This window comes from Sceloporus occidentalis, unplaced genomic scaffold (genome assembly GCF_023333645.1).
Source record: "Sceloporus occidentalis isolate IW3139 unplaced genomic scaffold, rSceOcc1.0.p SCAF_47, whole genome shotgun sequence".
Lineage (NCBI taxonomy): Eukaryota > Metazoa > Chordata > Lepidosauria > Squamata > Phrynosomatidae > Sceloporus > Sceloporus occidentalis.
In genome coordinates this window covers 5,475,050-5,749,682 of record NW_028317027.1, presented here as the reverse complement: position 1 = coordinate 5,749,682, position 274,633 = coordinate 5,475,050, and the positions used below count along the sequence as shown (strand labels likewise).

Genomic DNA, 274,633 nt, shown 5'->3' with positions numbered 1-274,633 from the left:
TATGCAATGATGAATCTACAGTAGCCTAGTCTCCCACACATGAAATTGTAAATAATGGTCTCATACAAAAAAGAATGCAAACAATTGTTATTTAATTTGGAAATGGCTTCTGATGATGAGTTACCATTATGTGTCCATGGAAGACATTTTAATTGCAGAAATGAAGACATTTATTAAGTTGATTCTTTTCATTGTTTATCAATGGAAAATGGATTCTTGGAGATCGCAAGATTCTAAATAAATGTATGAATTTCGAGTATTCTCATTTTATAGGATAACAGTTTCTTGAATGGGTTCTGTCCTAGGACTGACCCAGGGCAGTGCACCAGCCACCCTCTACCACTTACCTTGGAGGGCGCCTGCATGCTGAGTGTTGGGATATGATGTCATAGCCTGGCACACTGCATTTTAAAGCCGCACAGTGCAAAGTAAGTTCGCTATGGCATCTGTGTTGGCTAGGCATAATGCTCAATGGTGTATATGATAAGATAATGTGCATGGATTTCAACTCATTTGTTATGCCCATACGTTTAAATTCCAAGACAGAAAACAGTCTGTTTTTTTGATGAGCAATCTCTTTCAAGTACACTTGTGAGTGCAATTAATATTAAAATTTAAATTTTCTGTTAAAATTTATTACACTATATTTGTTTTATTTTTTTCCCACATATCTATGCGCCCCGGTTGTTTGTCTATATACCGTTTCTAATAACACTTGTGAGGAGTGTTAATCTACGGGAGCAGCAAGATCTGTAGGGTATTGTATACTATTTATATATTTTTGAAGATTCACCCATTTGTGGAGGTGTTCCTATTTCGTTCTATATTGTCACTTTATTTCCTCATTTTCACCTTCACAATTCGGGATGGCTTATACCAAAAGCTATTACACTAATATTAGAGACCAAAGGTCTCAAAAAATAAACACTATATTTTCACAAAACACAGAAGAAGATTATATTGCTCCAGATCTGTTTAATAAATTAGAGAAACTTGCGGAAAACTCTAAACTGTAATTCCCTCCCCCCAAACGAACCATTGCAACATAGTTATCAAGAATAAAGATAAAGTCAATTATGTAGTCTCTTGTGAGTGCAATTAATATTAAAATTTTAATTTTCTGTTAAAATTTATTACACTATATTTGTTTTATTTTTTTCCCACATATCTATGCGCCCGGGTTGTTTGTCTATATACAGTGTAGAATACACAAGATGCAGGAAGAACTTTTGCTTTAAAGAATTGTGTGTCAATACTGAATAACATTATTAAACAAGAAGTTTGAAAGCCAATTTAAAAATGGTATTTAGTGTTACGTAAAAACATTTTGATAACTTCCCTTCCTTTTTTAGATTTTAAGAAAAAGTTTGCTTATATTTTGGAACTGAGGATGTGAAACTGAGGATTTTGGCATGTGAAGAAACTCTGGGTTTTCTTTACACTTTCGAAATGTCTTTTTACCAATTAATATATAAATACACAGTAAGGTTGATAAGAATATAATGTTTTGTTCAGTTTCTTCAAATGGGGCCTATAAAAGGACATCAAACTCTGTTCCCTTTGAATTCAATTAAACTAAAGCTCTAAATTAGTTTAAATTTGCATGCAATGAATCAGTTAACTTTGTGTATAATTATCTTACAACAGGAACACAAACATATCAATATGATAGCGGTGTACTGTATGTCACTTTTGGGTGGTAGATAAATGGAGAGGTGTTGGAAGCAAGTACATGAGGAAACGTAAAGCATTTGCACCCCTGAAAAACTGTGCCAAGATGCCCCTTAGGACGTACTGGTAGATCTTGACTTTGTTACAATGGCAGGGAGTGCGTTGTCTTGCTGCTATACAGAAAGATCAGACTATCTTCCTGCTCAGCACAACTGCCGGTACACTGTAGAGATGTCTGATTACACAATGCTGACACCCACTGGAGGACATTAGAGACCCAACAGAATCCCTGCTTGCTGATCACAGTGATTATATAAGACTACTTCCAAACCACTTGAGCCACTAGTATTAATAAATGTATAATATAGGGAAATATGGATGTGACCCTCTTGAACATATACAAAATATGTATGGGGGTTTTACTGTAATCAGGGGATGTTCTCGAAAATAAATTAGGTTCAGCTGTTCACCTGCAGTGTCGAAGAAATTCTAGTCAAAATTGCAAAAAATAAATAAAAAAATCCTATTTTAGTATAGTTTTTCCCCACTAATAATGATTATGTTTTATGTAATTCTATGGTTTTAAAAGAATGCCCTATTTGCCCTAAATGAAATGATGTATAATTTTGTGTGGATTTGGAAAAGGGGAATCATGGTTTAATAATCAATAACATTTTGAGTTTTATGTATGTAGTGTACATGTATTCATTCCGGGGAACTCTTTGAGATTTACCGAGAAGATAATTACCAGGGCTTTGAGTCAGTGTGTCAGGTAGAAAAGTGATGTCATGCCTACTCCCCTCCCATGTTCTCGTCTTGCCCCTAGTTATGGCTAGTCCTGCCCCTATTTATGGCTAGTCTGCCCCTTTGTCTTTGCCACTACCCCTTCCTGCCTCTTATGATTAGGACGAGAGAAAGCACACAAGTTCCCAGGCATGCAAAAATTACATAATTAAAATCAGACTCTGCATTTTGGTTTCCAAGAACAGATAATGTGTTTCATAATTACTGTAATAAACAATATGAGATACCATAATTGAGCAGCTTCTGTCTTCTCATTAATAAATAATACCCAGGAATATTTTAAAGCCTTTATTAGTTCCTGTAACAATTACAAAGGGGTGGATTCAATTATTAAATCTATTACAAGTTATTGAGCAGCAATTATCACACAGCCTGCAATAACAAATAAGCTCCAAAAAACAGATATATGTTTTAACTCATGTCATGTAATGTATGAGCTCCCTCAGCAATACAGAGACCACAAGCATGAAGGAGAAACCAGCACAGCAGGGCTCTCTTTGGTGCACTTGGGCAGAGTGGCCCTACATTAGGGAATGGATAGCAACATTCAGCCTGGTAGAAAGGCCAAGATGCATTTGGAAGACAACAAGTCCAATGTATATTATCCCACCTTACCTCAACTACAGCTTTCCCTCGACCGGTGAGCAGCCTCACGTTTAAACGCACGGTTGCGTAACCTCACGTTACGTGACCCCGATAGAGTCCTGCCTCTACAATTCCCACCCCGCAGTATGTCATTGCTCCTCCCAATGAAATCTACAAATGTGGCGAAGCTTCCGGGCATACCCTCTCCCCCGATTGGAGGAAGTGGAGAGAGGCGGTGCTCGTGGCTCCACCTTTTTTGCAGAAGTACACAAGAGGCCAGGTAGATAGATTCCAGGAGAAAGAGAGGTACAGAAACACTTCTCCTACACAAATCTATCCAGACACAACATGTATTGGGCCACCCTTTTCAAAGTGCTGCTAAGGTCCTTGGATTTGGATGTTAAATTATTAATTATCCTTCTATGAGGAACAGTGTCAAATATCTTAATGCGTAATCAAAAGCAACTCAATTAATTTAGCTTAAAAAATAATTATTAGAATATTCACACAGAAACACGCTGCCAAAGATGTGAAGAAGGTTAGAGGTCGCATAGAGGAACAAAGTTTAAACTAGATATTTCTATAAATGTGATAATTTTGAACATTAAAGATGTTGTTGGTTAATGTTGTAATTAATGTTTGGTAATTTGTCATGCAATTTCACACACCCGTTTCAAAACAAATGGTCCAATAAAGGGAACCCTTTTAATGTTAACTACTGGACATCTCTCTCAACCCACTGGTGTACTTTAACCACTTCCCAGTAGCTCAAGGTTCCCTATACACAGTGACAGGAAGTTCTGTATTATGTACATTTGGAAAGCACTTGTAATGCCATTTTAAAACGAGTTGTGAAATGCTAGCCAAACACAATTCTACCCATTTAACCATTGCCACCATGATAAACCCAATCCAACCAACTATAGGTTCTGAAGTCCTGATATGCTTGGATTAGTTTAATCAGTACTAATTCAGTGTAAAGATAGAAAAGAAGTCTGTATTTGCCTGTTCACTATGAAAATCCTCAGCAATTTTCTGCTAATTCCGACAATATAATGGTTGTTTCTTATTTTTAGGCCAAGGGAGGGAGCCTTTTCTTTTGATATGTCGCATGGTTGTATCAAACACAGTTTACTTTCACAATGTTTTGTCTTTCTCTCGTTGTGTGACTACCTCTACTTGCTCAGTCCTAATTGTTGGAGTTTCTGGATTTTCAAGTTTATCCTGTTCTCCTATTTTGCTTCCTGGTCGTTACATCAAGAAAGAGGAAGTAGGAGGGTCCGTTGAAGGCTTTTATGGACCCTGTTTGTTGTTCTGATTGGGCCTGTACTGTTATTTTGTTAACTGTTGACTTGCTGCTGGAGGCTTCAGTAAAGAAAGTAATACAAATACTCGCCTCCTGTCTTTAATAAAATTTAGCTTACATCTACACCAAGGCAAGAGTAATCCCCAATTATGACACCATGCCAATTGTAGAGGCAGGACTCTATCGGGGTCACGTAACATGAGGTTACGCAACCTTTGCCTAAAAGGTTTTTTTTTGTAGAATAAGAATACATTCTGTTCATGCTCAGACCATTGGTTCCAAACCCAGTCCTCAAGTAAGCAGACCAAAATTTTGTAATTATAAAAGATATATTGAAAAAGACTAGATTGGTAAATTACCAGACTGTTTTGGCATTTTAAAAATTTATGCTGCTATATTTTTAAATATGCCATTTAAAACACCTATTATTTTTATTTAAAATGCTTTATCATTTGTATAATTATTTTTATTTATTAACCAGATTGGATATACAGTATACTCACACAAGGATGGACAGTATATATAAATATTTTAATACTGCAAGTAATTTAACGCCATACTATTTCCTGTTAAATTTTTGCACTGAAGCGTTTCCACAAAACACCTGGCACATCATTACATAGCCTTGCAGTAAAATCCCCCCAGCTGATAATTTGTGGTGGTCAATTTAAACACAACCCTAGCATACGAGTCTACAGGCAGATGCTACCCTTTTAATTATTTACAACCATTTATATGAGTCTTTCATAATGATGGTCAGCTGGTCATATTCCTATTGGAATCTAATTCTTGAGTTAGGTAATTACTTAAGTCATTAGCTTATTATCGTTTCATTTTTATACCAATTTATCCTTAGTCCACAAAAATGTGAAGCCAAATTGGGGTCTAATAATGAATTGTGTTTAAAATGTGTTTGACTACAACTCAATTTGTTACTCAGGTTTAAGAGAAAATGCATGTGAAACAAACTTTATGTTGTTGTGCATACATGATAAATGCTGTTATCACAGGGTAGGCATCATTGTGGCTAAGTGTCGTGGGGATTGTAATCCACAAAACAATATATATATATATTTATTTTTTTTCATTTCGGGGAGTTTGAGGGGAGAGAGCTGCCTGCACTATGCACATATCCCAAAAATATCTCAAAATGTTGGGGTCAGGTATTTATACCCCATATAAGCTGACAATCTGTCACTAGGTACAGAGCAATGAATATTCAGTTTTTGGATAAAAAGTAATCTAAAAATAGACCAAACTAAAAAAGCATCCGTAAGCTACATAAATACAAAATTAGGTATAGATAAGTAACTCGGAAAATGTTAAAATGATTTAAAAATGTGTTATTCTGCCAATATAAACAGTATGTGTACACCAGCACGTGCCTAGCTGTAAACTGTTGTTTTCCTACATGCATTAATGTGTTAAAAAGTCAGTACAATTGGTGCTGAAGTGAGATCTTTCCTCACCTTATTTCTCCATTGTAATTTCTGCTAAACTGCCCTAGATCCATTTGTTGGTGGTGATCTAACTAACCACTTCCCATTTATATGGAACAGATGTTTCTGCTGTGAAATCATATAGTGTTTTATAGGTTAGATTCAGTGTATCTGTTAAAGTGATAAAACCCACGTTTTTGGGTCTCTGTCCCGCCTATCCCTTACTCTGTCCCGCTTTGCAGGGCAGAGGAAGGGTGAGGCGAGATCCATACTCACCTCAGGTGCAGCTACGGGGGGCGCACAGCTGCCCGATCATCAGCTCCAGCCTGCCGACTAGCTGGGAGATCATAATCTCCCTCCAGTCGGCTCAACATTAGGGAGCGCAAGCTTGTGTGTGTGTATGGGCCAGTTTGTGTAAGAGCAGTATAGGTATTTGTTAGCTGGGGTGTAAAGGCAGTGTATGTGTGTATATATATACATATGTGTGTAAGTAAGGGCAGTGTATATGTGTGTGTGTGTGTGTAAGGGCAGTGTACATGTATGTGTGTGTGTATAGGGGCAGTGTACATGTATGTGTGTGTAAGGGCAGTGTACATGTATGTGTGTGTAAGGGTAGTGTACATGTATGTGTGTAAGGGCAGTGTACATGTATATGTGTGTGTGTTAGGCCAGTGTGCATGTATATGCGTGTGTGTAAGGGCAGTGTATGTGTATATATGTGTGTGTGTAAAGTGTACTTGTATCGGTGAGTTCCGCGAGAAGGATCAATAAATATAATCCGTACGGAGACAGTTCAGGATATTGTTATGTTTCCAGTGCTTTCTAAAGCTCTCAGAGTTAGAGGGGGCTAAGACAAGGACCCCTTGCTCACTGTGCCTAGCAGAATGATCACATCAGCTTATCTTTTCCAGAACACATTTCACATGTTGTTCACTGACACACGTGTAGTATGCATGCTACATAACTGAGTAACTGACCCCTTAAGTGAGTTTATACATACCACGTGACTGCACTTTACATGTGCCAATAAGCATGTCTGCCAATTTAAGACTGTCTGGGACAGCCTCATCCCGATTCAGCTGGCCTTACCCCCAGGGCCGGCCGAAGACTTAACGCCGCCTGGGGCGAAGTTTAAAATGCCGCCCCCCGCCGACGCCGGGGGGGGCGGCATTATCTACCCCACCCCCCACCGGTACTTACCCTTAAACAGTCCTGCGGCGAGTCTCCCTGTGCTGCCACGGTGCCGGCTTGTAATGCTGAGCGCCGGAAATTCACGTCACTTCCGGCGCTGTGCATTACAAGCCGGCACCGAGACCGAACAGGTAAACTCGCCGCAGAGGAGAGAGAGAGGGGCGCCGAGCGGGTAAGCGAAAACCACTCGGTGCCCCTCTCTCTCTTCTCCGCTTCAAAAAAACCCAAAAAAAAATGCTTGGGGCGGCAAAGTGCCGCCCCTTCTGAAGTGCCGCCTGGGGCAATTGCCCCAGTCGGCTCCATTGTAGGGCCGGCCCTGCTTACCCCACACGTGGCTAGCCCTGCCTCGACTTAACCTCACCCCCTCATAAACTCCATTCCATGAGAAAAGGGAGAACTACTAGTAACCTTGTCTACTTACAAACAAATAGACTTTTTTCTTTGCAGTGCCACAAACAGGGCCGTCTTTAAAGTTGATTGGACCCTGGGCAACCATTTGCTTGCCTCCCCCACCCTGCACTCCCTAGAAGCCTGGATGGATGGACCAGGCTTGCTTGCTTTCTGGTGGTGGGTGATGGTTTAGCCAAGGGTGTGCCACATGCCTAACCACACTTCTGGAGGCAAGTATTTATTTGTATAATATTTAAAAAATTATGTGGCTTGGGGTACTGTATATGCGGCCAGAGGCACTGAATATGTGGCTAGAGGGTGCTCAATACAGGGGTCACATGTACTTGTCGCACTAACTGCAAGAAGGAGACTGTCAAAGATGGTCCTCCCTCCTTCAGCCATATGTGCAGGGGAGGAGTAGAATACTATGCAAATAGCATAGTAAATTAATGGTATAAGTCCATCAAGTGGCCCCAAATGGATGTGTAAGTGACTATCCTCTCAGGTGTTGTTTCGGGGCTCAAGGGGCAACTGCTTTAGGCCCAGGGCCAGCCCAAGACATTGTGCCGGCTGAGTTCAAAGATGAAGTGCTGCTCCCTCCCCATACATTTTTTCTCGCGCCCCGTTCCCCTTATGTCTTTGTTTTCACAAGGAGATATCTCACTAAAAAGGAAGCAAACAAATGGTGGCACATCATACAGGTGTGTGAATAAAATTAAATGTACTTGTCCATTGTAAAAACAAATTCTAACCAGGTTTACTGTGTACAAATAAAAATTTTCATTTGATCTAAATTTAATTCCTATCTGCCCCTGTATTCGGTTTGCAATTTTAATAATAGAATGAGGATTCAAAGCCAATATATTATGTCCCAAAGTAATATATCAAGTCAACCAGGAAACACAGAACAGATTTTGATTAAATATTCAGCAACGGCCCAGCTGGTTGCAATATTTAAAATAGCTATAATGTTAAAACTTTGAGCCCCAGGGGACCAAGCATCCCATTACTTTAACGAATCAACAAATTGTTTACCTTAAAATAAATATCACTGTCAGGATTTGCAAATAATTATTTTAAGGATACCAAATTATTTTAGAGTAATGCAAGGATGTCAACCCAGTAATTTAAGAAAATAGTGCTATATTTTACAAATCTCTCTGGTGGTGTTCGGAAAAAAAAGTTAAATCAATCTGTCCTGTTTTGCGCTAAATGATGTTAGTTTTTTACATGCTGTCCGGAATGCGTAAACCCTAGACATACAGTTGAGAAATGTACACACAACGCAAGTAGCATACGAAAGAATGAGCTGAAAGTAGTATATATGATACTCCTGCGTGTGTAATCTTATCCGCTCCATACTGTGTCCCTGAAGGGCAGAAATAAAATAATAAAATGTGGTCACCCTATTCCTCACTGGTAGAGGTGTTGCTAGTCTCCCGCAGTATTTCGATGACGTCTTTGTTCCTAAGAGGTGTGTCTGCTCCATCTTTGCATCTCAATGACTTGTATATGCGCTCAAACTGTTTGTCTGCGTCATCTTTGCAAAAAAGGCGCATTTCATATAATTTCATATCATCCACAGACTAGAAGGTCTAACAGGAGGTTTTTAGGGTATGGCTCATCTAGTGAACTCATAGTTCCATAGATTTGCCTCTGGAGGGAGCCATACTGCAATGATAAAACTGAGCAGAACTCAGCTAGAATAAAGCACTTTTTAGCCAGTCAGATGTAGATGTACTGTAGAGGGATAGTTTCTTAAATGTTGGTTACCGCTCGGTTTGTGACCAAGCCCTAAATGTTTACTTTAGGCTGGAAAGGAAAGCTTGCCTAGCAGATGTGCATCACTAGTCCACCAGCAAACCAAAAGAGTCACCAGAGGCTAGAAAACTTAGCTTTGTTGGCCACTGTATCGTGTCTGAAGCATATAGATAATAGCTTCTAGTTAACAGTGCTGTATAACGCTGTTAAATGTACCACCTACTGTACCTTATAAAATGTCATCAGGTGCTGCCACGTAAATATAGGATTCTGTCGCAGTCATAAAATGTAATATCCACACACATCACAAGTATCTTCGGTTGTCTGTTGTGTAGAGAATCAATTATATTGTTTATAAGAATTAGCACATTGTTGTAGTAAAGATAATTTTATGAACTGCAGAAGTAGTGCTGATTTTCACAGGGGTCGTGCCAGGTTGATGACCCTGTTGCATTTTAGGGACAGGTCTGTAAGCCATCACATTTTTTACAATCACTGAGCATTAAGAAATAGAATGAAAATGAGAAATAAAGGCGATCTAAAACATCCTTTGCCTACAAAATCATCAATATGTATGGCTATACGTTGTGAGAAGATTCTAAGTGATAGGACTGCATACACTAAACAGGTAGCTGAATGCACTGCTTTTTATAGCCATATTATGGCTCTATAGAGCTCTTGGTAAATTTCATCCATCCCCCTCATGCGCCGCATGCCATTTATCTCCATCCTTTGTACTTTGCACCACTGTAATAATGCTAGGAGAACCCATTCTGTTGTCCTATTGTTTGAAGGACTAAGCACACGTCCCAGTGGAATACGTCATAAGTATTGTTCTAAACAGTGAATCTGACCACTTTCCTATTAAGAAAGGAACACAGAAAAAAAACAAGAATAAGTTTGTTCTTCTCATGAAGCATAAAATAACTTTGAAGAGTAACATTCCTGTGTTTATTACTGGCTAGAGTCAGGGTTCAGGAATTCAATGCAATAAACAGAATCTTATACAAACATGTTTCGTGCTCCGACCTAAAGCTTGATATTAAATGGAAATGTTAGAAATACATTTTTACCAAGAATGCGGAGATTTCACTTGCTCCTGTTTTCATTAACAAAGCATTGTTTCGCAAAGTATACGAATTTCTATTGTCTTATATGGTTTTGGAAAATAATTTTTTTTATTTGCCTTAATGTGTATCATTTACATTGTGTATAGTTTTTATACTGCACTATATAACAATTAAGGGTTTCAATAACGCTGCTTATTGCAGAGATTATTATCCTACATCAGACATACAGTATCAAATTAGCAGCTTCAATCATATAGTCAGTGTCTGTGTGATGAGATTAATCATTACATTCACATTAATGGTTGCTGGCTGCTCTTATTTCTATGTGTGTTTGGGCTAATTTATTTTTTTAAGTTTCATTTAGTTTAGAATTTTTTATATGGTTGCTGTGTCAGTTAGACTGAATAAGTGGATAATTAAGTTGCATTTCTAGTTAAGATGATTTTACTCTCACATGATGGAAATAAAAAACATAACCGTTTTGTTTGGCATGAAGTGCCATTTATTTTGCCATGCAAAATTTCCATTTGGAGGTTTCATTTGAATAAAAAAAAAAAAAACATTAGTAAATGGACTAGGACTGGGTGTCAAAAGCCGAGCCAGCTAGAGGGTCGGTACCTGTCTAAGATGATACCTATCAACCCACTGCTTATTCTCTAATGTAATGTGAGCATTTTTATTCTGCTATTAATAGAAAACCTAATAAGTACTTGAGCCAAACGGAAACAGTAGGCAATATATTCAACTAGACTTGCGCATTCGTCTTCGGGCGAACATGAAAACGAGCACGAAGAGGCCGTTTTTTTGTTCGTTCCGAAGGAACGTAGAACAGAATACAGTGCCGGCAAACCGTAAGCGAAGACGAAGACTCACAACCACGTTTTTGCCGCGCAGCCGCCAAAATTTCAAACAGGAGTGAGCTGATCCTCGTCTGTCCAATCAGCTCACTCTTGTGACGTCACGCTAAGGGTCTCGTCCAATGCCTGTGCTGCTGTTATTTGAATTCTGAAACCGCCTTTATAAGACCAGAGCTTGCCTGAGTTTTTCATTTTTCGCTGTGACTGCTTTGGCAACACTACTGTGCTGCATCCGAGAGTTACAGAGAGAGATTGTTCTGTTCTGTGTGAGACTGGTAAGCCTCAGCCTGCCATTTCTCACATTGTACTGTGTTCAATTCTACATCTACTGGATTAATAATTTTATTAATGTAATCATTTTTTAATTACATTTTTTTTCAGTGCTTTTGTCTGTCATCAACTGTGTAGTGCACCCAGTGCCTCACTGGCACTGGGGTGCCCTTGCCCTGGTCTGGCACTAGTGCCTACTGCCTGTCCTGAATTTATAGAATTTATAAATAATTTAATAGAATATATTATTAATAATTGAATACATTATAAAATTATATATATATTTGTCAGTTATATATACTATAGTTAGCATAGTAATTTAGTAATAGTATACTAGTGTAGAGTGTACTGTAGACACTCAAGACATCTACTAGTGTCTAATCTAAAATCAGTAATATTAATAATTAATAATTGAATACATTATAAAATTATATATATATAGTTGTCAGTTATATATACTATAGTATATATAACTGACAAATATATATATATATTTGTCAGTTATATATATACTATAGTTAGTATACTAGTGTAGAGTGTACTGTAGACATTCAAGACATCTACTAGTGTCTAATCTAAAATCATTAATATCAATAATTATATAATTCATTTTAGCTAGCTTAATAGTTAATTAGCTATAAATAAAATTAATAATTAATTACTACTAGCTTATAGTTCAGCTAATCTTATTAGTACTGGTGCTGCAGCTCTTTTGTTTGTGCTTTGTTTTAGCAACAGCAAGAGTTAATTAATAATATTTCATTTTATTTCATTTGTTTTGCTCACCTCAGTCCATCAGTGAACTGAACTTGTTGGGATAGTGAGTGCAGCCGCATAAGTGCTGTGTTCTTTTTTGATCAGCAAGCAGTGACGTTAACTGTTTTGCAAAGATTTTCTCATTTATTTTACATTTTATTTTCATTTTATTAAAAGTACCCTTAGTGTTTTGCTCACCTCAGTCCATCAGTGAAGTGAACTTGTTGGGCTAGTGAGTGCAGCCGCATAAGTGCTGTGTGTTTTTGTTCAGCAAGCAGTGAAGCTAACTGTTTTGATGTGACATTTTATTTTATTTCTAATTTCTTTTCAAGAAAGATTGACTGTGTGACGACAACAACTGTACTAAGCAAAGCTTCAAGCTACTAGCTGTAGTACTAAAATAATTCTAATCTTTAATCTTAATCTATAATATGTTATATAACATAATATAATATAAATTCTAATTCATAATCTATAATATAAGTAATTCTAAATTCTAAGTTTTTTTAAACACTACACTACACACACAACACAAAATTTGAAATGGATCCTCCTTTTGGGACTAAGGAGGGACAAGCTCCATCTACCACCACCAGCACCACCACCAGTTGTAAGATGCAGCCTTTGCGTCAGTCTAGTCGGCCAAGTAGGCCAAACTCTCGCTTATCATTTGGGGAAGCATTGCTTGAAGGATCATCAAGTACAGAAAGGCACCAAAAGCAGGCAGTAACGCAGCCGTGGAAAACAGCTGCTTCTGAGCCAATAGCAGCAGCAGCAGCAGCTAGTGATGGCAGCCAGAGACCAAGGCAGGTTGGAGCACTGCATGTCCAGCCCAATCTGGAACAATTTGTGGCATTCCAATCCAAAAGGTCAATGTCCAAACAGTTATTGGTCAGTTCATTGCTGTTGGAGGGGCATCCTTCTCCATGATTGAAGGGGAGCCTTTCAAACAATTGATGGCGGCTGTGGCTCCACAATATACAGTTCCGTCACGTTCCACTTTCAGCAGGAACATTGTGCCCTCATTGTATCGGTCATGTGTTGCAGCAGTGAAAGAGGAGCTTTCCAAGGCTGCTGGTCAGTCTGTTCATTTCACAACAGATTTGTGGAGTGCACCTAGTGGGCAGCATGCCTTTCTTTCTTTGACAGCACACTGGTGGCAGCCCGGTGTGCCCAAGGAAGCTGCTGCAGCAGGCTACTGATCATTCCTTCTCCATGCAGAAGTGATGGATGAAAAGCACACTTCCCAAAATATTCTGCATGCGATGAGGAAAATGTTTAGCTTTTGGGTGGGAGCAGAGGCAGGCACCAATGTTGAAGTTGGTTTTGTGGTAACTGACGGAGGTGCCAATATGGTGAAAGCGCTGTGAGATGGTCATATTGTTGGTGTGCGCTGTGCAGCCCACATCATCCATCTTGTAGTGAAGGCAGCAATGTCAGAAGGAACTAATGTAGCAGCAGTAGTTCTGTCCCACTGCAGAAAGATCGCTGGGCACTTTCACCATAGTGTTAAGGCTAGCCAACTTTTGAGGGAAGAGCAAGAGAGGTCAGGTCTTCCCGTACCTATGTCAGGATCTCAGTACACAGTGGAACTCCACGTTAGACATGCTGGAGAGGATTTTGGCGCAGCAGAGGGCAATCCATAATCTTGCCTCAGAGCATAATATTGGGGTTACATCTCCATTGAATAGGGAGGATTGGACAGTGATCGCCCAGCTAGTGGCAGTCCTTAAACCATTCAGGGATGCCACTGAAAATTTAAGATCAAACACTGCCAGTCTGGCCCAGGTAATCCCAGTGTTCTCCCATCTAGGCAGCAAGATGGATGTGTTCCTTGAAAACCATGAGGCTGTTCAAGGTGGCACTCTACATCCTGATGTAGCAGCCTTAGTCAGGAAGCTGAAGGATCTGCTAAAAGTACACCTTCGCAAACGCATGGAAGAGAGTCCCGAAATGATGCTAGCGTGCCTTTGCGATCCAAGAATTAAGGGAAAGCTAGCGATGCAATTCAATGTTCTCAGTAGCTACCGGGAGCAATTGGTCAACAAGGTGCGTGACTGGCAGCGTAAAATGGGAATGCTGTCCGAGGAGGGAGAGGTGCAGGAGGAGGAAGAGATGATGTGGTCTGCTACTCCTAGCAGCAGCATCAGCAGCAGTGCCACAAGCATCACAACACAGCTGAGTGGAGCAGCTGCGTTTTGGGACGAGGCACTTGGGAGTATAGTTGGACCATCTGACAGAGCTAGCAGCAGAAAGGAGAGAAGTGCTGCTGAAATGGTCAAACTTTACCTCTGTGAAGTTCCTTCTGCACCTAATGTTGATCCTCTTAGCTACTGGGATGAAAAGAAGAGTGTGTGGCCTACACTCTCATGGGTTGCGCAGCAGCTTCTATCATGTCCGCCAACCACTGTTCAAAGTGAGCGCGTGTTTTCTATGACTAGAAACATACTGAGTCCACAGCGCTCACGCATGGCACCTCATCTGATGGAGCAGATTGCCTTTCTTAAAAGTTGGGTTACCCAGCTCTTAGCTTGGAAAGTTAATTTTCTTTTTCTAATGTTCAAGGTAGTTTCTCCCCCTGGTTGCACGTGTTTGTGGTGTGGCAACGTCTGCTACCTCCGCCAGTGTAGCCAATTTACGCTAGGGCCTAGTGTCTGAGTTCTGTAAGTCCGCTCCCAAACGCCTAGGACTGACAGTCTTTGGATGCTTTGCCCTGGGGTGAAACAGGTGAGCGGGTCGCCAATTGCCACTCATTCGCCTTTCCCAATGCTGCTGCTGCTGGTGGTGGTGCCAGCGTCTCTTCTTTGCCAGTTCGTTTCCTGGCTAGTGTCATGCCTCAAATGTCCAAAATGTTCAAGGTAGTTTCTCCCCCTGGTTGCACGTGTTTGCGGTGTGGCAACGTCTGCTACCTCTGCCTGTGTAGCCAATTTACGCTAGGGCCTAGTGTCTGAGTTCTGTAAGTCCGCTCCCAAACGCCAAGGACTGACAGTGTTTGGATGTTTTGCTCTGGGGTGAAACAGGTGAGCGGGTCGCCAATTGCCCACTCATTCGCCTTTCCCAATGCTGCTGCTGCTGCTGGTGGTGCCAGCGTCTCTTCTTTGCCAGTTCGCTTCCTGGCTAGAGTCATGCCCAAAATGTCCCTAATGGTAAGGGTAGTTTCTCCCCCCTGGCTGCGTCTGTTTGCTGTGTGGCAACGCCTGCTACCTCCGCCGGAGTAGCCAGCTTACGCTAGGGCCTTGTGTCTGAGCTCTGGAAGTCCGCTGCCAAACATCTAGGACTGACAGTTTTTTGGATGCTTTGCCCTGGGGTGAAACAGGAGAGTGGGTCGCCAATTGCCCACTCATTCGTATTTTCCATTTCCTTTTCCATTTCCATTTGATTTTTTTCCGTCTGATACACAACCTACCAAACATAACACACACAATAACACATATAACACAGTGACATAACACATAACACACATAACACACACACACAATTCACAAATCACAAGGACCTTTCCTCCTGTTATTTGCCCTGGCCTTCACTTCTACACTCACTAGCATTAACCCTATAACATTTTTCCATCCACATACCTGCCAACAGACTCAACTTTTTCAGGGACAGTCCTGCTTTTTTCCTCTCCCATCAAATTTAGCTAAACTAGGTATGCTAGTGCACATAGGTATAGCTGGGTAGGGTAGCACTACAACATTAAATAAATATAATAAAGTAAATAATAATAAATATAACTTTAAAATAAAATTAAATAAAGCCATTAAAATTAAAATTAAATTATATTTAGACCTAATACATCTTTAACCAAAACAGTGCACTGCTAATAATCTTAAAAATAACATTAACATTAACCCTAAACTATTTTTTAGTTCTTGTCCAACATTTTTCCATTCGCATACCTGCCAACACACCCAACATTTTGGTGGACAGTCCTGCTTTTTTCCAGTCCTGTCCAGTAAAAGTTGGGTTGTTGCAAAGTATGCCATTACAAATAGGTAGCAAATGTTAGGCATGTATTACAAGTGGTCCAAAATCGATTTAAAAATGTAAAATAATCCCTATTCTTTTATTAAACATCTATGGATGTGTGACTGTGTATGATAAAAAGGAGGCCAAGTTCCTTGGAGCATTTGTCTAGGTCTCAGACAAGACAACTGCTTGGAGGAACTTGGCCCTCAGTTTCGGGCAATGTGTATTGTGTTCAGTACACCTCGGTACGTGTGTGCAACTCTTGGTTGTTTCGGCAGGGGGCTCACCTGCCATCAACGAATGAGGTGCATTCTGCAGTTCTGCAATTCATTTGTTGATGCCAGACCAGCCCCCTTCCGGCGACCAACAGAGTCGCACACACGTACCTTGACGGCGCGAAAGCATCTGCTGCTGCTGCTGCTCCAATGTGTTCTTAACCCCGTATTAACCCCTGCTACGCAGCCGGGAGAAAACGATGAAACGAGCACGAAGAATGTTCACGAATATTCGCCCGAAAAGAAGACAGGAACGGGCGAATATTCGCGGAATACAATGGGTTTTTTTCTCCGAAGACGAGTACGAAGACGAACACGAAGAGCCCCTTGGTGCCCAAGTCTATATTCAACACCTACTCATTGAATGCCCAAATCCTGCACAGAATGTCTTTAAAATCAAATTTTGCTGTACTAATAATCCTTGATTTGCAGGTACAGAGTGTTGATAGGTGGAGAGGGTTTGTTGCAATATCATCAATATTTTGCTTTCATGTTTTCAGAACTATTGAGGACATGCCAAACTATGTCAAACAAGTAAGCTTCCTTTCTAATCATTCTGACACCTCATAGAAGCCTGTGGCAGAATCCATAGATAAACATTATGACATTTATGTCATTAAAATCCTACAGACACGCTTCTAAAAAAATACTTTTGTTAGCATGGATCAGACGTTTTTCTAGCATTAATAGATTAGATACCAAAATGCAGGGGGGCTGCAGGCCCTCTGCCATATAATGGGGAGCCTCTGGCCACTACTCAATGGACCAGTTTAAAGGAAGATCAGTGGTCTCCCCAATTAGCCGCTTAACACTATGGAGGGCTTTAAAAGTTAGGCATCCGGGAGAGCAACAATGTTTAGCATCTTATAATGATGGGAAAATACGTTTTTTTTGCTCCATGATGATCTGTAATAATTTTGACTTTCTCCTCATTAGTACTGTTCGAAAGGTCTGGATGTGTACATGTTCTACCTAGGGAACGATGGACCTCAATTAGTATAAAATCTTCTATTTACACAGCATTTTCCTTGTATTGTTACTATGATTAAACAGGATTCAGCTCATTGTATTTATATTGCAGATGTAAAAGTAGAATGTCAGGTCAAACAAACAAGCTTGTGATTCTTGGCTGAGCTAGAATGCATTTTACCAGAAGACGTCTTTGGAGAGTTGCTTTGGTGGCCTCTGACACATGGACGTCTGTATGAATGTTTCTGCCGTGAAAAAATGCTTTGTATAGTAAAATTATTATTTGTTAGGTTACTTAAGGCCTCATCTACAGTTTATTACATCTGCTAATGAGATGTTTGGGTTGGAGGACTATAAGTTATGATATCTGATGCTTGTGACTATTATCACGATTTTGTGTGTATGTATAAATAAAGATTCACAATTGCCCCATTGTATTGCTTCCAAGTCTAGAGTGGCAGGCCAGAGTAGAGGGGCGGGAAGTGGTGGGTCAGAGCAGCAGGGAGCAGGTCAGAGCAGAGGGGGCAAGTTAACAACAAGTAGGAAAGTACGAGTCAGAACAGAGGGAATGGAAAGTACTGAGGCAGAGACGCTGTAAGAAAGTAGGTAAGAGCAAAGATGGCAGGAAGGGGCTGGGGGTATAAGATGGGAGTTGGAGAGGGCAGGTTAGAACAGAAGGGACGGGAAGGGACGATCAAAGCAGATGGGAATGGGAGGTGGCAGTTCAGAGCAGAGGGATGGTGGAGGGGTAGATAGAAGCAGAGAGGGATCGGGAAGATAAAGGGGTGTGCTGCAGGGAGCAGTGGGCAGCAGAGGGACAGCAAGGGCATGAGGGAATTCAAACATTAGACCAATCAGACTGAAGCAAATGTACTCTGATTGGTCCGTACTTTAAGCACCACCCAGCATGACCGATAATTTCTATGGTGACAAGGCTATTGAAGAAACAAGAGAAATTCTTGTTAATTCTCCACTTGTTTACATACAGTCACAAGTTATTCACATTATAAAAAAATTAATAATTTTTTGTTGCGGCTTTGGTTATTTGGTTTTACGCTTTGTGATTTGTAAATTGCTGCTTACCTGCTACACTTATACTACTTATATATATAAACAATGTATGTATTTTTTAAGTCCTAAAGCACCAAACACCCCAACTTTTATTCATTATCATATATTATTATCTCCTCATTAGCCAACCTGAGTGTTGAAGCAGTTAAGTAATACAGTAATTTACGTTAGTCCTCTGGTGATTCTCTCCTCATTAAACTTAAACACTATTGAATACAATTGATAAACAGCGTGAAAATTTAAGCATTATAAATAGGTTTTTCCATCCCAGGAATTTGTTCATTATACTGTACATTTCAAAGTTTTATAATGCTCTAATAAAATATGTATCATGTAAGATTATTATTTGATGCTCTATTGATTTTGTTTATCGAACCTGAGGTACTTAAGACGTAATGCCTAGGTATGTGTACTTTTCAAACTTAATTTCTCCTGAGAACAGGAAACAACACAAGCAGAAGCAGAATTAATACAGCTGCATTATTATAACTATTTAGAACCTTTGTGTTGTTGTTTTTTTAAGAGTTAATGGCGTAAAAAGGAAACTCCCACGATTGTTTATTACTAGCATTAGATTAAAAATAAGGTTTGTTAAGGTTTTAGTAATATGATGTTTTGACAGGAACATTGATGTCACAATTTATTATAATGTAATAAAAGTTGTTTTAAAAAAATAAGGTTTGAAAAATATTGTGCTGCTTTCTTTTTTTTTTTTTTTAACAGTTCTAGTTTTTACGTAATATAACGTTCTCAAGCACCTCCAAATTAGTCATTTTTACGTCTTCTAATTCTTTTATCTTAGCCCGGTCCTCAAGACAAACAACCTGATTCCTACTGTTGGCGCTATATAAATAAAGGATAATAATAATAATAATAATCATACTCCCCATGGTAAATAATGAAGTGACTTATTTTTACCCAACCAGCTGGACACTTTGACTAATACAATTGTTGGGAGGATTGCACATCTTTAGCATTGCCACAAAGAATCAGTACACTGTGGGGTTTAACCAGGGGCGGACTGGGCCGGGGGGCAGGGGGGCAATTGCCCCCCAGGCCGCCCTAAATCCGGGCCGGTGGGCCGTACGGACGAGCATTCAATGCGGCTAAGGCCGCAAAGTTAAAAACTAAGCGGCCGCGAGCAGGATTGAATGCGGCCGTCATGCGTACCTGGCGTGGGGGGGAGGGGGGCGGTCCGCCCCGGCTGCCGCTCATCTGAGGGGTGCCACCATGCCGGCACGCCTTCAGAAACGATGCGCGCGGCACAACATTGAAGCCACGCCCACCGTCTTCCGCGCTCAGTGCACCGGAAGGACAGGAAGAAGAAGAAGAGGAGGAGGAGGAAAAGTGAGAGTGAAAGAAGAAAAGGTAGGAAAGAGTGGATTAGTAAGTGTGTGAGAGTGATGGGTGTTATGCTGAATGTAAGTGTGTGAGAGTGATGGGTGTTATGCTGAATGTAAATGTGTGAGAGTGATGGGTGTTATGCTGAATGTAAGTGTGTGAGAGTTATGGGTGTTATGCTGAATGTAAGTGTGTGAGAGTGATGGGTGTTATGCTGAATGTAAGTGTGTGAGAGTGATGGGTGTTATGCTGAATGTAAGTGTGTGAGAGTGATGGGTGTTATGCTGAATGTTTGTGAATGAGGGTTTCAGATAGCATGGATGTGTAAGTGTTGGGGGATAGCTTGGCATAGGGAGTCCGTAATCACATTCCTTTCATGCCCAGATTCCAGCATGTAGTGGCTGCCTAGGCATGATAGGAGTGTGATTGCTGTTATAAATTATTTTTTGGTCCAACTTCGGTGTGTTAACACTTTTATTGGACAGAATAATTCAATGACAGTATTAATATATATATATATATATATATATATAATTGCAAACAGCAATCACACTCCTATCATGCTAAGTCAGCCAGCACATGCTAGAACCTGGGCATGATAGGATTGTGATTGTTGTTATATATATGTGTGTTTGTGTGTATATATATGTTAATATTGTTGTTGATTTTTTTGTCTAATTTTGGTGTTACTTTTAATAAAGTATTTTAAAGTTTTTTTTTGTTTTTTTTTTCAGTTTTGGCCAAGTGAATGCTGAATTTTTAGTTTCAGTCCAGAATTTTCATTTCGTTGCATCCCTACTATATACTATGCCAGTCACTAAAGTGGTAAGCCTACACCACATCAATGTTTGGCTTAGTATATAGTGATAGGGGTTGTCAGTGTCTGGCTCAATGTATAGGCACACATTGACGGTGGTACCGCATAATCCCTAAGCATATAATGATAACAAATATGCTGTACCCCTGTCAATGTTTGCCTAACCATAGAAACTATGCAGTTTTAAAGTGTGTGTGTGTGGGGGGGGTGCCACATACAGGGTCTGCCACAGGTGCCAAATACTCTAGGTACCCCCCTGCATCATGCGGCTGTCAGACCCAATGGCCATGCCTCAGCTCCTCTTCCCACGTCTTAAAAGTGGTGGGATGAAGAGCTGAGGCATGCGGTGCGTGCACGCCGGCCACTTTAATTTCATTAGGCGCTGGTGGAGTGACTGCCGCACGACGGCCGCTTTCAATGTCGCTCGCAGCCGCTTTGATGGTGCAACGGGCCAGTTGACTAGACTTGCCCCCCAGGCCTTAGGCTGCCAGCCCTCCCCTGGGTTTAACCCCCCCCTAATGACCAGGCTAGTTTTCAAATGTTGTACCCTTCATGGCTATTTTACGAATTCTGTTTGGGTTTAGCTGTCATTTTCTTCTTTCTCATTTACTGAACTCACATAAATTATGTATTTTTTATTTTTTTTTCGGGACAAGAAGGACTTTCTTTACATACCATTATAGTTATATCATATAATGTAATATAAAAAATAACAAATATGGTGAAAAATTATGCACGGATGGTCTTGTAACCTTTTTACTCTCATTGGTTCTAGGGCACTGTTATCTTGGTAAAGGCATCATGACTTCCAATATGGCATTGGCGAGTGATCATCACATTGTGCTCTGTTTTTTTGGTGTTGCTGAATGCCTCAATATAGAGTAATTTTAGCAACACTGGCTGAGCGAAGGAAGCGATCATTGATCACTACTTAAGCTCTTTCCAGCAGCTGTAAGAGATTAGAGCCTGGCACGTCATTGATTTTAAGAGGTTAAACAGAGAAAATCACCCAACTTATGAATGCCAACAATGGCAACACCCAGGTCTCCAGAAATAGGAAGTTTGTGAGGCTAAAATGAGATGAATTCAGGGTTTTGTCAATGCTAAGCTGCAACTTTGTATTCAGCACAAAACAGTTAAATCAAAAAGGTATTAAAAAACAAACAAAATCAAAGCACCTTTAATGGTTAAGTAAGACCTAAAAAATTAGGGACTGGTTAGAGTACTTTAAAAATTGGTGGAGGAGAGGCAGGCACAACAACAAAACACCAGAACAAGAACAAAGTAAACCAACACAGGAAACCAGATCCAAAGCACTGCAGCAGCATACCAAACACAAAGCAAGGGCTCAAGTCCCATTAGCAAATACATATTTTAATATGCATTTAGATAAATACAACAATATAGTTGTATACATTGATATAGTTAAGTATGGAATAAAACTTGTTTTTATTTATTTTTTTCCAATAAACGTTATCTTTAGCGCTATAGATACCTGCCTGAGGGTGCTATTGTAAGCAGTTATTATAGTTTAGGGGACTTTCCTTGCTCAAACACTACACTGAGTTGACTGTTTATGGCAATGCTAATGAACCAGTGCTTATCCAAGAAATGGTTTCCCACCAGAGACTTTCATTTGTCCACATATAAGCCTGTGTGACTAAGACTGAGCTATTCTATCATTTAGCACAAGGTAGTATGATTAGGAGTCAGGGTGAAGATAACAGAGCTAGGAAACAAACCCATGACTGATATGCAGCTGTCAGAAAAAAAAACCTCTGGCATAACATAATCTCAATTCATCATCTCTGTGTCTTGCAGAGACTGCATATAACAGTTTAATGTATGAGCTGTTCCAGTTTCACCTGCATGATATGCCTAAAGAAGAAATCTAGAAAGAAGTCATCTAGAAAGCGTTCAGTCTAAGGTTATTCGGGTGGCCAATAAAAGTATAATACTTACTAGACTTGGACGCAGGTCAACTCTTCCTGTTCGTATTCCACGAATATTCGCCTGTTCCTGTGTTCTGTTCGGGCGAATATTCGTGTATATTCTTCGTGTTCATTTTTTGCTGTTTTTTGTAGAAGGGGTTAATTTGGGGTTAATGCAGTATGCACTACACAGCAGCTTTGGCGCCAGGATTTTAGAGGTCCGTACGAGAAATCTCTATTGGTCAGCGGCAGGGGCCTCCTCTGCCATCAACCAATGAAGTGCACTTGCACTTCATTGGTTGATGACAGACGAGCCCCCTGCTGGTGACCAATAGAGTTGCTCACACAGACGTTTAAAATCCTTTAACTCTTGGAGCAGGGAGACCATCCCAAACCAAGTTCTGCCGTCAGGAGTTAAAGGGCCGTGCGAGTAACTCTATTGGTCCCCTGCAGGGGCCTCCTCTGGCATTAACCAATTGGGTGATGCCAGAGGAGGCCCCTGCAGGCGACCAATAGAGTAAACGATTAGTAAACGAAGACATACAACACGAACACCACCTACCCCGGCTATCTGCCCCTCAAACTGAAGGGCATCACCGGGGCCACCCGATCCGGCCGGTGACGTCTCGCGCAATGACGCGATGACATCACTGCCCAACTTTATTAACAACTGACAATTGTCAGTTAAAGAGGTATGGGGGCATGCTGCTTAGATGCCTGTATCCCAGGCATCTAAGCAGCTACAGACCCCCAACATATACCGTTGGAAAGGTAATTACCTATTCTTGTAAAAGAATAAAAAATACTAAGTTAAAAAAATAAAAATGGAAAAAAAAGTTAAAAAAAATTATTTGGGGGTATCAAATTAAATTATTTAAACATAAAGTAGTTTAACTTTAAAAAAAAAAAAAGTTTAAGTATTCTAGCTAAATGATCACTGTGGTAGCCAATGTTACCACAGTGATCATATAGCTATAAAAAGTCACATTCCCTTTTTAAAAATGGCCGATACTAATTTTTAATCCCACAATCCCTTTGATCATGGGGTTAAAATTAGCCAACGGTTGAGGGAAGCAAATTTTTGAAATCCTGATGAACTGCAAATATTATTAAAATCAGCCATTTAGCCTGTGCGGTACGTGAGTAACCATCTCATCGCTGCAGCGCCTTGCATTTTTACTGCAAGACTTATTTTTGCTGTAAAAGTGATTTTTTTTTCTCCCTTTAGCATAATTTCTTTGGGATTGTAAAGGGAAAGAATGGTGTGTGCTTCTGTGAGTGAATGTATGGAAAGTATGGTGTGTGCTTCTGCGAGTGAATGGAGATATGAAAGGCGTGTGAATGGTCAGTAATTAGGGTTAAAGCCTCGACGTGGCATTACTGCTCACGTAAGAAGTTAAATTGTGGCACAAAAAGTACACATTTGCGAGAACTACACCCCTTGGCGCATCAAATGAGGGGCTGTATGTGTTTCTAGTACAAACCTGGAGTGCGCAAGACACAAATGAACATGTTGCTATGGTTAGAAAAACATATTTTCTAGCCAAAGCGACATATTCCATCATTATTTGTGCACTTTTGTCCTAGAAATACATGTAGCCCCTCATTTGAAGCTCCAAGGGGCGTAGTTTCTTAAAATGGATGAATTGTCCGAATGAGGGAGAGCATGAGTTAATATGTGGATGAGATGTCTGAATGAGGGAGAGCATGAGTTAATATGTGGATGAATTGTCTGAATGAGGGAGAGCATGAGTTAATATGTGGATGAATTGTCTGAATGAGGGAGAGCATGAGTTAATATGTGGATGATTTGTCTGAATGAGGGAGAGCATGAGTTAATGTGTTTGTGTGTATCATAGATGTATAATTGTGGAAGGGCAAAGATGGCACTAGCAGGATGTTTGAGCCTTGGGGACCAAGATGGCACAGGCAGGGTGTATATGGGACAAAGATGGCAAATCGTACGTGTGTTATCTGGGTGCTGGCCAGGTTCTATGTGGGCAGTGTGGACGCCAGGGCTGGCTTTGGGGTTTGCAACCTGTGATCTATGCCTGTAATTTAGGGGGTTTTAAATATACTTTTAATGCTGTGTTTTTATGTGAATTCCAATTGATCTACACCTGCAAAGCTGGGTTTCTGTGTTATTCTGTAGATCCATATCTGCTATGCTATGTTTCCATACATTATTTATGTATACCTGCAAATACAGGGTTTGTATGTCTTGTTCAGTTGATTAATACCTGCTGTTTCCTTGTATTTATTTGATCTATACCTGCAATGCTACGTTTCATATATTATTATTGTATACCTGCAAATACAGGATTTGTATGTCTGATTCTGTTGATTTGATATATACGTTCAGTGCTGAGATCACAAGTGAATTTCAATTGATCTATACATGCAAAGCTGGGTTTGTGTGTTAATGTGTTGATCTATACCTGCTATCGGCAGCAGGGTCTAATATTTATATATAAATTTATATATATATATCGGCAGCAGGGACTAATATTAATATATATATATCTGCAACTGGGGCTAATATTAATATATATGGGCAGCAGGGGCTAATATATATATATACATATCAGCAGCAGGATCTAATATTAGGCCGTACTAAATTGTGGCTTCAGGCTTCCCATGTTGAATGATCAAGTATTGTATTGTCCAATAACAAAAGTATCATTCCATAGCACATTACTTTTGGCAATATATATATATGTTTTTTCAGTGGTATGATTTAATGGTGGAAATTATTAATGCCCCCCCAGTTTGACTGTGGTATCTTGTGTGCCCCCCCTATATATTGTTTCTAGAGTCACCACTGGCAATGGGCAATGATGGCAAAGACAAGCTGTGGGCAAATATGGCACAGATAAGCTGTTTGGGGCACTGATAAGCTTCTTAGGTGCAAAGGTTTCACTCACAAGCTGTTTTGGCAATTTATTCACATAGTCTCTTGTATAGATATATATGAACACACTTTGCAACACAGATGCACAACCCTGAATACATACACACCTACTCTCCAACACACAAACTCTACCTCAAACATACAAACTCCTACAGTTTTTATTATGTAAGCCAAAAACTAGTAGTAGGGCATTCCATCATTCTAAGGTTGTGACTCTTGTGCATACGCACATACTGTTTAACAAGCAATTTTTACATTAGCTACGCATGACTAGACTAGTGGTCTCATCTGAGAAATGGTGGTCTATAATGTTTTGTTTAAAAAGTACAGATGGAATACATTAAAGTAACAAAATGCACACATCTGTAGACAACACTGATCTGTATGTGACAGTCCTTTATCATTTAAAATAATTTTTGATGCAGCCCACACATCTGATTTATAGAAATCTAGGCACATAGATGAAGGGTAAATGGCTTTAATATTTTAAGGAATTACACAAAACAACAAGTTCCGTTTAAATGAAAACAAATGTAAAGCAGATATAAACTCCACTAAGGCTAAATTAAATAAAAAAACACAAATCAATGATATATTTTTTTATTTTGTGTTCAAGTCCTATAACAGCAATAACAGACAGACTGAATTCCCTCACAGCTTTTTTCTCAGTCAGATTCTTTACAGGTCATGATCTTTCTTTTTTCTTGTATAAAAAGTAATTATAAATGTAGAGAGAATTTCCAGGACTGCAGTACGGTTTTCTTTAGACATACAAGATATATTTGATAAGGGAACTTTAAAAAGTAATATTCAAATAGCAGATAAAAACTGAAATATGTGTATCATTATGATTGACATATAAGAAACATGGATTTGAAAAAAAATTATACGGTTTATTTAGGTTTTCTGTGTATGCCACCATTAGATTGTATCGAAAGGACGTATTTAGTTTGAATGTGTGTAAAATAAGCGGAAAAAGCAATAGTCACTAGAGATCACTCAACTTATATATCTTAAAGGAAATATCGTGTGAGAAGTTCCTGAAAGTCTATAACGTTAAAGATATATGAGAAAGTCTGTCTTATGTTAGTATTAACCAGGTGTTTTTATGGATATTTTATTAATTGGTGGGAGTTATTGTGTACCACCATCAGTGTCTGGGTCAGCATAAGTGATGGGAGTTAAGGTGTACAGTGCACCTCAACTCCTATCACTATATACTGACCCAGGCACTGACTGTTTTACTACTGTCAGTATCTGGCAAATTATATAGTGATGTCAGTTTTGCTGTACCACCTTCAATGTCTGGCACAGTCTATAGTGATGGCAGTCATGCTGTACCACCATCAATGTCTGGCACAGTATATAGTGATGGTAGTTATGCTGTACTACTGTCAACATCCGGCTCAGTATAGTGGAGGACCTTAACGTTCAGGACCCAACTGACCTAGGGACATTTTCCTAATTTAAGTCTTTCCTAGGGCCGGTTGGCAAGCCACTTTCTCTCCAGCCACAGAGACCTGGGCTATCACTCCCAAAAATGTTTTTATCCCCAGTCTGCCCCTGCTAAAATGCCCAAAATAAATTGAAACATTGAAATTATTATTAACAATAATAATAGTATAATAGCAGTAATAATAATAATAAGTATAACCAAATGTTTGATGTTTAGAACATCATGTTTTCTCTCTTCATATACATTCCTTTTTCATTTTTAAATTTTTGACTGGACACATCCATTTTACAGTTCATTAGTGATGTCATTTGTACACATGACTTACTTCTTCAAGTGCTATGGAAAGCTAAATTAAAATACCGAGCACAAAACCATGTGGATATTTTAGTCGGAAAGAAATCTTCACTTTTACTGAAGACAGATATTTTCCAGCTGATAAGTTTATTATCCACATACTATTTATTTTAAATATTATTTCTGACCCTCTCCTGCTGTGGCTGAATTAATTTAGGGGAACATTGAGCAATTCCATCCAATGAATATGCAGACTGTTGGTGGTACAGCAAATACATTGTCTTTTATTTTAAATACTTCTGGAAATTAATTTAAAAAAATATTCTGTTGGTACAAATTTTAAACATCTTTGAAACAAGGCAGAACGTGCTCAAAGCAGCCATTAGTACCATGCTGTGCAATTTATGTTAAAATCACATTAACACCATTGAACGTATGAAACCTTTTGAAAACCAAAGCTAAGAATGTTATCATGAAGAAATCTTTTCACTGCATTCTGTAAATTGGGAGCTATAAACACATAACAGCTTAGCTTATCACAAGAGCGGTTTCTGTTTTAAAGTAATAGGCAATCATATAAAATACATTGCCTGCAAATACAGTTCAAGCACAACAAAACATTTAATATGTTTCCTATACTCTGTGTTGTCATTGTGTCCTTCAGTCCTGGCATATAAATGAAATATTAATTTGTACTTTCAATCATAGTTTCCTCCTTCAACTCCAATTAGAAACCCCCCACTTTTTAATTCTTTGGGCCACCGACTTCTGGAGGTGACTTTGGTACAATCTAAATAATTCTTACCTACCTCGTCCCCCCAGCTTCAGGCTTGATCCCCATCAACCTTCTAACAGATACCCTGATAGCTTACAAGAGCAAAGCTCTCTTCTCTTTCTGTACCAGCATGTCTTATGTATATTCATGTTATTGTTAATATTGCATATTGTTAATTTTAATGTTATCGTAAGACATACTTTCTGTCCTGTCAGGCCAGGACCAGACAACTACGTGGATGCAAACTGCAAGAATATAAAACATAATGCTTTTCCAGCTGACGCCACATGTACGTCATTTTCTGTTTTTAACTTGCCAGGGTTGGTTAGTCACTACCAGTCCAGCCTTGCCTTTTACTGTTACAGAATCTGCTGGTACATCATGCATTTTGGTTACATTTCAGGTTTATTCTAATCTGTATATGTTGCTAAAAGGAGAAAGTAAAGTGTTCTTGTTACACCACAGCGAGCAGAAACAGAACCCAGGAACAGAGTTGGCTAAACTACCAGGAGAATGGATTACTCAAGACTCAAGACGCTGGGACACAGCACACCCAGTACAAGCTGTACCAGGATACCAGAAAGTATCATGGTGCAGATAAGCCAGCTTAAACACAGGAACATTTTGCCAAGGGATGATGTCATGTAAGCAATGTACAAAGGCACCACAAGCATGTAATTTGATGCAATTGCAAGTCCACTGTATCACGGCATACTCATTTGCATGACGTTGTGATGGGACACGCTACAGTGGAGGAGATAACCAATAAGTTTCCTCTGGTGAGTAGAAGTGGTGCAGAGGATCATGCACACAGTGGAGTACATCCTTGGAAGTTCAGCATATTTGGAAATCTCAAGTCCATTGCCCTTCAAATAGACCAGGTATTATACAAACCTCAAATTCTGCCCAGGCCAAAGCTACTGTATGTAGGTTAATAAGTAGATGACGTAGCCTACCTTGCCTCAGCCAGATGGAAGTAGATATGTGGTCATCACACAATGTATGGAACATTTGTTCAAGATGGTCAAGCATGCATTTGGATCGTCCCTATAACAAGGCAGCAGACACTGCACAGGTAGTGCTAAAAACAGTTGAACATGCAGGATCGGTGCAGCTGGTATGTATAATTTGATTTATGAAGCACCAGCCAAAGTACATTTTTATTTTGATCAGAACCTCAAAGGTTCATTTTATGGACAATCTGGTGAAAGTTGCAGTTCTGTCTATCACAGAAACCTGGTTAGAGATTTATGTGTGTCCTTCAGCATGCATAACATGTCAGTAGTCATAGGGTAAGCAGGGCCCTAAATCTTGGTACTAGGCCCAGACCTATTAGAAATGCAAAGGTTTCCTTACTCCTTATAGGGTAGGTACAAACTACATAAGATGTTTTGCAATTATTTATGTTTTCAGGTATCAAAATCCCTAAAGGTTGTAGTTTTACACGCCTCTGCAATCCAGGAATCTTGGGTCGTCAATGATTATATGCCATTATTTGGTTGAAATTGACTTTCAAGTAGCTTGCTTATTCAAAAGCATATGTAACATTTTTTGAAAGAAATGTAGAATATGTTTGGCTCAGTGTTTGCAAGGTGTAGAAAATGACTTTAATTGTCCTTTCATTTAATGAAGATGCTAGATCAAGTGTATGCTTTAGAATTCTTTCTTTATTTGGACAACAGGAAACACACTCATTATTTAGTTTCAACCAGACAATGCCGGCAGATCTTAAATTAGATGTTGACATTCATACTTTGTAGAAACATTGTTGAATTTTGTGCAAAGTACAAAGTCATTTCATGTACAGTTTAATTACATCAGTTCCGACTTTTTTACAAAAATGAATCTGCCGGAGGCGTCGTGTGCACCTCTCTGTAGATCCCACAAGTAAATGAAAAGTTACGCAATATTAAATCGTATCTGCCTTTTCTATTGGCACAGACATTTCTTACGTTTGTACTCTTCGGTATATTTCCAATACAGCATTAGAAGCCAAAAGCCTCAGTTCACCAGTCCCGACCTTAATAAACATAACTGTATAATTGTTCATACACAAGAATAAAAAGAAGTTGATGGTACCTATTATGAATACTACACATGTAATTATGGTTTCTTTAATGACCTTGTGCAAATATGTTTGTGCAAACATAGCATACATTTTACATCTGTGCACATTGTATATATGATTAAGCTTATTATATACCTATTCCAAGAATTTCAATGACATCATGACATTTTGTCACCGGATCTAAATGGTGATTTGGGGCTGAATCTACTGTCTGCAAATTTGGAAATAGGACTAGTGACATGAGCAGTACCGTTAGAACCGGGCAGTAAGTTAGAACCAGGCAGTGTTATACTTTGACATAGTTTGTGCTACAGTCATTAACGCTGAGGGACAGGATATATCATCCCCGACACATGGCGCTTGGCAAAATTAAGCTATAGAGGCTGGGCTGACTAGGTTTTGTTCTCCATAGTGTTGGTGATCTCATTTGTAACTGGCCCATGGAGCAACAGCGCTACAGGGAGTGTAATAAGTGAATAAGTGATATAAATCAGAGCCTTAACTGTCGCCCCTTTTTCCTTAGTCCTCCTCCCCCACTTGTCTATAATGCACATTTAAACAGGGAGAAAACCAAAATAAAGTTGCCTTGGTTACTTCACATGGAAAAAAAATTCCTATGAAAAGGGATATATCAAAATACAGACATGTAATGCTATTCCCCTTATGTGGAATGAACATTTCTAAATACAAACCACAGGGTTCAGGTCTAACTCTGTATAGTAGAAATGTTAAAGCCTATTGATATAGCTTTCATATACGCATCCTTGTTGTCTCATTCATTATGGGTCATTTGTTGAACCCAGGGTTATGACATTAACTGAAACATTACAAACACTATTTCATCACTGTATTCTCTATTCTTCAACTCTAATTACAATGCATTGTGTAGGTACCGGATTGAGCCCATGTTGTTCCTATGCAACCATAGAGTGTGGTTTATATGCCAGGTAATTTCCTATATTTTTTAGTCCTGGAGTAGAAATCGTAGAGGATACAGAATAGTTTAAATGAGCCTCTTCTACTGGTGAGGATATATCCACAGGAATTGTCAGCTATGATGTCACAACACAAAAAACATGGGATATTGTAAATCACCCTAGAATTTAATGTTTTGTGTATATTTCTCACACAAATGCATCTCACTTATATAATAGTGCAGCAATGGTACTGAGAATGGCATTGCAAGCACATTTTTAGCCAGGTATGCTTGCTTAATTATATATATATATATATATATATATATATATATATATATATATATATATCACACATACCGGTATATCTGTTGCTGGGAAACTAAAAATCAGGTGTGCTTTTAATTTCGATTTTTATTTCTCAGGCAATTAACACATCAATCTTCCATATTGTTAATAAAAATAACTAAAATAGAAACACAGATTTTTACTTGCTTAAAATATGACTTTACCTCTAGTGAGAATTTTTTGAAAATGGTTAATTTAAAGGAACAATCATGTATTTTTGACTGACTGTGCTGCTTTTTATTCTGTATCATAGGGTTGCAAGCAGAAATCTCTTTCCTATATATGAATTGGAAGTCTTTAGTTGACGTAGATATAATTTATTTGGTCAGAAAAAGATGTAAAGTTACATAACATTTTGGGACCTCACAAGCAATAAGAGACCTCTGAGCTGCTGCAAACTTTATATTTTCTTCTTTGTTGGCCCAGCATAATAATACTTCCCATATATAATATTGAATTCATTATATATATTTATAAATTAAAAATGTTCATAACCCATACTATACAAAGTACCCTATGCAGGTGCTATAGGAATGATAATAACAGTATTAACGGCTCTGTAGGCAACTAAATCCTGTGGCTCTTAGTCATTAACATTAACCTGTCCTCTAGGCTTGTGTGCCAATGATGAGATGCGATGGACTATAAGTGTATTCAATCTAGAATATACACTGAATTTATTGGGAATGTTTGAACACATGCTTTCAATGCCTTTGGACACATTCTCATGTGCATGAGTTTAAGAAAGGCTACTTATATCTCATGGAAACTGAAATGTTACACAAACTCAATTTGTTTTATTGAGCACTGACCAATAAGAACAAATGTGCATATGTTGCATACAATAATGACCATTAATCTTATGTAACGCCGATTGCATATTAAAATAAACAACATATACTGTATGTATTAAAAACTCTGGCCTATTTGTTAAGATGCTGGTTGTTACTGATTGGCTCAGGCAGCCTTCATAAGGGCAGGGAGGTGATGGGAGAGAATTGATCACATAATGCAGGCTATGCCACGGGCTGCTACCAATTTCAACAAAATGTGAGTTTTAAACATAATCTACGTAACAATTACATTGATTGACAGTTAAAAACACCTGGCAATTTGGGGATTAGAATTGTGGGTACCTACCTATGTACTCACCAGAAGGCTCATTTATTTGCCTGCGGTTTTGTACCTGCTGCTGGTGTAGATGGCTCATCTGTTCATAATTATTTAATCTCTGTTGGGATCAGCATCCAGTGCTGAAGCATTGTAACATGCCTTGAGTAACCTGCGTTGAAGAGTCTATAGCTGTATTTGTTGATTGCCTCTCTGACCCAGGCTCTGTTTTTAGTGTACTTGTCTTATCCCTCATTATTTGTGATCGGCTTGAATATTCCCTGTGTAAACTCATCTTGTATTTGTGACTGTGATTTTAATCTACTGCTTGGTACCTCGTTATCTTATTACCTGCCTACTTTTAGAGGTCTCTGCCCATATCCTCCTGCCAAGTGTGTGGCCAATCTTCACTGATGGCTGTGCACATTCACATATTCCCAATGCCTTCACAACAGCTAGACGGGGCTAATATACCAAATAAAATAAAGGGAAGAGATACAGAAATGTTCTGCAGGGACCTTTAAGCTTCATTCCCCTCTTTGCCCCCATAACATCAATGGGCAAAACAACCGGCACATGTCCATTTTAGAACATGTTACAAATCATGAATATGGTGGAGATGAGGTGATTTCAAGTATTTAATATCATTAATTGCTATATATATAAAAACATATATATTTGGAGGGGGTCTTATTTGTAATATAAAGCAAGCTGATTTAGACTGTATCAGGGTTGCCCTTATGAAGGGGTAACGCATGGGTACATGTGGTGCCCGCAATGCTGTAACCTACCACTCTCCCCCTCATGCTCCTGGTCTCCAGGGTTGACTGAAGCAGAGCTCTAAGATATGATTTCATATCACTTTAAAAGAGTAGGAACCATGCTTGCCCCATCAGAAAGACAGAGGGGCCACATAATTTCTCCTTGCCAATGGCCCTGCAAACCCTGAGGGCACATTGCATTATGCACATTCAAACATGTATAATTATGCAGTAGAACCCAGCTGATAATAAACTTCTCACTGGTTTATATGGGCTGATAGTATACTAGATAGGAAGGAATAATAGAATGTGGCCAAATTTCATCACAAGGTTCATTTCCATGTGTTGCTCTCACACAATTGGTAATACTCAGAGTTATTGCACTGGCATGTCCCTAAATGCCTCTACTTCCAGCTGGTCATTTATGTTTTATGGGATCAGTATGCCTGTAAACTTTAATAGCACAAGATTTTATTTTCATAACATTTGGTAACATAAATGATGCACTTTTAGTGCATTATAAGACAAGTAAAATCCAACACAACTTTACAGTCAGCACACACGTCATTTTTAAAAGGAACTTGCAGTGTTCTTTTTAGTAGCATACATGGGATCATTAACACATATAAAAACTGCAATCACTTATGACATCTTTGCATATACTTAACTTCTGTATAAATATTAATCATAAACACGACAATAGCAATGAGCAAACAAAGATGGAAAGCTCTACTGGCCATCTCATCTATCATCGCTTAACAAAGAAAGGGTGGAAATATTCATCATAGGAAAAGTAATGTTTTCTTTTCTGTTTTCTATTTTATGGAGCTCAAAAAAATGAACTGTATGTAATCAACCTGTTAAAACAGATCATATCAAAAGAATCATTGGGGTAACGAAATATACATCTGTAAATAAATGCCAGTTTATTCCTTGCCCACACTTAAACTACTACCAGTAAACTATTTTGGTGCTGGTCACTTCTGGTATAATTTATAGTGACTTCTGGCCAGTCTTTTTCACCCTGTTCTATTCTATCATTTCTTCAGAGGCCAGTAAAAAGAACACTGCAGTTTTTACAAATAATTTAATGTAGAATAAAAGACTCATATATTTGAAGTAAATTAATTATCTGTACACCACAGTTAGCAAACTTTACCCAAATGTGTAGGTTCCCAGTCTTTGATTCCAAGTGGAAGGCACTACTTCAACATAACACTGTACGCCCCTGCCCACGATAACACAGTCCAGCATTCTGGAAGGACATCAAGCTCTTGGGTTGTTTTAGAACTGATTTGTTGAATATCAAAGAGTGTCTTTAAAGGTCAAAATTATTAACAGATAAAATGTTCTGGTGCTTTTCTTTTTTGTGCTTATTCTCTTGCTCTATGGCCATCAAGTGCAACCATTTCTAAAAATATACCAATCAATGTTGAACAATCCTTCATTTTGAAAACAATGCTGTATGATGTCTGTCAGATGCTATGATCAAAAGCTCTCCACAAAACTTCCGGGAAAAAGACCTGTCCTCCCATTTCTCTGCAGTGTACCTTTATACCATCCATCTTCTCGTTTTTTATGAACAAAAACAATATCTCCTTCTTTCAGCTCAATTTCTGCTTCACTCTGTGGTGGGTATGGTACAACAACTCGAAATCTGAGGGAAATAAAATCTGCTTTAGATGGTTGATCTTTAAGCATATTATAAACTTATTCAAATCTCAGGGTGCGACATTAAATTGTTAAAGAAAGATGAAAATGACTTGATGGGCATTAACACTTTTGGCTTCAATTAACTCTTTTATTCAACCTTTAATATGTGAATTCATACTCTACTGACAATTGTGACCACCAGGGCCAGACTAGTCTACCGGGATGAGAAAGGTGTGGAGGTTTGATATAGAAATTTAGTGTTTATACAATAAACAGTGTCTCCGTCTACAACATATTTTAAGTAATGGCGCTCTTAAGCCTTTGAGGGACAGTACCCACAATCCAACCTTAACTTTTAATTTGCAATTCCTTGATCATCAGCTCAAGATGTTTCTACGCTCTTTACAAAAACCGTATACTTTACCATTAAAGCTTCCACCACTGCTCCAAAAATGAACCCCCACTCATGTTATATCTCTAATCTATAAACTAATAATAAAAGATCATATAAATCCAATCCCATACTACATTAGGCTATGGGAAAGGAAGATGGGAATCATATTATCTAATAAGCAGTGGGGCAAAATCCTTATTCTCAATCAGAAATGCTCTAGATTCCCACTGGTATAAATTTCTTGTCCATATCTTAAATCCTGCTAAAGCTACTAGTTTATTGTATGGCTCACTTGGGTTGAATTTATCTCATCTGATTCTTTGAAAGAGATAATCACATAACACACAATCATTACTATATCATTATAATATCAATATAATATTGTATAAAAGTGGTAACAGATTTATCACCTCATACGTTCACTAATTCAGAATTCATAAAATGATATGCAACATGGCTAATCTTGGTTTTACAGCTTGTTTTTTTGGCATGTGTTTGGAATATTCACAAACGTAAGGTTGCCAAAGGAGTTTCCTAAAAAAACAAACCAGAAAACAAGCAAAGAATGGGACATTTTTGTGGCTCCATTAAAACTGTGACTTTAAGTAGCAGTTAATATTTTATAAAGTAGTTTTCAAGAATTTTTATGTATCAGTTTTGCCATGTTTTCCATTAATACTAATGAAACAAAAAAATGGGAAACATATCACTCACAGATGCTACTTATTGTAAAACCTTTATTTTGTGAATATCCCTTTCAGATATGGTAACACTTAAACCGTCATTCACAAGCTCACCAGCACCAAGGACAATGTGAAGAGCTTACTGCTGCCACCACAAAGACTGTAGGGACTAATATGGTATCAAGAAAGCTGACCACCCACAATAATAAATGGATGGGCATTCAGCAAGCCCCCCCTTAAGCACATGTATGCATGCCAGTGGGGTGTGCAGATATAGACACTGCCCACAGTGCCTAGTGGAGGAGATATATATTCACTTGTTCTTGAAGTATCATTTTGATGTCTTGTTTAGAGCCCTGTTACATGAACTCAAGGACTCTATTCAGAGAACGCACCTGTCTTACCACTCTATATTTTATGGTGTCTTTCCCGGAACACGTACAGAGTATGTTACAGAACATTGTTGGCGCCTAATTTGCTGTGTACAGGACACCTGCTGTTGAGGAGAAAGTTTTAGTCCATGACAGCCACAGGATCATCTAAAGCACACATCTCATCATCTAAAGGACTACTCTATTGTGGACAGTCCAGATGAGGAGCACTAGTCCCATTCCACTTCTGGATAACTCTAGCCAATCCCCACATACACGGCACTCCACCTCACCTCAAGCCTCACACCTACCACCACCCCATTTTGCCAGGTGTGTTTTTGATATGTCAAACAATAACCCACTATGCCTGGAAATGTCATTCATTGTAAACCTCCTGTTTCTGTCTATACTGTTATGGTGATATGTATGTTCGCTTCATTGCAGTACTATGCAGTATATAGTGCATCTGATCTTAAGAGCAGTTTCTACTGATGATGATGCTTTTGCTTCTATGCTGCTTTGCAGTACATTCTTTATTTTATTTCATATTGTTATGAAAAAATGCAATACTTAAGCAGCTTCTTTAAAGATCACTATGTAATGGATATGCGTCTGACAGCTGTGTCAGATCATTTCTGAGCAGTGATTTCAGAAGAGTCCAGTCATCTGTGTAAATTGCAGTACAAGGACCCACTGTCCCTGAGGGATTACTGCTAATGATCAGAGCAAGATGTAATAAGATGGTTCTCATTATGTATTACATGACACTCAAATGCTTCATACACACAAATAAGGTGTAACATCCAATTCACTGAATAGAGAACTACCTGCAGGCCCTAAGTTTAGCTTGACACAGGAATAATTGTACTTCTCAATGAATTCACTAAATCAACAATACAAAATCAGAAAGGGAATCTGAAATCATTAATAGGCAAAATTTAGTCTATCCATAATCATGTAATAAAATCTGTTATTGAAACATAATGCAATTTAAAAGCCAGCATCACTTTAATAATTTTAAGAATAAATGAAAAACTTAGAGAAAAGTGCTATGCAATATCATGCTGAAAACATAAAATGCTAACTCAAAATTAGCGGCAAGAAACCTAGTACTTTTTTTTCTGCTATTACATTTTTTGTTATTTTATTTGCCAATTTCTTTTGAAAGCACTAGACTACTGTCTTGTAAAATAAATTGACCATATTATCCACCTATGTATGTATGCTTGAAAGTTTGTAAAATGGCCTATGTGGAACTTTAGATAGTAAAAAAAATAAATATATTGACGACACAACAAGGTCTAATTATTTAATAGAACAGCAAAAAGAGAAACGCATCCTGTTATTTCATCACCTTACTTGTCTCCTCTCAGAACATGAAATTGCTTTTCTAACGTGTGCAAAAGTTGGAAACATTTAACTGTCAGTCACTGAATTACAGAGACTTCAATTCAGTTTTAGCGGATGTGAACTTAAGCAATCTCACTGACAAGGAAGTGTAAATGACAAGTCTGTTTCACTGCTACTCATTCCCACTGCAGCTTGACATCTCAGGCGAATGTTCAATATGTTGGAATTTTCTTCATAAAAATAATAAACATATACAAATCCTGGAATTTTCTTCATAAAAATAATATGTATCAATCCCTCTCCTTGCTAAGGTGTACTTCACATGTTCCAAATGAATACAATTGGAATGCATAAAGAACAATACCACCTATATGTTTAACTTTTTATATGCCTATTTTTAATATATTAAGCAATAGAGCGACTTAATTAACATTCTTGAAGTTGGATTCACTGCAATGTGGAGCTTCTTCATTTTGGGAGAAATTCTAGAAAATGTTTATAGACTTCTACCATTACAACTCATCTAACAAAGCAGAAGAGGAAAACCTGGTACATAGAGTTCTGAATGTATGAAGAAATCAGATCACACCACCCAAGGGTCGCTGTTTAGAAGGGACAGTCTCTTTTAACGACTCAAATCCCTCTGTCCCCAATGTCCTTCTTTTCTAGGAGCTTAAAGTGTTTGCTGGGTATCACAATGTTTAAGAGCCTCAAAAGTCCCAATAATGTGCATATAAAAGTAAGAAGTATGTTTTTAAATTACATGAAATATATTCTTCATCAAAATGTCTCCCTCAGTTTCATAAATGGCTAGCAACAGGTCCAAATATCACATAAAAACTCTCAGGGAACACATGCCTAAACATCCTTTTTTGGCCATTTTAATTTTTATTGACGTTCTACTAAGAATGTGCCATGAGTTCATATCCTGAAATGTATGCCTTTTATTGTCTCTTCTATTTATTTAACATTTAGCCATACATTTGCTTAATAAGGGAAATGTTCATACTGTAAAAATTGCCCAAGTAATAATGAAAATAAAGCATGTATTAAAATGTATGTATTTTTTTGGGAGGGGATAGCTTATCAGTACTTTTCAATGCATGATGATTACCGTAAGCATTCAGAGTTTTGTAGAAACCTACCTCTCCCTGGGGGAAGGTTTAGGTTCTGGCCGGACAGCCAACATCGCACAAGCAGGCTGTCTTACTGGAGAAGAGATTGAAAAATTGAGGTCTAATGAGCCAGTTTTTCTGTGCAGTGGATGCATTCCCATTGCTCCTTGCATTTCACTCTCAATGGGGCATGATCCTGCTCTGCCATGGTTGGTCACAGAGGACAGCTCCAGTCCCACTGCACCTTGGATAACTCCTTCCAGCACAGCTTGGGGGTCATGAGTTGGTGAGATGGATGGAGGAGAACGGGACTTCTTTTTCGCTGAAGCACCAGCTAATAACTTGAGCAGTCCACTCTTCTTCTCTCTCTGAAAACAAAAGTAAGATAATTAGGCCTTAATTCCAAATAGACAGGAGAGCCTTTTGAAACTGTTGTTCACCCAGGGTCAAGCAATTCTGAAGTTTTTAGCTAAACCTGTTGCTTTTGACCCCGGGGTTAGATCCTGTAGATTTAGCAGCTATGACGGCTATGAGTGGGGAGTTCCTCTCACCCCAGGAAGCTTAACATAAAATGAAAGATGCCATTTTAAGACCCTGGTGCACAAATCAGCCAAGGTGTTTTATAAATCAATATGCCACATCACATTCTTGTTTCCAATGACTTTTTACTGTAGTCTCTGCATTACAACTTTTCGCATGCAGACAGACTATAGTATATTTTACTTTTCCATTTATAACATTGTGTACTCAAAATTTCAAACTAAAATAAAGATTATTTTCTTTTTTAAAAAAGGTTATTTTTTTCCCTTAAGCTTTAATCACATAAAACAACTTTATGGGGCATTTTCAGTTTCTAGGACAATTACCTATCAGTGATGCATTTGCATCACATCACAAGGCTATGAGAATATGCTCAAGAGACAAGTTCAGACTAATGCATCTCCTGCAAGTCAAATAGCTGGGGTTATAGGAAGAGAAAAAATGCATAAATGTATTTATGAATCCCTCTAGGTATTTACATGTAAAAATCTTATTTTAACCCCTTAAGGACAATGGGCGGTCCCTAAACCCATTGAAAACAATGCATTTTGAGCCCGTACATGTACAGGCTTTGTCATGTAGGGGTTAAAAGGTGACATATCTTAGCTGGATACCTATGATACCCAGCAATGATACCTATGTATTTTTACTAACCTTTTTCCATTGTTAGTTTGCAAACCCAGTATTTTAGCTTTAAATGTAATAGTACTCTGAGATAGCGGGCTAAACTCAGAGTTTTTGAATAGTCTGTTAGTTTTAAAACGTGATTTACAATAAAGGACTTGCCAACTGCAAAACGTGGGGGGGGGGGACACAGATCATTCTTCATTCATACACTTCCTGACTCCAAAGACAATTGGCATAATACAAATCTCTGCCTTTCCCCCCCAAGCTCTGTTGATGTACGCATAGTCCCTATAGCACAGAATTCCAATGTTAATATATAATGAACCTACATGTAATAGACTACGTTAGGTTATACTGTATACTACCGTATTTGATTATAATACGACCCCCCAAAATCTGAATATTAATTTAGGAAAAAAAGAAAAAGCCTGAATATAAGACGACCCTATAGGAAAAAAGTTTTACCAGTAAATGTTAATTCATGTAAACTATGTGAACAATTTTTTTTAATAAAAGCTATGATTGAGAAAAATATTTTGTTTTTATTTCCTTTTTTTACAACCTGCCCCCCCCCAGTTATGCACATCTGCCCCCAGGCTTGCCACTCTGCCCCAGAAATGCCTTATACCCCCTATATGCCACTATGCCCCATGATATGCTTTTTAACCCTCTAAATGCCACTGTGCCCCATGATACGCCTTTTAAACCTCTATATGCCACTGTGCCCCATGATATGCCTTTTGACCCCATATATGCCACTCTGCCTCCAGAATTGCCTTATACCCCTATATGCCACTCTGGCATTTAGGGGGTTAAAAGGCATATTATGGGGCAGAGTGGCATATAGGGAGGTATAAGGCTGCAGCGGAAGTTGTCTAAGCGAATCGGGTAGAGCTCTACACGCTGCCCAGACTAAGCACCGGGGACTCAGATGCACCGGTAAGTTGGGGGGGCATAACACAGGAGGATCCAGGTCCCCTGCATCGCTGCGGGGGATCTGGATCTTAGTCTCATAGTCAGACCTATTTGACCTTCCACGACCTTCCCCGACTGTCAGAGATCAGAGTTCCCCGCACCGGTGCGGCACCGGCACTGGTGCGGGGAACTCTGATCTCTGACAGCCGGGGAAGGTCTGCGCGATGGACGCAGACAACCCCCGCTGCTAGCCACACCTCCTTCCTGCTGCAGCGGAAGTTGTCTACGCGAATCGCGTAGACATCTACACGCTGCCCCAGCTACACACCGGGGACTCAGAAGTACTGGTAAGTGGGAGACAGGAGGATCCAGGTCCCCTGCAGCTGCGGGGGATCTGGATCTTAGTCGTCTCATAGTCAGACCTATTTGAGGTCTGATTATAAGACGACCCCGATTATAAGACGAGGGGTATTTTTCAGAGCATTTGCTCTGAAAAAAACCTCGTCTTATAATCGAGCAAATACGGTATATGCTGTACCACCGTCAATGTGTGCCTCAGTATATAATGATAACTATTTTTCTGTACCCCTGTCAATGTTTGCCTAACCATAGAAACTATGCAGTTTTAAAGTTTGTGTGTGTGTGGGGGGGGGTGCCACATACAGGATCTGCCACAGGTGCCAAATACTCTAGGTACGCCCTTGCCTCGTGCGGCAGTCAGGCCCAATGGCCATTCCTCAGCTCTTCGTCCCACGTCTTAAAAGGGGTGGGATAAAGAGCTGAGGCACGGCTATTGGGCGGTGCGTGCATGCCGGCCCCTTTAATTTCATTAGGCGCCGGTGGAGTGACTGCCGCACGACGGCCGCTTTCAATGTCGCTCGCAGCCGCTTTGGTGGCGCAGTGGGCCACTTGACTAGACATACCCCCCAGACCTTAGGCTGCCAGCCCTCCCCTGATCTCTATACATTTGGCATGCAGATTTGGCAAAAAGAAGAAACATAATTTATGTTTAAAAATCGAATATAATTAGAGGAAAACGCAATTTATGTACTCAAATTTTATTACCATTCTGTCCCTGAACATCTAAGTACTTAATATTGTCCTCATCATCTCCCTGACATGTTCCTATCTATAAATTCTATGAAACTGTTGAACTCGGGGAACTATTGCCAAAGTAAAAATGATGCAGTATAGTGAAAACTGAAGTATTGTAGCTGAAAATAGAAAGGTAGAGTTATAGGAAAAAATGCCACATCTAAGAATAAAAAAATATTACATTTAACACTGAATTTAATGCAAATTTACCAGAATTTCCCCTAGGCCCTCAGCAAACAATACACTAGAATCCTACTGTCAGCCAAATAGTCTCCTAACACTAGAAATTGTTTACAACTGTGCAGATCTGTGGCTTCTAAGAAAGCTTGTATAGAGCTTCCCAACTTAAGCTTTGTATTATATGTGATCTACTATTCACAATATTTAAGTTATGTTTATGTTATATATTACTGTGATGCTATGTATAGAAAATAATTATATAAATGAGGGAGATGATTTAGAAAACCACTCTTAGACATCGGTTGGGTCAGAGGCAAAAATCCCTAAAAAAACTATTTTTGCTCCCATCTTTTACATTATAATTCAAGGAAGTAGCTTTGACTGAAATACTAAAAAACCTTTTTCGCTAAAAAATCTAACTTTTTTCAAAGATATTTGAAAGTAACATACAGCACAATTACCTATTACAGAATGTTTAGAGGCAGAGCGATTGAAAAACAACTTTCATTATAACCATTATATTATGACACAACCAGAAAGTGGTGTCACCCTTCTGATTATTTCTGGTAAATGTTACTAGACAAATATATTACTGCACTCAAAGCTTGTGTGTTTCAGAAACCAATAATGCGTTGACTATGGCTATGACACATTAACACGAATTCCATTTGTGTTCTTGTAATCATTTTGAATGCAAAACGACCTTGTAAACATATCATAATCCACCGGGATGCTGGCAGTATCTATGACTTTTCTGTTGTGTTTAATTGTGACTCTAATATTAGAAAGTGGTACTGTTAGCAGTTTCAAGAATGAGAGTAAATATAGACAAGGGAAACATTTTATAGGGATATTCTAATGTTCAAAGGATTTAGGAAACAAGAACAACATTAGGATTTCTCTTTTTCATTGAAACTTGTAGTCTCAATGGTGTCCTGAGCTGGTAGTAACACAATCATACAAAGCCTTATTTATCATTATACAACAGGAATGTTCATACTGGGTGACTGGGCTTCCCGTTGTCCCTATCTCAATGGGCAAATTTGTAAATGGCCCATATATGCCGGATAGGTCTGTACAGGCTAATTTCTGTAGCCTGATTCCCTTCTGAAGCAGCACCACGGGATACAGAGACGCATTCCAGATCTATGCACAAAGATGATGTGGAGCATGAGGAAGACGTACTCCCTCAGCAAGGTAGATCTGGAGGCTTAGGCCACCTCTCTCTGTAAGGCATACAAAAACTTCTCAATTTGAAATTATAGAAGGTCATGTCTTTAAGAATATTATAATTCAGGAAATAAGGATTAAGCGTTTTTTATGTAAGGATTTAATTCACTAAAATACTGAATATGTAGTTTATGTCCTCACCTGCTGCGCAAGTTTTATGGGGAAATGTTTGAATAACATTTAAGTGCTGCAGTGAAACACTGTCCAGAGCTATAAACTTTACCTTCTCGTGTACAATTAAGACATGCATCACTGTGCCTAAAGGTAGGTGTTTTCACTCTGCAACTAAAACTCATATGTGTATAAAATCAGCATCAAACACTGTGATCCAGCTGGCTCTGGCTGAAAGTTTTACGAACAGAACACTAGTTGGGCAATAACCGGTTTTATAACCAGTAATGCCTGCCGAAGAGACTGTACATCATACAGTTTGTCTGAAAGACATATCTTATAACCCAAGGGCAGCAATGGGAGAAAGGTATGAATCAGGAATGCAGAAAAATTACATGCAGATGGCTGCCAGGATGCTTAGCGTGGCTCCTTTCCAGCTAATTAGCAAGGGTAATCTGGAATTATCACAGTGTTGTCTAAACTAGGATTTCAAAGCATATCTGTACTATGGTTCTTCTAACATATTTCACTTACAGCATGTTTCCTACAGTTATGCTTGAATTTTATAATATGATATATACATGAAGCAGGAAATAGAAGGTCTGTAGGCTCAGTTTAGTTGGGTCCTAGCACTCTAAATTAAAAAAATGTCACTATATTTAAAATGTCCATATTCCAAGGTTTTAATACATTTAAGAAGGTGGTCAGATTCTTTGACCTACCAACATTCATACATGATGTTAACCAGTGGTTGGACTATGTTTTTCATGATGGTTTGAGGTGGAGCACATTAACATCATGTCCACTATAAAAGGTCTATTAGATATATTTACATGCATATAAAAATGTTGTTTATAGAGGAAATATATAGGGCAACATATGGAGTATGCATGGAAAAAGGATGGTATTTTTTACTTGAAGTAAATAGCTTATAAATGGGTGTCTGATTGACAGTTTTGTATGGATAAAAGGAATTACCGTATCTATAACAAATAAAGAGGGTTAAATAAAACATTAGTAAAAGGGGCTTTCAAATGTCTCTTGTTGCTTTTACAAGGGCTCACCTTTTCCACCTTTCTATCTTCTGCTTTGCTGGCTGTATGTGTGGGGCTAGCAGTCATCAAACTGCTGATGGGTCTATTGGTGGCTTCACCATTTAGGTTTGCTGCAGTTACATTAGGTGGAGTGATGGCTGATGCAGCTGAAGTCAGTGGTATGATTGGCCTTGCACAATGGGTCGGCGTAGAGGTCTGTCCAGCAGGCTGCTGGCTGTGTTGGGGAGATACTGTCGAATGTGACCTATTTAGGTTTGCTGGCAGACGTGACGGAGAACTCTGAGTCCTTAACGGTGAAACAGTTGCTGTTGGACGTTCCTGGGATTGTGCTGAAGAGTGTGCTAAAAGAAATTGATGAGAAATTTAAAAAAAAAACCTTCTTATGTGGAATTCTGAGACTTCTGCAAATATGTTATATGACCATATTAGAGGTGATACAGAGCTATTTTTGTTGCAAACTAGTAAAATATTAAGTATTTCAGGAGACATATTCACCTTTACTATTTTGCATAAATCATGCTCTTCATTCATAACTCCATTCAACAAACAAATACACTCTTCCAAACTCTAGACGGAATACGAGAGAAACCTTTCCAGAGAATGTGACCAAAGCAATAGGATAGTGATAGGCAGGGAAAAAAAGAAAAAGGCAGAATAAAAGAAAAGAGGAATTTATACAGAAAGACAAAGCATGGGAGATACATATACTTAATACTTACAGATATACAGTAAAGACTGTGTAAAACACTTGAGACATGCAGAAAATCATATAGAGACAGCACAAAACGCTGGATTGAAATGTTGTAATTTTTGTGTGATTTTTTTTAACTCTTAGATACTATTATCTGAGAGATTTAGTTCTTGTTTCAGTTGGGCAAAGGGTTTAACTTCATTGTTATAGCATAAATCCTTTATGGTTTTAATCCCTTTTGTTTTCTACTCTCTAATTGACAAATCGTCTATACTTTGTTCTAGTATGTTGGCCTCAGCTGATTCTATTATTCATTTACAGAATGCACTGTGTGGTGCTTGTCATGTATGAGAATGACAAAAATAAAAGGCAACCATACTGCTGAACTTACCCATCTGCATAGCACCACGGGCCTGGTTGACAGCTTGCTGGGAAGAGATCTTTACAGAGCTGGTCTGAGAATTTGTTGGGGATTGGTGTGGATGTATCTGAGGCACAGTGATAGGGAGAGCAGGTCTAACCACATTGGTACAGTTTGTCATTCCCCCTTGGGTTGACCCATGTGTAGCCACTGGAGAACCTCTGACTGTGACTGGGACTCCCATGGCGCAATTCCTAAGCCCAGCAGGCATCCTTCAAGAGAAACACAAGAAAACACAATCATCAAAGAGCGTATCCCATTTCCCCTTCTACAGTTTGCCTAAGAGGGGGAAACCTTAGCAGCCTTATCAGTGCCAAGTTCATTAAGACAACATTGAATAGGGCCAATTCTAACAACCTCCAGAATGTATAGGGTTTGTGAACTCTTATTAAAATTCAAAAAATAATAATTCTTAAAGAAGACAATGCATTTTCATACACAAATGCTGCATTCAGTTAGCATTGTTAAGTGGTTTTTTTTTGCAAAGATATTTTTTACAGGTACTTCTGCATGATGTTGAACATAGCAGATACTTACTCTGATGGATATTGCTGTCAACCTAATGAGTATCAAAGGGACTGAGCGGTAAATGTAAGGTTTATAAAGCTTTATACTGATTGATTGATCTATATATATTTATAAAGTCAAATATCAAATCATTATCACTAATATTTCCTGGATTTGCATTTATCTCAGTTTTAAATGGATAGAAATTATTACCGCATTATCAGTGAGATTGCTCAGTTTTCTAAACACATTGCAATACTAAAATTTGCAATACTTGATTCAATGCATGGTTTTGCTTTAGAGAAGTGTTATTGTTTAGTACGTATGGTAAAACATATAACAAACCAATTACATTTTACAAAGACCAGCAACACACAAACACTGAATCACAAAACCATTCCAGCACTCAAAAGGTTTATTCTACTAGTACTAAAAGCTAAACTCCAATGAGAATGTGTTGCAATGATGGTAAATTTCCTAAGAACATTTTGATTAAACCTGCAAATGTGTTTTCCAGCAGAGAACAGACATTCAAAACATATGAAAACATAAATTGTCTACTACCTCTTCACTCTGTTTTCTTCTACGTTTTTAGGTATTTTATTAAAATGCTTGTTTTAGAATAACAACATACAGTTCGCACTCAGTACCTTGGGCCACATTAAGTCATATAGGATACATTTTGCGTGTTATCAGATTTACTTTACTTTAGAGTGCCTGACGTCTGAAGCTGTTTGTATGTAAATGAAGCGTTGGAGAGCCAACCGCACAGCATGGAATTTTATACTATAATGACCTCATTAAAGCACAACTTGCACGAGCCTGATTTTAAATGGACATTAAAAAAAAACCTGCATGACATCAATGACTATACAAATGTGCATTTCCAGGTATCTTAAAGAAATCACCTTCTTCGAGGTGAGCATCCTTTACTTTATTCTAATAACGCAACTTAAACAACACATCATAAACCTCAACATTTTAAACGACTAAAGAGGGACACTATTATTTAAGGCGTAGATGGAGGCACAGCTGGAGAATAGTGATTATTATGACTTATTGCCCATTATTTATGTGAAAGAGAAAAGTGGCATTCTGAAAGGCATCATGTCCTCCCTGGCTTCTATGCCAAAGATATTGAAGGGTGGCACTCTGTTTTATTATTTATGCAAAAATACCGGCATGACAGACAAGGTGAACAAAGAAAAGAAATACGGAAGTCAAGTAAAACTTAGTTTGGCTCATTGACCCTAGGGAAAACGGATTTCCCATACATTGTTTGTGCATTCAAGTCACTTCTAAATAACACTACAAACATTATACAGTTGTAATGCATCTACCTTGTTGGTCTAATTAGAAAAGAAAACAGTAACAATCATAATTTTTATACTACTTGAGTTAAAACGTTTCTGATTTCTTGTGTTTCTGTAGAAACACATTTCACCACTGTCCAACTCATTTAGAACCAATGGTGTTCAGGCAAAATGAACATTGTAGGAAAAACTGTAGGTCCCAGGTTGGACAGCATGGTGTTAATCTATGCATCGTGGTTTCATCAATTATGGCAAGTCGCCCGGGTCCTAATGCTGCTCCAAACCATCACACTACCACCACCATGTTTGACTGTTGGTATGATGTTCTTATTGTACAATAGTTTGTTAACTTTACGCTAGATGTAACGGGACCCAAAGCTTCCAAAAAGTCCACCCTTTGAATAATTTATCTGCAGAATATTTTCGTAAAAAAAAGGCTTGGGTCATCAAGATGATTTTTTTGGCAAATATGAGACAAGCCTTTGTGGTTTTTGTTTTGCGACTCTCCAATGGAGAGGGGGGAATGATTTTTTTCACATATGGCCATGTAGGATTGGATAGCTTTTTTACCTTCTCTACATTTAAATCATAATTTAAAAACTGCATTTCGTGTTTACCCAGATTACCTTTGTCTAATTTTAAAAGTAGTTTGATGATCTGAAACATTTAAGCGTGACAAATATGCAAAAATAGAAGAAACTGGAAAGGGGGCAAATATTTTTTTACAATGTAGAAAATTTGATTTTGCACAGGTGGGGTGGTCCTATCAGCAAGAAGGTTTCACAGGTTGCTATGGTAACAATACCACTATTTAACTGGTTAGGTTTTATATATAAGCCACACTAGGTTGGTGCTTTTTAGTAGTTCGGTTCCATCTCTTATTAACTTTTGGAAACAATTTTCAACTATTTACTACAGTAAATGAGGTTTTAAACAAGAAAAAAAAAACACAGTAATATTATATAAATGAAGTAATTCATAAAATATTTTAGATAACATATTGTAAGTGCAGACTGGTCCTTTGTAATTCGTTTTGTTTCTCATGTTTTAGCTAGTATCAACTGTGAAAAAATGCATTTAAACTGCCAGGGCAATATGTTGCTATGACAACAGAATGCTATTACAACAAATCTACTGGATACCATGTAACATAAAATAAAATGAGGTAATGCAGTGGTAATTGCAGGTTGACAATAGAAATATGTTCTCTGCTTGTCATTCGGTACACATACATGAAAGGTAGCTCCAGTATTCTGGCCAAGAAAAGAAAATGAATATTTTAGCAATAAAAAAAATCCAAAGTGCTCTAAGAAAACCAAAAAGCACTTGTTTGCAAATAAATCATAAGCTGACAAACAAGTGGACGTCATTCACAAAGTATTAAGCAAGGTCACAATCAGGTGAATCAGTCCCTCACTAATGGATTATATGTGCTAGAAGGAAGTGACAATTTTATTAAGGACACGGAGGCTCCTATTATAATGCATTCTCTTTCTTTATTACTACTCCCTCAGCAGCAAAAAATACAGGAAGTAGGTAACCAAAGAGAAAAAACACATATCAAACATATAACAGGTCAGCCAATCAGCAGTAGATCCAAGTGTATCAAAGGGTGAGACAAGCTGCTGCACTTCCTCTTTTCTTGCTGCTCCCTCAGCGGACAGTTAAGTATTTCTATGCTCTGTATTATTCTATCCGTGATTGGTTTCTGCTTTATTATTTAATTCATTATCCGTTTGATTTCTGCCTTATGATTGCTTCGTTTATTTCTGTCATTGCTATTATTATTCCATTCGTTTCTCATTTGTATTTGTGCCTTGCCGCCGCCCCCCCCCCCCCCTTGCCACCTTTGCTGTTCGTTTATTCTTCGGTTTCGGCCGTTTTACGGATCTCTTACCTTCCTGGTTCCTCCGGTTTTCTTTGCCGGTATTGCGGTGCTCTTCTCGGAGCTTCTGCATCTCTGGCTTCGTTTTTCTGCCGGCGAGTCTTGTGCGCGCATGCGCACTGACTCGTACGGCGGCCATCTTGGTTCGCACACTTCTTTCTGGTTTCCCGCGATTCCAGCTGCGTGCTCTTCGCCGGTAGTCATCCCAGCTCCTTCGTTTTTTCTCCAGGTGTTTCCTCTCGGGTTAATCAACCCTTTGCTTTCATTTATTTGCCGGTATTTGCTGTTTTAGGGTTATGGATCATTTTAGTGATCAGACTGCTCCTACTGGGGCTGCAGGTTCCTCCATTAGTGCCCATGATGATGCTCAGCCTCTGTCATCTGAGGATTTCCAGTCCCTTTTGGATGCTACCATGTCCCACTCCATTTCTAAAGCCCTGTCCTCTGCTATGGGTGCAATGTCTCATTCTATAACCCAATCTATACAACAAGCTTTGGTCCAGGCTCCTGTGACCTCAGCTCCCATTACTGTAGCAGCTCCTGCTGCAGGCAAAAAGGCCTTATTTAAATCTAAACACCTTTCTCCACTCCTGACTGACAGCCATGCTACTGTCGTGATGGGCAAGGTCCCTATTCCTGTCACTGAGAGCGCTGATGCACCGCGCAAAAGAGTCCCTGACCGGACAAAAACGGCCAGACACTGGAAAAGAGCTAAGGCTCAGGTTGATTCATCAGAATCTGATGAGAGTGGTGATGACCTTATTTCATATAAGGATCCCGGTTCTGACATTTCTGATGAGGGCGAATCCCCTGAGTTTGATTTATCCCCCTCTGGGGTTGATACTGTTCCGGTTCTTTACCCATCTGGTGAGACCGATGTTGATGTTAGAGACCCTCAGGGCAATCCCCTATTCGATCCAGATAACTTACGCCACCCGCGTTCTGCCGAATGGGACCCCCCGGCACATATCGCCCAATATCTCGCTCTCCGGGTTCGCAAACCCCTCACTAAGGAGAGTAGACGTAAACTTAGGGCTGAATGCCCCAGACCCATAGTGCCTAATGAGGTCTGTAAGACTCCCGAGGTTGACCCTCAAATTATACAGTTTCTATCTAAGACAGGCTGGAAGCCCAGGAAGGGTTTAGAGTTCTCCCTTCGCCACTGTCAGGATAAACTCCTAGACAGCTTGGGACCCATCACTAAACTGTTTGAATTGCTTGAGGCAGGGAGAGCTTCTCCTGACTCTTTCGATTTTAACGAGGCTCTGGGCTGGCTTCAGCGCTTGGTTTGTCTGACAGGCAACGCTAATGCCGCTCTCTGTGCGGAGAGGCGCAAGTCCATCCTGATCAAGATTGAGCCCAAATTGGTCAATATGGCTACTCAGGAGCCGGGTCCATCGGCCAAAGGCCTGCTATTTGGTGACTCGTTTGTCAAAAATGTTGGCTCTTTTGTGAAGACTTTTACGGCCCTCGATAAGGCTCGGTCTTCTATGAAACGAGTTTTTGCCCCTAGAGTTTTTGCAGGGGCCGGACGAAGCAGGGGCCGTTCGTCTGGCCGGGGTTCCAGATTCCACGGGACCTATAGAGGCTCCTTCTCCCAACGTCCTGCCTTCCCTGACCAGAGGTCGACACCCTTCTTTCCTTCCAGAAGCCGCCCTGGACCCACCAGAGGTACCAGAGGATATTTTGCCTCCAGGCGTCCTTACGGTAAGTCCTTTCACCCTCTTTCCCCCCCCCGCGAAGGTGGGCGGTCGACTAGCGGCTTTTGCCCACGTTTGGGCTTTAATTACCTCAGACGCTTGGGTGTTGCATACGGTCAAGGGTTATCAGTTGGAATTAACCGTTTTTCCTCGACAGGCTCGTCTGCCTCCTTCCCCAAGGTTTCCACTGCTTCAGAGACAACTGATTTCCGACGAGGTAAGGTCACTTTTTCAAAAAGGGGCTATTCTTCCAACCCCCATGCTCGTTCCCGGGTTTGTCAGTTCGCTTTTCCTCGTTCCCAAGAAAGGAGGGGGTTCCCGGCCGGTCATCAACCTTCGACCCCTCAACGCGTTTGTGGTGTATCACCACTTCAAAATGGAAGGGATCCATTGTCTCCGGGACCTTTTGTTACCAGGGGATTGGATGGTGAAATTGGATCTTCAGGACGCATATTTCACGATCCCGATTGCAGACTCTCATCAGGATTTCCTTCAGTTCATTTGGGAAGGCCAGAAGTGGAAGTTTACCTGTCTTCCGTTCGGTCTCTCTTCAGCCCCGTGGTGTTTTACGAAGGTCATGAAACCGGTGGTGGCTTTCCTTCGTTCTCGGGGAGTACGTCTGATAATCTATCTGGACGATATCCTCATTCTGGCTCAGTCCCCGACGCTCCTCCGCTCACATCTCGCTTGGGCTCTTCACCTTCTCCAGTCCCTGGGTTTTCTCATAAATGGCGAAAAATCTTGCTTCGTTCCCTCCCAGACTATGGAATTTCTGGGATTTCGGATAGACTCCGTGCATCAGTCTCTTTTCCTTCCTCACTCCAAGATCGTGGCGATCAAGAAGGAGATCAGGCGCCTGCTGTGTTTAGAGACGGTGACCGTGCGGCAACTGGCGAGGATGATAGGACTATTGTCCTCTTCCATTCAGGCCATTTTCCCGGGTCCTCTTCACTACCGGGCACTGCAAAGGTTACGGACTTCTTCTCTGTCTTCGGTTCCCTCTTACGAAAATTGTATTTCTCTCGATGCCGAATCCAGGGACGAGCTGACGTGGTGGCTGTCCCACATGGAAGCCTGGAATGGCAGAGCCATCTTCGGCACCACTCCAGACGTGGTTATAGAATCGGACGCCAGCTTACATGGTTGGGGAGCGCGCTACGGGACTATATCTACAGGCGGCAGATGGTCCTCAGAAGAGTCCCTGCTCCACATCAATTGCCTGGAGTTGTTAGCCGGCTCGTTTGCCATCCGGAGTCTGGCGCCGTCCGGGGCCGCTTGTTCCATACTTCTCAAGCTGGACAACGTTGCAGCGGTGAGATATATCAACCATCTCGGGGGCACCAAGTCCAAACTGTTGGCATGTCTCGCACGAGATTTCTGGAGGCACTGTCTTCTTCATGGAATCTCCGTGACCGCAGTTCACATTCCCGGTCTTTCCAACACCACGGCGGACTGGAATTCGCGTTTTCTCAGGGATTCCGGAGATTGGCACCTTCATCCTTCTGTCTTTGCCCTCCTTCAACGTCTATGGGGTCCGATGGAGATAGACTTGTTTGCGTCTCGCCTGAATTCCCATCTTCCAAGGTTCTTCAGTTGGAGACCCGATCCAGAGGCGATGGCCACGGACGCATTTCTCCAACAGTGGCCGAAGGTCCTTCTCTACGCGTTCCCACCGTTCAGCATGATTGCGCGGACGATCCTGCATATGATACGGTTCCAGGTATCCCTGGTTCTGATAACTCCGCTGTGGCAGTCTCAGCCCTGGTTCCCCAGGCTGTTGGAGATGTCGACGGATTTTCCCAGACTTATCCCGACCTTCCAGGACCTGCTCCTCGATCCGGACCGTCGTCCGCACGATCTGATACTCCTGAACAAACTCCAGTTGGTGGCCTGGCGTGTTTCCGGGGACCCTGGTCTGTCGAGGGTGTTTCACAACGAACTCTCCTCCTCCTGGCAGATGCGTGGGCTCCAGGCACTAGACGTGCCTATGCTTCGGCGTGGCGATCCTGGTCTGGCTGGTGCCTGGGCAGGTCATTGGATCCCGTTTCGGCCCCTCTGAATGTGGTTCTGTCTTTCCTTACGGAGCTCTTTCATGATAACAAAGCGTACCGTACGGTTAATTTGTACCGCTCGGCCATTTCTGCTGGCCACTCTCCTCTTGATGGGATTCCTATTGGTCGCCATCCTTTGGTATGCAGGTTGCTCAAGGGTATCCGGCTTTCCAGACCCCCTGTGCCCCGTTACTCCTCTACATGGGACGTTAATGTTGTTCTTCGTTTCCTTGAAACTTGGTCTGCTAATCATGAGCTTTCTCTTAAGGAATTGTCGGCCAAGCTTTTGCTTCTTCTTTGTGTGCTCTCTTGCAAGAGGGTTTCTGATGTCAGGGCCTTGGATTTTTCTGCTAAAGTCTATCTTCCCGATGGTGTTTTGTTCGATATTTCTAGGCGGACTAAGACCAATATCTCTTCAGTTTTTTATCCGTCCTTTCCTCTTCGTCCTCTCCTATGTCCGGTTCTTTGCCTTCGGGAGTATGAGAGCCGCACTAGAGATCTTAGGGATCCCTCTTCTCTTCCCTTGTTTATTTCTTTTCGTCGGCCTCATGCTTCTGTTTCTTCTTCCACTCTTTCCAGGTGGTTGAAGTGGATTTTACATCGGGCAGGTGTTGACACTTCTATATTTTCTCCGCACTCTGTTAGGAGTGCTTCGGCATCCAAGGCTGTGGCCTTGGGTTGTCGTATGGAAGATATTTTGAGGGCTGCAGACTGGTCTTCGGACACTACATTTCGGGAGTTCTATCTTCGCCCTATTCGTCATTTTTCTGAACGTTTGGTTGATCAGCTTTGAAATTGCATTATAATAGGAGCCTCCGTGTCCTTAATAAAATTCTAAGATTTTACTAGTCTCATGACGTAAAGTCATGATTTTATTAAGGACACGGAGGCGAGTATTATTCCCCCCCCCTTCTTCTTTCCCTCCCGTCGTTGGCTGGGTGAGTATATTGATTCAGTTTTAGCTTGACGTTTCGTCTCATATCCTTCATTTCTTATGCTGTGTTATCATGCATCGCTGTTGTGTCCTGCCTCTCATTTCAATTGCATTGTCTTACCTCGTTTACTCCTGATATGTGGCATTTTCCACGATTTCTACCGGTGTCCTATTTTCTCTGTTTCAGTTTGATGTCTTCTGGATGCTCCCGGCAAGTTATCGGTTCCTTGAGCTGCCTGTTCCTGTTTACGTTTTATTTGTTCCGGTTTGATTGGTTCCGCAAGAAAAGAGGAAGTGCAGCAGCTTGTCTCACCCTTTGATACACTTGGATCTACTGCTGATTGGCTGACCTGTTATATGTTTGATATGTGTTTTTTCTCTTTGGTTACCTACTTCCTGTATTTTTTGCTGCTGAGGGAGTAGTAATAAAGAAAGAGAATGCATTATAATAGGAGCCTCCGTGTCCTTAATAAAATCATGACTTTACGTCATGAGACTAGTAAAATCTTAGAATTTATATTGTTAGAGAGAAATTCAGAGTATGAGCATCTCATGCCACATTGTAGCATATGGCCTCGAATACTAAGCCAGCAGAAACAACATTGGAAACTACACATGCAACATTAACGATACACTTCAGGAACAGGAACTTTGGCCTCCTAGAGAATGTATTACTTAGGACCTAGACAACATTGTGGAACCAATCGGGATCATAGCCAGATACTATAAGCTAGAGCAGAACTAACCAGAGTCCAAAATCTTATGAGATCTTATAGTTTTTCAGACCAATATAAGTCTGCAGTTCTGCACACGAGGCTGGCAGCTTGGTTTTACACTGTGGGTAATTTGGTAAAGGACCAACACTGTACTTTGATATATGTAAATAGTACTATAAGCCTTGGACATGCTTACGGTCACTGATACTCAGTTGCAAGAGTTTCTAACAGCTGTTTTCAACTTCTGAATACAATTCTTGTGTAACAAAAAACAAAAGTACAACACTATGATATCAGTGACATCTTAATCCACATGTAACATCATAATCTAAAAGTGGCTTATTTAAAATTGGTCTCCTCACCTGGAGACAGGAGTGACATAATTGCCTGGAAAGACTCCTGACAATCCATTCCGGAGTGAAGTACCCTTGAACCATCCATCTTGACATTTTTCAATGACCCTATACATCTCTCCCTTGCGTAGCTCCAGCTCATCGTTCTTCTGTGGTTTGTATGCATAGAGGGCTAAGTATCTGTAAGAATGGGAAAAGCATCGGTTACCCTTTATGATTTCATATTTAATACGTATGATGAACTAATATTGTAAAAAAAATGCATTCGAATATAAGATATTCATTTGAAATCATGACATATGGAAAATCTACATTGTGCCCATTATTGGGATATTCCAGGTTTTATTTATGGAGTTGGTTTTAGTAGTTTTGGGCATATGAATGGAGACTTCAGTATGAACTGAACTAGTCAAAGATATCTGGTTTGTGTAAGGAGTATTTAAATAATACTCCGGAACCATCGGTTGGAGCTTATCTTTCAGTCTAAAAGACTGCCCTGCCGCTATGGACCTTCGTATAACGTTAAAACAATATCTAGCTTTCCTGGGGAACTCTACTGGCTGTGACAGGCTTCTACGATATCTCGCCGTTCTCCATGGTGCCATGACCTGACTTGGAAAGACAAGGCTTGCTGTTACCTATAGCCTGAACTAATTAAAAGCATAAGAAGAAATATATATTTTCAAAAGAGGGTAACGTCTATAATAATTGACATTATGCAAATAAACATACCCCAGGCTGTTTGTAAACTGACTGGCGATTCAGCATGTGGATTAAAACATTTCCTCAAAAAAATGCTTAAGTGATGGGGAACCTTCCATACAGAGGAAACAGTACATATACTTTATTATCTATTTGATTCAAAGCATTTGCAAATGGAACCATTGGCAGACTTTTAGTGATCTAAAAAATACACAGTATGCGTTAAAAACGTTTTCCAATGCATTCTTTACGGAGCCTGGGCAGATAATGGGACAATGACAGATATAAGTGCTATTTGATTACACAAATATGATTATTTTCACTGATGCTACATTTCTTCAAACACAGGTTTTTGGACAATTTGGAAACTATTTTTGTATATACTGAATTTGTACAAAACCTGCGCATTAATAGGATGTAATGCAAACTTTTGGGACATCTTCTTTTGACAAAAGGTGGTATTTTTTTCCAAGAAACATGATAACATATGAGAAAAAAATGGATAAATCAGAATATGACTTTTTATATGATTTCTTTATATTTTTTGTATATTATTATTAATATATAGACACCTCGCTGAATTAAACTAAAAGTATTATAACACAGATTACATGAGCTGTATAAACTAGTATTTGTAACCTCAAGATGATTACTCTTAACAATACAATCGTTAGACCACTGTGACCTGGGATTGTGGGATGGGGACATGTATGTGCAATATAAAATATAAATAAGCCTTTGATGCATAAAACACACTTTGGCTAAAACATTTTTCTATGTTGAAGCTGATGAAATAACACCGTACCATTCCCACATTACATGTAACGTGTTCTCCACATAACAGTGACTGTATAGCCCATCAAAGAGCAACTGGAATTTAGTCCCCAAACCCTTATTGACCAGTGCAGAATATAAAGTACCCACGTTATCACATATTTTAATCATATTCCACATATTTATCATTCACTCATGCACTGCTCATTTTTATCATTATTGCTCACTGGCTGAATGCTCTAACTTTATGTCTATGCCCCTTGTTCTTAAAGCGTGGGGATGCAGTGGCCTTTTTAACTGAGAAGGAGCCACTGAAATGTAAGGACTGCCCTGGCGAATGCATGTTTAAATTGTGGAGACGAAATCAGTATTTAAGGTATAACATTGCTCTGCTGTTTCATTCTTTAAAAATCATTGCCCTCCTTACAGGGGCAAACTGAGCATCCGCATCAGTAATTTTTCTTTTTAGGATCCCTTGCTACTGTGACTCAAAGTTCTACAATTTTTTCCACAAGAGACTCTAAAGCAAATCATATTCATCTGGTGTGCCCTTGTACTCATTGATTTTGTAGTTCTCTCCTAACATTTGTACATTAGCTCACAAAACTTCCAATGTTATTTATAATAAATATAACTTTGTGAAGAACTTGAATAACACTTCCAGTTTTCTTCAAGACATGGAAAGAAGAAGAAAAAAAGGTATGCTAATGCTCAGCACTTATGCTCTTTTCTGCTGCTGCTTATTTAAGTATTCTCGTACTATATGCATTAAATTCTATTCATTTGCACCACATCTTATATAACCATTGTTATTATACGAATGTTATCATTCCACGTTAAGGAGTCAAGAGGCAACACTCAAAGCTGCTGGTTAAAACCCCTAAACTGAATTTGATGAAAGTTGGATTCCACTTTCTGTATCAGCGGAGTATGCCTGTTGGACCCCAAAATTCGACTCATGCAATACTTCAAAGTAATACATATATGAAGATCCTCACAGACGTAACATCCAGTACTTGGTATGATGACATCCGCTGGTTTGGTGAAGGGGACATACCAAGACATTTTGGACAATGCTATGATTGGAACTTTGTGAAAATGCTTTGTGGAAGACCCTTTTCTATTCCAGCATGATTGTGGCCCAGTGCACAAAGGTCCATAAAGACATGTTTGGATGAGTTTGGTGTGGAAGAACTTGATTGGTCACAGAGCCCTAACCTCAACCCCATCGAACACCCTTGGGATGAACTGGAATGAATATTGTGAGAAAGCCTTCCCAGAAGAGTGGAAGCTGTTATAGCTGAAAAGAGTGGACCAACTACATATTAATGTCTATGTATTTAGAATATGATGCTATCAAAGTCCTTGTTGGTGTAATGGTCAGGTGTCCCAATACTTTTGTCCATATAGTGAACATTGTATTTTACAGAAATTATTAGGAAGCCTTGGGATTTCAGATTTAATAATACATTTCAATTATAATATATATATATATATACAAACCAAAGGGAGCGGCTGCACACTCAGAAATATTGTAAATATACACAGGCTTTTATTAGCCCGGGTGCTCCAAAAATAGCCAGATATACGTAACCAAAGAAAAATGGGCACTCACGGGTCTTTGTAGTAAAGTGCATTAAACACTAGTTTATTTCAATCAGCATGGCCAACGTTTCGGTCTTGAAAAAGGATGTGCATGTGTATATATATATATACACATGCATACCGTCACTTACCAGACATGAGCAGTCTAAGACAATTAACCCCCTCTATTACCAGACATGGGCAGTTTCAGACAATTAACTCCCTCCATTACCATACACTACACACAGACAAACACTGTTACATCACACACAGTGGGTTTCTTACCTGGTGTTGGCTGCAGTTTACACTGAGCTCCGTGTGGAGGGACTCAGCCAATCAGGAGTGTTGAGAAGTCTCTCCTGATAGAATGAGACCTCCTTCACCCTCGAATTAGTGGTCCAGTGCAGAGCTTATTTGTTTTTAAACTATGGTAGACTTTATCTCCCCAAGCGCCCCACCCCAGGACCGCCAGGCCCCTTAATCTAATGATTGTACCCCCCTGATGGCGGCTCTGACTACAGGCAGCATTATAGCAGCTAGAACACCTTTACTGTTGGTAGTACTCAGCAGCTGTAACATCTTTAAAGCAGGCAGTACCTAGCAGCTAGGATAACTTTCCCCCACAGGCAGTATTCAGCAGCTAGAACACCTTTAACACAGGCAGTATTCAGCAAAAAATTTAATACTATGGCAACCAAGCCTTTAAATCTTTTAGTGCCCCCTCCTTGTGTCCCATAGCTAGAATTAAGCATTTTCTAAATAAAATAAAATGGTGTAAATATAGAATATAAAAATGTTGAAATCAGATGAATGTGAAACACAAAATCAAAACCGGTATATTACCATTGTTCTGCTCAAGGATAGCATCCTGTTGGCTAACATGTAAGTGATAATTGAATGAAATCCAGAGAAGTAATGGATTATACAATCTGCACTAAGGTCCAACTGGGCTCAAAATAGAAATAGTCTTGAAGTGATTAAAACCCAAGAACTAAGAAAGAACTTTTTTCCCTTTTATGGTAACAAGTCAAAGATTTATCAATGGTTACCAAGGATTAGCAATCACATCTGAGGCTTGGCACTGTTAACTTCACACACACACTTACACACCTACACACGCCATAGAAAAACGAAACTCACAAATCTTGTCATCAGTTATATGAAACCTGGAACATCTTGCCCTGACTTGGCTATAATTTAGGCAAAATATACCTCTTAAGAGCAATTGGGCAAAGAGCTAAATATGTGTTTTAAATCAAAGGCATTCTTTATGAATATGATTAATAACATGAATTAGCTTTTAGAAATGTTAGAAAACCAATGGCGAGGACCACACAGTTGAGTTATATTAATTTTATGTGGACTTGGGTTTTCATCTTATAGTATCAGGAACAATTAGCATTTGTGTCTGTGGAAGTATGTTTGTGTGTATATGGAAGTATGTTAGTGTATGTGTGTGTGGAAGTAGTATGTGTGTAAGCAGTGTGTTTATGGAAGAAGTGTAAGTGTGTAACCAAGGGTTAAGGAAAACAGATTAGAATACAGGGGCTGTGCTGACAATAGAGGGGATGAGGGGAATATGGCCAGGAGCTGGGGGTTATGATGTGGGCCTAAGGGAAAGGCATATGACAGTGGCTGAGGGCTGGCTGAGGATATTACATGTGTGACTGGGTATTTGACAGGGACAAGGAATTTGACAGGGGCTGAGGCAAGGGATTTGATAGGGGCAAGGAATCTGACAGGTGAGAATAAGCACAAGCAAGATGTAATGGTGAGGTTTAAAACAAGGGGGAAATGTAATGGTAAGGTCTAAAACATAAGATGTAATGTTGGGGTTAAAGACAAAAAAAAGGAACGGGTTAATAAAAAGTATACGAGGAGATATAAGGATGAGAATAAAAATGGGATGGGTAAAAAAAGAAATGCAGGAGAAGTAAAGGAGAGGGTTGATAAAAAAGATATGAGAAGACATAAATGAGGGGTTAATAAATAGATAAAGGAAAAGTGTAAAGAATGGGAAATGAATTACAAGAACGTTGCAGGAGAATTTCGAAACTGAGGCCAAAATAGCTAAATTGGGAAAATCTCCAGGGCATCTGTTATTCCAACTTGGCTATTTAGACAGAATTTTGATATTCTCTTGCACGTCCCTTAAAATTCTCACTAACTCTTTGTTTAGTGAATAGACCCTAGAGATTATGACTTAAAAAATGTATTAGTTGTTTAATCTCATTTATTTTTAATTGTGCTTATTTTTTTTTAAAAAACGCGGGTGACTAACAGCTATCTTGCACCACGGTCCCTAGATGCCCCTGCTGTAACAAGGAAAGTTTAAGTGAATTAACGCAGAAACTCAAAATGACCAAAGGGTGCTGTAAGTGTTAGAATATTATAAATGCTGAATGTAGTAAACAATGGTTCCGCCCTTATGCGTTTGTATTGATACATTGTGCAAAGTGGTGTTATTAAGTATGTCAAAGGGTTGTTATGTTGGTTTCTGAAAACATGTCAATATGACCATTCAGGTGGGTCCAGGGACACTTCAATTTCTGTTTTATTTTACAACAGCCAAAATAAGGGACCTGGAGATATTGGAGGAAATCATGTACTAGAGCTACTTATTTGGGAAAGAAATGAGAAGCACTGGTTTTGCAAATGTTTATTCGATGGCTAAACATGACAATCTATTACATTTTTCTTGTTCTCCTTTGTACCACTGCATGTCATGTTTTATGATATATTTCATGAGCACAGAAATACAAAGCCATAAAACAAAATCATTTGTTGGCAACTCACATGTTTAGTGGCAGCTGAACTTTTGGTGATGTCCCTTGTTCTCCAAGCAGTGTGACTGTTTTGGGACCAGTAGCTCCAGCAGCAGGAACAGAGCCTAATGTAGATGAATCCTGAGTGAGGAAAACAAAGACGGTATTAAGTGTAATGGTCAACCCTCTTAGCGTTAACTGTATCCATTTCTTCTGAAGGAACTCCTATACAAAATAGCTATATAGACCTAAAACAGAGGGATTTAAAACTTAATTTAAAAAAAACTCCATTTGGTTGTTGGTAAGGATCCAAAACAGCTCTGGAAAATGTAAAATATGAAATAATATATGAAAACAGTTTCCAAAGTGCACAACGCACATTGATTCTTTTCTATCAGGCAACAAAATAATACATTTACTAAGTATGAGACTATATCACTATTGTAAAAGCTAGTGTTTTGTGATCTACAAGGTTAGACAGATTATTCAAAAAAATTATTATAGACTATTACTGTGTACCAGGAAGCAGTAGCGGGAGCTATAATACGCATTGTGTATTTGAACAAGAAATTCCAGTTATTGTCATGGTAAAAGTTATTTTTGGACCATATAGAACTGAAAGAATTTCAATGATGGATGGGAAGAGGGTGGTTTAGCTAAAAACAGTAAATTTACCAGACTGTTCAGTGTTAGCATTAGTACATTGAGAACTACTTAATAATCACAGAAATTCCTTGCAATAAGATACCGGGGTTTGCTTTTTTCCTTCTGTTTTTGTCACGAAATATTTTTATTGTATTGCAGGAGACATTTAGAAAATTGCATGTTTCTTTTTGTGCAGAAGAGGATGGGGGATGTTCTAGCAATTTGTCATCTTAATGCAAGGCATATCAGCATGATTTGAAGCTCTCTGTGGAACCACCACAAAACCCCCCCTTTGCCACAAGGGACACCAGCTTGTTAACAGCTTCTCTGCAAGCACTGTAAAGCATCTCTGCTGGAACTTAAATGGGAACTAGAAGGCATTCAAACAGCTCATTAGCGTGCTTGCTTCACCTCTCCGAGGCTAGTGGAAACTGTGATGGATTGCAAATCAACCTCTTAGGCTATTCTGCCAGTGAAATGGTTAACATCCCCATTATCATTCTACTTCTACAATGCTCTTGGTTCTGGACATAAAAAGAATAAAATCATTCTTTTGGGTGTCTTTTTACCAATATTATTGATTACCTAGAAATATGTATAATTCCCAGCTGTTGCCTTAAATCTATGTGGTTTTCTTCTTTTTTTTTTGGACCAACAGTAAAATAATACATATATCCAAAGTATATATGAATATATTTGTAATGGATTACCTGTGAATTACAGTATAACTGTATGTGGACCCTGATTATGAAAGGTAAAATACCGTAATTTGGACATATAGCGATTAAGGCTATAACCAAAATGCTATGAATACTATGTTTTGCATTGTATATATGGCAGACCTCAAGTTGGAGGCCACTCCATATTAGTGCAACGAAAAACTCAATTTCCAAACATCTATTCTTAAGGCTTCTTAACACAGTTTTTATTCTTAAATGGGAGATAAAAATAATTACTTACTACCATACATCACACTTAAGTAAATAGGAGATACTCTGACAAATTGAAAGATAATTTCTGCTCATTTGGCTGTTCCGGCTAGTTTTTGCACTCAACTGAGTAGAAACCAACACTACAAAGTACGTTTACTTGGTTACATCCATACTGCTCGTATATTAAGTAAATGGGTGGAATGAACTATGCCATCTGGTCCTGGTTGTGAGAGGGATGACTCAGGCCAGTAGTATGTAAACAATATATTTTATGACAATCTTTGTGAGAATGAATGACACATGAGAGCATTCCAATAACTAACGATAAAGCATCTAGAAAAGGATTATGATAAGCAGTGATTAAAATCAAGTAAACAAGTCTACTACATAGAGAGGAGCGTCTTAGAATAACCCACATTGGGCAGGATTCCACACACTTTAAAATGTATTACTCTATTTTTTATAATAATAATGTAAAGTAAAAGTATGCCTATATGCTCTCCTGACAAAGCAAGCTTTATTTAAAGAAGTGAGTTTATTCCTAGATTGTATGACACTATATGTAAATGTTGGGATGGAGTTCCATACATTTTAAAGATCATCCACTTTCTTTTTACCTCTGACCCTTTCCTGTGTCATGTCCTCCTATGACCATCTATTCAAGAGAAGGTGGACACCAGGAAGACTTTCTACCCTCATATTTTGTTTGGTTTCATGGGTACAATGAAACACAACTCCCAAATTCGATTTTTCATCATTTCAGTGATAGTTGTGGAAGTGAGACACAAACAACATTTTCATCAACACAATAAAAACTAACTGAATCTGCAACGGGCTGAATGCCATTGCCATCAATAAAATCACCAGCCTGAAATTACTATGCTGACTTCAAAGCAAATCTGGAACTGTCTCACTGCAGGCCACAGCTACATTCATTAATTCACTGGGAAATGTGCTGTTTCATCTCATATGCTTACTAACTTCTTATCATTTTCTTAACTTTATATATTAATTTTTTGTTATGTACGTGATCAGACGATGTTAGCTCAAAGCTAAAAAAAATGAGGTTGTTCCCCTTGAAATATATGAGTTGGAAAAATTCTAACGATTTATTAGATTGAGCTACTCAATTCAGTAATCCACACAATCCATAAAACAATGGTGTGGGTAATCAGTTCTTAATGGTCTCTGAATCTGTGCTCGACAAAACTGGGCATGGTAGAACTGTATTATAATGTTTATAGATAGATATGTATTATATTTAAATGATATTTAGATTTAGATGTATTAGATGTAACTGTACTGTAGTGTATTATAGATAGATAAATGGATGGATAGATGGATGGATAGATAGATAGATAGATAGATAGATAGATAGATAGAGATAGCTAGCTAGCTAGCTAGCTAGCTAGCTAGATAGATAGATAGATAGATAGATAGATATAAAGCATTATATTTCAATGATATTTAGATTTAGATGTTACCGTTTGGCCATTGCTTCAAAAATAAATTTCGCAATGAGAAGCATTATATTTCCTACTCAATAAGGTATAATTTTATTTAACCTATATGATATATTGTAAAAACGTAGAATGGTGCTCTGCCAGTGTAGCATGTATAAATCACCATATCATTATTGCTTTATGATACTTTAAAGCTTACATGTTTGAACTGAGAAAAAAAACAGTTTTATATTCTAAGCAACCTTTATTTCAACCTGGGAACTCTTAACTCTTCTTATTTGTTAAAATTGAATATTGGAGACAATATCTATTTCATGAAAAGCAACTGTCTCCATAAGAGCCTTGGTTGACACTGTCAGCGAGTCTCTAAGACTTTTCAACCCAATCACTGACAAGAAAGATGGCCCTCTGAAATCAATTGGAATGCTTTTGGCACTCGTTAGATAACCTGGTATTGCAAAAGCTAGCGGTAGAATGGCAAGCCAAACACATTTCCTACAAACCTAGGAGCTCGGGGGTCAAATGCTTAGACGATATTCTGCTGAATTCCTAAATGTAGTTCTAATTTAAGTTGGCACATAGCTATCATAGTGCATGCGATGGCTCGAGTGTCCTAGGAATATACAGGATATTTGGAGACTTACATATGTGGTTGGGAAAACACAGCCTAAAGCTCTCTTTTGTGTGTTTTCTACCCTGGACAGGATAGAAAATGGAAAAAGGGATATTCACCGCTTAGCCCCTCATCCATTATGAGACTGACTGAGCACACTTTCCCTGACCCTAAATAAACCCATTTATCAAAATCACATAGAACATGCAGTAGATGGCAGCTATCACTAGCTCTCATCTGATTATGGTGGCATAAAGAACCCCCTTTTGATACAAAATTATAAAACAAATGTATATTTAAAATGAATCATATCAATCAGATGTGTCTATTATGCATTACTTGTATGTCAATAAATCTATTTCATTATTTTTCAATGCAGGCTTGTGGGACTACCATGTCAAGCACTGAGTGCATTGATTTTTCTATTTTGTCACTTAAATGGGAATGTCTTACAAAGCTGATTTAAGCAATGTTTCCAGCTGAGATCACCTGCAAGACTTCATTATTTACTCTTCATTGCCTCCACTGTGCAAGTGACAAATTATCTTACACAGCTTGATAACTCTCTCTAAGTATGTTAGCAGTTATGAGAAAAAAGAAATGAAATGTCCAACTTTCTATACTATAAACTTTTGCACAAGCATTTCATACTTTAGCAGTAGTACAGCACAAACTTGGTGTAAAACCTTGTGAGTGGTGCCATAACCACATTGCTTAATACAAATGAACTGGTGAAATCCTGGAACTGACCAAAGCCAAGATCATGTGTCCACTGCAAATTATGTCTTGGAACTATGTTTAAAGTTTACATGTTTATTTATTTGCATACGGCAATCTATTCACTTCCAGGGGCTGTTGCTGAATGATTTCCAGACATGGCAGAGATGAAATCAAAAGTTATAAACCCTAGACTGGATACAAACACTATATGGGCTATATGCAGGGGAGGGCTGGCAGCCTAAGGCCTGGGGGGGGGGCAAGCCATCCATGCCCATCTTTTCCTGATTTTCTAACGCATATTGATGTGATGTGATAGGGAGTAATCAATTCAATACACAAAAAAAGTCATCATACACGGGACGCCTGAAAGCACAATTTAGTGCCACTAATCCTTTTTAATAAAATATGCAGATTGAAATAGAGTAAATAACACAAAACCTTTACTTTTCCTCTCACTGATTTCTGGGCCTAGAAAGTTTTGTCCTCTTATGGCACTACAAATTCAAGAGTGCGTTTTATCTATGGATAATTAAAAATTAAGTAGTTCAATTTATCCCTACAGTAAGTAAAGTGCCAGAAAACAGATGACCAAATACACACCAGTACAGGCTCTGCCACAGCAACACCCAAACACACACACCAGGACAGACTCTGCCACATAAACACCCAAACACACACCTGGACAGACTCTGCCACATAAACACCCAAACACACACTAGGACAGGCTCTTCTCCCACACGGGCACCCAAACACACACACACACCAGGACAGGCTCTGCCACACCGATACCCAAACACAAACACTCTGGGACAGGCTCTGCCACACTGGCACCCAAACACACACACATACCAGGACAGGCTCTGCCACACCGATACCCAAACACACTGGGACAGGCTTTGCCACACCGGCACACCAAACACACACACAGTGCAGGCTCTGCAACACCGACACACCAACCACACACCAGGACAGGCTCTGCCACACCAAATACACACACACCAGTACAGTCCAGCCCGCCCCTGGCCAAATGCACCATGAACCATCAGAGCCAAGACAAAAGGTGATATTAATAAGAACTTGACTGGTCCACACAGAGCCCGGAACTTATGCCCATTCAACACCTTTGGCATGAACTGTAACAGAGATTGCAAGCCAGGCCTTCTCATCCAGCATTAGTGTTTGACCTCACAAATACTGGATGAAAGGATATTCCCAGAGAAACAGTTCAAAATCTTGTGGAAAGCCTTCCCAGAAGAGTGGAAGGTGTTGTAGCTGTAAAGGGGGAACCAACTGCATATTAATGTCTATGTATTTAGAATGCAATGTTATAAATGTCCCTGTTGATGTAATGGTCAGGTGTCCCAATAGTTTTGTGTGTCCCTAGTGTATGTTGCATATGAGTTATTCTTGTATGTAAATTTAAATCGTTATTAATTCTGCAAAGTACCTCCTACACAGTTCTTGTGATTTATTCCACAAGACTAAATGTTATCTTCACAGAGAAATCATGTATAATTAGCAATCTGACACATGACTGCTGAGTGGCACTATGTTCTTGGAAATAGTTTCAAAGACTGTCAATTAATATGTACATGCACTTTAAGGAAAGATGGGCATCTATGTCAAACTGGTGCTTCAGATCCAGATGTAACTATCCACATGTGATACATGAAATAATCACTATTATACCTAGTGATCATCAAGGTTAGTAAGGGGAAAAGTGTCCACTAGTGTGTGGACACTCACTTTTTTACCAAATTGCTACAAAGTAGTTAACATTATATTTAGATTTTAAACACTAAATGCATTTGTGTCTATGTATATTATTATTTTTTATTGTTTTATATAGCACCATCATATTCCACAGCACTGTACTATATAAGCCCTTGTTCTTAATTTATAAATGCTCAAACGTGGATTTTACACATATTTTGAAAACCTTGCATTGTTACCAGTTTTAGTAATCGTGTCTCTGTTTTTTTCATAAAGAAGGTAAAACATTTTTAAAATTAGAATACGATCTGCCTCGATAACAGGAGTTCAACTCACTGATGCTTGTCAATGTCATTATTCCATTAAAATGTAACACAAAGAACCAACGTATTGATGTACTTGCTGATTTAATGTGACTAGGCCTTTGAAAGATCTCCTAACCTTCTGGATTCCTCCCTCAGCTTATTTTCTAGATGTCGCATGCAATTTGCAGTGTTACCTGACTAAATTGCTTTCTACATATTAATGGGGCCTACATGTTTGAATGTAAAACCAGCATATGAATGAATTAACAGCTCTCTGCAGCTTGAGTAAATATCGTTGACTCTAATAACTACTATGCTCTCTGCTCAGCTTGATTAACACATGGATGTATATGTCCATTCATTTTTTTTAACCTATTTTGCATTTTGCTTACTTTTAATGCTTGATAACAGTATATTGTAAGAAAATGTAGCAGATAACAGGGTAAGTATGGCACTATTCCCGTTCTACTTTTTTATTGTTAATTATAAAACGACTTTGCTGGGAGAAATCCATTTCAAGGATGGCTTGGCAAAAGGTATGAATTCCACTAGAGGTCCAATAATATATTGTCCCACAACATCTGGCTTCCAAAGACATGGGCAATAATGCTCAATGTGCACAATCTCTTTAGAACTAATTATATGCCATTTATATATGTGCTTGTTTATGTTGAAGGGTTTTGTGATTCTTTTCTTCCTTGTCTAATATTTACATACAAAAAGCAACTTTGATTCTTTAGCAACATTAAAAAGACATGACATACTGTATAACTCATAAAAGCATGGATGACGTTAGATAATGTTGCCAATAAAGAAATAACAGAGCTGAATTATTCATGACACAAAGTAGTTCCATTAAAACCTTGTTACTTGGGAATAAGATTGACATTTCACCTTTCCAAACATCTGTCAAGAATAAGGCATAAGTAGTGCAACTAAAAGAGAAAAAGAGAATCTGAATCCTGAAATTATTCAAACCATATAGAATGTTGGGTTAACTCTTAATGGCCCCATTCAATCAAATATTGTGTGCAATGATAAAAAAGTGGATCAATTTAGTGGATCCTGAACAAATGCTAGGAAAAAAATAAAGGTTCTCCAATTAAGTGTTTTGATCAGACATACAGCAGAATTAGTTATTCAAATTAGGACAGAAAACATGCAAAAATTTGTTAAACTCTTCCAATCCAGGTAAAAGCTGATTAAAACATATGAATAAGTGAATTAGTTTGAGTTAAATAAAAGATATCCCTGCAAAAAACCCCTACAGAAACAGCACAGGAATCCTTTAATAGTATCACTTTAATAAAATGTTAAACCTATTAAAAAAGTCAGAGGAAATGTAATATTTCTTAACATGTCATGTTAATTTGTAAGATTAGTCGGATTTGGTTTTGATGGTAGATGCTAATTTCAGTCCTGTATTTATACCTTCCGAAAGCCATGAATAACAAGTTAAGTCTACATTTTGTGTGACCCTACTGATGCTGTCAAAATCAGGGCAATGCATAGAAGCTTACAGTTTATAGGCCTTAAAGGGTCAGACGTATCATAAGCAAGGACATCCATGCAAAGGAGATGTTAGAAAAGGCAGAAGTCACAAATTCTGTTTGGATCAATTACATTTGCACTTGATTACGGTGGATCTATTATCAGAAGGAAAAAAAATCACAGTAATCAACATTAATAGGCTCTCCCTATGTTATATTAAAACAATAACTTTGGTCAGAACTTAGGGTGCTGTAAAGACACGTATTGTGTCTCCGATACGTACAACAGCATTTCCCAGAATGTTCGACTGCTTGTTCTGCCCTTTTTAACATTTGTAACAAATGTCACAACTCAAAGGAAGAGGGTAAGGGTTATTTAGTGTGTTCGGTATGTAGGTTAATTAGTAGAAACATTTAAAAGATTTGAAGACATTCAGAATAATGAAAAGTTGTTCTAGGTCACAGGTCCACTTTAATGGCATCATCTTATTTGGCAACCTTGCCAATAAGACGTCCATAGTTTTTTTTTTTCAGGTGCCACCAAAATAGGGTTGTAATTCACCTGTCTACCCTCATCCTGCAGCTCTGTAAAAGATTACCTGAACTGGAGCACTGGATGAAAGTTGAGCCAAGCCTCCGATTCTGGCAGCAGCACGGGGATCACTAGAACTGATCAAAACGGGAGAACTAATTTCCATGGAGTGCCTGTTATTCATGGCATGGGAAGATTTGTGCGTCATACTGAGAGCGGTGAAAGAGTGGCGTTTCTTGGTATTCCTCTTGATGTCGAAATGCCTTTGGTTGGCACTAACAACTCCGGTACTGTTTAAAGTAGGACTCTGGGTCACACTGACTACCAAGCTGGCATCAAATGAGACAGGGACCTCATAGCTTGGTGCTGTAGATAAGCTTGTCTTGTCCTTCTCAATGAGCTGCTTTGCTGCCTCGTTCAGCTGAGTGTCAAAGTGGGAGATTAAAGGGGAAAAAAAAGAGAAAAACGGTTAAATGGTGGTCATTTTGTGTCTTGTATTTTTCCATTTTTGTTCTCAGTGTAACAAATCTAGGTTACAGACTTTCGATCTGACCCAGATGGGCTTCCATAAGAAATATAGTCTTCTTTTCAAAAAGACTGCAAATGTGAAAGCACAGTAAAACATTGTGAAGATGTGAAAACACTGTAAAACATTGGAATGAAGTACACATAAGGTTATATTTATGATGTCCTCTAAAGCAATACTAATCTGTAGCTATCGTACCATTCATACTTAGATGGCATGGACTGAATGCAGTTTATTGTCTTTTCATACACAAACAGATCACATATAGGATAATACCCTACTGTATTAACATACATTAAACTTGTTACCCTATGTTCTAAAACCAAATTAATTTCTGCAAACTGGATTGTTCAGTATTACTAAATCATGAACCAGTGTTTACTAATTAAGTGTCAAAAGTTTAAGGAGTTAATTTAAGATTTAACACTAGTAAACAGAAAACAGGATGTTTACTAGTTACTGAGCCATCCCCACCAAACCCAACATTGGCATAACTCAAAGAATCTGTTCAGGACAATTTTTACCTTTAACATGCAGTCACACTTTGGTGAAGAATCATGATATGCAAAAAAAAATGTAGGGACTATACTATATTGATTAAAAAATGTAAGAGCATTAGACAGAAAGTGCAAATTGTCCTGTTTTCATCACAGACAATAGTTGTCTTTTTTTGTATATCAAATATCATATATTCTATGTTATATAGGGATTTGCGTCTTTCAGAGTAATTAAACATAGTGCGAACTGTGTGGCAAGCCCCAATGATCCGTTCCTAAATTTTACCAAGCCTTGTTTCATCTAGGAAAAAGCCCAGAAGGCTCGCCTATAGGAACTCACGCATTTGAAAGTTCTGCATGTATCGCCTGTGGGCATCTCGTCATCGGCAATGTTTTTACTAGTACGTAACAGATCAACAATCTATCAACTGTGGGAGAGTCGGCATGACTTATTAGTTAATATGTAATAACTACAATTAGCAGCATGTGGGCAAAACATGCAGAATGTTACAGGGGCACTCCAGCCATCACATGCACTTTAATGTAAATGATAGCGGAGAGGTTACTTTAAATGTTAATGCTATCTCCTAAGCATGGGGCTTCTGCTAAATCTGCTGAATCCTGCAGTTTCCCACCAATGTAAATGTACCTTATTTGTAAATTTCCAAGGCAATTAAACTGACAGACAAATGAAAATTACAGACTACAGGAAGTTTTTATAAATTCATTTAGTTACGCTAACAGCTGTGACTGTGGCGACCCTCTTTAGAGTAGCTCAGCTGATAAACCAAGTACCCATTGCATGTCTGCCAAGGGTTCCTTTTTCGAGGGGACAGTCTTTCTTTGGGATCCAAATTCCTGTGCCCCCCTCCAAACTTTTGTAGAAGCTTAGTGTGTTGGGTATGAATGTATCACAGTGTTCTACAGCCCTAAACACCACCATAATGTGTATAGGAACAGCAAAATGGTCTTTTCATACATTGTATGAATTAAATACATTATTCTTGCTATAGATGTTTCTCTCAGATGCATAAATAGGTTGCAAGGTCCCATAAAAACTCTTGGAAAATCCACTGCTTCTAAACGCACACCCTAAAATAAAAATTGCCTTAATGCTGGGACGTATGATAGTAGGATTAGGTATAACAGAAGGTAGGATTAGTGTTTGTATTGGCAAAAACCTCAAATGTACCTGAAGAGGATTTCTGAAAAAACATCATAAATGTATGCATCCTGCAGAAGGGGAATAAACAATATTTAAAAGCAACAGCAATTAATGTAAAACAAGAGTCAGTATGCAGAGGTTTCAGGTGTTAGAGCATATTTCCTAAAGTCCACTGGCCACCTGCACTTAATTCTAAGATTTTACTAGTCTCATGACGCAAAGTCATGATTTTATTAAGGACACGGAGGCGAATATTATAGTGCATTCTCTTTCTTTATTACTACTCCAGGAAGTAGTTAACTGAAGAGAAAAAACATATATAAAGAGATATAAACAGGTCAGCCAATCAGCAATAGATCCAGATACATCAAAGGGCGTGATATACTGCTGCACTTCCTCTTTTCTTGCTGCTCCCTCAGCGGACAGTTGAGTATTCCTTTGCTCTAACATTTTTCTCAGTTTAATTATATGCGTAATTTTCTGTCATTATATCGCATTATATTTACTGTCGTTATTATTGTCCCCTTCCGTTTTGATGTATGTATATTTTGTGCCTTCCCACCGTATACCCCGACCTTCCCATCTTATTTGCGTGTTTTGCTCGTGACGGTTTCTGCCGTTTTCGGTTCCTTCACTGCCTCTTACCTTCCTGGTTCCTCCGTTTTCTTCGCCCGCGTCGCGGTGCTCTTCTCTGAGCTTCTGCGTCACCGGCTTCCTTCTCAGCCGGCGAGCCTGACTCATGCGGCGGCCATCTTTGTTGGCGCGCTTCTTACAGGATCTGATGAGAGTGGTGATGACCTTAACTCCTATAAGGATCCTTGTTCTGATATTTCAGATGAGGACGATTCCCCTGAATCTTATAAAATTATATAATATATATATATATTATAAAATCCTATAATTTTGAGTATGCACAGTAATTCCCAACAACTGAACAGGTTTAAAATATCTTTGTAATAGAACACAATCATTATACTGTTTTTCCTTGAGTGTAGGACATGCCCCCCCCCCCCCCCCAAAGTCTTAAAGTCCAAAGTAAGGATTGTTTTATAATCTGGGTAGTCTTATAATCAACCACATGGTGGTATATGGTATGAACAGTATAAAAGTGGCATAAAAATTCTGTCAAATTGTGAAAAAAAGTAATGAGCAACATTAAACCACATTATTCATGTATCTATTTAGTAATAGGAATTTAATGAGTATACTTTGTCGTGGGTAGAATTATGTATAATTACAAAGTAATTTTCCATGAATTAAATAAATTACTTTGCTGTATCGATAGGATGCATGCTTTATTATAGCACTATTTAAACCATAATAGTGATCGCTGCAGTGGCTTTCATATTTCATTATATGGTATCCCAAGTAGAAGGAAACTCACTAAAGCATTATTTCCCCATTTGCCAGTAATAATAGAGAAAGAAAGAAAGAAAGAAAGAAAAAGAGAAAGAAAGAAAGAAAGAAAGAAAGAAAAACTAAGGTTTCTTATGAGACGCTATTACAATATACAAAACTGACAATAACACTAATTAAGACATACTACTACAGAAAGAGAAGAGACCCCTGCTCTCATGCTCTTACACTCTATTAGGACTTAAGAAGGGAAGAGTCTACTTGGCTGATAATGATTTCATTGTAGATAAGATCATGTACAGAAGTCTGTGGGGACAAGATCTCAAAGCTTTTCTGGACAGGCGAAGTTTTAGCATGCAGGTAAAGTTAAAATAAGTAAGAGGAACGAGATAGGAAATCCCAAAGACTAGGTACAACATGTCTAAAATCCTGGATAGCTGAAAAGGAAGGAGTGATACCTGCTGAACAGTCACAAATCATGGGCAGAGGGCAGTTAGAAGAGTATTTGGAGATAAGAACAGATCGGACTTCAATGAGCATTAAAACAATCTAACGGCTGGAGGGTCTCAGCAACTGTACAGGAGTTTAACTTTACAGCAACATTTTTTTTGTATCCAAAGATAATGTAATACAGCACAGCCCAAGATTATTTTAATTCAGCAATGAAGAGTTAGGTAGTGGGCAAGACATCTGCAATTCTGCCCACCAGTTCTAATTAGTCATTTTCCAAGTCGTGTTGGAATAAACAGCAGTGAGTAAGTGTTAGCATACTAATAAAATGCCATGTCACCAGCTCTACCCCAATACCAGACCTTTATCAGCCAGCACCACACAACCCACACGTCTGCCACACGTCTGCCAGATATACCTTCAACAGTTGATCTCATTTCTAAAATCCTACCATGTTCATAATTTCCCATTTAATCAATTTCCAGACTAATGCTTCTTGTTATCTGCCAGCAGACTGCCATTTTCGGAGGAACCAGATGGTTCCGTCTAATTCAAGTAGATACTTAATTTCAATGTAGCTATTGCGAACTGACATCTCCGAAGAAACCAGACTCAAGAAATAGAGCTACCACACTCAACTGCAGTATTATAATCACACAGCAATCGCTGGAAGACAGACAACTCTTCAGGTTTCGCCAATACTAAAATGTAATCAGTGACTATAATGAGATGCTTGAATACAGCCTGTTCCTTGCACTTGTTACGTTGTCACTTGTTGGTGGAATTAATATCCCAGGTGCCATAGTCTTTAGCAATGTAGTTTTATTTTACAGAGGAAGGGTTATACATATTGGCCCTTTAAATATGAGGAGATACATAAGAACCTTTGCTTGGGGATACAAAAACCAGTGTAACAAAAACAGTTAACGATTGAAGAGCCTGACTACACCTCATAGAACAATCATATGATCAATGGTATGAATGCTCAGAAAATTCTACAAATACTAGATTGTAAGCTCACAAGACCAGGGCCCTCTTCTCCTTTTGTAATAGTTTATTATTGTGTGTGATTTTAAATTATTTACGAAGTCTGTTCAGCGCTACAGAATTGGCAGGCGCTATATAAATAAATGTACATTGAAATCAGAAAATCCTTCCCTTAAAATGATTCAATGAGGTGCACAGCATGCCTTCATTGCCAAATGTGTTTGATGGTGAAAAGTGGTTCATTTTGTAGTGGATTTAGTATTTTTATAGAAAAACGAAAAAAGATTGATCACATCTTGCCGTTTCCATGGCGTTTAGAGAAACAAAAGTTTCTATTTGCAAACCAAACATTAGAATCATACATATTTAGTTTCAAAGTGACTTAAAGGTCCAGTCAAACTTAAAATGTAAAACACTAATCTTGGTTTTGCTTTATGATGCAAAAATTATGATTTGCTTCATGTTTGTATATCCACTTGGGTATCAGGGTTGAGCCAGGCATGTTAGCTGCCTGGGTCCACTAAACTGAATAAAGTTTATTCACTTTCATCCACACCCATTGCAGGTGTATAAAATAAAGCACATAGGCATGCCATCTTCATGGACAAGCATTATCAGTAGGATGGGTCACACTGAAGAGCTCAGTGATTTCAAAATTAAAACGAGACTGCACACAATAACAGAGCAGGGCCACTGGGTGCTGAATTGCTTAGCGTGTAAAAACTGCTTGTTCTCTGAAGCATCACTCACTACATAGTTCCAAACTGCCTCTACAACCAACATCAGCACAAGCAATGTACGTCAGGAGCTTCATGGAATGGGCTCACTTGGCTGTGCTGCTGAAAAGCACACTGACACTGGACTCAGGAGCAGTGGAAACGTGGTCCAGTGCACAAAGCAAGGTCCATAAAGACATGGTTTTATGTGTGTGGGGAACCTGCACAGAACCCTGACCATAACCCCATTGAACAGCTTTGGGATGAATTGAAATGCTGATTGCGAACCAGGCATTCTTGTCCAACATCAGTGCCTAACTTTACAAACCTCCCAGAAAAGTGGAGGGTGTTAGAGCCACAAGGGGTGTGGGGCAACTTCATATTGATGTCCATGGTTTTAGAATGTGATGCCTAACATACTTCTGGTCATATAGTGTATTACCATACAATACATACAATATGCCACAAAATCACATAAAAATTTCATTAAGGCCCCCCCTTTGCCCATCTTGTGGCACTTCTGTGAATTATTTTGCTTATACTTTAGCCCATTCAACCAATCCCAAAGAAAGGCGATATTGCACCATTATCTGATGAATTTGTGCTCCTAGAGTTCAGAGTTGTTAAGTATATTTCCCAGTCTAAAGAACTCCCTACAGTGCAGACGTTCAATAAACATTTACAGCACTGAAGGAATATGTTCCAAAAGACACTGGCCTAAGAAAAAAAAAGAAAAGGTAATGTTTAATATCCTGGTTGGCTTGTTATAGAATACACTGATAGACAAACCACTACATGTAAGTCTAATACTAAGACTTGCTATGCAACCAATAAACAGAACACATAATAGAGTGAGATCACATTTGGCTTTGCTAAAATGTAGCAAAACCAGGTGGTTTGATCTAAATAAAGCTTCCTGGACCTGCAAAGTTTGATTAATATGTTTTATTTACACATTTTAATGTATAAACAGATTTTCTGCTGGTTCTATATACATTATCGTAACTTTTAGGGCTGTAGAACTTTTGTATACCCCTAAACCCACCACATTCTGAAGGACATTGGTGAAAGAAAGAAGGATGGGGAGATTTGAGGCAAAAAAGAGTAGCTGTCAATCCTAAACAGAGACACCTAGGCGGTGTGCTGTATGAAGCATGGCATGCATGGATTTAGGACTGTGTCATGACTGAGTCACTTACCTCCTTCATTATTGTTAAACATAATTGAGTTATGCAATCAGTTGAGCTCAGAGAATTCTTTTCAAGGCCTGTCATTAAAACTGCCCATGGTTCTCCCTCCAGACCAAGGCAGGATCAGAAATTTCTTACAGTTACCTGTAAAGTTCTTACAGGTGCCCTTGTCCACAAGCAAAACTTTGAAAAAGCTTGTCTCTTAAGACATACTTCTAGGTTTTGAGACAAATTATGTTTTGGCTCATTATTGTTGGGCTTCACGCATTCCTCCAAAACTGTTGAACACAGATCCCATAAGGGATAAGTAAAAACTCATATCTTTGTTACAGAACGCTTTATTTGAGATAAATATTTTACTGCGACACAATCAGAAAGGTCGACAGAAAAGCAAACAGAACATATGTAGGAAAACTGTTGTTGAACACTTGACCTTTTATTTGGTTGGAAATGTAAAGTGTTATGACACGTTATATCACAAAGAATAATATTTATGCAGAGAAATGAGAAGCAGTAATTCACAAAACAGTGACCTATTGCAGCAGCTATTCCAATCATTGCCAGAATTCTGCCTGCAAGATGGAAGTCTGCAGAGAACATTATTCCTTCCAAGGTTTCATTACTTCTCTCCCGGTTATTTTTGCAAACATCCAGCTTAAAGGGACAGTAAAGGGACTCACAACTATAAATGCATGAGGGGAAATTGAAGTAAAAAAACGGCTTATGACATTTTAATTTAAGAAATAACAGAATATTCCAAGATCTCTGACTGAAGGCTAAGAGGAAAGCATGTGTATAATATGTGTTGACTTTGCAGTATATACCAGTACTGATCACAGGTGCTATAGGTCAATTATGTGAGTGTTTCCAACTACATCTAGATCTTATACCTTTCCATGGCAGGAATAAATCATACTTAAGTTAGAAAATAATGTGCAAAGAATGTTTTAATACACCGCAGGGTCCCGTATCCAGAGATAAAAACTTTAGCAGTAACAATCCTTTTTTTTTTTTTTTTTATGAATAACCAACTATAAATTCTACTTAAAATTACAGTCTCAAAAACAATCACATTATACTTGTGATGTTTTACCCAAAATAAACAAGGACTACTTTATTTAAATCTGGGTGTTTTTATCATTAACTTGCCTGCAGTTCTTGTGCTTGGCTCACTGTAATCCTTTTCTTTCCACTTGATAGAAAAACATTTTAAGGCGTCTTTTATTTGAAGTTATTTTTCTGTTGAACAAATTCCTCCGTATTTTAAAGCTGGGTATGATTTCATCTGTACTGTGGGATTGAAGGAATGTTTTATACTAGAACAGCATGTGCTGGGAGCCATGCACATCATTCACAAACTAAATCACATAAATGAAATAACACACAAATTCCAAAGGAGCAATCTAGGAACTTGCTTATATATTTCTTATACTTTCCATTCATCACACACAATACTTGGCATGCTGCTCAAAGCTATGAGCAGCACATAGATAACTTTATTGTCGGAAAGGAATGTTTGCCTTATAATTATGTTAAATATACTTAAAATATTAATCTTTAAGGAAACATTTTAGCAGAAGGGGTATTGGACACCTGTAGTCTAGAAAGCTTGGGATGTGCAAAACGCTACCTTTACAAATCAATATATCGTATTTGCTCGATTATAAGACGAGGTCGTCTTCTAATCAGACCTCCGCTTGGGCCAGGCTGCTTACCGGTGCTTTGGTCGCGAGCAGCTTCTCTTCTACTAGCAGCAGGAGAACAGGAAGCTAGCACAGTCTTCACATAACTCTACCTCCCCCCTCCTTCCTCTGGGGGCGGGGCCAGAGAAGTTGCTCGCACAGCCGGGCCCCTGCAGAGGTCTTAGAGTGAGAGATCTGCAGTTCAGGTAAGGGGGTGGGGGGGTGGGGGGTTTGAGCAAGTATGTGTGATTAATGGAATGAATGAGTATTTAAATGTTTGTGAATGAGTGTGTGATAGCATGGATGTGTAAGGGGGGTGGTGGTGATAGCATGGCATAGGGAGGCTGTACTCACACTCCTATCATCCCCAGGTTCCAGCATGTACTGGCTGCCTTGGCTTGATAGGAGTGTGATTGCTGTTAGCAGTTATATATATATATATACCTCCAGAAATGCCTTTTAACCCCTATTTGCCACTTTGCCCCATGATATGCCTTTTAACCCCCTATATGCCTCTCTGGCATATAGGGGGTTAAAAGGCATATCATGGGGCAGAGTGGCATATAGGAAGGTATAAGACATTTCTGCAGGCAGAGTGGCATATAGAGGGTTAAAAGGCACATCATGGGGCAGACTGGCAAATAGGGGGTATAAGGCATTTCTGGGGGCAGAGTGGCAACCCTGGGGGCAGATGTGCATAACTCGGGGGGCAGGTTGGCAAATAAAAGGAAATAAAAAAAACATATTTTTCTCAATCATAGCTTTTATTAAATATGAAAAAATTGTTTACATGAATTAATATTTACTAGTAAAACTTTTTTTCCTATAGGGTAGTCTTATATTCAGGCTTTTTGTTTTTTTCTTAATTAATATTTAGATTTTGGGGGGTCGTCTTATAATCAGGGTCGTCTTATAATCGAGCAAATACGGTATAAAAAGTGATCGAAAAAATGAAGGTCCTAAAAGCCAGAGGGGTAGGAGCATCCCACTATCCACCCTATACTACCAAACCAAAGGAGCTTCCAAATGTACAAAGGAAAGAGTGCTAAGGATAGGAAGCTTATTTATTGGTAGTGGCTTAGGGCAACGGTGTCTGCCCTTGGCCAAATCTAGCCATACCCCAACTAGATACCTCAATGGCCAAGAAGGTCTTGTAAAACTAAATCTGTTATGATGGTCAACCCACATCAAACCAAGTAGAACAACAATGGAAGTGCAGCATAAAAGGATAGTAATCAATTTGGGGTTATGAGCCAAATGAGTCATATCTTGTCTTTCTTTCGATAAACCTGATCCAAGCCTGATTGTAAGGCCATTTTATGTAGCCGGCTAATCTCTAAAATTCAATACAAACCAAAAAGCACCTCGCCTTTTCTTCAAATACTTTCTGTCATATTAATCAGTGTTATACATTATGTGTTGGTATGCCACATCAATTTTAGTAATTAATCAATTCTGAAATCATAAAAATGAATATGATATTAACAATAATTTTATACTACCCCTTCCCCAAAAAATGTTAAAATAAACGTACAAATACCATAGAGCACTTCACTGATTTGTAAAGCAAATTTTGAAGATTGGAGTCATTCCATTTTATAAACAAGCATTCCAAAAACATAAATTGAGTAGCGACAAAAGAGTTATGTACGTCGAGGGACTTTAATGAAACAGCTGGACAATATTTAGTTTGTGCGAGAGATAACCATCCACAACTGTGAAATAAGTCATCCAAAAGGGGGCTTTACATTTAAAGATGGGTGACCTTTGTAAATTGAGATGCGTAAACACTTTTTGATAATTTGTACAAAATTCTCAATTTCCTAAAAGTTAAAACTGTTCCGGGCTATAAAATAACAGCATGGAGAGAAGACATTTGCCAAAATGAAATGGGCTTTCAGCCGTGTGAAAACATTACTGCCTGCCAGGAAAGAGAGGCTGTTAATTTATGTTATTATAATATTACAAATGTAGTTCTTTATATGCAAAGCTGCAAGATTATATTGCTGTGTGGCAGTGAACAATTCATACAGTATGACAATGGAGTAAAAATTCAGATATGCATCTGGTTCTGAGAGTTTATTTTTACTTTAAGATATAAAGAAAAAACTAATGAAATATTTTTTATAGAATATTCAAATGAATCATCTGAGCTAATCCTTTAGATTGCGAGTTTGTGAGTAGAGCCCTCTTTACCTAATGTATCAATTATGTGCCTAATCTGTCAGTTCTAGTATTGTCACACCCTTTGAATATATTGTGACAAATTCCTGTAGCTGAGGGCCATAAACAGCACTTCCAAGGATCATAAGCTTGGCCTTCTAGGGTAATACGGCTCAGGAACTTCGAACAAACTCAGAGTTGTATTTACAAGTGCACAAAAACACCTTGAAAACAAAATCATAAAATAAATACCTAGCTCCCTATTGGAGCCCTATCTGGCTTATGTTTGCACAGGCCCAGGCAGATAATTTTTTTTTTTTTTTTTTGGAAGCCCGAGGTGCGTGCTCCTTTGGGTGCCGCATTCTGTGCACAAGGCAGCAGAAGCCAGACTACGAATTCCGAGTTCCCTCACGGAGAACTCGGACTGATTCCAACCCCCCCCCATGGGAGGGTCAGATTTGAGTCTCACTCCGAAGAGTGAGACTCCTTGCTGGATTTGTAGAGAGAGGAAGGGGCCAGAAGGCTCCCAATCCTCCTCCAGCAAAGTCCAGGCTTCACTGCCTCTTAAAAGAAAACAGTGTCCAAAAACGTGGGGTCAAAGTCATGTGCCAAAGAATAGTGGGGGCCAAGCCGTGAAGTTTGGTAGCCGTGAATTCAAAAATTGGGGCAAATTAATAGGCACTCGTGATCAAGTGAATTAAATAAATTAAGGAAAAATAATTTAGGGGCAGACCATTTCTGGCCTGCCAGATTCAAAAATATCACTTAACCCCAGGACCAGAAGGTACCTGGGGAAAAGGTAGTGCTGACGGGCCGCCAGTGGAACGTGCGCTCACCGTGTGCAGTGGCGTGCAATACCACACACGGTGACTCCAGCATTTCTGCTAGGGCAATTTCACCTCGGGCTCCATTAGCTATCCCGAACCCTAAGGCCAGAGGATTAGCATAGTCCCCCCTTCCCCAAAGAGGAACTACACTTGATCTTAGCCAAAAGGCCGAGAAGCAGATAATGCCACACTTGACTCAGGGATAGTCTTCAGTGCCTCCTTTTCCCTGGGAGCACTGCTGAACTTCCTCTCTGGTGGATGTGTATGTGTAAGTGTGTGTGAGCATAGGTGTGTATGCGTAAGTGTGTGTGAGCATGATCTGCATGTGTGAGAGAGGGAGTATGTGCTAACATGAGTTTGTAGGGTGTAAGTGTGTGTTAGTGAGTATGTGTGTGTGTGTGTGTGTGTGTGTGATGGGGTAAATTTGTGCAAATGTGAGTGTGTGTGTAAAAATGTGTGTATGTGAGTTCATTACATGTATTTACTTCTGCTGTTGGATGGCAATTACACTTATCTACCACGCTAAGCCTCTGACTCTGTTTAGGCTATGACCTATTGTCTTCACTTCTCTTGTTAACTATTCTTCTTTCTCATCTGGCCTTTTTCAGGAATTATAGGACACTAAAGATGATGATGACAACATTATATATTTTAGTTTTTATATAATGTGTCCTCTCTATGACAGAAACATTTATATACATAAGTGGGCTAAACATTTAATGAGGAAAGAAGGAAAGTAAAATACTTTACATATTAGACGATTTGTCCAAATTGGTGAAGTAAAAATATTACTAGTTAAAAGCAGACTAATTTTAAATTATACATTTCAAATGTTTTCACAGGTTATGTAATCAAAATGAATAATAGGTGTAATGTTGGCCTGAAGCATGCTGTCTTTTATAATAAAAATTGCTTGCTTATATTCTGTAGATAAACTCACCATCAGACAGGAGGGAGACTTAAATATGCATGTTCTATTCCATGATCTTGCTAATACTAAGTATAGCGTGTGAACATTGTGGATGACATGTCACCCGCACACAAAATAGGATTGTGAATACCGCCTCCTGCGTGGTAGATCTAACGAGAAAAACTGTTGATCTAACCTGATCTAACGAATATCTACCAAGATCCATAAAAAAAAATCCAAATTTCAGTTGAGGGGGGCCAGACCCTATGTGTACCCATCCCCCGCACACAAAATAGGATTGTGAATACCGCCTCCTGCGTGGTAGATCTAACGAAAAAAACAGTTGATCTAACCTGATCTAACAAATATCTACCAAGATCCATTAAAAAAAATCCAAATTTCAGTTGAGGGGGGGCCAGCCCCTATGTATACCCATTACCCGCACACAAAATAGGATTGTGAATACCGCCTCCTGCGTGGTAGATCTAATGAGAAAAACTGTTGATCTAACCTGATCTAACGAATATCTACCAAGATCCATTAAAAAAACTCCAAATTTCAGTTGAGGGGGGCCAGACCCTATGTGTACCCATCCCCCGCACACAAAATAGGATTGTGAATACCGCCTGCTGCGTGGCAGATCTAACGAAAAAAACAGTTGATCTAACCTGATCTAACGAATATCTACCAAGATCCATTAAAAAAAATCCAAATTTCAGTTGAGGGGGGGCCAGCCCCTATGTATACCCATTACCCGCACACAAAATAGGATTGTGAATACCGCCTCCTGCGTGGTAGATCTAATGAGAAAAACTGTTGATCTAACCTGATCTAACGAATATCTACCAAGATCCATTAAAAAAACTCCAAATTTCAGTTGAGGGGGGCCAGACCCTATGTGTACCCATCCCCCGCACACAAAATAGGATTGTGAATACCGCCTCCTGCGTGGTAGATCTAACGAAAAAAACAGTTGATCTAACCTGATCTAACAAATATCTACCAAGATCCATTAAAAAAAATCCAAATTTCAGTTGAGGGGGGGCCAGCCCCTATGTATACCCATTACCCGCACACAAAATAGGATTGTGAATACCGCCTCCTGCGTGGTAGATCTAACGAGAAAAACTGTTGATCTAACCTGATCTAACGAATATCTACCAAGATCCATTAAAAAAACTCCAAATTTCAGTTGAGGGGGGCCAGACCCTATGTGTACCCATCCCCCGCACACAAAATAGGATTGTGAATACCGCCTGCTGCGTGGTAGATCTAACGAAAAAAACAGTTGATCTAACCTGATCTAACGAATATCTACCAAGATCCATTAAAAAAAATCCAAATTTCAGTTGAGGGGGGGCCAGCCCCTATGTATACCCATTACCCGCACACAAAATAGGATTGTGAATACCGCCTCCTGCGTGGTAGATCTAATGAGAAAAACTGTTGATCTAACCTGATCTAACGAATCTCTACCAAGATCCATAAAAAAAAATCCAAATTTCAGTTGAGCGGGGGCCAGACCCTATGTGTACCCATCCCCCGCACACAAAATAGGATTGTGAATACCGCCTCCTGCGTGGTAGATCTAAAGAAAAAAACAGTTGATCTAACCTGATCTAACGAATATCTACCAAGATCCATAAAAAAAAATCCAAATTTCAGTTGAGGGGGGACCAGACCCTATGTGTACCCATCCCCCGCACACAAAATAGGATTGTGTATACCGCCTCCTGCGTGGTAGATCTAACGAAAAAAAACAGTTGATCTAACCTGATCTAACGAATATCTACCAAGATCCATTAAAAAAAATCCAAATTTCAGTTGAGGGGGGGCCAGCCCCCCCTCATTAAATATGCAATATCTCAGTAATTAGACTAGATCTAACAAAAATTTTGTCTAATCAAACCTGATCTAACGTAGAGCTATCATAATCAGTAACATTTTGTTGAAATTTTTGTTGAAAAAGATTGTTAATATTGCCTATTTTAGAGTAGATCTAACGAAAAAAACAGTTGATCAAACCTGATCTAACAAAGATCTAACAAATGCCATGATCTTTTGTAAAAAAATTTAATATGGGGGGGCTAACCCGGGGGAGGTAAGTGACAGACTAAGAAAAACCCATAAATTAGACAGACGGGCCAGCTCACCAGGTTACACTCTAGAGGGTTATATGTGAAACATATTAAAAAGGGAGCAGTGAAATAAAAGGGTTTTTATGCTAGAGTATGTTGCCTCAGTTGTTGTTAAGATTAGTTGTTAGCGTCTGGTTAATCATATGGTTTAGGCATCCACGAGACAAGTGAAAAAGTGAATTTACTAAAATTGTGAAAATATGTGAATTGTATTGTATTTTTCGTATAATAATTGCCTAATGTCTGCATCGAAAATGCTCATTTGGGTGGCCTTCTCCAACATTTTTTTCTTTTCTGTTCTTAAAAAAAGTTTAGTAAATTTTGATCATATGGCAGCTCTTTTGGCTGAAAGCAATAACCTGGTAATTCATAACATGGAAAAATGTTTACTAACCAGTCAAAAAAGGTATCCGGAAAGCATTGTTCAATTAAGCAAGTATGTATCAGCAATAATTTCTACAGTACCCTAAAAGTATGTCTTTTGCATACTTACTCTTCTTAATAGTTAGACCATACTAATGCCGAGCTTCCGTTGGTGTGCCATACAAGTGCTGTACACACATCAAGAATCACGAATCCCTGATGCATTGGATGGGTTAATGCAGATTTATCACTACCTAACAGATTTTTAATTAGACTCCTTCAGCATAAATGATGCAATCCAAAGTTATACAATTAACGTGTTGCCTGCAAACGCCTGCTATGTGTAATAACAAAAAGACAGACAGCGTAGGGAGACCCTGGGGTGATAAAGAGACGCTACATCAGTCAATAAGCATCTTTTCCTATACATAAATGGCTTTCATACTGTCTGCAGATAATGAGGTAATGAGTGACACAGTAAATCTAAAACTGTGAAAGATTAGCTATGTCAATTATTTGTGAATAGTTCATGTGGAACACAGTGAAATTCAACGAATGTCAAAAAGATTGTATCATTCGAAAACTATACAGACGGAAAGGCAGTGTTTATCACTCACACTAAATGAAAGAAATGCATGCTTATTTCTTATTAAACCAATTTATTGGTTAGTAGTGATACAAGACTGAAATTGGATTTTCAGTCGACTCCATTATTGCACTACATGGTTAACTTTTTATGTATATATAGTATGGCCTTTAAAGCCTTGTTAGATTATGAGTTACATACATTTTGATGGTGCATACTAACAATAAAACACTTGCTTGAGATCATCCACTGCCTTCAACACAGTATCACTAAAAGCCTACTGAGCAAGTGTTTTCAGTGTTTTCTTAGCAAGACAGGACCTGAAAGTTACATTTGTGAATTATCATGCACTTATGCCTTTCCCAGATAGTCCATATTCTTCTTACATCTGTTTTTATACTTAGATCTCTCAATTTGGGTAAAAATGCTGACCGTAGTTATGGCTATGCAAGAAGCCTCCCTATTGATATCATGTTCAAGCACTGCCAAGATTTTTTTCGTCACAAAGTATAATTGTCCATTTAGCAAAACATTTATTCGCAGCAATTTGTCTGAAATGCCATGCATTTCGTCTAGGTATATATATATATATATATATATATATATATATATATATATATATACACACACAAAAAGTAAAGGAAAAGAGCACAACTAGGATTTCTTCTAAAGAAAGAAAATCTATTTTATGTTAACTTAATGGTGTGTGTGCAGGGTTACTCTGAGCTATCTGCTTTTGTTGTGACAGAATGTTACTCTGACTGTGTATTATTAGTTATAGGCTGTCACAATTGAGAAAGGAACTTATTCTGCTAGTAGCATTTCATAATTTGGAATATATAAATGTCCTGACTATACAAAGTGATATTTTAAACCAATAGTGATCTTTTGACTTTACTAAGAAGTTGGAACAGCTTCCTTAAACGGTGTCGAAAATGTAACATTGATGGGACAGACATATGGCTATCATAAATCTAAGATGAGACCAAGAGTTGATTAAAATGGGCAGACTAGATGGGCCGAGAGGTTCTTACCCGTCATCAAATTGAATGTTTCTATTATTTAATTCCACCCGATATGGAGCCATATGCCAACTGTAGGATGTATGAAAGATTGGGACTCACCAAACCCGTTTATGTTTCATGCTAAAGGCAATGATGACTGCATGGAATTCATGCCGTTACATTTAAGTATCAAAAAAATTACTTATATATTTCAGATTCAACAAACCATTAACACTGATGTAACCTTTTAACCATTTCACAAAGCATAATGTGACTTTATGCTCACTGGATGAAATCACATAATGTACTCGTAGGTTTGCTCTTGTCAGTAATGTTTCCGATTATATTTATTTGTGAACCTCAGTCACTGCTTGTAATATCTGGTTTATTCTTCATTTGTGTTTTTCTTGTGTGGCAGGATCTGGACATGTGAAAACATTCAATGCATCTATTAATGTAAGGCACGTACCGCCCGGCGTACGGTACGTGCCATTCAAGGTCCGGGACTTACCTCCCGTGGCAGACCGCGTCTGCTCGTGACAGGCTCCCGGTCCCTGTCGCCGGCTCGGGCAATCTGTTCTTCACTCCCCGCGTCCACGCGGGGAGCTGGGGGACACGCCGGCGACGCGGCACTGGTCCCCACGGAGGGGGCGGCGCTCCAGCACGCCGCCCTAAGTTCCTCTCCTCCTGCTCACAGTATGCAGGGGGGAGGGGGAGGAGTGGGGAGAGAGGCTTCCCCTGGAGGGGCGGCACCTCTGGTGCCGTCTCACAGGAGAGAGATGGTTGGGGGCGGAACCGAGGGCGGAGATCCAGGCGTGACGTCAGACGCCACGTCTGGGATCTCAATAAAACCCTCAAGCTCCCTTATGTCGGCGCTCAGATATTCTGAGACGCTCTGTGCCCTACACAGCGTCTCCTGTACTGTGCTCCTTCACCTATTTGTTTCCTGATTTGATCTGTTACCTGACCCTTGCCTGTGACCTGTTTATGCTACCCTGCCGCCTGGACCTGACCCTTGCCTGTGACCTGTTTACGCTACTTCGCCGCCTGGACCTGACCCTTGCCTGTGACCTGTTTTCGCTACTTTGCTGCCTGGACCTGACCCTGGCCTGTTACCTGTTTATGCTATTTTGAGTACTGCCTCTACCTGAGTTTTCTACTGTGTCCTCTGGACTATTCTGGTTACCTCCAGTAGTCCTGCATTCTGGGCTCCTTCTACCCTGCTAAAACAGACACTTGCTGGTGTCTGATATAATATCTGAGCCATACATGGAGTCCGCGGGGCTAGCTGAGGCCATGACGTCTATGTCTCACCAGATAACCTCCCTTAACCGCACTGTGGGGGAACTTCAAGCAGAAGTAGCTGATCTCCGGTATCAACTACAGGAACTTCGATCCGGACGCCTAGCTCCTGGAGGGGTTTTGGACCCGGAACCTCAGATAGCTATGCCTGATAAATTTTCCGGAGAGAGGCCCCACTTCCGGACTTTTCTTTCAGCTTGCCAGGTGATGTTTACACTGAAACCCCGCACCTTTGCCTCAGACCGTGCAAGGGTACACACAGTAATTTCATTACTAGCAGGCGAACCACAGCAGTGGGCCCATCACCTTCTCCGCACTAATGACTCGGTCATTGACTCCTGGTCCACATTTCAGTCAGCTTTAATCAAGGTCTATGATGATCCTCTAAGTGCAGCTACTGCCCAGAAAACATTGCGCCACCTCAGGCAAGGTAGGCGACCAGTGGAAGAGTATGTTACAGACTTCCGTCAAGCTGCGGTTGAATCTATGTGGAATGAGGCAGCCCTCCTAGATCAATTCCGTTTAGGTCTTTCGGACCCTTTGAAAGATGAACTGGCACGCGTTGGGATACCTACCTCCCTGGAAGTACTTATAGACTTGGTGATTCAGATTGATCGCCGTTTACGTGAACGTAGACAGGAGCGTACCTTGGAATCCAGCCCTCCGAGGCGTCGGCTCTATCAGGCCCCTGCTCCAGCTCCAGCCCCTACTCCTGCGGTTGTCCGATCTCCTCAGATTTCTTCTCCCTCCATGGAGGAACCAATGCAGATAGGCCTCTTTCGGGGACCACTTTCAGCCGTGGAGCATTCCAGAAGAAGGACATTGAATCTCTGCCTTTACTGTGGCAAGGCTGGCCATATGCTCCGCGAGTGCCCTGTAAGACCCTCTAAGTTGGGAGGTAAGCTGTTTACGATGCATTCCACAGAGAGACCCACTGTGTTTCGTTCTGCTCCTCACTTATCCGTCTCTCTCATTCTACAGTGGACTGAGGGTTCCGTCACCACGTCGGCCATGGTGGACTCCAGTGCCAGCGGGAACTTCATGGATTCAGCGTTTGCTTCCGTGCATCGTATACCTCGTCTCACCAAGTCCAAAGCTCTGCATATTCACCTGGTCGATGGTAATCCTCTAGCCTCTGGTCCTGTTACTCAAGAGACCACTCACCTTACTCTTTGCCTGGGAACCCGTCATCATGAACTTCTTCAATTTGATTTAGTCCAGTCCCCCTTGTTTCCTGTTATCCTCGGTTTACCTTGGTTAAGACGGCATAACCCCTGTATAAATTGGGAGAAGGGAACACTCTCCTTCTCCTCCATCCATTGCAGAACTACTTGTTTATGTCAACGCACTCCTCCACATGGACAGTTGCTTTCTCTGGAGTCACAACCTGTCAACAAGATAACGCCGGGTATCCCTTCCGACTACTATACCTTTGCCGATGTTTTTGAAAAGAAGGGTGCAGACAAACTCCCGCCTCATCGCAGTTATGACTGTCCTATTGACTTGCTTCCTGGTGCTCCCATTCCGTACGGACGTATTTATCCTCTCTCGGGTCCTGAACTCAAGATTTTAAAAGACTATATTGATGATGCTCTTAAGACTTGTCAGTAATGTTTCCGATTATATTTATTTGTGAACCTCAGTCACTGCTTGTAATATCTGGTTTATTCTTCATTTGTGTTTTTCTTGTGTGGCAGGATCTGGACATGTGAAAACATTCAATGCATCTATTAATGTAAGGCACGTACCGCCCGGCGTACGGTACGTGCCATTCAAGGTCCGGGACTTACCTCCCGTGGCAGACCGCGTCTGCTCGTGACAGGCTCCCGGTCCCTGTCGCCGGCTCGGGCAATCTGTTCTTCACTCCCCGCGTCCACGCGGGGAGCTGGGGGACACGCCGGCGACGCGGCTCTGGTCCCCACGGAGGGGGCGGCGCTCCAGCACGCCGCCCTAAGTTCCTCTCCTCCTGCTCACAGTATGCAGGGGGAGGAGTGGGGAGAGAGGCTTCCCCTGGAGGGGCGGCACCTCTGGTGCCGTCTCACAGGAGAGAGATGGTTGGGGGCGGAACCGAGGGCGGAGATCCAGGCGTGACGTCAGACGCCACGTCTGGGATCTCAATAAAACCCTCAAGCTCCCTTATGTCGGCGCTCAGATATTCTGAGACGCTCTGTGCCCTACACAGCGTCTCCTGTACTGTGCTCCTTCACCTATTTGTTTCCTGATTTGATCTGTTACCTGACCCTTGCCTGTGACCTGTTTATGCTACCCTGCCGCCTGGACCTGACCCTTGCCTGTGACCTGTTTACGCTACTTCGCCGCCTGGACCTGACCCTTGCCTGTGACCTGTTTTCGCTACTTTGCTGCCTGGACCTGACCCTGGCCTGTTACCTGTTTATGCTATTTTGAGTACTGCCTCTACCTGAGTTTTCTACTGTGTCCTCTGGACTATTCTGGTTACCTCCAGTAGTCCTGCATTCTGGGCTCCTTCTACCCTGCTAAAACAGACACTTGCTGGTGTCTGATATAATATCTGAGCCATACATGGAGTCCGCGGGGCTAGCTGAGGCCATGACGTCTATGTCTCACCAGATAACCTCCCTTAACCGCACTGTGGGGGAACTTCAAGCAGAAGTAGCTGATCTCCGGTATCAACTACAGGAACTTCGATCCGGACGCCTAGCTCCTGGAGGGGTTTTGGACCCGGAACCTCAGATAGCTATGCCTGATACATTTTCCGGAGAGAGGCCCCACTTCCGGACTTTTCTTTCAGCTTGCCAGGTGATGTTTACACTGAAACCCCGCACCTTTGCCTCAGACCGTGCAAGGGTACACACAGTAATTTCATTACTAGCAGGCGAACCACAGCAGTGGGCCCATCACCTTCTCCGCACTAATGACTCGGTCATTGACTCCTGGTCCACATTTCAGTCAGCTTTAATCAAGGTCTATGATGATCCTCTAAGTGCAGCTACTGCCCAGAAAACATTGCGCCACCTCAGGCAAGGTAGGCGACCAGTGGAAGAGTATGTTACAGACTTCCGTCAAGCTGCGGTTGAATCTATGTGGAATGAGGCAGCCCTCCTAGATCAATTCCGTTTAGGTCTTTCGGACCCTTTGAAAGATGAACTGGCACGCGTTGGGATACCTACCTCCCTGGAAGTACTTATAGACTTGGTGATTCAGATTGATCGCCGTTTACGTGAACGTAGACAGGAGCGTACCTTGGAATCCAGCCCTCCGAGGCGTCGGCTCTATCAGGCCCCTGCTCCAGCTCCAGCCCCTACTCCTGCGGTTGTCCGATCTCCTCAGATTTCTTCTCCCTCCATGGAGGAACCAATGCAGATAGGCCTCTTTCGGGGACCACTTTCAGCCGTGGAGCATTCCAGAAGAAGGACATTGAATCTCTGCCTTTACTGCGGCAAGGCTGGCCATATGCTCCGCGAGTGCCCTGTAAGACCCTCTAAGTTGGGAGGTAAGCTGTTTACGATGCATTCCACAGAGAGACCCACTGTGTTTCGTTCTGCTCCTCACTTATCCGTCTCTCTCATTCTACAGTGGACTGAGGGTTCCGTCACCACGTCGGCCATGGTGGACTCCGGTGCCAGCGGGAACTTCATGGATTCAGCGTTTGCTTCCATGCATCGTATACCTCGTCTCACCAAGTCCAAAGCTCTGCATATTCACCTGGTCGATGGTAATCCTCTAGCCTCTGGTCCTGTTACTCAAGAGACCACTCACCTTACTCTTTGCCTGGGAACCCGTCATCATGAACTTCTTCAATTTGATTTAGTCCAGTCCCCCTTGTTTCCTGTTATCCTCGGTTTACCTTGGTTAAGACGGCATAACCCATGTATAAATTGGGAGAAGGGAACACTCTCCTTCTCCTCCATCCATTGCAGAACTACTTGTTTATGTCAACGCACTCCTCCACATGGACAGTTGCTTTCTCTGGAGTCACAACCTGTCAACAAGATAACGCCGGGTATCCCTTCCGACTACTATACCTTTGCCGATGTTTTTGAAAAGAAGGGTGCAGACAAACTCCCGCCTCATCGCAGTTATGACTGTCCTATTGACTTGCTTCCTGGTGCTCCCATTCCGTACGGACGTATTTATCCTCTCTCGGGTCCTGAACTCAAGATTTTAAAAGACTATATTGATGATGCTCTTAAGAAAGGGTTTATAAGACCTTCTACTTCTCCGGCCGGTGCAGGCATGTTCTTCGTGGGAAAGAAAGATGGGGGACTGCGTCCTTGTATAGACTATCGTGCTCTTAATGACATTACAATTAAAAACCGTTATCCGTTGCCCTTGATACCTGAACTATTAGATCGTCTTAGCTCGGCCCATATTTATACCAAGCTTGATCTACATGGGGCATACAATTTGGTACGAATAAGAAAAGGAGACGAGTGGAAGACGGCCTTTCGGACACGGTACGGACATTTTGAGTACACCGTGATGCCGTTTGGTTTATGCAACGCCCCAGCAACCTTTCAACATTTCTTGAATAATGTATTCCGGGACTATTTGGATGTCTTCGTTGTAATTTATTTGGATGACATATTGATATATTCAGTAACCCTGAAAGAGCATCGAGAACATGTACGCAAGGTTCTCGTCCGTTTACGTGAAAATAATCTTTACGCTAAATTGGAGAAATGTGCATTTGAGACTGACACAGTGGAGTTCCTCGGGTACCTTGTAACCCCCCAAGGGATTCAGATGGATAACAAGAAAGTTCAAGCCATCACCTCCTGGTCTTGCCCTACCAATAAAAGAGAGGTCCAACGTTTTATAGGCTTCGCTAATTTCTATCGAAGATTCATTTGTGATTTCTCTAAAGTAATACAGCCTCTTACACTTTTGACCAAGAAGGAGGGTAGGTTCGCCTGGACTCCTCCCGCTCAAGTGGCCTTTGATCGTCTCAAGTGTCTCTTTACCTCAGCCCCTATCCTTGCTTTCCCTGATCCCTCCAAACCTTATATTTTGGAAGTAGACGCTTCTGACTCTGCGATAGGGGCTATACTGTCTCAAAGAGATGGCCCTCAGAACATGGTACACCCAGTTGCTTTTTTCTCCAAGAGACTGACTCCTCCCGAGAGGAATTATGATGTCGGTGACCGCGAATTACTCGCCCTAAAATCTGCCCTTGACGAATGGAGACATCATTTAGAAGGTGCTACTCATCCTGTACTGGTGTACACTGACCATCGTAACCTGGAGTATCTCCGCACAGCTAAAAGGCTAAAACCTCGCCAGGCTCGTTGGGCCTTGTTTTTTAGTCGATTTCATCTTAACATTACATACCGTCCGGGATCCAAGAATGGCAAAGCGGATGCCCTGTCACGTATGACTGAAAGATTTGAGAGTACACCAGACATTGATGAGACCATCTTACACAAGGGTCATTTCCTAGCATCCTTCCCGTCTATGTGGGATAGACTTCGTTACCATAGCACCTCTAAGAGATTTACTGCCCCTCGTTTCTGTACTCGTAAGGAGGGGTTGCTGTACTTCCGCGACAAGATTTTCGTTCCACCTCCTGTACGACAGGAGGTAATCCGTCTTCACCACTCTACATTGGCTGCAGGACACGGAGGTTCACGTAAAACTATGGAGTTAATCCAACGTCTCTTTTGGTGGCCGGCTATGCGCAAAGAGATCCTCGCCTACGTTTCAGCTTGCCAAGTGTGTGCTACTTCTAAGACCTCACGCCAACGACCTGCCGGATTTCTTCAACCACTACCAGTACCTGAACAACCATGGACTGATATTTCAATGGATTTTATTGTAGATTTACCTAATTCACATGGTTACACAACTATCTTGGTAGTGGTGGATCGGTTCACCAAGATGGCCCACTTCCTACCAGCCAAAGGTCTACCCAATTCCTCTGAAACAGCCACTTTATTCCTCAAAGAGATCTTCCGTCTTCATGGCTTACCCCGCTCAATCACCACTGACCGTGGAACACAGTTCACCTCTCGTTTCTGGCGTGCCTTCTGCAGGGGACTACAGATACAGCCCAACTATTCCTCCTCTTTTCATCCTCAGAGCAACGGGCAGACTGAACGAGTTAATCAGATACTCGAACAATACCTACGTTGCTACATAACTTACCTTCAAGATGACTGGATCCAATTATTGCCAACAGCCGAATATGCCTATAATAACCAAACACAAAGAACTATTGGCTGTTCCCCTTTTTTCGCCAACTTTGGGTATCACCCTGCTTCCCTGCCAGCTGTGCCTATATCCGATTCGGTGCCTGAAGCTGCAACGAGACTTCAGCATCTCATCCAGTCCTTTAATACCATACGAACCAACATCCTTAAAGCCCAAGAGTCCTACAAGAACTATGCTGATCGCCTTCGTTCTCCAACCCCGTGTTACCAAAAAGGAGACAAAGTATGGCTCTCCACTACACATCTCCGCCTATCCTGTCCCTCGAAGAAACTTGGTCCTCGCTTTATTGGTCCGTTTTCCGTCATTGAGATGGTTGGTGTCGCTGCAGTCCGTCTCCAGTTACCCAACAAATATCGTATCCACCCTGTTTTTCACATTTCCCTTGTGAAACCCTGGAGACCCTCGTCAGATCCTCCTCCTCCACCTCCTGTGCAGATTGCAGGAGAGAATGAATACGAGGCTCAGCACATTCTTGATTCCCGCATAAAGAACGGCCGGTTAGAATATTTCATACATTGGAAGGGTTATGGGGTGACGGATCGTTCCTGGGAACCCATTAGTAATATTCATGCGCCTGTTAAACTCCGTGCATTTCACCGTAACCACCCTGATCGCCCCAACCTTGAACGCCCCCGGAGGGGTCGTCTAGGGGGGGGGTTCTGTAAGGCACGTACCGCCCGGCGTACGGTACGTGCCATTCAAGGTCCGGGACTTACCTCCCGTGGCAGACCGCGTCTGCTCGTGACAGGCTCCCGGTCCCTGTCGCCGGCTCGGGCAATCTGTTCTTCACTCCCCGCGTCCACGCGGGGAGCTGGGGGACACGCCGGCGACGCGGCACTGGTCCCCACGGAGGGGGCGGCGCTCCAGCACGCCGCCCTAAGTTCCTCTTCTCCTGCTCACAGTATGCAGGGGGGAGGGGGAGGAGTGGGGAGAGAGGCTTCCCCTGGAGGGGCGGCACCTCTGGTGCCGTCTCACAGGAGAGAGATGGTTGGGGGCGGAACCGAGGGCGGAGATCCAGGCGTGACGTCAGACGCCACGTCTGGGATCTCAATAAAACCCTCAAGCTCCCTTATGTCGGCGCTCAGATATTCTGAGACGCTCTGTGCCCTACACAGCGTCTCCTGTACTGTGCTCCTTCACCTATTTGTTTCCTGATTTGATCTGTTACCTGACCCTTGCCTGTGACCTGTTTATGCTACCCTGCCGCCTGGACCTGACCCTTGCCTGTGACCTGTTTACGCTACTTCGCCGCCTGGACCTGACCCTTGCCTGTGACCTGTTTTCGCTACTTTGCTGCCTGGACCTGACCCTGGCCTGTTACCTGTTTATGCTATTTTGAGTACTGCCTCTACCTGAGTTTTCTACTGTGTCCTCTGGACTATTCTGGTTACCTCCAGTAGTCCTGCATTCTGGGCTCCTTCTACCCTGCTAAAACAGACACTTGCTGGTGTCTGATAATTAAGTATCTCATACCTAAAGTAATGAAGTGAGTCAAATGATTTCAAAATGGCACCTTTCCAGTAATGTGGAATATCTAAGTCATAATAGACGTACTTACACAGTGTCAGGACCCAAGCCAGCAGGTTCGTGTTGGAGCCCAGTTGCAGGGGATACTAGGGGCTCATGTATCATGATGGTAGGTACAGACAGGCACACAACAGACAGAAAAGCAGGAATGGAATCAAAGAATAAAGGGAAACTGTTGCAAGGACAGGGGAACTGTAGCAAGGACAGGGAAAACCCGAGTGGCAGGGCACACGGCTTTGAAGCCCTCAGGCAGGGCACACGGCTTTGAAGCCCTCAGGCAGGGCACACAGCTTTGAAGCCCTCAGGCAGGGCACACGGCTTTGAAGCCCTCAGGCAGGGCACACGGCTTGGAAGCCCTCAGGCTGGGAAAATGGTTTTGAAGCCCTCAGGCAGGGCAAATGGCTTGGAAGCCCTCAGGCAGGGCACACGGCTTGGAAACGGCTGGACAGGTAGATAAGCCTGGGACACGCCGGGGTCTGGTACACAAATCTGCATCATAAATGTAGCCAAGGTCATACACAGGAGATAAGAACAAAGTACAAGGAGCTATAGCTGCAAGCAGACTAACAGGGACCCAAGCGAAACAATGCAAAGGCCCAGACTTTAGGGCAGAGCAGGTATATAAGGGCAGGGCTAAACTCCGGTAAAGTGGCTCAGCTGTCCCAAGTAATTAGAAAGGGGGTGCTGCTGAGAGGAAAGGGAGGCCACACTGTTTAGATGAACAGTCTAAATATAGGCTTTTCTGTCACAAAATCCATTGGAATTTCTTGAACTTACTGTGTACTCTGTATAAAAGTACAGTTCACTGAAAATGATTTTCAAGCCCTGCTGAAAAATATGTGCCTCATTATACAGTAAATGAATAGATAAGTTCTTCAGCATTGAGAGAGAAAGACACAATGATGATTTGTAAGTATGTCTTCAAGTTGACTAATCTTTTAAACTCTGAATAAACATGTCTAGACAGTATGAGGGAAAGAAGACCCTTTTGAGATCATATATTTAACCTCACCCTAGACTTATTAAATAATATATTTTAAATTGCTTTACATTATGATAGAAAGCAAATGCACAATAGGTGTTTCATATTTTGGTTTCAACTGATATTTTGATTAAATGAGCTAGAATGACTTAATGTAAAGAATCATTAAAACCTAGCCCCTTTTTCCAAATCCTCTGTTTTACAGATCAATGGACTAAGTCTGTAAAACTCTGCTTTTGTAACAATAGGTATGATCTAAACTTCCTGTTCTCTGGATTTGTACTATAATACTCTCTGTTAAGCTGTTTCTATCATTTGGTGGAAGTTCATTTTTTCTGGTAGCACTTAAAAGGGTAGGGTGAGGAGGAAGGAGAAAAGGGTAGGGCAGGGCAGAAGAAGTAATTCATTATGTAAATTACTTAGCGGGTTAAAATAGTACAGAAGGTTTAAGCTAGATACCTAGAAAACATTTATACTTTTTTTAATAAAAAAAAAGTCAAAACAATTATGGAGAGTACTTATTTTTAATAACCTCTATAGATTACATTGTGATTTCCTTCACTCACCCAATCCTTTTCTAATGTGAACAAAATACCTCTGAGGTCCTGAAAACATATAACTCTACATGTTTTTTCCATGCTGGCCCAATAAAAAATATCAGCTTCGGGGAAGAAACTCCATTCTCTCTTGTGGTAATACAGCAAGATCTATCATCTCCAATCATAGCAGTAAACATTTAAGCCTCTAGTGTCACTTTAAGGACAGAAAATGAATATCAAAAAGTAGTAGGTTTTGTTACGCTAATTGCTTCTCATTTGCTTGAAGCAATTAGCTATGAAATCCCCCATTAACAGAAACTTGCTTCTAAAAAGGTATTGTTTGGAATATTCTAAAAACCAAAGCCCTGAAGTAATTATATAGTAACACAGCGTACTAACTGCTCCACTGAATAGGATATTGTGAAGTAGAGTTAGTATCCTCAACATTCACGCAGTGCTAAAATAACAACGTGGGATTGGTCATCTTAACCCGTTTTATTTCAAATACAAATGGTTATTGTGAAACAGTGTAAAATATAGCAGTTTTCCTACTCCCATTTGCTGAAACACACTAAGCAGGGTTAATAATAAATACAATTTAACATTTTTATTTCAGGCTTTAGGTTTGTACAAGTAGGTTTTTTTTTGACAAGTCAGAACTCCTTTGTGCTACGACTCCTTTGCTATAGCAGTAAAAACAAGTTCTTAGCAGACCTTTTCTTAAAAGGTCCCATAGTAAATTAAGTGCTACATTAAAAACAGTTGCTGAACTCAAACAAGGCGACACATCCTAATTAGCAGCATAAAGAGATATAATAATGAATTGATGATGAAAATTTACCATAAACATAATCAGGGCTGCCTTTAATATTGATTGGGCAAGCATTTGCTCCCCGCCCCCTCCTCTCCCTGGCATACAATCTATGTATCTACAGATTAGGAGGAGACTGCCAGAGTCAGTGCGGTCTTCCCTCCATCAACTGAATATAATATATATAGAATTGTGAAGTATTCCTCCTACAGTGTAATACAAAGGCAGCTTCTTCAACAGTATTCCAGCACAAATTTGTGACAGCACCAAAATAAAGTCCAACAGAGTTGAAAGAATGTTAACAGCTCATGCCCAGCGCATTTCATCCCAAAATAGGCTTCCACCACCAAAGGGGTTAATTCCCTAAAGGGAGAGTTGTAATTAGAGTTGCGTTTCAGCTCCTTGACCTTATTATACATTATGAATAGCCAACCCCAGTGAGCTTCAGTTTTAGGAAGATCTTGGCTGGCCATGTATAATGTATAGCTAGATCAGTTCTGGAAAGTCACGTTGAATTATGCATTCTGCAGGGCCAGCTCTGACCTTCTTGCAGGACAAACTTGCTAGTGATAATAGTAAATGGCAAATAGTAAAATAATGAAAAGGAAAACCACTATCCTGCAAACTCTCCTGGCAATTCTCTCTATAGTGAACAAACTAAAGCGCCATCAATCTAAAAGTGGCAGAACTGAGCAGCTGTGCAGAGTGTTTCATATAGATGTATGGGGAGATAGAGGGTGGTTAGATGAAATACACCGCAATACTGTGAAATACCTTGTGAAAAAAAGGCTACTACATAGATCTTTTTCTGTACATAACTAGCACAAGAAGGTCTATTTGCTAAAATGCACGCGTAAAGTGCAAACTAATGATTAAAAAAATCTTGCAACTCATCCAAATCACTTCGCCAACCCACATAAAAAAATCACCCCCAGCTCACATACCAGCAACTGCAGGAGGATAAAGAAGATGGGGCTTGAAAAAAGAAAGCAACTTGCAAATTAATGACTCACTAGTTACTTGACATGTGCATATTTCCACCTTTCCCCCCCAAGTGGAATTTAAGGTGACATCTGTGTCCGCTCATATCATGCCCTCACCTGAAACTCAAAAACATTAAACTTTCTTGCATTTGCAAACAATTTCTACATTAGTATATATACAAATTGTTTTGTGAGTTTTAGCATGTGTGAGAATACAGCAGAGTCCCATCAGTCAAGTTAACCCTTAGCCTAACTGGGCACTTATGTCTAAGCAAACAGACCAAATAGTACTATCCGTCTTGCACTGTGACAATGCCATGTGCTGAATATGCAAAAACCTTTCCCCAATACATGGAACACTCCATACTTGTGAAACCCCTGTAAAAAAATTGTCTGGTATTCTGAATTTTAAAGCAACATTTGAATTTTCATGAGAATCTACTTCACATATAGTATATGTAATTGTATTAATAATTGTGTTGTAGCAAACCGATGAATCCATATACATATACATATGAACCTTCTACTACAAGTAATATTTGAAAATTAATTCAGAATCCAACGGACATTATCTGTGGACTTCTGTAAAAGGTAGAAAATCAGCCACTTCACTTAAATGCAACCTGTGTTGCTTGAACAGGTCAGACAGTTTTGGTGGACCATAACCATATCATTTTTGCATAGTTGGTTTACCATTGAGCTGCATTTAGGGTTTCCAAAGGGGCAGTTTTTGACCAGCGTTATCATATTTTAGAGGTCTAGCCAGTTGCAGGTTGGATACCCAGACCAGCTCTACAGGGGACTGTGTAGGGAGAAAGCTGTGATCTAAAATTGATTGTCTCCACTGACAATAGGACCTGGCATTGATTGCTCCCCAATGACTGATACAATGTAACAGAGCTTGCAAGAAGCACTGATACTTTTAAAGAGAATGGAAGGAGCAGACAACCTCCCCTCTGTCAGCAGATAGATGCACAGTTACTAACCCATGCAGCACATTAATCAAAGTAACCTGTGCCTTTTCACTCTGTTGCTACGTGTGTGTTTTTGGGGTTCCCTGACCCTACTAATATGCTCTATTTAGTCAAGTATTTTTGGTTTCAATTTGGAAAACCAGGTTTACAGTACATCAGAATGTGTTTCACCATGAAGAACGGCAAAAAATCTTAATGTTATTCATAGGGCTGATTTGAATTAAATTATTCTACTGAGAGTTGCTGTCAGATGGCAACGGAGCCTTTGTTCAAATTTAAAAATTTATTTTCTCTTACCTCTACATAGAGAATCGGAAAAATTCCAATCTTGTCTCCCAACATTCCTTCTGCCCAGTTATCATCGACACGTCTGATCACAGTCAGAATTTCATCCTGCAAAAAAAATATTGTTTTATGTCACGGCATTTCTTAAACAAATAAAGTAGATAAAGAGGAAAATATGAAACACACTTCACCAGCATCAGATATGGATGAACGGAGACCAAACTGAATGAAAGGTGCATATAACAATTACCCAGAATGAATATGTGGTTACAGTACTTTTATATATATATATGTTTTTTATAGTGATACATTTGTGGTGTGTAGGAAAAATGTACAAATATTATATTTGCAGCAGCTTAAGTGTAAGCAGTTTTTGTCATATTTCCAATGTTTATTTCTTCTAACACTAGTGTGATTCTGCGTAAAATGCCCTCAAGCTACACATGCAGGGCAGGAGCACAATACTATTCAATCACATAGCAAATAAAAGGTGCGGGTCCGGCAAGTGACCCAAAATGAAAACCCTTCTCTTTTACTGCACAAGGGAAGCAGGAATGTAGCAGGGTAACATAACATGACCACACTGCTTTCCTGCTTGCCCAGGTTGGTACAAGAGAGGTTGCTGGCACAGTGTGCAAGTGCCACCGTAATTTCTGCAGGTGAGCTAACGGCATCCGGGGGGGGGGAGTGTGCGAGATGTATTTAGTTAATACATATAATCACAGACTATATGTTGAGGTTATCACAAAACTATGACCCGTTTCATCCCAAATTTCCTCTGGGCTGACTTTGCTAAGATGGACTACAGACTTCTGACTTCAAATGTACTAAAAGAGAAGGATTGCTTGCAGATTGCAAAACAAAAAGGTTGTAACACTTTCCAAAGATGTAAACATCTCTCCCGGGGCAGATAAAACTTAGTAGAGCCAGCATGAGGTTTACAGCTATCTTCATCAGTGAGCTTGGCGGAAATGGTACTCAGTGGGTCTGATCCATGAACTTTCAGGTCTTCTTATCCCAGCCTATTGTAGGGGAGTGTGAATGATGGTGCAAGTTCCATATTAACCCACATTATTTGTAGTGGAAGAGAATACATTTAGCAGACTCCCTGTGCTCTGTAATAAAAGGCGGTGATCCTGGCAGACTCCAGACCAGCAGATATTATACAGTGTTTCACTGGAGTGCCTCAAGACTTTTTCACTCCTCCAGTTTTCTTTGTATCATCCTCCTCAGTGGGATTTTTTTACTCCTAGCAAGTGACCTATTTTGAACGCAATAAACTCCTCTTCATATATTTTTTATTTTTTTTACAAATGATAATATATCTTTTCAGTACTACAAAAAATGACAGTACTTAGAAAATGCTACAGCTGCTGGCCAGAGAGTAAAAATAAGCTAACAGGAATTCAGAAATGTACAACATATGACTTAAATGAAGACAATCATGAACGTTAACACAAAATGATCATGAACTCTATCATACATGCCATAAAATGATATTCTTATCCCATAGATGTTTCTGGTTCCTTGTTAAGACTGCGTATCAATAGTGAATAACCTGCATAGATTCAACTTGATTTAGCAATTTGACCGATACGGGTGATGAGCATGGATGTTGCTCCTTATATACCCATCTATAACTGGAATCTCTCCAGGTTCAGACCCCTGTGCGCATGTGTGGAAAATGAGAGGCATTTGATTGAGTCATTGATTGACTGCTTTAATCAGTGGCAAGAAATGTCAGACCACAATGGAGGAGAGCAGTTGCTACAGCAGAACTACAACTTATAGGACAGGTAAGTGCTTTATTTTCCTTCTGTTTTCGAAAAATGCATATTAAAAGTACTCTTATATGCATATGTAGTGGGGGAGTCCCTTTAGGCATGCAGAGTATTTTCTCATGTTTCTCCAACCACTTACACCACAATCACTCAACTCCCCGGTTAGCGCCCTATTTAGATTATCTAAAAAGCGGCTTAAGGCAGCTGCTGCTACATGCTTCAGAAAAGTCAGTGTAGGGATGTACACCGGAGGCTGATTTTATGCTTCTCATGAGACAAAAATGTATCCACTGTCTAAACTCTGTCCGTACTTAGGTAATTAGGTAATGAACTGCTTTCTTGTAACTGTGCATCACCTATTACGGAGCAAACTCCTCCCAATTCTATGCCCTATCAGTATAGATTTTATCTTTTGATCACTGGGACCAACAATAGTCTTTGCATAATTTTAAATGAGACCTGCCTCCAACAACATAATGCAGGGTATAACATCAATATATATTTTCAGTTAAATGTACCCTAAATATTCTTGTAGCAGAAAACCTTATTTTAAAGTCTCGTCTCATGACTGCAGAATGGGAACATTATTATAAAGTAACTCGACATAAACTTGCGCTCAGAGTATTGCTTACAATGTTCCTTTCAGGTGTTTTCTATGTACCATCTTCCAATAAGTGTGTCTTATACACAAATCAATTATGCACATTGAATGTGTTGCCAGCCAAATAGGACTGCTTGGATTGCCCTGCCCTCTGGGATGAATGTACCAGCCATGTATTTCGGTTTATTTCTTTCGGTTAACGGTTTAGTTATAAATGTTTAGAATGTTTAAAATATTTTGCATAATATATTTTTTGTTTAGATGGCATTTCAAAAATGTTGTTGTTAACCTTTATTTAATTATAGCAGATAACGCAATATACAATATTCCTTTAGAATTTGAAATAGACATTATCACTAGATTCAATGATTGGATACATTGTCAGGTTCTTGCTAATAGATATCCAGTCTGATAATAGAATTTTCTGATGGTCCTCTTATAGAATCAAATAAAATTAGGGAAAGAAAATGAGGAAAAGTCCCTTTTTAGATTCCAAGAGAAAGCAAAAAGCAAACCAATCTTTTTCCACTGGAGGAAAAAATATTTTTTAATATCATGTCTTCTAACCTCTCCTGGCTTTCTGAAGGTATTCAATACCTTTCAATGCTCAGTTATATTCTGTATGATCCATTTCATTAGATGTAATGCTCCTGCAAACATTCTCCAATCATGCTTGTGCCCTGCTTACTGTACTGTAAATGACCTTACTCGGCAAGCAATTTTGCTAAACCACATTCCATTTGTCTTCTGCAAATAAATGTTCTGGTTTAAGGACTAATGATATCCATCTAATATTATTGAATTGTTTTCATTTGTTTGGTAATACAGACAAATCATAATTGTGACTGTTTTGTTATCAATCTGAATAATGCTACCTTTTGCATGTGAATTTCAAAGCATTCACTTATGTTGCAATCATTATGATTAAAGATATTCTATCGCCACTTGATCCAAAGTGTCGATAAAGTAAGAGGTGCATATACAAGGCTGGGTATCAAGAGTTATACGTAAAACGTATTAAAAATGATAAAATGTATATACAACGTCAATAGAAAGTGTTAGAAACAGTCAATAGCATATACAGATATGCAGATTATTCTCTAGGAGGAAACAAGCGTTTGCAGGAGAGTTGTGGTTTCAACTCCTTGACTGCTCTATACACTATAAAAACCCATCCCAATTCCTTCTGCTGGAAGAACTTGACTGCCCCTTTATAATGCTTTAATGCGCTAAATCAACAGATCTCTTCAATGCGGGGACAGCTCAGTCTTTCTTTCTGAAGAAACTTGCCAGTTTGGCCAATCAGCAAGAATAATGAAGTAAGAGAGAGTTGAAACCACAACACCCATTCAAACTCTGAATCCTTCCAATATAGGATCAAGACCCAAATCTTGTAGAACCCCTTTATATACATTGTTGTGGCTTTTAGGGCTGTATAACACTGGGACACACTCATATCCAGCAAGCATTGAGAGTTTCTTGAGAGTATGGAATTCTTCCCTTGTCCTGGGGTATTTCTACATTTTATTATACATACATCCACTTCTTACCAAACAGCTTCTTAAATTACAAAAAAGTATTCAACCTCCTCTTGTGCCAGCCTCTAAACATGTTTAATTGTAGAAAAGCATATTTTAAGAAAGCCTTTACTTACCATCCCTATGATCTCCCATTTTTAAAAAGAAAAAACCTTACCCTCCCCATGTGCTCCTATACTTAGTAAAAAGAACAGGTCTTCCATTACACCCGTTTTATTAAGCTGCAAGTGCTCATGCTAATACGGTATATTAAAAAGCCTGCTTGTGGTGCTCAAAACCTTCAGTTTAACACCCCAGACCTAAACAGCATTTAACAATTTTCATTGAGAGCACAAAAAAGGTATATGTTGCAGTAGTTAAATTGTAAGCAAATGTTTACTCTAAAGAAGAGCTCTCAGGTCCGAAAGCGTATGTAACTTTACACCTTTTTCTATGTTGTCCCTATAAATGGTATCAACCTCGACTAACGTCTGTGATAAAAATGTGCAAGTAGAACGTTCATGATGATGGATCTCATAAGAATTCTATTAGCACCTACGTTTAGTATACCCTGCTTTTAAGTTTAATAGCTGTGCCTGTCTACCCACAATTGATTAATCCTCTCCTTGGATTTAGTTTACTGTCATGTAAGTCCTGTTTCTTGCTGCCAGATCTAAAGTGCTGGTACCTCAGTTGAAAATAAAAATCCGAACTTGATGGGCCAGAGCACTTGCCAAAGTAACGATGCTCCCCTCTAACATAAGATACCATAACTAATGTTGCCATTAGGGTTTTTAATGGTTTCTTTAGCACATTGTCTGCATGAGCTAAGCACTTGCTTTCCATTCCACATGCCACATACCTCCCAACCATCCTGTTATGGCAGAGCAATACCAGTTTTTGGTAATCTCCTTTACTTAGTAAATAGAAATATTTATATGTTATAATAACACCAAAATCCACCTCAATGTAAAGTGTGCAGTATAAGTTAAATCTATCTCCACGAACTGTACCTTTTTATAATTTTACCTTGGTAAATGATAAGCAGTCCTTGTCTTGATCTTTGTCCTTTATTTCAAAGTCATAAAGTGCTTTTCCCTGTGGTTGGGGTTGAGTAAGAGGTTTTATGCACTGGATATAACTAGCTGGAAAGAAGCCGCGGTTTCCATTCAATTCTCCATGATACCAGTTTTCATCAACCTTCCGTCGCAGAATAATGATGTCACCCTTGTTAAATTTAAGATCCCCAGGTTCTTTGCCTTCGTAGGTGTAGAGAGCTCTTCCACAGGGCAGCTGTGAGATATTCTAGAAGAGAAAATTTAAAGAATATCAGAATATTGAGGAGTCATGAATTAACAGGAACAAAAAATTAAAATTATTATAGTAATATATATATATTATATTGTACAGTTATATAGTTTCACAGATTTGAAGTGCAACTTATCAAGCAGCTAAAGGAATACATTTTTGAGAAAATAGAAAATAATAATTACATTTCCTTTACATAAGTCAGGGGTTGACTGTCTTTATTTGTATAAAATATGTTTTACATATAAAAAGACAAATCTCTCCACTTGCACCGCACTTAGCATTTAATTAAAGAGAATATTAGCTGAGGTTGTTGGGCCCTGTATAATTCCAACTAGGAACTGTTCTGTTCCACTATGACAAAACATCAATTGCACTTTGCAATATAACATGCAAATTAAATTTACAGATCTAACATTTAATTATTTCCTTTGAGGGTTTAATCGCACAAAACAACATAGAAACTTATCAACCTACTAGAGTGTGAGAATTAAGGGTACCCAGCAATAATTATGAGACAACAGGTGTAGGAAGGATGTTTCTAATGCTGCATATGCTGAAATATCACCTTTACGTCTCATCCACTCAATCGTGTATTGCTTTGAGGTACTGTACAACTTTTAAATAACCATTTTAAATAATAATAATAATAAGTAGGTATTAAATTTGTGTTTTCATTGTAATTACATTATGACAACAGATTACTCTACAGGCCGCAGAGACAGAGTATGTGTTTAATATTTATTTCAAAGACTATAGAAATAGCCCAAATAAGTACTACAAAAAAAAAAACATACAAATGCTGAAAACAAATTGTTAAAAATATGTATTATTATTATTGAGCACCCTTGAGTTACAGGGGCAGAATAGCCGGAAACGCAGAATTCCATTTTGTTCGATTTCGCATTTAACACATTTTCAAACTTGGCCAAAGGCTTCATTTAGATCACAGCCATGGCTGCTGCTAAGAGATATCGAAGTGATTCATTTGTGTAAGTGGTTAATTCAAAGTACTCCTCTCTACTTTTGTCAACACAAATCAACATACAGGCAAATATCCTCATGGCAACATGATGAATTTCTAAGGTAAAAAGGCAAGTATCTATCACCACGTTCCTTTACCACGCGAGCCATATTGTTACTGCTCAACAACAAAACAGAAGGAGATAAGAGTTCTTTTTTTCTTTCTTTCCCCAAAGGGTCTTTTAAGTGCACAGCAAGTGTTTCTAAAGCCCTCCAATTCAGCCATAAAAATAGATAACTCCCTTAATGCTCACACGGGGCCTAATTCAGTTCCCAGTACAGATTAAATAAAAAAAAAATCTAAAGCATGTTAATCCTAGCTTGATTTTGATAAAGGATACAGCCTTTTCTCTATCTGTTCAAGTCCAAGCAGCATAGTTAAATCCCTATACTTATCCACAAAATAATCTCATTGTTCTGAAGCATAGATTTACAATACCGCAGTTCTCCCAAGTACATGGTTCTTAGTAATTGAGTGCATTGATTTTCACTCATGTCTTTCGGGTTCAGGTCCATTCCGCCCCAGGTTCATGTCTGAATATGCTTCATATATACTGGTATTTAACAAAATCTTATTTGAATCAAGGTTAAAAATATGTATATACAATTTGAAGAATGGTATTTTAAACATGGTTTTCGGAACAGGCAGTAATCATTGCACGTTTGAGACGCATAAAACTAAAATGGAATAGAAATCAAAAGCACTTGATTGAATTCAATGCATCAATAGCTGTGTTTCCACCAGGACACAAATGACCACAGTACTCAGAACTGCTAGAAAATCACAATCTATAAAAATATAAGGAATGCCTGAATTACAGCAAATGCTGTAACAAGGACTGAGTAATACCTGCCTTCTAACACGTTATTGTTGTTCCGAGAAAAAACACAACTGGACAGCTGTTGCTAACCGTGTTTTGCCACGAATGGCCCAACATGTTATTCGCTTTAGCGGACATAGCCAGACACACAAGTCAACTCATCTTGATAACACAATTTCAAAGCCAGAGTAATTAATGTTAATTAATATTAATTGAATGATAATGTTTCATCAGGAAAGACCACATAGGCTTAAACTGAGTTGTACAGAAAGTTTTAGATATAGCAAGAGTCAAAGAATTCTTGGGAGAAGAGGTGGAAGTATTGTACAAGGTTTTATTACACCCCTCTGAGAATCAGAGGTTGAAACATGATATGGGAATAGACACTATAGATCAGTCCATTTCTTATTTCTTGAAATAAAATGATCACAATTGTTGCTTTAACTAAAAAAAAAGCATAAAGAGATATTTTGTAAAAGACATTTAACGATACTGTAGGAAAACAAAATGACAATCTTTATCACATTTTTTAAACAATAATCCAGAAATTGCTGATAGGGCAAGCAAGCGTAATTTCACAGTTCATATAATCCGTCCTAGTATTCATCTTTTCTGTCTCCTTTATTTTACAGAGCCGCACTTGTGAATGGGGAGAGCCCTTCACCTCGCAGTAATGACCTGTAAATTGAATGTGCTTCGGCGCTTACTGAGACTGATGAGTGCCATAGATTATATCTTAGCCTTTTAAATCTTTATAAATTCATTTTTAGTTCCTTCCTAAGAGACCATGTGCAGCCACCACAAGCATGGTCTTATCTTCATAACCACCTTCAGTTGGTTTTACATGTGAACTAAAATAGCGACAGATAAGGAATATGTTTTCATTAATTACGTTACATATATATATATGTCCTGATGAAAGTCTAATAAACAGACTGAAACGTTGATTAGGAAACTGCAGTTTCTGGAGTGATTATTTAAAGAAGTCCCTGGAGTGCCGGTAACTATTTTTGGATGTTATATATATATATATATATATATATATATATATATATATATATATTAAAATATTGAAAAAAATCAGTTTTGAATCATTAGCACAATCGGTCATCATTACATATAATACACAAAATGTTATAGCAAGCATTAGTTAACACATGTCTAGGGGACGCATGTTCTGTTCTCTCATTTTTTAATAACTCACATACAATCACTGTTTAGTGAATAGACCTCAGTCACTATGACCTCACCCAAAATCATCCTACCTACACCAAGCTTCCTTAGATCATCTGATATCAGCCACCTGACCTCAAGCTCATGGTATAGCCCAACTGTACTTGAATATTATTCTTATTAATTGTTTTATATGGAGCTATCATATTCCGTAGCGCTGTACAATGGGTAGACATGACATAACATGGGCCCTGCTCAAAACGAGCTTACCATAACCACCATTTTAATCTTTAATATGTTTGAGACATACAAGTATTAAATCACATTGATACAACACAATAATTGTGTCTTAATACAACAAATTGTGCAAGGGCTGCAAGTTTAGCTATGTAAATGCATATTGTGGGTTTAAAGTGTTATATATAATATTTGTGTTTTGGCTATTTAGATACTAAACATATAAGCATTTCTAAAGTGGAGAACTTTTAATGCTGTATCTCTACAGCCCCCCACTGAGCCTTGTAAAGTGCACAAACTAATAAAAAACATATATCAACAATAATGTGCCTCTCCAGATCACGAGTAAAGTTGCTGTGTGGAAATAAAATTGCATAAAGGCAAAAATGTTTTTGTGCATTGAAAAGTAGGAGTATAAAACTACTACAAAAATGCACAGTAATACATGTGCTTTCACCTTTAACCATTGCTTAAACAATGAAACTAGTCAAGTAGTGAAGAAAAATTATTTTGCCATTCATGTTTAATTGCATGTTACATGTTTTTCATCCTTTAAAGTGTACAGAGGTGATGGGGAGTTCAGATCTTGTGTGATGCAACAGTACTTTGCTTAGAGATGTACCGTGAGGTTTCATTCATCACTCTGTTCTATGCCCTTGCAATGGGATAAAGGTATACTGATGTTCATTTTATTCTTGTTCAAGTTATAAAATGCAGTTTCAGCACCATGGATAGCTACTCATATCACACAAGAGGAATGATGAGACAAGATTGTTGGGTAGTGAAATGATTGATAAAACCAATCTGGGAAGTGAGTGAGAGAGAGGGCACTTGATCCACAAATATTACAAAAATATGGAATTTGGAACTGGCCTATAGTATGCTTTGGTCCATTACAATCTGTTTCACAACCCTGTAGAATTTCATAAGGGATTTTATTAGATACAGGTTCCTTACACTCTGCAGTGATTAATAACCATCTTAGTATCTGCAGACAGAGCATACAAGCTTCACTTCCTGACCACCATTGGTTATCATTGGTTTTGGAATTTCTACCAAGTAACTGTTTGATGTGTAAGCATGAGTATTTGTTTCTTATGGTAACCGGGTGTATTGTGTATATCAACTAATAAGCACAATGTGTACAATACTCAATTAATCTGGTGCTGTAACAAAATAGGATGGACAAAGGCTGTTTTCGGTCTGCAGAGATAAAGACAGAGTATACAAACACAGACAGCCTGAGAGAACAGGCATTTAATCTGCCTATAATTCTATTTCATATAACAAAAACAGCTATGATCTTATTGAGAAGTATTGTCCCCCCATATAATACACTCTGTAACCCAAGCCAACCTTTGTGAAATGGGATTTCATATTGCCGCTACCTGGTAATCTATGTGTTGTCTTTACTCTCACAGTTATCCCCATTTAATGACTAGGTTTTAACATGTTATATCATTTCAGCTACAACAACAAAGCTGTCTTAGGCTAGGTTTCCACATGGGTATTTTTTTCAAAAACGCCCATAATAACGCCAATTCAGCCACATGGCGTTTTTTTTGTGAAAAAACGCAGCAGCCAGATGTTAGCTGTTCTTCAATAGGAAATCGCAGAATGCCATATCCACTTGGCGTTTTTCTGTTTGGCGTTTTTTCAGTCCTCTTTGGGGTTTTACTGCTTTTTTGGGCTCTGTGGCAGTTTTTCAAAATCGCAGCATGTTGACACTCTGGCGTTTTTTGCAAGGAAATCTTGGCGTTTTTCTCCAATAGAAGTCTATGGGAGAGAAAAATGCCATGAAAACGCCATGTGGGTTTTGCCTTGGCGTTTTGTATGGCGTTTTTTTCCACAGTTACAAAAAAGGGGCAGGACCCAGGAAGAGCTGCCATTTTCCCAGTACTGTGGTAAAACTTTTATCTGCTTGTACACTGTGTGCTGTCTCTGTGTAATTTATAAGCAGCATGGCACCCAGAATTGTCTTTGATGTGTCCAAGCTTATTCAACTAGTGAGTGTCCTTTGCAATTTGCACCATCATTTGGGGCCAATCTTCCTAGAGGACCACAAAACCACAGAAAAGAGACAAAAGGGTCCGCCGGGGTGTGTTTAAGTAGAACTCTACCAAGGAAATGACATCAGGAAGGGACAGATACTTGCCATTTATCCTAATCCCTTTTAGCTGGGTGAAAATTCTAACGTGTAAAGGCTGTAAAAACTGCCTTAGGTCAAAAAAAGCAATATCCACAGAAAGGCAACAACGCTGGAAAAAACGCCAGAAAAAACGTCAAAACGCAGGAAAATGCAGTGGCAGTTTTTCTGGCGGTTTTCCTGGCGTTTTTCATCAAGAAAATAACCCAGGGAAAAAAAACAGGTGGAAACCTAGCCTTAGAGCTAATCTTGCTCCTTTAGCCAATTTGATTCGTAGCTCATGCCACATACTGTCAATACTTGTCTGGTGTGCCACATAATTTCTTTCTATTTAGACACAAATGAGATTAAGAAAAGGCATGATAAAATACACAACTGCACAGAAACAAACAAAAAATCACATTTCAACATATGCTGGGAATATACAGCACTGTGCAAAAAGTTTTAGGCAGTTATGAACGTTTAGGTAAGTAAGAATGAAGTTAATAGTTTAGTTTTATCATTTAACAAAATGCAAAGTGAGTGAAAAATCCAACTCAATATCTGGTGTAACAACACAATCAGGGCCGGCCCGACAATGGAGCCGAGTGGGGCAACCGCTCCAGGCGGCACTTTTGAAGGGGCGGCACTTTGCCGCCCCAAGCCCTTTTTTTTTAATTTTTAAAAGCGAAAGAGAGAGAAAGGGGCGCGAGTGGTTTTCGCTTACCAAGCTGTCAGTACCCGCTCGGCGCCCCTCTCTCTCTGCTCTGCGGCGAGTCTCCCTGTTCGGTCTCGGTGCTCAGCATTACAAGGCGGCACCGAGACCGAACAGGGAAACTCGCCGCAGGACTTCTGAGAGGTAAGTACAAGGGGGGGGGGGGTGGCAGGGACGGAGGGAGAGGAAGGGTAGATAATGGGGGGGGGGGGGGGCGGCATTTTTAATTCGCCCTAGGCGGCATTTTGCCTTGGGCCGGCCCTGAACACAATCATTAACCAAAACAGAAACAGCTGTGTAAGAGGAATAAAACTGGGTGAGAAGCAGCCAAAGTCACTAACAAGGCTAGGTTGCTGAACAAAGTTTAATGTTAAAAGACTGAGCAAAGCAACAAGACACAAGGTAGTTATACTGCATCAACAAGGTCTCTCAGAGGCAGAAATTTAAAGGCAGACAGGGGTGTGAAGAACCACAACAAAACAGGCCATGTTGAGGGCCATAGGATCAGTGGTCAGCAAAGGAAACTTAGTGCAGCAGATGAGACACATCATGCTTACTTCCCTTCCCAATCAGAAGATGTCCAGAAGTGTCATAATCTCCGCATTGGCAGAAAACAGTGGGACCTTTGTACACCCATCTACTGTCTGGAGAAGTATGGTCAGAAGTGGCCTTCATGGAAGACTTGTGGCCAAAATTTCATGCCAAGCGAGTCAATTATTCATGAAAACACAGGAAGGGGGCTGCTGAAAAATAGAAGCAGGTGCTTTGGACCGAAATATTTGCCTATAGCAGAAGGCAGTTTGTTTACCGAAGGGCTGGAGAGTAGCACAAAATGGTGTTTTCAGGCAACAGTGAAGCATGTTATATGTTTGGAGATGCAAATTGAGTTGGAGGTTTGGTCAGAATTGTTTCCTCAATGCTGAGAAGTACAGGCAGATATATATCCATCATGCAATATAATCAGGAAGGGGCATCTGAGTGGCCGTAAATTTATTCTGCAGCATTACAATGACCCAAAACATACAGCCAAAATCATTAAGAACTAGACTTGTGCATTCGTCTTCGGGCGAACATGAAAACGAGCACGAAGAGGCCGTTTTTTTTGTTCGTTCCGAAGGAACGTAGAACAGAATACAGTGCCGGCAAACCGTAGGCGAAGACGAAGACTCACAATCACGAAGAATCGAAGATTCTTCGTGATCGTCTTCGTTTTTGCCGCGTAACCGCCAAAATTTCAAACAGGAGTGAGCTGATCCTCGTCTGTCCAATCAGCTCACTCTTGTGACGTAACGCTAAGGGTCTCGTCCAATGCCTGTGCTGCTGTTTTTTGAATTCTGAAGGCACCTTTATAAGACCAGAGCTTGCCTGAGAGATCCATTCATTTTTCGCTGTGACTGCTTTGGCAACACTGCTGTGCTGCATCCGAGCGTTACAGAGAGAGATTGTTCTGTTCTGTGTGAGACTGGTAAGCCTTAGCCTGCCATTTCTCACTGTGTACTTCATCCTCACTTCAGTGCTACTTAATTAATATATTTAATAATAATAATTTGATTAATTTAATTTTTTTAAAATTAATTTGTCATCAACTTTAGTGTAAGTGCTGTTGAGTTGACAGTGCACCCAGTGCCTCAGTGGCACTGGGGTGCCCTTGCCCTGGGCTGGCACTAGTGCCTATTGCCTGTCCTGCTTAAATAAATTAAATAGAATTTATAAATTACAATTTAATAGAATCTATAATTTAATAGTTCATTATAATATTATATATATATATATATATTTGTCAGTCATATATATATATATACTATAGTATACTAGTGTAGAGTGTACTGTAGACATTCATCTACTAGTGTCTAATTTAAAATCAGTAATATTAATTAATATAATTAATAATTGAATTCATTATAAAATTATATATATATTTGTCAGTTATAGTTAGTAATAGTATACTAGTGTAGAGTGTACTGTAGACATTCAGAACATCTACTAGTGTCTAATCTAAAATCAGTAATATCAATAATTCTCTAATTCTTTCTTATCTTAATAGTTAATTAAATTAGCTATAAATAAAAGTAATAATATTAATTAATTACTACTAGCGTATAGTTCAGCTAATCTTATTAGTACTGGTGCTGCAGCTCTATAGTTTGTGCTTTGTTTTAGCAACAGTAAGAGACCAAGTCAATTTTTCTTAATTAATCTTTCATTTTATTTCATTTGTTTTGCTCACCTCAGTCCATCAGTGAAGTGAACTTGTTGGGCTAGTGAGTGCAGCCGCATAAGTGCTGTGTTTTTTTTTGATCAGCAAGCAGTGACGTTAACTGTTTTGCAAAGATTTTCTCATTTATTTTACATTTTATTTCAATTTTATTAAAAGTACCCTTAGTGTTTTGCTCACCTCAGTCCATCAGTGAAGTGAACTTGTTGGGCTAGTGAGTGCAGCAAGCAGTGAAGATAACTGTTTTGCTGTGACATTTTATTTTATTTCTAATTCTTTTCAAGAAAAATTGACTGTGACGAGCTGTACTAAGCAAAGCTTCAAGCTACTAGCTGTAGTACTAAAATAATTCTAATCTTCTTTAATCTTAATCTATAATATATTATAAATAATAATATTCTAATTCATAATCTATAATATAAGTAATTCTAATTCTAAATTCTAATTCATAATCTATATTCTTCTATCTATAATACATAATATATAAGTAAATTAGTTCTAATCTATTAATATTATATAACTTAATATTAATTAATAAATCATATACTGAATCTGATTTAACCTCACTTTAGCTTAGTGGGTTTGAGAGCGTCTGCCTAGAGGTAGACTTATAGTAAGGAAATATAGCTTTAGGCTAGCATAGTGGTAGGCTAAGCTCTTAGGCCCGTGTAAATTCAAATTAAAAATAAAATACTGCTAGTTATTAAATAGTTAATCTTGAGTTAATAATTTCAATAACTTTAGGATTTTGGCAGATTGCACACAGCACAGTGCAGTAGTGCATAGTTTTACTTTTTAAGCAGTAGCACTGAAGAGAACTTCCTCTAATTTTTTTGTCTTTAATTCGTTTTTCCTTTTTTTTATTTTTATTTTTTTATTTTATTTTTTATAGTTTTTTAAACACTACACTACACTACACTACACTACACTACACACACAACACAAAATTTGAAATGGATCCTCCTTTTGGGACTAAGGAGGGACAAGCTCCATCTACCACCACCACCACCACCACCAGCACCACCACCAGCTCTAAGATGCAGCCTTTGCGTCAGTCTAGTCGGCCAAGTAGGCCAAGCTCTCGCTTATCATTTGGGGAAGCATTGCTTGAAGGATCATCAAGTAAAGGAAAGGCACCAAAAGCAGGCAGTAGTAGTGCGGCTAGGCCCACAAGCTCTATGGTTTTTTACGGAAAGCCTAAAGCACCAGAAGCACGTTCAAAGTTAAAGGGTAGCACAAGTAGTACCAGCCCAGTGACTAAAAAGAAGTGCCTTTTGCCCCAAGCAGCATCTTCCCCATCCACCAGCAGCATGCAAGGTACCAAGCAGAGCCAAATTAGCAGCAAGACTCAGAGGGGTCCCAAACCAAAGCGATCTCATTCCTTTGTAGGGAAAACCACCACCACCACCACCCCCGCCTCTACCACCACTAGTGCTGCGCCTACTGTTCCCACTGGTACCGCCACGCCATGTCCTCCTAGTACCTCTAGCAAGCCACCAAGTCCTTACAAAATTTTTGTAAAGACAGTTAGAGAGAGGGCTACACATAGTGGAACTCCACCTAGCGAGGTAGCAGAGGAGCCTGAGACTGAGAGGCCAAGTGCAGAGTCTATTCTTCCTGCTCGCACTACTACTAGTCACGAGTCTCACGACGATATCAGTCTTAGCTCCAGCCTAGCAGGAATTCCATTCGATCTGGCTAATGAAGAGCTAGACTATGAGCCAGAGGAAGTAGAGGAGATGAGTGGTCAGGAATCAGATTCCTCAGGGAGCAGTGTCCAAATGACTAGTGCACAATTTTCCCCTGAGCCTCCACCTTCTCCGCTACGATCATCACCATCACCACCACCAGCAGCAGCAGCAAAACCTAGCAAATCTAAAGCAATTAGCAGTCCCACTATGGCCAGTACTGTTACCACCAGTCCCACCACCACTAGTTCTGCCTCTGTTCATCCACCCCGAGCAGTAAGAGCAGCACCCAAGGCACACTCCAAGGCTATGCGCGCCCCAATTTGGGAGCACTTTGAAAATTTTGAAGAAGGGCGCTATGGAAAGTGCAAACATTGTGGGAAGCTAATAAGCAGAGGGAAAGTGTCTGGCCATTTTACCAGTGCTAGCATGAAGCATCACCTCAGCACTCAACACAACGCTGTGCTATTGGGGAAAGATGCAGAGGTAAAACTTAGTGCAGGCAGCATAGCTGGTGGCCGTGGAAAAACCCCAACAGCTTCTTCTTCTGAGCCAATAGCAGCAGCAGCAGCAGCAGCAACTAGTGCTGGCAGCCAGAGACCAAGGCAGGTTGGAGCACTGCATGCCCAGCCCACCCTGGAAGAATTTGGGGCATTCCACTCCAAGAGAACGATGCCCAAACAGCAGGCCAATAAAGTAACGCGACTTATTGGTCAGTTCATTGCTGTTGGAGGGGCATCCTTCTCCATGATTGAAGGGGAGCCTTTCAAACAATTGATGGCGGCTGTGGCTCCACAATACACAGTTCCGTCACGTTCCACTTTCAGCAGGAACATTGTCCCCTCGCTGTATCGGTCCTGTGTTGCAGCAGTGAAAGAGGAGCTTTCCAAGGCTGCTGGTCAGTGTGTTCATTTCACTACAGATTTGTGGAGTGCACCTAGCGCCCAGCATGCCTTTCTTTCTTTGACAGCACACTGGTGGCAGCCCGGTGTGTCTAAGGAAGTTGCTGCAGCAGGCTACCGATCATTCCTTCTCCATGCAGAAGTGATGGATGAAAAGCACACTTCCCAAAATATTCTGCATGCGATTAGGAAAATGTTTAGCCTTTGGGTGGGAGCAGAGGCCGGCACCAATGTTGAAGTTGGTTTTGTGGTAACTGACGGAGGTGCCAATATGGTGAAAGCGCTGCGAGATGGTCATATTGTTGGTGTGCGCTGTGCAGCCCACATCATCCATCTTGTAGTGAAGGCAGCAATGTCAGAAGGAACTAATGTGGCAGCAGTAGTTCTGTCCCGCTGCAGAAAGATCGCTGGGCACTTTCACCATAGTGTTAAGGCTAGCCAACTTTTGAGGGAAGAGCAAGAGAGGTCAGGTCTTCCCGTACACTGCCTACGTCAGGATGTCAGTACACGGTGGAACTCCACGTTAGACATGCTAGAGAGGATTTTGGAGCAGCAGAGGGCAATCCATAATCTTGCCTCAGAGCACAATATTGGGATTACCTCTCCATTGAATAGGGAGGATTGGACAGTGATCGCCCAGCTAGTGGCAGTCCTTAAACCATTCAGGGATGCCACAGAAAATTTAAGCTCAAACACTGCCAGTCTGGCCCAGGTAATCCCAGTGTTCTCCCATCTAGGCAGCAAGATGGATGTGTTCCTTGGAAACCGTGAGGCTGTTCAAGGTGGCACTCTACATCCTGACGTAGCAGCCATAGTCAGGAAGCTGAAGGATCTGCTAAAAGTACACCTTCGCAAGCGAATGGAAGAGAGTCCCGAAATGATGCTAGCGTGCCTTTGTGATCCAAGAATTAAGGGAAAGCTAGCTTTGAAATTCAATGTTCTCAGTAGCTACCGGGAGCAATTGGTCAACAAGGTGCGTGACTGGCAGCGTAAAATGGGAATGCTGTCCGAGGAGGGTGAGGTGCAGGAGGAGGAAGAGATGATGTGGTCTGCTACCCCTAGCAGCAGCATCAGCAGCAGTGCCACAAGCAGCACAACACAGCTGAGTGGAGCAGCTGCGTTTTGGGAAGAGGCACTTGGCAGTATAGTTGGACCATCTGACAGAGCTAGCAGCAGAAAGGAGAGTAGTGCTGCTGAAATGGTCAAACTTTACCTCTGTGAAGTTCCTTCTGCTCCTAATGTTGATCCTCTTAGCTACTGGGATGAAAAGAAGAGTGTGTGGCCTGCACTCTCATGGGTTGCGCAGCAGCTTCTATCATGTCCGCCAACCACTGTCCAAAGTGAGCGCGTGTTTTCTATGACTGGAAACATACTGAGTCCACAGCGCTCACGCATGGCACCTCATCTGATGGAGCAGATTGCCTTTCTTAAATTCAATCTGCCCAAATTGGGTTACCCAGCTCTTAGCTTGGAAAGTTAAATTTTTTCTCTCTAATGTTTAAGGTAGTTTCTCCCCCTGGTTGCACTTGCTGCGGTGTGGCAATGCCTGCTACCTCCGCTGGTGTAGCCAATTTACGCTAGGGCCTAGTGTCTGAGCTCTGTAAGTCCGCTCCCAAACGCCTAGGACTGACAGTCTTTGGATGCTTTGCCCTGGGGTGAAACAGGTGAGTGGGTCGTCAATTGCCCACTCATTCACCTTTTTCCATTTCCAACGCTGCTGCTGGTGGTGGTGCCAGTATCTTTTGCCAGTTCGCTTCCTGGCTGAAATCATGCCTCAGATGTCCCTAATGGAAAGGGTAGTTTCTCCCCCCTGGTTGCACTTGCTGCGGTGTGGCAACGCCTGCTACCTCCGCCGGTGTAGCTAGCTTATGCTAGGGCCTTGTGTCTGAGTTCTGTAGGTCTGCTCCCAAACGCCAAGGACTGACAGTGCTTGGATGCTTTGCCCTGGGGTGAAACAGGTGAGCGGGTCGTCAATTGCCCACTCATTCGCCTTTCCCAATTCTGCTGCTGCTGGTGGTGGTGCCAGTGTCTCTCTTCAATGCCAGTTCGCTTCCTGGCTAGTGTCATGCCTCGAATGTCCCTGATGGTAAGGGTAGTTTCTCCCCCCTGGTTGCACTTGCTGCGGTGTGGCAACGCCTGCTACCTCCGCCGGTGTAGCCAGCTTACGCTAGGGCCTTGTGTCTGAGTTCTGTAGGTCTGCTCCCAAACGCCAAGGACTGACAGTGCTTGGATGCTTTGCCCTGGGGTGAAACAGGTGAGCGGGTCGTCAATTGCCCACTCATTCGCCTTTCCCAATTCTGCTGCTGCTGGTGGTGGTGCCAGTGTCTCTCTTCAATGCCAGTTCGCTTCCTGGCTAGTGTCATGCCTCGAATGTCCCTGATGGTAAGGGTAGTTTCTCCCCCCTGGTTGCACTTGTTGCGGTGTGGCAACGCCTGCTACCTCCGCCGGTGTAGCCAGCTTACGCTAGGGCCTTGTGTCTGAGTTCTGGAAGTCCGCTCCCAAACGCCAAGGACTGACAGTTTTTGGATGCTTTGCCCTGGGGTGAAACAGGTGAGCGGGTCGTCAATTGCCCACTCATTCGCCTTTTCCAATGCTGCTGCTGCTGCTGCTGGTGGTGGTGCCAGTGTCTCTTCTCTGCCAGTTCGCTTCCTGGCTAGTGTCATGCCTCAAATGTCCCTTATGGTAAGGGCAGTTTCTCCCCCCTGGTTGCACTTGCTGCGGTGTGGCAACGCCTGCTACCTCCGCCAATGTAGCCAGCTTACGCTAGGGCCTTGTGTCTGAGCTCTGGAAGTCCGCTCCCAAACGCCAAGGACTGACAGTGTTTGGATGCTTTGCTCTGGGGTGAAACAGGTGAGTGGGTCGCCAATTGCCCACTCATTCGCCTTTCCCAATTCTGCTGCTGCTGCTGCTGGTGGTGGTGCCAGTGTCTCTTCGATGCCAGTTCGCTTCCTGGCTAGTGTCATGAATCAAATGTCCCTAATGGTAAGGGCAGTTTCTCCCCCCTGGCTGCCTCTGTTTGCGGTGTGGCAACGCCTGCTACCTCCGCCGGAGTGGCCAGCTTACGCTAGGGCCTTGTGTCTGAGCTCTGGAAGTCTGCTGCCAAACGTCTAAGACTGACAGTGTTTGGGTGCTTTGCCCTGGGGTGAAACAGGTGAGCGGGTCGCCAATTGCCCACTCATTTGCCTTTCCCATTTCCTTTTCCATTTCATTATTTTCCTTCTGATACACAACCAACCAAACATAACACACACAATAACACATATAACACATATAACACACAGTGACATCACACATAACACACATACACACACACTTACAATGCACAAAACACAAGGACCTTTTCCTTGTTATTTGCCCTGGCCTTCACTCACTAATAGCATTACATTAACACTATAACTCACACTTCACCCTATAACATTTTTCCATCCACATACCTGCCAACAGACCCAACTTTTTCAGGGACAGTCCTGCTTTTTTCCAGTCCTGTCCCATCTAATTTAGCTAAACTAGGTATGCAAAATGCAAATACACATAGGTAGTTATAGCTCGGTAGGTAACGCTACTATAAACATTTAATAAATATAATCAAGTACTAAATAATAAATCTAACTTTAAAATACATTTAAATAAACCCCTATTTTTTTTAAAAAAAAAACATTAAAATTAAATTATTATTATTTAGACATAATCCATCTTTAACCAAACCAGTGCACTGCTACTAATCTTAAACATAACCGTACATTAACCCTAAGCTATTTTTTAGTTCTTGTCCAACATTTTTCCATCAGCATACCTGCCAACACACCCAAGATTTTGGTGGACAGTCCTGCTATTTTCCAGTCCTGTCCAATAAGTAAGTTGGGTTGTTGCAAAGTATGCCATTGTAAATAGGTAGCAAATGTTAGGCATGTAAAGTGGTCCAAAATCAATTTAAAAATGTAAAATATTCCCTATTCTTTTATTAAACATCTATGGACAGTACACCTCGGTATGTGTGTGCAACTCTATTGGTCGTTTCGGCAGGGGGCTCGCCTGCCATCAACGAATGAAGTGCATTCTGCAGTTCTGCAATTCACTCGTTGATGCCAGACCAGCCCCCTGCCGAAACGACCAATAGAGCTGCACACACGTACCTTCACGGCAGCTGCTGCTGCTGTGATGTGTTATTAACCCCGTATTAACCCCTGCTAGGCAACCAGGAGGAAAACGAAGATTAAACGAGCACGAAGAATGTCCGCGAATATTCGCCCGAAGAGAAGACAGGAACGGGCGAATATTCGCGGAATACGAAGATTTTTTTTTCCCCGAAGACGAGCACGAAGACGAACACGAAGAGCCCCCTGGTGCCCAAGTCTATTAAGAACCATGCTCAGCATAAAGAAGACCAAGGAGTCCTTTAAGTGATGCTATGGCCCCACAGAGCCCTGATCTTGTCATTATCAAGTCCATCTGGGATTACATGAAGAGAGATAAGCAATTGAGGCTGCCTCAATCCACAGAATAACTGTGGTTAGTTCTCTAAGATGATTTTGGAACAACCTACCCACTAAGTTCCTTAAAAAATTGTGTGGAAGTGTACCCAGAAGAATTGATGCTGTGATCCATGTTTTCCATGGACGGGATGCAATCAGATAAGGTGTCTAAACCTGGACATCTCAGAGATGACAACTATAGCCACATGCCACCAGTGGATTAACATAGATTAAAATGGCAAAACGGAGATGATATACTTGTTATTTACATAAGTAGCAGTACATCAGATAAGAGAAAAAATTAAATACTGCTCAATATGAATCAAAACAGGGCCATACTACACTACATCACTGTCAACAATTCAAGCAACACCATGAGCCTTAGGTATGCCAATGTATGAGAACAGAGTTTATACTAGTCGGGAAAATGGTACTCAGCATGGTACTACAACTCGGCTTGGCTTCTAGAGCTGGATGCATCTTTGTTATAAATTCAATTGACTCACACAAACCAGAGACCTCTTATTCTGGACACTCATCTGCCTATCAAGAGTTACTGATTAAACTGTACAGGACCGGTTTCCCAAATAAAGTGTTCTTCCTAATCCACAGCACTGTGAACCTCCTTTTGCAGTAACTCTTGTGAACAGTTTGTCAAAAGCGGAATGATGATTTATTGAGAGAAGATTTGGCAAGGTTCACCTCAAAATCACATGGAAAATATTTGCAGATGCACCAAATATATGGCTGCACTATATGTGACAATGAAAAATGCCTTACTTACTTACTTACACACATATATATACACCACTAGCCATAACATTATGACCACCAAAACAGCCATGTCCCGTCGAGGCATGGACTTCACTAAACCTCTGAAGGTGTGCTGTAGTATCTGGCACCAAGACATTAGCAGCAGGTCTTTTAAGTTGCAAGGTGGGGCCTGCACGGATGGATCCTGGTGCCATGTGTTCTCCAGGACACGTACACCTTTTACATATTGATGACCGGCACAGGTAAAGTGCTGCCCTCCAGTATGTATAGACTCATAGAAGGGAACCAAATGGTCAGTTATACATCCTCCATACTGCAGGGCAGCACTTTACCTGGGCTAGTCAGCAATATATACAAATTATATGTGTTCTGATAAACATGGTGAATGTGATCACCCTAACCCGGCCGTCCACGCGATGTAAAACAAATTGTGATTTATTAGATCAGGTCAACTTCTTGCATTACTCCGTGGTCCAGTTCTTATGCTCATGTGCCAATGTTGGCAGTGGGCAGGGGTCAGCATGGGTACCCTGACTGTTCTGTGGCTACACAGCCCCATACACAACAAGCTGTAATGCACTGTGTGTGCTGACACCTTTCTATCAAAACCAACATTCACCTTTTCAGCAATTTGAGCTACGTTAGTTTTTTCTGTTGGATTTGACCACACGGGCCATGACCATGTCACCGGGTTACCACTTTTCTTTCCTTGAACCACTTTTGCTAGGTATGGACCACTGCATACTGGGAATACCTCACAAGGGCTGCAGTGTTGGAGATGCTCTGACCCAGTCGTCTAGCCATCACAATTTGGTCCTTGTCAGAGTCGCTCAGATCCTTACGCTTGCTAATTTTTCTGCTTCTAACACATCAACTTGAGGACAAAATGTTGACTTGCTGCCTAATATATCCCACCCTCTGACAGGTGCCATAATAACAATATTATCAGTGTTATTCACTTCACCTGTCAGTGGTCATGTTATGGCTGATTGGTGTATATATATATATATTTGGCCATAGTACTGCATGCGTACATGTAAATGTTTAGTAAAATAAAGGGGGAAGGGTCAACAAGTTCCTATGTAAATCTGACTTCAAGATTTGGGATGTACTGCTGACACTTTTTTTTTTTTTTAAATCACCTAAAAAAAAAAAGAATCATCTGTCAGCTCAGTTTCACTAACTATAACGTCTGTTCATACTTTCCCTTAACAATTCGTTTTTTATGTTGATTTTGGATTAAGATGTTAAAGAAAAACAGCCTTCCTGTTCTTCTCAGCAGACTTCTGGAAGTGTTACTTCAAGAAAGAATAATCCAACAAATTCTTCTGCTCCATGTTATATGTTAATTTTCCACCAGCGTTGCATTTTTTTTTGTTTCTGATTTAAATGGAAGAATGCTGTTGCCACAATTTACAAAAGTCATGTGCATCAAATCCCGTCTAATACTTCAGTTACATTTACAGATGTGAAAAACAGAGCTGGGGTGTGCATGTGTGTTGTATAACCATCTATTAAAAAAAAGAATTGGTCTGAAGGATTTGTATTTCGTTTTTGTACTTTAGAGGGACTATGACACTGTAGGGTCCTAGAGGATCACAGTGAGTGAGTTTCCCTTCCTATGTATTAAAAGGACCTTAAGGAAGAATGCATGCTAAAGTATGTTGTAAGTAATACATATAAGGGTCACAGTATGCCTTCAATGAATATTGCATTACACAATATAGTAAATAACCAATTTAGCTACCTGTAATCCACCTTATGCACCACACAGTGTGTAAACATTGCCTGTTCACTACTACTTTTTAAAAAAATTATGCACTTTATATATTCATTGCTTGTTTTCCTTGCTGAGAAGAATCCATTCTGTGACGCTGATAAATCCAAATAAGATGTTCAACCTTTTTAGCCTTGAAGATAAATTTACAATGTCGGACACACTCTAGTGTCTCTGGGGTGTGATCTTCTTCATAAACATTTATGTATTCCCAATTGTATTGGGAATGCATCATCTCCAGAAATCTGTAATTTGCAATTATGGATGTTTTTTGGATGGCAAAAAAATAACAAAAATACAATTGTCAATATACTTGTGATATGTTGTAGAGGTAACAACCCCTATTGTATTCAAAGGAACAGTTTCCATCAGCAAATGGATATGGATCAACCGGAGGAAAACCGAGGCCTATGCAATCCTAAATGATGGCCAAGAATCTGGTGACCTGGTACCCTTTGTTAACAACTCAGTCAAGCATTATGTCACAATAACTTCACATAGCCTTAACTACTCAATCTTCAGGGTTTGTGTGTTTTATTACCTCACAACTCACTAAAATATAGGGTTTTTTTATTAACAGAAAGTTTTTTGTGGGTGCAACTCTTTTCACCATAGCACCCACTGGATTGGCTCTTTCCATTGGTTGCTATAGTGATATGATCACTTTTCATACAGTAAAACAAAATCTACCTAACCCTCACTAAAAAAAGCATTTCTTCATGATAGGTATACTTTAAATGTTAATGTTATGGGTGTTCTTTAAGAGAATGTGAACAAGGAAATCTGCACTAAGTTGAGACTTCAGAGAGGTTCCTCCTGCCCTAAGGACAACATGTTCTACTCTCACATATAAAAACAAGGCTTTGACTTGATTCATTGAACTTTTAGCTCTGATATAAATACAGTCTGAATAAAGTGATGGCCTATAAGCATCATTCTGCCCTTTGCTGTCAGAGGGAGGTTGAGTTATACATGACATATAACTTGATGATGAAAGAACCTTGCAGGGTAAATTAGCTGCTGGGTTAGGTTAGAGCCTGTGAGTCCACTGATTATTTCCTCCTATTCTCCATCTTCCAATACAGTGAGATGCTATCAAAGAAATGCAGCCTGTCATATTAACACAAGAAACCTATTACTGAGTATTGATTTGTGTAGTGTGATGATAAGTATGCCATGATGCCCTTTGCTATACTACTGTACCTTTACATGTTCTGCATTAGATTGTAGTAGGTTAAATGGCATTAACAGTGTATTTTGTCTCCTGGATGTTAAACGGCTAATCTACACTGAGCTGAGATAATTACAAGCAATCAGAAGACACAATAAAGGTTATGTATAAACGGCAATATTGGTGCCAAGTGGGAAAGTGGTGCAGCTACTAGCAGAAATATCCCACTGGTTTCTATATTTAATAACCTCAATAAACTTATTTAGAGCATTACTGATTGATAGAGCACCAAATTCTGTAGCCCTGACATAACGTGTCCTGGTCCTAGGGGCCTCAAGACAAAATATTTTGGGAGGGCATCTAAATAAAAAATAATGAAAATGGACAATTGCACATAAACAATAAAATGACCACAGCTTTGCTAATGATAATAGTTGTTTAAATTGAGGGACCCCCTAGACCAATGGGGGCCATAACCAGATGCTTAATGTGCTTATATAGTGGCACATCTACCTTAAGCAAGGAAACCCAATCCATAATACAAAATACAATTTGATAAGCATTTAGACCCCTTTGTCTATAAAGTGTTTCCATTAGATACTGACTATACAACTGCCTTGGTATCAATGACATAAATGCAATCAATTTAATAACATGATTTTTTTTATTTTAAATAAGAATAAAAAAGTATTAAATAAAAAAATAAATTACTTTTACTTTATATCCTCCAGGGAAAATTCAAAATGTATCTCATGAAAAGTGACCTAAATCTTTAACTGGCTTATACATATTTATAAATGTATTTTGTCTTTAATATTTCTTCATATCACAAAGTCTAACGCTACTCTTTAAAACAATGCGATGGATACTCTCTTGCATCAAGGGCATGAAAAAGGAAGATTGTGTCTTTTTTACATAAGTTAACTCAAGTTGCCCAGAGAAAGCTACCACATTCCAATATTAACATTCCAAATGCGTTACACAACTTCAAGAGAGAAAGTAGATACTTCAAGAGAGAAAGTAGATGCACAGAACAATGTTAGACTGTGTGTGACCTTCACCAGTAGCTACTTTACCCAGCTACTTATTTTTTGCGCAATATTGCAGTGTAGTTATTAACTATTCACCTGTCAGGCAACACTGGGCATTGAACCTAACCACTAGGCCTGCAGGTAGCTTTAGGGTTGCTCATCTCTACCTCCCTTGTGACATTGGCTTCATGCTTGCATATTCTACACCTGTGGCTCATTGACTTCAGGCCTGCCTATGCCACACATGTGGCTCTACCTCACCTGAGGCTTGCTAGGTGAGCATGGCCTTATCTCTCCAGGGCATGCACCCAGCTCCTTGCTAGTGCATTTTTTTCTGTCCCTCCTTGTATCCAGAGGCTTTTAATATTTCTGCTCTTTATTTTGGATTTGGCAGTGGAGTGAACTATGACTCTGAACTAGCTTTGCACCTTTGCACTGCGTTTGAGTTTGATCACCTGGATTTTGACCTATTTGGCAAGGACTTTGACTCCCCTTCTGGACCATCCCCTTGTACCATGCAACAAACCCCCTCTGCAGTCTGCACTCACTACAGACCCCCTCTGCAGTCTGCAGAACTCTTGATGCCCCTAGAGATGGTGCCAAAGAGAAAGGCTAAGGCAGACAATCACGGCAAAGCCCGTCTATCTTGAGCACAGTCCCAAGGCCTATCCTTCCCCTGCACATGGACTCCCACCTGACCCGGCACACGGATCCCACCATCAATAATGAAAATAATTTATTATAATATTATAAACGTCCTATTACTTTTAACAAAGACTGCGCCAGACTATTGGACCTCATGGAAGATTTTGTGCCATACAATGTCCCATATATATTTTTTTATACATTGCCCTGTTTGAATGTGAATGTGCTACAAGCATGGTTCCTTCAAGGTAAGACTATCTCTTTATAGGTATTTCAGTTAATCAGATTTTGGGCTGAAGAAGTCTTCCAGAACAATGAACATCGTCACTCTGTATTCTAAGAAAGCAGAATTTACTTTGCATGCAGTTCTGTTTGACATTGCACCTAGAGGCAAATCACTAACAAATCCAACCGTGACTACAGCCAGCATTGATTCTAACTTGATTGAAAGGGAAGGATCACACATAAAATTGCAAAGCTCTAAGCACATATAAAATACAGTAAATACATTACTGTTTTTCAAGATGGTTGAAAAACTACACTTCTGTCTTACGATCATGGCTGTAATGGCAAAAGGCTGCATAAATTCTTAGTTACTTTTTTGAAACAGCAATTCAAATTTGTTAGTGAAGCATAGTTAAGAAGACAAATTGTCAATAGAATGTCTACATGAAACGCCTCCAGGGGGAACCGAAGGTTTATAGGTGTAACATTTATTTGTATAAGAGCAATGTACTCAAATAGTATAATAAAGTGTATAAATTGAATATTGTTCAACATCAGCAAACAGAACACCAAGCAAATGTTCCATGTGTCACTTTTATAATCTTTACATTAATTTGATGTTGTCCAAAAAAAAGCCAGATGAATGAAATTAGAAGTTCACATTAATGCAATCAGAGATCTTTAAGATTTACACATTAAAATGTAGTAATAGCATAGACTTTTTGTGTAATGAATTCCTTTTCGGTATTTCACCAAGTCCCCAATGTGACCTTTATGATCTGTAATGCACTGGAAACGCGCAGTCGGCAATAATGTTATACACTACATTAGCAAATAGCACACTGCTGTACTAGACTGTAGCTTGGCTTTTCTCAAGCCAACGCATCCAGAAAATACTCCCAAATGTTCCAGCTTCACAGCCTGAGTGAGCTTTTGCATCCAAATACTGACTTTTCATCAACCCACACACTAAAAAAAACGTCCACAAAAGTTAGTGATATGTTTTGCCGCACTTACTGTCTATGTAGCAAAGAAGAGAATGCAAATATTATTAATCATGCCACTGATTTTGAGTAAATTTCATAAGATACAAGTACTTGTTTCAAGACCCCTACTACAAAATGCATATTAAAGTGCTGTGTAAGTAATTTAATATGGATTCTTCAAAAACGAGAAAATAAAATACACTGAAGTTATAGTCATGCAGCAAATTCTTTCTCCATGATCCAAGATTTTGTGCCACTTATTGGGTGCTTAAGCTGTCAATCAGAGGCAGTAAGTCCTTCCAATTAAATTAATAGGGGTATATCCTGTCACTGATTGACAGCTTAAGCAGCCAATGGGTGTCAGGAAAGGGTTCCTATTAAAATCAATGGGAAAACTTTACACATGTGCACCCCTGCATGCAGTGCTCAGCACAGGCAGAGATGGAACTCACTAGAGGTGAGTACATCACATGCAGGGAGATCCACTTGGCAGAATGCATCTCTAGCTGAGGAAAGAGGCAGATGTATTTGGGTGGATTCTGCAAATTCCCCTAATGCATTTAAAAATGATCACACAAACATAAAGGTGCCGCACAGCTATCATATGCATCAAAGTCACTGGTAACACGGCCATTCCCCCGCCTTGCTAAAGAGGTAAAGTCCCGATATCCAGTGGTATATTTAGGTTTTGTGCTGCCCTAGGCCTGACTAAACTCATGCGCTCCCTGATCTTCCACTCATCCTCTTTAGGAACCAATTTTTCACCTTTGAGCGCCACCTATTTCTCTCTGTATATTAAGCATGAGTACCGAGTGTCACGAACGCATCCTACTCCAAGCGTGCGCGTAACTTGGTTCTGGTGGTAAAAGGGTTAAAATTCACTATCTGTCTGCCCTAGACCGGAAATAGTGATAAAAATATCCACCCTTAATACCCCCCACAATTAACTATAATGATATAACTAATTTCATAAAGCTGCCACCACCAAGACAATTTATAAATGGGGTGCATTGGTCCCCCAAGTGAATTAGACTAAGAACCCACACAATATATTTTAACACAATAATTATGTGATTCGCATTTACCAATAAATTTTTCTAATCAGGTAACGTGAGTCTTTACCAGACAAAGGCAGCACTGTTTGGTATGTTAATGTGAGTTTCCAGGTATGTTATTGTGTGTGTGTATGTGGTCATTTTAGTTTGTGAACATTTGTCTTTGTCTAGGTATGTTAGCATGTGTGTGTGTATGTTTGTAAATGTGTGTGGGGGTAGTTTGGTGTGTGAATATATGTATTTGACTGTTAGTATGTGTGTGTGTATGTCTGGGTAAGTTAGTTGAACATTTGTCTTTGTTTAGGTATTTTAGTGTGTGCATCTTGTTGTGTTAGAGGAGTATCTGGGTATGTTTGTGTGAGTGTTAGTGTGTGTGTGCAGGTGTGTTAGTGCTGAGTGTCTAGTTGTGTTAGGGTGAGTGTCTAAATGTGTGTGTGTTAGTGCTGACTGTCTAGATTTGTGTGTTAATGCAAATATCTGGATGTGTGTAAGTGTGAGTGCCCCTCCCGAGGTCAGGCTCTGGTTCCACTCCTGATTTATGTGAATATGATGGCTGGAGTGTCTCTTTAATAGGACAGTTGCCACTAGGGCTATGTCAGCATCATGCATCAAATTGGCAGAAGTAAATATATATGCAGGTCTGCTGGCTGGAAGAGCAGTCACACCTTGACCAAGCACTACTGACTGGATCTCTACTGGGAATACACCATTTGGTCGTAGAGTCCCTCACACATTTGTCTAGTTACCTCTATGTTCTTTGTGACATCTCTCCTTGTGCAAAAAAAAACATTTTCCTTGTCTATTTCACGGCAGCACTTTTTGTTCTCCAGCCCGATACATTTTATATTTTGCATTTACTGTGTAGTTTTTTTAATATGCAGTTTTTAGGATACTGGGGAACATAGATAGATTCCTAGGTTTCATAATAATTCCTGCCCTTCAACGGGTTTATCTTGGTTGGGCAACTTTGGTTTTCTCTGTGCCAAAGTACAGATAAAAGTTTAATCATTGGTTGTAATGAATATTACAAAAATACATCATTGAAATAAATGTAGGTGTGAGAATACAAATCTTTTGTTTATTTGTTCCTAGGAAAAACAGGCTTTTTGTGGTACTCATGCCAGTTGCTCTTAGCAACCAACTGCGTGCACAGAAAATTAGACTACAGGTTGCTTTTCACAACACAAACCTTGAGCATAAATTTCAGAAACCAAATTATTCCTAATTTTCTTTCTCTTTAAAAAAAACATGCAGCTTGTGTAAAAATACGAGACATGGTACCCAGTTATGCAAGAGAGAGGCCCAGGTCTAGACGAGAATGCGCCACTGTTCAGTTTACTTCATAGTAATTATGGTAATTACAGGCAAATAAATATACACAAATGAATCTACATATCTGCTAGCTACTCATGGGGAGCATGCAGGCCCTGGTATAACACAAGCCAAGCTGGAGCTGAGCCAGAGCCATGGCTTGACGCATCAAGCTTTGCACAAACCAAGGTGGAAACGTCAAGAATAAAGATGTCCTAATACCAAAACGATAAAAGGCAGAATAGTGTAATCAAACTGGTTTGAACCTCTGCCCTTTTGATGAGCCTGGCTTGAGGAATTGGCTTGCCATACTATAAAATGTAATTAGAATGTATTTAATCTTTATTTAGAGTCTCTTTTTAATGCAACTCAGTCCCTCAAAGTATCCATAAGTGGTCATCTTAAAAGTGAGGACTATTCAGGCTATATAGGCCAGTCATATCTGATATTCTCAGCTCTTGCTATATACAAAGCAGCAAAAAGAGCAGACACCCTTCAGGTATTTACTGTCTGTCCCGAAGGGTACTTGAACACTGTCTACTGCCAAGGGATCACTAAAGGCATTAACCGTACTGTAGTCTGCTGATAAGCATAGCTGGATAAGAACAATACACTAGGTCAAAGCTAAATCTACGTGTGTAACAGTTTCACACCATCAGTAATAATTAAACCAGAATAATTACTTGGTGGTGTGACACTGGTTAATATAATGCCATTCTTGTGTACAGTAATTCAAGAAAAAACAATGTTTGAACTGTTAATGCAATATTGATTTGAAGGTTTACAATTTAAAATTTAATATGGAAACGTACAAGGTCCTATATCACTGTCCAATGTCCTTGTCTTTCCTTTTTAACCTTATATTGCTAGTTTGTTCAGTCTGCACTGGCACCAAAGCCAGTTGGTACTAATTTTATTGTAGTAAATGTTGTATGTTTGTTGGTGCTGCATCTGCAGCTTAACATAAGAGGCCCAGATTTTAGAATTAGAATAGAATTAATTCCCATCTTTCATGTTTTGCCACACATTGGTCTCTTGTGATCCCGAAAAAATAAGAAGAATATTAAATTGTATGAGTGCCAGTTAAAATATGGGTATTCATTGGAATACAAATTATACTTATTAATTTTTTGTGGCATTATTTCAAACTTGTTCCAACCCCCCAGGGAATGTAATTTTTCTGTATAATTGAAATTCTATCTTTAGTGGAAAAAACATGGGAGATGCTTCTTTTCTAACATTTTAATCTTTACAACAAAATGAGTGAATAATAGTTTGCGGTACCATAGGTTTGAAGAAAGTAAAAAATCCATGAATTGCAATACATTTATGACCTTAAAATTATTTTATTTTAAACCCTGCGCTAAGTGAAGTGAGAAAATAGTCTGAATTTAGAACTCCCCACCTCAGACATCTGAATGAGTTTTTTTTAACAGCAAAAATCCAATTTAAAACAGAATGAGGACTTATTACTGGAAATCACTAAATTAAGATAAATACTTTGTAGAATGAAATAATTATATGTCATAAAGCTTTTTTAAATTAAGTCTCTTTTGAAAATTCTAAATAGGCTTCACACACACACACACCCTACAACCCATTATGACCAAAGATTCTATTCATCAGAGGTCTAGTTAAGCAATTAAAGCAGTGTTTGGCATTGGGCCAGGATATAGATTGTAGAGTTGTTAAATTCTCCACTACCCCTGATGAAGGATCTTGCCGTCCAACCATTTGAGTGTCGGGGGTAGGGTGACCACAAATCCCGGATTGCCCGTGACTTTAAGTCCCAGGCAGCCTCAATGAACCGGGACAATGCATGAACGAATGGAATGAGAATTCTGAGTGAAGGAAGTCTCAGCTCAGAGTATAGAAGCCTCTCCTTATAGGCTGAGTCCCTCCTTCACATTGGCTCTGTGTAAGCTGCAGCCAGCACTATGTGTGTGTGACTGTGTTTGTTTCTATGACTGTATGTGTATGTGTTTTTCTGATGTGTGATCGTGTGTGGCTGCTCGTGCAACTGCGTGTGTAATTCTGGTGTGTGTGTAATTCTGAATATGCTCATGTCTGGTAATAGAGGGGTTAATTCTCTGAATCTGCTCTGGTAATAGAGGGGTTAATTCTCTGAGACTGTTCATGTCTGCAATGATTGTATGTATACAGAGGCGTATCTAGGGTATGGCACCTATGGCTCCTGCCATAGGCGTCATTTTAAAGGGGCGCCAGTGAGCGGCTTTCAAACGCCGTCTTTTTTTTTTTGATGCGGAGGAGAGAGAGGGGCGCCAAGCAACCGCTCGGCGCCCCTCATTCTCCTCCACGAGGCCTCTGCCTCCGTCCCGGTGCCGGCACCAGCGAGCGGCTTTTAAATGCTGTCTTTTTTTTTTTTTTGATGCGGAGGAGAGAGAGGGGCGCCAAAATATGACGTCATATTAAGGCGCTCAGCAGTGAAGCAGCGGGCACCTCAGCAGTGCAAGAAGGCAGAAGCCCCGTGCTCCCGTCGCTGGACCTCAAGGTGAGAACTAGAAAGGGGGAGAGGGGTTAGGGAGTGATAAGGGAGGGAGAGGGGTTAGGGAGTGATAAGGGAGGGAGAGGGGTTAGGGAGTGATAAGGGAGGGAGAGGGGTTAGGGAGTGATAAGGGAGGGAGAGGGGTAAGGAAGGGAGAGGGGTTAGGGAGTGATAAGGGAAGGAGAGGGGTTAGAGAGTGATAAGGCAAGGAGAGGGGTTAGAGAGTGATAAGGGAGGGAGAGTGGTTAGAGAGTGATAAGGGAGGGAGAGGGGTTAGAGAGTGATAAGGGAGGGAGAGGGGTTAGAAAGTGATAAGGGAGTGATAAGGGAGGGAGAGGGGTTAGAAAGTGATATAAGTAAAGAGTGGATTAATGTGTGCATGCATTGAGTGAATGAGGGAGAGCATGAGTTAATGTGTGGATAAATTGTCTGAATGAGGGAGAGCATGAGTTAATGTGTGGATGAATTGTCTGAATGAGGGAGAGCATTAGTTAATGTGTGGATGAATTGTCTGAATGAGGGAGAGCATTTGTTAATGTGTGGATGAATTGTCTGAATGAGGGAGAGCATGAGTTAATGTGTGGATGAGTTGTCTGAATGAAAGTGTGAATTAGTGAGTGACTGTAAAAGTGTTTGTGTGTATCATAGATGCATAATTGTGGAAAGGGAAAGATGGCACTAGCAGGAGGTTTGAGCCTTGGGGACCAAGATGGCACAGGCAGGGTGTATATGGGACAAAGATGGCACAAGCCGGACTGTTTGGGGACAAAATTGACTCGTGCTGGGCTATTTGGGGACAAAGATGGCAAATCTTATGTGTGTGTAATCTGGGTGCTGGTCAGGTTCTATGTGGGCAGTGTGGACGCCAGGGCTGGCTTTGGGGTGATCTATGTCTGTAATTTAGGGGGTTTTAAATATACCTTTTAATGCCGTGTTTTTATGTGAATTCCAATTGATCTATACCTGCAAAGCTGGGTTTTTGTGTTATTCTGTAGATCCATATCTGCTATGCTGTTTCCATACATTATTTATGTATACCTGCAAATACAGGGTTAATATGTCCTATTCAGTTGATTAATACCTGCAATGCTGTTTCCATGTATTTATTTGATCTATACCTGCGATGCTACGTTTCATATATTATTATTGTATACCTGCAAATATAGGATTTGTATGGCTGATTCTGTTTATTTGATATATACCTTCAGTGCTGAGATCGGCAGCAGGGACTAATATTTATATATATATGGGCAGCAGGGGCTAATAAATGGGTTTTAGATATTTGGACAGGGGCGCAATTTCAGTGCTTGCCATAGGCGCTATTTTCGGTAGATACGCCTCTGTATGTATATTATAAATATATCATTAAATCTAAAATCAGCATGGTTCCCAAGTCTTCCTAATAATTAATATAAAATAACATAACATGCATTTTATGTGTATTTGACGGTGTGTGCATATGTGAATCAGTTATGTGTATGTGATATATAATATATATATATATATATATATATATATATATATATATATATATATAATATACTGCACGCCTGTGTGTGTGATCTCATCCCCTGAATGGCAGAAATAAAATGTGGTCACCCTGGGGGGGAGGAGCAAAGTAGATTATGCCCACTGTTGTAAAAGACCCAAATAAATTATTTGTCTGTCACAGGCAGCTATTAAGACACAACAGTTGATGTCTTTCACTTCAAAAGAATTAGCAGCTTGCATGTTTTGTAAAGATGTCTGCTTGAGTTATAAACTAACATATGGGCTCAGGATACACTACAAAACACGTTTCCCACTTTCTCCCTTGAATACTTAACATACCTAATTTGCATGCAGCTAGAACTATGTTATGCCATTCAACCCGCTTTCCTACAAAATGAAAATGTTTCCTGTCAGTTAGTTGAGTTCTAAGAAGAGTGCCTTCATACAACAGTAAGAGTTAATGATTTCTCAACTGGTCATGGTGCCAAGGAGAAGAATGGAAAATACCATGTAAGAAACCCATGCCACTGACTTCTGCATCACCCTTACTACCATGAATCGCCCTCATCAAAAGCAGTCCCTCTCAGTCTGCCTCATTGCTGTTCAACCTAAAAGACTAGGGGTCGACAAATTTGGTTTGAATCTAGGAGCCAGCCAAACAATTTAGGAGGCATTTTTTCCCCAAAAACATGTTTTTTCTTCCATGTATTTTATATCATAAAGCTCAACTCAAGTTTGTATGTTTAACCATTGGTCTTACACTTATAACCTCAACACCATACAATAACAGACACTGGATAACATCTTTTGCTCACAAACAGTAACATCTTATAGTAACACACACACTAACATTTTACTTTCATGAACACACATGCCAACATCAAACACTAATAGACACACTATATGCTGAGTTACACACTCATGCTAATGCCACATTCTTATTCACACTATCCAACAACATGCACTGGCTAACACTATACATATAAATACATATATAAAAATATACACTATAACACTCTCAACACATCCCTGCTTATTTTCTGCCATCATGAATCCGGCACCTTACCCTTTCTTGCACATAACATGCATTCCGTGACCCTGGTTAGCGGCACACAGCAGGAAAGCATGGGGTGGCAGATTCACAATGGCAGCCCTGGCCAGTTTCTACCCCCTTATCTCGCCAAACCCAGATGCTGGGGTAAGCCAATCCGTATAATAGACTAAACTTGGAGGAGTGATATCACTGTCAAATAGTATGTTGCCAATGTTATTGGTAACTTTAGCTGTCTTCTTATGGTAATAGCACTAGGGAATCTTCTGGCGCTCTACAAATAAATATAATCTATTACAGTGTAAAAAGGCCAAGTGAGGTACATCACGATTAACTTTACAAAAGACAACATGCTGTTCATTTAACAATGCAGAAATAGAATAATAAATAAATATGTAAAATATGGAGCACTGTGCATTACATTCCAAAGTGTAGGTTCAATATATGGCTTTTAAATGGCTATACAAGAATTGTAATTTGTTTCTTTTCAAATTATATATTTTCATCACTTGTGACAGCACGGAAAACCACACTAAACACTTTCAAATGCCTGCTGTTGCAATATAATCTAACTCCAATGCATAGAACAGCCCGCAGCCTAAGTCAAGCTCCCAACGAATGCCATTAAAGTTTGCCGGCCAGTTTTGATAAGCCTACAATATATTTGTCAATTTATTCATAGGTATGAGGCTTGGAGACAAATTATAATCTCCCACACTTTACAGTCATTGCTTCTGCCTTCCTTGCATTTGGATTCGAAAAATAAATATATTTCAAGAATGTCACCCCTTTCTTGCAGTTCTCCAGCCTGCTTAACCCTTGAGCAAAATATCTGCTTTCAAGGACATAGATATAAAAAGACACCCACCTTTTCGCTGTGAAGATTACAACCAATGTTGTATAATATCAATTTATCTTCTTTCTAGTTCATACAATGACTACACTCTTGTGAATGTAATTAAATTGCTTTAGCGAAAGGAGCAGATTCACACCTGATGCTTCTTTCTCTGAGACTAGTGGTCAGAGAATGAGAATTGTTTCCAGTAATTGCATTTGAATACGCTTTTGTTGGACTTTTTTTTTCTTTAATTTTCTTGGGTAAATGCATACACCTAACAAGGTTCGTTCAAGTACCTTGACAAAATTAGCTTTTCATTTACATATATAAAAGTCTGGCCACGAGTCAAACATGTTGAGATATTATCTTTATCATCTTTCCTCAGTTGAATGACTGTACTGTGAACCTGCAAGGACATATGGGTTTTGTTGCTAAATAAAACCAAACTGTTGGGCATTAAAGGATGAGATTTCTCATAGGTTTTTTTGCCATTGTCACAAACCAGCCAAAAACAGGTCACTGTCAGATGACATTTATTTAGATATTCATTGACACCAGTAACTAAATAGTACATAAAGGATTATTTGTATGTATGCCATTTTTTTTTATTTCTGCTAAGCTGAAATTTTGTGGAGGAATTCAATGTTTCAATGTTTTTAACTATGCCTTATGTAGGGCCAACCCGAGTTTGGCTCTCCTGCAAGTAGAGCAGGGTATTGTGACATACCTTGAATGTCTTCTCCATAATCAAATCAGTCCTTCACTTGTGTAGAAGCTCATTTCAGTTTGTCTCTTTATAATGAATAGTTAAGTCAATGAATTGAAATGCTGAGCTCTCCAGCTAACTCCTACTAAAGGAAAACAATCATCTATTTTGATACGCTTAAATGATTTTACCATAAGATAAATCAGGGAACCTCACTATTCATTTCAATGCCACCTACATCAATTGAAGCAGACTTCCAATAACAGACATGGTTTTTGTTTATTGATATGAACATTGGTTATGTTTTCATAAATCCTCAGAGATTGATAAATCTCATTTAAAAGCCTTCTTTACTAAATTTGCCCTAGAACTTCAGTCTCATTATCCCCACCTTAACCTAGCCCTGATTAAAAAGCATAAAACTTGGTGATCATTGAATTGCATGGTGTAGAGGCAAAATAAATATTACAGCACAGGCATAAGGTGTAACTACGTATCATGTTAAACATTTCTATGTTAACATGTTAACATAGAAATGTTAACATAGCACATTAAGATTATATCTATTAGCCAATCTCTATTAAACACGAATTTGGTCTTTCTACTCCTCTTTTGCATTTTTGTAACATTGGTTTATCTATTAATGTATTTAATATTAGAAAAAATATGTTAATAATATTAAGCCTAAAATGGATTTCTGCGTAGTTTAAAAAAAAAATACATGAAATGTGTAGTAGCAGAGCATTTAGTAAGAAAGACAACAATTCATAGTGATGGGCAAGGAAAGCAGTAAAATAATATAATCCATTCACACTCAAGCCAGCGTTGGCCACACAAGGACACATATATGGAAAAGGATGTAAACGTTTTAGCCAACTCTGCCTGCATTCCCACACTTTTAACAAGTCAGGTGTGCGCTGTAATAGTACAGACAATAGTGATAATCTGCTTGATTATCAGATACTATGTTGGTTCTGTGATGAAATTGTGATTTGCATCAGCCCTGTTGCATTGAAACCATATAATTTAAGAAATGACAGAAAACTAATTAGACACTGTATAGATTTATAGAGGTTTATAGATTTTGGCGCACTTGTGCAATGAGCAGAGACAGAGGACTACACCATAATGTCATTAATTCTGCATGGCTGGCAGAACAAAATTCAACACATAAGTCAAAACCAAAGCAATTCTTCAGAAAGTATAGCATATGGAGCATCCAGCATAAACATATTATTGGTACCTTTCATGAGTGGTTCCACATGACCTGATCTCTGTCCATGGTACTGAAACAGGTTGGTGCACAATAAAATCTCCAGTGTTACTTTGCATAAGCACTGACATACAATTTGACAATATGCTTTTATCTACAGTGGCATCTTTAAAGTATAGAAATCATATTTGTAGTGGTCCACTTATTATACGTTCCTTTTCACATGATTACGGCTCATTCCATGTGAGGCATCAGGAAATTCTCCAGCAAACAACTTAATCTAGTTGAGACAACACACATAATTCTGTTTCTATTGCCATATAGTTTGTAAGGTTGAAATACCCAAATAAGACTGTATTTGTATTGATCCAAGTCAATGTAAAAACACTTTAAGCACATGGCAAAATTGTTCAGAAGAAAAACAACATTCACGACTTCTTACAAACAATAAACCCTGATCAACTACTTTAAACTTACTATATGAAGGTATGAAAACTGTTTCTTGCCAAAAAAGCAATCCAATTATTCCCTAGAGTACATTGTTCACCACTTCCACTGTTCAAGTGCATTCTAGAACTTTACAACACATATTGTGAGGAATATCCTTCTCTGTAGTTGACATTTCCCTCGCAAGGGACTTATGTGGACCAAGAATGGACAAAGAATGTATTGTTCTGTTAACAAGGAAAATAATTTTTACAATTCTAAGAGCTGAACGTTCATACTAGAATACAAAAACATGTGCATTATTGGCATATGCCCTGTCTCACAGTGATAGACTTTTGTGTGTTGTATCACAGACACAATGTTCACTATAATGTTCTATATTTTGATCATCCAGGCATTGTGTAGCATCACTACAACGTACAATTACTACACTAAAATGATGGGCAAACAAATATCTAGATCTGTGTAAATGTGATGGAATCAGCAATGCTAGCAACATCATTTATGTACCAACTTGATTTGAGTGTAGAATTTAGAAAAAACAACATTTCTTTTAATGTTAAACACTTTGTATTCCTGAAAGTTAAGAAACTATCTTACCAAAGGAAAATGTGAACACTGAAATGTGGAACTGAAGTGTTTTTTTCTACACTGATGGATGAATTGAATTTGCTTTTGTGCTTTTCAGTGTTTTCAAAGGTAGATCACCTAGGGAGCAGTACATTTTATGAAATACTCACATTCAGAGACCAATTAGATCAAGATAAATCACATTTCTAATACATCTCACAACACAGAGTGAGTTGTGATCATAGAATACCCACAGTTTGATTTATCCCCTGCTTCCGTCTGAAAACAACATATACGGCCCTGTTATTCTATCTAATGATCTATTTTGCTAGAACAGAGAAAGTGTACTGTCTGAACAGCAAACCAGAGAAAGCTCCTCTTGTAAATGATTCCTCATGAGGTCAATGCACGTGAAATACTAATTAGTATTAATTGGTTCAAAACTGCTCTAAAAAGAGGCTATAGAGAAAATGTTTAAGCAGTGACAAGTTTTATATTAAATACCGCCGACAATTTACTAACACACAGTTGTCAATACTGTACAGGCAAAATAATAAAAATACAGCAGATCTATGCAAATAAAACCGTTGTTAGAATTTTTGCTAGAAATGGTGTCATCCCTAAATATAATTAATACTTATAGTAGTGTGGGGCTAATGAGTGCTATTTTGAGAATACATTGAGGATATAAATCAATTAGGATAGTCACATAAACTACAGGATGGATTTTGGGCATCCTGCCCCATCATTATATCCACTATATGACCAAAAGTATGTGGACACCCATCCAAATTAATTACCGTATTTGCTCGATTATAAGACAAGTTTTTTTCAGAGCAAATGCTCTGAAAAATACCCCTCGTCTTATAATCGGGGTCGTCTTATAATCAGACCTCAAATAGGTCTGACTATGAGACAACTAAGATCCAGATACCCCGCAGCTGCAGGGGACCCGGATCCACCTGTCTCCAGCCCCCCCCCGCCCCACTTACCGGTACTTCTGAGTCCTTGGTGTGTAGCTGGGGCAGCGTGTAGATGTCTACGCGATTCGCGTAGACAACTTCCGCTGCAGCAGGAAGGAGGTGTGGCTAGCAGCGGGGGTTGTCTGCGTCCATCGCGCAGACCTTCCCCGGCTGTCAGAGATCAGAGTTCCCCGCACCGGTGCCGGTGCCGCACCGGTGCGGGAAACTCTGATCTCTGACAGTCGGGGAAGGTCTGCGCGATGGACGTAGACAACCCCTGCTGCTAGCCACGCCTCCTTCCGGCTGCAGCGTAAGTGCGTGGGATCTACACGCAGCCCCGGCTACATGACAGGGAAGTCAGAAGCACCGGTAAGTTTGGGGGGGGCGGGGGAGTGTTAAATGGGGGGCATAAGGCATTTCTGGAGGCAGAGTGCTCTGTGAAATGCCTTTTAACCCCCTTAATGCCACTCTGCCTCCAGAAGTGCCTTTTTAACCCTCTATACGCCACTCTGCCTCCTGAATGCCTTAAACCTCCCTATATGCCACTCTTCCCCATAATATGCCTTTTAACCCTCTAAATGCCAGAGTGGCATATAGGGGTATAAGGCATTTCTGGAGGCAGAGTGGCACATAGGGGGTCAAAAGGCATATCATGGGGAACAGTGACATATAGGGTTAAAAGGCATATCATGGGGAACAGTGGCATTTAGAGGGTTAAAAGGCATATCATGGGGCACAGTGGCATATAGGGGGTAAAAGGCATTTCTGGGGCAGATGTGCATAACTGGGGGGAAGGTTGGAAAATAGAAGAAAATAAAACCAAAATATTTTTCTCAATCATAGCTTTTATTTAAAAAAATAGTTTAGATGAATCAACATTTACTGGTAAAACTTTTTTTCCTATAGGGTCGTCTTATATTCAGGCTTTTTCTTTTTTTCCTAAATTAATATTCAGATTTGGGGGGTCGTCTTATAATCAGGGTCGTCTTATAATACGGTAGTTTAGGTGTTGCAGCCATACCCATTGCTAACAGGTGTAGAAAATCAAGTAAAGTTTCCTGGAGGAGGGATAATGAACTGGGGCTGTTTTTCAGGGTTTGGGCCGCTTAGTTCCAATGAAGGGCAATCTTAATGTTAATGTCAATCTTAAGACATTTCAGGCATTCATATGCTTCCAACTTTGTGGCACCAGTTTGAGGAAGGCCCTTTCCTGTTCCAGCATGACTGTGACCCAGTGCACAAAGCAAGGTCCATAGAGACATGGTTGGATGAGTCTGGTGTGGAGGAACTTACTGTAAGTGACCAGCGCAGAGTCCTGACCTTAATCTCAACTTTAGAATGAATTGGAATGGTGATTGCGAGCCATGTGTTTTTATCCAACATCAGTGAATGCCCTTACAAACTCTCTTTTGGCTGAATGGGCCTAAATTCCCTAAAACATAATCCAAAATCTTGTGGAAAGCCTTACCAGAAACGTGGAAGCTGTTACAGCTGCAAAGGGGAAGGGGGCAACTCCATATTAATTTCTATGGGATATCCAACAAGCTCATATATAGTGGTGTGAAAAAGAAAGTACATACAGTGGTGTCCCCAGCTTTCATATTTAGGGGGGCATGGACCAAAATAGAGGGGCATTGTTGTGGAGTAATTGTGGCACACACTGCCATTATGTGGGAGAAGCTCTTTGAGATTACAATCTCTGAGACGATCATTAGGAAAGCCATATTAATGATCACATAATCCAATGTCTAGTGGAGTTTTACAAATTGGAAAATAAGACAGATTATTATTAGATCATTTATACAAAACTAGTATATCCTGGAGCCATATATTACAGAATTGCTCTAGTCTTCTGCTGCCAGAAATTTAAACCATGTTCTGAACTCAGCTGGCATCAGCGTAAAGTAGACATTAATGCAACACAAGTCTACAGTATGCATTAGGCAAAATGCCAGTGGTTTGTAGGTGTCATTGAAGATTTATGACAAAGTGTGGTACAAAATATGTCTCAATCCACTGTAGAAGTCACATACTCTGGATTACTAATACCACTTTATTTCCAAAAACAGCCCATGCATGTATTAGGACATATAAAAAAAAAAAAAAACTATAAAATTCCTTGAGCTGGGTTGGGAAGGTGGGGCTAAATGTAAGCGGGGCAGAAACAGGCACCAACTGTGAGGGAGTGCAGTGTACGTTTAGCCAGTACAAGGAGTTGGTAGCGTCAAAGATAGACCTACTGATCAAAGATAAACCCAGAACCCTGGTACTTTGCTGTGATACCCAGAGCCATAGGGAGTGCCATGTATACCTAAATGGAAAATAATTTCAACCATATCTGACATGTTAGGTGTAGATCAAGGCAAACAAACCCTAATTGTAGTTAGGCAGGATTCAGCAGGTATAAATTAACACTGTCAGAAAAGCCTTCGTTGTAATATGGGTCCTAGGGTTTACAAGTGAGCTTGATAGGAACCGGGAGGCAAAATCTTAACAAATTATGCTGTCCTTGCCAGATCACAAGAAAATTACCAATGAATTCTAAGAAACTTGATTGCCTAGTCACCCCAGGGACAACTAAACTCCCCAGACATTTTTTTTCTTCTCTTTCTATTTAAGGCCATTAACACACTTCTTATTTGTGACAAATTGTTTAAGGCATTTCCAAGGCAATGTTATGGCCCTTGCCTGCCAAAAAAGTGGGCAGAGACAGGTTTCCCGTGTCATTCAGGCAGATTGCAACTGTTTTATTGTAAAGGTTTTTTTTAATGTGAAACATGGGGGCATTTTTAAAGGGATACTTCTGTCATCATATGAACTTTAATTCACATGATAGCTGCATGGATTTTTGGTGTTGGTTCCTTGCAAACGCAGAATCCCACATATGCATTTACCCCCCCAGCTTTTTCTCATGCAGAAGTTTCAATGTTGTATTAATGCATTATTTACCACTAAAAAACCCTACTGAATGTGGCATCATGCCAAATAACCAATTGTTAATATTTGCTAATAATTGCACAGTATGTGGTCAGCTGTAATTTAACTGAGCTACATTTATTTTGTGTTGACAAATTGCTTTGGTATCATTGTTTCTTCTTACCTATAATGATATATATATGAAAAGCTTCATTTGTGCTGTATTTTGTTGCAATCTGCAAGCTACAGATACATCCCAAATTGCTTTAAAAAGCTTAATTACTGTCATTATACTAAACAACACAAAAAAACAATATGTAAATATAGCTAATTGCATGGATTTCCATGATACATTCCACTCAAGATGCCAACTTCCCATAAAGTACATTAATCAATTCCTCTAGACCAATGAGAGGTATTTTTAAATGAGCATAACACTATTAAACTCCACTTTTAATTGAATGACAAACATAGACTTTTTATCTGATTTGCTTTGAAAATACCATTAAATGGTGTAACAATTCTTAAATATTGCACTCTTGCACGGTTCCTATGAACCATATGGTTTTAATTTGAGGAAAAGCAGACACGATTCAGCTGGCTGCAAATATATCAAAGTATTCAAAAAAAGTCCACTTAGTGTAAAAAATCTAATTGAAAAATGCATTAATCAAACATAAATAAATGAAAAGAACAGCTGGTAATCCAGAATAAGACCAAAACGATGGTTATTATTATTAATTATTATTATATATGCTTTCCAGAAACACCTTTTTCTTTATTTATTTTTTTTACTTGATTATGTCTTGCTCAAGAAACCACCTAGACATCTCTACACCTGAACTGGTTTAGTGAATATTCTACTATACCGTTTTTAGGATTTTACAAATAAACACATCTGCTTTCAAGGTTAGATATCACTCAACCATTAATTTAGTTGGCACAACATATAATCCTAACAGAGTGTTAAAATGTTATATTTATCTTACATCAGGAATAATGATTAGGTTATGCAGAGTATTGCATCCAAGTACAGACAACAGCTTTCCATCGAACAGAAAAAACAAATTTCTGGCAAATGGTTCCATTTTACCAAATTGGGTTTCAGAAAATGTAATCCAAAGGCTGCTTTTATAATTCTTAGACAATCAGAAGAAATCAATCTTGGCTAAAGTGTCCTTTTCATTTTCTTTTCTAACTTCTAATAGCTTAAATGACCTTCAAAACTCTCTGTGAAGTTTAATTAATGACTGATCTATAAGAAGGAAAAACAGTTATGGTTGACTGGGTACATTAGTCACTCAGCTACTCATTTTGAGTCCATACAACCCTAATTCAAATAATACAATAATATTCCAATTTATAATTTAAAAGCCAAACAAAAAAGACTTTCTAGAATAAAAACAATTTATGCAGGATTTTTTAAAAAAAAAACCTCTATAAGGTTTAAAAGGTGTACTGTTAACTAGATTAACGGTTTTTACATAGATACAGGTATAATGCATAGTTAAATCAGTGGCCATATAGTACTTTATCTTTCACACTTAAAAAAAACAATTAACACGATTTCTTGTTTCTATGTTTTATGTAAATGTTTACTTCTAAATTAACCATGAAACCTGGAGATTTTATGGTATTGAGGAGGGTTGCATTTTTATCTTACCAGCTACATAGCCCATTATGTAGTGTAATCACTGGCAAGTTTCATCTTCAAAAAAGCTGAGCTGGCCCTGTATCCTGCATGGTCCAATCACTGAGTGAGTGATATAACTATGAATTATTCAGGGCTACCCAAGTTTTGCTTGAAGGAGAAACTCACTGGATGTGACCATTCATAATGCATAGTGATGTCAGTTGAAACTGCATGTCTACATTATTTCAAAATCTATTCCCTAGGACGTCTACCCATGTTGCAGATATGATCAAATAATACTGATGCTGACAACCAGAACAGCACCTGTTTTTTGGGGTTTTTTTTTTTAGATAATTGAAAAAAAGTATATTTTTCAGGAGGGCTAGCCAGCAAAATGTATCAAGCTCTTAAGAAGAACAGCTTGGGACATGTAAACTCCTGCCTCTGCTGTTAAAGAATTAAAACAGTAGTAAATGAAATGAATAGCCTTCAGTGAACAAATTCTAAAAGGTGATTTTATTTCCATGCCTTCAAGCCACCATTCTAGTCTACTTTAATCTTGCAAAGACTCCGCAAGGTATTGTTATTTTAAACGCAAAGAGGCACGTAACATCATAGCAGCTTCAGGCAACAAAAAGGCAAAGAAAAGTGTGATTTCTGATCAGTAAAAGCGTATAGTAGTATAATAGCAAGGAAATGTGTTGGAAAATAACAATTATTAGTCCTTTATTTTCTGTAATTTTTCTAAAATCTTTTGTAAAAAAAAAGACTTGTGAAATGGAAATTCACAGCCGCATTGAGGCTCACGAATTATGTTATATCTAACACTTGTGGATGATCTTATTTGCACTAGGTCACTAGCAATATCTGGAATATCTCTATGGGACCATGTTAAAGAACATACATTATAAATATTGTTTCTCTTCTTCAGAGCAAAATAACACACTAAATGTGAAAGTTGATAAATGTAAGCCAAAGGTTAATGTAACTTTTCTGACTGATAATTAAAGCAGAAATCTAGTGGCTATTTTTCAAGTTATATTGTATCGAGATTATGTATTACTAGTTTATCATAATGGGATGATGGGGGTCTTAGAAAAACTTTGGTATTTCTACTATAATTTGTTAACCAGGGCCCTTACAAAGGCAGCCCTCCCTTTTCTATCAAATACACTAGGTAACAAAAATGTAATATTAAAGCCATAGTGGGGGAGAGGCTAAGACAAGTCCCTGACGCCAATGATGCCACTGAGGTCCAAAAGTACAAAAGCCTGTAGTAAATGTGCTACACAGGTTGATAGTTCTGCTAATTATATAATTCTTAAAGGAGTACACTAACATAACCGAAACTTTACCCTGAGAGTTATAATCCTGTCAAGAAAAACACAGCTCAGCTTTACCTTGGCAAGATTGGCTTCTTCTTTGCCTAATCTCTATGCCCATATGAACAAAGGGATCTGCCCCTAGCACAAATATTATAGATGTTCACACTTAAGTACAAATGGCATTGGTATGATTTAGGTGGAGTGTGGGAAAACTAATATTTAGTTTTGGGAAGAACCAATACATATTTCCTGACCTGGATGGGACATTTGTTTAACTATTTGTCAACTACCTGTCTTTTTAATGCTCCATCTGGGAGAAAAATCCTTCCATATACTTGAATGATTAATGGACAGTTTGTAATTTTTCAGGCTAGAGAACAATGGAAGGAGAAAACACACTAAGGCAAAACAATGGAAAAAATATCACCTGAACTGGCACAGGGAAGGGAGTAGTGACAATATGTGCATTACTTTATTGGTTCAGAATCGGATTATAAGATGCCAAGGGTAGTGTCTCTGTGTAAATGTTTGCCCTGCGTAATATGTTCATTCATTAATCGTCAGCAGGACTCTCTAGGTTGAAACACTCAAAATATTTTTTTAAGTTACTGTGTACAATTTCAATTAGAAAATCTGAAAATACAGAATATGAGTCCTTTATACGTATGTGCAGAGCAATTCTATGCTCCTAACTAAAAAATACTGAGCAATGTCAACCAAAATGAACGTACAGCGCTAAAGACATATCAGTTAACCACACCAAAATGTGCGACAACAGCCAAACCACTCAACCAGTAATTAGACCAAAGAAAAAACAAAAGACTACCCACACTTTCTAATTTGAGTTGGCGGAGATCCCAGAATACTATTAAACAAAATACTGTTCTGGGATCTCAGCCAACTAAATAATTGGACTCCCTTCAGTATTCTGGCATCTTGGCCAACTCAAATTAGTAACATGTGTCAATTAATGTTGAATGAAGTTTTCTACTCGCAGAACTTGCACTGAGAGGGTTAGGCATCCTTGCTAAGGTTTGTTTTTGCTTGACTGCGCGTAACACAGTGTGTACTTCTTATTTGTTGTCTAGATTTAGCATCGTCAGGTCTTGTGGAGGTTAGATGAAAGATTTGATGGTCTGAAATGCACAGGCAAAAATACATCGATTTTAGCTGCTCTTAAAAACTGCATACCTCGATGTTTAGAATGTAGCTTTTTCTGTAGAATGTACTATCATTCTATGACGTAAAGGCCATTGAATTGCTTACTGTGGGTTGTTTTGCACTGTTGATGCCAATTAAGATTTAGTCAGGTCATTGAATTAGGCAAGATACTAATTATATAATCACTGTTCTTTCAGATAACAGCTTTACTAGGACTGCTGGTCATGATTGAAGACAAGCTGCAGACTGGTCCTCTGTACAAAGCCCTGGACCTTGCTGATGAATAGGGATGCAACTAACTATTATTTTCATAATTGATTAGTTGGCTGATTATTTTTTCAATTAATCGATCAAAAAAAATAAATGTAAATTTTTCATTTATTTAAAACAATTTAATAAACAAACACGATGTTAAAAACAAACAGCAGAATAAAAAAGATTTGATAAAAATGCATTTCTTGTTTTTATTTCCCAACCTGCCCCCCCATTATGCACATTTGAGCCCAGGCTTGCCACACTGCCTCCCAGATATGCCACATACCCCCAGATATGCCACTTGGCCCTCCCCACATAGACCTTACATCCCCTATATGCCTTATACCCCCTGATATGCCACTGTGGCCCTTGATATGCCTTAAAGCCCAGTATGCCTTATACCCCTAGAGATGCCACTCTGTCCTCCCCACATATGCCTTATATACCCTATATGCCTTATACCCCCTGATATGCCACTGTGCCCCCTGATATGCCATAGTGCCCTCATAGATTCACAGACTCGTTCACAGCACACTGACAATACTTTTATAAATAAATACAGGATTAATCTTCACTGCCCCCAGGATTTAGATTCCCATTCGTTTGCCCCCCTTTACCTCTAACTGCACCTTAAGTTAACCTTAGATTAGATTAACTCTGTCCTCAGCATTAAATTAACCCTAAAGACCCCAATAACCATAACTGCCCCTAAATTTACCCTAAATACCCCATCAACCATTACTGCCCCTAAATTAACCCTAAAGACCCCATGAACCATAACTGCCCCCAAATTAACCCTAAAGACCCCATGAACCATAACTGCCCCTAAATTAACCCTAAAGACCCCATGAACCATAACTGCCCCTAGGATAACCCTAAACTCCCCATTAACCATAACTGCCCCTAAATTAAACCTAAACACCCCATTAGCCATAACTGTCCCTAAATTAACCCTAAACACCCCATTAACCATAACTGCCCCTAAATTAACCCCCACCTCCCCTACTAATGTTATACTTACTGTTAGATGAGTTGCTGAGCCAACTGTCAGTGTGACTGCAGGGAGGGACTGGAAAGCAGAAAGGGGGGGGCAATTGTCAGAGTGACTGTAGGGAGGTAGTAACTGCTGTAAGTGACATTGAATGAACCGGATTATAAAACGAGGGGTATTTTTCAGAGCATTCATTCAACTAATCGATAATAAAATTTGTTGGCAACGATTTTCATTATCAATTATTATCGATTAGTTGTTGCAGCCATACTGCTGAGTTTACTGGTCACAAATGCTACAATGTTCTTCTAGTCTGGCAGGGACTTTATGACTTCTGCCAATCCTCTCAGGGGTTGTTTTCTATGTTTTTAGCAAACTGAGTGTGTAGAGTCTGTACCCCAGATGAGGTAGTTCAGTAATCATAAAAATATTATTAGAATGGTAGCTTTTTACAAAAGTCTAAGATCTATGTTAAGCTGGTACTTTGTAATTAATTCCGCTGCCTCTCCTTAGTTATAACAGACAAGAACAACTTGGCAAGAAATTAACATAGTGCAGTATTCAATGATAGATGTCTGACCATGTGTGAACATGTGTTTTCAAAATATATTTTTTTTTTCAAACTAAAAGGTATAGTGGTAGATTCTGTGTACAAATATATGTTCTGATAATATCTAAACATCAACAACTTGTTTTCTATGACTGCTGTACAAGAGATATGATGTTTTCAAATTAACAGACATCCCAATTATTTATGAAGTCATCAAGACACTTTCTAAGAACAGAACAACATGCAATATACTTACAAGATTAACTGTCATGTAATAAAAGTATCTTGGCTCTTTTCCCTGGGAATCTAGTTTAAGAGACGCATAAATATTTGGTCCAAGTGTTCCAATCAATGAGTTATTTCATGTGACTTGTCTCCTGAAACCTGATCACTACCAGCTTTTTAGCTTCTAATGAACAGCTTCGAACTATCAAAAGTGTGAAGTGTAGCTTTAGGAAACTAAAATACATTATATGTGTGGTAATGCCCATTATAATGAAACATGGTTATTTTCACACAGATGTGTAAATTAACTCTGATTTATATTTTGCATGCTCCCTCACCCACGGTGCTTCCATTTAATCTCCTGCAAAGCATTATTTAAAATGGTCATCCAGTTACTATATAACTGCCGAGAGGTAAAAAACCGGACAGTTTCTGATCTCTGATATCTCAGAAACCAAATGGCTCAAAAAGACCCTGAATATTGGGTTTATGCCATCTGTTGATTAAATGTGTGCATAGTTCTTGTCTAATGAGAGATGAAAAAGGACGCAGAAGAATTCTCAACATGCATGCAACTAATTTGTTTTTCTTGTGAGTTGACATGACTCATATTTTAAATTCAGACATTCCACTTGGGTTAGTTCATGGCATGGCTGTGCCAGTTACATGACTGTATAAAGGAACTTCCCTAGGGGTATAACAACCAGTGGCGACTCTAGAAACAATATATAGGGGGGCACACAAGATACCACAGTCAAACTGGGGGGGCATTCATAATTTCCAAAAGTAATGTGCTATGGAATTATACTTTTGTTATTGGGCTAAAATAATACTTGATCATTCAACATGGGAAGCCTGAAGCCACAATTGAGTGCGACTAATCTTTGAAATAAATATAACACACTAAATTTCCACTAAATGATTTCAGGGCCTTGAACGTTTTGTCCCCTGAAGTCACTACAACTGGGCATTTTATCTCTGGATAAATATAAATTAAATAATTCCTACTGTAAGTTAAGTGCCAGTAAACAGATGACCAAACACACACACCAACACAGGCTCTGTCACACCAACACCCAGACACACACACCATGACAGGCTCTGCCACACCGACAACCAAACACACACACACACACACACACCAGGACAGGCTCTGCCACACAGACACCCACACACATGAGGACAGGCTCTGCCACACCCACATCCAAACACACACACACACCAGGACAGGCTCTGACACACTGACACCCAACCACACACCCTAGGACAGGCTCTGCCACACTGACAACTGAACACACACACTAGGACAGGCTCTGCCACACCAACACCTATACACACACACCCGAGCACAGGCTCTGCTACACTGATAACCAAAAACACACAAACAGCAGGACACAATCTACGTCACAGACGTCTACATCAGGATGGATTTTTCACACTGCATTGTCATTTATAACCCCCTTAGTGTTTTTGCCCCTTGTGTATTGATGCCCCTGCTGCCCATATATATTAATATTAGCCCCAGTTGCCGATAGCAGGTATAGATCAACACATTAACACACAAACCAAGCTTTGCATGTATAGATCAAATGAAATTCACTTGTGATCTCAGCACTGAAGGTATATATCAAATAAACAGAATCAGACATACAAATCCTGTATTTGCAGGTATACAATAGTATATGAAACGTGCCATCCCCTTGCCCCCCTGTAGCGACGTCACTGATAACAACCAATGTACCAAATCAAAGAAATGATTGCATCACACTGAACATATATAGCATGTTGAAAAACACAAAAAATTCATGCTTTCATATATTTAAAAAAACATGAAAGCACAGAACAGGTGATGAATTACTTTATCGTGCCTAGGCAGCTGATGTTATCATATTTCATATTCACTTGCAATATTAACATGTTGAAACAACAGAAATGTTTCATTAAAAGCCTAAGTACACAGTCATAAGGCACTGTAATACATTGAGAATGATAAATCCCTACAAAATTGAATAATAATGAATGCAAGGTGAAATGAACCATTATGCAGGTTATGTTGCACACCACAGAAAAATTCCAACTTAATGGCTTTTTGTTGTCCCTTGGGGAAGTAATATTTATTAACTGCTTCTATGACATACACAAAAACATATATTGTTACAATTGTTATATTAATCCAATCAAAATCTCCTAACAATAATGCTTATGTCATAAATTCTGACAGAAGTCAATCTAGAGCATGTAATTGTTTAGGCTTTTGTTAAGCACAAAGATAGTTATTGCCAGAAAATGGAACCAGTCAACACCCCCAGCCTTAATGAAGTATTGGATATTTGTGACATATTATCGTAATACTTGATGGTAACACTAATAATGGTGTTAATTTGTGACCAGAGATATGTTGCATTACATGTTCTTTTACTGTTTCCCTTTCATCAAGAAGTGTTAAAACAATAAAAAAAAATAAAATGAATGAAAAAAGGAAACTGCTACAAAGGTATTACATCAGTTATGGAACTCCCTATGCCAATGTCTCACATTCTATTTACAGCACAAATCTACATCCACATTACAACGTACGGTACTGGTGTTTTTTTTACACACAAAAATAATCAAATGAATGTCAATTAATTATTCAAGAGAAAATGTACCCATTGGCCCTCTTGACATATTGGTGGAACAATTCTTTGTTGAGGGCCTCAGGTATGATATAATAATCCTCATCAACCACAATCACTACAAGATTTACGTAACTACCAAACTTGTCTTCTTGAAGGGCTCAGAAATTGTTTGAACAAGAAGTGCAGACCCTTAAGGGCACAGGTACATTTAAATAACAATTGAACTATAGAGTACAAAAGTATTTATATGGTCTTATTCACAATTAATAAAAATTATCCTAATGATGATATGGACTTGTTGGATATGCTTTCAGAACATATATATATATGTATATTTCTGTCCTCATCTTGTTGTACAATGTTTAACGTATACAATATTTAACATACTGCTTTTTGGGTACAGCATACCTCATTTAATATGTTAGGTTTGTAGGTGTTACATTTCTAAAATAAAAACAAAATATAATATGTAACAAAGTCAAGATCCTAACGTATTTTACATTTTAATCTGCAGAACTGTGTGGGAGCCAACTGTAAACTGAGTACAGATTTACCCACACAAATATGTTCAAGAGAGTTTCATAAATTTCAAAAAAAAGATGTTTTATGTAAGAAAACCTTACAATCTGCCAGTAACAGATATCTTTAAAGAAAGCATACTTTGGAAGAATTTCTTCAAATTTATTAGGAGATCATGCATTGCATCTTTTCATTCTTTTGATACAGTGTAGTAACCATTCATTTATAGATGTATATACAGTAGAGTTATAATCAGTTCTAGACAAGTATAAGTGATCAGGAGTGGTCCTGTATTTTCCTTCATTTCCAAACAAGAACAGTTGTATGCCAGTCTGTGGCACACAATAATGTTGGGGTTAATGATGTGTACTAATACCATGGCTTTCATCAGGTACTAAATATATATAGACAAAAGTATTGGCCTGACCATTACACCACCGGGGACCTTTATGACATTGCATTCTAAATACATAGACATTAATATGAAGTTGGCCCCTCCTTTGCAGCTATAGCAGCTTCTACTCTTCTGGAAAGGCGTCCCACAAGGTTTTGGAATGTTTCTGTGGGAATTTTTGCCCCTTCATCCACTAAAGCATTCGTAAGGTCAGGCACTGATGTTGGACGAGAAGGCCTGGCTCACAATCTCCGTTCCAGTTCATCCCAAAGGTGTTTGATGGGGTTGAGGTCAGGGCTCTGTGTGGGCCAGTCAAGTTCTTCCACACAAAACGTATAGCATTGCATTGTCCAAAAATGTCTTGATATGCTTCAGGGGACATACCAAGGCATTTTGGACAATGCTATGCTTCCAACTTTGTGGGGACAGTTCAAGAAAAGCCCCTTTCTATTTTAGCAAAATTTTGTGGAAAGTCTTCCAAGAAGAGTAGAAGCTGTTATAGCTTCAAAGGTGGGACCAACTACATATTAATATAAATGTATTAAGAATACGATGTCATGTTGGTGCCTGTTGGTGTAATGATCAGTATATGCATGGGCCAAAGATACACACTAGCAATGCACCAGACTGTTCAGGTTTACCTAATTCCTCATTTTAATTTATGGTTCCGTATTTTCACAACCTTTTCATAGACACAGTATGTTCTATAAAATAGTTATATTGTGCAAGGCAAAGCAGTTAGCCCTGGTATTGGTTGATAATTAGTAAATAAAATAAAAGAAATTAGTATGATTTTAGTACCTTGTTATTTTGCGTGTACACAACTTGATTAAAAGAAGCTGAACAGAAAATGTGTTTCTACATCACTGTAATATCAGTGTATGAATTACTATGAGCTAAGACATTAATAAACAAGTATAGCACCTACTCTCCAAATCTGCAGTATAGACAGTGGAATACACATTCCAGCCACTAGACCATGCTGCAGCTCGCATTAAGATGCAGTTCACTAGTTTCTCTAGTGTTTGTACGTATTAATCCAGTTTAATTATTCTTTAGTAATGAACCACAGATGGTTCATGAGTGTGTACTTTGCATGGTCTACACAACAGCATACCACACGTATGATCTCAATACATAATGGACTATAATGTCTGGAACAGTTCTGCTATCCATACAGCATATGTATGTCTGTTCTGTAGTTAATAGATGACTTTATTATATTAATACATTTTGTCTTTGCTGCATGCATTTCCTCATTTAGCAAAATGATGGCACTACTAAGGTGAAGATTGAGCCATTGCTTTCTTTGCTCCTCTTCGGTATGTTTCCATTCAGCTTCACCTTGGTCACAATGTTTGCGTTGCTATACAGTGTTCAGGTCAAGTGAAATTAGTTGTAGAAGAATGGGGTTGACATGTTATGTTCAAGGTGACAGGAACTCCTCATAGCGAGGAAATGCATGATTGGAGAAGTAATGTCTGCATGGTACAGTGCATTGGATCACAACTGTGATTGACAGATTTCTACGTTTTATCAGGGGCTTCTCATGTATTTATACATTTCCAGATCTGTTCCATTCTATCTATAAGTCCCACATAGTGTCTTAAAAAAAGAGACATATCACAGGTTTCCATTATAGTCCTTGATTTTTAATCTTTAATATATATTTATATACAGTATATATATCATACCCCTAAATACCCACCTGTGCAATCTATGCCCCCCCAAAAGCCTGCCTGTGCCAATTGTGCCTCAAACAGGTTGCCTGTGCCATATTTGCCGCCAAACATCTTGCCTGTGCCGTCTTGTTTTCACCAAACAGCTTGCATGTGCCATCTTTGTCCCCAAACAGTTTGCCTGTGCCATCTTTGTCCCCAAGCAGCTTCTTAGTGCCCCAAACAGTCCACCTTTGCCATCTTTACCCCCAAAGAGCCTTTGCCAAAAAAGATGAGCAGAAGAGGAAATCTTGGTGGTGTGCTTGTGTAGAATCATCCATGTGAATATAACACATGTATGCGTAAATGTTTTTGGCTAACACGCATCTCTAGCAAATCAAGGGGATACAACTTTAAAAGGGAACACTCTACTATGATATGCATATGATTGCTGGAGTCTCTCTTTAACTGAGTAAACATACTAGGATCGCCTCTTGTTCCGTAGCCTGCACTATATTTACAACATACAGTTGCAAGTTCTGTTTTTTCATCTTTTGTTGCCCTTTCCTTGTAAACTATGATTGTAAAATTCTTGCAAGGCAAAAGAAATTCTGTTTAAAAATAAATGCTGAAAAAGTTGTATTGTCTACATGTCATTTTTACAACTCTTGTTTTCAATGTGCCAGTCTATAATTATCTCACTCTAAGAAACACAGATGAAAAACATTATACTTTTGCTTTGTAAAGCACAGCCTTCATAATCTACAGGAGGTATGTATGCATTATTCACAGCCAAACACCACAGCACACATTTAGGGAACAAAAGAATGTATATATTCCATGTGGTGTACATCTAGGCTTCTTTAAAAAAGAAAAGTTTAGGCGTATTGTTGAAAATTATGGAACTGTGTTATTTAAAAGAAGATTGAAATGTTTTATTTTAACATTATAATTTCACACATTCATTAAAAAAACACATCAAAGTTGTGAAAAGGTGTAATTTTGTTTGGAAAAAAAGGGACAATTAGCATAGCAACCAATGAAATGCTCTAGCTGATTGGTATAATTTACCACTTGCACCAGTATGTATGCATGAGTGTGTAAATGTGTTAGATAGTGTCAGGGCTGGCCTTAGGGGCGCCATGGCAACAGAGGCGCCATGGCAACAGAGGCGCCTGCCCGGGACTTAAATTAAAGCATCATTTTTTTGTTTTGTGTTTTTTTTAACTTTATTTAACATCCTCCATATTAAATAAAGTTGTTTTAACTTTATTTAACATGGACGATGTTAAATAAAGTTAAAACAAACACAAAAAACGATGTTTCAATTTAAGTCCTGGGCAGGGGCGCCGAGCGGTCGCTCGTGAAGTTTTCAGCGACCGCTCGGCACCCCTCTCTCTCCATGACTCCGTCGCGGTGCCGGCGTTTCATGCTGTGAAGCGCGCACCGCAGCAGGTCGGGAAGACAGACACCTCCCGCTCCCACCGCAGGACTTCGGCAACAAGGTAAGTAAGGATAGGGAGAAGGGGCAGTGAGGAGGGGCAGGGGGGGAGGCAGTGAGAAGGGGATGGAGGGGGGCGCCAGAGGAGTAGTCCGGACAGGGCGCCAGAACACTTAAGGCCGGCTCTGGATAGTGTATTATGTCATATCCCAGTGTTTGCAGTGAGGACAACAGTTGTGAAAGGGAAGGCTTGGGGTGCTGCCCACCGTAGGGCAGCCAGGCCTAGGGCAGCGCCCAAGGTAAACACACATCACCAAAAGTACCCCTACGGCCAACTCTAAATTCTCAGGAGGATTTAGTACCTTTTCCTATTTGTTATGACATTTGCCATCACTACTACCCGTCAGCAAAGTTTTGGAGACAGATCTAGAAAGTTATAACAGCTATGGTCATATTGGTTATCCTGCTTTGGGGCATATATCATAAATAGCACCCATTTCAGTGCTAGAATAAGTAGGTGTACATACAAATACATTCATTGTCCATTCATTGTGCACAAGTGGTTAAGTGGATTGTGCCATCACTTTAATCTTTCTCTTTATTTATACATTATTTATACATTTGCACGCAATTCTGGTGACATACGTTTTTTTGTCTTATGTATTCATTGTTACATGATAGGGTTTATTCAGTTTACAGGTTATCTGCAGTTTCAGCTCAGCAACTCCACTTTGTATTGGCAAGTTTCTTCTGGAGGGAGGTATGAACTGACCCTACATAATGTATTGTTCTTGTGGTGAAGAGACTTTCCAGAAATCATACTAAATTAACTGTACGTTATAAAGGACTAACCAGGCAGATTAGCTTGTGAGCAGGGCCCTCTTTACATAATATATCAGTTCATGGAGTTTTGTCATACCCTTTGAATGAATGTACTGTAAGGAGCACTGCGTAAATTGTTGGCACTATAAAAATAAAGCATTGGAAGGTTTGAATCTCATAATGTACAATAAAGTTGTTTACTTGGACCTTTAGCTATCTTTCGTACTTACCTACAAATTCCTGTTTTATCGAATAAATAAAAACATTATGCGCCTGTAAGGTATGTTTAGCTCACAGCTCACAGCACCTTCAGATTCATATTTTGTCTCTCCGGTCACATAGATCTCCAGTTACAAACAATGTTACAAACATTGTATATGTTCATGTGTTTCCATCATACTGCAAAGGTATTTGTGAGACTCTAAGAAGTCATAAAAAGAGCTAAGTATAGCCGAAGCAGCTGCTGCAATGAAACAATAACTTATGGGCACTACACAGCTTTAAAGAGGCTTCAATAAGCTATGTTTTCATTGAAACATTTCTGTATAGTTGGTTCTTGAGATGACCACGTCTTGCGGTACGCAAAGGCTTCTTTGCCAGGCTCTTGACCACTACTACACAAAAAAGGTGGACTTAGAGCAAGTCTCCAAGATTCAGTCAATCAGATGACTAGGTAGTTATCAAAGCCTGGCTCCTGTATGTCAATCCGTAAGGGGGGGGACACGAGTGTCCAGCAAGGTGGCGCTTCTCCGACGTCGGCCTTTAGTCACCACCTCCGCCATCTAATTCTTTGCTTTCCCAACCTCACGGGAGGGCAGAGTTTCCAAAGAGGAGGAGGCAGGCTTACCCCCCTTTGACAGCAGTATCCTGCAGGAAGTTCAAAGGGATGGGGTCTGAAGCCTCATATGTGAGGTCACTCCCAGCAGCACTACACACTACAGCCTCCAAGTTCCCTGAATGCCCACAGTGTGCTACATTGTATCACAGGTCTGTGTTCCTGTTTCCTATGCTCCGGGACCTTGGATTGCCTTTGAATTAACCATTTGCCTGCTGCCTGCCATTCTGACCCTGCACTGTTTATTTGGATTAACCCTTGGCCTGCTGCCTGTCTTATTGACCCTGGTTTGTTTATCAGATAAACCCTTTAGCTTCTGCCTTCCATTCTGAGTAATTTCCAGACTGAGTTATATGCGATAAGAATCAATTGATAAAAATAAGTATCTTCTTAAATAAAAGAATGAAATCAGCGGGTGCAATTTATCCTCTCCACACCAATACATTTGTCCTTTTTTTAAGGTTCTTTTGAGACTGCTGTACAAGACATTACATCCAAAACATGTATTAAAGAAATGAAATATTTATGTTAATATATATGCTGTGAGCCTATCGCTAACTCATACTGAGGGAAGATGAAAACACTACAAAAGGAAGAGTGCCAGCACAAGCATGTGCTTATTTCTTCCTACTTTTTCATCAGTGGTTTCAAAGTATGTGCACATCAAACAACGGAGCCTTGTGATCTGCACAGGTTTCCCCTGGAAATAAGCTCCTGTTTTTGATTTACTGCTGCACTAGACTGGGAACAGATTGAACCCTCCCTGTGGGCTGCAGTCATTGTGGTGTACAGAAGTACTATGAATAGAGATAGCTTCTCTTACCCAGAAGGCAGAATGACTGCTATAACTTTTCTGCGTTTTTTCAACAATAGCTGCCCTTTTCTTGCATGAAACTTGAACTTTATAAATTGGCAAAAAAGGGGGAGTTAGTTATGATCTGCTATTATAGACTGTAGTAATTTGTTGCCCTGTCTTTCTTCATTGAGCTCAACTAGTCCAGAAATATGCAATTTTAGTAACCTGTTGTGTACACTGAGCAGATTTTGAATCTGCGTGTGTTTACATTATGGCCCTTATATTATATATTTGTGTTTTTTTCCCTTTCTTGCACTTATTCTACAGTTTTTGATAAGATCACTAGCACAGCAATCGGAAATGTCACTTTGTAGGCTTACTAGCATGTTTGTGGAATAAATCTCTTTTTTGTATAATACTAAGTAATATTTAATTAGGTGAGTTTTTTATTGAATTTACATACATTAAACTGTTTACTGCTTGTATCCCAATAAGGAAAGGCGTTTTGTTTATCCAGGTCATCTAACACCCTACTTCTTTAGAACACATATTTTTAAGTATAAACTGTACAGAACTAAATGCTTGCAAATAATATGCCAACATCCAACAATATTCATGTGCATATTAATGCTGTGCTTAAAACAGATGTACAATTTGAACCAATCATTTAACCTTATAAGTTAACGGCATAGGTTAATAAATGACACCTAAAAATTGATATATCCAAATTTGCATGGTATATCTAATTGTATGTGTCTGTGTCAATTCTCAGTCATTGTTTTCTTTTTTTATTCAGCAACGCATAGTAAGCATGGACCCATATTGTTATACCTACCTGTCCGGCCGGGGTCCCACGGCGTTCCTCGCGCACGTCCTCCTCGTGTACTGACGTGCGCTCGGCACGCACACGAGGGGGCGTGCGCATCGAGCAGGCACGCCTCCCAGCCAATGACAGCATTGATCGGGCTGCTGCAGCATATCAGCGGCGATTTGATCGCCGCTGCATGTCCACGGTGGCTGTTACTTTACCTCTCCTGCCTGTGTGGCGCTTCCGCGTCATTCGCGGAGGTAACACAGGCAGGAGGTTTTGTTGTTTGGTTGCCATCGCGACCGGCGTAATAATGACGTCATCTTACCTGCTCTCCCGCCATTGGCTCTATTTAAACTTCCTGGTCCTGTGTTTCCGTGCCCGTTCAACGAGTCCATATATTTGTTCTCAGGGTGTTTGTTTCTCTTGTGCCTTCTGATTGATTTTCACGTGTACCAGACCTTGGCTTTCGTTCTTCTGACCTTGATCCTGTGCTGCCTGCCCCGATCCTGGCTTGTTTATCGGATATGGGTGGTGCCTGATCCGACGTAACACATATATTCTAATTCGTTCTCCAAGATACATCTAGGGAACATCTTGTTCATGGTCCCATTCATCTGGTGTACATCATTACCACTGTGCTAGAGGAGTGTTATCACAGTAATATTGTCATGGGAATGTGTATGGCATTCATTAATAAACTTCTGATGAACTTTTTTCATTTACATCTTGGCACTAGCTTCATTCTGCTGACCATCTGAACAAACGTATGGCTTGTAAAAATTTACATTCATAGAGATAAATGTCGTTACCTGATTCTAATAACCATAGATGCAAACATCAGCGGGAAAAATGTGTGTAAGACAGAAACATTTCCCAGCGTAGATGAATCATGTCCCACTGCTGTTTGAATTAAACACGTAAATATTAGTGGAACGTTGCAAAACATCTCTGCGTGTTATGTAGAATGAAAGGACTACACCTCACGCAAAATGTCACAACCCTTAATTAGTATCAAACTAATTGTAACAGGTTTCTCCACACAAGTACCCTATATACCATTCATGCATGTCCCATACTAATATTATAGCCTAGGAGGAAAAAAGGACCAGGAGACAAGAGGAGAGGGGGAGGGGATCCTGCTACCTACCCCTATATAAACCCTACAGACACCTCACACAGGGCTTACTAGTTGAGCTGTGCACCTGTTTGTTACCTATTCCTTCTACAAACCTTAAAGTCTTCCAGGTTTTGACCCTTGGCTTGTGACCCGTTATTGAGTTTTGCTGCCTGCCTTGACCCTGGATTGTGCCCCCGATACCGAAAGTCTGTCGTATGCCTCAACCCCTGAACCGTGGACCCTGATACCAATAATTTGCCGCCTGCCTTGACCCCTGGACCGTGCCTCCGACTTCTCTTGTGGATTTGCCCTCTGGATTAGGTGTTCTGGACTTTGCTATATTTTACATCCGGCCTGACACACACAGAGACTGTTACTCCAAAAGAAAGAACCTTGAGAGGCATTCATTTATTTATCTCCTCATAGATCACAGGGTGAGGAAATCTGGCAGAAATTGTTAAATTGTTTGATTGGTACAGAACAATTATTAGAAGGTCTTTGTTCCCCCAAGGTCTGAATTATTTTTACGTTAACATTGATTTCTAGCAAGTATAATGTGTAATAAATACCACACTATGGCATAGTTGGCAGCAGTTATGCACTTTTTGTCAGAACTGCAATACTGAATTAGAAATATCAGCTAGATTTAGGAAGTGGAGCTTCCTCTATAATAAATATGGCTCTTAAGATCTGATACTATCTACAACATATCACATTATCAACATTAGCATTCCGACTGTAAAGACAGAGCTGAAATTTGCAGATTATATATGAGATCCATCGTTCCACTCATATTATGTAGGTGACACTGTGCTGTCACTATATGATCCTCCTGTGAAGGGCTCCCCACAAGATTCTCTTTGCTTCGAGAAGTGGATGTGACACCAGCACTGGGCACAACCTCTGATCTTGCCCAGACACTAACATCTATGGTTGTGAATACTGGCTGAGATTGCCAGCAGATGGGACCGAAGTCTATTCAGAACTATCTAGGCCAACGTAGGACTTCTGGCAACAATGTATTATTTGAAATGATTGTGGAACCTCTGCTGTGACTGTGAAACCTTAGGAGCTGACATTCAGCTGTCTACTATGTCATGGGCAGGAATCATTTAGGCAGGTTGACCTCATAAGCTAAAACAGCATTATAGCACCAAAATCCCATAATGATCAGTTCTGCATTGAAATAAACAGGTCCATTCCACTGGCCATTGTAATGACGGATTCACTTTGCACTAGAATTGCTTTTTATACCATACAAGACACCTTTCTTTTATACCAGGGGCGTCCAACATGCGGCCCGCGGGCCAAATGCGGCCCGCGTAACCTCGAGGTGCGGCCGGTGTGAGATCGGCAGCCAGGCTCATAAGAGCCCTGCTGCTTACTTGTGGGAGGGTCTATTGTCTGCTCCAGTCCTGCCTCCTCTGTGGGGAGAACGAGGGAGGCCGCGCCCCCTGCTGAAGTCTGTGAGCGGCATTGAGAGCTGTAGTGCAGGTAAGGGGATGGGGTAGGTTGTGTGAATGAGTATGCCTGATTGAGGGAATGATTCTGTGATGAATGAATTTGTGTGTGTGATAGCATGGATGTGTAAGTGCTGGAACCTAGGCATGATGGGACTATGATTGCTGTTAGCAATCACACTCCTATCATGCCAAGTCAGCCAGTACATGCTGAAACCTGGCTAGCTGCCCCCCCTTGTGTATTGAGGCTGCCAGCAGTATGGGGTCTGCACTCACAGCTGTTAGCAATCACACTCCTATCATGCCAAGTCATATTGTTGATTTTTTTTGTCCAATTGTGGTGTGTTACTTTTAATAAAAGTGTGGTTACACACTAAAATTGGACAAAAAATACAATGCCCAGCCAACCAGTACATGCTGGAATCTGGGTATGCCTGAGATTGCTGTTAACAATCATAATATATAATTATTTTGTACAATTTTGGTGTGTAACTTACTTTTATTAAAAGTGTGTGTGGGGGTCATTTTCAGTTTCGGCTAAGTGAACCCTGAATTTTTGGTTTTGGTCCAGAATTTTCATTTTAGTGCATTCCTAAAATAAATAGAACTATTTTATTTTTATTTATCCAGAATCCTGAATTTGTAGGCCCAGAAATCCCAGAAATCAGTGAGAGAAAAGTAAAGGTTTTGTGTCATTTACTTTATTTTAATCTGCATATTTTATTAAAGGCCATATTTTCTCTCGGTGAAAAATGAGTGCGGCCCTCGCACGTATACAATTCTGATGAAGTGGCCCACTGCAGAAAAAACTTGGACACCCCTGTTTTATACTGTAATATTTAAAAGAAACTTGGGCTGCCTCTTTAAACTTAGCGTTCACTAGTTCACAAACTCTTCATGTGGCAATAATATAATTTTGGAAAGTTGTATTTAGTGGTATGTAATAGACTTTGGAAGCATTGTGAGACCTTTCCTACTCTCACCCCCTTTTATTGTAATTGTGGTATGAGATACAGGCAACCTCTTTTCAGCCAGTAGCTAGGAATGAAGAATTCCCTTTGGTGCTCTGAAGGCATGCTACTATACATCATCAATGCTAATTACCAATGTTTTTGCAAGTTGTTTGTTCAAATGTCTGAGGTTTTCCCGCAAGACAGAGGTTTCAGTGACTAAGCTGCTATTTATTTCTGCTCGCATGATCCTCTCCTTTTTAGTGTATGTTCACAAAGAATTATTGTAATTACGAAATGTTTTTTGTAAAAAACAGTATGCCACGAAGAAATGAACAAATATACTATTTCACTGTATACACACACTATTCAGTATGTGCTCATTTGAATTAGAAACATCATTCATCATCAATATACCAAAAAGTGCAATTAATGTTTTGCCTAAGTGGAACTGTTGTTTTCATGTGAAGAAGAGACCTCCAAGGTTTTGAAATCATATGTAACATTGCATATTTTTCTGTGTTGGCCCACTAAATGGTATCAGCTTTGCTAAACTGTTAATGCCCTCTCAAGTGTGTTGACTCTCTTTATTTGAAATTGATTTAAATCTAAAAAGCAATTTTTAAACGTTTCTAAGAAACTGTCTAAAGAGAGAGAAGAAAGACGCGAAAGCTAAAGAAAGAAAATATTTTGAAAAAAGGTAGCAAAAGGTTTACAAAAACCAATGGTGCTGGGATCATGAACGTTCCAACGTTCACCAGTGCTCATTTCTGCCAGGATTTTTAAGAGGGGGATATTACAATTTCTACAACACCAGAGTCATGATCACTCTTGGGTATTATGCAGATGCTGTAACCTCTGCTTTCACTTGGCTATCCCATTTCATAAAGCCAAAATGGTGCACCCCCAGGGAGAAGCATTTGGGATGACATTCTAAGTCCCTACAAGAAAACAAACTGACTTTTCTGTTTTTCAGTCTCCTTTGTCTGGGACCCTAACTTCAGTCCAAGCTTGATGATACATGGGTGTTCATGTTTGGGTTCCCCTACACACCTGCATCCTATCTTTTACTGGTGTTCGCACTGTTTGGAAAAGTAATAAAACAATTTGATGTATATAAAATATTAGTCCAACTTATACTAAAAAAAACAAAAAACATTAAGCAGGGATGGAACAGTTTTGTGAATGCATTATGCTTGGAGTCAAACCATACATAAGCATGCAAAGATCAGAATAAGTTTTGGTGATTAAGAATGTTTACAGTGGATCAGCTATCTTAACTTTGAATGGTCTATAACAAGTATCCACTTATGTTCTTATTAATAAAAATTATACCAAAAAACAGCTTTAATAATACTCAATTTTCTCTTGGGCCAATATATCAATTTATTTTTTCTTATTAGGTCTTTACAGTGGGACTATCATTTTACCATATATGGCAAAACATGCATTCCAAGGACTATGACAAAAAAAACAACAACTTGTTTTTTTAATTAAACAATACCACTACATATGCAATTATGCATATTGTTTCTTAGATGGTGGGATTTAATCCGGAGTGAGTAGAGATAGCTATGTCGTAGTTTCTGTGGTGTGACCACTCTGGTAAGCCAGTACAAAAAATGACTATGTGAACAATACTTTTTAAACCCGCTGAGATCCTGTTTTCAACCATTTACTGAAATATCTAAAATTAAGTTTTTTACCCCCCACTGAGTTGAATTGCTGCCATATTAACAGAAATACTTTTTCTTAAACCTAAAACACCTTAAATATCAAACATGTCAATGCTCTGCTGGTTTCTTTGACACTTAAAAATAAATGCCCAGAATGCATTGAATAAGAGTGCTGCTTATAAAATGTCTTCATCTTCACAGAGCAGGCGCACATCTTCATTGGAACTCCCAAAGGCCATTAACGCAGAATGAAGAGAACAGAATAACAATCAAAGTTGTATCATCACACCTATACAACAAAATCACTTAGTAGGTAACCCCATACAACCCATTGTTCATGGTTCACATTACTTATCAAATGTACTTTTCTTTACCGCAAAGCACTTTACCTGCGTGACATACATTTTCACTGGTTTGCCTCAGCATAATGACATTATTCAAATCCACTTTTCTAAAAGTATATGTTTAATGATAAAATATTAGAATATTAAATATTACTAATAGCTAAAATTACATCACTTAAATTATTAAAGACGTACCACAGAACAGTATCAGTCCCCTCCGAGTCATTGAGCTATGTTACTGTTTATAACTATGAGTCCAAGGAAGATGTGTTTGTCGTCTGCAACATGATGTTCCCAAATGGATTCCAGAGGCACACATCCAAGTATTTATGTCGGACATGGAAGGTGTCTTGAGGCTTTCTCCCTAAATCTCAGGGTCACTGAATATACTGTTAATGTATGTGCTGCCCCTACTGTTGTGGTATACATTTCTGAGAATCAGCTGCTCAGTCAAGTATATCGCTTTCAAGACACCAACCCTTTTTTAATTTTTAAATGTTGACAAATCTATGACCAGTGAAATCTCTTCTAGCCTTCAACGGTTTACATAAATGGTAGTACTCTGACTCTGCTCCTTTTTTGATCGACATCACTGTTAACAACCCAGGTCCCATGCAATACCAATGCAGTGTGCAGACTCACACGCTCATGAATATAGGTCTATGTACCAAATTTCAGATTGGCCCAAGTATTCAAAGCATAACAATCATTTACTATGACGTGGGTGATAAATTAACCGCAACTTTAATGTTCAGACCTAGATTACACATAGCTTGTCAATCACTAAGAATAAACGACCTGTGAAAACAGGTTAATACATACTTAAATATTTAGAAAAGGCAGCACGCCACAAAAAGGTTTACTTTGCTTAATCTCGATAATTCTTCCTGGAGTGAAGTATACTGCACCGTTAAAATTCTCACTGAAAGACATCTTTAGAGAGAATCAACCTTTCAACAGCTACTATAAACCAGTAGTTACATTCACAATTCAAAGAGCTCTAAATCACTTCTATTGAACTTTGCTCGTTTCAAACAATAAAGGTTCTATTATTTGCTTCTGCGATATGCTGCATAAAAACTAGCTTTTACATAAAATTATAATTAGGATTATGATGCGCTTTAAGGTATAGCAACATTTATTCATTCAACATTCTTTCATTTTATGCAGCATTCAACTGCTCTTTAGGGACACAACCGCATGTCTTGATGACACATTGTCAATATTTCTGTCTCTAAGGTACTAGCATACCTGGGAATGCTCTGCTTCACCGGTTCAGATTCTTCTTCTCCCAGCAGGAGAGCGGTTTATGACCACGTCTACTTCCTGCCTGTTTTTGGACCCTGCTCGCATGCCCTCACATTAAAAGCACTTTGGGCCTAGCCCCGCTCAAAGCCACTCCTCTGTAGCGGGAGAGCTTCCGGTAGCCTGCCCTGGTAAGTTCTCAGGTTTCCTAAGTAATTTAGTAAAAGCCAAGACTTTTTTATGTGCACAAGTTAAATTATAAACACCTTTACATTAGGTTGAAGCTTTGACACACTATGATAAAGTTACACACACCATAAAAGTAGAGTTCCTAAAAAAAAAAAAATTTTAACCCTCTCCGAAATCTATGTCTGTGTTTTTTTTTCTCACTAAAAATCGATGTGGAGCATACTGTATTTTCAAAAATTGGAAAAAAAAATATAATTTATTATCCCATTAACGAAATCAATTACTGAAAAAAGGCTAGTACAATGAGGGAATTTAAACATGCATGGAATCAAAATATAGCTATCCATAATGTGATGAGACCAAGGACTTTTGAGACATCAGAAAAAAAACAGGCAGACCAGATGGGCCTAATGGTTATCTGCCATAAAATTAGGTTTCTATGTTTAAACGTCCTCAATAAAAATATTAAAGGGATCCACGCCAGCATTGTTGCCGCGATCATTTCAATGCCACCAATTCCAAACCGTGCAGACAGCGTGTACGTTGTATTCCCGTCTGATATGACACTGTTATTTGGCTCTTTCTTCCCACTGCACTTGGAGCTGTTCATTATATGGCTGTTAATATGTGGAAACCACTGTGTCAAAGGCAATTACACGATACGTTTATAGCAAAGCTAGAATTTGTTCTTTTGTAAGCTGCCTGTTTGATACAGTTTTAATTACTAAATGTAAAACATCTAATCTAATTCTGGAATCTATAATTAAATTGTTTGAAAGACTGGAAGGTAAACTGATTCATTATTTATCAAAGCTCTTTTTGCCCATATCAATGTTGTGCTCTGATACAAAGCTCCCTTACAATCTGATTCCTTAATTTAACATGGCAGCGGCTACGCTAGGATTAAAATGCCTGGCATGTTGTGGTAATGCTGGTCCTTAAGTTCAAACCAGCATCTCTCTGGTGTCACTGAACTTAATTTCCAATGACCATTTGCAACAAATAACTTAAAGAAACCAGTCCAGTCCAGTTTTGTGTGCATAATCAGGCAGAGGTTTAATGTAAGATATGCCTTATTTCCCTAGTGCTGGGAGAACATTAATTACTAAAGTCAATGTGAAAGGTGCAAACCCACAATCATCTTTCTAATTGTCACTAATCAGCTATAATAATCATTTTATGACGCTCCCTGCTGTGAAGCTCCCTCAAAGGCATATGTCATTTGATTCCCATATGGTTTCTGCTATAATGCCCTCTGCACCAAAGCAGTAGGAAACACAGTCAATAGAAACATGATAAATAACTGTCAAGAGGTAATATATTCCCTGACTTAACTACACTTGCATGGTAGCTTAGAGATGAAGACTTATCTGTGACCATAACTGGATGGATTTTCTGCTAATAATCAATTTCTCAGTATTTATATGTGATGCACATGCTTTTTATGAACATATGGTTGTCCTGAGGTTGTTAATGGACTCCGTTTTGCATAAGCCCCAATGCATTTTACTGCATGTAAATTGAAGCATGAACTATATTGCTTTTGGAGATTGGAAATGATACTTCTATCTCACTTAATTCCTTTCTTTGCTCCATCTACTGAAACCATGAAGCACAAGTGTACACATTTCTTGCATGCCACATTTACACTTACTCTGCACTCACTGAAACAGCATCCAAACACATGCATGTAAGCAAAACAGCATGCAATTTGCTGCCACTACACTGAATGTGCATGGGGCTATACAACACTTTTAGGTGTATCACTAGCAGAAAACAATGTCCTGTTGCAGTAGTACTTAAACTGTCATCTACAAATCACTTGTGGTCCCCAGACAGGGGCATAACTAGAAGCCACAGGGCCCTGATTTGAACAATTGCCTCTGACGTCATCCAGCAGCATGTCCCACAGTGCCATCTTTCCCCCAAAGAAGCTTGTGAGTGCTTTGTCCCCAGACAACTTGTCTGTGTTATTTTTGCCACCAAACAGCTTGTTAGTGCCCTAAACAGCTTATCTATGTCATCTTTGCCACTAAACAGCCTGTCAGTGCCCCCAAACTTCCTGCTAGTGTCATCTTTGCCTCCAGACTGCCTGTGCCATTTTTGCCACTAAACAGTTTTTCAGTGCCCCCAAACAGCTTGTCTGTGCCTTCTTTGTCCTCAAATAGCTTGTCAGTGCCCTCAAACAGCTTGGATGTGCCATCTTTGCCACAAAAGAGCTTTTCAATCCCCCCAAACAGCCTACCTGTTCCATATTTGCCCAGAACATCATGCCTGTGCCCCTGTCCACACCGCTTACCTTCTGGAGTCTTGTGTAACTGTATGCTGTAAGTGGATGTGATGTCACTTTCTGCGCGTTCTATCAGTCACACACAGCGTGCAGAGAGAGTATGAGAGATCATCTGATGAGCCGATGATCTCTGCACACTCAGTGACAATAGCTGCAGGTATTATCTGCACCTAATGACTTTAAAGGAATGGACAAGTGGTCTCAGTTGCAACCCATACGACATGTTTGTTAGGCCGCTGTCCCCAGGACAGTTCCATGTGGTCCTCAGGATAAGAAAAGCAGTATATAAGACAGGACATGCTTGTTTTTTTAAACACTCTGTGCATGTAAGAGCAGGAAGGAATGGTTCCTAAGCATTCAAGCAGGGTCAAGGGTTTTGTGTAAAATGCAATGTAAATTGGTATTAAACTGGTCCTAAGTGTCCACAGCCCTAATCCAGCCTTCACCTAGAATTAGATTATAAGACCCTTATGAAAAAATTACTGCAGTTTTTCTGAAGTAATACTGCAGTTTTTTGGACATGAAAAAACTGCAATACTGCACTTTTACTGCAGTATTACTGCACATTTACTGCAGTTTTACTGCATTTGTACTTCACTGTAGCTACAGTACATTGAAGTACAACTGCAGGTTTGCAATATAAAAAAAAAGTGCGGTAAATGTGCAGTAATACTGCAGTACAGTGAAGTACAATTGCAGTAAAACTGCAGTAAATGTGCAGTAAAAGTGCAGTATTGCCGTTTTTTCATGTCCAAGAAACTGCAGTATTACTTCAGAAAAACTGCAGTAATTTTTCGTAAGGGGAATCATCATTATCAAGCCAACGCTTAGCAGGGAAGAGTGCTCTGTCCTTCAGCCTTCACATGAAAAGTGCATACAAGTAATGAATTAATGTTTATCTATACCAGGGGCGTCCAACATGCGGCCCGCGGGACCTCGAGGTGCGGCCCGCGTGAGATCGGCAGCCAGGATCACAAGAACCCTGCTGCTTACTTGTGGGAGGGTCTATTGTCCTGTACAGAGGAAGCGGGAGGCCACGCCCCCTGCTGAAGTCTGTGAGCGGCATCGAGAGCTGTAGTGCAGGTAAGGGGGTGGGGGAGTGTGTTTGAATGAGTATGCGTGATTGAGGGAATGAATCTGTAAATGAATGAATTTGTGTGTGTGATAGCATGGATGTGTAAGTGCTGGAACCTAGGCATGATGGGACTGTGATTGCTGTTAGCAATCACACTCCTATCATGCCAAGTCAGCCCGTACATGCTGAAACCTGGCTAGCTGCCCCCTTGTGTATTGATGCTGCCAGCAGTATGGGGTCTGCACTTACAGCCACCCTGTACCAGCATGTACTGGCTGATTTGGGATGATAGGAGTGTGATTGCTAACAGCAATCTGCTAACAGCAATCACAGTCCCATCATGCCTAGGTTCCAGCATTTACTGGTTGTCTGGGTATAAAAAGAGTGTGATTGCTATCATGCCAAGTCATATTGTTGATTTTTTTTTTGTCCAATTGTGGTGTGTTAACGCACTAAAATTGGACAAAAAATACAATAACTATTAATTTATATATGATTGTTGACAGCACTCCTATCATGCCCAGCCAACCAGTACATGCTGGAATCTGGGTATTGCTGTTAACAATCATAATATATAATTTTTTTGTACAATTTTGGTGTGTAACTTACTTTTATTAAAAGTGTGGGATTTTTTTTAATATTTTTAAAGGTGAGGGGGGGGGTCATTTTCGTTTAAGTGAACCCTGAATTTTCAGTTTTGGTCCAGAATTTTCATTTTAGTGCATCCCTAAAATAAATAGAACTATTTCATTTTTATTTATCCAGAATCCTGAATTTGTAGTCACAAAACTTTGTAGGCCCAGAAATCAGTGAGAGGAAAAGTGAGTGCGGCCCTCGCACGTATACAATTCTGATTAAGTGGCCCACTGCAGAAAAAACTTGGACACCCCTGATCTATACCAATGGTTGTGCAAAGCCAAGGCCTGAAAAAACTGATTTTCTGGAGGATAAGAACTAGACAAGAAGAGAACCTTCATCAACCAATACAGTTGATGTAGCCAATCTACCAATGTCTAAGTATATATATAATCTACCAATCTGAGTGTTTTTTCTTACTTCAAATAGAGTTTTTTCCCATTTACATTTAAAAAAACAAACATTTTATATAGGATACGTACATATTTTTATATAAAGATACTGAGAGGGTGGTAGATGAATGTAACAGCTTCCCAGATAAAGTGGTAGGGGTGTATAAAATATGGGGTTTAAAACATGTATGAGATAAGCATATAGCTATCTTGAATCTAAGATGAGACCAGGGGCTGTTGAGTGGATCTTACCTGCCTACAAATTGTATGTTTCTAGGTTTCTGTATGTTCAAGAGCACTAGAAAAAGCGTATTTTGAAATAATCCAAAATTATGATAATTAATTGGCTACTAACCTCACCCTCAAGGGTTATACTGGAGCAAAAAATGGAAGTTAGATGTATTTGGATGTGTCCAAAATGGTAAACAAAAGTATTTGCTGTTTATAAAAGGAAAGCAGAAAACAAATCATGCACATCATTCTCTGTGGTATGTCTTCTGCTTGCACGTGGTGTGCTATTATAGAAAATCACAGCCTCCTTCAGAAACGGGAGAGGAGAGACAACAGTGAGACATTTTTTTTTTACAACGCTCTATCCCAGAAGTATTTATCTTCACATCATCAGAAAAAGTGAACATGTTTCTTCGTTTGCATATACTTAAATAAAAGAGACAGAAAGGCGTCCATTAACATTCTTACTTAGGGTTCCTAAGGGCATAGGGTGACCCTAAAATGTTACTGAAGAATTGCCTGCGGTAACATGTAAGCTGGTGGCTTTAACGCCTGGTATCGTGTAAACCTATGGGCATCTGATGCTATGTGTTTGCTCAGGGCCGGCCGAAGACTTAACGCCGCCTGGGGCGAAGTTTAAAATGCCGCCCCCCGCCGACGCCGGGGGGGGCGGCATTATCTACCCCCCCCCCGGTACTTACCCTTAAACAGTCCTGCGGCGAGTCTCCCTGTGCTGCCACGGTGCCGGCTTGTAATGCTGAGCGCCGGAAATTCGCGTCACTTCCGGCGCTCTGCATTACAAGCCGGCACCGAGACCGAACAGGTAAACTCGCCGCAGAGGAGAGAGAGAGGGGCGCCGAGCGGGTAAGCGAAAATCACTCGGTGCCCCTCTCTCTCTCCTCCGCTTCAAAAAAAAAAAAAAAAAAACGCTTGGGGCGGCAAAGTGCCGCCCCTTCTGAAGTGCCGCCTGGGGCAATTGCCCCAGTGGGCCCCATTGTAGGGCCGGCCCTGTGTTTGCTATACATTTAGTTAAACAGTGAATTTATTTTTGGGGATGGTCAGTGCATAGAATCAAAGCTTATTTTAACCCGGAAAATGAAGAGGAGAATACTTGCAAGCACAGACAACAACCAATACAACCACACTTCACTTGTCCATTCCAGTCTGTCAGTGAGCAAAACACTTGTGATGCATCAGTAACCCCTTCACAGCTGCCCCAATTAAGCCACGTCTGGAAAAGCTGTGAAGCGCTGCTGCTACCAGTCCAGCCTGCAGACATGTTCCTTCCATATCTCTTCACACAGACAGCAATCAGAGTACCTCTTGACAGGGCATCGCAGTCCATGAAGCATCTGCTTGCTTACAGAAGACAGGTCTGATTACTTTCAAGAGAGTCTTCAGTTCAAGACAAAGAGATCCATGTTATCAACTGAGACATAATCCGCCACCTTCTTTCACCTTAACTACTGTGTGTCCAGTGGGACTGTTAAAAATATTTTCACATATCTCTCAGAAACATCTCTTTGTGAGAGGGTTGCGCAATGCATTTGGTTTTGAGAATTCAAGACATTACGTCAATCAGAAGCCAATTATGCTTAATTATAAAGTTGTTGACAACAGCGTAGCAATGCAAAACACAGTTCTGATTTTTTTAAGTGCCAAGAACACTTTTTGTCACGTTATAAAAGGCATTTTTAAAATGCATGTATCTTTTTATGATATTTAAACAATTTCTACTTACATTAACCAGTTCCCCAGCAGAGGGCACCATTTTTTTATTTAGATTTAATTCTGACATTTCCAGGACATTTCATAATAATATTTATTATATTTCACTATAAGATTTTTAGGTGATGATGGCATTACATTTTGGAAGGGATATTAATCAAGGCATCTTTAAAAAGAACAAAAAAAAGAGGTTACAATAACAACTTATTTTTGTATTGGTTACAATGCACCATGCTGTTTATACCATATGTATTAATGCATTATTCTTAACCAAGTATGACACTTTCACATTATTCCAATAGAAAACAATGCTATACAAGAGCACATTGGGAAAGCTTCAAAAATGTTTGTGTGCGTGCTCCCAGAACTAATTATTTGGCATCACAATAAAATCCAGACTGTTAGCTAATGCGATTAGTGGTTTTACCTTTTGGGTGAGAACTGCACTTTACATTAATGCACTTGTCAAATTGTCAAATTATGAGTTTATATAACCTACATTCGTTCTTTAGCAGTGATTTACCAGGATAGAAGCGCATAGAGGTATGTAAAATCTAGTCTACAAGTGTCTGAATGAAGACATCACACCAAAGTTTGGTGCTTGTTTGTTATGTTTGATATTTAATCAAATCTTCAGATGTGATGATATTGCCTTTGACTAGTAAATCAACCCAATGAAAAGGGTAGTATAAATATGGTTGGATATTTGAATACTTTGGAAGATATTCAGACCTGATTTGGACCAAAGCTACCAATTCTAAAGCTGACTAATTGTGGCCCTTGCCATCAGACTGAAGTTCCTAGCACACAAGGTCAAACTGCCACATCATGCGCCATTCAAAGGACATTCCTGAATACCTCCAGAAGACATATGTTTAGATTTCGGTTTCGACAGGGTAACACAGCAATTTCTTCTATGCCAGAACCAGTGTCAGAGCCATATTGACTAGACACAGAAGGTTTTGAACAACAATGAATAATAAAGAAAAATGTATAAAATCATCTAGGAAGTCACAATGGACTCCAGTGCAACAAATGAGCAAAATTAAGTTTATGACTTTGCCTTATTTACTTTTGTTTTGGATTTAAGAGTATAATGACATTTTATTGGCCAACTACTCTTCAGCATCAATAGTATATTTTTTTTAATATTTACTACCTGGGGTAATTTTTAGGATGGCAAAGAAGAAATTATGTCCAAGGTGCGGTAGAGGTTTTTTTTTATATTGCTACGCAAAAGGCAACTACATGGTTTGGAGAAATGTGTCTAGGTAAAGAGACCCACAATGGCAGTCATATATTGTCCTCTGAGTATCAGGAAACTAAAACAAACTGATTCAAGTTATCTTATGGACACTCTTAATGGTCAAACAACAAAATAATTCCATATATTATACACAAGTTGATATAAAATGTACTCATTGGTATAATATTGTCATGAAACATGCTACAAAGAGAAGACATTACAAAAGATCCCACATACACAGAAATAAGTTGCAAAGTGAACAAAATGATGGAGGTAAGTAGACAATGAATCATCTGAACTAAAATATTCCAATTGTGACAGCAGCCATTGCAGTCCTAAGCTGTATAAAGTCTGCCTGGTAATGCCTGCACAACATTAAAACATTCTATAGTTTAAACGCAAGTTTATGAAACATCTGTGCATAGTCCCATTGTGTAACCCACTCAAAATTATCAACATGTCTATTACATATCAGAAACTATAAACATTTCTATGGACATTATACATTATGTTAAATTCATTGCAGCTACAGTGAGGACAGCATTAAGCACTCATTGGACTAGAGTTGGTGAAATGCAACCTAAATAACCCCATGTACCACCCCCACATCTTGACAGAGTATTCAATGACAGCATATAGAGGTAGGGAGCCAGGCCAGATTATGTGTGTGAGTCACAGCCACCATATACTAGAAGGGTTTTACATATAGACATGCAAAAGGACCAGATGGGAAGGAGTGACTTAATCTCTTGACTTGAGCTGCCACTCATCCATTTTTTAACAGACTGTGGTCTTATCCAGGTCTGGCAGTTAAAATGAGGATCCTCGTGATGATTACATTGTACTTATACAAACTGAAAAATCTCTCCTTTCTGTTTGACCTGCAATTCCCAAATTTGAACCTCCCCCAAGCAAACAGTTAAGGTTTTCCATATCTCCTTACAACAGAACAGGCAGTTCTATCAATCACTCAAGCCTTTCTGAAAGATCAACAGGGGCATTTGTGAAAATATCCTAGAAGCCTGAACATGGCAACTAGAGTCTGGGCTGCTACCTTTGAGGGGCCAACACTTAGCTAAAACCACATAGTTAAAATGCCCTGGCTAAATAGTCAAAATATACCTCTAAGTAGTAATCAGCATTAGTAATTTGAACATTTCATAATATCAATCCAGCAGATATTATTTTCCAGCAATACCGACTAATGCAAATCAACATTCCTTAATTGTTTTTACAAGACCAATGCTAAATTAACAGCTAGAGAAAACACATTTAACAGAAGTGTTAATCTTATAGTGGTTGGCGATGTCAAGAGTCTACTTACAATAGGCCCCAGGCATGTGAAATATTGCTTTCCTGTAGGAACTAGACCCATTTATTTTTGCTAGACAGGCATTTTAGATTGACGATTACTTTAAAGTATGAAAATGTTTTATCTGAGAACAACGTGGACAATTCATTTCCACATTTTGAAGTTGGTATTATAGAACACATTAGTTTCCAGTGACACCATTAAGAGATGTTGTAAACATTTTATTCACTGTTCAACCCTTTCCATTAGTAATCGCGTGTTCCTATAACTATGAATGTGTTCTAGAAAACGTGGGAGGAACAGAAGCTCAATTAGGTTACAGGCAGCAGTGAGAAATACTAATTACTTTTCATAGCCTACCTGTGATATGGTATTGCCTCCCTGAACTGACATTCAGGAACCTTGAGGATTAATTACTAGTAATGAAGCTGAGTTCTGCAATGCACGGTTAAACCTAACTCCAGTTTGCAAAAATGAGTTTGACCTTTTCTGCACAGCAGGTTATGGAATTTCTTTTCCAAGGTTATTGGCAAAGCTGCCCTGTTTCCTACTCCCGCTGAAACAATCCTAAACACTCAGCAATGTTACCACATGGATGTGTACTTTACATGTGGCTCTGTAATGCATGCATACATATGTGTGTGTATGCACATAAAATATACATAACATGCTGGGCCGGCCCAAGACTTAATGCTGCCTGGGGCGAATTTTAAAATGCCGCCCCCCCAGCCGACGCGGGGGGGGGGGGCAGCATTTTAAACTTCGCCGACGCCGTTATCTACCCTCCCCCTTTGTACGTACCGTTAAACAGTCCAGAGGCGAGTCTCCCTGCTCTGCCACGGTGCTGGCTTGTAATGCTGAGCACCGGAAATTTACGTCACTTCTGGAGCTCAGCATTACAAGCACCGAGACCGAGCTAGAGGGCTCACAGAGGAGAGAGAGGGGCGCCGAGCGGGGTAAGCGAAAACCACTCAACGCCCCTCTCTCTCCTCCGCTTCAAAAAAAAAACGCGCGGGGCGGCAAAGTGCCGCCCCTTCAAAAGTGCCACCTGGGGCAATTGTCCCACTCGGCTCCATTGTAGGGCTGGCCCTGATAACATGTGCCTTCAAAAAAATAACTACACACGATGCACAAGTATATTGTGAGTGTATACATTTTATATAACGTGAACACACCCACAGTAACACACTACTTAGTAAGTAACACATACTTACACACAATTACGGTACATACTTTATACTAACATACACACATATATAGACAGACATTTGGGACTACTAACATTCATATGCAAAATATGTGTTCTTAAAGGAGCATTGTCTGATTGCATGTAATGATGTCTTTTAAGAAAACGTATGGCTTTTCCAGGTTGAATGGTCTCAAACCATAACCACTGAAGGTCTTACCTGACCTATAGAGAGCCAGTCGGTCAAAAAATACCGCTATAAAAGTAAAAGACAATTATATAGAACAAAATAACATATACTATGTTCACCTGTTTCTTTTTTTATTGGTGAACAGCCACTAAAGTACAGTGACCAGATTGGTCCTGAAACCAGAGATTCCTATATTGCAGGTTAAAATCAGATCTACCATCTGAGCCAGCTGGAAATCATGCCCTACAGTCTCATTATATAATTACTATGAACTTGCTGGCAATGACTATGGATGATTAGGTAAGGTATACATTCAGGGCGGCCATCAGAAATCTTGGGGCCCAGTACATGCTTAACACCTGGGCCCCCATGCCACTTCCACTATCCCACCCATTGCTCCCTCCATCACTATGCATTAAGCACACCTTATGAGAATAAGACTAGGGTTAATGGGGTCTGGATGCAATATTTCTTTAACAACTCCCTATAATCATACCTGGGAACTTCTTGCGTGACGCGGCCAGGACTGCACACCGACGTCAGTGGTCCCGGTGATGTCGGTGGACAGTCCCACTGACGTTAATGGGAGTATAAAGGAAAAATGGGCGGGGAGCAGGGCGTGTCAAGGCCCCGCTCCCGCGACCCGGAGGATTGGGGTCTTGACCTGGAGAACCGGAGGAGCAGCGCTCACCCAGCTCCGGGTCAAACCCGGAGAGTTCCCAGGTATGCCTATAATTAACATGCATACATACTAACAGGCAATCTCGCATTGCACACAGGCACACATTCTTTCTCTTGCTCCTCCTCTCAGGTGAGAAAGCAGGACGGCTAGGCCCTGAACACTAGTACCAGTCATACCCCCTGATGGCACCCTGTATACAGTGCTGGTATACTTATCAATAACAAACACGATTATGAGCTACACACAAACACATGCTCACTCAAAATGCATAGTGTTACGGACATTTTTCACCCGGAATAAAAGAAATAGCTAGATATATTTCAATACGACTAGCAGAACATTTAGGTTAAATACCTCCCTCTATAGAGTGTAGCCTTGTCAATTTATGGACTTACTATAGCCCTGGCTGTTAGTAAAGTGGACTTCTAGAAAGCTCCTGACTTTTTTCACTAATAGTGAAAGAGAGCACCACAGAATAAACGGTGACTTTTAAACAATATAATCGCATATAGGTTATTCTACACATTTGCAATCAAACAGCGAAATCCAAAATTGAAATTGTCAGAATGTTCTGTAAAAAATCCTTGGCAGCCTATCATGTGAATTTAGCATCTGCAATGAGAGCTTGTTCATGAACAAGCAGAAACTCCTATTTTCAAGTTCAAGCTACTGAAGGGTATTTGCACAGGAGACCATCATAAGAGAATATTATTATTATTGATTGTTTTATATAGCGCCATCACATTCGGTAGTGTTGGACAATGGGAAGACAGGACATAACATGTAGTATATAACATACCAATAAAATTATCTTTACATGCTAGTTGACCAGAAAATCCTATGTGTAACCAAAGAAAGCTGGCATGGATTATAATGATATCATGTCACAAGAATTTTGATAGGAGAAATTTTTTCCCCCAATACCGTACATGAAGAAACCTAAAAAGTAGATCATTGTGTTTTTAATATACCAGGTAAGCTGTTTCACGAAACCATTAACCATTTCAACTGTAAAAGACTACGGCACATAAATGCCAAATCTGCCTGGAATTAAATGGTGCCTTGTTAATTAACTGAAGTTGTCTTCCCTGTTTCACTAGAATAACATCCACTAACACCAGTTTTTTTTACTGTATTTACTTGACATGATTCTGCATATATTAATATGGAAAGCAAGTCCATTTCTTTCTATTTACGAGCAAATAAGATTCTGTTTGGGACAGAAAATTGTTCCCTTGAAATGGTTCGTCGGGTAATATTTTTCTGGCAAAACACTAAATTTTATCCTCATACGTGATGCCTATGCATTTTTTTTTTAAATAAAAGTGTATTGTTCGTCCTTCCTCTGCATGTACTTTCAAACCTAATGCAAGCCTTGAAAAAGCACTCATTGGAATTGAATTTTTAACGACAAAAGCATGCTGAGTAAAAATAGTCCTATTCACCTTTGCCTTTGTGGTATAAAATGACTTGGAGTTGTGAGATGTGACGGCAGCAAGATGTGTGTCTAACAGAGGAATGAATATAAAATCCTTGTTCCTACTGTTCCCATGGTAACTGGCTACTCATCTTCAGGTGAGATTCACAGAACACACACAAGAGGCAATGTAAATCAGTTGTGTGTGTTTTAGTAATCAGAAATCACAAAACCATACCAACTTAAGATACTTCCCTGATATCCAATATATAACGGCATAGCAGATGTTGAGAGAAACTAGAATTTAGATATTGTTTGCTTTTCCATGCTTTGGCTTTTTTATATGGTAAAGCACTTCCGAGCTAACCCTTAAGAACAAAAAAATCAACAGCATTCATCTGATGTGCTTTGGGGATTTCTTTTATTTAAAAATCATACCGTATGATAGAGTCTTCTGTGCATCACAGACTTGTCTTAAAAGAGCAGATGGGATTCAAGTCTGACTGAGGTGCTGTTAACATATTAATCACAGAAATTACTCTATTAAACAACAGGTGCAAACAAATGATAAACAGATACTCAGACACAAACAAAATAAGATCAAAGACAGTCGAGCTTTTCCCGACTAAGCAGAAATTACAAAGTCTATGTAGACACCATCTCATTAAAGAGAGCCCATCACCACAACACATTAATCAGTACAGTTCAAACAACTGTCTATATGTTGTGGTAGAAATCTATTTTATCACATTTGTTTAATATACTCCAAACTTACGCAGTTATAAATATATAAGAAAGTTTCAAAAGCACAGGTACACAACCAATGAGGAAAAAGCCTTAGTGAAGGCTAGAAAATGTGTTCTAAACATAGGGAAAGATAAGCTAAGTACAAATTGCTACTAAACATATCTTCTAAAACTAATCTAAAACTATTGAACTGTGTGAAAAAAACAAAAATGTGTCTGCTCCCGGTAGCGCTTCATATTATTGTTATTATTTATTGATTTATATAGTGCCATCATATTCTGAAGCACTGTACAATGGCTAAACAGTACATAACAATTTGGATTTAAAAAACCAAAAAGTTAGGAGGGCCCTGCTAAAACAATTTTATAATCTAAAAATATACACATATAGTACATATAGCGCCTGACAAAAATAAATACATTCTACTGACCATTTAAATCAAACGGTGAGTATTCCCTTACCTTGTTAATCTTTCATGTAAATTCTCAATTAGAAACAGAATTGGACAGTAGATAAGAACCATTCGGCCCATCCAGTCTGCCCATTTTTCCTGATGTAAGACTCAGCCCTTGATCTTGTCTTAGATTCAGGATAACATTTCTCCTCCTTTGAAAGAAACTTCCCTCCTGTAGTTTGTTACAATAGAATTCTCCTTACAAAACATTTGCATTATTTTAGTACAAAGATATCACTTCTTCCCAATCTGTGCACACAACCAATAAAATGATACAAAGTTAACAAACATTTCAAACTTTGTTCTAATACAAGACATACATAATAAAAACCATGACAGGTAGTAAAATAGGATAAATATACCTAAAATCTAAGATTAAGCTATGCAATCACTGATGGAGGATAGCATGTGTTACATTAAAACAGAAATCGATAGAATGTCACCATATCAACAGATCAATATGTAGATCAAACCAAAGACTAAAGAAGCCAGCTGGCTACATATATTAAATCTAGGAGTTCCTCAGGTTTTCTCTGAAACAGATTGGTTCTTCTCCCTCAGAATGTGTGGCTTTTGTGAGAATGACACTAATGCTAAATGGGAGAGAAGCCGGTGTGTTGACATGTGCAACGATCCATGGAGTCTTCTTCTCCTTGCACACCTGGCTAACTAGGATGTCTCTCTGCAGCCCTTAACTATCTACTCTACAAAGAGCTTTGCCTAGACACACAAATGCACAAAGTAAACATAAGCAACCAGCAAATGTGACTTTGGCCAATGGCCTCTGATTTCATTTTTATTCTAGATTAAGGGTAAACGTGGACAGTCAAATGCAGAATGGGTGCATTAAATAATTATATATATTATTGTGTAGAATGTTTAAAACAGAACTTGCTCTACATCATATAAACAGCTTTATGATATTTTAACAGATGCTTTATGTATACTAATCTGAGATGGCCAACAAAAGTGCTGGTTCAGGAAGTTTAATCAATACATCGAAAAAACTCTATGCTCTCACTACAGAACAGTAAACTGCTACTTAATGTTTTATTTTTTTTTGCAGGGGGCACATATGTGAAGAGTGGTGTATGTCCTCAAATAGGAGTTAATGGGAAACAAAACATTTGCAGAGTGCTTACAATGATAAACGAGCTATTAAGACCTGCTATTTCCAGGTACGACTATTCCCTGGGTAGCAAGCCACAATCATACAAGTCTCAGCCACATCCAGCCGAGTGTGCTGTACTTACTAACCACAGGTTTTATGAGGATCTAAGACTCATCATGTTCAATCATTTTGTGACCTCACTGTCCCTCTGCATACAGCCCTGTGAGGGTTAATTTTCAAAATCATCAGGAAGCATTTAATTACATGGATTAAAAAAAATAAAAATTAAGATACTGTTAGTATTCAGAAGCTATACTTGAAAACCTTATCTACAACCAAAATTTAATTCTAGGGCAAGACAAGCTGGCATGGTTTTAAGCTGAGCATGAGCCCAATACATGGCTCATCCTGACTCATCAAGAGTGGAGGAATGACACCAAGATTGGGCCTTGGTAGAAGCCAAATGGATAGATACTAAGACTTTCCTTATGGTATGGACAAGTCCAGCTCAAGGATCTTATCAATGAGTTTACACAGTCTATGTTCAGTGACTATGTTGTTCTAAAAATCCACTTCTGACAATGTAGCGACGTGACTGCCTGATTCACAAATGTACAACGACATGGTACAGTTTGAATGTGTGTGTCAGATATCTTGTCCACCTTATCAGCAAGTCACGCCCAAGCCTTTTGTGTTATGCCATGGTCTGGATTTAGCCTTTTGTTAGGGAGGAATTAAGTCATTACTTTGAAGCACTCATACCGAGTAGTACCATGCAAAAAAAAAAAGAACAAAAGTATTCAAATTATGCATTGAAAATCTTTGCCTTTCTTCCCAAAGCTCTGCAGGTACAGAATTTGACACATTATAAATCAATTTATATGCAGAACAATTTATTGAATTTCCTTAGCAACTTATCTCATCTTATCTAAGAAATGCAGTTAAAACTCCATCAATGTACATTAAACTTGGAACATTGGATGTCAGCCTGCACGGTGTTAATATACACATAGACCGCTAATCTATTCACATTAACTGTGAAGACTGCTTTCACTGCTGACAAAACCCTTTCATGCTACGGGAGAAAAGTGGACGTATTAAGACTGTACAAATAGCATGATGTTAATTAATCAGTTGGATCTCACAATGTGAAAAGGCATGGGCTTCTTGTTTTAATGCACATTTACAAATTATTCCTGAAGCCTTTTTCCCCATTAGCTATAGTAATTTTCATTTTACCTCTAGAAGATGAACAGTAAAACAGTAATCTCCCAATTATCAAAGACCAAGTTATTACTTAATCCTACTCATCTCATTATATGGTGTACTGCTTCAATACCAGTGTGGATATTGCCTTGCTCCGGCATGCTCTAGCAATAATACAGAAAGAAAAATGTTTCAAGAATAATACTAGTAATTAGTTAATTATTTATCATAAGAGATCACATTAATTCTAGGTTTTAAGGAGTACAAATGGGGTACAAATGTCTACGGTCTCTTCTGGAAGACATTGCCTTGTACTGTTATAGCTAAAGGAAAAAGGTTCTTTGTATAGACAAAGAATTGATTTTTTTTGGAAATAATGGAGACATTAATAGATGGGGCAAGAAACTCCCCAATGTATACTGGTTAGGGATACAATTAACGGAAAGTTACATCAACAGCTCTCTGAAGCCCAAGGCTTTGCTCAGAGCTGTGTAGCCCGTGTGGGTTAATAAGACATTAGATGCTGTAACAGTTGCAGAGGCAGGAATGATTCTTTTCCATAAGGTCACAAAGTGTCAGCTGAGAACAGTAGGTCAGGCAGGTCCACCTGCTGGGAACAGCAGGCAGCTCATTTACATGCCTGAAATGTGTACTAAATCCTCCCCTCTTCCCATGTGACCTATGTTGGCAACCAAGCCAAAAACCCTTCATTACTTCTCTACTCACGGTATTAACATTCAAGATGTCAACCCTCCAGAGAAAGGAAAGTGGTAACCGTTTTCAAGCTGTGTATGAGTTAGAAAGCACATCCCATCGTTCATTCCCAATGTCATGAGAACTTAACCCATCACCAAAATTATATGAAATCCCAAAAAGCATAAAATGGTTTCTACTACATGTATAAGGTGTGACAAATAATCACATTCTAATATAGGTTCTGCCACTTTAATACACTAAAACAAGAGGGTTTAAGCTGCAAGTGGCCATGTAACTGACATTTATGAATTTATGATGTTCTATTGATTATCTATCTAGTATGTATGTTCCAGTATTTTAATAGCAACAGTACTTGGACTTCTAAATAAATAGTAATAACATGTTTATTGTGAATGAACTGTAGTAGATGGGCCTAGGTAATACTAGAACTGCAGCTTTTCATCTGTGGTTTCTGTAGAAAATACAATTATCCACGTAAATGACACAGCTAAGACAAAACAGAACATGCACATGGTCATAACATGATATATGAGAACAGAATATGAACCAGACACAACTGAATGTGGCCGAGCTAGAAGAAGGCACAGCTCTCGGACAGAATAGGCAAAATATAAACATTTTGTGCAGGGGTATCATGGTTTACTTTGGGAGACTAAAAAAATTATAAGTTTGTCTTCCTAGAAACCTGGCAATTGCCAGGCAAAGTAGTAAAGTTCATGTTATTAATACCATTAACATAACAGTCAAACCAGGCAGAATTGGCTTATGCCAAAAATATGTATTGCCTCTTTTAAATAACACTACCCAAATATATTTGTGTCATATTCTTCTATTATATTGGGTGTCTTATTGGTTTTGTACAGTTCACCATATCTCAAAAACCCAGCCTCTCTTCATTCACTGATATTTCTGTACCTTAGTTACAAAGTTACTCTCACTCCTGGAAAATAGTGTCCACTGACCACGAGACCCAAGGATCTCACTGAACAGAAAATCCAATAGACTTCAGTCAATTCACACAATTTATACCATCAGTCCTGCTGTTTACATACAGTGCTTCAGTATGTAACTGTTAATGGAAAGCAAAACACACATTGGTGCCACATGGGGCATATGGGGCAGCAGTTATGAGCCACTGTGTGGGCCTTGCACAGCTACTCCTCTTGCTATGTAACAAATGGAACTGGTAAAGAACAGTAATCACCAGGACTTTCTATTCTTTGGCGTGGGATAATAATAGTCTTATGGAGATGGCCCCACCTATTGATGTAAACTTATGAATGTGACATCATTTAGAGATAGAGACGATAGTATGCCTCAATGTCAAAATCTGTATATGTATGTGTGCTAGAAAGTGCAGTCTGCAGAACTACAGGTTGATAAGCCAAAATGACCCATCTTACTCTGATATAACTGGGCAAGCTAGCATGAAACTGGATGCGCCAGTGTGGAGCTGTGCAAGATGGATCCAAGCCGCCTCAAACTCGTTCTCCTGGATATGCATGAAGATATTGAGTTCATGTTCGATAAGCTTCATCAATCTAGCTTGACTTCTGAGAGGTACTGTCTGCCTCATCCACCTTTGGCATTTGACATTTAATACATGTCTAAATGTCATAATATCATACCACAATACCTACTTTACATTTGCATGTGCATACCTCTAAATGCAATGCACAAACATGTTTTGCAAATGCTCATTACGAAATGAGGACGGTAGCCACTGAAGCAAATATCCAAACCCATTACAAATCACATTTTCACAGTCATATACCGTATTTGCTCGATTATAAGACGACCCCGATTATAAGACGACCCCTCAAATTTTGGATCTTATTGGGGAAAAAAAGAAAAGGCCTGAATATAAGACGACCCTAATGGGAAAAAAATCAAAACCACTGTTTTTGTGTTTTTTTCTTTTTTCTTTTTCACCTGTCAGTGGGAATAGCAGATCTATATGTCCCATCAACATGTCCCATCAACTTGTCCCATCAACATGTCCCATCAACATGTCCCATGCTCCTCAGTCACGCTTAAAGGGGTCTGGGAATCATGGGAAATGTAGTTCACTAGGTTGTGCCCCTAATTGAACCAGCTATGCAAATCATTCCTACCTGACAGTCTATGCTCCTCTTCACAAATTGTGAACAGGAGCACAGACTGTCAGGTAGGACTGATTTGCATAGAATCATAGGCACAAAACGTAAAAAACGAAGCTGGGTCAGGTGAGAACAGCGCGACCCACGTGACCCGCGCATCTGTTATGGTCACAGCTTCCGATTCGGCCGCATCGGAGGATGCTGAAGCCGCGGATTACGGAGGCGGCGGCTGCTGCCGCGGATTACGGAGGCGGAGGCGGCGGCTGCCGCGGATACGGAGTCGGCGGCTCCCGCGAATACAGAAACGGCGACGGCTGCCGCGAATACAGAAGCGGCGGCGGCTGCCGTGAATACAGAAGCGGCGGCGGCGGCGGCAGCTGCCGCGAATACAGAAGCGGCGGCGGTGGCTGCAGCTGATACGGCGGCGGCGGCTGCCGATGGAATTGTGAGGTATCGTGGGGGATGATCCGAGGCCTGATTACAAGACGACCTCGATTATAAGACGAGGTCGGTTTTTCAGAAGTTTTTTTCTGGAAAAAACCTCGTCTTATAATCGAGCAAATACGGTAATTTGCTTATATATATTGCTTATCTATATATATATATATATATATATATACCGTACTTGCTCGATTATAAGACGACCCTGATTATAAGACGACCCCCCAAAATCTGAATATTAACTTAGGAAAAAAAGAAAAAGCCTGAATATAAGACGACCCTAAAGGAAAAAAGTTTTACCAGTAAATGTTAATTCATGTAAACTATTTTTTTTAATAAAAGCTATGATTGAGAAAAATATTTTTTTTGTTTTTATTTCTTGTATTTTCCAACCTGTCCCCCAGTTACGCACATCTGCCCCCAGGCTTGCCACTCCAATATGGCACTGTGGCCCATGATATGCCTTTTAACCCTCTATATGCCACTGTGCCCCATGGTATGCCTTTTGACCCCCTATGTGCCACTCTGCCTCCAGAAATGCCTTATACCCCTATATGCCACTCTGCCTCCAGAAATGCCTTATACCCCTATATCCCATTCTGGCATTTAGGGGGTTAAAATGCATATTATGGGGCAGAGTGGCATATAGGGAGGTATAAGGCATTTCAGGAGGCAGAGTGGCATTAAGGGAGTTAAAAGGCATTGTATAGAGCACTCTGCCTCCAGAAATGCCTTATACCCCTATATGCCACTCTGGCATTTAGGGGGTTAAAATGCATATTATGGGGCAGAGTGGCATATAGGTGTATAAGGCATTTCAGGAGGCAGAGTGCTCTATTAAATGCCCCCTTAACGCCACTCCAGAAATGCCCTATGCCCCCATTTAACACACACACACACACACACACACACACACCCTATACCCCCATTTAACTAACACACACACACACACACACACTCTCCCCTCCCCTCTCAGCCCTCTCTTACCGGTGCTTCCAGCCGGGGCAGCGGGTTGACGTCGCCTTCTGCTGCAGCCGGAAGGAGGTGGAGTTGGCAGCGGGGGTTTGTCTGCGTCCGTCGCGTATACTTTCCCCGGCTGTCAGAGATCAGAGTTCCCCGCACCGGTGCGGGGAACTCTGATCTCTGACAGTCGGGGAAGGTTTGCGCGACGGACGCAGACAACCCCCGCTGCTAGCCACACCTCCTTCCGGCTGCAGCGGACGTTGTCTACGCGGATCGCGTAGACGTCAACCCGCTGCCCCGGCAATACAGCAGGAAGCACCGGTAAGTGTGTGTATGATGGGGGGGGGGGTGAGACAGGAGGATCCAGGTCCCCTGCAGCGGTGCGGGGGATCTGGATCTTAGTCTCCTAATCAGACTCTATTTGAGGTCTGATTAGAAGACGACCCCGATTAGAAGACGAGGGGTATTTTTCAGAGCATTTGCTCTGAAAAAAACCTCGTCTTATAATCGAGCAAATACGGTATATATATAAGGTTCTTTTTTTCAAATCAGTTACACTTATTCATCCAAGTCATCTAAAGTCCCACAAGAGGATCTTTGAGATAAAACGCATAATGCATCAAGTGCTACTCAGGGATGAAGCAAGCTACAAGATGATTTAGTGGCACACTGCCTGGCTGAGGTCATTCTCCACTTTTTCTTACAGCAAGCTCATTTTTTATTGTACTTTCTTTCCTTGCCAAAGAAATGTACATTTTTGCAATACAGACAGACATCACATGCCTCAATTGGTATAGACCAGGAATGCCAGGTTGATAATTACCATACTAATTCTGTCTTTTAAGTGTATGGACAAATGTATTGATTTTAGGAAAGGAACCAACATATTGAAGCAACACCAACAGTACAACAATGTTTGCAATAATATCCTCCTTACATTACAGTTGTGCTTTCGTCTATACTTTATGGTTCTAAAAGAAGATAAATATTACCGTATTTGCTCGATTATAAGACGAGGTTTTTTTCAGAGCAAATGCTCTGAAAAATACCCCTCGTCTTCTAATCGGGGTCGTCTTCTAATCAGACCTCAAATAGAGTCTGATTAGGAGACTAAGATCCAGATCCCCCGCACCGCTGCAGGGGACCTGGATCCTCCTGTCTCACCCCCCCCCCCCCCATCATACACACACTTACCGGTGCTTCCTGCTGTATTGCCGGGGCAGCGGGTTGACGTCTACGCGATCCGCGTAGACAACGTCCGCTGCAGCCGGAAGGAGGTGTGGCTAGCAGCGGGGGTTGTCTGCGTCCGTCGCGCAAACCTTCCCCGACTGTCAGAGATCAGAGTTCCCCGCACCGGTGCGGGGAACTCTGATCTCTGACAGCCGGGGAAAGTATACGCGACGGACGGATACAAACCCCCGCTGCCAACTCCACCTCCTTCCGGCTGCAGCAGAAGGCGACGTCAACCCGCTGCCCCGGCTGGAAGCACCGGTAAGAGAGGGCTGAGAGGGGAGGGGAGGGGAGAGTGTGTGTGTGTGTGTGTGTTAGTTAAATGGGGGTATAGGGTGTGTGTGTGTGTGTGTGTGTGTGTTAAATGGGGGCATAGGGCATTTCTGGAGTGGCGTTAAGGGGGCATTTAATAGAGCACTCTGCCTCCTGAAATGCCTTATACACCTATATGCCACTCTGCCCCATAATATGCATTTTAACCCCCTAAATGCCAGAGTGGCATATAGGGGTATAAGGCATTTCTGGAGGCAGAGTGCTCTATACAATGCCTTTTAACTCCCTTAATGCCACTCTGCCTCCTGAAATGCCTTATACCTCCCTATATGCCACTCTGCCCCATAATATGCATTTTAACCCCCTAAATGCCAGAATGGGATATAGGGGTATAAGGCATTTCTGGAGGCAGAGTGGCATATAGGGGTATAAGGCATTTCTGGAGGCAGAGTGGCACATAGGGGGTCAAAAGGCATACCATGGGGCACAGTGGCATATAGAGGGTTAAAAGGCATATCATGGGCCACAGTGCCATATTGGAGTGGCAAGCCTGGGGGCAGATGTGCGTAACTGGGGGACAGGTTGGAAAATACAAGAAATAAAAACAAAAAAAAATATTTTTCTCAATCATAGCTTTTATTAAAAAAAATAGTTTACATGAATTAACATTTACTGGTAAAACTTTTTTCCTTTAGGGTCGTCTTATATTCAGGCTTTTTCTTTTTTTCCTAAGTTAATATTCAGATTTTGGGGGGTCGTCTTATAATCAGGGTCGTCTTATAATCGAGCAAATACGGTACTATGTCAGATCTCATAATTATGACACTTACACCCCTGAAGTTACCTAAAGCTGAGTGCGTGTTTAGGCTTAGCTTTCTAACTGAAGGGTTAATGCTTTGAGAGCCATGTGAGTATGGTATGCTTTGACCCTCTTATGGCAGCATAGTGGGGGTGTGGGGGAGGGAGTCATTAGCAGTGTTTATTAATTCAAGAAAGGCATGGAAACTCTTGAATTATTACCATGAACATCAATAATGCCCTAAATACTGTATTTGCTTGATTATAAAACAATCCGGATTATAAGACCCCCCAAATGTCAATATTCATTTATGAAAAAAGAAAAAGCCTGAATATAAGACTACCCTATAGGAAAAAAGTTTTATTAGTAAATATTAATTAATGTAAACTATTTTTTCATATTTAACAAAAACTATGATTGAGAAAAAGGATTTTTTTGTTTTTATTTCCTTTAATTTGCCAACCTGCCCCCCAGTTATGCACATCTGCCCCCAGGCTTGTCACTCTGCCCCCCCCCAGATATGCCTTATACCCCCTATATGCCACTCTGCCTCACTGATATGCCACTCTGCCCCCATACATGCCTTATAACCCCCTATATGCCACTCTGCCTCCGATATGCCTTATACCCCCTATATGCCACTCTCCCCCAAGAAATGCCATATCCCCCTATATGCCACTCTGCCCCAGATATGCCTTATACCCCCCTATATGCCACTCTGTCCCCAGATATGCCTTTTAACCCCTATATGCCACTCTGCCCCCAGATATGCCTTTTAACCCCCTATATGACACTCTGCCCCAGATATGCCTTTTAACCCCCTATACACAGGCAGCTGGTGGACGTCTGTGCGATACACATAGACAACCTCTGCAGCCCATTAGTCCCGGCTTTTATGACTAAGCACCGGAAGGTTACATCACGCCGGTGCTCTGCCACTGAAGACCTGGTGGAAGTGCCGGCAGCAACGGAGGGTGTCAGAGAGGAGTATCCAGGTCCAGTGCAGCGCTGTGGGGTATCTGGATCTTAGTCTTGTAGTCAGACTTCTATTTGAGGTCTGATTATAAGACGACCTCGAACATAAGACGAGGGGTATTTTTTTAGAGCATTTGCTTTGAAAAAACCTTGCCTTATAATTCAGCAAATACGGTAAAAATAATCTGAGATTTAGAAAATCTTTCAAAAATTCTCTGGAGAATTTAAACATTGTATTTAGAACACCAGTTGGTTTAGTGGTGTTAAGGATTAAAATACCAAGGAATATTTTGCAACCTTAGTACATCATGAGGCCATGACAATGGGGCAAATAACAAACACTTTCAATAATACTAAGGCAATTCAGTCATTCCAGCAGGGCAGTATGAAAGAGAGGATAATAAGTACAGACATGCATGATTACATGTTGGTAGGCTACAGAACAGGGACAGCAGTAAGTAAAAATCAAGATATACTCGATATCAATAATTTGTAATAATTCATTAATAACATACTTTATTTAGTATTTTTATATAAAGAAAAAAATGTAATGCCAAGCATCCCAACCTGAAAACATTTATTTCAGGGAACAAACACGTATTATGGTCCTCCGGCCCCCGGTACCTACGCCCTGATCAACCTCTGTGTTTTTTAAGCCCGCCTACCAAGAAACATGATAGGCTAGTTCGCACAAAGAGTGACCAATCAGGACGCGCCACAGAGGAGGACCAGAGCATAGGCACACCTAAGCACAGATTCTTTTTTTTCAGAGGTCATAATGAACTCTCTCTCGCGCTCTCGCTCTATTATGTCTGTTGCAGTTTGTGGGCGTCAGGGAGCCTCTATTAAAATGAGGGAGACTCCTGGAACTTCTGGGAGAGTTGGGATGTCTGTGATGCTGATGGCACTAAGCTTCTTCTTGACCCTGTTTACATTGCAGCACCTTCTTTAGAAGGATTCTAATATACTGTTACACTCCTGTTGGTAAAGCACACAGCATGCATTTAATTCTTCTAAATGATTACTTCTGCACAATGGAATAATCTTCTAGCTCTCTGGCTGGATGAGTAGAAAGACAGCTGGAGTGTTGGAGCCTGGGAAGCACTCACATAAAGGCATAACTGTGCTTATTGTGCACTAGTGACTATGCCACACACACAAGTCAAATGATTAAAGCGTCTTTTAAACAGTGTGCTCAATTCCCTAAAATATCAGCATCCAGGCATTAAATCCAAGGATTAAGTGAAGAATGTGGATGAATATTTGTTATAAAAACTAGTGAAATCAGCCATTCATGTGTCACAGAGCTGCCTCACAGATATGTTTCTTTTGGGCAAAAATTGTAGGAAAACAACAACTACTGGCATGCAATATGGGTTGAATGTGAGATCTGGGCTTGAACTGCACTGAGATGCAATGCCCCGATTTGTAATTTGGCAAGCAGCCACTACAATCTGTAACCGAAATAGTATACAGAATGTGTGAATAAAACTAACTAACTTCCATTGATTCTCATTTTCCCCTGCAATCATAAAAACGTTTTAATACACATAGGGAACTTCCCAGTTATGTACGTTATGACACCAAAACATTCACAGTCGCTTCCACAGGGATTGCTTCTTGCCGAATCACATATTTTCAGTTTCACTCTGACATAGAACTGTAGTTGCTATATTTTTAACCATATCCTCGATACATATTAGCTGCAAAAGCAAAACAAAATTATTAATTTAACATAGGGGTAAAAACATTAGAGGAAATAGAAAACACAAGTACTTATACTACTGGCTGTAGCGCATTGGTGTGGCCCCGTGAAGGCATGGACATTCAAGTCTCCTTCTAGACCACCAGTAATAAAGCACTCAATCTACAGCTTCCAGGACCCCGGGATTCAGGGCCTTTTACAGATGCAACCACTCTCTGGACCTCGGTCTACACAAGGCAAGTAGGATCCATGACCTAACACTGGCATGTAACTCGGCTAAATCTCCAGACCACCCATGTCTATATGGCCAAATATGCGAATACAAAGTTTCAGCTCACTTTCCATCTATAAGCAATATACCGGTATATCATATAGCTCAAGGCATCCTGCTGACACTAGCATCGTAACAAAAACAAATCTTATTTTTTCAACTGAGAAACACAACACAACAAAACCTGTTCAATTGAAATAACCTGCAAGATCTGCATGGAAGATCACGTAAATTATTCATTTATATAGTGAGAGTTAATAACTTTTATGCAAGTACAAAACACATTCTTACAGCAAGGGAATAGATAACAAATGTGTGTTTCTTTCAGACGAACTAATTTGGTTCACAGGCAAACTTGCTGTTGCTGCATTTTAGTCAGCTGGCTATATGACTCTCAAGATAGGAGCAGCAGGGTACTTAAGTTTAAGGCCCACACAGCAAAAAAAACCACAACAAAACAGCTGTTATGCGTCTATAAGGTATATCCCAGAGCCATGATGTGGCTATCCTCCTGCACACACACAAAGGAGCATTAATTATGGCTAATCTAAGGGTTAGAGAAACCGTATCCATTTCCTGATGCCGTTGACCTAATTTACAAGAATACTAGGAACTAATGTTCATATTTGTTATATGTTATATTCTATGGTATTGTCTTTGCCAAGTCGACTCTGTTGGCTTGCATTAACATCATCAAACTCATTGTACAGTGCTATGGAATTTATTATAAAACAATAAATAATAATAATAATAATGAAAAAATAATAATAATTTAAAAAGTGTCTTGTAAGGATAACAACTGCTTTATTATACTTTCTTTTTTATCTGATGAATTAATTCTCTCTTTCTTGCTTGTCCTTCTCCTTTACCTTACACATTGTCTAAATGAACATACGTCCCTAGTAACTCTTTTTTGTCACACCATCATTTCCCTTCGTACGCCCCTATCATTTTAACTACACCAATAAAATACATTTACATAGTTTATAGAACTTTTTCTATACTGTATATACACTACCCCCTTTAGGACGGGCATTTACTACTTGCAGAGCTTTATTTACCATTAATACTTTCAGTTTTATATGCCACACTAAAAGACAGGATCTCTTGAACAAGCCACTAAATTGTTTGGGAGACTTCATAAGACACTTGCCCACCAGGAATGTTCCCCGGGTCACCCAATGGCCAGTCTGGGCCAGGTTACATGAACACAATACACAGGGATGAAACAGACCAACAAACACCTAGCATGTGTCACAATAAAAGTACTTAGTAATTGGGAACATTAGAAAAGTTGTAGTATATCTCCAGTGTCTCCACCTAGCAACAGAGAAAATATTTTGCAATGCAAATTGATTCCGATAGCTGTTATTTATTCTCTGATTCATTCAATTCATACCGACAGTGGGGTCCTTGCATTGGAAAAATGAAAACATCCTCAGGCTCGTTTGCTCTGTCCTTTCAGTGTACTACATCTCCCACATTCAGTTATACATACTTTACACTGTAGCAACACTACCAAAGCCCATTATAGTCTGATGAAAAGGCAAAAACTGCTTGGGCAAATAACTAGGAGTATTCTCTATATTTTTCCACACTTTTAAAAGCAAAAGAAGCATAGGGAAATATGTTAAGTATCTGAAACTATGAAATAGCAAAAACTGCTCATTATGCTACATATGGCATAGTCCAGTGATGGCGAACGCGTGGCACGCGTGCCGCTGTTGGCACGCCGAGCCGTCTCTGTGGGCACGCCGTGACTACAGTCATACACTGTAGTCACGGCGTCGGCTCCCGCGGACTACATCTCCCACAGTTCTCTGGGGAGAACCCTCCCCAGAGAACACTGAAGCCACGCCCCCCGCTCTCAAACATCTGACGCACCTACGTGGGATATCACCTGACACACGGACATCACAGGAGCGACTGGGGACTGACCCCACACCGATTCCAGCAAATCAAGTAAGTTTTATAACCAATTGCCGACTGGGCCATAGCCAAAAGATGGCTACAGCACGGTCGGCTTATTCTGGGAGGACGTGTACAGTTGTTTGTTTTTTTTTGTTTTTTTTCAATAAAAAAAATGTTTAATGGAAAGCTCTGTTATTGTGTTTTTCTTTTTAAACAAAAGCTGTTAATTAGTTTGAAAAACTGTACGAATTGTTTTTTCTAAACTAAAACCTCGTTATTCAGGTTTAATTGCAGTGTTGGCACTTTGAAAAAAATAAGTCGTTTTGGTTTGCAGTTTGGGCACTTGGGCTCAAAAAGGTTTGCCATTACTGGCATAGTCCAAGGGGCTTCAATATGATTACGCTCATAGCAGCTTTATCATGTTTACTGTGACTTTAATATAAGACATTGCATTTGTGTTATATAGGGATGGTCTGTACATGCCTACAGTATTTCACTTTACAGTCCCTTTTGCGGGCAGTGGGGGTTTGTAGGCTGGTTGGGGAGATCACTCAGGAAGCTGCAACATAAATGGGGTCTCTGCTGCTCCTCCATAAAGCCCCGTTATGATGTTCTCCAGCTTCATGTTGGGTGGTTCCAACCCTTGCCTCTGGTATCCAGCCACACCCCCAACAAAAATGTCCCAATTTGGACTGAAATATTGTGAGCGGTGTGGTGTGTGGATGCATCTTTTTGTGTTTTGATATTTATTGGTTTTTAAATATAGTACAGAGATGCACTCTAAGAAAGGGACATACATGGTCCGCCCAGCTTTAGAGGACCCTTACCCTCACAAGCTCACCCAATAAAAACTAAACCCAATTAGTCATTTTTTTATTCAATGGATCTTTGCTCTTAGCAGTACAAATCAGAATTGGTAATGTTGCTTTGCGCATGGTTTCTCCACTTTATAAGAGTGAATGTGAGAACAATAATCATTACTTTTATCTTAAAATGGTCAATATAAAGTCATATAGTAAGATAGGAAACAGGGAGTTGACCAAGGAGTGACCATTATAACAGTCACACAATGCACTTCATGCACACTGAAAGGGTTAAGTATTTCATCTCTTAAATGGCAATGAATTCCAGCCAAGAAAAGTCAAGAAAACCAGGAACATAAACACAGCTGCGAACAGTTATGGGTCTTATGATGCCAGTGATCTACAATTCTATATTCCAAAAACTCTTGAAAGAATCTGAACTTATACAATGGAGGGACTGCTAGCAAGACTCACATAGTGCCGTCTGATTACTAATACAGCTTAGAAGGGCAACACAAAACAGTTTCCAGACTAAGAGGTTTCCAGTGCTGAAATAGATGGCACTTACTGCCTATACACTTCCCAGCTGGAGACCTGCGTGCTCATCTCTTGGCAGTAAATATGTGTCATCTGCACTTAGACTTACACTCCATCAGTAACATTTACATGAAGAGATTATACAATATATCATATCTCCATGAAATCTTATAGCCCTAAAGAATTTACAGAAACATAATAATACAATATAAAGGGGAAGGTTCCTACAGCTCTCCAGCTGTTACAAATGGCAGCTTCCAGGCTTAGACTTTTATAATCTCTCTATGCCTTGAAATATATATATGTACAATGATTGGATGCGGGCCTGATTGGGATGGGTCACCCTTCCCATTACAATGATTACATGTGGCAAGCAGCAGATTTTGCAGAGACCCCTTTCTGATTGGGATAAGGAAATCTTGTTGTTCACTTTTTTATAAGAAGCCATTTACTAAAAAACATATGCATGTAAATAAACTATAACATAACCTTTGTTTTTAGACTCTTTGAATGCCAACCTTGCATGGGATACATAGTTGAGAAAGTGGATCTTGTGTGCTTAAATGTAAATTCAAGAACTCTGTAGACAGAAACATTGAGTTTACAGTGAAGTGTGGAGGTTTAGTCTAAGGAAGGGACAAGACTGACCAATAGGAAGCTTCTCTGAAGATTCATATAAAAAATATACAAAAACGGACAGGTGGCTGCTTAGTATTGAAGGCAGCATCCCCAGCAGACCTCAAGGACCTACCGACACAGCCACACACCAGGGAAATTGGCTGTCCAGTAAGATGACGCACCCTAATTTGTTGCAGAGGCACTGACAGCCACTTGACCTGTATACGCTGCTCGTACTAACCAGCCCTGATTTAGGACTTTTTCAGACGTCAATACTGGCTCCTATTAAGCTGTATGTATTAAGAACCAAACCATGACCTTGAATGTAACATCAGACATTGCAATCATATCCAGTGGACTTCATTTCTAGAATCCACAGAAAATGTAGAACAAGAGCCCTGGAAACTGGTAACTCTTAGAGATAAGCAAAAATAATATGAAGCTCAAAGCATTAAACGTATTTATCTTCATTCAAACCTTAACTGAGTGGTAATCAGGAGCTCATTTGAGATCTCTATAAACTGTGATCAGCAGCGCGTGCTTACAGAGGTAAAAATAAAAACTTTATGTTGAATGGCTTGTTACTCTAAATTTGCATGATTTGCATTCTGCCATTTTTAGATATGGTACAAAAAAACTTACAAATATAGGAGAAGAGGATTTTTTTTCTGTTCCTTTTTTTAAAATTTCAATTTTTGATTCCTATTTCAATCAACGTTAAATGCAGTTATCACAGAAATGTGAAGCGCTAATCAACGCACTTCAAGTATAAATCGTGTAGCTGAGATAAACTTTATCACCCCTTCCTTGTGTGTAAGTGTGATGTGCTTTATTGACAAATGAGTTTAAAAAATCCAAATGCGAGCTATAACTTCATCACAACTGTTTTTTTTTTTCTAGTATCAAATATTTCTTATACGATAAAGGAAATCATATTAATTGAAACAATATTGCCTAATATAAAACAACACAGAAAATAATATTTCCTTGCAATCAGCAGTCTGGGATTTAAGGTTATTTGTACTTAAATCTGAAGTGTGATCTTAAAACGTATATGTATTTTATGTATATAATGTGATGACACAGTGACTAGCAACTACCCAGAAATATATATATATATATATATATTTATTTATTTTTTGCTGCAAGGCCTGCGTTGGACATATTTGAAGTTTTTATATGCATATCAAAGCCATAAAAATATCTTCTAGACAAAACTTTTCACATAAACATGTCATTTTTTTTATGTCAGATGTATTTTAAACAATGGGATTTCAGTTAATAGCTCAGCCATTTGGACTGTGTCTCTTGTGCTTTAGCAGAGTCATCCCCGCGGGCCAAATGTAGCTCACCGTACATCGATGTGCAACCCATCTGAAGACCATGCAGAAGTATATATATATATATATATATATATATATATATATATACGTCCTGTGTTAAAATGTAGTGGGCGTTCCTGAGCGCTACTTGCTGGGGCTCAGTGGCAGAGACCGCGGACAAGCCGGCCCTCCCTTCGGCCCTCCACAGGAAATATGAACAAAAATCCCCAAACATTTTGGTTTTTAATACATATTGCAACCTGATCAATTATTACTGAAATTATAAGTCTCGCCTGATACTTACAAGACACCTTTTTTATTATTATGTTTTAATTTTACAATGTTACACTTTGCATATTAATAATACAGTATTTTGTTGTGAAATTTGGGCAGGTTGGGTGAAGTAGTGTATGGCTACGCCCACTCCCTACCCAAATTCCTAAAAAGCTAAAAAATTACATGCAAAATCACAACAACTCTAAGTTTAGTACATAGTTTTCTTCATCTCTGTGCTGTTGTTATATGTAACATTGTGTTATTATACATTATATTTTTGCCAGTTGTTCTTGTAAGAAGGAGTTAAGTCCCACTTGCTCCACTTTTCATGCTTTAAACCACACAGGCTCTCTGCATACAGTTGCTATCCGTGCCTCATTGTCTAAGTAATGTTGATTTTGAGTGATATCTGATGATAACTTGGGATTTTTAAGCGTAATTGTCAGTGAATGCAAAATATTTATTAAGGAGCGAAGCACAAGTCTCCTTAAGGATGCCAACTGGTTAACAGCTTGCTAGTTAATGCTGCCTTCAAAAGTAATTTTTCCGACATTCACAGGACATTTGTTTTATTGAACACAGACTGAAGCCGAAAATCCTGCCGCATCTACTGTAGGCACACCTGACGTGGCTGTTCATGGACAGTCCAGTAATCTATTGCAGATGTATAATTTAAAAGCTCCTCTCAAATGGCTCTGTGGGCCATATTTACTCTTGCTGCTTGTGGAAGTAAAGTAACTATAAACTCTCTTGGAACTATTAAAAGATGTAACTGTTTTAAAATAAAATCATTTTATTGTACACTCTCTAAGGTTGGATGATGTTGACTTGGATGATCAAAACAGAATGGTTAGGACAGCGTGTACCATTACCTCAGTCATTGTTCTACTTTGTCTAGATATGTCAAGTAGACCCAAAGGGCTGATGTGATCAATGTTTAAGAAATGTGCATCCTATTACTATAGAATTATTATTTTAGTGCTTTATATTGTGCCCTACCGTTGCACAGCACTATATTAGCAAACAGGACAGAAGTAATAATGCTTCACATAACACTTTTGGACTTAAAGGAAAGAAAGATGGGAAGGAGACTGCTAAAGGTAATTAATGTAAAAGGGCTACCTAAAAGATGCAGAGGCTTCATCTCTTAATGGGTTAACGAGCAGTGAAGTCAGTGAAATCAGTATCCAATCATGGCTGAAAACAAACTGTAACAAAAACGCAGAATCCATATTTCATAAGCAGTGACGTTGTTTAACCCCTTCGAGACAAAGGCTGATTTTACTTTTTGTACCCTTTGTGACAATGGCCTTTTTAACATTTCTGCGCTGCTTGTGTTTAGCTGTAATTTTCTTCTTTCCCGTTTACTGAACCCACACACATTAGATATTGTTTTTTTCAGGACAAGAAGGGCTTTCTTTAGATGACATTGTTTTGATTGTATCATATTATTTACTATTAAAAAAATTATAAAATATGGTGAAAAATTTAGAAAAAAATGACTGTTTCTAACTTTTAGTTGAAAAATCTTTTACTCATCTATAAAAGGTAATGAAAAAACCTGCTAAATAGATTCTACTATTTGTCCTGAGTTTAGAAATACCCAATGTTTTTATGTTTTTTTGCTTTTTTCTACCCATTATGGGGCAATAAGTACAGGTAGCGTTTTGCTATTTCAAAGCCATTTTTTCCAAATCTGGTAATTCTTCCCCCCATGTGCCATTTCGGGTATCTTTGAACCCGGCCAATGCAATTTACCCCATCAAGTCATATATTTTTGAAAACTAGACAGCCCAGGGTATTCCAAATGCTAGTATTTTTAACTCTTTCCATGCACCATATCTACCACCAGTCTTTGTCAAACTTTATGGTAGTCATTTTTTTGCATTTGTTTTGTCATACACATTTTACTTCAGGTATGAATTAAAATGTTCTAGTTTATGTCACTATCACAAAACACCCCAATATGTGTTCAGCAACATCTCCTGAGCGCAGCGATACCCCACATGAATGATTTTGCCTGGCTGTTTGGGGGCAAAAGGGCCACATTTGGGGCATGCGCATTTTTCAATGTTGAACTTTGGCATTTGGGGATCCACTGCCCATGCCCTATTTGGTACATCTTTGAGCCGAGCCATTTCAGTGTGCCCAATAAACCCATATATTTTTGAAAACTAGACACCCCAGGGTATTTCAAATGCTAGTATTTTAACTCTTTCCATGCACCATATCTACCACCAGTCTTTGTCAAACTTTGTGGTAGTCATTGTTTTGCATTTGGTTTTCCACACACATTTTAATTCAGGTATGAATTAAAATGTTCTCGTATATGTCACTATCACAAAACACCCCAATATGTGTTCAGCAACATCTCCTGAGTACAGCGATACCTCACATGAATGATTTTGCCTGGCTGTTTTGGGGCAAAAGGGCCACATTTGGGGCATGCGCTTTTTTCAATGTTGAACTTTGGCATTTGGGATCCACTGCCCATGCCCTATTTGGTACATCTTTGAGCCAGGCCATTTCAGTGTGCCCAACAAAACCATATATTTTTCAAAACTAGACACCACAGGGTATTTTAAATGCTGGTATTTTAACTCTTTGCATGCACATATTTTACCACCAGCATTTTTTCAAAGTTTGCAGTAATATTTTTGTGTGTGTATTTTTCCCACACACACCTACTTTATGTATGAATTTACAGCTCCTGGTATATGCCGCTGTCACACGACACCCCATAATGTGTTCAGCAACATCTCCTGAGTGCAGTGATACCCCACATGCATGGGTGTGTCATTTTTTGGGGGAACTAAAAGGCCACATTTGGTACGTGTGCATTTTTCTAATTGGAAATTAGATGTGTGGCCATCCTTCCCCCCGTGTTAATTGGGACGTTGTTGAACCTGGCCCATTCAATTTACCCCATCAAATCATACATTTTTTAAAAGTAGACACCCCACGGGCATTTAATATGCCAGTATTTTAACTCTTTCCATGCGAGAATTGTTTTAAGCTAATATGCTAATTTTAGGACTTGCTCACAAAAATATATTTTTTATATATATATATATATATTTTTTATTATTTTTTTTAAAAAAAAATGTAACATTTTTTTTCAACTTGGAGGTTCCCCTGATAGTGACATCAGTGGGAAATGATTTTTACATTTTACTGTTTTTTACTATTTTTTTCTAATTATTATTAATTTTATTTTATTTTTTAATTTATTTTTACTAATCACACTGTGATTAGAAAGCTGGGCTCCATTGACTTGCATGGTGAATGCAGTACCTGTATTCAACCTGCAAGTGGAGCCAAAGTTCTCTAGATGGTCTGGACCATCTAGCGAACTTTTAAAATTTGTGGTTCCTGTTACAGGACGGCGGCCATCTTCCTTGATGGCGAAGATTGCCGGCAGCTGCGGCTGTGACCGCTCTCCGGAGCGGTCACAGCCCATCAAAAGGTTAGTGTTTGGTGTCGCTGGATGCCTCCTGATCGAGGCATTCCAGCGACACCATTTAAGTTTAGGAGGCGATCGTCGATCGCCTCCTAAACGCTTTTAAAACGGGCGTCCGCCGCCATACAAAGTATGGCGGATGTTGACGCCCCGTGGAGGGGCCAGAGATGGCCCCTTCGTGCCGATCGCGGCGTTGCTGAATGCCTCGAGGTCGAGGCATTCAGCAACGCTTTTTGGGTGCAGAAAGCGATAGTAGATCGCTTTCTGCACCCGTTTAAAGACGTGCCGGTCCTGGCACGTCAATTGTCGTAAAGCACATGCTTTTCCGTGCCGTGCCAGGACCGGCAATTGTCATTAAGGGGTTAAAATTTCTTAACATGAGCGCTAGCTAGAGTGTAAACATTGAGACAATCTATTTATGTAACACGCTATTAAAATCACAAGCAAATGGATACACTTTTGCGTTGAAAAAATGCGTGGACGAGATTCATTTGAAATTTCCTCACTACCATGATGGATCACTTTCGGTGCCCGAGTGAGAAGATTTCTAAACAAAATTGTCACGTCACTTGGGTTCAGGCAGTAAACTTCAAAATTGCAAACAAATGAGTGTGATCATTAAATATTGCATTATTCATGTCATTCAGGCAATTAGTAGCAATGTCTTATCTTAACTGAATTCAAACATTATTCTCAAGAGCCTTCCTTAGGATGGATACAATCAGTGGATCTCAACGCCATTCCTTAGATATAATTAATTATGTCAAGTTTCAAAACCCAAGACCCTTCTTCAAACAGGATGCATATTGTAATTCCCAAAGCCCTCTATGATGAAGAATATTAGATCATAAAACAATGTTTTGATATACTGATGATTAAGCTACTTGACCTGTCTTCACCGTGTATATATATATACACCAATCAGCCATAACATTATAACCACTGACAGGTGAAATGAATAACACTGATAATCTTGTAATCATGGCACCTGTCAGAGGGTCGGATATATTGGGCAGCCAGTGAACATTTTGTTGTCAAAGTCGATGTGTTAGAAGCAGGGAAAATGGGCAAGCGTAAGCATCAGAGTGACTTTGACAAGGGCAAAATTGTGATGGCTAGACAACTGGGTCAGAGCATCTCCAAAACGGCAGCTCTTGTGGGGTATTCCCGGTCTGCAGTGGTCAGTACCTACAAAAATGGTCCAAGGAAGGAAAAGCAGTGAACCGGCAACAGGGTCATGGGCGGCCAAGGCTCATTGATGTGCATGGGGGACGAAGGCTGGCCCGTGTGGTCAAATCCAACAGATGAGCTGCTGTAGCTCAAATTACTTAAAAAGTTAATGCTGGTTGTGATAGAAAGGTGTCAGAACACACAGTGTATCATAATTTGTTGCATATGGGGCATCGTAGCCGCAGACCCGTCAGGGAGCCCATGCTGACCCCTGTCCACTGCCAAAATGGGCAGGTGAGCATAAAAACGGAACCACAGATCAATGAAAGAAGGTGACCAGGTCTGATGAATCCCGTTTTCTTTTACATCACGTGAATGGCCGGGTGCATGTGTCATTTCAGTAACACATTCGGTAAGTCACTACATCTAAACTATACGAATGGGCTATTAAAGGGTTAATATTTAAAGAGTCTCAGAGTCAGCTGATATAGAAAGTTCCCAGGTATGACTATAATCCTTCTGCACTACTAAATACTGATATAAACACTTTTTGTTGCGTATGTGTTTTCCTAAGAAATAATTCTTCACCCAAAGCTTGAAACATCAGTTCCCTCTCTTTATCCTGATTCATTTGTTATTTGGAAGAAAGGCTTATGTAACAGTAAAAGTGAAAATGAATGTGTTGGGAGTCGGAGAACCAGACAGAGAATTGCTGTAATATAATGAAGGGAAAGTGGTTTGGGAATCTGAATCAGTACAAAAAATATCTAGTGAAACAGATGGGGTTCATCTAAAGGGCCGAGAGATGAAAACTCAAAATTGCTGGCTAAATGTATAGTTCAAATTAGAGCATGTCATTTACATTTTAGTGAGTATTTATTACTTTTTAAACATGAAGCAAATGCCATAGTTGTTATATGAACCTTTTCCTGTTAATGAGTACTGCCTGTTAGTCTGTTATGTAATCTGATCAGTAATTCTCATGCTGGAATGGGTGGCCAGACTGGTAATGAAGAATTAATCTGCCCTATATCCAGCAGATTTGTACACGGAAATCCATATTCTGTCTAAGGTTTATTCTGGGTGATGTCATTATCATGATTTGCAGTTTGGACCTTTTTCTCAGCTGTTAATTATTGATCGCTTATTCAGTTGTGCACCTTTGCAGTCCCAAAAAAACAGACATTTTCAGATACGGAAAGGCTTATTTGGTAATAAAACACTTAGTTTGTGTATTCACAAAGTGTATGTGTAGAGGATGAGAGCTCATTAAATTCATTGTTTTTAAAATATAGTTTGGTTTGAGATTCAATTAGACCAATGAAAACATGTAACAGACCAATGTTTTTGCCAATTACCATGGTTAAAAATTATTCACTGGCTTGGACAATCACAGTAACTTTTCTGTTTTAATTGTTTCACTGATGCTCACCATCCCATGTAAGCAATGTTGTTGTATTTGTTTGTAGAAGGCATTTTTGCCATTGGACTTCCAATGCATTGTCCCCTACAGGAAGCTTTTAAAACCATGCCACTAGCTCTCTGTTCCACTGAATCCCAGTGGAATAGACAGCTAACGACAGGGTTCTCATGTCCCACCATCCAGGTTTTTTGCCCATGGAAACTAACCAGAACTATCCTTGAGCCTTTTCATTAGGCTGCAATTCTCAGGCACGTGGGCCATGAGTTACAAACAGTAGGAATCTATGCCAATATTTTAATGTACGTACATCACAAGAAATGTTAGTATTCAGTACATTTTCATGAAATTGGTTGTGCATTGCAGCCTACACATCTCTGGCCATGCATTTTCAGGCGTATAACTTTGTATATCCATGGTAGAAAAACAGAAAAACTGTGGTATCGTTGAGTAACTTCTGTGATTCCCAGACATCCTGTCCTATAGAATTTGCCTCCATAATCAATGTAGGATAATATTAATCTTTCACAAGTCTAACGTCATGGTGGTTACCTAAATGCTGGCTGGGAGGTAGGAGAGTCAGTTTCATCATATACATTTCTGTCTAGTGGGACTCTATAGCCACAAATTATTTTCTGGCAACTCATCAGAGAAGCATTTGGGATGTAAAACTAATTACGAGATTTTTTCAATCCAACAGAGTGTCAATAAAAACGTATATCTTTTTCTTGGTAGCTTAGACACAATTCTCTCTTTTGTCCTTCTTTCTCCCTGTGGCAGTCAGTAGATATGAAGGACAACTGTGGGTCTCAATGGATGTTTAGTCCCGCGGTGCTTGTCCCTGTTTGCCCTGTGGTAAAAACCCTGTGATTGCAGCTGGGGAGTGACAGGTTGCTCGTCTATAGGATACATTCATGCTGCTGAAACTGTCTCTTGTCAAATTTTCCCAACACGTCACTGAATGCAACCAGTAAAGATTACGCTAATTGTTAAAAAGTATGCATGCCAACTCCATTCTATGGGTTATCTGCAGCTGTTTAAGTCATTCTATAAAGTGGGCTGTAACATATCCAATATGCACATTCAGCCAATCAAGAAAAAAACATCTTGGCACATTGAGACATACACCTGTTAGCTGTTAACACATGAAATGAATTGTGTAATAGTTTCTGCTAAGGAGCAAGCCAAACAATGTCACACAGATCCTGCTTTTATGTAATGAACTCTACAGCCTTATTAAAGTTAACCAGATTCAATGTGGCTACAACATCTATGAATACAACTCCGATGGCTCTATGCACCCACAGCACTGACACTATTTATATCAGAAGGCATGTAATCACATTAATGAAACAGTCACAGAGGTCCTCAATCAGACCTAAGTTAAAATATTTGGAAGCAGATGCTCGTACTCTAGCTAAGCTTTGTGTCCAGACATTCCACTGTGCTGAGCTCACAATCAAAATGAATGTTCCACTAAACCATACTTGCAATGCAGACGTTCTAGTGAACAGAAGTAAGAGTGCAGATGTTTCCAGATTGAAAAGTGAGTGTCCTGTTACAGGTTGTGCCGTGCAGCCTGTGCTAGATTTCAGCGTAGCCACTAGACTGATACCTCAGGAGAGACCTCTTCTGAGATTCCCTACCAGCTACCAATAAGCCTAGTATCTATGTAAAGGAACAGTGTAAGATTGTGTGTATAAATGTATGCCAGTGAGGGATATGAATTAACATGTATGTGTGAGGGAATGTATGTGCTTATACATGTAGTGACCACAAGACCAAGGCTGAAGCTACATTGGAGGCACAGAAAAAATATATTTTTAGCACCACCATTCCTGTGAACAAAACTTGTTGAACTGACGTTGTAGCTAACAGAATGTTGAAGAAGCCATGGAGGAGGATTGTAACATTCTCCCCTCCTAAATCCTTTCTCATCGTGGGTGATCTGTTCTAAGATTTCACTTATGTTTTCCAGATTTGCAGAAAACATTAATTTTGCCACATTTGCACATTTCCAATTTCCTGAAACTTGGTTTCAACACACTATACTATACACTTAACCATGCTTTCCCTTAGCCAGTACAGACTGTAAATATAGAAAGGGGTATGCACAACTAACCTGGAATACACACTTAAAACAAGAACAAAATTACAGTATAACTCCAATCAGGGCCAGACTGGCCTACCGGGATACTGGGAGAGTTCCCAGTAGGCCACATCCCCTAGGGCCAATTTTTACACCAGGCTCCTATTCCAGTTACTATCTGCACCCTTGTGTTAAATTTCATGAATTAATGAAAAGTTTTGTTGAATATAGTATGAATATGAAATGGGCATGCTAGGGGAAATGTATTAATATTATGGGGAAATAAGGGATGGGTATAGAGATAAGTAATGTTAGGCAGCATGGAGATTGAGGGGGATGGTTGTAGTGGGTTGATAATGATAGGGGATGGTAATGATGGTGGGGAGGAATATGATGATGGATGTGTATACATATGGTGTTTGGGGATAATGATTGTGGTAGGGTATTGAAATAAATAAGGATATTGGGGCTATGATGATGGTGTGGGGAAGCTCTACACTAACATACATACATACAGCCACATAATACCATAAACATACATACATATACACATACCCACTAACACTTTACACATACATGAATATACACACATACACACAGCCCCTGCAACACCATGCACTTATACATACACATAGCTACTCTAACACAATGCACTTATACAAATAAGCATACATGAATACACACACTATAGCATCATACACTTACATAAACAATTATACCTTGCACACAAGCCCAAACCATAACTTAAGCCTCAACTATAGTGCTCGTAGACGTACATCCACATAAGAACACAACACACAAAACTAAGATTTTCATGGAACAAGCAGCAGAGCAGTTCTTCACTAAGCATGAACAACTGAACGCGCATACTTGAGTGAGGCTCCCTTTTCCCCACAGCAGTGTTCCAGCATGCTTTTTTCTTCTTTCTGTTACTTGCACAAGTTACATTATCCTGTAGGGGCCACCTGCCATGGGGGACACTACGGGGGCTTCTGAGGCAACAGTTAACTCTTTACTGCACTGTAATCAACATTAATAAGTAACCCTCAAACTTTAGTAGTCTCCTTTCGCCCTGGGTAAAGAGTAACGCTTATTTGTAAAAATGCTGCATCATCCCTTACATACTTCAGATCTCGTAAGTTCAACTCTAAAGGAATGGAGCCAAGTTAAAGGGACTGAAGATGCTAACATTGCTATTTTAGGCTGTGTATGACTTTGATTGAATAAGAACTGATGGAATTAATGTGTGAGCCACGAACCAAGACGATATCTTTGCGTTTGCAGCTTTTGACAGTTTAATCCTGCTGTTCACACTAGCTCTTCCTTGAAAAACTGAATCACTTGTTTAGCTAGAAAGTATGTTTCTTATTCTGCTGGCTCAATATCAGTTGACTAGACTTAGATTTACCTCCTTAGGTCTATACCCCTGAAAGGTATCAGTGTCAAGTGTGTCGTCCAAAAATTTATGTGCATCGTTGTTTATTTTTTAAATCATTTTGCATACAGCTACAACAAGGGACAAGCTATACAAACCATGGTTAACTTAAAACATTTTCAAAGCTCAGATGCACCCCTTGGGAGAGTAATATACACTATAAAAAAGAGTAACCATTAAAGAAACAATCAACCCAAAGGGGGAGGTAAATTAAAACAATTTAAACATAATCGAAAATGAAGCCAATTCTGCTTTGTGATTTCTGTGGAAAAATGTTTTAATTGCAATAAAATCCTAAAACTAATTAAATACTAGATAGAAGAAAAATACTTGCAATCCGCCATTGAATGTGATCAATATAAAGCCTGCAAAATCCATATCAGTCAAGTCATTCTTTGTGCATTACTCTATCCTAAAACAACTCTTGGGTATATAATCGTGACTAAAAGCGGTCACTTCTGTTTACAAAGTAACAGATTAATTATGAATGTATAGTGGTGGGGATTAGCAGGCCCAGTGAAGTCAGATAACTGAATATTTAATGAATTGGTTCTGTCTACAACATTTGCTCTATTTCAGAACACTTAAACATATTCAGTCTACAATGCAAATACGTATATTGCTTAAATCCCATTTTGCCCTGATGTCTTATATTTTACTCCTTTTGCTACAGGAGATTTAGTTGATACAGGCATACTTTAATTAAATGTATAGACCAAGAATAAATGTATTGAACAAGAAATAGGAAGTGTCCATTGGTTGCTTCCATTGCAGATTGTACTGCAAAATATATTCATATATGGTGCCAGATGGTATTCTATGAAAGATTGAGGAATCAAAGATTCTCAAATTCCTATTGTTTTGATCTATAGATTTGATTGTAGTTCTCCTAGCAAAGGGGTGTCAAATTCCAGGCCTCAAGGGATGCAACCCATGCCAGCATTTTAGGATATCTCAGCTTGAACCCTGGTGGCTTTTTCAAAAAAGTCCAAACGTATTAAATCATTTGTGTTTGAAACGAGGAATTAACTGGAAAACAAAATCTTGAGGCCTGAAGTTTGACACTCCTGGCCTAGCACAAAAGTACCTTCAGAAACTAGCTGGTCTTCTATAGCTTTCATTGAGAGATACTTGGTTTAGTACCACAACAATATGCAACATTTAAACTATTGGGGGTAAAGCCAAAATACAAGTGTCCTTTATTACTCCGGCAGAAGTCATCTACTAGCCTGATTTAATTCTTAACAAGAAATAGTCAAACCGGGTGAGAAACCTGCTTTCAATAAAAAGAGAGTTAAGCTCAATGAAAGCATGGAGATAAGCTGTGAGCGTAAAGAAAGCATTATGTATGTTTCTGGTACCTCTATATGGTATGGCCTCTAGAGACAGCCATGTCTGCTGTAACCTATGTTGCAGAAAGCAGCAACACAGAAAAAGTTTTATGTGCTAAGCTGGAGCAGCAAGAACATTCGGAGAAAGTATGTGCGTAAGAAATAATATTGTCACTTAAGGAGAAGTATATGCCCCTGTATTGTTGCATGTGCCATAATAATGGTATGGGAATATGCCAACGTGACTCTTCTGTTTCCTGTATGTATCACTTCCAGTCATATAATTTACACCCCAATGTATTTAGGTAAACCATATAACATGTATTCTAAGCTCTGTGCAGCCATTTTTGTGCTGGTACAACAAAAGAACAGTGTGCAAGATCCTTTCTTTGTTATATTTCAGAATAATTCTAAAATAGAATAGCTAAACAAGCCATTTCCAATTGTTAGCACATCCCCATGGAATATTTTTTTATGCTTTGCCAAACGTAACTTCCAGACATATTAAAAATATCATAGGACAATATAACTTGGGAGTATTTGAATAAAGTAACACCCCATTAATCATGATGACTGAGAACACATTTCAAAGGCAACCTCTCCAAAACGTGCACATTTCTTAAATCCACTCCTTTTTCTTTGGTTATTATTCAATTAACGCTGAGACTACTCATGTGTGAGCACTGCCTGTTATAGCAGGTGCAATTTGATTTGTAATTATATATTATTCATTATCCTTGTTAATATTGAAGCAATTGACTATATAGTAGCATAGTATTCCATAGGCTCCCATGCTCGACAATGCAGCTGCAATGCCATATAGGGTTCTAGCTTTTAAGATATTTAAAAAAAAAAATGGCTATTTTATTATTAAAACATCTCCTGTGCTAAGAAGTTACTATTTGCCAACATAACTCTTACCTGCTTTTCTGCTAAGATGTTCATTTAACACCCTTTCAGAACTGAACAAGTATGTACGGTATTTATTGTTTTAAATGGCAATGCCAATCATTTTGTAATTACTTACATAATATTAAATGAGGTCTCAAAATAGTGTACTGTTTTCTTTTCTAAAATAAAGTTCTTGTTTGTACAGATTATAACATTTTGAGAAAAACACCCCATTTCCTTATCACACTGCCTGTGCTAAACAATAGAATGGCTCAATAACCACCCTGCCAGAGGCTATGAGTAATGAAAGTCTATGGAGGTAACAATCAGCATAAAGAATCAGTTTAGTATGATGATTGGGGGGGTGGTATCCAACATATGACAGCCTACAGGTTTGCAGATCAAGGAAGGTTACTGGAGCAAAGTTAAATAACATTTTCATGATAATTTGCATTATCGTATTTAGCAATGCATTTTATTCTCAACTATTAATTTTTCCATGGAACTTCCCTTGGGTCAACTGATCCAACTGATCTATATACCATACTATATACTATAATGGGGGAGGGCATGGAATAGAAGTGCATTTCAGCCCCAACAAGGGAAAGCTGTGAGTTTAAGAATGGGCATAGATGAACCATAGTCCTCCATTCATTTTCGTTGTATTGTTTAGGGGTTAGTTTAATGTATGATGCCCATGAATGCGAACTGATGTATTACGAAGCTTAGATTATAAGGCGAGTAGCAATCACAGAATGCGTGCATAACATGGTTTTGGTTAATAAATTTGGCACACTTTGCAATTAAATTGCGACCTTACTGGAAATGTAAAAATCCACAGCCTTACTAAATAATAACCATCGCTCTACTTGCAACTGATTAGTAGGCTTTGTGACATAATTGCCAAGATAAAATCTAAATAAATCCAGATGATTCACATTAACTCTTTACTGTAATAAATGCCTGCAGCGTTCAGAAGTTATCCTTTTGATGATTAAGGACTTCAACTTGACCTAGATCTTTAAATACATTTTCCAAAGGGGATTTTCAATTCAGACTCAATTTCCTCTTCAGGGAATATTGAGCCAGTCAACAGCATTTTGCCTGGAGAGTTTATATCGCTTGGTATCAAAGAGACAAATATGAAATTCACAGTGACCTCTTCACAGTAACGGGAGTGTTTTCATAGATTTATGTGACCTTTTCAAAATGCATGTTCTAACTTGTGCAGCTGTGGATTTTGTCCAGAAAATCTCCTTTTCAAAACTAAAAGATTTGGAAGCTAAACAATTCATTACGACAGGACAATCAGCATATAATAAGCCCGCTACAAATAGGTGACAGAACACTGAAATCTTGATTAACAGCACGGTGTGCACAAATCTTTGCGTTAGAGACAGCAGCTATTAGAAGATGGGAAAAATATGAACTGCTGAAACTGGTGGTAATTCACAAGAGTAGTATAATTTGAAAATATAGCTACAAAGTGGATTTTTATCTATGTCTATGGATTCTTATCATCGTACATTACAGAAAGATCACACTAATTTCAGACTTTAAATGCCAATAATCTTTACATAGAAAGGTTGTTTTTTAAGTATTTAAAAAAAAAAAGCTTACTAACTATGCCATTAATATTTCTTATTCTGCAGAACTAGACTTAATGTTTCCTCACTTCCAGGACATTGAGTTGTCTCCTCCACTCGACCTCCGCCTCAATGTATTGCTTCTGTTACAGTTTACATACATATTTCCATATATTTGTGCTTTATAAATGAAATCTAATAATTTATAAGAGAGCGGCTACTTACGTAAGATGTTGCTTTCTTCCCCAACCACCATGTATGCTCAAAGCACATGTCTTCAAACAGACTCTCTTATGTTTATTGGGGGCATTGTTAACATATGACTTTCCTATTTTCCTGATGTGCCTCTCTCCCCTTTGGGAATCCATTGCAATTTAGGAGTCACTGGAGCCAATTATGCTCTATCGCCCTCATAGTGAAAAAAAATGTTTTATTGAAATAAAGCATGCTAAGCAGAGTATTGACTGTCCTGGTAATAATTGTCACCCTGTTGACTGTTTATGTGTCATAAATGAGCGTATTGTATATTGTATATCCTTTCAGTTTTAATTTCTTAACTGAAAACGGTAACTTTGTCTCTTGTTTAAAGCAGACTCGTTCATATAGACAACATGCTAACAAAGCATTAAAAAATGTCCTCTAGGATTTGTTAACATTTTAACACACTATACTGCAGAATCACTAAATATTAGGATCATTTGTATGAAAATCTTCAGTATCAGCTCACTTGTTGCAAAGATATTTTCCTGCACCAATTTAAAAAAAATACAAAGGATTTAAATGTTTTTAAATGAGAAGCTAGTCCGAAAGGAGGAGATGCGTGTGCTCCAATGGTGTCAAGTTTTCTTAGGTGTCCACTCTTTCATTCTTATGTTGGACTGTACTGACAATCATTGCATCCATGATGTTGCCTATAATCATATATGCGTGGGACGTGTAAATAAACTAACACATCACTGTTACTATCTAAGGCAGTGGTTCTCAACCTGTGGGTCGCGACCCCTTTCACAGGGGTCGCCTAAGACCATTGGAAAACACATATGTCACAATATATAATTACATCATTTTATGGTTGGGGGTCACCACAACATGAGGAACTGTATTAAAGGGTCGCAGCATTAGGAAGGTTGAGAACCACTGATCTAAGGGATCATTCTTCCTAGTGCTGGGGAAAAAAGGAAAAAAAACGATAACATTTTGCTGCTGGCTATATTCTTAATGAAAATGTAAAAAATTAATGGGCTCTAAATTTATGTGCATTCCAATTTTAATCGAATATTGAATAACTAGAGGGCAAATGCACTGATTAACACGTGCAGCAATCCCATGTTGATTGTATGTGCAGTAATGATATCCTTAAAAGAAAATAAAGAATAAACCTGCATTAAATAAAACAATCTCTGTATAGTGAGATCTATTTATTTACAATAAAAAACAGCACTTTTATATATTTGTATTATATTATGGCACTATATTAAGTCAATTAATAATAATAATAATAATAACTCCTATAACTGTTATATTATGTTAGCAACACAAAATACACACTTTGGGGTTTTACCCTTACCCCAGTCTCCCATAAAGAAAATAAGCACTTTCCTAACCATTGCTGGAAGCAAACAGATGCCACCCATTTTTTGGTTTTGAGACAACAATGTCCTGGTTATTGAAATACAATATTGTAATCAGCTAATCATCCAATTCGGTCTTTAAAAGGTAAAACATTGGGATTCAGAAACATTCAATAAAAGGATTTAGGGCTGAAACAACTAATCGATAAAATCGATAATAATCGATAATGAAAATCATTGTCAACGACGCACAGACAGCCTCCGTTACTCACCTTCACTTACGCTGAGGCTTCTATGAAGCTGCAGTGAAAGTTCCTGTCAGTAACGGAGCCGGGTAGAGAGGCAGAGCGGTGTATGGGAGGGGGGAGGAGTCAGAGGGGTGTATGGGAGCCACCCTCCCATACACCACTCTGGCTCCTCCCCCTCCCATACGGCACTCTGCCTCTCTACCCGGTTCCCTGGTGTCTTGTGAACCTCCGTGGCTGACAGGAGGCAGAGTGGGGTATGGGAGGGGGTAGGAGGCAGAGTGGAGTATGGGAGGGGGTAGGAGGCAGAGTGGAGTATGGGGGGGGAGGAGGCAAAGTGATGTATGGGAGGGGGGAGGAGCCAAAGTGATGTATGGGAGGGGGCAAAGTGGTATATGGGAGGGGGAGGAGGCAAAGTGATGTATGGGAGGGGGAGGAGGCAGAGTGGAGTATGGGAGGGGGAGGGGCCAAAGTGATGTATGGGAGGGGGAGGAGGCAGAGTGGTGTATGGGAGGGGGGAGGAGCCAGAGCGGTATATGGGAGGGGGAGGAGTCAGAGGGGTGTATGGGAGCCACCCTCCCATACACCACTCTGGCTCCTCCCCCTCCCATACGGCACTCTGCCTCTCTACCCGGCTCCCTGGTGTCTTGTGAACCTCCGTGGCTGACAGGAGGCAGAGTGGAGTATGGGAGGGGGTAGGAGGCAGAGTGGAGTATGGGAGGGGGTAGGAGGCAGAGTGGAGTATGGGAGGGGGAGGAGCCAAAGTGATGTATGGGAGGGGGAGGAGCCAGAGTGGTGTATGGGAGGGGGAGGAGCCAGAGTGGTGTATGGGAGGGGGAGGAGCCAGAGTGGTGTATGGGGGTATTATGAATTTCAGGGCATATAGGGGGTATAAGGCATATCGATATTAGGCATATCAGGGGGGCATAAAACATCTGGGGGTAAAAGGTATATCAGGGGGCTCAGTGGCATGTAGGGGGTATAAGGCATATCGATATTAGGCATATCAGGGGGGCATAAAACATATCTGGGGGTAAAAGGTATATCAGGGGGCTCAGTTGCATATCACTGGCATATAAGAGGTATAAGGGATATATGGGGGCAGAGTGGCAAGCTGGGGGTCAGATGTGCATAACCGGGGGCAGTTTGGTAAATAAAAATTTTTTAAACAAGGCTTTTTTCTCATAGTTTTTATTAAATAGGAAAAATAGTTAACATATGAATTAATATTTACTAATAACTTTGTATTAAAACCTAGTTTGAGAAACACTGTGTTTGGGTTCTTGTAGCTTTTATTATTATGTCAGTAAAATAAGAAGGTGAATAGAGAGGCCATTGTGATAAAGAGATGAAAGTGTAAATTGTACGTTTTTTATTACATTATTTTAAATTGAAAAAAATTAATTTTTTTTATCCGATTAATCGAAAAAATAATCAGCCAACTAATCGATTATTAAAATAATCGTTAGTTGCAGCCCCAAAAGGATTAACGGCTTGTGAATCAGTCTACTACCCTGGATTTCTTGCAATGCACAGGCCCAGCCATGGCCTACAATCTATGAATTAAGTGTAAAGGCGCAAGAATGGGGAGTTTAAATTGGTACCTTGCTTAGTATGCTAAGGCTAAGTCAGATTCTGCACATGCAGTACAAAATGAATGTGATTCGACATGGTTATCAGTGACCTACAAGCTTTCCTTTCCTGCTCCATGTGTTTCAGTGTTCATCTGTGGCCAGAGATCAAGCCATTGTTTTAACGCACCTAGGACAGCATTTTACTAATGTCTGATGATGGTCCTAGATATCTGTAGAAGCCCTTAATGGCTACTTGTAACATATGGTGCTACCACCTATGCTTGTCTCTACCATCTCTACTTAGAACTGTGTCATCTACTTAATCCTGCCACTTATCTTGCATTCCTTCCTGGTCTCTGTTCATTTCCCTATAATTTACTATGCATTCCATTTGTAAAATAAACGATTCAGTGCTATATATTGTAAGAACTGTTGCTCTTATCAAGATCATAATGGTTTTGTTAGAAAAATTGAATGATCATTTTCAGTTCATAATTGTTATAATTAATATGAAAAGCTAAGAAGGGTTATTTATGGGTGTGAAGTCAATTTTGCATAATGTATAAATTCACATATTTTATGGTTGCTTTGAACATTTCCTACATTTTCATTGGCATATAATGAAAATTATGTAAATTGTCCCTAAGACAGCAGCTCACTTACACTGAACAAAATGTGTATCATATTTATTTAAATATTGCATCAAACACACCACTTTTAAGACATTAATTAGTTTTTTCTTTTTATGTTCATAGATGCCTCATTTGTTTTCTACGGTTTATTAATGTCACAAGTAATAGTTTCCAATAAATATTTGTTTGTAGGTTTTGATAAAATATAATTAGTACACATAAAATCAAGTGTTGGGAGTATGAGTGTGGTTTTAAGTTAGATTTACTTGATGTATTCCCTTTAGTTTTCTCCTCTTGTCCAAAACATTCTACAGATCCAAAATACTGTTTGGAGCAATAAAATAGAGAGTCTAGTCTATTATGCCTCTCCCATAGCAGATTCCATGTAATTTAAAGTACATCAGTATCTCCACACATGTGGCCTTTATAAAAATTCATAATTCAGGTCCATTTTTCCAGTATTGTCAGACCAGTCCAAATAGCAAAACTAAGCTGTCTTTAGTACATATAGGGGTTCTAATCGGTGTGAGTGCAGGACTAATAGCACATTTTAAGATTAATGGATTAGCTGTATCAGAATATCCAATTTAATTTAAAAAGCCTCAAAAAATGATGGAGGCATGCAAATTACCCAGTTTTTCCAATCAGGAATGATGGCTGAAATGATCAACATTAAAGTCAATGAGGTTCTTTAGAAAGGACATGGCATTTACAATGGCAGAAATACAAATTTCTATGGGCACAAATCTAAAGGCAACTACTTGTGTTTAAAACGATAACATTTCTGTGAATATCTATTCCTCTGTTTCTAATAAGCCTTAGGTTCATATGATTGTACAGAAAACTTGACATGTTTCAACATTGTCACATCTGCCACAGTTTATGCCCCGCAGAATATGCTCCCGGGCCTTATAGGAAGCAAGGCACTGGAACTTGTGCAGAGTCTTTCATGGAAAAGAAACAGCTGACACTGCGAAACAGAGTGAATATCTCCCCATGGGAACTCTCTCAGAGCTAAAGTATATGTCAGCACCGTCCCCCTCCCCGTTTGTTAGAGAACACCTGTCAGAAATCGGAAAGTTTCAAATCTCAAGTGTTACTGACCAACACAATACAAGTGTTATTGTATGTAGATGTAAGTAATATGATATATGGATTTATATATATATATATATATATATATATATAGATAGATAGATAGATAGATAGATAGATAGATAGATAGATAGATATAGTATGCATGTATATGCATGTACACAATATTACGGGTATATCAACAAGACAGAATGTTGACTGTTCCTCAGAAACAACATCAAAGTGACTGTACATGCTCTTTCCATCTAATTATATATGTATCTATGAATCTACATATATATTTATACACATTTAGGGAAACACTTCAATTCTAGAAAATATTACATTTCTATCATTTACTTGTTTAATTCTTAAAAAAGATACCCAATGCTGGAAACAAAAAACTATTAACCCAATGCAAATGCAGGACTGTTGTCAGCTATGCTAGCATTCATTCTTAACTAACCTTATATAAGGTTAAAGAACAGCATCGCGTAACATAGCACTAACCAGCATATACAGCTAAATCACTGCTAACCTTAGGGCATCACTTGAAACAATTACGGTAAAACCTAAGGACAAAGAAAGAAACAAATTCAAAAAGAGTTTGTTTCTGTAGACTGGTACTAGTGTGCGTGTATATGACATTAGTTAAACATTTTTTTTACAGAAAAGCCTCTTTAGGCTACCTGCTGTGTCGCCCTCCGTGAAAGCAAGGTTGACACCTCTCTGTGGAACTTACCTTTGGGGAATTCATACAAATCATGATATTACTTTTAATATGACATTTTAAATCTCCTAGGAAGAGTGCATTAAGAATGTGAATACCAAATCACATGGAATTGGGCCACATGAAGTCCTCACGTTGTTCTTGGATATCTGAGGATCTTGAGATTTGTAACTCAACAAGCTGAAAGGCCAAAGGTTGCACAGACCAACTGCACTTTAAATAACCCCCTGACAATCTGTGTTTGTACAACCAAATCCCGTTAACATCAATATTTAGTCATCACTTACACAGACAGATTCATGAAGCATTATATACATGGATGTAGAGGAAATTCCTCACAGCTATATTTAAAAGGTACTGAAGTACACCCAGACTGCATCGTATCTTACTCTGACTCAGGAAACCCAATGACAGAAACCAAATAATGTATTTATTAAAAGGTAAACTAATTGAGGAATAAAAACAGGATGTTATAATCTGGATCTTCATGGCAAAATTAATCCATATCCATGTATAGAATAGTATATTTTAAAATTGCAAGACTATAATCCCTATTGTCCTTTTGTACCAGTATATTTTATGTTTCTGTTATTGATAAGTCTAAGGCTATTGTATTCTCCGTTATTATAATAATGGAATCTGCTGAATAAATAATGTATTCATTAAAACAATGCAATGTAATAATAATAATAAACAGCAATTATAATGACGTAAACAAGAATTATTCTCCAAACTGGATATTACTTCTAAAACAAAATCCCATAGTAATCTGCCCCAAACAACAGAGAAATTATTTTAAAACAAAATGGCATCCCCTCATTTGGTTCATAGTGGGATTACAAACTAGTCAGTGATATCCCCAGAGCGATTAGTGTTTACAATATCATTAAAAATGCAAGCAGAGACTGAGTTTGTAGAATAAAGGCAAACACGATTCATTTTACTACGGGCAACAGCTCTGATGAGTCAAGGAGACAAAAACGTAACCATCGAGACCACACCAAGTACTGTAATGGAGAAATAGAGAGTATGCTCCCTTGGGCATGGGTCAATAGGAAACTCTTCCTGAATTATTATTTTAAAAAGGTGTTTGACAGAAATAATTTAAGTTCAGTTAAACTAATGGACAGCACATGAATTCAATTGATCTATCATGCATTTATATAAGGGGTTCCAAAAATCTTATTGCAACATTTACAAAAAAAGACATTTAAAAGAAAAATATTCTCCAAACAATATTACCATATACAGTGGCCTAACATGCTTTGTATTGTATCAAAGCACAATGTAATACATAATGACATCCCCAAATGAGCCAGCAATGGACAACTGAAGGATCTCTATGGAAACCCATACAACACTTACTGTATCTCTATATTACACAACATACCCCAAAACACATATATCAATTTATTCTTATTCAAGCAAAACAAACATACACATGCAGCACTTTAAATCAGGCTTGGAAAAGGTACAACTTTTTTTAATAGTAATGCCCTCCATATGTCATTGTCCTTGCTTAGACAAGGTAGACCATTCTAAAACTGGTCAAAGGATGTTGGAAACTGTAGATCAATAACCAGACCTCTGCTACTTTCCCAAACCTTAACTCAAATATACAGTCATTTCAATAAATCCTCTTCAGTTATGGCGCATTGTATGCTTAACTATAACATGTATGTTCTCTACTTTCCATGTAGCACCATACATCTCATTAGACTCAGCCGGTGGGGAGCATATGTAGGAATCATATGTAGAATCTATTTTTTCTAAATATGGATTGTATGACTTTATACTTTAAAAGCCTATCTGACAGTGAAACAGTTAAAGTTTTTCATCTGAACAGCAATAGTTCCCATTGCACAGACTCTATGGTGCTTCAAAGCTAAAAATAAGACCAGTTGTTACTATAGTGCTAGGCTAGTGTAGGGAAATTAAGTGCTAGACAAAACTTGTCATCACCTTAATACAAAAAATGCTGGAAACAAAACTGATTTAAACATTTAAAGGGTTGGAGAAGTGTTTTGATTGGACAAACCAATAACATTTAAATGTCCTGCTATCATTATTTGGAACAGTTATTAACCTGCATACAGGAAATGGTTAACACAAGATATTTAATCCATTGATATGGAAGAAGGTCCTATTTTGGCTGGGCTCAAAGTCACTCATAATAAGCAAAAGGTATACACTACAAAAGGGGAAATACAAACAAACAACTATATATCGATACAATGAACCTGCAGGAGGTAGTCTAGATAGGTTCTTTCATTTTCATCCAAAATGTATCTTTTTAAAAATGCATTAAGTGAACAATGCAAAAGCCATGAAGATACCAACGGTGGGTGTCGGTTGCTATGAATTTAACACTTTGAGCAAGAACTGCACTTCAGCTTTGCCCTGGGGAATATATTAATTATATGACCCCAGGTTGTGTAGAAAAGATCCTCCTTCTTCAGTCAGAGTGGGTCATCTAAAAGGTTTTAAACCATAAAAGAGCTCTAATTGAGGCACAAATCATGTTCTACAAATCAACTACTCAAAGTCATCTATTGAGCTGACCTTGCCTTCCACCTCACTTGTTAGGTACTGGGCTTCAGGGTTAAGACAGGAATGTGTCCCTTTTTCATACTTACTGCCCATGTTCAGTAATGCATGGGAGGTCTCTCAGAATGTGAACGGAACCTGCACCAGAGGGATCACACATTTAACAAAGCAAAACCAGGTTAAAAATCAAGATAGTGGAGCCCACAGCAGTGGCATTCCTACTAAAGGCAGGTGTCGTGATATACTGTGTATCCAGACAGGGTAACAAAAGGTGTTCCTCCCACTCACGTGCATTCCACTAGTGGTGACAGACACTCTAGATCTATGTACCTGGACAGCCGTGGAACATGTGCAAATGCATCCCTGATTGAAAGTGTCACACCGTAACCCCAACGCACAGCTGTGCGGACTTTGCCTACCTTTGCCACTAGACCATTCTGGCTGGCAGCGGCCAGGTCCCTCAGACTGGAGGCGCAGGAAGCATTGGCCGGGGTCGCAGAACCCCCAGAGGCTGAGCATCCCGGGCTAGCACAATTACTGCTATGGTTGTTGCTGTTATTACTACTGCTGCTGTGGTGGCCACTGGCTGTGGGGCTCCCTGTAGGGCTACCCCTGGGTCTCTGCCTGATGCCATCCAGTAATCTGACTAGCAGGATGTTAGCGGGCAAGTCATCCACCCCGCACTCCACCAGGATGCGGCACTCCGGGCAGCGCAGCTCGTTCCTGGAGCTCACGATGCTCTGCAGACATCTCCGGCAGAAGGTGTGCTGACACGGGAGCACCCGGGCAGTGGTATCCAACCTTTCCAGGCACACAGAGCACTCCAGCAAATCCAGCAAGGACGATTCGTCCATCTCTCCTTCACCACCTCCACCACCGCTTCCCCCTTCCCTCCTTCCTCTTCTATCCCTTCGGCTCTCCTCCTCCTCCCCCTTGGATGGTTTCTGTGGTCCTTTGGAAGTGCACAGCCAGGATGCCCCGAGGAGCATCTAGGACTACCGGCTGGGTAAGACACCCAAACAGGGTATCTACAATGGGCCGTGGAAGAGGGGGCAACCCATCCGAAATCTAATGCAAGTAGGTCCGCTGTTGTAGTGCCAGCTTTAGTGCTTCACATGGACAAGCGAAGTTCCCTTTCCATTTGAACCAGACAAAACAATGTTCCCTTCTAGTATCTTATGGCCAGCGTGCGTCCTCCTCCTCCTCTCTTGGAGCAAATAGGCTAAAACACCGTGCAAGACAAATGCCACATTGCAGTGTCTGCCCCGTCCCTTAACGACTTATTAACAAGGGAGCCGTCAAAACGTTGTCCAGAAACCCTGCATGGGAATGCAACCTCCTACAGGAGATCAGAGAATAACGTGGTCTGCCCCAGATCCTTAAAGAAATGATAGATTCCAAGGAGTTACCCGTGGGTGCCGATCGCTTCTTGTGACCTGTCCCTCACCCCCTCCGCTGCTGTAGCAGTGTGCAGCTTGCTTGGCTGCTCCATAGCGAGCACTGTAACCCGATCAGCCTCTGAGGCTTGCGGAGGGAGGAGCTGCCCGTCTCTCCTCTCTGTCTCGGTGTGCGCGTGTGTGTGTGTGTGTGTGTGTGTGTGTGTATGTATGTGCGTGTATGTGTGTGGATGTGTGTGCCCAGCGCAAATGGCAGGCTGCGGGAACAAGCTGCTCAGAACTGGGCAAGAGCTATTGCGAAATACTAATCCAGACTGCCAGATGTTCCTTCTCGAGACCCTGGGGAGAATTAGTTTATGCGTTCAATAGGAAGAGGGATGTGAGCTAAGAGATTTATAGTGGGAGACATTAACACCATACATTCTCCTTTTCATATAGATTGCAGAAGAGGTTCGAAGGGTGTAAACTGTTGTAAACACAACAGACTTATCTGTTTCTTATGACTAATGCTTCTTTTCTCATTTTTCCCTAAACTTATGGTTAGCATGATATTCTGGGGGTGGGGGCTGTTATTTATTTCCCATGCTTCAACATAGAATGCTCTGTGAGCAAATTTGGTCTAAACATTGCTAAACTTTTGGTTAATCTATTTTTATTTATTTTTTTACAGAGATCTTGTTGTTGGCGCTGGCCCGTACATACATGCACCAAATTGTATGTATGTTAGCCTATTTTATTTCTAAAATAATTATCTTATTTTAAGATGGTTTGCTCAGGGCCTTCTGTAAGCCTAAGTTGTTATATAATGCACTACTTGTTATGCAGAGCACTATGGAATCTGTTGGCTCTATATAAATACAGGCAAATGATGTATATCAATAAATACTATGTCGCTACACCTACAATACTCACACACACATCATTATATACATGCCTAGGTACTGCAAATGTTCCCACAGAAACAAGAGGTGCTGTATAATATTTAAATTCCCCTTGTCAATGGTTTGCATCTATGTTGTTGTATATTGTTGTGGCTCACTTAATGAGAATGAAAAAAGTAATCCTTCCCAGTGGCTTCCCAAACACAGCTGTCACTGTATGCTCTTATTTGGTTTCTGTTGTGTCTGTATCACATATAACTGTTGGTATTAGTCTTTCATCCTTCTCATATTTCATCCCTTTTCTAGTTCTTTTAGCACAGGTCATGGTTCAGAGCACAGATATATCCTAGTAGCTAGACAGAGATCTGCAGAAGTTCACGGAACTTTCTCTATGTACATGTCCGCTGTACTTTGATGCCCCCTAGAGGTGGAAAAATAGTCTGCAATCCTTCACATACAGTATAACAACATAGAAAGCAGGCTTTATCCTATTTTGATATATTTCGCTAGAAAAAAGTCAGGCTCGGACAAAATTCAGATGTCAGGGATGCTAAATGTGTCAAAATTTCTGCCATATTTTTTAAGTACCGGTATTTTATGTACAGATTCACTTTTTCTTCTGACTCCTAAGCAAATCAGGTAAGCTGCATTGTTTGTTTAGCTCCTTTATGCTACAAAAAATGTGTTTACTGTAAATGGGACATAATATCCAGATTTATTTAGTTTTCCAATTATCAGATTTTCTTTAAGAAACATGGCTTATTAACCATACAAGCAATGTAGTGGCGACTCTAGGAACAATATATAAGAGGGGCTCATAAGATACCACAGTTATAACTGGTGGGGGGCACTAATAAGTCCCACCACTAAATCATGCCACTGAAAAGTCTAAATAAATATATATAAATAAGATGCCAAAAATACCAGATTATTCCAGTATCCAATGATACCTTTTTTTGGATTAACATAATATTTAAAAGACAAGATTTCCAAATTGTACTCTCTTCCTGAGGTATTGCTTCAGACCTGAGAAAGAGAGGAAAACTATTGAAAGCTTTTCTTTATAGTTTACAAATACCGTATTTGCTCGATTATAAGACGACCCCCCCAAAATCTGAATATTAATTTAGGAAAAAAGAAAAAGCCTGAATATAAGACGACCCGATAGGAAAAAAGTTTTACCAGTAAATGTTAATTCATGTAAACTATGTGAACAATTGTTTGTTAATAAAAGCTATGATTGAGAAAAATATTTTGTTTGTATTTCCCTTTTTTACAACTTGCCCCCCCAGTTATGCACATCTGCCCCCAGGCTTGCCACTCTGCTCCAGAAATGCCTTATACCCCCTATATGCCACTGTGCCCCATGATATGCCTTTTTTAACCCTCTAAATGCCACTGTGCCCCATGATACGCCTTTTAACCCTCTATATGCCACTGTGCCCCATGATATGCCTTTTGACCCCATATGTGCCACTTTGCCTCCAGAATTGCCTTAGTCCCCTATATGCCACTCATTTAGGGCATTTAGAGGGTTAAAAGTCATATAGGGAGGTAAAAGGCATTTCTGGAGGCTGAGTGGCATTAAGGGGGTTAAAAGGCATTTCACAGAGCACTCTGCCTCCCCCTTCCTCCTCCAAACTTACCGCGCTGCCCGGACTAAGCACCGGGGACTCAGATGCAGGGGACCTGGATCCTTCCCCCCAACTTACCGGAAGTAACTGCAGCGGAAGTTATCTATGCGAATCGGGTAGAGCTCTACACGCTGCCCAGACTAAGCACCGGGGACTCAGATGCACCGGTAAGTTGGGGGGGGGGGCAAAACACAGGAGGATCCAGGTCCCCTGCATCGCTGCGGGGGATCTGGATCTTAGTGTCATAGTCAGACCTATTTGAGGTATGATTATAAGACGACCCTGATTATAAGACGAGGGATATTTTTCAGAGCATTTGTTCTGGAAAAGACCTCGTCTTAGAATCGAGCAAATACGGTAAATGCAGAGACAGAGCAGCAGGCTAATTGTTGTGAGCAGAGCCATAGCTAGCCCCCTTTTACAGAGGATATTTTATTGATATACACATACACTGCACTTACACATGACTGCCCATATACGCTGCCTTTAGACATACCTACCCTTTAACACGCATATACACATACACTGCCCCTACATGCTGCCTTTACATATACCTTCCCATAAACACACATATACACATACACTGCCCTTACTCACACCTGCCCATAAACACATATACAAATACATTGCCCTTACACACAACTGCCTTTACAAACACGTGCCCATAATACACTGCCCTTACACATACCTGCCCACACATACTGCCCTGACACACACCTGCCCATAAACACACATATACACATACACTGCCCTTATACAAGCCTGTCCACACACACACACACATTTATACACATACACTGCCCTCATAAACCCCTGCCTTTACACACACACCAGCTTGGCAACACAAATATCTACACCGCTGCCGGTGAACGTCTGGGAAGTGCTGGCAGGGGAGGCTGTCTGAGCGTATCAGAGAGTAGGATACGGGTCCCCTGTACCGCTGCGGGGGATCTGTATCCTAACCCTGCTGCCTGCCCGGCGCCCGGAACTGCATGTCCCTGGCGTCGGGCGCTAGACCCCGAATATAGGCCGCACCCCCACTTTAAAGACTTAAAGTGGGGGAAAAAAGTGCGGCCTATATTCGAGCCAATACGGTATATATGTATATGTATTCTCGTGAGATTTGATATAACATACAACCTAATTGTTCCACAAAAATAAGCTGACATATGATCCTAGTAACAATAATAAGCAAAAAGTGCATTCTTAAAAGCTTTATACTATCTCAGTACGTTTTCTTTATTCAGTCGATTAAATGCAAACCATGCATCACATAACATAAAACCAAATAGTTTTTTTTATTGCTCCCAAATTATAAACCTAATAGTAAATGTAACTAAAAATAAATGCGTTCTCTTAAAAAAAAACATGCAGTTGTACATACATGAAGAATGTGCTCAAAGCCCATGTAGGTCACAATACACAGCATACTGCAGCACAGGCTCACATAAGAAGAGAGTAAGTTCCATAATAATGCTCAAGAAACAAACTAGGTAGGAAATATATGGCACCCTTTTCATACTTCTGGTGCACCTGCTTTTTAGGTCTACAATTCCCATTATTCTCCCTCTCCGGCTGCTCACGCCGGCTCGCCGGGCGCCGGCAAACCCACCTCCGTCCCACACGCGAGTTGCCGACGGGTAACGTGCGCCGCTGCGGCTCTTAACTCGGCCGCTCACGCTGGGTCCCCTGACGTGGGCGCCTCCACCTCCAGTTCTGCCGCGGTCACTCGGGAGGCTTGCGGTCCTGCTTCTTCGGGCGCGCGCACCCGCTCACGCTCACGCTCCAGACGCGTCGCGGCGCGCACACGCCGGGAACATGGCGGAAGTGCGCCATCTAGTGGTGGTACCAGCCAACGCACCTGAAATCAATTTAGGGCGCGACACGCTATACGGCGCGGCTGATGACGTGAGTGTTTCCTGTTCTATTTAAACCTCATTTGTTTGCCTTGTCTTTGCCCGTTCTAAGCGTTAGGTGTGCTATTTTCGCGGTCTACTTGATCTCTGCCTTGTGTACCGACCTCTTGCCTGTTTATACGACCAAGATTCTTCTCTGCCTGCCTACGAACCCGGACCTGTTTACCGTTTTTGCACCTGATCTACCTGCCCTGACCTCGGATTTTTATGACCTTGCTGCCTGCTGTTGCCCTCGACCTCGGACTGTGTTCTGGACTTTCTTTAGCTGTGCTTACCTGCATTGTTGGATCCCTCGTCTACCTGACCGTAACAGTAGAACGGGCCATACATGGATCCCGCGGATATGGCACGGCTGCAAGCCCAGCAGGACCTCCAGGACCAGCGTCTTGCCGCACAGGCTACACAGCTCCAAACGCTGGAACAAAGGGTCGACGCTGTGACGGATCTTCTGCGTTCTCTGACCGCCCTCCCGTCGGTGGGTCCATCGCTTCATAGGGAGGTCGCCCACGAGGGCATGGGGGCTGTTGCTAGGTTCCCGCTACCCGAGAAGTATTCCGGGGACCCGAAGGAATGTCGTGGTTTCCTCAACCAGTGCATGCTCCACTTCCGAAACCATCCCCAGGCGTTCCAAACATCATCCAAGAGGGTATCATTTATCATATCCCTACTTAAGGGTGATCCATTGCTGTGGGCCTCGCCTCTGGTGGAGCAAGAATCCTATCTTCTTGAGGACTGTCCCGCTTTTATGGAATCCATACGAACCGTCTTTGATGCTCCTGGTCGTAAGGAGACCGCCGAGTCCTCCCTGCTTGAACTCCAGCAAGGCCGGAAAACCTTGGTCCAATACACCGTGGAGTTTCGCACCCTAGCCCATGAGACCAACTGGGAAGAAGGCGCCCTCAAGGCCGCCTACAGAAAAGGACTCAACGAAAAAATCAAAGACACCCTCGTGTACCACGACACACCTACGGATCTCGAAGAGTACATCGCCCTCTGTCTCAGGGTGGACAAACGGATCCAGGAAAGGACATCAGAACACAACAGAGGAAAAAGACCTGGGTCCTACACTCCAGGACCCACAAGACCTTCTTCGTCTTCTACTCCGTCCGCCTCTGCTTCAGAGGAGCCCATGGAAATAGGGACCGTCCGCAAACTCTCCGAGGCTGAGAAAAGATACAGAAAAACACAAGGACTCTGTCTCTATTGTGGTCAAGCCGATCACCTGTTGCCTGCCTGTCCCATCAGGCCGGTAAAAGAGAACGCTTAGGGACCACAGGAGGAAGCTCCCTAAGCACATGCCGTTTCCCTATTCCTCCCAATACACGCATGACAGTACCCATAACACTCCGTTGGGAGAACCACTCGGTGGCCACTCGGGCCTTCCTCGATTCCGGAGTGACTGGCGTTTTTATGGACCAACAATGGGCACTGGCACATCGCATACCACTCCGTACCAAGGAATCACCCTCTCTGGTGGCTTCTGTCGACGGCTCTCTTTTGGGAACAGGGATCGTCACCCAAGAGACCTAACCATTGACCATACTAGTAGGGGTCACTCACCAGGAACGGCTCACATTTGAATTAATCAAATCACCTCATGCCTCTCTTATCCTGGGATATCCGTGGTTCCGTCACCACAACCCGATCATAGAATGGCAAAGAGGCGAGATCCTATCATGGAGCCACCAGTGTCACAAGCACTGCATCGTACCCTGTCGATGCCTCAACCTCATACTCGAGATCACTCCTACTGACCCCAGGTCTCTCGTCCCAAGACACTACTGGGACTATTTGGATGTGTTCTCCAAAAAAGACGCGGAGAGGCTACCTCCACATCGGGCCTACGATTGCGCCATAAACCTGTTGCCAGGCTCTGATCCACCACGGGGCCGCACCTATCCGCTGTCTGAACCTGAGAACAAGGCTTTGGAACAGTACATCAAAGAAAGCCTGGAAAAAGGCTTCATTCGTCCGTCCTCATCCCCTGCTGGTGCCGTTTTTTTCTTCATGGCCAAAAAGGAAGGCTCATTGCGGCCATGCATCGACTACAAGGGATTGAATCGCATCACCATAAAGAATCGCTACCCTCTTCCCCTCATCACGGAGATCTACGACCTCCTGAAAGGAGCGAAGGTTTTTACCAAGTTGGATCTCAGGGGTGCGTACAATTTAATCCGTGTCAAGTCCGGGGACGAATGGAAGACGGCGTTCAACACCAGATTTGGGCATTACGAGTACACCGTTATGCCCTTCGGGTTATGTAACGCCCCTGCAATATTTCAGGCCTTCGTCAATGATGTTTTCAGGGATATGCTCCTGTCCCACGTCATCGTGTACTTGGATGACATCCTCGTGTATTCTCCTACGCTTGAATCCCATCACCATCATCTGAGGGCCGTGTTACAGAGACTACGAGAGAACGGTCTGTACGCCAAGGCCGAGAAATGCGTCTTCGAGAAAACCAGTCTGCCCTTCCTTGGATATATTGTCTCTTCCGACGGTCTCCATATGGATCCGGCTAAACTCGAGGCCATAACAGCATGGCCTCTCCCTCGAACACTCAAAGCCATCCAACGGTTCCTTGGCTTTGCCAATTATTACCGGCGCTTCATCCGGAACTACTCCGCTATAGCGGCTCCCATCACCGCTATGACAAAAAAGGGGGTTGATCCTACCCTATGGACCCAAGAAGCCAGAAAGGCGTTTGACAGCCTGAAACAAGCCTTCGTCTCGGCTCCCGTCCTTCTACGTCCGGATCCTACAAAACAATATCTCCTGGAGGTAGATGCCTCTGAAACCGGTGCCGGCACTGTATTGTCACAACGCAAAGAACAAACCACGAAATACCATCCCTGTGCCTTCTTCTCCAAGCGCTTTTCCGCAGCCGAACAGAACTATGACGTCGGCAACCGTGAGCTCCTGGCCATCAAAATGGCATTTGAGGAGTGGCGTCACCTACTGGAAGGCACCGAACAACCCGTGGTCGTTGTGACAGACCACAAGAACCTTGCGTACATCGAAGGTGCTAAACGGTTATGTCCTCGCCAAGCACGGTGGTCGCTCTTTTTTACACGCTTTAACTACTACATCACCTACAGGCCAGGAACCAAGAACATCAAGGCTGACACTCTATCCCGTCAATTCGATTACCAACACGATCGGCGCTGCGATGACCCCATCATACCCTCAACACGGCTCATCGCCAGCTTGTCTACCCACACGATGAGCCGAATCCGTATGTCCCAAAGGACCATCCCGTCCAACGAACGTCCTCCCCCAGGTCGTCTCCATGTGCCTCCCAAGTATCGCACGGACGTCCTTCGCTGGGGTCACGATTCCCTGCTGGCGGGTCACTCTGGCTTCCGGAAAACGATGTTCCTCATCCGTCGTTCCTTCTGGTGGCCGTCCCTGGCCAGGGATATCCTGTCCTATCTCGCTGCCTCTCATACATGTGCACGACAGAAGTCCCCTCGGACGCGTCCACAAGGTCTCCTGCATCCACTTCCCGTTCCTACGGCTCCCTGGACACACGTCTCTCTAGACTTTGTCGTGGATCTACCTAGGTCCCAAGGAAACACCACCATCCTGGTGGTTGTTGATCGCTTCTCCAAGCAGGCCCACTTTATCCCTTTGCCACGCCTGCCTTCCTCTATGCAACTGGCCGACATCTTCATCAAAGACATCGTCCGCATACAGGGCCTTCCTCTACACATGGTGTCCGACCGAGGCACGCAGTTCGTATCCAGCTTTTGGAAACACCTTTGCCATAAGCTCGGCATACAACTCCACTTGTCTGCCTACCACCCCCAGACCAATGGGCAAACGGAAAGAACGAACCAAACCCTCAAGCAATACCTGAGGATGTACAGAAATGTACGTCACGACAACTGGGCATCTCTCCTCCCGCTCGCTGAGATGACGTACAACGGGTCCCTGCACGAATCCATCGGCAGTACCCCGTTCTTTGCTGCGTTGGGTTACCACCCGGTGATCCTGCCTCCTCCGTCTTCTCGTTCCTCCTCTGCTGTGCTTTACTCTCTGCCGTCTTTTTACTTCCTGTCTCCACCCCCATGTCTCCACACATCTATGTATACATGCAACATATAGAGTCTACACTGCAATGGTCTGTTCACAGAGAATTTGCTCAGAGCCTCAGCGTTCAAGTGGAAATGAATGGCTTCCATCTTTAACAAGTTAAGCTATTCATAGATGCCTAGTCTGACGCAAACCGTGCATCTAAACATATGATCTAGATGTGAACATGATGGTAGAAAACATTAAAAGCAGGCCCAGACTGGCCATCTGGCACATTGGGCCACTCATCAGGTTAAGTTGTATTAGTTCCTACGTGGAACAACCCTAATTGGAAGTCCAAATTTTTAAGTTGATTCATTTAAAAGTAATTTTTTAATTCACATACTAATTACTACTACTTTTTATACTTTTGAAAGTCCAAAAAGTAAATATTTATAATATTTTAGACTTAAATTTTTTTTGCAGTTTTTTATTGAGAGAGAGGGATTTTGATAACACGGATCAGGCTGGTTAATCAGCATGCAGACCTGCTGATCTAACAATAGATTAGTTGGCAGCATGTTGGCACTTTATTTCCACAGCCTGGAGTTTCCAGCCATATTAGGTGATCAAAATGTAATTTTACTTTTTTTATATAAACTCTCCTCCTTACATTTGGGAGGAAACGCATGGCTTTACTCTCTAACAATGACAGTACATGTGAGACTTCTACTAAATGCATGTCTTTCAGCATAAAAGCAGATCGGCAGTCTCTAGTTCAATACAGAAATGGTTTCCTACTTTGGTGACTCCTAAAGTTTAATTTGCCAACTGCATATCCCATGTGTGGATATATATTCTCACTGGAACACTCTAAACTTGTGCTGACGGGCAGTCCCACTAAACTACTTAGTCCAGGGAGAAGAAAATATACTGCATAGGAGATAAATAGTTGGCTTCCTGTGCCTTTTTGCCTGCGTCATGTATTAAGTATTGCCATATGTTATATAGTAGGTAAGCAGTGGTGGGATTCCATTTTTTTAGTAACCACTTCCGAGATGTTGTACTAAAAAATAAAAACCTCACACACACTCAGGCAGTCTCTCTCTCACACACACACTCAGGCAGTCTCTCTCACACACACTCAGACTCAGACAGTCTCTCTCACACACATAGACTCAGGCAGTCTCTCTCACACACACACACACACACACACACAGACTCAGGAAGTCTCACACAGTCTCTCGGACACACACACACAGACTATGGCGGTCACACACACAGAGACTCAGGAAGTCTCACGCACACAGAGACTCAGGCAGTCTCACGCACACAGAGACTCAGGTAGTCTCCCACACACACAGAGACTCAGTCTCTCTCACACACACAGAGACACTGGCAGTCTCTAGTACACTCACACAGGCAGTCTCTCTCACACAGACTCAGGAAGTCACACACAGAGACTCAGGCAGTCTCACACACACAGAGACTCAGACAGTCTCTCTCACACACACAGAGACACAGGCAGTCTCTCGTACACTCACACAGGCAGTCTCTCTCACACACACACAGACTCAGGCAGTCTCACACATACACAGTCTCTCTCTCTCACACACACACGCACACACAGACTCAGGCAGTCTCTCTCGCACAGAGAGACTCAGGCAGTCTCTCTCACACAGAGACTCAGGCAGTCTCTCTCTCACACAGAGAGACTCAGGCAGTCTCTTTCGCACACAGAGAGACTCAGGCAGTCTCTCTCGCACACAGAGACTCAAGCAGTCTCTCTCGCACACAGAGACTCAGGCAGTCTCTCTCCCACACAGAGACTCAGGCAGTCTCTCTCACACACAGAGACTCAGGCAGTCTCTCTCATACAAAGAGACTGAGGCGGTCTCTCTCACACACAGAGACTCAGGCAGTCTGTCTCACACACACACACACACACACAGACTCAGGAAGTCTCACACAGTCTCTCGGACACACACACACAGACTATGGTGGTCACACACACAGAGACTCAGGAAGTCTCACGCACACAGAGACTCAGGCAGTCTCACGCACACAGAGACTCAGGTAGTCTCCCACACACACAGAGACTCAGTATCTCTCACACACACAGAGACACTGGCAGTCTCTAGTACACTCACACAGGCAGTCTCTCTCACACAGACTCAGGAAGTCACACACAGAGACTCAGGCAGTCTCACACACACACAGAGACTCAGACAGTCTCTCTCACACACACAGAGACACAGGCAGTCTCTCGTACACTCACACAGGCAGTCTCTCTCACACACACACAGACTCAGGCAGTCTCACACATACACAGACTCTCTCTCTCACACACACACGCACACACAGACTCAGGCAGTCTCTCTCGCACAGAGAGACTCAGGCAGTCTCTCTCACACAGAGACTCAGGCAGTCTCTCTCTCACACAGAGAGACTCAGGCAGTCTCTTTCGCACACAGAGAGACTCAGGCAGTCTCTCTCGCACACAGAGACTCAAGCAGTCTCTCTCGCACACAGAGACTCAGGCAGTCTCTCTCCCACACAGAGACTCAGGCAGTCTCTCTCACACACAGAGACTCAGGCAGTCTCTCTCATACAAAGAGACTGAGGCGGTCTCTCTCACACACAGAGACTCAGACAGTCACACATAAATAAGTAAATTCTACTGTAAAAATGCACTTTGAACAATTTCAAGCAGTTTAGCAAATATATATATATTATATATATATATATATATATATATATATATATGAAAATCACTTAATCAAAGTGTTCAATAGAAGTCTGGAAAAGGTATGCACTGTTTCTAGATAATTGATTGTGAATTGTTTATGTGACAAATGCTATTAATAAAACAAAGAGCCACTACACTACATTTTTGTAAATCTACTTCTTGAAAACAAGGTGAAAACTGCAAGAAACTATTTGACTCAAATTGGTATATGCCGTTTTCACCTTTTTTTCAAAAAAGTATTTTATTTTTACAAATCTATGATGCCTCCTTGGATGTTTTATCAATTGCATTTGTCACATTAAAAAAATCTCAAGCAATCATCTAAAAAGCACCAGTGCATACTTTTCATTACCATTAATAAATTACATTAATTAACTCTGTCCCCAGTTTCCCATAGACATCTTTGTCACTAAATAGCTTCCCATAGTCCCATGTTTAGTGACAAAGATGCCTATGGGAAACTGTGGACAGAATTTGCCTTTCCCCCCAGTTTCCCATAGGCATCTTTGTCACTAAACATGGGACTATGGGAAGCTATGTAGTGACAAAGATGCCTATAGGAATAGCCATCTTTGTCCCATCCTCCCACTGCCAAGCATGCCCCCAGTTACTTCAACTTACCTGACTGTAGACCCCGATGTGCACTCTGTTGGATTCTCCCTGCCAAACATCTGTGCGATCCAGACAACCCTGCTGCTGCTTCTGGCGGCTCCACCCACCCTCCTCACTGAATGGGCTGGCACCGCCCACAAAGGTGATTGAGCAGCACCGGCAGCAGTGGGGTTGTCTGTATCGCACAGACGTCCGCTGCTGCCGGAAAGGAGGATCCAAGTCCCCTGCAGCGCCGCGGGGGATCTGGATCCTAAACCCAATTATAGGCTGCACAACCACTTTAAGTGGGGGGAAAGTGCGGCCTATAATAGGGTAATTAAGAAACGGTTCGCGCGAACCCCACCACTATAGGTAAGGTTGTAAAAAAGTGCAACTTTAACTAGGTACTGAATATTATATATATTGTTATTGTTCAACATATGTGACAATGCATATACATACAAACATACCTGAAAAATGTTTACATTTGGAAGGGAAATCTACCACATTTGAGTTGTTCGTTTGTGTACTTTGCCTTAACTCTCCACTAATTAATGTTTTTATTTTATTTATTTTTTACTACTTTAGTTAGACTACTTTAAACACTGTCTCTGTGTGGACTGTGTGGATGTCTGCAGATGTATGAAAATGTTTTAGCATTGAAAGTGTTAGACCTTGATTAATAAACGTTAACCGTTCTTTGCTCTGTCATTGTAAAGAATTTAATTTATCTTGTTTAACAGCCCCATAGGTAAACAAAGATTATACTGTGTCTGCTTTTTGTTAATGGCAGAAGTTACTTTCAATTATATTCTTTCTTACTGCTATTGATTAAATCTCAGCATAAGTGAAAAGCCTGGAAATGTGTGTTCTTTAGGCTTATTTGTGATTGTAAACATTGCAAAACGAGTATGAAGGTGGTTGTGGTTGGGGGTTTGTATACAGGAGGTGATTACTTAACCCAACAGTAGGGTTGGATGTTTAACCCCTTAATGACAAAGCCTGTACATGTATGGGCTCAAAATGCATTGTTTTCAATGGGTTTAGGCACTGCCCATTGTCCTTAAGGGGTTGTTGTAAAGTTGCCAACTGGTCCCCAATTGGGATGTGTGCAAGGACCAAACTACTAAAGTGGAAGTTCAGTAATCTTGGCTTAACCCATACAGAGTCTTCCAGCTAAACAGACAACAGGTGTCTGTTAAGACTGTTACAGGAGCCACTATAGTTCTTTTTGCATTTGCATGGACTCCAGAGTATTTTACTGCATCCAACTAGGTGCAGGCATCCCCTAGTTTACGGAGTTAGAAAATTAAACGTGTCTCATTTAACTTCTCCCACAGCTGAACCTACTGAAAATAGGGAGGATCTGTCATTACACATTGTGCAAGGAAGAGGTAACTCTCATTCTAATCAATTAATAGCTCAAATGGCAGCCAATCAAGTGTATGCTATTTGAACACTCATGTTTTTCTAGCATGCATGTAATTGGCTGTTGCTGCTACTTCTGATCTCAGTGGTAGCTCAGCTCCCATTAACTTCAGTGGGAGTACCAAGCATGCATAAGCACTTTGCATATGCATCCTGTTTTGATGGAGCATTAGACTTACCATTCTGTCATTCTTTTTATTTTAAATCACAATCCAATAATTTTACAATGATGTTATTCTTGTTATGGTCTGGCTTGGATCACAATTTGGCTTTCTTTGATTAGTTATTACAATAAAGGTGTTTTGCGTCCATCTGGTTCCTGGTGCCTAACAATAGTGTTGGCTGTGAATTGTCACAAGCCCCTAGGTTTGTCAAATCATCTATGCGATTGCTTGGACAGGCCTAGAAATTGCAGCTCCCTTTGTGGGCATTCCAGACCTATCCTAGAACACCCCTAACCCGATTTGCATCAGATTTGGGGATGTGATTGACAGGCCAGCATTGCCACCAATTGTGGTGAAAACTATGCAATTAGTCTGCTGTGCGGGGGTGCCGTGGATCTGAGGTCTAAACAAAACCCGGTTTTATAATCAAGCATATACGGCATAACCAGATTCTGAGATTAATATTGTCTAGATGTTTTACCAACAGATATAAATGAGTGAAAGGTTTATATTTCTCATTTCACGTGTCCTACTACTCATTCTTTATGATGTCTTTGTCTCTGAAGGATCCATGAAAAATAAATGGAGATTTATGATGCATATAGCTGCCTGCTTTAATGGATCATTTTCTTGAACTGCAGTTTGAGTGAGAATGCTTTCTCGAACTCTGATTCATGTGAATCATTCAGGCATTCTCCTAGTTATATTTTACTCCTGTACATGACCCTATAATAAGCAAATGCAATGTGCACTCATTAAGTGTAAGTTTTTTTTTTGCTTTTCCAGGACAAGAAGGGCTTTCTTTAGATAACATTATTTTGATCATACCATCTGATTTACTATAAAAAAATATATGGTGAAAAATTGAAAAAAGGTTTTCTGACTTTTATTTGAAAACTATTTTACTTATCTACAAAAGCTAATGAAAAAAAAACTGGTAAATAGATTATATTATTTGTCCAGAGCTTAAAAATACCCTGTTTTTACCAGTAGTGTTTTGCTATTTCAAAGCCATTTTTTTCAAACTGTGTTATCCAGCCCCCATGTCCTTTTAGAATCCAACTAATTCAATTTACCCCATCAAACCATATATTTTTGAAATCTAGACACCCCACGGTATTTTATTTTTTATTTTTAATAGTGACATGATAATTCTGCACCCAGGTCCTATTCCTAAATTCATTTAATGCCATTATATAAGGCTGATTGCAAGCAGCAGGGAACAAGGCAAACATAAGCTGTGATGCTGTAACATTGTGGAACTGTGCATGGTAAAACCCTCATTCAGAGCTTTGTGGTACTATTTTGCATGAAAAACAGGCTAGTTGTTTTCTAATTGAAACATGCCCTATTCATATGGATGCCACGGTATGGTTATTACAAAGCCGATACTTTTATTGAGCAATAAGTTTTCTTATAGTTCAGTATTGTATACTGCATTTAATCATTCTATTTGGATTTTGAATACTTTTATACATATAATTTTTACCATAGGCTTATTGGTTTTATGCCTACCAAAGTCTGAAACTCTGAAAAGGTTATTTCACAGAATTTGATAATTACCTTAATGGCTATATTGTCAAAAATATAAAAATATCCAGGATGCTTAAAACAGGATAACAAGTAGAAAACATGTTCTATTCATCTGTTAAATTGTTTTCCCTTAAAAATCCATGGGTTAGAAGGTAAAGCCATCATTCACGGTTGCCAGTACGTATCTGACATGATGAGAACTTGACTGAAAACAAAAAAATGATCTCTGCTTGGTACAAGCCTTTCCACAGTTTTAACTTATTGGGACAGCAGAATAACTAATTAACTGGATTATATAATTGCATATAATACTTCAGATCCATAGTGCGTGAAGTTATTCTGTTTCATTTAATTAGTCTTTTTCAGTAGTTTCAACTGATTAGTTTTAAATCTAGACAATCATTCATACCTACAACACAACCAAAGCCCAGACATTAGCTATGCTACGGTGATGATCTGAGTCAGTGCATGGAAACCTCTATGAACCCTTATCTACTAAACTGTATGTTGCTGAACAGGTTAAGGCTGCAGTAAAGTCTCATTTTATTCTTGTGCCACTTCATATAAATGTTTCTTCTTATAAACGTTGCTCAAATTATGGTCTAAAGGCAATATATCCCAAAAGTAGACAATATCCTCCACAGATCTCTGGCGTCATTCAGCTTCATTTCTGCAGGAATCTAGCACGCTGGACTCTTTGGTCATAAACACTTTTGAGCTACAACCTCACCTAACACAGCAAATGCTGTATTCCAGCTCTGCAGTCCTCAAGATACTACACAAAACTGCAACTAAATTATATTAGGTAGGTAGGGTTCAGATAGATACTGGGAAAGAGAGGGATACCTGCTGTAAAGATGGCTCCTCTCTGCTAAGAGTCTCTCACATTAATCCAGAGCTCACAGGCAGCACAGGTTATGACAGCAATGGCGCAGCCCTGGCTACTACAAATCCAGTAAGTCTACTACAGGATAGGACAAGGGGCCCTATACCACTCTGGGGCCCTACAGTAATTGCTCCATGTGCTCCTTGGTTAATTTACTCGTGAACATTAAAGACTAATTGGTCTGGTCATGATTTTATATTGACATGGCATTATAAACACACACCTTAGTTGTTTGTCTTATACATTAAGGAAACTTATTAGTAGAACTTACAGATATAAGGACACACCAGTGCCACGGTTACAAATAATGAAAGTGACTTTAAACAGAATCAGAGATCTATTGGAAATAGTGCTGAAGATGAGCACTGACATATTCTAAAAGTGATCTTGGGACCACAAAATCTTATTCATCGTGACTGAGTTAAAGCAAGCACCAGCGGTTCTGCAACAGTATCTGCGTTTTAATGTCTGTTATCACAGGTAGCACATGTTGCAGCTGCTATACCAATATTTAAAGAGATTCATTCACAGTTATTACCAGACTTCGGCGCTGGACAACTCTTCGTGTTCATTTTTGTGGGGGGAAAATATTCGGGCGAATATTCGTGTACATTCTTCGTGTAATTTTTTTTTCTTCATTTGTTGATGGCAGACGAGCCCCCTGCCGGCGACCAATAGAGTCGCTCGTACAGACTTTTAAAATCATAGTGCCGAAACTCGGCCTGGAGAGACCACTGGTCTCCCCGCTCCAGGAGGTAAAGGTCTGTATGAGCAACCAATAGAGTCGCTCGTACGGACCTTTAACTCCTGACAGCGAAACTCCGCCTGGGGAGACCAATTGGTTGATGCCAGAGGAGGCCCTTGCAGGCGACCAATACAGTGCTCGCACAGACTACTCGCGCAAACCTATGGATTTCCACTCCTGTTAACCCCTGCAATGCTGCGTAGATAAGGTAGGCTAGATGGGGAAGGGGCCAGGGAGATTAGTAGATTAACAAAGACGAACGCGAAGATTCTTCGTGTTGTGTGTCTTCGTCTTTGTATAGACGAAGGGGTGTAACTTGTGTCTCCACAGTCCTGTTGTGTTGCATAATTTAAGGTTTTTTGAAGCACATCTCCTGCAAGCTGGAGTAACTGGGTGTGAATAAAGAAGCAAATACAAGGAAGACGGAACAAAGATGTAAAGTAAATACGATTTTATGTTAACCACTTGATGCCCCTGTAGAAGTACAGGTGTGTCCACCAAATGAGTGACAACTACAAGAAGCCCCTTAGGACATACCAGTACATCCTAATATTTTTGCAGAGGCAAGGACATCTCCTTGTCGCTGCAGAGGAGATCAGATTGAGAGCTTGGACTCTCCCTTGACAGCAGAATCCAACATCTCTGGTTTCCTGCCAACCAATTGCGTGTAACGGCGCAAGCACCAGTAAACCATTACAATGCTCCCACCGGAAGGTCACTGGAGGACAGGAGATACCCAACATGGTATTACTGGTGGGTGGAGAAATTTGGACCCTCAGTTTGTTTGTTTCTTTTACTTTGTTTGGACTTGGATACGTCCATAGAGAGCATGCTATATAATGTTTGGTTCATCTCATTTTATTGTTCTGTGTCCACAGAATTGACCAGAGGGTGCTATTAAGTTGTGAGTGTGGCAGATGTGATATTTAAGCAGTGCCAGCTCTCTGAGCTGTGAACTTGTCTCTGCACAATTTATTTTAACAAACTTGCAGCTGAATGACAGGTGATTCTGGCTTTACACCTTTCTTGACCTTTAATAGCAGTTCAAAATAGATTATATTATATGCACCTGAAATGAAAAGGAAGCTGGAGTAAAAGGCATTTATAAAATTTCATTTTTATATAGATATATACAGTATATAGATATATATAGTATTTTTTTTCAAAGCAATCAAGGGGTTCTGCCCACAGCAGATGCATCCTCTATACAGCACATACCTGGGTACTTCTTCGATCCGGCTACCCGGAGCCTTCCCTTGCAGGACGCAGCCAGGACTGGCCACTGATGCCAGTGTCGTATCAAGACCCCCTCCCGCGATCCGGAGGATTCGGGTGTTGTTTTTTCTAGCCCTGTGAGAACTATACAGCTCTACCACTGGGGCTGCGGCATACCTGCATCATGCAATCAATCCATGCAATGATGCCACCGGCAGGAAATGCCTGAATTTTCATTTTGGGTATTTAAACCCACATTGAATATAACAGTGCAGAGTTTTGTTCAGAGAGGAGGCATGGATGTCATTTGACACAAAAAACCTTGGTTCTCAAGGGCTACTTTTTCTGAGGCATCCCCTACAGTGAAGGGGTTTCTCTGGGACTAGCTCTTCCTACTGCACAGCTAGCCTTACCACCATGCACACCTAGCCCCACCTCTTGTGAAGTGACTTCTGCAAAAGAGCAGGAGATCTGGGCAGCCTTATATGCTGAAAAGTAAGGGTTGTCATAGAGCTTGTGGAATTTATACTTGGATCCTGCATATTTGGGAAATTTAAGTAGGTCAATTGCTTTCAGTTTCTATATATTGTAAGTAGGGCTGCCATTAACGATTATTTTCATAATCGATTAGTTGGCCAATGATTTTTTTGGTTAATCGATCGGATAAAAAAAACAGTATGCTAATTTTTCATTTATTTAAAATAATGTAATGAACAAACAGAATAAAAAAATTTAAAATTTACTTTAACATGTCATTAACCCTTTTATCTCTATCACAGTGACATTTCCCTAATTGCCTTCTTATTTTATAAGACATAATATTAAATGCTACATTTTAAAGGTACAAGAAATGCGTTCTTGTTTTTATTTCCTTTTATTTGCCACTCTGCCCCCCAGATATGCCTTATACCTCCTATATGCCACTCTGCAAACGGGGGGTATTTTCAGAGCATTTTCTCTGAAAAACCCTCATCTTATCGATTTTATCAATTCGTGGTTTCAGCTTTAATTGTAAGCTAGGAAGCAGGGCCCTCTTTATCTGATTTATTGGTTTGTCTTTGTCTATCAATTCTAGTTTAGTCATAACTATTAAATATATGTACTGTATACATATGTACATACATTGTCAGCACTTTATAAAAAAAAAATAATAATACTACTACTACAAACTTAAAACAAAAAACAAAAGACAGTATATTATCCCCTTTCTTGTCCTTTGTATTTTTGTCTCTGTATGGTGCTTCCTACTTACTTATTCTTATGTTTTCTGTTAGCATAAACGTGTGATCATATTTACAATGGCTCATGGAAATATAAAATAAGCCTTGACATGCAGTGGTTCATAATCTATGAAGAATTACAGAAAATAAACTTGGCACTTTCTAAGCATTTGATCACATAGGTTTAACATGCCAAACCTCACTATAATGGATTCTTCTATTTATTAGAGTTGTGCATTCAGGTTTGTACGAATTTTTATTTTTAACAAAATCTGCCAGTTTAGTTAATTCGTACTAATGTGCGAAAACGAGGAGGGACCCTAATGTCTCTCTACTTTCTCCGCCGACCGCTTCCGTCTCCCTCTCACAGGAATCCATCTAACAGGATCTCTAACAGGATCTCCCCAAACCTTTCTCCTCTTGCTTTCTCATATTCAGGATTATGTATAAATAGCTATCTTGTTGTAAAATGGGACTTAAGATATTTGTGACTGTATCACTTTCATCACTTTGCACCAGAACTACCCTTTATACAGAACCCTCATGGTGTCTATGTACCCACTGCACTTACTGTATCTGTAATATTTGTCATCTGTGCTGAGTAGATCTTTTGGAGGTGTATAGATAAATCATACACACACTTCCAATAATATGTATTTAAGAAGGTTATGTTTGTATACTATACTAAATTTGTCCCCTAGGTGGCAGTCCAAGACACGTGTAATGTCTGCTAGAGGAAGCTTGCACTGCTGCTGAGGGCAGAGATTTACAACCAGGGCCAACTTGGCACAATTACTGAGCGTTAACTAATTAAATTTACGAAAGGTGTGTCAGAGCCTAAAGGCTATACGCCATTTCAATATATATATATATATATATAGAAGATTTGTACCAGTGGTAATCTACTTGCACATCCTGTTCATCGTGTAACTTTGTAAGTGGCATCCGCTCCAACAGGCAACTACTGTCTTAGAGGTTTCATATATTGCATTATTTATTAGCCTCTTCATAAAAAAGTATATTCTAAGCCATTCTTAAAGCAGATCTGCTTTCCTAGTAATTATATTAAATTTTCTACATCAGTACACTGTATATTTCCATGCAGTAATGTACCAAAGTAAAACAACGAACAATATATATGTATTAGAAACCCATTTTATGTGTATGCCATCTTCCATCTTAAGCTCTGTTAGTAATTGATTGACATAGTGCCATAATATTTGACTGTGCGGTACAAAGGGGTAAACATGACCCAAAAGGTTGAGCATCACAAAACTTTATGGAATTAATATTCCTCCCCACCATGTGCTCCTCTTATTTTCATGGGTTTTTTCTTAGTTTTTTTTTCTTTGTTCTGTGATGTGCCAGTGGATGCCCCCCTTTTTTATATTTATAGGTTTGCTGGTTATATGTCATTGTAACCTACCCCCCCAGCTAGATTTTTGTTCTTCTAATTTGTTGAATACACTTAACAAGGAACCAGGGGATTCCATGAGTTAAGTGTCCTAACTAGTTATCAGAGCATTCTGTGCTGCTGACTTGATCACCGAATCCGGCAGGCAAATGTCTTCATGTGAAAGAGACTAACTGGCCCTAAAAAGATACTCAAAATCACACATTTCCTGTTATTATTTTTGTTATTACTATTACTTATTTATAACGCACCATCATATTCTGCAGCACTGTTAGGTTACCTGATAACCCATATCCCATTCTGTCTTGGACCGGTCTTGGGCTTTGAATCCTATGGCTGACTTAAGGCACTATAACCTACCGACATATTGTACAGTCACATGGGTTTTTAAGGATTGAAAAACACATCTGGTTCTCCAGAAAAAAAGTATTTTGTGCACTGAGACAGACCTTCCATTAGACTTGTGCAAATGGACCAAAATGATCCTCCAGTTGGGGGAAAGGGTGTGCCAGGAAGCTCTGCCATTTCGTGGAAGCTTATCAGCAGGCCTGAATATTTAGGACAGATTCTCTGAGAAATAGAAGAGTTTCTCCACTTCTCTCCGCAAATCTGTGTTATTCTGGCCCCTCTATGCACTTTCGCAAAAGTACGAATCCATGGGGACAGCCTCTCCCTTGTTCCATCAATCAGAGGAGAAGGTTGCCTTTAGGCAGTGTCAACAGAGAAGAGGACAAGGAAAGGTGACACAAGAAGCAGCGGACGAAGAAAGAAGAACAAGCCAGGGCAAGAGAAGAAGCGGAGCTGCACGGAGACAGAGACACGGAAGCAGTTGGTGGAGAATGTAGGGAGGCATTCAGAGAGCATGAGACAGAATGAAGGAGAGAATGTGAGGAATTGGGTGAGAGCAGGCCCGGACTGGCCATCGGGCACACCAGGGCCGGATTGACGTAGGGGCTGATGGAGCTGCAGCTCCAGGCCCCTACCTTAAAATAGGCTCAGTCAGGACCAGACTGACTGGGCCTATGCGGCCGCATTAACGCAGGGCATAAGGGGCACCTGCCCCTTAAGCCTGCAGCAACTGCGACCGGGTCCGCCACTCTAGGGGGCCGGGCAGCCCCACCCAGGGCCGGCCTTAGGGGTGTGCAACCGCACGGGGCTTAAATTAAAACATCGGGGGGGTTTTTGTTTACTTTATTTAACATCCTTCATGTTAAATAAAGTTTGTTTAACTTTATTTAACATGGAGGATGTTAAATAAAGTTAAAAAAACAACAAAAAAACCCAGATGTTTTAATTTAAGCCCCGTGCGGCCGCGCACCCCTAAGGCCGGCCCTGGTGGAGGCTGCCCGGCCCCCTAGAGTGGCGGACCCGGTCACAGTTGCTGCTTACTCCGCCAACAAGGTAAGTAGGGTAAGGGAGGGGGGTTAGATAGAAAGGGGTAGAGGGGATAGATAGTGAGAGGCAGTGGCGGAACTACCGGGTTCGCGACTGCGACCGGGCCCTGGAGTTCTGCCAGTCAGGGGGGCCCAAGGGGTGCCGAGCGGTTGCTGAAAACGACTGCTCGGCAACTCTTGGGCCCCCCTGACTGACAGAAATCCAGGATGCCTCTGCTCCCTGCCGCCGTCGCCGCCCCCGACTGCCTCAGCGCTGCCCAGAGTGCAGTGTTGGGAGCGTGAGGCGTTTGTCTCCGGTGCCGGCGCTCAGCGTGAAGCGCCGGCACCGGAGACAAACGCCTCACGCTCCCAACATGTAACAATCCGACAAGGGACGGGTCCCGTATGCAGAGTGGTGAGCTATCCGGACAAGTAGTTGTAGGAGGAATAGTGGGACAGCAGCGGAACAGTACAAATAGCAAAAACAGGTCACAGTCCAAGGTCAAGGCAGGCAGCAAACAGGCAAAGTTCAAAAAGCAATCCGAAGTCAATCCAGGCGGCGATCAAAGAGTAGTCAGGAACAAAGCAGGAGTCAGAAAACCAGAATATCAGATATATAGCACACTGAGACAGTGATAACGAATGTACCACACAAGGGCTCAGATTAGAGTGAGCAGTGGGCTTAAATTTGGTGCCAAACAGCTGCAGGCAATAATCAGCCAATCAGATAAAAAGCGGGAGGACCCGCCCCGTAGCGTGACGTACGCAGTTGCTGGGTAAGGATTCCTGGCCGCCATGACAGCGTGCACGTGTGTGCACTTCCATAGCACCGAGGACGGCAGCAGAGGAGCTCCCTGGACAGACCCGCCGGCGAAAGGTAACACAACACAGGAGTTGACGGTAAGTGACCTACAAGGGGGGGGTAGGGAGGGAGTGGGTAGATCGTGAAAAAGGGGGGGTAGGGAGGGAGTGGGTAGATTGTGAGAAGGGGGTAGGGAGGGAGAGGGTAGATCGTGAGAAGGGGGGTTAGGGAGGGAGAGGGGAGATTGTGAGAAGGGAGGGAGGGAGAGGGGAGATTGTGAGAAGGGGGTAGGGAGGGAGAGGGTAGATCGTGAGAAGGGGGTTAGGGAGGGAGAGGGGAGATTGTGAGAAGGTAGGGAGGGAGAGGGGAGATTGTGAGAAGGGGGAGGGAGGGAGAGGGGAGATTGTGAGAAGGGGGGGAGAGGGGAGATCATGAGAAGGGGGTAGGGAGGGAGAGGGGAGATCGTGAGAAGGGGGGTAGGGAGGGAGAGGGGAGATCGTGGGGGTTGGGAGGGTGGGGACAAGCATAATGGGGCATTTTTGGTTATGTCCTCTGCTATAAGTATCAGACCTTCCATTTATAGTCCATTGGAACACAGCTGAAACTTGGAGATATAGAAAGTAACATGACGATTTGGCTTGAGGCTATGCTCTTCGCGGAGATCACTGAGCTTTAGTCAAGGTCATTTCGTGTGTCTTCAAGAATACTGCAAATGTGCTTTCAAGAATTCTGTATCATAAATTACAACTTTGTGATAGAGATCTCTCCTATTTATTTTGCAGCAACTCCTCACATTTAGTGAGAGTTTTATTACAACATATAACTTATCAAGCTACATATCAGTGGATTCATGACAGTGCTTTAATGAAGTTATAAATTCAGCCCTTCAATATCAACCTAAAGCTAATAATCTGGAATAAAGTATAACAACAATGGCACAAAGCAACGCATAATTTGCTAGATTTTATTGCAATGTAGAACAACACATTACTTACCTTTTTAATTTAAACCTGTGTATTTTTGTACTCTGATAGAAAACATAAATCATGTACTGCAAGGAAAATGGGTCAATTGTCACTATATAAACTATTTTTGTAAGAATTCAAACTACCAAACAATCCCATTAGATGCCTGAGCCTCTGCATAAATGTTGAAATGGGTCAATTGTCACTATATGAACTATTTTTGTAAGAATTCAAACTACCAAACAACAATCCCATTAGATGCTTGAGCCTCTGCATAAATGTTGTATAAGTAATACTTCCTCTTCTACTTCCAGACCTTTAAAGGTCATCTGGGGCTAGTGTCGCCCTGTAAGTAGCTATCACCATCCCACTGTGGGTAGCACTGCCTCCATGCACTGATAGTCCCACCCACTCATGATTGCCTCCCTAGGAAAGTTCCCTATGGAAGTACCATCTATTTAATAGTTGCCGGTATCACGCAGACCTTCCCTGGCTGTCAGAGAGAATTCCCCGGTGAGGGGAACGCTGATCTCTGACAGCCGGGGAAGGTCTGCGCGATGGACACAGACAACCCCCGCTGCTAACCGCACCTCCTTCCGGCTACACACCGGGGACTCAGAAGCACCGGTAAGTTGGGGGTGGGGGGGTTTGTTGAGGGGAGACAGGAGGATCCAGGTCCCCTGCAGCGTTGCGGGGGATCTGGATCTTAGTCTCATAGTCAGACCTATTTGAGGTGTGATTATAAGATGACCCCGATTATAAGACAAGGGGTATTTTTCAGAGCATTTGCTCTGAAAAAAACCTAGTCTTATAATCGAGCAAATACGGTATATATATATATATATATATATATATATACAGTAGTGTGAAAAAAGAAAGTGCACCCTCTTTGAATTCTATGGTTTTACATATGAGGACATAACAATTTATATGCTCCTTATTTAGGCTTATACAACCTCACATAAACAAGAACACATGACATATTACACCATGTCATGATTTATAAAAAAAAAGCCAAACTGGAGAAGCGATGAGGATAGGTGCTGCTAATCAAATACCCTTGATTGATTATCAGCAGTAAGATTAATTTGATGTGTAAAAGCCAAAGTTTTAGCAGTTTGCGGTTGTGAAGCATTCAGGTGTATGCCAAGGAGGAAAGACATCAGCAATGATCTTAAGAAGCAATTGTTGCTGCCCATTAATCTGAGAAAGGTTAAAAGGTCATTTCCAAACTAAAATAATCATTCTACAGTGAGGAAGATTATTGAAAAGTGAAAAGAACTACACAGGCATATACAGGCCTCAGTTAGCATGTTAAGGCTCAGGACAGTACAATTAGAAAAAGACTGAACAAGTATGGTATGTTTGGAAGGGTTGCCAGGAGAAAGCCTCTTCTCTCATGGTGGCACGGCTTAGGTTTGCAAAGTTGCATCTAAACGAACAATAAGACTTATGGAACAATGTGCTTTGGAGAGATGAGACCAAAGTGGAGATGTTTGGCCATAATGCACAACACCACGTTTGGCGAAAACCAAACACAGCATATTAACACAAACACCTCATACCAATTGTCAAGCACTGTTTTGGAGAGGTGATGATTTGGGCTTGTTTTGAGCCACAGGACCTGGGAGGCGTGCAGTCCTTGAGTTGACCTTGAACTCTTTTGTATACCAAAGTATTCTAGAGTCAAATAGGAGGCCATCTGTCCTACAGCTAAAGCTTGGCCGAAATTGGGTCATGCAACATTACAATGATCAACAGTATGGCTGAAAAAGAAAAGAATCAATTGTTGTAGTGGCCCAGTCAAAGTCCAGACCTCAACCTGTAGCAGGACCTTAAAAGAGCTATACACAAACAAATGCCCGCAAACCTCAATAAACCGAAGCAACATTGTAAAGAACAGTGGGCCAAAATTCCTCCATAACAATGTGAGAGACTGATAAAGTCATATAGAAAATTAATACTTCAAGTTATTTCTGGTAAAGGTGGTTCTACAAGCTTTTGAATCATAATGTGTACTTAGTTTTTCCACACATGGCTTCTTCATTTTCACTTTATTTTGTTGAATAAATCATGACACAGTGTAATATGTCATGTGTTTGTGTTGTTCATCTGAGGTTGTATTAGACCTGTAAATTACAGGTGATTGTTATTATGTCAACATATGTAAAACCATAGAATTCAAAGAGGATGTACTTTTTTTCACACAACTGATATATAAATATATCACATTATATAAGGGGGTAGTAGAATTTTATTACATTATTAAACACTCATCTACAGACACCAGACAAGCCAGAAGGCTTGTTTTTCCCTCAGAAATCTCATGGTGCTGCCACAACCACAAGGAGTGTTTAATGATGCTTTTACTACCCCCTTAATTATGAATGGAAGGGTTTTCCATCACCTTTACCCACCATAACTTATGTAATGGTAACATTATATATACATACACGCACCTTTTTTCTCAACATAACTGTAATCTCATTATGCATGCTTGGAAATAATATCCATTCGGTGGTAAAACTATCTTGCAAACAAAAATATTATTTTTGAGATTAAGATTGGTGTAACGTTTTCACCCTTCGCTGGCTGGGCTTGTTCATACTTTGCGTTGCTCATTCCCGTTTCCAACCTCTAGTGGCCACCCTTGTCACTCTGAACCACTCTGAAGTGATTATCAGGTCCAGCTGCTTCATATCACCTGATCAAGCCAGGCTTTATAAACCTGCCCAGCCCTTCAGTCTGGGCCTTGACATTAATGTTTTAGGACTACCTGTTTGGTTCCTGATCTGCTCCTGTTTGGTTCCTGATCTGCTCCTGTTTGGTTCCTGACCTGCTCCTGTTTTGGTTCCTGTATTGTTCCTGAGTTACGGCCAGCGCCCCACTAGGGGACTCCCAAGTAGAGTGCCCTGCATACGGGCTCCCTGGTTGAGTGCCCTGCAAGTGGGCAACCTGCCTTGTGCCCTGCAAGTGGGCAACCTGCCGTGTGCCCTGCAAGTGGGCTTCCAGTCGTGTGTGCCCCGTCCAGAGGGCTTCCAGCCGTGTGTGCCCCGTCCAGAGGGCTTCCAGCCGTGTGTGCCCCGTCCAGAGGGCTTCCAGCCGTGTGTGCCCCGTCCAGAGGGCTTCCAGCCGTGTGTGCCCCGTCCAGAGGGCTTCCAGCCGTGTGTGCCCCGTCCAGAGGGCTTCCTGCCGTGTGTGCCCCATCCAGAGGGCTTCCAGCCAAGAGATTTTCCTTGTTTGTATGTTGTTGTACCATCATCTGCAATACAACTCTTAATCCGCATCTTCTGTCTGTGGCTTATTTCCTGCGCCTGTCTGTAACAACCCCAGGCCATCATGCATCGTGGGGTACAGGCAGAGCCCCTCGTATTCCCTGCACCTGGGCTCCTATCAGACCTGCTCACCTGGTCCGTGACAATTGGAATGAACTATTTTCTGTCATGGTTTTTGTCTTGTATATTGATTTTCATTGAGGCATCCATTTTATGTTAACATTATGCAAATAGAAAATGTTAAGGCATATGAAGAATCCATATAATATTAACTGTTTAAGCCTTGTTATTAGGATTGAGTCTAAACACCTGCCAATTGTATTTCTACAATAAGAATACAGAATTCTTTGAATTATTGAACTGACTTTTTAAAATTCTTAATTGTTAAGTCCGGAAAGAACAGCAAACAATACAGGAACTCAGAGTGAATACACCAAGCAAGGCACTGAAGGGAAATCTAGCTTTTAAACGTTCCCGGGCACAGTGACGTCATTGGGAGCATGCACTTCTTACGGGGTGCTGACAATTAAAGACTTTGGACTCATTCAAAGGGACACTCCTTACTTCAAAATGTATTAATTAAGAACAAAGCCTTTCTTTTCAGTAGAAACTGCAGCTCAGAGACATGCTCACTGCCTCCTCCATAGTCTGATGGTTTGCATTACTGATTGGCTGCTTAAAGCAGCCAATCAGTGGCAGAAAATGGCTCCCACTAAAATCAATGGTTTTGCTTACCGTGCTTGAGCAGAAGGGCCTCATTAGGGACAAGTACATATGAGGGATTATGCATTAAGGTGCCAATTTATGGAATCCACCACCTCCAGTGATAAACCTAGCAACCCCTTTTATCTGCCACCAGCTCAGCCATTATCTGATTTATCAATATATACAATATACACACACTGGTTAATATAGTGAAGTAATTTAAATATCAATGGGGCAGACATAAGGGTATCTTGAATATAATATAAGATGATGGAACTGAATGTGAATTGAGGTTTTTATAGCAGAAAAAGGGCAGCCTAGATTATTATTATTTATTGTTTTATATAGTGACATCAAATTCCTTAGTGCTGTACAATGGGATGAGCCAAATGGTTCTTATCTGCTGTCCAATTCAATCTTTTTATATATGCTCTACTAATAATATTTAAGCACATCTATATAACATTTCTAACTGTTTTACTTCTTAGTATTTTCACACTTTTATAAGTAGATGTTTGCAGTCAGTTAATTATTTTTTCTTTGACTTTGACTTTTTTTTTTACAAGATATTAGCTCTGCAAACATTTCTTTACACTAACATGTTTGCTTTGAGGCGAATGTTGATTTTGCCTGTTGAGAAATAACTATACTGGCCAAATGATTTGTTAGCATGTGTCACAAAGTAAGACTAATTACAAATCAAATGACTATTCTGTGCTTATTGTGTTTCCTGCTGATATTACAATTCAAACATAATAATATAGATAAAATAAAAAAGACACAAGTACATCATGTTGAACCCTGCTGTTGATCAAGAATGCAAAACCCCCACACTGAAGAGATTTTCAATGGTGCCTCAAAAAAAAGACTTCTTCTTGAATCCGAAATGGCTTGATGGCTTCTCACTAGACCATCAAGCTAATCCTATCCTGATAACCCATTACACCCCTGTATATTGTTTATTATAAAAAAAAATCATGTAATCTATATTTAAAGGCATTTGTCAGTGGATTCTACATCTTTATTGTTCTTACTGTAAAGAACCCTTTTCATTTATTTAAGTGAAAATTACTGGTTATAAGTGTCAGACATAAGGTATAAGACGGGTCCAGTTAATTCTGTGTAGTTTTTAAAGGAGTTGAGCGGTTAAAGTATTATGTTAATTACAGATTCGAAGGTTTCCCTCTGGTCTTTGGTGCAGGTTTTAAACTGACATTTTAGAGGTCCATTACCAACATGCTTTCGTCATAAGGTTGAAGTCCTGCATGCACAAGGTCTTTGCTCAATACTTGGCTTTTAATAGCATTAGGTAAACACTTTTGGTAAACTTGTCACAAAAGGGATAAAAACACGTATGGAGATTGGGCAACAATGTACTATAATCCTAAAAGTATGCTGACTGAAGTCATAGAGAAGGACACTTAAGTGACACTAACATCTGTATCTTTGGCACAAGTCACATTGATGTAATTGTGTCTATAGTGGAGAGGAACTTAATAGTATTAACCCCTTAATGACAAAGTCCGTACATGTACGGGCTCAAAATGCATTGTTTTCAATGGGTTTTGGGACCGCCCATTGTCCTTACGGGGTTAAGTGAAGTCAGTGAGATGAAACTGTAACTTTCCTGCATACCACTTATTTAGTGAATAAAATGACTGTTCTTGGACTCAATGGCAATGTTAAGAGAAGGACAACATTGGAATAACATTTTTTGATCAGATCACACTGATAAAAATGAGTTTCTATTGTGTGGGTCACTACTCGCAGTGTGCTTATGCATTACATTCAACAAGGCACAATGAGCTCCATGGTGGTTCTAGTGTAACTGTATTTATTGAACTAATACTCCTGCACCATTATCCATTGCATCCTAGATATAGATTTATAATTCTATATTGGTCATATATGTACTCAGTGCAGCTTTAAAAGATGTTAATCATTGTAAAACTGTAATACATCAGATGGGACAACGTCAAGGTTAAAGTACCCTTTATTCTAACAACGTTTATTAGTGAATGTCTATGTTTGATACCCTGCATAAGGCTCAATGGAATTGTATCCGGGTCTTTGTTTATTTGTTTCTGATCAAGTTCTACATTTTTATACTATTTTTTGAAATTATTGTAAATTGAGTTTACCAATCAGATTAGGAAATACATTACTGTATGTCATTCATCCTGGGTCCTGTAATATTAAATAGGTTTCTAACTAAACTGGAATTTAACATCTTCGTTAAACTGCTGGTTTTGATCAGGACCAAGGATTACCAAAAATATATAGTTTTGCACACCCCAGAGTAAAAGCACACCTCCAGTCCATCCACACACCATTCATTACTCTTTTCATAGTTCACAGAAAAGACTTATAAACCCTTAAGGTGCTCTTTCTCATGTGTTAATGAGTGCAAAGACTTGGTACACTTAAAAGGCACGCCGCATGATAGTTTAGGCTGAGAATTTGGTGGAAACCCCCTTTTTAATGTGCCAAATCTTTCTAAATCTCCAGGCTACAATTAGACAGCTATATTTATGATATAGTACATCCCTTCAAGCAAACCGGTTTTTCCTTTTTTTTTGTCTTCCTAAAAGGATTTGTGATGAACAGTCCATATCAAGTTGACCTCTAGGTGGTGTCAGTGAGTTAATATACATATACACTTAAAAAGAAAAAAAAACTTACTCTAAACATTCTATACTTGCTGTACATTTTGAATAGCATGTGCTGCAGCGAAAGAGCAGCCCACAGTAAGTTGCTGACTGAGTACCTGGATAAGACAAGGGGGGCTTACAGGACTTTCCTACCTATCACTGGCTCACAGATGTCAAGGACCCCTCTTAGCCTTGTGTTGAGCCAGGCTACTGGCAGTACACAACACCTATGAGAACTCTGCCTACTAACTGGAGTTGGATATTTCTGGACTGACTTACAGAACTGAACTGCAGAGCACATTTTTCAAGACAAGGTATGTTTGTGCTTACTGTTTCTTCTAAAGCTTCGTGGCAAAGTATCCAAGTTAACAGTCCACTTCTGTCCTATCATACCTTTTATAGAGGGAAAATATACCTAAATACAATGGCTTGTGTCCAGTGTTGTAGGGTCACTCTATTTTCAACTGGATTTTTTTTATTTCTTTTTTTGTGATCTTTATGTAGTTAAGTTATTTAGTTACTTTATCCGAAGTAGTGAAACATGCATTGGTGATTTTATTTTTACTAAAATCCACATCTATTTATTAAGCGACACTTTGTGGGCAAGGGGGTTTTCTGCAGCAGTTTGGCTGAGGTTGAATGAAAGCGAGGAATTATAACCTGCAAATACAAGCCCTTGAGCTGTTGTATCTAATGATCTACTGTGTATACAGACAGCTAATGTATATTCTGCACAGAAAGATAAAATCCTTGTTTAATCCTCTTTTACATACAAATACGTCTTAAGTAAACAGATAGCACACGTGTGATCTTATTGCATATATGTGACTTATCAAGCTAAGGAAAGTGTAACTTTTATTTTTAATGTGGACGTAAATATGTATATAAACTTCCAACATAAAAATGTCAGGATATTGAAACCCTTTGGAATATAAATTGCCTGTGTTCACACAAATAGTACAGGTTTGTTTTTATTTACACAAACGTCTAGTATAGAAAAATGTTGTGTTCCTTGCTCGATTGTAAGCTAGGAAGAGATGGGCCCACATCGCCTCCTGTACCAAGGAGTCCTGTATAAAGTGTCAATCTTATTGTATATATCATCAATTTTAATGTTATTGTTCATTTTCATTGTCCCTATGCTAGTGGCATGGATTCTGCTGGTGCTAGGACACCAAGAGTGGAATATTAAAATACAATGTTTCATAAGTTTATACAACACACATACAAATATCCGGATGTATACAATTTAAGAATCTTTTTCCAAATGTAAGGTACTGGAACACACAGAGAAAACCTGATGCGTTTTACCTTACAGCTTTCTCAGAGTTATGGACTGAGCAAGCTGGAGTCCAATAGAGAAATGACAGTAAAGGATAAGAAAAAGTAGTCCATGGTTTAGATGATGGCCTTGGGTGCATTTTCTAATCTTGCAAATATTTTAATGGGATATTCTTAAGGTGATTGAATAAAGCAGGGTTGCCATTTTTCATAGAAACAGTTTGAAAATGTCACACATTTGTATTAGAAAATAATTAAGTTACAGATATATAATACAGTTTGTGACTGGTTTTCATGAGTTAAATATAATCTATATAAACACACAAACAATAAAGAGCATAATATTTTAAATATATATATAGATATATATATATAGGAAAAACAAATGTTAGGTGAAACATATACTTGATGAAAATAAACAAGGCTACTTTGTATAAGCAATTTGCAGATAAATAAAAACATTCTGACTGGTATATTGCTACATACCATTCAAGTGGATAAATAGATACAAGTATCTTGAAGGTGAAACGCATCAGGTTTTCTGTATATTGTCCAGTACCGCAGATTGTGAATACGCTTCTATATATCTGGACAGTTGATCATTTTATTTGTATGTGCATTGTTATTTAGTAAAAAAAAATTTTTTATGTTGTTTCTAAACCTTTGCATTTTCTATTTGGGCATAGGGGACTGCTTCTTTGGGTGTTGATGGCAGCTTGATTCTCCAGTTTCCTATTTCCCCCCCTCTATATATATATATATATATATATATATATATATATATATATATATATATATAAATAAAAAAATAATTCCATTTGAGCCATGGCTGGATAATGTTTCTCTGTCAGATACAGTTGCTTTTGTCTGCATGTTTCTTTTATGCTTGCTTAGTTGTATATTTGTCTTTTTATTCACTTTGTTCCCAGAGTAGTGTAGTATCCCATGGTAGCAGAGGACTGCAACATGTGAATGATTCACAGAGGACGAAAACAGTTTCTTATCAGAATAAGCAGAGCACAGTGTTAGAAGAAAGATAAATGATGAAACAGCAGGGTAGAAAGTCCATAATGACATCATCAGTAGATGGGGTGTTTTTTTTGCTACATTGCATAAGATGATGTTTGCATCTCACTTTCCAGCTGCTTACAGAGTGAGAAGTCCTTCTGTTGTTATTAAATTTTGTACACATTATAGGCTAAGATGATTTTTCCAATCTTTCAGCTGTCCCTCTTCTTTAGAGAATACCACAACTGGAGAAGGTCATTGTTGCTTGGGTAGAAGTATTTTAAAGCTATTATACCTTAGTACATCTCACATGCCCTGTGGATTACAAATTCGCTAAATTTGTTTAACATTGTGTTCTAAATTGGGTTTTGTGTAAATAATGTAGCTATGTAGCCAACTAAATGAGCATGTACTATTTGGAGCCATAGTATAATAGGTAGTTTAAGAGGAGGTTAGATTGCATTATGCTTTTCATGTGTCCTAATGGTAAGTTGCACTTAACGTTTTCTCAGTGGTCTCCAAACAATTAGGGTCCTGACATTTACCAAGTAGTGACAAGTTAAGACAGATTGCACTTCAATTATATCATCTACACAGGAGGTAGCCAACAGGGAACACTAAAACCCCATATGATACCTCAGGGCATCTGTAGTTCCACAACACCTGAAGGAATGATCTTGATCTATGTTATTCTATGGACCCTCATTTTCCAGGAGATATATCTTATAGAATCAGCTGTAATTCTGTTCTAAAACTATTGTGCAACAGATATTTAGGAGCAACCACACAACCATAGTCCTGGTTCATACCCGTACGCTTTCATGACAACCTAGATTCTCCTAGAAAATGGTGTTAATTATTTAAGCCAGAATGGCCATTGGGCAAATAGGCCATGGCGGCACTCATGTACCTTTGTTGACACTTGTGGAAAAGAAATCATCCATTAGTGTGTGGGTGCTGGCTTTGACACACACACCAGTGACCATATGTACAATATGTACAATATTTATTGGCTCCTAGCCTTAAAATGCCCCATCATAATTTGCCTGTGTGCTCCAGACCAATTCCAGATGTGTGAAGCCAATCAGTAGCTCAACCTATGGGTTTCTGGGATCCTAGAAACTATAATAACAGATATAATAACCCATGATTTGCATACTAACAGCCACTATTTAAAGCTGAAGCTACAAGCCATTAAAATTGCTCTGGTACCCAAAGTTTACATAAATTGTGTAATTTCTGGAGAGACCACTGTACAAATCTAGTGACAATTCATTCCACACAACAAGAGAGGGCCTTTTAGGAGATGAGAAATTTATCAGAATAGAAAATGTTGAAATATAAAAACTGAACAAAGACATTTCTGGATATTGGAAAAACAACAGATGACTGTGACTGATATAGAAGAAGAAACATAATTTAAATGAAGCACTGACAGCTGGTGCAAGGAAATGTTATTTAACAGCGAGAGCGGAAAATGTTGAAAAACAGTTTAAAAATGACACATTTCTGGAACATAAGGAATCAATACATTTGTTAACAGAAGTGCACAGTTGCAATAATAAAACAACATTTTGAAATAAAGGGACTCTTAAAACTCATGGAAATATATAGCAGTTTGCAAAAGGGTTCTCTCATGATCAAGTAGCCTTTAAACTTGAATTAGCCATGGAACACAGGAGTGATGGTTGCCTCTCTAGACCTATGAACATATTCCAATAAAAATCAGAAGTTTCCCACTACAGTAGCCGTTAATAAACAAAAATGTGCCCCTCCCCCGCAGCACGTTTCTAAGTGACCCCAAACTTTTGAACCGTTATATATATTATATCAGAACGAGCTTTAGTCTCTCAATTCTTCCTGAAACAAGACAGCCTTACAATTACTAGAAAAACCAGTCACCATAAGGAGGTAATTTAAAACTTTGTAAGATGCTATGTCCTACATGTCCGTACGCTGAGTTGATATGTTTACTAAATATTTACTAGTGAGTTCCGCAAGCCTTGCCCTTGGGCGTTGATGTTATTGTATTGAGGTTTGGCTTATCCCTTCTTTTGACATATAGGACAGTCTTTTCATCTGTTCTCCAACTCTGTAGAGTTTATGCACTAAAGCAGGAAATTGCAGTGAATTTATAGTTTACCCCCCCCCCCCCGGCATTATGCATTATGAAGGACCAACACTGGGTAGGTTATCCTATCAAAAGAAATAAGATGACTCTATATGATGCATAGTTTAATTGATAAGGTGACTTAACTATACATTAAACAGGAATAACCATTGCAAGAGAAGCCGGGATTGACATTCCATACTATATAATGAAGTCAGTGAGTTACCACGCAAACGCTCACTTTTGAGTTAAGTTATTGCACTTTAGGAATTAAATGTTCTGTTCGTTTGCAATAATAGGACATAAACTTGCTGATTTTACTGGATGACAAGTAAGGTAACAATGAATGTTAGTTTGGTTAATGAACGTCTGAGATTATAATAGGGCACTCAGATCAGGCTTGGCCATAAGTCAGTAAGTAAAACATTTTAATTGCAAGTTTGTCCCGGTGATTGCAAAATTAAAACCAGGAAGCCATCTATTTTAACTCCAGATCTATTACTTTGTAGAAAACCAAAAAAAAAGCCAACACTTTTACTAAGCAAAAGGTTAGAGCTATACCGCATACAAAATAAAGGTTTCTTAACCTTAAACCGCCTTCTATTGGCACCTTGCCATGATTATTAAATAATTAAATGTTTTCACTTGGAAGCAGTTGTGGTAAAATATATCATGTTACAGCCATAGGATGGGTCCATACCTATATTTCGGAAATATTACCTGCCAAAAACTTTGCATGGATTTTTTTTTCTACTTCACTGCAATGAAAGTGGCATTTAAGCTTTGGATGGCTTCCTGCTCTTTTAAAATGATAGATCTGTTTATTGTACACCAAGCCTGCCGCGGTACTAGTTTTTTAGGGGTGTTTGCAAAACTATGTGGTCTATTTGTAGTACATGTCATGGTATTAACCCCTTAATGCATTGTTTTCAATGGGTTTAGGGACCGCCCATTGTCCTTAAGGGGTTAATAATGCACTCATATAACTAACATTATTTATATTTTAAAACTGTGTCGCTCTTGCACCATGTTTGATGGTTCCTTGGAGTCCTACCAGCTGGTTCAGATGCACTTATGGTAGTGTAAGTAATGCATCTGGCAAAACTAACATATAACAGTACCATTTATAGAACGAGATCTATTAGCGATTTAAATTTGGAAATGTATGGAAATTGGTGCCATTGGTGCTGGCTGTAAAAGTTGTAACATGGCACGTAGCCCTGTATATTAATGATCTGTTATATATAACAAAGTATCTGTGAGAGTCATACAGTGAACTATGCTGTGCTGTTATTTTAGACATGAAATAATAAGAACAATATGTATAAACTTCAATGGAAAGGGGATAGTGATCAGGGAAAATGTTTTTTCCAATAAAATACATTTCAAATCAAATTCTTTCATGTTATTGGTATTTCGTTTCATATCTTGAACTATTACCGTATTATCGGTACTTATTACAGCACACTGTATTGTATCTTTTTTGCAATACGTTACTTGATTTTATTTCTTTTAAAAATAAATAGTACAAATACACTACTTTTATAGCTCGTTTGTTTTGTCCACTTGCTGTTTTCTTTCATTGTAACACATAAGAAACCTACTAGGGCACAACCATTGTACTTAACACATGCCTTAACTCAGAACACTATGAATGCATTATTTTGTATGGCATCTTTACAAATTGCAGTGTCCAAGCTATTGTACTTATTGTACTATTGTACGTTTTACATGTGTATTAGCTGCAATATATTGCAAAACATATGCATCACAAGGTTTTGATAAACTTCCATTTGCGGTGTTGCGGTATTGAACTCGGGCCTCAAGGGTTGCGAAAAGGATAGTCCCTTGAATAATTTTTTTTCCCCAAGCAAAGTTATACATTATTATTGGTATGATATGGATAATATATCCAACAGGATTACCATGGCTAGTTATGGCCCACGAGGGCTTTTATTTGCCTTCGAACTCCCTGTAAGTGTACAGACTTTTTAATATGACTATTTGCTTTTAAAGTATATATATATATACATCTAAATTCCATTTTTACTTTCCAACAAGTAGTGTTTTCCCTGTAAAATTATAGCTCCAAATTATAGCCGGTGAGTCAGCTTGAACTTGTGGTGGGGTGTCCAAAAACCCTAACATAATCACAAACAGTGTCTTCCCAGGGGTGAACCTAAAAAGTGAAAATTCTTCCTTTGTTCCTTCAAATTTAGTAATTTTCTCCAAAAATAATATCAATGCTATCCTTAAAATATACATATATATATATATAAAAGTAAAAGCATTCCTGATCCTGTGGTATGGATCATAACTTGCATTCCCTGTTCTAGTAATCTTGGCAAATGCAAAGCTGTGGCATTTAGTGGATATCTACATAATAGGCATCCATGCCTAATAAATTCTGATGCATTTATGGAAATCGTGATATCTACAAGCCCAATGTATAATTACTATGCACAGTATCTAAACACAATGACTGCCAGGTACAAATCTTCACAGCAGCTTCTAAATATTTCAGCAAATGGCTACACTTACCAAATGCCAACAAGCTGTTGATAACCCAAAAGTCCAACAATGTTCATTGAGCAGAAATGGTTCTATTTTCACAAGATGAAAATCCAAGATGTTATTAATGCTGTTATGCCAATGCAGTCCTAACCAGCCATTTTAAACGAGGGGGTATACTTGTTATGTTCTTTTGGAATTTCCATCTAAAGGGCTATTATTCCATTATAATGAAATCTGTTTTTGGTCATAGTCACACCAGAAGTTACTACAGCTGGAGAACCACCCATCCAAGGGACTGGAGATTTGGCAAGGTCTATAGTCCTGTGTTAGTTCTTAAGTTTGACAGATGACATGCAATTAAGCATTTTAAATTTAGCATAACCAAGCAGTTTGATCCAAACCCCTCTGTCCCTCTTTGGAGTTGCTTCTAGTGTCCAATGGATGTGAATGGTACTCTACAGTATATAATCAACAGCACAATTTTATACATTATACTGTGTACATGAAATACATTATTCTTCTCATTCAAATACATAAATAGCTATCAATAATTCCAATAAGTCACATGAGCAAGTTCTAAAGGTCTAACACCACAAGATGCCTTCAACCATCCCCTTAAATAGCCCTGTTTTGACCATTTTAAATCTTTGCAACTAGATTTACCTTTTCCCCTCAAGAACGGGTTTTCTGCACTCGTATAGTTCATGTGTTACGACTGAACAGGCAGAAGTCTGACAAGGGGGGCATGGGACATTTTGATACAAGGCTGCCCTGAAGATGCTGAGGATTTGAGGCAATTGCCTGAAGTGTGTTTGTATTTTTTACTTGCAAAGGCACAGTGAGTGTACGGTCTAATGCCAGTGTAAGAAAGTGTGCCCTTGACTCTTGCACAAGGTTTGGCTCAGCTCCATCCTGGTTTTGGCTGCTGATTTACTGCCTCACTCATCTTTTGCTTTGGGCAGCAAAGTTTGGTCACTGGCAACATTCAACATTTGTGTTAATAATCATGGAGTCACTATGTTGTACATAAAAAAATTTATCCTGATCTACAGATTGTTGTTTAGATAAAGCAGATCTGTGTCCTTTGTAAAATGTATATATTTTAAAGTTCTAGACACTAAATAAACCCATGTAGTGACGAGTGCGGCATAACACTTTGAATATATGTGTAACAACATCCCATCAAAGGTATATATCCTGGAGAAATGTTTCTTCCTTTCTGTATTTTGTGCACAATTATCTTAATGTTTTCAGTCAGTTTTTGTAAAAAGAAAGATAAAGGATAATGTTTTAACCCCTTTACAACCTTTGACAAGCCAGGCATGTCACGCATCGCACGTCATGGCGTTAAACGAGCTCCGAAGAGCGGTCACAAGCGCCACTGCAAGAGATTTAGCCTCTCACAAGATGGCTGCACCCTTTAAAAAATAAACAAGTTTTCAAGAGGGTCTCTCCAGATCTTCCTGAGAACTTTGGTACTGCATTCAAACATGCAAGCCAATGCTCAAACATGTTCAGGTAGTCTAATGGCTTAAACAATTTATTCTTGCATCACTCAACTGATTTCCTAATTGCACGAGACTAGGCAGACAATGATTAAGAAAGTACAGTAATTATCATGCTTTTCAAAATATAGAGTATGTTTTATTGTGACAAGTGAGGCTCATAATGCAAAATGTTAAGCTGTTGAAAATAAAAACTATGTATAGATGCTTCATATTGTTTAGTAACATGATATGTGGAATAAGCAGCAACTTTCTTTACATTTGGAATAAGCAGCAACATACACATATATATACAGGTTATGAAGTTAGGGGAGCATGAGAACAATTAGCCAATTTATTCTGTTTATTCAAAAAGCATACGACATTCATGAAATACATTGGATGAGCACATTCCAATGACAGCATGAAAAGTAGACCTGGTGTCTAGAAGGATGGCAGCAGTGGCGGCCATGGATATCTGAAATGAGTGCAAAACTAATCATTGTTCCCAATGACGTTAAAGTGGAATTGATTCGGAATATGCAGAAACCACATTTAAATCCAAATGACATATTGATGTCTCTAATATCGCCTGATACAAGATGCATCATTGGCTTTAGTATATATCTGTTGCAACAAAAATCCACCTATCGCTCCTTATGCATCCTGTGGATATGAACCTCTTATCTTTGTAAGTTTGAGTGACGTTTCTCCCGAACTCTTGGCAGGTTTATTCTTGAAGCTTCCCTTCATTATTGTACATTTCATCCAAACACTGTAAAAAGAAATGATCCTCTTGATTCATGCTTAACTATTTCTTTTATTAAATTCACCACTATTATCCCTTTAAATTCCATCCTAAATCTCTTCATGGGATGATACACTTGAATGCTTTGCCTCTAAATAAGTTTGCATGTAGACGCATGCTCTTTTTTCCTTTGACTTATACACAGTGCCCAGTCATAACATCCTAAATTGAGCAGGAGAAAAAAAAACATCACAGAAGATGAGATGGTGCCAGATACAGGATCCTAAAGGTACTGCTGTTATGTCCACACAGACAGGATTACCTATCAAAAACAACATAATTATGAGAGACCTAAACATAAAAACAGCTTGTGTTTGTATTCATATTTTGTAACTACCATTTTTAAAATTGATAATTGAGCAAACATTACTTTATATGTATTTTTGGAGTTACATCACTAAAAAAGCATTTTTTTTAAACAAATTAGGATATTTTGCATTGTAACTAAACAAATACCTGCCTTGGGGTATTTTATAAGAGAGTTGGTAAAGGTTTCCACCAGAGAACTGGAAAAACACAAATCGGAGTAAAAAGAAAGGATGAGCAACTACTAACACCAATGATCAGTTCACCAGGGCTCCAGAGAAAGGACAATATTAGTGATGGCTAACACATGAAAATATGGACAGTTTATAATAAGGGCAATAGGTTCTTAATTGACAATATTAAAAGTAGACTATATAAAATAAATTTTTAGCATCAAAAATCATGATACTCCCTACACCATACACCACCATTGAGATGATGTTTTAATGCGGAAGTCACAGTAGTGTTGTGCTGTATCAAGTTGTTCTTTGGCACACTTTAGGGGAACACCAAAACTTAATTGAAGAGCAGTGTCTTCCTCCATGGTGTCCTACCATGGACTCCACGCCTACTCAGTGTTTTGTGTATGGTAGACAGAGATGTTAACCAGTTTCCAATGATTCATTCATGAGTGAAGCTGTTACTCTAGGATTCTTTTATACCACATTGAGCATTCTACATTGTGCCGTTGGAGTCATCTTGGCTGGGCGCCCACTTCTAGGACACTGTACGTCTATATTTATAAATATTTTGTTGAACTGATGAATATGTAAACTCTCTGAAATTACTCTTTCCAGTTTTATGCAAATCAACAATTCTTGATTGAAGGTCTTCTGAGACTTATTTTTTGTGAGGAATGGTCCATATACAACAGATGTTCCTTGAGAATAGCAAACTCAAAATATCTTGAGTGTTTTTTTATTTCAGAGTAGCTCTAAAACACACCTCCGATCCTGTTTCAATGATTAGACTCCATGTTTGCCATCTCCTGACTCCAATTAGCTTTTGTTGTATTGACGAATCCAATCATTTACCAATCCACACTGTGGATGTTTAAATGAAGTATTCAATATGGACAGGGGGAATACAATCATTTTGAAGGGGTGTGGACAGCCATGGTCAGGGTGGGGCAAACGTAGGAGGAAGTGGTTAGAGAGTGGGCATGGCCAAACAGCTCTGCTTTCTAGAGAAAGACGCAACGGACCCAGAAGCTTACTTTCCATTTAGGGAAAGTAAGATACATAAAACAGTTGTGGAAGATTGGTTAGCATATTCTTACATCAAATTCACCTACTTTGTGCTTATAACATAAATATATATATATATATATATACACCGTATTTGCTCGATCCTGATTATAAGACGACCCCCCAAAATCTGAATATTAATTTAGGAAAAAAAAGAAAAAGCCTGATTATAAGATACTTACTAGTAAATATTAATTCATGTAAACTATTTTTTTGTTTTTAATTTCCTTTTATTTACCAACCTGCCCCCAGTTATGCTCATCTGCCCCCAGTTATGCACACCTGCTCCCAGGCATGCCTTATACCCCCCTATATGCCACTCTGCCCCATGTTATGCCTTTTAACCCCCTATATCCCCCTAAGACACTTACATACCCAGACACTAATATACCCACCCAGACACTTACCTACCCACTCTGATACTTACCTACCCACTCTGACACTTAGATACCCAGACACTAATATACCCACTCAAGCACTTCACTCACCACGATGCCTCAGCAGGCGCTTGCTGCAGCTCCCACAGGATTACGGCATGACGCTGTGTGACCCCGCTAGGCCCCGCCTCCTCCAGAAAATTGAAGAGGTCTACTGGATCTGCTCTGGGACGGCACAGTCCCGCCGGGTCCCGGTCCTGCTTCTGGAGCAATCTCCCCAACCGGCTCTGCTTCCCCGCAGTGGGCGGGCTATCCCGGGAGTAGGAAGGTACGCGCGTATGCAACCTCGGCTGCTGCCGGCACTTTCGCCGGCGCTCGGTGATAGACGCCGGTAGCAGCTGAGGTTACCATACAGGAGGATCCAGGTCCCCTGCAGCGATGCGGGGGATCTGGATCTTAGTCTAATAGTCAGACCTCATTTGAGGTCTGATTAGAAGACGACCCCGATTACAAGGCAAGGGGTATTTTTCAGAGCATCTGAAAAAAACCTCGTCTTATAATCGAGCAAATACGGTATATATAAATATAACAGCACTGTTTTGAAGTCAATTTGCCTAGCTATACCAAGTACATTTGTGAATGTATGGTGGGATTATTTTGCTTTGTTTTTTTTCCTACTATTGATTATGTGCAACTACTGAATATGAGAGAGGCTCACATAGCAAACAAATCTATAGGGATTCATATTAAAAACTCCTGCATGCATGTCCATGTAGTAGCAGTTCATTCTCCCAAAGAGCCTTATCAAACATGAATGTATATTAATAAGTATTTTATTATGCATTTATTTCATGGGAGTAAATTAATTCCCTTCTTTCAATCCTGCAGCCTCTTCAATGTTATGTGATTCACCAGTTTTGGTTGCTTATATCAATCAAGGCTAGTGCAGAATCTATAGAGACCATTCTGAGGATTCATTTTATGTGATTGCAGGCCAGAAATGCAATTCCTCGGTGACACTCGGCTTTTGCATGCATTAAACTGTATAGAAAGGTTTGACAATCAAAATCAGACCCTAGTGAGCTTCTCCTCCAAGGTCCTGTCTGAATGGGCCTTGAACATAATTCATGTGTGTAATCTCATTGATTTAACTATGCACTAGGGCAGGGGCGTCCAACATGCGGCCCGCGGGCCAAATGCGGCCCGCGGGACTTCGAGGTGCGGCCAGCGTGAGATCGGCAGCCAGGATCATAAGAGCCCTGCTGCTTACTTGTGGGAGGGTCCATTCTCTGCTCCAGTCCCGCCTCCTCTGTGGGGAGAACGAGGGAGGCCGCGCCCCCTGCTGAAGTCTGTGAGCGGCATTGAGAGAGCTGTAGTGCAGGTAAGGGGGTGGGGGAGGGTGTTTGAATGAGTATGCCTGATTGAGGGAATTAATCTGTGAATGAATGAATTTATGTGTGTGTGATAGCATGGATGTGTAAGTGCTGGAACCTAGGCATGATGGGACTGTGATTGCTGTTAACAATCCCACTCCTATCATGCCAAGTCAGCCAGTATATGCTGAAACCTGGCTAGCTGTCCCCTTTGTGTATTGATGCTGCCAGCAGTATGGGGTCTGCACTTACAGCCACCCTGTACCAGCATGTACTGGCTGACTTGGGATGATAGGAGTGTGATCATGCCTAGGTTCCAGCATTTACTGGTTTGCTGGGTATAAAAAGACTGTGTTTGCTGTTAGCAATCACACTCCTATCATGCCAAGTCAGCCAGTACATGCTGAAACCTGGCTAGCTGTCCACTTTGTGTATTGATGCTGCCAGCAGTATGGGGTCTGCACTTACAGCCACCCTGTACTGGCTGACTTGGGATGATAGGAGTGTGATTGCTAACAGCTAACAGCAATCTGCTAACAGCAATCACAGTCCCATCATGCCTAGGTTCCAGCATTTACTGGTTGCCTGGGTATAAAAAGAGTGTGTTTGCTGTTAGCAATCACACTCCTATCATGCCAAGTCATATTGTTGATTTTTTTTTTGTCCAATTGTGGTGTGTTACTTTTAATAAAAGTGTGGTTACACACTAAAATTGGACAAAAATACCGGTACAATGCCCAGCCAACCAGTACATGCTGGAATCTGGGTATGCCTGAGATTGCTGTTAACAATCATAATATATAATTTTTTGTACAATTTTGGTGTGTAACTCACTTTTATTAAAAGTGTGTGGGGGGGGGTCATTTTCAGTTTCGGCTAAGTGAACCCTGAATTTTCGGTTTTGGTCCAGAATTTTCATTTTAGTGCATCGCTAAAATAAATAGAACTATTTTATTGTTACTTATCCAGAATCCTGAATTTGTAGTCACAAAACTTTCTAGGCCCAGAAATCAGTGAGAGGAAAAGTAAAGGTTTTGTGTCATTTAATTTATTTTAATCTGCATATCTTTTTAAAGAGTGAGTGCGGCCCGCACACGTATACAATTCTGATGAAGTGGCCCACTGCAGAAAAAACTTGGACGCCCCTGCACTAGGGTTTACCTTTGTGTATAGTGTATAGTGATATCAGGTATTTTAAATATTCAGATCCACTGCAAATTAGTGAATAGATCCCAGATACTAGTAACATAGTAACATAGTTCATAAGGTTGAAAAAAGACCAAAGTCCATCAAGTTCAACCTATATACATATTGTGTCCCTACTGTGTTGATCCAGAGGAAGGCAAAAAACCCTTATGAAGCAGATGCCAATTGCCCCATACCAGGGGGAAAATTCCTTCCCGACTCCAAATATGGCAATCAGAATAAATCCCTGGATCAACGTTCTGTCCCTATTAATCTAATATCCATAACTTGTAATATTATTGCTTTCAAGAAACACGTCCAGGCTCCTTTTGAACTCTTTTATTGAGTTTACCATCACCACTTCCTCTGGCAGAGAGTTCCATAATCTCACCGCTCTTACTGTAAAGAACCCCCGTCTGTGCTGGTGTAGAAACCTTCTTTCCTCCAGCCGTAGAGGATGTCCCCTTGTTATAGATACAGTCCTGGGTATAAATAGGTCCTGGGAGTGATCTCTGTACTGTCCCCTTATATATTTATACATAGTTATTAAGTCCCCCCTAAGCCGTCTTTTTTCCAAACTAAATAACCCCAATTCTGATAATCTTTCTGGGTACTGTAGTCCTCCCATTCCCCTTATTACTCTGGTTGCCTGTCTTTGAACCCTCTCCAGCTCCACTATATCTTTCTTGTACACTGGTGCCCAGTACTGTACACAGTATTCCATGTGTGGTCTGACTAGTGACTTGTACAGTGGTAGAATTATTTCCTTGTCGTGGGCATCTATGCCCCTTTTGATGCACCCCATGATTTTATTTGCCTTAGCAGCAGCTGCCTGACACTGGTTGCTACAGGTAAATTTACTGTTAACTAAAACTCCTAAGTCCTTTTCCATGTCAGTCGTCCCCAGTGTTTTCCCATTTAATACATATTCCCAGCCTGGATTTTTCTTCCCCATGTGCATAACCTTACATTTATCTGTGTTGAACCTCATCTGCCACATCCCAGCCCAAGCCTCCAACCTATGCAGATCCATTTGTAATCGTGCACTGTCCTCTATTGTGTTAACCACGTTACAGAGCTTAGTATCGTCTGCAAAGATTGATACTTTACTATACAATCCCTCTACAAGGTCATTAATAAATATATTAAAAAGAATAGGACCCAAAACTGACCCCTGTGGTACCCCACTAGTAACAGTCACCCACTCAGAGTATGTACCATTAATAACCATCCTCTGTTTCCTATCACTGAGCCAGTTACTTACCCACATACACACATTCTCCCCCAGCCCAAGCATTCTCATTTTATGTACGAGCCTTTTATGTGGCACCGTATCAAATGCTTTGGAAAAATCAAGATATACGACATCCAGCGATTCACCCCGATCCAGTCTTGAGCTCACCTCCTCATAAAAGCTGATCAGGTTAGTTTGACAGGACCGATCCCTTGTAAACCCATGCTGATATGGAGTCATACACTTATTTTCATTGAGATACTCCAAAATAGCATCTCTTAGGAAACCCTCAAACAGTTTACACACAACAGAAGTTAAACTAACAGGCCTATAATTCCCCGGGTCACTTTTTGTCCCCTTTTTGAATATTGGCACAACATTTGCTATGCGCCAGTCCTGGGGAACAGACCCTGTCACTATAGAGTCCTTGAATATTAGAAATAGGGGTCTGTCTATTACATTACTTAACTCCCTTAGAACGCGGGGGTGAATGCCATCTGGACCTGGTGATTTGTCTATTTTGATTTTTTTTAGGCGGCACTGCACTTCTTCCTGGGTTAGACAGGCGACATGTACTGGGGCAGTTATCTCATCCTGCTGTATATTACCTGGCATTTCATTTTCCTCTGTGAATACAGCAGAGAAGAATATATTTAATAGATTAGCTTTTTCCTGATCCCCGTCTATAACTTCTCCCTCATTACTTTTTAAGGGGCCAACGCTTTCATTGTTAACCTTTTTACTATTTATATAGTTAAAGAACATTTTGGGGTTTGTTTTACTCTCTTTGGCAATGAGTCTTTCTGTCTCCAATTTTGGTGCTTTTATCTGATTTTTACATATTTTATTTTTTTCCCGATAGCTTTTTAGTGCTTCCTCACTGCCTTCCTGTTTTAGTAGCTTAAATGCCTTTTTTTGCCATTTATTGCCCCCTTTACATTTTTATTTATCCACATTGGTTTTCTCTTGTTCCTGACTCTTTTATTCCCATACGGTATGTACCTTTCACAGTGAGAATTTAAGATATTCTTAAAAATCTCCCATTGAGCGTCTGTACTCTTGTTTTTGAGGACATTTTCCCAATTTACAGTGTTAAGGGCTTCTCTTAGTTGATCAAACTTTGCCTTCCTAAAGTTCATGGTTCTTGTGGCTCCTCTAAGAGTTCCCTTATTGAAGGACAAGTTATAATGTATCATATTGTGATCACTATTTCCTAGATGCCCCCTGACCTGCACATTAGTTACTCTGTCAGGTCTGTTGGTTAATATTAAGTCCAGTAGGGCGCCCCCTCTGGTCGGGTCCTGTACCATTTGGGACAGATAATTATCCTTACTTATAGTCAGAAACCGGTTTCCTTTATGAGATTCACAGGTCTCGGTTTCCCAGTTTATGTCGGGATAGTTAAAGTCCCCCATAATAACCACCTCATTGTGATTAGCTGCCTTGTTTATTTGCTATAATAATACTATACAGAAATACATAACAGCACGAATCTTTCTCTGTCCATGCAAACATTTCTTCTTTTGTCAGGGTCCTGAGCCGAAACACCAGCTCTCCCCTACTATTTGCTGCCAAAATCACTTTAGCAATTCTGTTTTTTGGATCCTATATACAGACAAACCTGATTTCAATACGTCACCCATATATAACAATTTCATATAGTCTGGAGAACTGCCAAACTCCCTTGAATATTGCATGCAAACCCATTTTTTTATAAAATAACCATAATATGAGGTCACTATTCATAAAAGTAATAACCTGTTTTATATATTTTTAAATAATAGCAAAAAAACCAAATGGGGCTATAAGCTGGCGCAAGAATGATATCATCGTAGAAATGAAAAGGATTGCTTATTAATGGAAAAATCCCCCCTTATTCTAGTTAGTTTGGTGATCTGCAAAATACAAATTTCAAGTTTGTGTTTCATACAGAGATGCATGCCAGGTGTCCGCTGAACTGCATGTTTTACACTAGGAATATATAGGGTTAGAAGAGGTTTTTTGGCACATTTTGTAATCAGTCTGAACGATGATAAATCCAACCCTTTAAAACATTTTGATATTCACAGGACAATCGCATATTATACGTCATTCTTTAAATTTGTAAAAATAAAAATAGTCTCCCAACATTAAAGTTGCATGCTGGCAATCATTGTAACTGTATTTGTGCCATAATGTCTTTTGTAAGCCTTAACAAAGAGTTTCCGCAACTAATAAATCTATCATCATTCTCTTGGGTTATTGAGCAGCATATAATTTATATGGTGCAGACATTATTTACTGTCTGCTTTGTTCACTGAGGTGCTGCAAGTGCCCTGATCTTGGATATAATGTAACCTTTATCAGCCATCAGATGTAGTTTAATGCATATGATAGCTGAGTGTTCCTTTAAATTGCTGTTTTCCCTTATTGCAAATCAGCAGAATCTCCAACTATGCCTATGCCTCATTTCCTTGCCCCTTCTAGCTCCTAGGATTTCATGCTTGCTAAAGGGCTTTACATTTTACATTTACATTTATTACAGATATACCATTCAACAGCAAGTCTGCAAATACCCGAACACTTACGTAACAATTACAATCAAATAGTAGGTTTCCTCCTAATAACGGGGGAATTCAGTAAAACAATTAACTTGTGACAATAATTAAATGGAAAACCACGTATATTGACTTCTCTGGTATTTATATAAATCTTGCAATGCGTATGTTCATTTTTGTTGAAAAACTGGCTTTTTTTAAATGCATTTTTGGAATACACAAGGTTAAAGACCTTTTACGTATTAATAATAATTACAGCACTTACAGGTTATATTTGTATATTTGTGGTATTTATAAAACATCTTTATCAGATACCTTAATTTGGGTCATTATTAAAAATGTATGAAAATGATTAACAACTGAGAAGACAAAATCTATGCTGTTTAATACTGAAGAAGCCCAATTGCGTTTCTGCGATTTTACTGCCAGTTCAACAGTTCAATGAAGTCTGGCATGACCATAACTGTGATATATAATGAAATACTGTAATTAGAATGAAATTCAAACTTGCTTAAAAGAAGAAATACTGGTGAGCAATCAAAAACTCGGTAGGGTGCATGGATAACAACACATAAGAACATTTAAGAAGATTGGTAGATCATGACGTGCTGCACATCCCAAGTTTTATTGTATTTAAATAGCAGATTCCAATAGTTGATTGCTAAAGGCAAACAGAATAGAAAAGGGAAATCACAGAATTATGGACAAAAAAAACACTTATTTTTAATAGGAGAGCTTTCCTCCCACTGATGGGCTGTATAAAGCAGTTAATCAGTACCAAGAGAATGGGAACGCAGACGGGAAAGTATTATTTATTGTTTGATATAGTGCCATCTGATTCCGCAGCGCTGTACAAAAAGATAGACATAGTCATAATAATTAGTATAAAACGTAACAAAATGACATACAGAAACAATAGGTGATGAGGGCCCTGTTTATATGCTGGAGGGAGTTAGGGTATATTATCCAATAGGTAAAAGTGGCATTGTCAGCAACCACTACATATGCAACGTCTCCTAATGGGATTCGGTCCCTTTAAATAAACATATTCACAATCCCACTTGACCTGTAGGCAACTTCATCTTAACAGCTCTGCTGGTGTTTTATTTTTAAGAACCCTTGCTGGTCTACATCCTACCTTGGCTCCAATTTTGATATGTAACTGCAGCAAATATTGGATTTGCAAATATGAACAAATACCCACTAGTCTCCTTTTTGTGATTTGATGTACTTATTGCTATATCTTATCTCAAACAATGCGTTTTGTGTGATTACTTCATTCCGTGGAAAAACGTCTTTGCTAAGCTGTACAGACAAAAAGCATGAAATTAGCCTAGAAGAGTTTATGCAGCTGCCTCTTCACTAAACCCTATTGATGTGTAATATCAATGGTTGTTCAACATTGGTTAATGCCACCACAAGTATTTACTGGAGCAGAATTGGTAGGTGTTTGCACTTGTTTATTTTAGTAATCTATAGCAAACATTTAGTCCAATGATAAATACATTAAATGTTAGAAATAACAGATAAAATAAATGTTAACCATGATAGTATGTGTATATATTATGAAATATGGTTGCACTTCATATACCATTCTCTCCCTTCCTTTATTAAAACACGCTCACAGGGCCGGGCTGGTCATGATGGGCATACCTGGGAACTCTCCGGGTGAAGCACCGCTTCTCTGGGTCGCAGGAGCAGGGTCTTGACACGCCCCACTCCCTGCCCATTTTCCCTTTAATTGGGGGTTGTTTACCGCTGGCATCAGCGGGACCGCCCACGGACATCATCGGGACCGCCCACGGACTTCAGTGTGCAGTCCTGGCCGCGTCCCGCAAGGGAATGCTCTGGCTAGCTGGAGCTCAGAAGTTCCCAGGTATGATGATGGGATAACTATGGCACTTTAAGGCCAGCAGCCGCCTGATGGCATAAGCCCAGCCAACTGCTGGATATGCTATGCATATGCTCATGTAGCGTGTGGCCAGATATATGCAGCAGCTGGTAGTCCCCCATCTGCCTCTAGTGCGTGTGGCTCTGTTGGCTATCGGGCTAAATAATGCATAGACACCTAGAATTTGATGGCCGATAGCAGCCGTTTTTTCTTCTAAAAAAACCTCCTTCCTTATTTGGTCCTTGTGTTATAATCGCTATTGTCTTATAACTATACCATGGATGTTGAAAGTCCATCTTTATATAAAATCCCTACTACATCTGGGAGGCTTTTCCACTTATCTAGCTCACTCTCAATGAAATAATGAAATTTTAGACTCTAAAATTTCTCCTCATTTGAAATGCAGTACTTGCCCCGAACCAGTTCTTCAGTGAGTTCTTCTTGTATGATTCACGAACACTTTATGTCCCCCAATGCAGAATGTTGGTTGCAGTGTGAAATACTGACGCTTCTGTCCCTTGTAACATTCCTTGTTATTTTCCGTGCTACGGAGGTACCAGTAAAGCATGTCCGTAGCTGTTCAGTAAATTTGCCAGGGGGATTTTCATTCCTCAGTTCCTCTTTTACTGGTTTTCCATCATGTGAGGATTCAGCAGGTGTTCTGTCCAAGGCTACAATTATATGTTATTGTTAAGCAGCAGCATTTCCCCTCCAGTTGACAGCATATAATGAAGCCATTGATTCTTAAAGTAACTCCCTAAGTTGTGAAACCCTCAAGGTGAGGATTAGATGGAGGTTTTCCAAAATGTGCGGTCTACTGGAATTATCACTGCTATGTGTGACACTTCTAACTTTTTTAGAACTACTACCCCAGGGGAGGAGAAATTAGAGACTCAGACCATGTCTTGTGAAGGCATTCCTGAAGGCTTGAATAGTGTAGACGGTCAGAAATAACTTACCGAGAGTGAATGATAATAAAGTTTTAAAGTAGCTGCTGCAAATAAACCTCATATTTCTTGATGCTAAAAGTGGTAACTGAACAGATCGGACTGTGATGAGGAAGACTGAATAAAGAAACATTTTATGGTATTACTTCTGTTTCCTCTTTTCAGCGTTGAATATGAAGTAATATAAATAGTAGTTGTCTATTTCAGCACATTTGCCGCCAAGCCAAATATTAAGGCATCAGCTTGTAAACGTACGGCTCTGCGATTTTATATTTCAGTTTTATAGCATTATATTGTATTGTGCCTACTAAAATAGAATAACCATTTTTCCTTCCTCTTCTTTGTTTTTTGGGATGTTCTGAATAGGATGATTTGTAGATGATAATAAAGAGCTAATCAGTTGTTCTCCGAGATTCATGCATAGGGTTCTGTCTCCGCTTTCTAAGAATAAAAAGAAAACTCTAAATGCATTACAGTCCTTTCCAGATCTAGGTAATTGCTAAAATAAAGCATGGTATGGGTTGTTAGAGGGGAAAAAATGGTGTATCATTAACACATTTTTTATTTTTTTTTATTTTATGTTTTGAAATTGTTCAGTATATGCTCTTTATTTTTCCCTATAATAAAATATATATATTTTTAACTTAATTGTCTAAGCACTGTCTTCTTTTAGTTCAAATTTTTGATTACTGCAAAAAAAGTGTTTTGTTTTTTAGTGAAGTATACATTTGTAGTCCTAATTATTTTCTGTAACAAGTTACTTGCGTAATGTTTTGGTTTTTTTAGAACAAATAGTTTTTGGATGAATATAATCAGTACAGATAGAACTTAAGTTCAACTACCCTTTGGCAAGTGCGTGGGTCTTAACTACTGTGCTATACAAGACCCAGTAAGGAATAGATCACATAACATAACCTCCCACAAATGTCCTCATGTCAAACGTTTTCAACCTTTGAAATGTATGTATATTACACAAGGGATATGTAAACTCCTCTCAGGCATAAATCAACTAACTAAAAATGATGCCCTGGACTCCTCATCATTGACCCTGGGAAATTGACCATCCAAGAAGTTAAACCGAAAAAAAAAGGTGCCCGACAGAAAAAACAATGTTGAAAAAACAATTTAGCTAATCCAGTATGGACCCAGTGGCAGAGAACTGTATTATAGCTGCTAGTTGCATAGGCGCGTGCGTATAAATCCCCATGCATCATCATCCCCCAGGGTTTGGAGGATGCATTGTATTATTCTGTGCACCACATCATGACATCATACCCCAGCACTCCATCTCTGATGGAAGCGCTGTGCAAGGCAAGAGTTGTGCCAGCTTGTCACAGACCTCCTTAGTGCAAATGGGGGGGGGGGGTTCTGGGGAACCTGAATGCCCCGCCCATAGGGTGTCTTTCCCCTGGTAATGTCATAGAGTGGTTGTTGCCTTAGGGTTTTACCTAGCCATCCAAAGCTAGAATACTCCACTGACTACAGTGCATATCAACATTGTGATTGGTGTTATTAACCTGATAATTGCCCTTTATACTTTAATACTGATATACTTTAGCCTCAGTTTATTTTGGGATTCTATTTCATTTCGATTGTGGAATAGTTTTTATCATCGGTTTTATTACCCATTTTAATGCTCTTATATTGTCTAGACATGTTAGTATATGAAAAGGTTGTTAGTTTTGCTTACATATGTTAGTCAATGTGTTTGATATGATATTAAATTACATTTTTTTGTGATACTTAGACTATAACTGTGTGGCTGTATACTTTCAATAAAATATGAATTAAATGTTTGCTTTCATTTATTTTCCTGTTCATATTGCTAATGGTGCATTCTGAGCTATTTCAACAGATTTCAAGCAATACATGTGAAGATTCCTTTGTTTTTGTTTTTATAACAAATATTCACATTTTCAATAGATAATCCCCCACCCACCTATTTTTTGCTGTTACTATCGATCTGCAAATTATTCCCTTTCTCAAAATATCACCACCAAATATTAAGAGAATATGCATGGCTGAGCTTGTATATGGGCTGGGTATTTTGACACAAAAAATATGTTTCGGGACCATTGTCCTGCACAGAAGACATCTAAAAGATTGAAACTGTCTGTGGGTGGAATATTCCGTGCATGGCACTCCCAACCTTATGCTGTGCCGAAAGTCTGTGTGTAAAACATATATATACAAATGCAGGAGCCCATGTAAGGAATCAAAAAGTGATGTGCCTTGAATTTTTTTGTTACTTTTGTTTTTGGCACACCATAACCACAAAGAACCATTTGTAAATCGTGATAAACAATGCTTGTTTTGTAATATTTATTTTTACATTCTCATTATCATTGTTATCAGACCATATTATTGGTTCCATTATTTTCAAAAAGGGAAAACTTGTCGGTTTACCTGCTTCTGAGACCTCTGGTTAATTGTTACTCTGCAAACATATCAGATGTCAGCATGTTTCACATTCTTATTGTAGTATCATATTGAATGTCAGTTTTTATGCATTGATGGTATGAGAAAACTGACAGCCCTATTCATGCCCCCAAAACATATCAATGAGCTGTCAATGCTAGAGGACCTGAGTGAATGAGATTTGGTTTTTGGAATGAGATGGGTTTTAACCCACACAAAGCAAAATTGTTTAACCTGCATCCAAATGTTACGATAAGTAAAAAAAAAAAAGATGCCTTCAAACTACTCACACCCCAGAGAACCATCAAATCCTCAAAAACACATGTTTCAATGAATCCCTTTCCACATTACTGTTAAATTGTAAGATAGAATATATGTGTGTATGTATATACGGTACGGTATGTCCATGAACAATCTACTTCAATCAGCCCAAGTATATAACAAAAAAGCCAAAGCACATACAACAGAACATCTTTACATTAAGTACATATAGTGTAGATAAACATTCACATTAAAATGTTTTGGGTTCTCCTACCTTGGTACTATCGTATTTTTCTTAGTACCGTAAATAGTTAAAAAGTTTACATCACATCCTAACTTATTACACAGTAAAGCATTTATTCCACTTGTCTGATTTATATAATATCATGCACTGATAGCATTTTATAATAAAACATAAAAAACAAGGGTTTTAAGATAAATGTATGGTCCCTTTTTAGTTGTAGGGAAGCAATTTCCCTTACAGATTGACATCTAAAGTATGTATTTATTAAACCAAGTGAGTGGAACTGAAGTTTTCTTATGCAGCGAGCAGGAACCGTGTGTTCTAGCAGCCGGATGCTGACAGTCGACGAGGGCGGTATTCTAAATAATAACACATGCATCCATCTGTTTAAACCGAGGGGACGGGGACGCAACAATTGAACGAACATGTGTTTGTTTTGTTATGAAACGCATTAGCCAGGTGCAGAGCTACATAACTTCAGTCTGTGATTTCAATGCAGAAACCTACGGACCAAAATGTTTGCATTTAAAAAATTATATCTCCGAGTAAAATTACACCCACTCTTTGTTTCACAGGCCCTGTGGACTTATTCCCATCTTTTAATAGGCATAGAGTTTGTATAAAAGCATTTGCGAGGATGTTTATGAGGCACATGTTGCCTACTATGTTTTAAATGTTATCCTGACTATACCTTTCATGTTGTTTCTTTTAAAGATGTACTATACACTACCGGGGTGGGAAAATTATATTTAGAGATCGTAACCCCCAGCATGTAAGACGTAGTATGCAAAAAAGGCAAGTAAAGATGTTTGTTAAGCATATTCTAAGACTAACATACATATATGTATAATACGCATAATATTTAATTAGTGAGGTACATTATGCGGTTATTATATGTACTCCAAGGATATGTCACAGAACTACCAGTTCTTTGACTATGACAATTGTACACATTATGAATTATAAGCAGAGCAAAACAAAGTAAGTGGTGCAAAAAAACAATTGCCAAATGCCACTGTGCATAAACACATCTCTCCATCACTGTGTTATAGTGGCATGTGTGTATATGTACACATGTGCAAGTTCTTCTGCAAGTTTGATTATTTTCCTGTTGCCCACTGCGAGTATTGATCACCAATAAATAACCTGTAATGTGGTTATTAGGTTCATCAGAAAAAGGGGATCTTCAGTGCAACTGAAAACCTAGACTGCAAAGGTCGTTATATTATTAGGTCCCCTGAGGCAGGGAGTCTGCGGTTATCATGAGGCGAGTCTCGACAGTGTACAGAAAGGTGTCAGGTCTAAGTCATTTCTTCAAACAGTCAAGGTGCATTCCAGACTGAAGAGATGCAGTTTTGTGTAACCCCCCCCCTCTTTTTTTTGTAAGGTCTGGAAAGGGATTAAAGTACAGGGGCGTATGCTTGCCTTCCTCTGATAAGGAGGGGGGGACACTCCAGGCGCTAATCTGCCCGTTCCTCCACTTCCTTTTACTACTTTTTTTTTAAGTTAAAAAAGTGCTTGCACACAAACAACATATTTTTTTGCACTGCTGGTGGCTATAGAAACGGTTATAAAACAAACAAAAAAATAATAATTACATCTACTTAATGGACAGGAACTTAGTTTATAACCACAGCAAGGCTTTCATTACTGTGGATTACACAAACACTATAATGGATTTATATTCCATTGTGGAATAGGAAGCAGACGTAAAATGTAAAATATATACTTTAATTGGGGAATTCTACAGCCACTTTGATCTAGAGTAGGCATTAACAGGCTATTTTATTTCTAGAAGAAGAAAAATGTGCTTGCATAACTTAGACTTTAAATTCCAGGAACATTTGTAGGACTGGTCTAGCTCTAAATATTTGACCACTTGACCTGTGTTTCATTTTTATTTTCTATCTATGCGATCTCTGTAGGAAATCCAGCTCTTCCTGAGGACATTTAAGTTATCCATTGATTACTCAACTTTTTAAGATCGCTGGGTTGCTAATTTTCTAGGACAACCAGCTTGTTAGCCCCCAAAATAAAATTTTGCCCTTCCTGGATTCTAGCGATGTCCAGTTTGAATAAATATTTAACACATTGTTGATTTGGTGATAAGGCAGTTGTACGCCATGTGCAATCAATGCTATTAGCTTTGAACACGTAAGTCTTTTAGTAAGGGTTTTAAATAATAGCCTAGTATTCTGTATGTTGAGTTGTAGCGTGATGAAAGTAGTTTTTTCTAAAGAAAATGTTAAAATTGGTGCAGGGAAGTGGTAATTAAAATTAAGTCACTCCACTTTTTAAATGTGCTGATCCCTGTATTGTTTACCCAGATTAGGCTGTCAGTTTGATGTGCACTGAAAATATTTGTGGTAAGTGATGAGTATCAAAGGTGAAGAATTTAAGAGTCTACTAACACAAATCTAAACTGTTTTTCATTCAGTCAAGACCTTATTAACATTCAGTTTTTAGATGATTTCAGAGCTGCCGAGGATACCACATTCAGATTTCTTTGCTAGAAAAAGGCATTATAGGCACTGTTGCATTTTAAAAGGGATATTTTATCAAAAGTCTACAGTCCACTTTTCACAGCATAGTGTTCA

The 274,633-nt window shown here is 39.8% G+C and overlaps 1 protein-coding gene across 1 annotated transcript; it reads right to left on the bottom strand.

Annotated features, from left to right (window-relative positions):
* Positions 1-34,595: 34,595 nt before the first annotated feature.
* Positions 34,596-218,242, bottom strand: LOC149289272 (E3 ubiquitin-protein ligase SH3RF3-like). The gene is made up of 12 exons (XM_089490913.1): positions 217,542-218,242; positions 183,702-183,864; positions 125,484-125,495; positions 104,316-104,591; positions 99,400-99,495; positions 69,303-69,656; positions 60,854-60,963; positions 55,007-55,177; positions 45,509-45,750; positions 44,436-44,767; positions 38,704-39,041; positions 34,596-34,764 (listed from the first exon to the last, which is right to left on the bottom strand). Exons 1-12 carry the CDS (start codon positions 218,240-218,242, stop codon positions 34,596-34,598), a joined length of 2,964 nt encoding a protein of 987 aa, XP_089347039.1.
* Between the last annotated feature and the right edge of the window lie 56,391 nt (positions 218,243-274,633).

Bases quoted from the DNA above. Each gene is read 5' to 3' on its own strand.
- LOC149289272 (XM_089490913.1), bottom strand. From the start codon at position 218,242: ATGCTCCTCGGGGCATCCTGGCTGTGCACTTCCAAAGGACCACAGAAA. The intron at 183,865-217,541 runs GTGAGTGGGAGG...CTTATAATCGAG, and splicing joins TCACCACTAGTGGAATGCAC to GTCGTCTTGTAATCAGGCCT. The intron at 34,765-38,703 runs GTAGGTTTCTAC...TATTTCCCTCAG, and splicing joins AAACCTTCCCCCAGGGAGAG to ATTTCGAGTTGTTGTACCAT.